The 235,972-nt window shown below is 33.9% G+C and overlaps 19 protein-coding genes, 2 long non-coding RNA genes, 1 other non-coding gene and 5 pseudogenes across 26 annotated transcripts; 7 read left to right on the top strand and 20 right to left on the bottom strand.

Moving 5' to 3' along the window:
- Positions 1–494: 494 nt before the first annotated feature.
- Positions 495–5,980, bottom strand: LOC146910307 (tyrosine decarboxylase 2-like). Its single transcript, XM_085722841.1, has 13 exons — positions 5,954–5,980; positions 5,673–5,805; positions 5,526–5,598; positions 4,306–4,536; positions 3,940–4,103; positions 3,553–3,693; positions 2,934–2,993; positions 2,336–2,500; positions 2,179–2,235; positions 1,804–1,868; positions 1,342–1,465; positions 1,025–1,162; positions 495–939 (listed from the first exon to the last, which is right to left on the bottom strand). Coding segments are annotated over exons 1-13 (1,476 nt in total). The 5' UTR covers positions 5,956–5,980; the 3' UTR covers positions 495–816.
- Positions 5,981–13,889: 7,909 nt separating this feature from the next.
- LOC146910308 (tyrosine decarboxylase 2-like) lies at positions 13,890–19,871 on the bottom strand. Of its 2 annotated transcripts, XM_085722843.1 has the most exons (13): positions 19,751–19,871; positions 19,510–19,642; positions 19,348–19,420; positions 18,524–18,754; positions 18,183–18,346; positions 17,785–17,925; positions 17,160–17,219; positions 15,612–15,776; positions 15,446–15,502; positions 15,149–15,213; positions 14,687–14,810; positions 14,350–14,487; positions 13,890–14,264 (listed from the first exon to the last, which is right to left on the bottom strand). In XM_085722843.1, coding segments are annotated over exons 1-13 (1,476 nt in total). In that variant the 5' UTR covers positions 19,753–19,871; the 3' UTR covers positions 13,890–14,141. The 2 variants fall into 2 exon arrangements, with proteins under 2 accessions (XP_085578969.1, XP_085578968.1); XM_085722842.1 differs by lacking the exon at positions 19,751–19,871 and having other exon boundaries at positions 19,510–19,671.
- Positions 19,872–22,361: 2,490 nt separating this feature from the next.
- Positions 22,362–33,512, bottom strand: LOC146910309 (pleiotropic drug resistance protein 1-like). Its single transcript, XM_085729425.1, has 20 exons — positions 33,429–33,512; positions 33,252–33,336; positions 32,989–33,148; positions 32,575–32,651; positions 32,415–32,468; positions 32,259–32,349; positions 31,871–32,172; positions 31,484–31,765; positions 30,736–31,052; positions 30,200–30,360; positions 29,999–30,102; positions 29,677–29,896; positions 25,183–25,508; positions 24,804–25,094; positions 24,635–24,718; positions 24,385–24,518; positions 23,860–24,087; positions 23,590–23,761; positions 23,026–23,280; positions 22,362–22,792 (listed from the first exon to the last, which is right to left on the bottom strand). Exons 2-20 carry the CDS (start codon positions 33,333–33,335, stop codon positions 22,526–22,528), a joined length of 3,609 nt encoding a protein of 1,202 aa, XP_085585551.1. The 5' UTR covers position 33,336; positions 33,429–33,512; the 3' UTR covers positions 22,362–22,525.
- A 15,685-nt stretch (positions 33,513–49,197) lies between these two features.
- On the top strand, positions 49,198–49,304 carry LOC146910310 (small nucleolar RNA R71). Its single transcript, XR_015020973.1, has one exon. It is a non-coding gene; the product is annotated as a small nucleolar RNA R71 (small nucleolar RNA).
- A 12,381-nt stretch (positions 49,305–61,685) lies between these two features.
- On the bottom strand, positions 61,686–70,015 carry LOC146910311 (pleiotropic drug resistance protein 1-like). Its single transcript, XM_085722844.1, has 24 exons — positions 69,522–70,015; positions 69,298–69,418; positions 69,104–69,192; positions 68,932–69,016; positions 68,647–68,806; positions 68,265–68,341; positions 68,104–68,157; positions 67,922–68,012; positions 67,535–67,836; positions 67,147–67,428; positions 66,301–66,617; positions 65,745–65,905; positions 65,543–65,646; positions 65,227–65,383; positions 65,017–65,142; positions 64,765–64,928; positions 64,212–64,544; positions 63,842–64,132; positions 63,664–63,747; positions 63,406–63,539; positions 62,951–63,178; positions 62,688–62,859; positions 62,231–62,485; positions 61,686–62,031 (listed from the first exon to the last, which is right to left on the bottom strand). The coding sequence occupies exons 1-24, from the start codon at positions 69,830–69,832 to the stop codon at positions 61,765–61,767; spliced, it is 4,365 nt and encodes a 1,454-aa protein (XP_085578970.1). The 5' UTR covers positions 69,833–70,015; the 3' UTR covers positions 61,686–61,764.
- A 10,200-nt stretch (positions 70,016–80,215) lies between these two features.
- LOC146910312 (pleiotropic drug resistance protein 1-like) lies at positions 80,216–88,472 on the bottom strand. Its single transcript, XM_085722845.1, has 24 exons — positions 88,014–88,472; positions 87,785–87,905; positions 87,588–87,676; positions 87,414–87,498; positions 87,117–87,276; positions 86,628–86,704; positions 86,467–86,520; positions 86,274–86,364; positions 85,890–86,191; positions 85,501–85,782; positions 84,918–85,234; positions 84,389–84,549; positions 84,189–84,292; positions 83,834–83,990; positions 83,620–83,745; positions 83,336–83,493; positions 82,756–83,091; positions 82,238–82,528; positions 82,071–82,154; positions 81,830–81,963; positions 81,534–81,761; positions 81,282–81,453; positions 80,920–81,174; positions 80,216–80,650 (listed from the first exon to the last, which is right to left on the bottom strand). The coding sequence occupies exons 1-24, from the start codon at positions 88,325–88,327 to the stop codon at positions 80,384–80,386; spliced, it is 4,365 nt and encodes a 1,454-aa protein (XP_085578971.1). The 5' UTR covers positions 88,328–88,472; the 3' UTR covers positions 80,216–80,383.
- Positions 88,473–93,223: 4,751 nt separating this feature from the next.
- On the bottom strand, positions 93,224–100,349 carry LOC146910313 (pleiotropic drug resistance protein 1-like). Its single transcript, XM_085722846.1, has 23 exons — positions 99,936–100,349; positions 99,565–99,685; positions 99,381–99,463; positions 99,203–99,287; positions 98,921–99,080; positions 98,742–98,818; positions 98,588–98,641; positions 98,416–98,506; positions 98,019–98,320; positions 97,654–97,935; positions 97,243–97,559; positions 96,987–97,147; positions 96,775–96,878; positions 96,528–96,684; positions 96,303–96,445; positions 95,881–96,213; positions 95,181–95,471; positions 95,004–95,087; positions 94,770–94,903; positions 94,394–94,621; positions 94,123–94,294; positions 93,774–94,028; positions 93,224–93,665 (listed from the first exon to the last, which is right to left on the bottom strand). Exons 1-23 carry the CDS (start codon positions 100,292–100,294, stop codon positions 93,399–93,401), a joined length of 4,260 nt encoding a protein of 1,419 aa, XP_085578972.1. The 5' UTR covers positions 100,295–100,349; the 3' UTR covers positions 93,224–93,398.
- Positions 100,350–106,899: 6,550 nt separating this feature from the next.
- Positions 106,900–112,010, bottom strand: LOC146910314 (pleiotropic drug resistance protein 1-like; annotated as a pseudogene). The gene is made up of 15 exons (XR_015020250.1): positions 111,678–112,010; positions 111,313–111,594; positions 110,908–111,223; positions 110,652–110,812; positions 110,440–110,543; positions 110,193–110,349; positions 109,969–110,111; positions 109,546–109,878; positions 108,827–109,116; positions 108,650–108,733; positions 108,403–108,550; positions 108,041–108,269; positions 107,770–107,941; positions 107,420–107,674; positions 106,900–107,308 (listed from the first exon to the last, which is right to left on the bottom strand). The product of XR_015020250.1 is annotated as a pleiotropic drug resistance protein 1-like (transcript).
- Positions 112,011–112,030: 20 nt separating this feature from the next.
- Positions 112,031–112,690, bottom strand: LOC146910315 (ABC transporter G family member 40-like; the record flags this gene model as incomplete). The annotated part of the gene is made up of 4 exons (XM_085729426.1): positions 112,031–112,162; positions 112,249–112,302; positions 112,403–112,479; positions 112,597–112,690. Coding segments are annotated over 4 exons (357 nt in total), but the record flags the coding sequence as incomplete, so codon positions are not given.
- A 257-nt stretch (positions 112,691–112,947) lies between these two features.
- On the top strand, positions 112,948–116,459 carry LOC146910316 (uncharacterized). Its single transcript, XR_015017578.1, has 4 exons — positions 112,948–113,916; positions 115,596–115,678; positions 115,782–115,845; positions 115,992–116,459. It is a non-coding gene; the product is annotated as an uncharacterized LOC146910316 (long non-coding RNA).
- Positions 115,806–123,291, bottom strand: LOC146910317 (pleiotropic drug resistance protein 1-like). The gene is made up of 2 exons (XM_085722847.1): positions 122,897–123,291; positions 115,806–115,894 (listed from the first exon to the last, which is right to left on the bottom strand). Exons 1-2 carry the CDS (start codon positions 123,247–123,249, stop codon positions 115,879–115,881), a joined length of 369 nt encoding a protein of 122 aa, XP_085578973.1. The 5' UTR covers positions 123,250–123,291; the 3' UTR covers positions 115,806–115,878.
- Positions 117,563–118,345, top strand: LOC146910318 (uncharacterized; annotated as a pseudogene).
- A 1,338-nt stretch (positions 123,292–124,629) lies between the features above and the next one.
- On the bottom strand, positions 124,630–131,659 carry LOC146910319 (pleiotropic drug resistance protein 1-like). 2 transcript variants are annotated; one of them, XM_085722849.1, is made up of 23 exons: positions 131,418–131,659; positions 131,229–131,349; positions 131,041–131,123; positions 130,593–130,677; positions 130,333–130,492; positions 130,153–130,229; positions 130,001–130,054; positions 129,819–129,909; positions 129,425–129,726; positions 128,776–129,057; positions 128,364–128,680; positions 128,108–128,268; positions 127,894–127,997; positions 127,644–127,800; positions 127,415–127,557; positions 126,981–127,313; positions 126,497–126,787; positions 126,323–126,406; positions 126,097–126,230; positions 125,753–125,980; positions 125,489–125,660; positions 125,142–125,396; positions 124,630–125,061 (listed from the first exon to the last, which is right to left on the bottom strand). In XM_085722849.1, exons 1-23 carry the CDS (start codon positions 131,642–131,644, stop codon positions 124,795–124,797), a joined length of 4,128 nt encoding a protein of 1,375 aa, XP_085578975.1. In that variant the 5' UTR covers positions 131,645–131,659; the 3' UTR covers positions 124,630–124,794. The 2 variants fall into 2 exon arrangements, with proteins under 2 accessions (XP_085578975.1, XP_085578974.1); XM_085722848.1 differs by lacking the exons at positions 131,041–131,123; positions 131,229–131,349; positions 131,418–131,659 and having other exon boundaries at positions 127,415–127,549; positions 127,597–127,800.
- A 6,931-nt stretch (positions 131,660–138,590) lies between these two features.
- Positions 138,591–140,404, top strand: LOC146910320 (eukaryotic translation initiation factor 3 subunit A-like). Its single transcript, XM_085725736.1, has 5 exons — positions 138,591–139,024; positions 139,146–139,350; positions 139,495–139,575; positions 139,744–139,945; positions 140,214–140,404. Exons 1-5 carry the CDS (start codon positions 138,936–138,938, stop codon positions 140,324–140,326), a joined length of 690 nt encoding a protein of 229 aa, XP_085581862.1. The 5' UTR covers positions 138,591–138,935; the 3' UTR covers positions 140,327–140,404.
- A 1,890-nt stretch (positions 140,405–142,294) lies between these two features.
- On the bottom strand, positions 142,295–142,915 carry LOC146910321 (two-component response regulator 24-like; annotated as a pseudogene).
- Positions 142,916–145,370: 2,455 nt separating this feature from the next.
- On the bottom strand, positions 145,371–146,381 carry LOC146910322 (uncharacterized). Its single transcript, XM_085729938.1, has one exon. The coding sequence runs from the start codon at positions 146,336–146,338 to the stop codon at positions 145,490–145,492; it is 849 nt and encodes a 282-aa protein (XP_085586064.1). The 5' UTR covers positions 146,339–146,381; the 3' UTR covers positions 145,371–145,489.
- A 2,668-nt stretch (positions 146,382–149,049) lies between these two features.
- Positions 149,050–155,866, bottom strand: LOC146910323 (pleiotropic drug resistance protein 1-like). The gene is made up of 23 exons (XM_085730558.1): positions 155,518–155,866; positions 155,290–155,410; positions 155,087–155,169; positions 154,710–154,794; positions 154,459–154,618; positions 154,299–154,375; positions 154,005–154,058; positions 153,821–153,911; positions 153,427–153,728; positions 153,060–153,341; positions 152,646–152,962; positions 152,406–152,545; positions 152,205–152,308; positions 151,956–152,112; positions 151,722–151,882; positions 151,301–151,633; positions 150,912–151,202; positions 150,734–150,817; positions 150,499–150,632; positions 150,126–150,353; positions 149,862–150,033; positions 149,505–149,759; positions 149,050–149,390 (listed from the first exon to the last, which is right to left on the bottom strand). Exons 1-23 carry the CDS (start codon positions 155,754–155,756, stop codon positions 149,124–149,126), a joined length of 4,137 nt encoding a protein of 1,378 aa, XP_085586684.1. The 5' UTR covers positions 155,757–155,866; the 3' UTR covers positions 149,050–149,123.
- Positions 155,867–164,381: 8,515 nt separating this feature from the next.
- On the top strand, positions 164,382–169,529 carry LOC146910324 (Transducin/WD40 repeat-like superfamily protein). Its single transcript, XM_085730559.1, has 8 exons — positions 164,382–164,855; positions 165,946–166,158; positions 166,268–166,468; positions 167,730–167,837; positions 167,935–168,072; positions 168,201–168,452; positions 168,569–168,889; positions 168,988–169,529. Exons 1-8 carry the CDS (start codon positions 164,412–164,414, stop codon positions 169,153–169,155), a joined length of 1,845 nt encoding a protein of 614 aa, XP_085586685.1. The 5' UTR covers positions 164,382–164,411; the 3' UTR covers positions 169,156–169,529.
- Positions 169,530–170,298: 769 nt separating this feature from the next.
- LOC146910325 (two-component response regulator 24-like) lies at positions 170,299–171,529 on the bottom strand. The gene is made up of 4 exons (XM_085730561.1): positions 171,409–171,529; positions 171,266–171,308; positions 170,881–171,154; positions 170,299–170,703 (listed from the first exon to the last, which is right to left on the bottom strand). Exons 3-4 carry the CDS (start codon positions 171,121–171,123, stop codon positions 170,530–170,532), a joined length of 417 nt encoding a protein of 138 aa, XP_085586687.1. The 5' UTR covers positions 171,124–171,154; positions 171,266–171,308; positions 171,409–171,529; the 3' UTR covers positions 170,299–170,529.
- Positions 171,530–174,178: 2,649 nt separating this feature from the next.
- LOC146910326 (ammonium transporter 1 member 4-like) lies at positions 174,179–175,968 on the bottom strand. Its single transcript, XM_085730560.1, has one exon. It carries the CDS (start codon positions 175,914–175,916, stop codon positions 174,447–174,449), a length of 1,470 nt encoding a protein of 489 aa, XP_085586686.1. The 5' UTR covers positions 175,917–175,968; the 3' UTR covers positions 174,179–174,446.
- A 3,382-nt stretch (positions 175,969–179,350) lies between these two features.
- Positions 179,351–182,104, bottom strand: LOC146910327 (uncharacterized). The gene is made up of 3 exons (XM_085727856.1): positions 181,736–182,104; positions 180,829–180,915; positions 179,351–180,679 (listed from the first exon to the last, which is right to left on the bottom strand). The coding sequence occupies exons 1-3, from the start codon at positions 181,955–181,957 to the stop codon at positions 179,504–179,506; spliced, it is 1,485 nt and encodes a 494-aa protein (XP_085583982.1). The 5' UTR covers positions 181,958–182,104; the 3' UTR covers positions 179,351–179,503.
- A 12,819-nt stretch (positions 182,105–194,923) lies between these two features.
- LOC146910328 (uncharacterized) lies at positions 194,924–197,388 on the bottom strand. The gene is made up of 2 exons (XM_085725624.1): positions 197,143–197,388; positions 194,924–195,853 (listed from the first exon to the last, which is right to left on the bottom strand). Exons 1-2 carry the CDS (start codon positions 197,353–197,355, stop codon positions 195,185–195,187), a joined length of 882 nt encoding a protein of 293 aa, XP_085581750.1. The 5' UTR covers positions 197,356–197,388; the 3' UTR covers positions 194,924–195,184.
- A 4,400-nt stretch (positions 197,389–201,788) lies between these two features.
- On the top strand, positions 201,789–202,193 carry LOC146910329 (uncharacterized). The gene is made up of 2 exons (XR_015019757.1): positions 201,789–201,962; positions 202,002–202,193. It is a non-coding gene; the product is annotated as an uncharacterized LOC146910329 (long non-coding RNA).
- A 4,492-nt stretch (positions 202,194–206,685) lies between these two features.
- On the bottom strand, positions 206,686–209,105 carry LOC146910330 (uncharacterized). Its single transcript, XM_085727627.1, has 2 exons — positions 208,379–209,105; positions 206,686–207,791 (listed from the first exon to the last, which is right to left on the bottom strand). Exons 1-2 carry the CDS (start codon positions 208,586–208,588, stop codon positions 206,946–206,948), a joined length of 1,056 nt encoding a protein of 351 aa, XP_085583753.1. The 5' UTR covers positions 208,589–209,105; the 3' UTR covers positions 206,686–206,945.
- A 12,060-nt stretch (positions 209,106–221,165) lies between these two features.
- On the bottom strand, positions 221,166–221,785 carry LOC146910331 (putative receptor-like protein kinase At5g18500; annotated as a pseudogene).
- Positions 221,786–223,259: 1,474 nt separating this feature from the next.
- LOC146910332 (cell division cycle 20.1, cofactor of APC complex pseudogene) lies at positions 223,260–224,037 on the bottom strand (annotated as a pseudogene).
- Positions 224,038–227,104: 3,067 nt separating this feature from the next.
- On the top strand, positions 227,105–234,558 carry LOC146910333 (DENN (AEX-3) domain-containing protein). Of its 2 annotated transcripts, none has more exons than XM_085727715.1 (18): positions 227,105–227,920; positions 228,346–228,546; positions 229,096–229,179; positions 229,564–229,623; positions 229,925–229,969; positions 230,095–230,294; positions 230,386–231,054; positions 231,269–231,362; positions 231,465–231,644; positions 231,721–231,810; positions 231,934–231,996; positions 232,106–232,180; positions 232,267–232,317; positions 233,045–233,122; positions 233,448–233,582; positions 233,725–233,832; positions 233,946–234,011; positions 234,098–234,558. In XM_085727715.1, the coding sequence occupies exons 1-18, from the start codon at positions 227,558–227,560 to the stop codon at positions 234,170–234,172; spliced, it is 2,637 nt and encodes an 878-aa protein (XP_085583841.1). In that variant the 5' UTR covers positions 227,105–227,557; the 3' UTR covers positions 234,173–234,558. The 2 variants fall into 2 exon arrangements, 1 of the variants encoding a protein (XP_085583841.1); XR_015019843.1 differs by having other exon boundaries at positions 227,421–227,920; positions 233,448–233,566; positions 234,098–234,226.
- The last annotated feature ends 1,414 nt before the right edge of the window (positions 234,559–235,972 follow it).

The raw sequence follows: 235,972 nt of genomic DNA on the forward strand, positions 1-235,972 counted from the left end.
CTTCGAATTTCCACACCCCACATTCTTCACCATAAATATACATTTCTCTTTTAATAATTATATACTGTCAATGCAGTGAAAATGTTGTTTGCATGGTATAGGCCAAGTTTGCTATGAGGAAACTATACAAGGCATGTATTGAAGAACCTACATCCTTTCTTCTTACTGAGTTTAATTTCAATTTGAGGTGCTTTTCCGAGAAATATAAATTAAATGATGTATGATATAATTTTGATTATGCAGATTATTGATTATAAAATCACTGAATAAATAAAACTTTCATTTCAGAATTATAACTATTGATATATTAGCCTATCCTATAGGCCCCCATTAAGATCATTTTATTTCATTCAAACAGTTGTTTAAGGACCTAGCACAGGCACCTATGAATTCTCAACTTAATTGATGATTTAAAATCAAATGATCAGTAGATACTAACTTAATCAATTATACTCAATCACTTAAATTGATTATTGGCAATGCTGAAATCAATGTCAGGCCACATGAAGCTCCTATTCGATTATTGTGAGATTCATAATTGATTAATGTCACTACAAAAAACTTTTACTCAATAAAGTTGCCTATATAATCGATTAATAGGTAACAAATTCTGTGGTTTATGCGCTATACAGGTTCCACAAATACGTAATGAACGCTGTTGCTTCAGACAATGTTTTAAGCTTACAGCACATGACTGTGTTGCCAAAACGAACGAGTCATGTAATGGAGGAAAAAAAATCACAAATCAAGGCAGACAAGTGAAACCATGGATGACTCAAAAAGCAATGTTGGATGTTGTGAGAGAGCAGATTCATCCTATAAACTCTCTAATAGAGCAGTGGCTTTTTCTTGCAAAATCTGCCACGCTGCACTGACATGCCTCACTTCTGTCAACGGTGCTCCTACTGCGAAACGTAGAATGTACTCACCTGATAAAACCTGCACACATTGTTTATCATCAAGGGGAAGAACATATTACATAGGTGATAAACAGAACAAAACCCAGAAGTTAATTTATGCATACCGTATGTGTTATGAAAACACTTCCCGTTGAATTTACTGAGTCGAGTAGATCATGGTTCAGTTTATTGCCATTATCTTCAGAGTTTGGGGAAGGCAAAAGGCGAAAACAAACTAAAGAGAATGTTCGAGGCGCAACAACCTGAGTATATAAATTTGATGCATTTTTTTCATGGTTATGCACAGAATTAAATACAGTAAGTAATTAAGATAAGAAATGCATGTTTTGACAATGAACAAATTATTTAGAGCGAAACTCTAATGCCAGGTTACACTTGTACATATGATGCATTATGCTATTTGTCCTAGAACAAAGAGTACCTTGAATCTAGTGTCTTGAACAACAAGCTCCTCAAAATAAGCTGCCATTGCAATGTGGTTTCTTATGTGAGTTCGCAGGCCTTCTAATCCATAGAGTCGCATCACCATCCACAGTTTTAGTGATCTGGAGCCCAGTGTAGGTTAGCAGGCAAGTTTAAGTTACACGTGTGACGGTAATTATGGATCTTTAATGTGTATTTTTTTTTATTAAAAAGTGATAGCGGTACAAAGGATTTAATAAAAGTCATAACTGAAAAACCAACTACATATATATAAATCCATAAAAATAAAAATCAAAGAAACATTACAAATCATGATCACATCAAAACGGATTATGAGTCCCAATGAATGAATAATGATAATTTATGCATGAGCAGATGCTGAACACCACAGACACAGATGTATGTCTGTTAATAGAGAGCAAAAACATGGTTTTCTAAAAGAAAAATTTCAAAGACGCACCTAAACCGACGCCCAAGAGGAATTTGCCAGTCTTTGTAATCTATGACCGTGTTTTCTTGAGAGGCCTGGACATTCAATACCATAAGCACACAATTAGACAAGGACTTAAGCTGCAACATTTTGAAAGATATGCTTCCTGTTTAAGAAACTTAAGCCAAACGACCCTGTTTACTCAGTATAGGACCCAATCCATGAACAGTAGAGGAAGAGAATATGTTTGTCAGGGGGATAACTAGGAATCTTAATTTCTTATAAACATTCCTAAGAATCATGATTTCCCGTAAAACATACCAACAAAAAAAGACTTCACATTAACAATGGCACTTCTGTCACAAAATTTTAATACAAGCTACAAACATGCAAATAGAAACCTACCTTATTTTTCAGAAATTCTGGATTTGTAGACAGCGACTGAATCAAAGCACTTCTGTCCTGTATCAACACATATCAACTTATATTTTTGTTTATAAAGTAAAATGAAATGTTAGAAATAAAGTTTCAGAAGTGACATTTAGAAAGATATTATGGATACCTTAACCCAAAGCACTGAACAGTCGAAGTTAGTAAGGAACCATTTATGTGCATTCATGTTAAATGAATCTGCTTCTTCAACCCCATCAATGAAGTGGCGGTACTCTGGACATATACAAGCACTTCCAGCATACGCAGCATCCACATGAAACCAAATGTTGTTGGGCTACCAATAAGACACCCATAACCGAGTATTATCAGATTATATCACTCTCTAAGATGCACTCAAAACACTTATCAATTTTATGTTGGTCATTTCATAGGGAATCTTCCAAGAAATGGCATAGCGTGACCGTTATCAAATCCATGTCTAAAAAGTAATGATATTTGTACAACCATTTTGTGAAAACTTTTGGTAACACTTATTACTCTGTCTAAAATGTTTATTTTTTATGTTCCACATGTATTGTTATCTTCTTGGGTTTCTAACTTACGGCATAATCATTTCTATTTTTCATCTATCTAGTTGTCTTCCTAGTTACTTAGGACTCACATAATTCTTTCAACTATTTGGACTTTGACTTTAGTTAGTATCCACACTACAATGCCTTGATTGTTATACTAGTAAGTTTGCTTATCAATTAAATCAAAGACATTACCTTAGTGACTTTTGCCAATGCAGGTAGAGGATCAACAGCTGTTGATGAAGTAGTACCAACCTGCACACATAAAATGTAGTGAATGCAGTCAACGCGAAAACTTAATAGCCATCTCAACTTGATTTGAATATTCAGAAACATCTCCAACAAGAAATACAGAACAAACATTAGTACCAACCATAGAGTTTTAGTTGGTAAAATTCCCCATGTTTATCACCTATTTAGTACAATCTTCAGATTTAACATCTATATAAAAGTCAACATGCAAAATATTTTGACACAGAATCTCCTTGCATGCACAATTTAAGATCTGAAAGAGTGTAATTTCATGAGACTAAGCAGTTAATGGAAGGACATCTGTGTCCCAGCATCTAACAAAAGAAGAAAGAATTCTCTTACAACAACACATAGAAAGATATATTATCCCTTGACCCAATGATTGTATGAGCCGAGCACTTTCTAATTTGCAAACCCATCATACTAGTAAGATACATAAATTAAAAGAAGAAAAATATTGGATATAAGGAACACACACACATAACAAAGCTGGACTATTAAGCGTGTAATGCACGGCAAAGTAATTTATTAGAAACTAGCATAAGAGGACTTTAATTCTTACGGTAGCACATAAGAAAAAAGGTATAAGACCACTGGCAATGTCATTTGAAATTGCTTCAGAAAGTACATCAGGGGAAAGCGCAAAATTTGTGGAAGAATCGGTTTTAAGCAACCTGCAGAGCTCTGGATTTAGTCCTCCTATCTGTCAAAGCAAAAGACCATTATGATTAATCGATAAAATGATCTCCCTGATAATAATGCAACCTCAAAGGATGCAACCAAGCAACGCAAAGAAGGACTTCTTTTAAAAAATGCAAGGTTCAAATCTAAGAGTCACCCCATGAATATATGACAGCTTTTTTTACCACATGTGTCATCTATATGGACTGGTTTATAAAATAACAATGGATCAATAGGCATTTTCAATTTGAAATGTCACTAACCATACCTGGCAGGCTTTTTGTAAAGCGGAGTGTGTTTGGTCAGATGCATATGTCACAAGCTTAGGAAGAGCGTTCCGTCCAGCCGCTCGCAGGATCTTGTCACGGGCAGCCACCAACACTACTACCACAGCTTCACTTGCTGTTCCCTGTATAACTCCACCCCCTTGCCCTGCAATATAATCACATCCATGAATCACAAGTTTAAATTACATGTCATCATAGTATATGAGCTTCTGCCTAAAAAATATTTCATATGCCTTGTGGGTTCAAACTCCAATTTTAATAATCCAATTTCATTCACGGTGTAATGAAATCCCGAGCAAGATTTTGCAACGTCATCAAAACTCAGAAACAATCACCCAAGAGCTTACCAGTAGAAAAGAAATCATGAGGCAGAAGGAGTGCCTTGGCAAGCCAGTCGAGGACAATTGTTTCGAGTTCAGTTGCAGCGGGAGAAGTTATCCAGCTGAATCCCACAATGTTGAGACCAGCACTAAGCATCTCTCCTAAAAAACCAGCGACGCTACTATTGGATGGAAAATATGCAAAATAGTTAGGGCTTTGCCAATGTGTCACCCCAGGTAGTATCTTTTCCTGTACATCTATGACAAGAAAGTGAAGAAAAAAAATCAGTCATTCCCCGAAAGAAAAACATCCGTGCTTGAGAAAGAGGGATTAATCATCTCATGTTAGTGCTCATTTGGATGAACAACTTAATTAAACACCTACCATATAAGCGCTTATCAGACAAGTCCTTATATGATATGGTCAAATTGTTTGCATATAAGCTTTAAGTTGTTTTCATAAGCTATCCAAAAACGCATATCAATATTAGCCAGAAACTAACAGCTTGTCAACATGTCATAAATTGTTTCCCCGAGCACTCTCAATCACTGTCAAATGCTTCCATAGATAAACTCAAATAAAATGTTCATAATCCCATCCAAATACACATCAAGGTTTTTTTTATATCTCCTTGACTGCGATTAAGGCCCCCATCAACTACATATTTGACAATGATATTTTAGAGAAGTAATAGTAACACCCTCTTTTCAACACTCACTCTAACCGTCATTCACGTGTTGGATGAAACTCATGTAGTACCTATACTTTGGAAATGGGTCCCACTCACAAGGGTTTCACCCAATAAGAGAATGAGTGTTGATAAGTGAGTGTCTTAGCAGTTAGCACTCCACTTCTTAATACCCCTTCCGTTTAATAATAATTGTCACATTTGCATATTTTCTTTGTCTCAAAATAATTGTCACTTTAGAATATCAATATAACATTTATTATTTTCTCCCCACAAATATAACTTTATTTATTGAATTTCACTCGATTTAACTAGTCTACAAATTGCCATTAATAAGAGTGTTTTAGTGATTAATACTAATTTTACTATTAAAATAAACACAACTAATTATTTTCTTAAAAACCGCGCATTCATTTTGAGAGGCAGGGAGGGAGTAATAGTATAAGGTGAGTTTATGGCAGACATAATGACCAAAAACAAAGTATGACAAATATAAATAGAAACAAACAAGCAAAGGTCAATTAATTGAGAAATGTAAGTAAGTATAAGTAATCAAACCATTTAAAACATGTTGCAATGATTCAGGATGAGTAGGAGCAGAATCTGGTAGAAGCTTTCCAAGATAACCTGGCTGCAACGGGGGAGAAATGTTGAAAGAAAATGAAACTGTAACAAATATTAGATGAAAATGGATAGAAAGAGAACCTGAACTTGGCTAAGAACTGGGAAATTTTCAATAGTTTTGTAGTAATCAGCAATGAAATCAACCATCTTATGACCTTGCTCTCTCAGTTGCTCAGCGTCCATTGGCTTTAACTCACTTCCTTCTCCTTCTTCCCTGTATGTATATACATTTTCATAAAACATCAACCAACCACGTGAATGAATGTAAGGGACATATATACATATAGTATGATATGATATTGAATGATATATAGTTTAACGCTATGATCGAGTTTAATTGATAGAATTGTGTTGTGACTTACATATTTTGGTAACGAAAATTTGGAGTTGAGAATTATTATGTACTATGTTGTGATATATAGTATGTTTGTTTGGATAGATAACGTAACACAGCACCACTCACTCACTCTGTGTGTACTGTGTAAGCCACTTTAATTACCGCCAATAGCAGGTATCCGCCACGTAACTTTTTATCACTGTCATCTCATGTGTGAGTCAAAAATAGGTGGAAGTTACGAAGAGACTGTTGGTGATTTCCAAAATAATGGAATCACTTTAAATCAAAAGTTGTAACTCTTCATGGGAATCATTCATATACATTGGAACTTTTCGCAAAGAGATGTTTAATGAACATTTGCATTGATTCAAATGTATATGATTATAACCTTTGGCAAAAGGGTGTTTAATGAACCTTTGCATTGATTCAAGTGTATATGATTATAACCTTTGACAAAGGAATGTTTAATGAACCATAACATTGTTTCAAATCAAAGGGGTGTTTTCTCTCATATGAAGGGTCATATAATGCACTATAAATGCTTGGCATTTGGGCATTAGTTGGACACACAACAGAACAACAACACACAACTTTGGACAGAATTTTGTTGCATTAACAACATAATTCTCTCTCATTCTCTTACTCTAAATCATCCATCAATTCTCTAATGCATGAGTGAATTGCTGGAACCATAAATCTGTAAAATACTGTTAGGAGATACGCTTGGTGTGGTTGTGCAATACACGTCAAGGAACTCATAGTATCCTGAAGGGGATTCGCCGGTCATTCCTTATTGCATCCAATATACAATTATTGGTGGGGGCGAATCGAACCTAAAGGTTAGTATGGCAACCCCATACGCTTTGAGTTTACATGCATAACTATTAAACTTTTCAGGTTTCGAGTGCAGCAGCATCTTCCCAACAATCAAGATATACAACAATCTTTGGAATTTATGTGCACACTTCATCGTATTCATCTTCATCATCTTCTTGGTCAAGTTATTGCAGCAGACCCCCAACACAAGTTCCAACAATCTTTAGGTTCGATTTATGATTTACTTGTGATTAAAGGCTGCAATTTTTGGGAGAGATGAAAGCTTACATTTTCATCCATGACTACGGTGAACGGTAAACAAATTCCATTTATGAATATACGTTGTGGAAATTTATGGATAAATATTTCATATGTGATGTGTTTTGTTAAATTTACATGTGGTTGTAGATAATATAAGCATGATAAATTTTGATATGTATGAAATTTATCGTTTGAAATTTGTTTGATGTTAATTTGAACATGAGATCATGTGCATATAAGTGATTACCTATTATGAAATATTTGGTGTTCTAAATGCATGTGTATAGTATCTAAGTAAATATAAATATGTTAGATTTAACATGTGGTGACATATATATACATGATTTAGAAATTGTTCAAGTATATGAATTTTGATGAGTATAGTAATATGTTAAGAATGTTTAAACGCTATTTCATTTATGAAAGTAGTGTAGATAAATTGTCAAAATATCAAGTGGTTGATTTAATGATATTATTTACTTTGTGTAAGAAATTATTATCATTAATATTGTACTGATATTATATTTACATGATAATATGAAAAGTAATGGTTAATTTCTTGTTTATCATGATATTAAAATAATTTGGGTATGTTTTGAATTATTGTAAGTTGATATATGTTCATGGAAGAAAGTCATAGAAAATATTAATGATTTTGGTTCATTGTTTATTCTTCTATGTCATTGTTTATTGAAATTTAGTATTGAACATATTTAAACATAAACTTGAATTTAACACAATGAATTTATGATATATGTATTAGTTATATGATAACTAAAATCAAAATGATTGTGTTATATTTAATTTTATGTGGAGTATATGACTTACATGTTTAATCCCATCTTATGAAGTTTGGTTATGACATTCTTTTATGATCAATTTTTATTTTGCTATGTATGTTTAATGCATTCAATGTATGATATATCTTGGCTAGATATAAAAGAAAAGTTGAAGTTCAAATTGAAATGCATGTTAAATATTGTTATGGCAAAGGTGTAATGACATAAAAGTTTGTGCATTATTACAATATACTCAATTGACAAAAGTGTGTCATGGTTTGATGATAGTTGGTGAATACTATCAAGAGTATATAAGTTGATCCATAGACATAGCTATGAGAATACAAAATCTATGTGAAGAATTGAATATTCAAAGTTTATAAAAGTTAAAATAAAAACTTGCAATTATTTGACGAAATGATTGACAAGGAATGATGTCTTTGGAAATGATGTTGAATACATTGAAGACATTATTAGGGATGTGGTACAAACCCAAATCTAATTGATTACCAATGGTGGAAACTCAACCCACACTTGAGTAGCATCAAGTCTTGGGTTCAATGGTGAAAGTACACTATTAGAGTAATTGAAGTACTTGACAATAGATAACATCCCAAGGGGCAAAAGTACTTGGACCATAAGAAGAAAAAGGGTAGGATGAGGTTTTCCTCTTAATGGACATATAGCATATATTTGCTGGAATGCATACTTATGGGGCATTTCCGATATAGTCTACCTATGTGAGAATGAAGTTTGGCCGCTTCACGGAGTTCAAGGGTTTGACTCTTAAATTCTCATGAAAAGGGATATATGACACAAGGCCTTCTTAATGTGTCATCTTACAAATCTCTTTATCAATGGTACCGAGATTCTATGTGTAAGTTATGCACACTTGTTCTAATGAATAGTTGGTTCAAAGCTTGTCTACCATACTATTTGGGAATGAGCGAAAACTTAACTTACTAAGTAATGGTTCAAATCGCGAGATACCATTATCTGAAGGCATGGAATTTTCGGATTTATGTGATTTAGTATTTTGAAAATGGTGGGGGATTGTTGGTGATTTCCAAAATAATGGAATCACTTTAAATCAAAAGTTGTAACTCTTCATGGGAATCATTCATATACATTGGAACTTTTCGCAAAGAGATGCTTAATGAACATTTGCATTGATTCAAATGTATATGATTATAACCTTTGGCAAAAGGGTGCTTAATGAACCTTTGCATTGATTCAAGTGTATATGATTATAACCTTTGACAAAGGGATGTTTAATGAACCATAACATTGTTTCAAATCAAAGGGGTGTTTTCTCTCATATGAAGGGTCATATAATGCACTATAAATGCTTGGCATTTGGGCATTAGTTGGACACACAACAGAACAACAACACACAACTTTGGACAGAATTTTGTTGCATTAACAACATAATTCTCTCTCATTCTCTTACTCTAAATCATCCATCAATTCTCTAATGCATGAGTGAATTGCTGGAACCATAAATCTGTAAAATACTGTTAGGAGATACGCTTGGTGTGGTTGTGCAATACACGTCAAGGAACTCATAGTATCCTGAAGGGGATTCGCCGGTCATTCCTTATTGCATCCAATATACAATTATTGGTGGGGGCGAATCGAACCTAAAGGTTAGTATGGCAACCCCATACGCTTTGAGTTTACATGCATAACTATTAAACTTTTCAGGTTTCGAGTGCAGCAGCATCTTCCCAACAATCAAGATATACAACAATCTTTGGAATTTATGTGCACACTTCATCGTATTCATCTTCATCATCTTCTTGGTCAAGTTATTGCAGCAGACCCCCAACACAAGTTCCAACAGAGACATTATATATACTAGCGAAAAGACGGGCACGTGCCCGTGTTTCCGCTCTTTTTATTGCGCTAACGTTTGAAAATTATGAACGATATTTTTTTTATGAAATTTTGGTTTTGATTAAAAATAAAAATACAAATGTGTGTTGCTTTTTTAATGACGCAAACAATAATCTTTATTATAGAAAAAATTGTTTAAGAGTATAATTGGAATAATGAAAAAGTAAGTATAAATATAGTCATCTAATTTGTTATAGTACTTTTTAAATAATAAAGGAAAAAAAACAGATAAACATATATTCATATCGTGTTTGTTACATTTGTTTTAATATTTAAATTTATTTTTATCTATTTGTTACATGCGTTACTTGTATTTAAAATTAAGGGTATTTTTCGAAAGAAAATTCCAACCCAAAAATGTGCTGAAAGGGGTAGTTTCCTTTATATATAGTATATATATATATATATATATATATATATATATATATATATATATATATATATATATATTTTTTTTTTTTTTTTAAGGAGGAAGAGACATTATATTTGTAAAACCATTTTAAGCATGCGACAATTTTTAGTCATCTCTCCGTATGTCCTTACTCTCTCTTTATTTCTCTCTCTCTTTATTGTTTTTGACAAATAAAAAAAAAGAATTGAACCAAAAAAAAAAAGAAGAATTGTCACAAAAGTTCTCACCTATCGGTTGAACAAACATATTGAATTCACCATACCATATTTCAATCATAGGATGGTTGTCTATTGTGAGTACTTCGGATGTAAATATTTGGTCCAATGATAGTAAAAAAATTAAAACGAAAAGAAAAACAATTTCTAGACTAAACACATTTTTTTTTAAAAATCTGATATCCGATCAAAGAACCAACTAATTCGAAGAGATCAATCACACCGTCCACTTGTGGACCCTCATTTAAAGTCAGAACAAAATTTTGTATGGAATTATCCACCGAAAATGGTACCAGAGGAATCAAACTTGAGACTTTGAGTGGAGTGACCGGGATTCGAACTCCATAAAGTCTCAGGTGATTACTTGTGTTCGAATCCCGTATTTACTTGAGTGGAGTTACTTGCACCTATAATTGCTCATTTTTGTGGGAAATTACTTGTGTGCTATATATATAATAGTCTCTTTCAGTTGTTTTGGGTTGACTTTTTCTTCTTCCAAAATTACCCTCAACTTTCGATACAAATAACACATATAACAAATAGATAAGAGTAAATTCAAATATTGAAACAAAATGTAACAACAGATTGTATATGTCCAATTTTTTTCTTATCATTTAAAAAAGATAATGGATGAGAGTGAATTCAAATATTAAAAGTTGGGGGTGAACCGCCACATACAGAGCAATTGATGTGTACGACACATGTAAATGACAACCATTTGATGATAATATATTTGAAGGATGATTGTCCTATTCCTCCCACTTGCCCGCTATGGAGACAACATGCTCGAGATGATGCAAAAAGTTGGCCTGATAGATATATCAAGTCGAATAGCTGACTATAATGAACTATACTAGGCGGCGTGTTGATGTCATAGGAGATGACAAATATTTGTACATTATTGAAAATCTTGATCTAGAAGAAAATGTTGTTGAGAACAAGACTGAAGATGGTGTGAAGATTGAAAAGGAAGATAACTTTAATCTTGATGATGTTGGCATAGATCTTGAGGCAGATTAAACTAAATGTATATCATTAGTTGAAATGTGTTATGATATAAATTCAACTTTTTTGGTATAATGATATATATACATATATAATGATTTTTTGGTATAATTTTATCATAATTGTCTTTTACATAATTTTATATCTTAAAAAAAAAATGATGAATCCATGAAGACATGCAGTCATGTCCAGTTCTGTAGTGTTTTCGAATTTTATAATCCAAACTTGTTTTGCATTATAAAATCCGAAGAGCATTTTCGGAATAAAATAGGGCGCGCAAGTAACACATAGTGTGGGAAAAGTAATAATCCTAATGTAATGAATGATTGAGATAAGTCCAACACTATACTTATTAGGTTCAAGCCCATTTTAAGGTATAAGTCACGAAAATTGCTCTTCTCTCAATCAAATTTACTCCTTTTCTCCTCAAACTACCTGAAATAACCCTAACGTAAATTAACTCACACTCGGTAAAATCAATGTGAGTTAACCCACGCTGCTTCAACGTGAGTTAACTCAAGTTGGGAATTTGTTAAACTCCCTGCTGCTTCTAGAGTTATTCTAGTACTACTATTTAATGGAAATCAATATTGAATGTCAAATACAAATTGGTGGCTGAATGGAAACATATAAGTGGCCGTCGTAGACCAATTATTAGTGACCAAAGCAAACATTTGTTCGTCTTCCCATATGATTCACTGAATTCATGAAAACTACACCAAATGGAATGTGGCAGCCTCCAATATGGAACCATCACAAAACTCAATAATTTATACTCCCTCCGGTCTCAAATATAAGAAAATATTCCTTTTTTAGATTCATTGAGTAGTTAATGTATGTGGTCTACATTGTAAAGCAGATACATTAATTATTCAATGAACCTAGAAAAGGAATCTTTTCTTATATTTGAGACCGGAGGGAGTATAGGTTTGTCCCGGTCACAAAAAGAAAACTAGAATATTTATTTATAATAATAAATTAAAGTTATTAACAATATACTATGAAGAAATTATAAAGTGGGGAACACAAACACTCAAGAAATCATTGTCGTCTTATTTATATTCTGAGGCTAAGGTAGTACTTTACCACCAAAATCTAGGGACTTCAAATCATAGATAACAATTCATATTTTACTTACATAAGAATGCACAATAATCATCCACCTAATGAGATTGTGCAAGTTTGGTCTCATTATGTTTTAATCTTACCCATGAGTTTGATGAGACCTTTATTGGTTACCATAGCATAACTCCTCAAGCAGCAGAGAGTTTAACAAATTCCCAACGTGAGTTGGGTTATTTTAGGTAGTTTGAGGAGAGAATGAGCAAATTTGATTGGAAGAAGAGCAATTTTCATAAGTCACTTGTTTCTATAAGGATCTAAATAAATTCAATATGACAAATAATTGTTTAGTTTGTTAGAGAATATGCCAAATTCTACCTTATATAAGTAGAGAATTAGTTAATGTAATGATCATCATGAAGAAATGAATGAAGAGTTTAGTTGTTAGAATAGTCTTAGTGTAGTTTTTAATCTTTTAGAGAGCAATTTCTTTTTCTTTGTAGGTACCACCAAAAAGCTAAGCTAAACAAACTTGTTTATGCTTGTGAAAAGAGGACATTTGCAAAAAAAGAAAATATATATTTAACTACCCATTTTTACCTAAAAAAACATATTTAACCGTATAACATAACCGTTTCAAATGTCACTTAGATTGAATTCCTATACAAAAATGTAAAATTGAATGCTCTTAACGCCTTTGAAAGTAAACATTTTGATTGATATGGCAAAGACCAAAGCAAAAACTATTGGAAATGCAACATTGACAAGTGCAACCAATCTAGTATTCTATGAACGGACAACTCTTATAGAGATAGACTGTCATTATGTAAAAGCCAAGGTACTTGGAGGAGAAATCACCACATATTTTGTCAAGTCTGAAGACCAATTAACATTTATGTTCACTATGCTCTCAAGGACTCTAGAGTGGATTGCATTTGTAACAAGCTTGACTCATTTAACATATATGATCCGGCTTGAGGGGAGTGTTGCGAATCCGTTAGAATTGATTAGGATTGATTAGCATTGGTATTGTACTTATCGTAATTGATTACATTACCTTATAGCGTACAACTCACCTTATTATAAATAAACGTTCATGTGGTCACATGAGACACACAACCATTTTACACAGATATTCAATTTCTACAATTATTAATCTATAAAATCACTGACACTGAATAAATAAAAGTTTCATTTCATCACTCGAACTCTTTTGATCAACATATCCTATAGAGCCCATTAAGATCTTTCCATTTCATTCAAACAGTTGTTCAAGGACCTAGCACAGGATACCTATGAACTCTCAAGTCTAAGAAGCAAAATGACATATTTTAACACCAAAGAAACAGAAACAACTGAATTGATTATTTAAAATCAAAAATCACTATATACTAACGTAATCCATTAAGCTCACTCAATTGATTATGGGCAATGCTGAAATCAATGTCCGACCACAGGGAGCTCAAAATCGATTAGTGTGAGATTCATAATCGATAATACTAATTCTAGAAAAACTTGTAATCAATTAATGCTGCCTATATAATCAATTAATTGCTAACATATTCTGTACTTTATGCGCTATACACGTTCCATGCATACGTAAATGAAAGCTGCCACTTCAGAGAACCTTATAAGCATACAGCACATGACTACGCTGCCAAAAGGAAGGAGTCATGTAATAGAGGAAAAAATAACAAATCAATGCAGACATGTGAAACTGAGGATATCTCCAATAGCAATGGTGGATGCTGCGAGAGCAGATTCATCCTATAAACTCTCTAATAGAGCAGTGGCTTTTTCTTGCAAAATCTGCCACGCCGCACTGACATGCGTCACTTCTGTCAACGGTGCTCCTACTGCGAAACGTAGAATGTACTCACCTGATAGAACCTGCACATATTTTTTATCATCAACGGAAAGAACATATTACGTAGGTTATAAAAAGAACAGAAGCCTCAAGTTAATTTATGCATACCGAGTGTGTAATGAAAACATTTCCCGTTGAATTTACTGCATCGAGTAGATCATGGTTCAGTTTGTTGCCATTATCTTCAGAGTTCAGGGGAGGCAAAAGCCGAAAACAAACTAAAGAGAATGTTCGAGGCGCGACAACCTGTGTATATAGTTTTGTTGCAATTTTTTCACGACATATTCAGAAAATTAAATGCAGTAAGTAACTAAGATAAGACATGCATCATTATTTGGCAATGCATGTTTTGATTTCAAAACAAATTATTTAGCGTAAAACTCTAATACCAGGTTACAGTTGTACGTATGATGCATTATGCAATTTGTCCTAGAAGGAAGAATACCTTGAACCTTGAGTCTTGACCAACAAGCTCCTCAAAATAAGCAGCCATTGCAATGTGGTTTCTTATGTGAGTTCGCAGGCCTTCTAATCCATAGAGTCGCATCACCATCCACAGTTTTAATGATCTGGAGCCCAGTGTAGGTTAACAGGCAAGGTTACACATGTGTTGGTAAATATGAATCTTATAATTCCAAGGATTTAATAAAAGTCATGAAATCTAATCTCATCTAATCTAAGGTTCTCATTACCTCATAAAAAACCAATCGATACATAAATCCATAAAAATCCAAGAAATATTATAATCATGATTACATCAAAATGGATTAGAACTAGGAGTCCAAATGCTAGAATAATTAATTCAAGTTTCCAGTAGGAGAGAGATTTGAATACCACATACAAACATGTATATTTGTTAATAGAAAGCAAAGACATGAGTTTCTAAAGAAAAATTCCAAAGAGACACCTAAAACGACGTCCAAGCGGAATTTGCCAATCTTTGTAATCTATGACCATGTTTCCTTGAGAGGCCTGCAAATTCAATACCAAAAGAACACAATTAGACAAGAACTTAAGCTGCAACAATGTGAAAGATATGCCTCCTGTTTAAGAAACATGGCCCAAATGACTCTGTTCCTCAATATATGACTCAAAATATGAAAGCTCCACATTCACACACAGTTAAAACAAGTGATCCAAAAGTTCGAAAACTTCTCATAGTGAAATTTTAATACAACCTACAAGCATGTAAACAGAAGCCTACCTTATTTTTCAGATATTCCGGATTTGTAGACAGCGACTGAATCAAAGCACTTCTGTCCTGTATCGACATGCATCAATATTACTATTATACATTTTTGTTTATAAAGTAAAGTGAAATGTTACAAAAACAGTTTCTGAAGTGACGTTTAGAAATATATTATGGGTACCTTAACCCAAAGCACTGAACAGTCGAAGTTAGTAAGGAACCATTTATGTGCATTCATGTTAAATGAATCTGCTTCTTCAACTCCGTCAATGAAGTGGCGGTACTCTGGACATATACAAGCACTTCCAGCATAAGCAGCATCCACATGAAACCAAATGTTGTTTGTCTACCAATAAGACAATATCAGATTGTATAACTCAAAGTTGCAGTCAAAACAATATCAATTTTCTGTTGGTCATTTCATAGGCAATGTTGCAAAAAGTTTAACTGTCAGAGCTTAGATGGATGTCGAAGAAATGACTTAGTTTAACAGTTGGAAAATCCATGTCTATAAGATTTGTTTTTATATTCCATAGGTATTGTTATCTCCTTGCCTATATTAGAGCTATCCAGGATATGTATGAGGGGGCTTCGACTAGTGTGAGGACGCAGGATGGGGATACCGAAGATTTTCCCATAACAATAGGACTGCACCAAGGGTCAACCCTAAGTCCTTATCTTTTTACTTTAGTTTTGGATGTACTGACGGAACACATCCAAGAGTTAGCACCGAGATGTATGCTTTTTGCAGATGATGTAGTCTTGCTTGGTGAGTCGAGGGAGGAGTTAAACGGGAGGCTAGAGACTTGGAGGCAAGCCTTAGAAGCGTACGGTTTCCGCCTGAGTAGAAACAAGACGGAATATATGGAATGTAACTTCAGTAAAAGGAGAAGTGGGTCTACCTTAGAGGTGAAAGTTGGAGATCATATCATACCCCAAGTTACACGGTTTAGATATCTTGGGTCCATAGTACAAAATGACGGAGAAATAGAAGCTGATGTACATCATCGTATTCAAGCTGGGTGGTTGAAATGGAGAAGAGCCTCAGGTGTTTTGTGCGATAAGAAAGTACCACTTAAGCTGAAAGGAAAGTTCTATCGGACAGCAGTCAGACCGGCAATGTTGTATGGTACGGAGTGTTGGGCGGTTAAGAGCCAACACGAGAGTAAAGTAAGCGTAGCGGAGATGAGGATGTTGCGTTGGATGAGTGGTAAGACTAGACATGATAGGATTAGGAATGACATCATTAGAGAGAGAGTGGGGGTAGCACCTATAGTAGAAAAGTTGGTAGAAAATAGGCTTAGATGGTTTGGACATGTAGAGAGAAGACCCGTAGACGCTGTGGTAAGAAGAGTAGATCAAATGGAGGAGAGTCAGGTTAAAAGAGGTAGAGGAAGACCTAAGAAAACTATTAGAGAAACCATTAGAAAAGATTTAGAGGTCAATGAGTTGGATCCAAATATGGTCTTTGATAGAACATTATGGCGGCATTTGATCCATGTAGCCGACCCCACTTAGTGGGATAAGGCGTTGTTGTTGTTGTTGATAGGTATTGTTATCTCCTCGAGTTTCTAACTTCCGGCAGAGTCGTTTCTGATCTTCATCTATCACGCTGTCTTCCTAGTTCCTATGAGTCACATACTTCTTTTAACTATTTGGATTTTTGCTTTAGTATATTAGCAAAAATTATTATACTAGCAAGTTTTATTCATTAAATCAAATACATAACCCTAGCGACTTTCGCCAATGTAGGCAGAGGATCAACAGCTGTTGATGAAGTGGTACCAACCTGCATGCATAAATGTAGTGAATGCAGTCAATCCGAAAAGTTAATAGCCACCTCAATTTGATGTGAATACTCAGATACATCTCCATTCATCAACAAGAAATACAGAACGAACATAAGTACTGACCATAGAGTTTTAGTTGGTAGAATTCCCAATGTTTATTATCCATTTTGTACAATCTTCAGATTTAATTAATATCTATGTAAAAGTCAACACGCAAAATATTCAACACATAATCTCCTAGCATGCATAGTTTAAGATCTAAAAGAGTATAGTTTCACGACACTAAGGTTGTTACCGGAACGACGTCTGTGTCCCATAAACACTAAACAAAGAAACAAAGCTTCTACAACAACATGAAGAAGGATTTATTATCCCTTGATCTAATGATCGGATGGTTTAGCAATTTGTAATTTGCACACCAAACTTACTAGTAAGATGAAATTAAAAGGAAAAAAAAAATCGATATAAGGAACACACACACAGAGACAAAATTTGACAATTAAGTATGCAATACATTGCAAAGTAATTTATTACAAAATAATATCAGAAGACTTTTATTCTTACGGTAGCACATAAGAAAAAGGGTATAAGACCACTCGCAATGTCATTTGAAATTGCTTCAGAAAGTACATCAGGGGAAAGCGCAAAACTTGTGGAAGAATCCGTTTTAAGCAACCTGCAAAGCTCTGGATTAAGTCCTCCTATCTGCCAATGAAAATCAAAAGATAATTATAATTAATCATGAAAATGATCTCTTTGATACTAATGCACTGCAACCAAGCAACACAAAGAAAGATCATGATAAAAATCCATGAAAAGACCTATTTTTCAAATCTAAGACTCGCCCCATGAATATAAGAGAGCTTGTTTACTACGTGTGTCATCTTAATGGATAGCAATTTTTTGTATAAAATAACAATAGATCAGAAGGCATTTTCAATTTGAAGTTCCACTAACCATACCTGGCAGGCTTTTTGTAAAGAAGAGTGTGTTTGGTCAGATGCATACGTCACAAGCTTAGGAAGGGCATTCCTTCCAACCTTTTGCAGGATCTTGTCACGGGCAGCCAACAATACAACTAGTACAGCTTCACTAGCTGTTCCCTGTATAACTCCACCCCCTTGCCCTGCAATATACATATCATAGTATATGAACTTCTACCTAATAAATATTTCATATGCCTTTTGGGTTCTTAGTTTTATCAACCAAATTCATTCATGGTGTAGTATAAGGAAATCTCAAGCAAGATTTTGCAAATTGCAACATCATCCAAACTCACAGAAATAATTATCCAAGACCTTACCAGTTGAAAAGAAATCTTGAGGCAGAAGGAGTGCCTTGGCAAGCCAGTCGAGGACAATCGTTTCGAGTTCAGTTGCAGCAGGAGAAGTTATCCAGCTGAATCCCACAATGTTGAGACCAGCACTAAGCATCTCTCCTAAAAAACCAGCAATGCTACTATTGGATGGAAAATATGCAAAATAATTAGGGCTTTGCCAATGTGTCACCCCTGGTAGTATCTTTTCCTGTACATCTACAACAAGAAACAGAAATTCAAAAATCTGTCATCTCCAAAAATAAAAACATCTGCTGGTTAGAGAGATGGATTAATAAGCTCATGTTAGGCAACATTTTGAAAAAAAAAGCTGCAACCATGATTTGTGGTGCGTTTGGATGAACAATTTAATTAAACCCGTATAAATGCATTTACAATATAAGCGCTTATCGATAAGCTATTTATATAGTTAAAGAAAATATGATCAAACCATTTTCATGCAAGTGTTAACCTATTTCCATAAGCTATTATGGAGATTTAATCCAAATTAGCTTAAAACAGCTTATCAACATGTCATTAACTGTTTTCATAAGCTCTCTCAAACACTCTATCAAGTGCTTATGCTCATAGATATGCTCAAATAAGATGTTCATAAGCCAATCCAATCCAAACGAACATCAAGATATTTTGTGTGACTAACGATTGTTTTCGCATCAACTAAGTTTGACCGCAATTCTTGGTAATATAAAGCGAGTTTATGGCAGACATAATCACGAAAATGAAAAATAATAAAAACACAAGAAGCAAAGGTCAATTAATTGAGAAATGTAAGTAAGTATAAGTAATCAAACCATTTAAAACATGTTGTAATGATTCAGGATGAGTAGGAGCAGAATCTGGTAGAAGCTTTCCAAGATAACCTGGCTGCAACGAGGGAAAATGTTCAAAGAAATTGAAACTGTGTATTATTGACAAATATTTATTAATCAGATGAAAATGGATAGAAAGAGAACCTGAACTTGGCTAAGAACTGGAAAATTTTCAATAGTTTTGTAGTAATCAGCAATGAAATCAACCATCTTATGACCTTGCTCTCTCAGTTGCTCAGCATCCATTGGCTTTAACTCACTTCCTTCTCCTTCTTCCCTGTACAATAACATCAACCACATTGAATGAATGTAATATATAGTTACTACTAGTAACACTATGAGTATGAGTGTTGAATTGAATTTGATAGAGTTGTGAGTGACTCACATCGAAAAATTGGAGTTGAGAAAGTGAGAGAGAAAGACTCCTCACAGAATGGCGATCATTACAATACTAAGTACTACAAACAAATTATTTTAGTATTTATATTCAACTGGGCCGTTTCTTTGTTTTATATTCAAGACAAGACTATCTCAAAATGAGTGCACTAGGTTTTATTTAATGTTCCCTCAAAAAAAGGTTTTATTTACTCCATCCGTTCCTTTTTAAGTGTCACTTTTGGAGAAATTTTTTGTTCCTATTTAACTGTCACTTTCAAAGTTCAATGCAACAATAAATGTTGTTTTACCAACATTACCCTTAGTTATTTATTGTGGAGAGAGATATATATGAAATAAGATATTAAATGACTAAGGCTGTTATAGTAAAAGTATAGATTATTGTATAAGAAAAAGTAACATTTATTGAGTGTCTTGGTTTGTGTAAAATGTTAAAAAGTGACACTTAAAAAGGAACGGAGGGAGTAATGCAATAGAGTTGTCTCAAAAAAAACATGACATTTTTTGCTCCTAGCAATTGAGTGACATTGATCAACCACAATGTCATAAGTGGTTTTCTTTTTTTACAAAATTTTTTTGTTTTATAAATATTAATGTGTTTTCTATTGTCATAATTATAAAAGTGAAATATATTCCATCCGTCTTAAAATAATTGTCTTTTTAACATTTTTTTCTCCGTCTCAAAATAATTGTCACTTTAGAATATCAATGCAACATTTTTTTCCCACTATTATACTCATATTTATTTAATTTAATCCAACTTAACTACTCCACTAACTATAATTAATAAGAGTATTTTAGTAAATGATACTAATTTTACCATTAAAATCAACACAATTAATCATTTCTTTAATAATCATGCACAAACATTAAACGATTATTATTGTGAGACGGAGAGAGTAATTGTTTTGTGAATAATGTATACATTATTGATTAGAGGGTACAACAAAAAAATATTCAAAAAATAAAAAATAATATAATTAAATCTACATTAACAAGTAGAAAGGACATTTATTTTGAAACCATTTTTTTTCTGTGTTATACAGCCACTCATATCCTTTTTATTTACGAAATATTAAATTGGTCCCTCAAATTGTCTAACTTCACTTTTATTAGAGGTGGGTGTGGATCCTAGAGCATTTTCATTGGCGTTGAACAATTTAGTAGACAATTTTATATTTCGTAAATTTAGAGTCTCAAATTCTCATTAATTTAGAGGCTGTAAGATATGGTAGAGACAAAATAGGATATAAAATAGAATAAGAGTAAGATATGATATAGACATGATACTAGTTATCATCTTATTATGTGTTTGATGATGTGGACATGATAACAAACATGATAACATCATTTTATAATAACATATTTTTTGTCACACTTCGTAATGACATGACAAAATATATATCATACTTAAATGAAAAATCTATCCCTTTGAAACTATTACATTTTTTTTCCAATTTATTGTAATATTTCAAAATTTTATAAATTAACACTACAAAATAATTACATAAATAAATAAAATTTATAAATTTCTTTATTTGAAAATATCAATTTATTTTGATCAAATTTCTTTATTTGAAAATTTATTTTATAGGGGTAAATCTGTAAATTAGTTTCTTATTCTATCCTGGCTGGCTGGTTCTAACCCAACTCATAGTCAAGATAGAAATTATAACTAGTGAGGTAGCATATTATAAGTTTCAAGATTAATTTATCATATCCTGATGTTGCACCAAACACTAGATTGAGACATGATATGATTTCTTTATTTTAAATTTTATTTTATATGGGTGAATCCGTAAATTATTTTGTTATTCTATCTTGATTGGTTCTAACCCAACTTATACTTAGGATAAAAATTATAACTAGTGAGGTAAAATATGATAAGTTTCAAGATTAACTTATCATATCCTAATGTGACACCAAACACCAAGTTGAAACATATTATGATACAATTATTATATCATGTCTCTTCTAGCCACCAAACGGACCCTTATAATTTCAAGAAACAAAATGATGGTACACTCATTTCTTTTAAAGAGTTGACGGTGAAACTTACACACATCAAACATAGAGAAAAGGAATTTTGCAGTTTGAACGCACACCAACACAACAAATTTGTTTCCTTTTGGTTTTTCTTTAATATTATTTGATAATCTTTGAAGTGTGAGGATAACGTGACCTCTAAAAATATAAACACAATGATTAAAAACAGTGATTTCTTTAAAAGCAGTGTGATTTTGTTCCATAAGTGTAGTTCAAAAGACATTTGATATGCTTAGACACAAACTCAAACCAATAATTCATTTCTTCTGTACAATTTGTGTGAGTTTCTCTGTTAATTAAGCTCTTTGATACTCATATATGCCCATTGTGTTGAGAAGTGGAAAATTGTGGGTCCGAACCCACATCCTAACATATCAAATATTCATGCAACATTGTACCATTCGAGTTGTACTTACATAACATCGGACACGCATCGTAACATATCAATATTTCTCCAACATTTTACCATTTGAGTTATATTTACGCGACACCTTCCAATCACTCACTTACATGAACTAAAAACAATAATTTAAGACTTTGAAGGGAAGAAAATATTATCAAAACCAAAAATATTATCAAATGTCACTTGGACCATCTAATCTCTATCTATGATACAATATGTAAATTGATTCAGCTATGATACTATAGTATTTAATCGGTGTGGGACATTTTCTTCTTTAGATGAAATTCCTATACAAAAAGTTAAAATTGTATGTTCTTATCGCCTTTGGAAATTGAACATCTTGATTGATATGGCAAAAATCAAAGCAAAAATTATTGGAAATGCAATATTGACTAGAGCAACCACTCCTAGAAAGTCATGCTTGAAACCAAAGTAATTTCTCAGAAAATCTTCCACTGTTTGTGTTCCATCATTGGTTTCAATGTTTTGTTTTACATCTCCATATTGTGAAGCCACCAATCCATATAAACTCCAAGCCACTGGATTTGCCCAACTGTACCACCTCCACCACACTGGAATTCTCTGTTAACAATATACAATAAATTATCTATATACATCTATGCTTTAAAAGGCATGAAGTTTTTTAAAAAAAGTTGGAAAAGGAGAAACTATTGTGAATTAAAGTGACAGATTATTTTACAACCATCTCTGACGATCTCTTGAAGTTACAAGGTACTTTTACCAATTAGCAGATACCTCGTGGTAAAAAAAATTAAATTAAAATGCATTAGGAATTTGAGGTAGTCAAAACTTACAGGTCTTGGGACTATGAATCCTGAGAAGAGATTCCATACTGAGTAGAATGCAGAGGAAACTACAAGGGAAATGTGATTGTTTGGGGTCATTGCCACTGACATCATGCCATAGAAGGTGAAGTAGAGAAAGGTGAAATACATGAAGAATATGCACCACAAAAATTTAACCAAAGTCCACTCAAAACCAATCATAGCATAAACTATAAATCCATAGACTACAGATTGTACAAAAACATGTGGAAGCTCAATTACAACCTGCAATGCAAGAGAAAATGTAGATAAAAAAAAAAAAAGAATCACATTTGAATTCATAAAAGTTTAAGTTTGAACTCTTTCTAATAACCTTCCAAATTACTAAATGAATAAATTAGTATTTTTTCTTTTATGTTCTTTAAGATGGTATCTAAAATGGTATCATAACCTATTTTTCATAAGTTGGTTTCGTGGAGCGAATTCAGACACAAAATCTATGGTGGTCCTTACTTTGCTTCAAATATTAATTGATTTAGGAGGATATTGCAGCAGTCAAACAAAAGAATAGTTGTTAAAATACGAGATGCTTGCCTGAGCAAAAGCATATGGAAAAGCTGAATACATTCCGGCTGCTCTTTCTCTATAGAAGACGGTTCTTTCAACAGCAACCACCGGCTGCACTGCATTAGCATTCTTGATGCCAATTAGGAGAACAGCAGCATACATGGACCCCATGGCATTAAAAAGATCTTGTTCTTTTTCACTAGAATATTTGGATATGAAATATAATTGTCAGATTAAAAAAAAAAGAAGTTATACTAACACGTGAGTAAACATTTCTAGTTTTTCAATTTATCTTACATTTTGGAGCCAAGGTTCCAAAACATGGTTCCAAGCATAACAGCTACCGCAGTTGAGTACAAAAACCTTATGGCAGTGTATACAGGATTGCGCCAGTAAGACCAATGTTGTTTCCATAAACAAGCCATACATTGTGTCCAAAAGGATCTCGAGTACTGTGAAGTAAAATAAAGATCTTTCGAACCAGAAGCTGGAGTACTCAATTCTTTGATGAGTGTTTTGTTTCTCCTGAAACAAAATGTTTCAAGTACATTTTATATCAACACAAGTTCTCCAGGATGGCTTATAGTTTATATGAATATAGTTTGACTTTATTTTATACTTTGTTGTAGAAATAACTTGTTCATATGCACTTATATGATAAGCCCTTATGCTATAAGTGCTTAATTAAGCTGATTATCCAAACAGACCATTTCTCTGAATAAGAACTTACAAAAACTTCATTTACTTTTCTCTAGTCGGTGCTTTCTAGTTGATTATTTTCCATTGCTATAGTTTGATTAGATTGCATACAAGTGAAAATACCTGTATAACTCTGATTTTTTGTACACCTCTGCATAATCAATCCCCAATTCCACTTCTTTGGATGAAGATGTGACTTCCAACATCCATGTTGCTGGATTATAACCGTCTTTAATCTTGCTAACACCTTGTATTCCCTTCAAGACAAGTATGTACATTTTGAAATGTTCATAAGGTGATAATAATTTAATGCATAAAAAATGAAATCAATATTCCATACTTCTAATTGGATATATATCTATTTTGTACCTACCTCGAAGTAATTGATTAAATTGGAAGAATTATGTCCAAGTGGCCCTACATATATCTCTTGTCCTCCTTGCTTGAGTAGAAAAAGCTGCATTTCATTGTAACAAAAATATTACAGACTTTGCAATGGAAGAGAACAAACAAAAAATATTTCCTGATTTTTCCCCTGTCACCTCATCAAAAGATTCGAATATATCAATGCTAGGCTGGTGGATGGTACAAACAACAGTTCTTCCAGTGTCTACTGTGTTCCTAACTGTTCTCATCACAATAGCTGCAGCTCTTGCATCTAGCCCAGAAGTTGGCTCATCCATGAATATTATGGAAGGATTAGCTACCAACTCAACCGCAATAGTCAATCTTTTGCGCTGCTCCGTTGAGAGACCACTAACACCAGGTAATCCTACTAATGCATTTCTCAGTGTTTTCAGTTCCACAAGTTCCGTGACTTCCTCAATGAACATCTGCAAGCATAGGCCAGTTTCAAACATAGCAGCATTGATAAAACAATGAAGTCTTTATCGCAAAATCTCAAGTGATTAAAATGCTAACCTTCCTGGTTTCAGCATTGATGTCTGGGGATAGTCGGAGCCACGCTGAATAGAGTAAAGATTCATCGACAGTAACATAAGGTGAGTGGATATCATTTTGCTCACAGTGTCCTGAAATTCTTGCAAAGGTTTCTTGCTTCTTTGGATAGCCAGATATTGTGATGTTCCCACCAATATATCCACCAGTTTTTCTACCAGAAAGCACATCCATCAGAGTTGTTTTGCCTGCACCAGTGACGCCCATCAGAGCAGTGAGAACACCTGGTCGGAAAGCTCCACTGACACCTTTCAAAAGAACCAACTTATCCTCAACAACCCCTTTGGTTTCTCATTTCCTGCAAGTTCAGTCCAAGGATTTAATAATCTTTAGTTCTTTACTTCACAATATGCTTTGGAAGTTCAAAATGATGTTTTGTCAGTGTAAATATGTTTTATACTATCAATCAATTATAACCATTAGATCATTAGAAATGTGTAAGTTTAATTATAACCACTTATATAGTCACACATATGATTGAAAGAAATTTGTTGACAGTGTATGTAATACCCCGCATGTAAAAATTCAGTATCAGTTATTTTAACTTTGAAATTTTTTTTTTAGGGAAGGACAAAATGGTAATTGTGCATAAGACTTTTCACGACTGAAATATATTATTTCAACGGACTACGGAAAATGAAATATGCCGCTTAAAACTTTTACGACATTTTTTATAAAATATTTTTGGTTTGAGGAATAATGTAGAAAAAGGGGCAAAAAGGTCATTTTCACTCATGATATTTTTTTTATAGGACAAACATGTGAAATTTCTACACATTTCTACCACTTTCTTTCACTCCAAAAAAAAAAAAAAATGAGAATTTTCCTCTCTTTCCCTTCTTTCTCTTTCACGTGTGTTTTCCTCAAACCCTCACCATCTTCCATTTTTGATTTTGAAGCTTTAATACCCAAATCTTTCACCCAAATCCTTCAATTCAAACAAAAAGAAACAAGAGGGGTTGTTTGTAAAGGAAGCATGGGACAAGAAGTTTTGGAGGAAAATTAGAGGAAGGAATGTTTTGGTTCAAGAACATGGAGATGTAAAATTTGAAGAGGAACATGGAGAATCACCAAGTTCATCAATTTATGTGTTCAACAAACAAGGTAGGTTCTCTACTTAAGCTTTGAATTGTTAGTTGTTAGTAATGGGTTGAGTAGTAAATATGTGAGTTCTTATTCTTCTATGATTTGGTAATTGTGGATTGAAACTATGAATAAAGGTTGAGGATTAGATAGGAAATTATTGCGGAATTTGTTCATAAAATGAGAGTTTTCAAACAAGAGAGACCATGTTTTGTTTACGCACCCAAATCGTTTTAAAGATTTCAAAGGAAGTTTTGAGAGAATAGAGAATACAAGATCATTGGGTATGTGATTCCTAACCTTTCTTTTACTTCTAGAATTTGCCATCAAACACGTTAGCAATGAGATGAGATAGTGTGATCCAAATTTGTTTACCTTTGGTTGTTTGGTTTGAGAAAGTTCAGTAGTTTAAATATACCCACTCGAGAAAACTTAATTACGAAGTATCATGAATAATTTAGATTTTACATTCTTTTTTTAATTTACAAATTCTTTTAATTTATCTTAAATGTTTTTATATATTCTTTTGACCTTTTTTTCCCTTTATTACCAAACCTCTAGAAAATCACCGTTGCCTAATCCTTTTAAAGTCTAGTAAAAAGAGAAATCAAAAGAGCATCTTGTTGTTTCTACTATCATAAAAAAATTCCTAATTTAGAACATCATTTATATTGTTATTTATACTATCATTAATAAGGAAGGACTTTTTTATATTGTAGTTGAAAATGAAATCAAAAGAGAATCTTTTATTTTTGTTTCTTAGCCTTGGAGATGGACTTGTTCTAACTTGCTCTGATACCAAATTGTAACACCCCTACTAGAAAATTACCTAGAATATCTAGCATGAGTGTTAAACTCGACATCGGGTACATTAAAATTTCAATAAATAAATATTCTCTGAACAAATCAATAGAATTTCTCGCATATTACCTCAAAAAATAGTTCCACTGGCATGTACTTTACATAGTCCAGCTAATTCTGTTTCTTCATCACGAGCCATCCTATCGTATAACAACTTGTATATCTGAAATAAATAAAAGGGATTGGGGTGAGACAAGATGTCTCAGTGAGTTCCACCTATCATAGTCTGTAGGCAACCTCGGGGAACCTAGGATCGCCAACTGTTGCTAAACTTAACCCATTTTGGGTTTATAAAAATTTCATTACGCATAACTGAGCGATTAGGGGATAACTAGAATCGCTGTCTCAAATACTATTTTGATCAAAAAGAAACGTAATCATACTCGTAACTTTAATCATAAGCATAATCACCACAAACATATCAATAATCACAATCATATATCGTATTTTGATATAACTTATACTTTGACATACTTATCTGAGTATGTCTCTGATCCTTTTTCCGATAATAACTAATTTCGGCTAACTAAGACGGAGTTCCATAGTTAAAATCCCTCATTTCCAAGAATTGGAAAAATGCCCATAAAATATTGTTTCGTAACTAATTCATTCTAAACATACTTTTCATCTTAACATGCGTATGTATGCTATGTTAGTATTCGTGTTGGAGGGTCCTTGGAATTTTTTTCTTGGTTCCATAATTATAATTTTTGTTCTGTTTCAAATATTACTCGAATAATTGTTGACTTAAAATTTCATATCATTAATTATACATTTCATTCGTTACTATGAGCCGTACCTCATAGGCTACATTATCTCTCGTTGTAGCCAACGGATAAAATATATTACTATGACCCGTACGTCATAGGCTACATTATCTCTCGTTGTAGCAAACGGATAAAATATATTACTATGACCCGTACGTCATAGGCTACATTATCTCTCGTTGTAGCAAACGGATAAAATATATTACTATGACCCGTACGTCATAGGCTACATTATCTCTCGTTGTAGCAAACGGCCGTTTGCTACAACGAGAGATAATGTAGCCTATGACGTACGGGTCATAGTAATATATTTTATCCGTTTGCTACAACGAGAGATAATGTAGCCTATGACGTACGGGTCATAGTAATATATTTTATCCGTTTGCTACAACGAGAGATAATGTAGCCTATGACGTACGGGTCATAGTAATATATTTTATCCGTTGGCTACAACGAGAGATAATGTAGCCTATGAGGTACGGCTCATAGTAACGAATGAAATGTATAATTAATGATATGAAATTTTAAGTCAACAATTATTCGAGTAATATTTGAAACAGAACAAAAATTATAATTATGGAACCAAGAAAAAAATTCCAAGGACCCTCCAACACGAATACTAACATAGCATACATACGCATGTTAAGATGAAAAGTATGTTTAGAATGAATTAGTTACGAAACAATATTTTATGGGCATTTTTCCAATTCTTGGAAATGAGGGATTTTAACTATGGAACTCCGTCTTAGTTAGCCGAAATTAGTTATTATCGGAAAAAGGATCAGAGACATACTCAGATAAGTATGTCAAAGTATAAGTTATATCAAAATACGATATATGATTGTGATTATTGATATGTTTGTGGTGATTATGCTTATGATTAAAGTTACGAGTATGATTACGTTTCTTTTTGATCAAAATAGTATTTGAGACAGCGATTCTAGTTATCCCCTAATCGCTCAGTTATGCGTAATGAAATTTTTATAAACCCAAAATGGGTTAAGTTTAGCAACAGTTGGCGATCCTAGGTTCCCCGAGGTTGCCTACAGACTATGATAGGTGGAACTCACTGAGACATCTTGTCTCACCCCAATCCCTTTTATTTATTTCAGATATACAAGTTGTTATACGATAGGATGGCTCGTGATGAAGAAACAGAATTAGCTGGACTATGTAAAGTACATGCCAGTGGAACTATTTTTTGAGGTAATATGCGAGAAATTCTATTGACTTGTTCAGAGAATATTTATTTATTGAAATTTTAATGTACCCGATGTCGAGTTTAACACTCATGCTAGATATTCTAGGTAATTTTCTAGTAGGGGTGTTACAGTGTAAAACTTTTAACACTAACAATGTATCAAAGCAGAATATGGAACTTTTAACTACTTCTATATTCGGTTTCTACATTACCTGTGGCATGTCTACAGAATATGAAACTTCATCAAAGGTGATCGAATGTGGTTCAAATGGAAGAACCATTCCTCTTTTCCTACTATGATTTGTCTCTACACCAACTATTTCTTGCCTACCGAATAAAGTACCAGGCGAGATGCTTCCACTTCTACTTTCGACGTTTCTCACTGTGAAGCAGCTCCAATGTTATTCATAAGTCGTTATGTGAATTGAAATCAACAATTACTCATAAAGACATTACTAAATTTTCAGTAGTTATTTATGAGATGAAAGTACATCTATTTGAGTGTTTGGAAAATCTATCCTTTGTGAACTTCAATACATCAGTTCTTTTTCTGATTTGAGATTCCTCTGGTATAACTTTTTATGATACATTTAAGGTGAAGACACTTACGATTCAAGAAAGTGAGAGCAAGGATATATCCAAAGTTGAAGATTAATGTATATCCAATCAAAGCACCAACACCTATCCAGTACCAGTATGGCTCACTGAAGAATCCGTGAGATTTCAAAACTTCAACTCCTATCGGTTCCGTTGAGTTAGGAAGAACCTTTCATAAGACAACATATATTAAGACATCATCAGATTATTTATATGATAAGGAAGTCATTGCAAAATGAACATGCAAAATAGTAAAAAAAAAAAAGCTTACATTATTCCGTTTATTCCCAAGGAACTCATTAATTACCATGGCATTTTGTCCATACATCATAGGTGATATCCAAAATGCCCATATCCACCATTTTTTTATACTGTCTGTGAGCATAAAGCAAAGAAAAGAGAGTAGAACGCTTGGGATAGAGCATACTGAGACAAACACTGTGATTGTTTATTTGTTTTAGATTCATGATACCTTTTGATAGGACAAAACCACTCATAGAAAAAAGAATGGCAAGTGCAAATGATCCAAATGTTAGAGCCACTGTCATGTCCCTCCCAACAGCTGCAATGAATCTGAATAACGTAGAAGCCATCTGGTGTACTAGTACAAGAATAAGGTATTGTCTAAGAAATCTGCAGAAAGAATAATGCACATCATTAATGTTTATTAGGATAAGAATAGACAGTGAGATGAGGGGAAAATTCAAAAAATGTTCAAGGGATTGTTTTGATTGACTTATTTGAGATTATCTACTAGCATAAGCACATGAGAGATCGCACTTAAGAGTTTACGGAAACAACTTATGACATGTCCATAAGCTGTTTTCAGCTTATTTTGACAAGCTCTCGAGGATAGCTTATATGAAAACAATATGAATTTATTTTGACTTTTATTATAGAAATAGCTTATACAAAAGCAGTTATATGATAAGCACTTAATTAAGTTGTTTATCCAAACATGGCAATTTACAAGTTCACTCAGGAATTTTATAAACAAATCACTCTTACCTTCCAATATATGGATCAAAACCAATGACATAGTAAGTGAGGAATACCCAAACAGCCACTTCCACAAAAGACAAGGGGATTTTTAGGAACCATTCAGGAAGAGCATATGCCCATGGAGGGAAGAAGAGGTATCCCCTTTGCTTGTAAAAAACAGGAAGTCTTGAAACTACCATGGAAATTTCAGCCATTCCATTGAACATGATCATAACAACGCCATAGAATATTGCACCTACATATATGCCTCCATGAGTCAATGAATCTCTGTGCATCTCTGTCCGGAAGAAGATGGTCATTGCAATCATTGCCATTATACATAGCTAAAAGGATAGGGAAACTATCAGTAATGGATTTGAATAATGTGCACATACATTGCATTATATAATTTCCAAACACATTAGTCAATTTTTTTTTCTTTCCAAACACAGTTTAAATACGTGGTTAATTAGTTCAGTAGATGGTTAATAGATTTCGTATGTATATTTGAACACAATGATATTTTGACACGACACTATGCATTTATTCATTTATTTATTTTGACACGACACCGGATGGTTAATGAGTTACAACACTTTGCTATACTCATTAACCATCCATTGAACGTAATTTACCACATATTTGAATTTCATTAATCATGAAACTAACCATATATTAAACGTAGTTAACCATGTTAACCATCTAATAAAGGATAAACATCGCAAATGGTGTATATGTCAAATAACATTTTTCTATGTCCAAATTCCGAACCTACTTGGAAAATCTTGAAGATATAGACAAATGAGTTGTGCTTCATAAGTAAATATTCTCTTGATAAACAAGCTTTAAAAAGTTCCCATTTTCCCACTCCATATTTCTTGGTTGTCAAAGCAGCTGGGTGGCTCTTAGACTTGTCAAATTCAGTACCAAGTTCATCACCAAGTCTTCTTCCAACATGAAATGATTGAAATGCCTCAGAAAACTCTTCAGCTGTGACAAATCTATATGGTCGATCCTTGTGTTCCCAGTACTGCTCTTGGTCTTTCTTTGATGTCACCTATAACATAACAATTTTCATCGCAGAAATCAAATTCTCATTACACAGTACAAATTATAAAAGCTTATTTTTCAAAAAAATGAGAGAAGACACAATGACACTCACTTCTTGCAAAAAATCTGCCACTCCTTTCCTATCAGGACATTTGAAACCGATTGATTCGAAAAATTCAAGCACATGCTCACGGGGACCTTGGTATATTATGTGACTATCCGAGAGTAGAATAATGTCATCAAAAAGATTGAATGTCTCTGGTGGTGGCTGAAGGAGTGAGATGACAGCCGTTCCTTTGAGAATGTGTACATACTGCTTCATTGAATTCACAATTTGAAAAGTTGTTGAGCTATCCAAACCAGTAGATATTTCATCCATGAATAGAGCTTTAGTCGGTCCAACCAACATCTCCCCTACATTTATAGATTCATAATATCAATTTATTGAGATGATTAATCACGATCCGCGTTAATATTGAATTTGGTTTTGTTTTTTTTACCTGTTGTGACACGTTTCTTTTGTCCACCAGAGATACCTCTTAACATTGCATTTCCTACAATAGTATCAGCACATGTCTCTAGTCCCAAAATCTGAAAATGTACAATGTAGTTATCATGATGACTAGAGATGGTTTTGAAAGTAAAAATTATTTTACCCTTAGTACATAATCTGTTATCAAATTTGCTTTCTGGCCTTCGGTTGCTATAGCCTGACCATCATGAATAAAAAAGGCAACCACTTTATCATCAGTAATTTCTATTTGTATTGGAAAAGAGATAGATGATCCAATAAGTATAAAAGAGCCACTATATTACCTTCATGCACACATCAATGTCTGGATCAGGCATGATATTTGCAAGTTTTTCTCTTCTGGACAGCTCTGCTAGCAACTCTGCAGAATGACAACAATATTACTCATGGTCAATACTTTATAATTGAGGATATCTTTGGGTTGAATTATTTGAGTTTACCTACTAGCATAAGCACTTGCGAGACAATTTTAGAGAGCTTATGAAAACAACTAATGACATGTCCATCAGTTTTAACAAACTTATTTTCATAAGCTCTCCTGGATAACTTATGGAAACAACTTATAACTTATACATAAACACTTATGTGATAATAGTTTATGCTGTGCTTAATTAAGCTATCTATCTAAACAAGTCTTTAAAACTTCAGCTTGTGTTTTCAATAATGAATATAAACAAAAAGAAATCTTGTAAACTAACCATAACGCGGCCCAACTCCTTGGACCCTTGCTGAGAAGGCCAAGGTTTCTCTAACAGTCATTTCTCCAATGTGAAGGTCATTTTGATCCACGTAAGCGGCAGTTCTTTGCGGGACAAACTCATTCATCTCATGACCATTATAAGTCACCTTTCCAGAAACCTAATCATGAAGCCACACCATCTTACCAATTTAGCTAGAGATTCAAGATTGAAAACATAGATAATATAAGATATGTGTGTGGCTTCCTTTTTAATGTTCTAACCTTCAATTTTGGATCAAGTTTTCCGGCCAAAGCCAACAGGAGTGTCGTTTTTCCAGAACTTGGAGGGCCCAAAAGCAATGTCATTCTGAAGAAAATAAAAAGAAAATTCAAACAAGTTATATTGGTTCAAAAGGTCCCAAGAGAAATCAATGAATAGTATAGTATTTGTATTGATACCTGGAAGGCTTTATTATTCCACTGACATCCCTGAGAATATTTAGATGTTGTTTTCTACTTGGAAGCACATGAAGAGAGTTCAATAGGCCCTTTAAAATTAAAATGTAAAAGTAAGAAACCAAAATGTTTAGTTAGAATCCCTTCAATAAAAAATCACAGAAATTTGCAGTGTATAAAAAAAAAAATTTAAAATTTATAAAAGTTGGTACTTTACCTCTACTATATTAACCATGAAGTTAGTGAAGGTAGGCAAAGACCTGCTTCCTACATTAGCTTCTGCTTCGATATTCAGGTGCTCGAATCGAACCTCTATCGTAGGAAGATCAATTCCAACTCTGATATCATCCCAAGAAAGAAGAAAATGATGACAAGAAAATAAATCAATGTATTTCAAAAGCAATCTTTTTTAAAATCAAAAGAGGGAAAATTGAATTCGAACCTGTCCATTCCATCTTTGAGTTTGAGCAGAAACTTCTCATTGTCTTCTTCACCAAGTCTAACAAGTCTTTCAAGCAAATCTTTTCTTTCTTGCAACCCAAGCTTCTCAATATCTATCTCAGTGGCTTCCCCTTGAAGTGAAGTGAGCAAACCTTTCCTCAAACGTTCAAAAGTAGGAAGTTTCTGAATTGCAGCCCATTTAAGAGCTTCTTCATCATCTTCTTGGTGAAAAGAATTTGAAAAAATTTCAGCAGCATCACTGTTCCTCCATATTGATGAACTACTAATCCTGAAACTAGCTTCACCCTCCATCATCCAAAAATACTAAGAATAGACAATGTGAAACAAAAATGCTTAAAAACTTTTTCCTTTCTCTTTGGAATTTTCATATGTTCATATTCCATATAGTTTGAGGCAGGAACATGCAAGTTATATTACATTGTACAGTTTATTATTATTTTCCATTTTACTTCTTTAAGGGTAAAGCAGCCTCAAATAATAGTGAATCATCATCATCATCATCATCATCATATTATAGTACTGTAATAAAACAGTATCAGTTTTTGGATAAATAAACAAATAGCCTAACTCATGGGACAAAAGCATCTTTCAGTGTAGCTGAGATTTCAATATCTTGCTGTTGAGTGAAAACAATATCGTACCAAAGAAACAGGAAAAACAAATAAAGATTTTGTTTGTGGCAGGATGGCAACTTTAACGGTATTTCCTCAAAAAAGAAAAGTTTCAATAGTGTAGATTTTCCTTCTGATCGGTTCAAACTATATTTATTGGAAAAAAGCTTGTTGTAAAAGGCAAAAACTCATCATGGCGATCTTTGTGTATATCTCATCTCTAACAATCTGCTAAAGATATTTTTCGAGTAATACACCATTCAATTTTTTCAACAGTTACTAAGTCTTAAATCCTCTATACATCCTCTATCCTCTATACATACATTTGAGAATAAACAAAATGAAACAATCCACATGGCATATCAAGATCAAATATAAAGGAAAAATTACATGTGGCAAATGGCAATGCAAAGTTTTTTGACAAAAAATGGCAATTCAAAGTTGACTAACAATCATAATCAAATCACCACTTATGACAAACTTGTTTTTAATGACACCATTTATGATAAAAGGAAAAGTTTAACTCAATAGTTTTGATTGGTAGTCAAATTATATAAAATGACATAATTTCAAAATAAAAACTTAGAATTAGAATTTATTAAATTTGCAAAAATATAGTTTTTTTTTCAAATTATAAAATATCTATTTATTTATAGGATATATTTTGCATTGGTCAAAGAATCATAATCTCAATTGATTACATTGCTTTTTGTATGTAAACTTTTTTTATGTCTCTAAGTTTTTTTTTTTGAAAATTAAAAACTAAAATTGAAATGGTCTTACAAACAAAATATTAAAAAAGTAGAAACAATGAAATGGTCGTATTATAAAACAAAAATGACATGTTATTTTTTTTTTAAGGAAAAAGTGTCACATTATTCAAAAGAGTTGAGTGAAAAAGGAAAAATAATACAACATTAATTGCATTTCATTTATTTTTTTAGGGGGGTATTTCATATATTAAAACTAACAAATAAGTAAATGTTGCATTCCAATATTTCTATTTCATCAATTCACATTAACTTCAATATCCCTTCACAAAATAATTATAATGATTTCATTCAAAAATAAATAATAAAAAATGTTGAACATCAATTTCTTACTCCACTTATTCAAAATAAAAATAAGGATACGTTGAATCCACAATTAACTATAAGATAAGTTAATCCACTTAATAATCAATTACAAACAATCGACAAACATTTGTCGTCAATAAATATAAAAAATACGCATAAACCAAGGAATCTTGAATAAATTTGTAACAAATATTTCTCAGTAAAGAGTATAAAAAACACAATACAAATATTTGTCATTGATTTATAAAAAATGTAAATAAAAAACATGACAAATATTTATCACTAATAAATTAAGAAAAATCACGGGAAACATATTTATCAATGATACATAAAAATAAGAGGCGCGTTCTGTCAAAAAAAAAATAAAAGAGTCAACACTGGTGTGGACCAACCTATTAAACAAAAATCAACTACACAAACGAGAATGATTGTAACACCCCGTTTTCCCCAACGTAAAAATTTCATAATTAAAAATCAGAGTAATTCAACTTTAAACGGAATGCTACACTTCTTAAAAATTCATAAACTGAATAAATAACAATTTATTCTTCAAAATCATTTAACATAAGTAATTCAAAACTTCGCAGCGGAATTAGTTCATTCAACATAAAAAGTCTTTGGCACGCAGGCCTCATCAGAAAATCTCATAAGTCTTAGTTCAATATTTATTCATAAAAGTTCATAAACAATACGTAAGGAATAGAAGCAAAGTCAAGTCCCATCCCGTTACGTATCAGAGCACCTAGACACACATGTGAGGAGTCCACTCACAACGCCTCTAAAATCTTGATTACCTGCAAGTTACCCATACGAAGAGCAACATTTCCAAGCAGAGGGGTGAGATTTCTCAAAACAAAAATATTAAACATATAAATCATATAAAGTACATTCAACAACTTAAACATCTTATAACTCATTAATCATATCTAACAACTTAAACTTCCTTAACTAGTATCATTAATCTTCCTACATTAGTCATAGACTATCATAACACTAATCATAAACATCTTCATATATCATCAATTACTAATCTTAAACATCATTATATAATCAAATAATAGTCACCAACAATCATCACATAGCATCAATATCAATCATAAGCATCAACATGTAATTCACATAAGTATCATTATCAAAACATAGCATTACCGAAAATAACTTCATAATCAAATTCGTAATCAATTCCATATATCCACATAATTATAAACATCAACTTATAACATCATAAGTACAAACACAACGTTATCATGTATTGTCATAAATATATTCATAAAACATCACATATCATCATATCATAATCCACGTAACATCTTATCATAAATCATATAACATCATAATCAATCATCAACATAAACATCATAATCATTCGTCTTCATTCATCATAGCACTTCATTAATAACTTATCAACGTGACATCTTGACATCTAAACAACTTGACAACTCGACAACTTGACATCTTAACATCTTAAATCATCTTAAAAACCTCTTGATATGCAAATGCATGTGGTACCAATCAACAACATAAATGAGCGTAATTAGGCTCTTCAACGTGTGAGCATAAAGCTGCCGGGCCTAAAGCCCCCAACGTAGTTTGAGCACAAAGGCTGCCGGGCCTAAAGCCCCCAACTTTAATGAGCACAAGGCTGCCGGGCCTAAAGCCCCCAACTTTAATGAGTATGCAATGGACTCAACTTCCTACAACTTAGACAACTTCATGAACATCTATGACATCCTAACATCTTGATATCTTGACAACATAACATCTTAATAACTTGATGACTTCATAACGACTTGACGACTTAACAACTCTTATCATTTTAACGTCTTAACATCTTAACATCTTGACAACATATGGATCACATAAATAATTCATGTCATATCATAATATAACAATATCAAATGATAATAAACAACATCTTAAAACATCATATTCATCAATCATAAACAACTTCATATAACATCGTATTTAAACATCAACAATAATTCACTATGTATCTTTGTAAAAACATAATAAATTATCCACAACATATTTTCATGTCAAACCAAAACTATTGGAAAGATATCACAAATATCAGCAACATTCATGTTTACAACAAAGATCAATTCAAAACAGAAACATATGAACAAAACGCAAAAACATGATGTTGTAACCGTACAATTTTGCTAAGACCTCCCTGTAGTATTTTCATCATAACTCACAGACCAAACATCATTTTCACGTCAAACCAAAGCCACTAGAAAGCTAACAAAATTATCTAAAACTTTCATGTTTACTCCTAAGACCAATTCTGTACCGATCAATACCAGTTTTTATTTTAAATTCGGAAAAGTTGTGCTGAAAGTCCATAAAAATTCACTGTGACCTACGTGAAGTAATTTGATCATAACTCAAGTTCTATAAATCCTATTGATGTGAGACCAACGACATTAGAAAGCTAACATCCATACCTACAACTTTCGTGTTTACACTTAAACCCAGTTCGGAACTTAAACTTATCAAACTGAGACAATAAAAACGCGTTTTGCACATTGACAGCAAAATCGCAGTTCAGCTGCGATTTCGCTTTGGGGAAATCTTTTCCACTTCGTATTCGATCCAATACTCTCCAAACTTGACCCTAATCATTACCCTATGATTACCCTATCATTAGAACACAAATTATTCATCAACTTACTGTATGCAAATTCAAAGGGTTCTCAAGTCTATTAACAACCTATTACAATTATTAAACCTTAATTCTTAAACTCACCAACATCTCATCCAATTCCATGGTTCTAACCTCAAAACTACATCCAATAATCATCATATGGGTTATCTAAGGACTGTATACAATTTCTACATCAATTCAACAAGTTTTCATCATCTAATCATCAAATCTCTCTCAAAACCCTAATTCTCAAATTCTCACAAACTTTCCCCAACTTGTTAGATGCAATCTAATGATTTAACAACTTAATATTAATGCAAGATAGTCTCACCCTCACCTTAGATTAATTCCTGAATCAGCAGCAGCGTTCTTCTTTCCTAAGGTCTTCTCCTCTTCTCTTGACTTTTCTCTTCTCTTCTCTCATGTTCTCCTCTTTTCCAAAAAGCGGTTTAGGGTAAACTCTTCCCAACATAAGCTTCTCTATTTATAATACTAAAATATTCTTCCCAAATCTATTTAGGCCCAACAACTTATTCTTCTTTCTATTCTAACCCCCAATTTCACTCACACTAATAATCCTCATAATCTTATTTATTTCTAAATTAAATATATTTCTCACAAATAACAAATATATTTCTACACCAAATAACAAATATATCTCTAACAAATAACAAATATATTTCTACACCAAATAACAAATATATCTCTAACAAATAACAAATATATTTCTACACCAAATAACAAATATATCTCTAACAAATAACAAATATATCTCTAACAAATAACAAATATATATTATTCTAGTAAATACCAACATATAACATAACAAAATATCACTCATCAAAATAAATCGACTAAATCATAAAAAGACATCTAATCTCAAAACTACCTCCAAATCTACTTACTCTAATAATTCTCATATTCTAATAAATAATAGAATAATGCCACATAATAAAATACTAACACCTCATATAAATAAATAAATCACATAAATAGACTCTAACTTAATAAAGATAATTAAATAAAAAGGAGAGCGTTACAACTCTCCCCAACTTAAAAGAATTTCGTCCTCGAAATTCAGAGCATAAGAGAAAATAAATTTAATTTGGCTTGAGCATCTTAAACCATATATGTCAAAATAGAACTTCAGACAATACACAAAAATCACAACAAAGTTAGTCAGTTAAATATGATCACATAAAAAAAAAACATAACTACTAACTAGAAAACATGACGACGCGACACAACTACTCATCTACTTGGCCGGACGGACCGACCTGCTCTGATACCAATTGTAACACCCCGTTTTCCCCAACGTAAAAATTTCATAATTAAAAATCAGAGTAATTCAACTTTAAACGGAATGCTACACTTCTTAAAAATTCATAAACTGAATAAATAACAATTTATTCTTCAAAATCATTTAACATAAGTAATTCAAAACTTCGCAGCGGAATTAGTTCATTCAACATAAAAAGTCTTTGGCACGCAGGCCTCATCAGAAAATCTCATAAGTCTTAGTTCAATATTTATTCATAAAAGTTCATAAACAATACGTAAGGAATAGAAGCAAAGTCAAGTCCCATCCCGTTACGTATCAGAGCACCTAGACACACATGTGAGGAGTCCACTCACAACGCCTCTAAAATCTTGATTACCTGCAAGTTACCCATACGAAGAACAACATTTCCAAGCAGAGGGGTGAGATTTCTCAAAACAAAAATATTAAACATATAAATCATATAAAGTACATTCAACAACTTAAACATCTTATAACTCATTAATCATATCTAACAACTTAAACTTCCTTAACTAGTATCATTAATCTTCCTACATTAGTCATAGACTATCATAACACTAATCATAAACATCTTCATATATCATCAATTACTAATCTTAAACATCATTATATAATCAAATAATAGTCACCAACAATCATCACATAGCATCAATATCAATCATAAGCATCAACATGTAATTCACATAAGTATCATTATCAAAACATAGCATTACCGAAAATAACTTCATAATCAAATTCGTAATCAATTCCATATATCCACATAATTATAAACATCAACTTATAACATCATAAGTACAAACACAACGTTATCATGTATTGTCATAAATATATTCATAAAACATCACATATCATCATATCATAATCCACGTAACATCTTATCATAAATCATATAACATCATAATCAATCATCAACATAAACATCATAATCATTCGTCTTCATTCATCATAGCACTTCATTAATAACTTATCAACGTGACATCTTGACATCTAAACAACTTGACAACTCGACAACTTGACATCTTAACATCTTAAATCATCTTAAAAACCTCTTGATATGCAAATGCATGTGGTACCAATCAACAACATAAATGAGCGTAATTAGGCTCTTCAACGTGTGAGCATAAAGCTGCCGGGCTTAAAGCCCCCAACGTAGTTTGAGCACAAAGGCTGCCGGGCCTAAAGCCCCCAACTTTAATGAGCACAAGGCTGCCGGGCCTAAAGCCCCCAACTTTAATGAGTATGCAATGGACTCAACTTCCTACAACTTAGACAACTTCATGAACATCTATGACATCCTAACATCTTGATATCTTGACAACATAACATCTTAATAACTTGATGACTTCATAACGACTTGACGACTTAACAACTCTTATCATTTTAACGTCTTAACATCTTAACATCTTGACAACATATGGATCACATAAATAATTCATGTCATATCATAATATAACAATATCAAATGATAATAAACAACATCTTAAAACATCATATTCATCAATCATAAACAACTTCATATAACATCGTATTTAAACATCAACAATAATTCACTATGTATCTTTGTAAAAACATAATAAATTATCCACAACATATTTTCATGTCAAACCAAAACTATTGGAAAGATATCACAAATATCAGCAACATTCATGTTTACAACAAAGATCAATTCAAAACAGAAACATATGAACAAAACGCAAAAACATGATGTTGTCACCGTACAATTTTGCTAAGACTTCCCTGTAGTATTTTCATCATAACTCACAGACCAAACATCATTTTCACGTCAAACCAAAGCCACTAGAAAGCTAACAAAATTATCTAAAACTTTCATGTTTACTCCTAAGACCAATTCTGTACCGATCAATACCAGTTTTTATTTTAAATTCGGAAAAGTTGTGCTGAAAGTCCATAAAAATTCACTGTGACCTACGTGCAGTAATTTGATCATAACTCAAGTTCTATAAATCCTATTGATGTGAGACCAACGACATTAGAAAGCTAACATCCATACCTACAACTTTCGTGTTTACACTTAAACCCAGTTCGGAACTTAAACTTATCAAACTGAGACAATAAAAACGCGTTTTGCACATTGACAGCAAAATCGCAGTTCAGCTGCGATTTCGCTTTGGGGAAATCTTTTCCACTTCGTATTCGATCCAATACTCTCCAAACTTGACCCTAATCATTACCCTATGATTACCCTATCATTAGAACACAAATTATTCATCAACTTACTGTATGCAAATTCAAAGGGTTCTCAAGTCTATTAACAACCTATTACAATTATTAAACCTTAATTCTTAAACTCACCAACATCTCATCCAATTCCATGGTTCTAACCTCAAAACTACATCCAATAATCATCATATGGGTTATCTAAGGACTGTATACAATTTCTACATCAATTCAACAAGTTTTCATCATCTAATCATCAAATCTCTCTCAAAACCCTAATTCTCAAATTCTCACAAACTTTCCCCAACTTGTTAGATGCAATCTAATGATTTAACAACTTAATATTAATGCAAGATAGTCTCACCCTCACCTTAGATTAATTCCTGAATCAGCAGCAGCGTTCTTCTTTCCTAAGGATGCAAGATAGTCTCACCCTCACCTTAGATTAATTCCTGAATCAGCAGCAGCGTTCTTCTTTCCTAAGGTCTTCTCCTCTTCTCTTGACTTTTCTCTTCTCTTCTCTCATGTTCTCCTCTTTTCCAAAAAGCGGTTTAGGGTAAACTCTTCCCAACATAAGCTTCTCTATTTATAATACTAAAATATTCTTCCCAAATCTATTTAGGCCCAACAACTTATTCTTCTTTCTATTCTAACCCCCAATTTCACTCACACTAATAATCCTCATAATCTTATTTATTTCTAAATTAAATATATTTCTCACAAATAACAAATATATTTCTACACCAAATAACAAATATATCTCTAACAAATAACAAATATATTTCTACACCAAATAACAAATATATTGATAGATCTCTGGCAAGTGCACCAAATACTATCGAAGTAGTAAAAATATCGTTCCCACGAGGACTGTTTTTAACTTCAATAATTCAATTTCGTTATATAATTAGGATGTATAAAATTTATTTTGTTTTGCCACTAGGCGGTAGATTTGGTTTGATTTTAATTAAATCAAGAAACAGAAAAGATTTGATTAAGAAAATAGGAGAGAAAGATGAGATCAGATCCGTCGAATCCTCTAAGTTCCCCTAATTGGTCTACTGCACCTATTTGTTATGAACCCTCTTCTAGTTTACGATGATTAACAAATTAGCCCTAATCAATCCCTTGAGTTAGGACCCTCTTCTTAAACTACAGCCCCTAATTCCTTAGGTGGTCTAATAATTCTTGAAGGTTTTACCGAACGTTAACCTATTATCACTAACAAACGATTATCTATTCCTAGACTAACCCTGTTTATTAGAACAATTCAATTAGGTCTAAGTTGAAAGCCATGGTCAGTGGTCATTCATTCTCACGAAATCAAGTTATATGTGATCAAGATATAAAAAGCATTAAGAACAATTGAATTGAATAAACTAGAATTGAATTCATAAACAAAATAGAGTTTCACAGCAACATGTGTCAATTAGGGTTACAAAGATTCATCTCGGATCTAATCTCTAAGAGATTTAGCTACTCATAATTGAGTTTACAAATAGCATAATCAATGAAATAATTAAAACATACATGAATTGGTAAAAGGTTGAAGAAATCGCCCTTCTAGCCGTCTCCGATGTCTCAAAATCGCACTTTGCTCTCCCAAAATCGTAACCCTTGTTCTTCAGCTTGAGTGCAGTATTTATAGAAGTCATGGGCCTGACCCATCAAAATCGCGCCGCGCCTTGTTAATTGGCGTGCCGCGATTTCCCCTTTACAGGAAGTGTGTATTTTTGCTTCAAAAATCGCAGCACGGCTTGAAATTGGCGTGGCGCGATTTCCTTCGAACAGACTTCAAATTTTAAGCTTTTTGCACTCCAGAACAGTATAAATTGCATGAGAACTCTATCAAAATGTCACAATAAGTCCCTAATATTACGTAATGACAGAATGTCATCACAACCCCAAACTTAAACCATTCCTTGTCCTCAAGGAATTTGCTTGCAACAGTGACAAACGACAGTAAAATAACAGTTACCTGACAAAACGATAGTACCCAAAAGTTCATTCTCCTTCTAGCTAAAGATGAGCTAGTTTGACTTGTTCGCATCCACCAATTCACAACTCCTCGCATCAAATTGAAACAGGGTTCTACCAGTCGACATGCAGGTCTACATATTACCATACGCTTGAAAAGTTTCTAAACATCAATCAAAGTCAATATCATTACACACTTTTGAGGTCTTTAGGGTTATAACGGGGCTTAGGTGAAAGGTGGGATATATTTGGATAAGTAGGCTACACAAAATTTGAGTTAGGCATTCCTACGGAAGTTAAAGCACAACATTCAATCCTTCGATCATTCACCTTGTGGAAATACAATCAATGCAAAGGTACTAGAGAATATTTTTAACATTTAGGGACAATCGAGTTTGAAGTTACTCGGATTTTAAATGTTTTGTCCCTTTTTCATCATTCAATTTCTTTTTTTTTTTTTTTTTGATACACCATTTTTGTGTATATTTTGCATGACAATCTCATATTTCTTTCATTTTTGTTCTCTTATTCTCTAGTACCCCCACCCCAAACTTAGTTGGTTGCAAATTCCAATAGCAACCCCAAACTTAATCTTTAGCAACATTCTACAATGCCTTAACTCAGAAATTCATTAAGGGATAAGTCCTAAAAAGTCTCTAGGCTTGTAATGTAGTTTGTCACCGAACAAAAAGTTCTAATCCTACCGGCTCACAATTGGTTAAGAAAGGATAAATTCAGCAAATTAAAACAGGGTAGGCTTCAAAAAGGCTCACAGGACCAAGCACTTTTGCCTCAGTGTGTAATTGACAAAGACCAATCAATAATAGAGAAACAATGCAAGTTCTAGAAATGTAGTTGCATGGAAAACTAATCTGAATATAAGTAAATTGAAAAACAAAATTTGGCAATGAACCTTATGGCTGAGATTTCTGGGAGTATGTGACTACCTAGCAACGCCGTACACTTCGCCTTTGAATCAAGTCACCCCTCCTTTAGAACTTTTGGAATACCGTTTCATCAAACAACTGTTACTAAACTGGAATAGGTCACATGAAACAAAACAAATTCATTAATAAAACAAGTGCAGGAGCAATTACAATAGGGAAATAAGTTCAATGGACTTCGACATTAAAAAGAAAATAAAGAAAATACATCAAAAGAAAAATAACTGAAAATAAAATACAAAGCAGAAAATGCTAATCCATCAGTAGATCAGCCCATGTCTTGATCATCATCCGAGTGTCCAGCCCCCGGTGTCCTCAATCCTTCGAAGATGCCATCCCCTTGATCTTGCTCGGTGTTGTTGAAATCATCAGTGATTTCCCTCCTCATGCGCAGCCCATACTCTTCTTGATGTGTAAAATATTGCTCCATGCGCTCACGGGAGCCTCCAAACCTCTCATAAGACCCACTAATTGGACCCATATGCAATTGAGCCTCCGCAGCAAACGCAGCTGAGAACCTAGGACGGTTCACCCACAGCTGGTCCGAAGTCTCATTCATCCAATTAGCTTGCACATGCATGAATTCCTCAAGCTTTGGATGAAGAGGAGCATAACCCCCTTGGCTACTACTCCCTCCTTGCTCCATTTGTTGTTGCCTTGCTGCCTCCCTCTCTCTCTCCTTGATGTAGCCTTCATATTTCTTGACAAACCCATCCATGACTGAGTCGGTGATCGGCTTCATATTGCTTGTGTTGAGATCACTATCATAAGCCGGCACCAACTGTTGCTCACACAACCAATTAATTAAGCTTCCATGTCCCAACTGTGTGGTGTTCCCGGTTGCTAGATCATGAAGACTATTGGCCAAGAGGCGGCCAATATCTATAGGGTGCCCCTTGATGATGGCATAGGCAGCAAGCACCCTCTTGAGAGGAATTTCAGAAGTGCAAGATGCACTCTCAAGAGTCTGGACCACATATGATACCCACGCCTTGGGTACCGGCAGCATCTCCGCATAGGTAAGCATCCGGGACTTTTTCCAAGTCGACCCAGGCCTACACATGGTGGTGATGATCTCATCAAAAGTATCCTCCGTAATAGCAAATCTCTCCCTCCTCAGTTTTTCAACCCAACACTCTTCCGGTGCTTGAACATCCAGCCATGCGTTGAGAGCATCCGGGCTGAAGTCAATGTACTTTCCTCGAACAAAAGATTGAAAGGGTGTATCGGACACCCTTGCATTTGCAAAGAATTCGACGATCACCGTTTTGTTGTTTGCCTCGTCGATCATTTCATTCAATCTCGTCCACCCCCTCCTTCTTAATTCAGACTCAAAGAAAGGATATTTCACTAGTTTTGTGAAATCAAACTTCCTCTCCCCTATGACTTCGAAACTTTTCATAGATTGATGGAACTCTTGGGCTAGGTCATTGATGAAATGGATGGCGTTTTCTGGTGGTTCGGATGCGGCACGAGGACGTTTGGATTTGCTTGAGGATGGCTTGGGGTTGGTGGCTTTCTTGGAGCGGGTGTTTCTTTGGTTTGAGGCCATTTGTGAGTGAAAGGAAGATGGTGAATGGAAAATTTGTGGAGTTTTGGAAAATTGGTGAATTGTGGAGGTTTAGGTTGATGAATGGATGATGAATTTGTGGTTTGATGATGGTTAGGAAGTGAAAATTGAGATGAAGATGAAGAGAATTCGTGAATGGAAGTTTAGGGAAGTTTTGGTAGAGAAAGGTAGGAAGAATGGAATGAAAATGATGATGAACAGTTAAGATTTTATAGGGCTGTTTGGGCAAAATCGCGGCACGCCAAAATGCAAGGCGCGGCGCGATTTTGCGTTGTAACGGCTAGTAACGGCTAGTTTTGCAATGGTTGGGAGATAAACGGTTTGTAACGGCTAGTTTTTGCAACGGTTGGGAGGCTTCCAAGCAAAATCGCGCTGCGGCCAATTACAAGGCGCGGCGCGATTTCTTAAAAACAGGGAAAGTGTTATCCTGTTCTCAAAATCGCGGCACGCCAATTTGCACAGAGCGGCGCGATTTTGAGCAAACAGGGAGAGTGTAGTTTACTTTCTCAGGCCAAAATTTTTTTGTTTTCTTGAAAAATGCCTGAGTTCCTTTAAGTTCTGAAAAATTTTTGAGGAGAGAATCATGCAAGACATCAGTACCTTGCATGATTTTCTTGGCAAGAGGTATATTTTGAACAAATTTTTAAACTTTCCTGCCTTGTGTTAAAAGAAAAGAAAAATATTTTTGTGTTTTTAATTTTGAAAGCAATAAAATCATACCTGAAAAATAAATAGTGGGTTGCCTCCCACTCAGCGCTTCTTTATCGTCACTAGCTTGACTGATGACTATCCCTAAGGATCAGTTGATGTGGCTCCCTCTTCATTGTTTGGGAGTCCTCCTTTACGGTACCGTTTCAGCTTTTGTTCCTTACCCTTGAAAGTTCCTTGTGCACCAGACTTCTTTAGGTCTACAGCTTCATCAACAGGCTTGTTTCTTGCCAACCCTTCGTCACCGTACCTCCTAATTCTTTCCAAAGTGTCAGAGAGAGTTGAATGCATACACCATCGAAAAGCAGCCGGCCCATTACGCATCCCATAGGGAATCCTTCTATAAGCCAATTTACCACCTGGACCAGTGGTAGTAGTCTTTATTTCATTTTTACCAGCTGTCAATCCCCCATACTTGTTGTCACGGATGTCTCCTAATGATTGCTGTTGCATCTGTTCTTTGCTTACTTCCAGTTGCTTAACACCCTCTATCTTTCCAAGATCTTCAATCACTTCTTGTCTATCTATAGATTCCACACTTTCCACCTCCGTAGATTGAATAGATTGAGATTCAAGTGTTTTATCTTCGACAGTTTCTTCCACAACATCAATCCGGTAACACTTGGGATTCTCATCTTGGTGTTTCATTGCCTCAAAGATATTGAAGACTACCTGCTCCTTATGGAATCTCAACATTAGCTCTCCACGCTCAACATCAATCAAAGCACGACCAGTTGCAAGGAAAGGTCTCCCTAGAATGAGTGGCATGTCTTCATCTTCAGCCATATCTAGGACCACAAAATCTGCTGGGAACACCAAGTCATTAACCTTGACTAGCACATCTTCAAGTATACCGAAAGGGTAAGAGATTGACCGATCAGCTAAAGTGATGGTCATTCTTGTTGGTTTTGGTTCCCCACATTTAAGCTTCTTCATCATTGAAAGTGGCATCAGATTTATACTTGCTCCCAAATCACATAAAGCTCTTCCAATGTCTACCGGTCCAATTGAACAAGGGATAGTAAAAGCACCAGGATCCTTCAGCTTAGGTGGCAGCTTCTTTTGAAGAATAGCACTACAATTTTCAGAAAGTGCTATGTTCTCATCATCCTTAGGCTTCCTTCTTTTGGTTAACAAGTCTTTCATGAACTTAGCATACAACGGCATTTGATCAAGAGCTTCACCGAAAGGAATATTCACCTGAAGTTGTGAGAAAAGTTGCATGAACTTCTTGAATTGGCCTTCATCCTTTTCTTTCTTCTTCGAAAGGTGAGGGTATGGAAGCTTCACATATGATGGAATAACCTGTGGTTTGTCTCCATCTTTCAAAATTTGACTCTTCGACTTCCTCAAGATTGAATCTTCATCAATTAATTTCTCACTTTTTTCTCCCTCTATTTTTTTCTTCCTTTCGTTTTCAACTACTCCATGATCATTTTCTTTTTTAACTACACCCTCATCATTCTTTTCAACTACATCATTCTCCTCCACCTCAACTACTTCATCAACCTTCTTTGGAGCTTTTGGAACTAAAGGTGTCAAAACCTTTTTGCTCCTCAGTTCAATAGCATTACAAGACTCATTCTTAGGGTTATCTTTAGTGTTACCTGAGAATCCGCCTTTGTTTTGTTCAGCCAACTGCTTAGCTAATTGCCCCAGTTGAGTTTCAAGCATCTTCCTAGAAGCTTCATTGTTCTTTCTTTCAGCTTCTTGACTCTTCTTCATCTCTTCAAAGTTGCCTTGAGTCATCTTCATGAAGTTCATCATAGTTTCCTCAAGAGCTGATGGCTTCCTTTGTTGTTGTTGAGGAGGAGTTAGCATCTGAGAGTTCAAAGCATTGTTGTTTGAGTAGCTTAGATTTGGATGCTTATTAATGCCTGAATTGTAGTATTGGTTCTGCCTTTGATATCCTCCCATGAAGTTAGCTTCTTCACTTGATCCTTCCGGAACACATTCACTGTTTGGATGTTCTTCACCACATAAGTCACATTTGATTGCAGCCACTTGTTGTTGCTTATGAGCCAAAGTGAAGCCTTGAAACTCCTTAGTTAGAGCTTCGATTTGTTTGTTCATTGCTGCTTGGTTAGCAAGGATAGCAGTTTGTTCACTCACCCCAAACACTCCTCTTTCTTTCTTTTTAGCTTGATCACGATACTCATTGCCAGCCATGTTTTCAATTAGAGCTTGAACTTCATGATCAGTTTTACTTTTGAGACTACCTCCCGCGGAAGCATCTAAGAACATTCGAGTGTTTGGTGTTACCCCCTCAGTGAAGATTTGGAGGTATTGCTTCTCGGTGAACTCATGATTAGGGCATCTCTTGAGAAGCAAGTTGAATCGCTCCCAAGCATCGTACAATGATTCACCTTCTCCTTGCTTGAAGTTAGAGATCTCCATCTTCTTGTCCCAATACTTAGACATAGGGAAGTATTTCTCCAAGAACTTCAGCTCTAACTCTTCCCATGTTTGGACAGTCCCGTTTGGAATTGTTAGCAACCAATCTTTTGCTCTTCCCGTCAAGGTGAAAGGAAATAGCCTTAGCTTCTTTTGTGCTTCAGTCACGGTGGCTGGTTGCACACAAAACTCACAGGTTTCAGCAAAACGGCTCAAGTGTTCATGAGGACTCATAGCTTCAGTCCCATCGAATTGCTTGTCCCTCAAACCATTGAGGACAGTTGTCTTGATGTCGAACGCTACGGGGTTAGCTGGTTGAAAAGTGTGGGTCAGTTGACCGCGATGAGTGGCTAACCCGTAGTCTCCAAGCTTAGGTCTTGGTGGTACAACTCCTTCTCCTTCCATAGTTGCAGATTTAGGAGAAGAGATTGTTTCAGATTCACTTGAGAGTTGCTCCGGTACTTGTTCTCGAACACCCGGTGGAACGGATTGAGCTAACCTTTGCGATCGGACAGCTTTCCGAAGTGCTCTAGCAGTTCTTTCAATCTCCGGATCGTACTCTAGGTCGTCAGAGCTCTGTTTACCTCGCATAAACAGCAAAATACCTTAGTAGCACTGCACAACGCAAAGTAATCAAGTGAATATGAAAACAGAAAAATAAAAATTAAAAACAGAAAATTAAATTGCAAAAACCCTAAACTATAACGTAATTGCCTTGTTGAAATGACTCAACAGTCCCCGGCAGCGGCGCCAAAAACTTGATAGATCTCTGGCAAGTGCACCAAATACTATCGAAGTAGTAAAAATATCGTTCCCACGAGGACTGTTTTTAACTTCAATAATTCAATTTCGTTATATAATTAGGATGTATAAAATTTATTTTGTTTTGCCACTAGGCGGTAGATTTGGTTTGATTTTAATTAAATCAAGAAACAGAAAAGATTTGATTAAGAAAATAGGAGAGAAAGATGAGATCAGATCCGTCGAATCCTCTAAGTTCCCCTAATTGGTCTACTGCACCTATTTGTTATGAACCCTCTTCTAGTTTACGATGATTAACAAATTAGCCCTAATCAATCCCTTGAGTTAGGACCCTCTTCTTAAACTACAGCCCCTAATTCCTTAGGTGGTCTAATAATTCTTGAAGGTTTTACCGAACGTTAACCTATTATCACTAACAAACGATTATCTATTCCTAGACTAACCCTGTTTATTAGAACAATTCAATTAGGTCTAAGTTGAAAGCCATGGTCAGTGGTCATTCATTCTCACGAAATCAAGTTATATGTGATCAAGATATAAAAAGCATTAAGAACAATTGAATTGAATAAACTAGAATTGAATTCATAAACAAAATAGAGTTTCACAGCAACATGTGTCAATTAGGGTTACAAAGATTCATCTCGGATCTAATCTCTAAGAGATTTAGCTACTCATAATTGAGTTTACAAATAGCATAATCAATGAAATAATTAAAACATACATGAATTGGTAAAAGGTTGAAGAAATCGCCCTTCTAGCCGTCTCCGATGTCTCAAAATCGCACTTTGCTCTCCCAAAATCGTAACCCTTGTTCTTCAGCTTGAGTGCAGTATTTATAGAAGTCATGGGCCTGACCCATCAAAATCGCGCCGCGCCTTGTTAATTGGCGTGCCGCGATTTCCCCTTTACAGGAAGTGTGTATTTTTGCTTCAAAAATCGCAGCACGGCTTGAAATTGGCGTGGCGCGATTTCCTTCGAACAGACTTCAAATTTTAAGCTTTTTGCACTCCAGAACAGTATAAATTGCATGAGAACTCTATCAAAATGTCACAATAAGTCCCTAATATTACGTAATGACAGAATGTCATCATATATCTCTAACAAATAACAAATATATTTCTACACCAAATAACAAATATATCTCTAACAAATAACAAATATATCTCTAACAAATAACAAATATATATTATTCTAGTAAATACCAATATATAACATAACAAAATATCACTCATCAAAATAAATCGACTAAATCATAAAAAGACATCTAATCTCAAAACTACCTCCAAATCTACTTACTCTAATAATTCTCATATTCTAATAAATAATAGAATAATGCCACATAATAAAATACTAACACCTCATATAAATAAATAAATCACATAAATAGACTCTAACTTAATAAAGATAATTAAATAAAAAGGAGAGCGTTACAATGATAGTCTAGCAAAAAATATTTTAAGTATGACGAAATTTTAAGTATGACGAAATTTTAACCCGTGCTTATCTAAATAACTATTTGAAACATCGTTTTTTTAAGGACACCATTGTTTATTTTACTCTGCAAAAAATATAATATATTTTTGAGACTAAAAAAAAATAGTTTAGCGCCCGTGCATTGCACGGGTTAACACACTAGTTAATTACAATTTCAAAATTTTACCCCACCACAAATTGAGAGTCGTCCCAATCAAAGGGTGTCCACAAATATTTTAAGTATGAGGAAATTTTAACCCGTGCTTATCTAAATAACTATTTGAAACATCGTTTTTTTAAGGACACCATTGTTTATTTTACTCTGCAAAAAATATAATATATTTTTGAGACTAAAAAAAATAGTCTAGCGCACGTGCATTGCACGGGTTAACACACTAGTTAATTACAATTTCAAAATTTTACCCCACCTCAAATTGAGAGTCGTCCCAATCAAAGTGTGTCCTCAAAGTAAAACACAATTGTCCCTGTGAGCTTAATGTATAGGGTTAATTATGTTTCTAGTCCCTATAAAATAGCGACCTTGTAAGTTCAGTCCCTACTTAATTTTAATAGCATTTTTAGTCCCTAATTTTGTTTTTCTGCACTGAGTATTAGTCCCTACTCAATTCAAATTTGTTTAATTTATGCTTAAACTCTTAAATTTTTGAACAATTTTTTGCAGACATGTTTAGAACATTACTAAAAGTTCGTCTGCAAAAATTTATCGCAAAATTTGATTTCTACATCCAGATTTTATTACTTTTTATTTTTAACTTTTGTCGTTTTAAAAAATTCATATTTAATTCATTTCATGTCAGAAAATTCTAAATTTTAGTAAACGAACCTTTCATAGTGTTCTAATCTTGTCTCAAAAAAATCGTTCAAAAATTTAAGAGTTTAAGGATAATTAATCAAACTTTGTTTTAGCAGGGACTAAAATTATAAGTAAATTTTTTTTATAGGGACTAAAAATGCTATTAAAATTAAGTAGGGACTAAACTTACAAGGTCGCTATTTTATAGGGACTAGAAACATAATTAACCCTAATGCATAATACATGTTGGGGGGAAGTTCGAATCCCGAACATCCCACTTCTTCACATTTAATATTTAATATGTGAGCTCCAACCACTAGACTACTTAGCTAATTTTTTTTTTCTTTTTTATCCCACTTCTATTTAAATTGTAAATAACATGGATAAACATAAAAATAGTCATCAGTTTTAACTAACACAAAAAAAATTGATATTTAATCAATAATATAAAAATTTATGATTGCTCTTGTTCAATTTTGCAGTGTTGAAGTTGAACCACAATGTTCAAATTGAATGAGTAACTAAAATTAAGAGATAATTGGTGATTAACAAAAAAAATTCTAAATTATAAAAGAAAAAGAATTAATTAGCAATTACAAAATAAGTAGGAAAATGATGCGAATTATAATTAATTGTCGTTGGAGGTATTTTGGATAATATGAGGTTCCTTGAGCAATTATTAGGTGTTTAAAGAGCAATTATCAACAAATGATTGACTGAGGGTCATTTGTAACGCCCCATTTTTATTCTATATTTTTTTTAGTGGATGTTTGAGTGTTTTATATAATTTTATATGATTTATTTGGTATTTGATGTGTTGTATATTATTTAAATGAATATGGCTTTATTATTTGTGGAAATATTAGGAGAAATAAAAATAGGAGTAAAATATTAATATTTTGGTTAATGGGAGTTAATTAGTAATTATGAGAGTTTAGTGGGAGTTAAATGAAAAGAAAGAAGTTATATTTTTGGGAGAAAAAGAAAGAGAAGCAGAGATAAACAGTTTCACGTACAAACAATAGAAAAAACTGGTTTTTGGAGAGAAAAAGGAGAAGAACCAAGAGAAAGCTAGGAGAAGAGCTAGGAAGAGAGAATCCAATCGTTTTTGCTGTAGAATTTGCTGAGATAAGGTAAGGGTGGGATTCCTTTCAATAATCATGGTATATAATTTGAAAATTGATGAATTTGTTGTTCTTGTTTTTTTTAGGGTTTGAGAAGTTATGTTAGATGATGAATTATAATGAAACTTGTTGTTGAATTGCATGATTATATGTTGTTTTATCCCCTATGTTGTCTAATAAACCTGTAAACATGTTTCTAAAACAATTTGGGTGATTATGGGATCAAATTTGGGGTTTGGGTTGATGAAATTGGGGTTTTTGGAGTGAAAACTGGTCTGTTTCCGTAGAACTGTCCATGTTCCATCGTAGTACGATGCTGGGAAATCGTACTACGATTTTTCCAGCAGCAAACAAGACTTTTTCAGTGTATCCCATCGTAGTACGATGCATTCCATCGTAGTACGATGTAATAGTGACAGCATTCCCCTGTTTCGTGTTCTTGCGTCTTTTTCACCCGTTTCTGTTTTGAACTGGCCTTAGGTGTAAACATGAAAGTTGTAGATAATTAAGTTAGCTTTAAAATGGCCTTGGTTTGGAGTGGAGAAGATTTGTAGATTTTGAGTTATGATAAAAATAGTCCAAGTGGATCTTCAGAAAACTTTAAGAAAACTTAGCATAACTAATCCCAAGTTAGTCCAAAAACATATGGTTGGTTTCCCAACTTCAAACTTAAGTGTTAGGGACTTAGTTGAGGTGTTTTATGGGTATTTGGCTTATGTCCTATTGATCAAAACTTAATTGCTTTTGAAGGATGTTTTAGACTTAGAGATGAATGTAATTGATTTATATATATGCTATGTTGTTTGATTTCCGTTGTTGATGTCGTTGTATCATCTGATGTCGAAGTTGGGGAGTGTGTCATAATTGTTGTAGGCACATATGTTGTTGTTGTAGTCGTTGTTGAAGTTGTATGTTGATATACACAAGTCGAGTCCATATGCATACTCATGTTCTGTTGGGGGCTTATGCCCTGGAATGTTTATCATTCAAATTGTTGGGGGCTTATGCCCTGGAATGTTTATCATTCACCTGTTGGGGGCTTATGCCCTGGGATGCTTTAACCATCCAATTTGTTGGGGGCTTATGCCCTGGAATGCTTAGCATTCAACGCGCGTAGATTGGTACCACCTGCATGATGCATTAGTTGTTGTTGTCGTAGCATTGTTGGGTTGTTGTTGTCGTTGTAGCATTGTCGAGTTGTTGTCGTTGTCGAATAGTCGAGTTATCGGTGTCGTTGTGGATAACGTTGTTGTTGTTGTATCTTGTTGCTGAAAATAATTATGTCGTTGCTTATGTGTTTATTTAAATACATTATTAATGATGCCTGTTGTGATATGCTTTGTTGTTTTCATTAATTTGATGAATTATATATTATTATTATTGGATAAGTTTCTCACCCCTTCTGCGTATATGTTGCCTCGACCGTGGGTAATGTGCAGGTACGGATGACTTGTAGGTTTGGTCGGCTCAAGTGTCTAGGGCTCTGATACATACTAGGATGGGGAAATCGTTGCGAATGTCTTCTCATTTCTTTTATGTATCACATATTTTGGAAAAGACTTGCTATTAGAGTTTATCGTTGTTGAAAATAAAGTTGATTTATGTTGGGGCCTATGTGCCAAGATTTTCATTGATGTTGAATTTTGGTTGAAACTATATTTTTAAAGAATTACTCCGCTGCGGTTTATTAAGATTCTTTATGTTGGTCTTAAATAAATAGATATTTTCTATTTATGAATTTTTGAAAAGTAGTGTGACACTCCGTTGTGTGATTACTCTGATTATAATAATTAATATTACGTTGTTGGGAGAACGGGGTGTTACAATTGGTATCAGAGCAAGTCGGTCCGTCCGGCCAATTAGTAGAGTCGTGTCGAGCCTAGTAGTGTTGTGTGACAATTTTGTATTGTCCTTGTTGTCCTGATTGTTGTTTGTTGTGCAATCCCTAGTATGAACTGGTTGGAATACAACCATGTGCATATTAATTGTTTTAGTAAGACGGTGTACTTTTCTTCTGCTGAAGAAGAGAGTGGAGCAGAATTTTTATCTACCAAGCAGCTGAAGCGGTTAGAGCATGATGGAAACTTAATGTTTTCCTTGATGGCGTATTTGTCTGTAGAGAGTCAGTCGATAATTGATAGATTGCCCGTGGTGAATGAATTTCCTGAAGTTTTTCCTGATGAGATTCCAGATGTACCACCAGAGAGGGAGGTTGAATTTTCGATCGATCTTGTGCCGGGTACGAAGCCTGTGTCGATGGCTCCTTACCGTATGTCAGCCTCCGAGTTGGCAGAATTGAAGAAGCAGTTGGAAGAATTGCTTGATAAGAAGTTTATAAGACCAAGTGTGTCACCTTGGGGAGCACCTGTGTTGCTAGTTAAGAAGAAGGATGGTAGCATGAGATTGTGCATAGATTACCGTCAGCTGAATAAAGTGACGATAAAGAATAGGTATCCACTTCCGAGAATTGACGACTTGATGGATCAATTAGTGGGTGCTCGCGTGTTTAGTAAAATTGATTTGAGGTCAGGTTACCATCAGATTAAGGTGAAGGATGAAGATATGCAGAAAACGGCCTTTAGGACACGGTATGGACACTATGAATATAAAGTGATGCCTTTCGGTGTTACTAACGCGCCTGGTGTGTTCATGGAGTATATGACCAGAATTTTTCATGCTTTTCTGGATAAGTTTGTTGTTGTATTTATTGATGATATCTTGATTTATTCTAAGACTGAAGAAGAGCATGCAGAACATTTGAAGATTGTGTTGCAGGTGCTGAAAGAAAAGAAATTGTATGCAAAGTTGTCAAAGTGCGAGTTCTGGTTAAGGGAAGTAAGTTTCCTTGGCCATATTATTTCTGGTAGTGGTATTGCAGTGGACCCATCGATGGTTGAAGCGGTATCACAGTGGGAGGCTCCTAAGTCAGTTACAGAGATTAGAAGTTTTCTTGGTTTGGCTGGTTATTACAGAAGATTTATCGAAGGATTTTCGAAGTTGGCACTTCCATTGACTCAGTTGACCTGTAAAGGTAAAGCTTTTGTGTGGGATGCTCAGTGTGAGAATAATTTCAATGAGTTGAAGCGGAGATTGACAACGGCTCCAATTTTGATTTTGCCAGAGCCAGATAAACCTTTTGTTGTATATTGTGATGCGTCCAAGTTGGGCTTAGGTGGTGTGCTTATGCAAGATGGCAAGGTAGTGGCTTATGCTTCGAGACAATTGAGAATACATGAGAAGAACTACCCTACACATGATTTAGAGTTGGCTGCTGTGGTTTTTGTGTTGAAAATTTGGAGACATTATTTGTACGGTTCCAGATTTGAAGTGTTTAGTGATCATAAGAGTCTGAAATATTTATTTGATCAAAAAGAGTTGAACATGAGGCAGAGAAGGTGGCTAGAGTTGTTGAAAGATTATGATTTTGGCTTAAATTACCATCCGGGTAAAGCTAATGTGGTTGCAGATGCCTTGAGTAGTAAAACGTTGCACATGTCGGCTATGATGGTGAAAGAATTTGAATTGCTGGAACAGTTTAGAGACTTAAGTCTTGTTTGTGAATTGGCACCTCAGAGTGTGCAGTTGGGTATGTTGAAAATTAATAATGATTTCTTGAAGAGTATCAAAGAAGCCCAGGAGGTTGATGTGAAATTTGTAGACTTGATAGGTGCTAGTAATCAGAATGCAGATGGTGATTTTCAGGTTGATGATCAAGGAGTGTTGAGATTCCGAGGTAGGATTTGTATTCCTGATAATAATGAATTGAAAAAGTTGATTTTAGAAGAAAGTCATAGAAGCAACTTGAGTATCCATCCGGGAGCTACAAAGATGTACCACGACTTGAAGAAACTGTTTTGGTGGTCTGGGTTGAAGCGAGATGTCGCACAATTTGTATATGCTTGTTTGACTTGTCAGAAATCGAAAGTTGAACATCAGAAGCCTGCTGGTTTGTTGACACCTTTAGATGTGCCGGAATGGAAATGGGATAGCATCTCCATGGACTTTGTGACGAGTTTACCAAACACTCAAAGAGGGCATGATGCCATTTGGGTTGTTGTCGATAGATTGACGAAGTCGGCACACTTTATTCCAATTAATATCACTTATTCGGTAGCTCAGTTGGCGGAGATCTATATTCATAATATTGTGAAGTTGCATGGTGTCCCGTCGAGTATTGTGTCGGATAGAGATCCGAGGTTCGCTTCGAGATTTTGGAAGAGCTTGCAAGAAGCTTTGGGATCTCAGCTGAAGTTGAGTTCAGCTTATCATCCGCAAACAGATGGTCAGTCGGAAAGGACGATTCAATCGTTAGAAGATTTGTTGAGGGTGTGTGTACTTGAGCAAGGTGGAGCTTGGGACAGTCACCTACCATTGATAGAGTTCACGTACAACAATAGTTACCATTCTTTGAGTCGGGTGAAAGTGTTGTGTTGGGACCTGAAATAGTTCAGCAGACCACGGAGAAGGTCAAGATGATAAGAGAGCATATGAAAGCATCGCAGAGTCGACAGAAGAGTTATCATGACAAGCGTAGGAAGGACCTTGAATTTCAAGAGGGTGACCATGTGTTCTTGAGAGTCACCCCTATGACCGGTGTGGGTCGTGCATTGAAGTCCAAGAAGTTGACTCCAAAGTTTATTGGTCCTTATCAGATATCTGAGAGAATTGGCACGATGGCTTATAGAGTTGGTTTGCCACCACATCTTTCGAACTTGCATGATGTGTTTCATGTGTCGCAACTTCGGAAGTATGTAGCGGATCCTTCACATGTTATTCCTAGAGATGATGTGCAAGTTAGAGACAACCTTACGGTGGAGACTTTACCTTTGAGGATTGATGATCGCAAGGTGAAGACGTTGAGAGGCAAGGAGATACCTCTAGTGAGGGTTGTTTGGGGAGGAGCAACTGGTGAAAATCTTACTTGGGAGTTGGAAAGTAAGATGCAGGAGTCATATCCTGAGTTGTTTGCTTGAGGTAATATTTCGAGGACAAAATTCTATAAGTTGGGGAGAGTTGTAACGCCCCATTTTTATTCTATATTTTTTTTAGTGGATGTTTGAGTGTTTTATATAATTTTATATGATTTATTTGGTATTTGATGTGTTGTATATTATTTAAATGAATATGGCTTTATTATTTGTGGAAATATTAGGAGAAATAAAAATAGGAGTAAAATATTAATATTTTGGTTAATGGGAGTTAATTAGTAATTATGAGAGTTTAGTGGGAGTTAAATGAAAAGAAAGAAGTTATATTTTTGGGAGAAAAAGAAAGAGAAGCAGAGATAAACAGTTTCACGTACAAACAATAGAAAAAACTGGTTTTTGGAGAGAAAAAGGAGAAGAACCAAGAGAAAGCTAGGAGAAGAGCTAGGAAGAGAGAATCCAATCGTTTTTGCTGTAGAATTTGCTGAGATAAGGTAAGGGTGGGATTCCTTTCAATAATCATGGTATATAATTTGAAAATTGATGAATTTGTTGTTCTTGTTTTTTTTAGGGTTTGAGAAGTTATGTTAGATGATGAATTATAATGAAACTTGTTGTTGAATTGCATGATTATATGTTGTTTTATCCCCTATGTTGTCTAATAAACCTGTAAACATGTTTCTAAAACAATTTGGGTGATTATGGGATCAAATTTGGGGTTTGGGTTGATGAAATTGGGGTTTTTGGAGTGAAAACTGGTCTGTTTCCGTAGAACTGTCCATGTTCCATCGTAGTACGATGCTGGGAAATCGTACTACGATTTTTCCAGCAGCAAACAAGACTTTTTCAGTGTATCCCATCGTAGTACGATGCATTCCATCGTAGTACGATGTAATAGTGACAGCATTCCCCTGTTTCGTGTTCTTGCGTCTTTTTCACCCGTTTCTGTTTTGAACTGGCCTTAGGTGTAAACATGAAAGTTGTAGATAATTAAGTTAGCTTTAAAATGGCCTTGGTTTGGAGTGGAGAAGATTTGTAGATTTTGAGTTATGATAAAAATAGTCCAAGTGGATCTTCAGAAAACTTTAAGAAAACTTAGCATAACTAATCCCAAGTTAGTCCAAAAACATATGGTTGGTTTCCCAACTTCAAACTTAAGTGTTAGGGACTTAGTTGAGGTGTTTTATGGGTATTTGGCTTATGTCCTATTGATCAAAACTTAATTGCTTTTGAAGGATGTTTTAGACTTAGAGATGAATGTAATTGATTTATATATATGCTATGTTGTTTGATTTCCGTTGTTGATGTCGTTGTATCATCTGATGTCGAAGTTGGGGAGTGTGTCATAATTGTTGTAGGCACATATGTTGTTGTTGTAGTCGTTGTTGAAGTTGTATGTTGATATACACAAGTCGAGTCCATATGCATACTCATGTTCTGTTGGGGGCTTATGCCCTGGAATGTTTATCATTCAAATTGTTGGGGGCTTATGCCCTGGAATGTTTATCATTCACCTGTTGGGGGCTTATGCCCTGGGATGCTTTAACCATCCAATTTGTTGGGGGCTTATGCCCTGGAATGCTTAGCATTCAACGCGCGTAGATTGGTACCACCTGCATGATGCATTAGTTGTTGTTGTCGTAGCATTGTTGGGTTGTTGTTGTCGTTGTAGCATTGTCGAGTTGTTGTCGTTGTCGAATAGTCGAGTTATCGGTGTCGTTGTGGATAACGTTGTTGTTGTTGTATCTTGTTGCTGAAAATAATTATGTCGTTGCTTATGTGTTTATTTAAATACATTATTAATGATGCCTGTTGTGATATGCTTTGTTGTTTTCATTAATTTGATGAATTATATATTATTATTATTGGATAAGTTTCTCACCCCTTCTGCGTATATGTTGCCTCGACCGTGGGTAATGTGCAGGTACGGATGACTTGTAGGTTTGGTCGGCTCAAGTGTCTAGGGCTCTGATACATACTAGGATGGGGAAATCGTTGCGAATGTCTTCTCATTTCTTTTATGTATCACATATTTTGGAAAAGACTTGCTATTAGAGTTTATCGTTGTTGAAAATAAAGTTGATTTATGTTGGGGCCTATGTGCCAAGATTTTCATTGATGTTGAATTTTGGTTGAAACTATATTTTTAAAGAATTACTCCGCTGCGGTTTATTAAGATTCTTTATGTTGGTCTTAAATAAATAGATATTTTCTATTTATGAATTTTTGAAAAGTAGTGTGACACTCCGTTGTGTGATTACTCTGATTATAATAATTAATATTACGTTGTTGGGAGAACGGGGTGTTACATCATTGGACATACACATATAATAAATCTTTTGTCTATAATTTTTCTCACCCTGTTACCTTCTCACGCACCCTATTTTTTTACAAAGTTTGGAGGTAATCCGAACACAGTTTGGATGTGTTTGAATTATATATATAATCCGAAATATGCTTATACATATGTATCAATCACAATCTCTCCATTTCAGCAGTTGCGAATTTCACTTTTAAAACAACAAAAAAAAACAATGATAAAAACATGTCAAATAAAATAAAAAAAATGTAAAAATACACCAATTTTTTTTAAATCAAATAAAACTAATGCATTTTTGTGTGGATTTTTTTTGAGAATATGAAGAAAAAAAATGAAAAATGGGCCTAAACAATAAAATTTTAGATTTTGAGGGGACCGAAGTCCTTTCAATGGGAGTCTTGATCCTTGATTTATTTTTTTTCTGATTTTCTAGGAAAGTTTCAGAGCAATATGATCAAGTAGCCCAAAAATTTAAATTTTTGATTGAGAACAACTAACAATGTCCTAAATCAGAAGGATGAAAGTTAGGAAGATTAATATGGTTCTTAAACTGGTTATCCAGGTTACAAACATGCTCAATTTTTTTGCTGATACAATATATAATCCAAACTGTTTTCCCCCTGAATAAGGGTGTTTAGGGGTGTTCCGATTCTATAATCCGGAAAAAGCTAGGAATGCTCCCTATTTTCTAGGGTGTTCAAATTATAAAATCCGACTTGGTGAAAAACTCATTTTTTTTTCCACCAAAAACAAAAGGAAAACTCAATTTGGACTATAAAATCCTAAAATCACATGGGCATTTTCATAAAAAATAAGGTGCGCGAAAAATGGATAGGATGAGAAAATTAATAGCCTAAATCTTTTGAGACCCCGACCCCAATATTTTGGAAACTCAACTTCGTAGAGCTGGTTGCAGCTCAACTTCGGAGTATATTATCCAAGCATATCTAACTATATTTCTGAAAAATACAATATATACACACACAAAATAAATGATGTGGGATATTTTCTTCTTTAGATGGAATTCCTATACAAAAAGTAAAATTGAACGATCTTAACGCCTTTGAAAATTGAACATCTTGATTGCTATGGCAAAGACCAAAGCAAAAACTATTGGAAATGCAACATTGACAAGTGCAACCACTCCTAGAAAATCATGCTTGAAACCAAAGTAATTTCTCAAAAATTCTTCCACTGTTTTGCTACCATCACTGGTTTCAATGTTTTGTTTTACATCTCCATATTGTGAAGCCACCAAACCATACAAACTCCATGCAACTGGATTGGCCCAACTGTACCACCTCCACCACACTGGAATTCTCTGTTAGCCAAAGCCACCAAGAAAAACAATGTACTATAAATTAGCTATATGCTACTATCACTATGCTAAAAAGAAGCATGAAATTTAAAATAAAACAATGGGAAAGAAGAAATAATTATAAAATAAAGTGACACTAATCATCATTTTACAAAAACATGAAATTAAAATGCCCTAAGAATTTAAGGAAGTTCAAACTTACAGGTCTTGGAACTATGAATCCTGAGAAGAGATTCCATACTGAATAGAATGCAGAGGAAACTATAGTGGAAATGTGGTTGTTTGGGGTCATGGCCACTGCCATCATACCATAGAAGGTAAAATAGAGGAAGGTGAAATACATGAAGAACAGGTACCACAAAACTTTAACCAAAGTCCACTCAAAACCAATCATAGCATAAACTATAAATCCATAGACCACAGACTGTACAAAAACATGTGGAATCTCAATTACAACCTGCAATGCAAGAGAAGATGTATATTAAAAAAAAAACACAGATGAATGCATCTAAGATATTAAATGCATCTAAGATGGTATCAGAACCTATCTTTTATAAGTGATTTAGATGTTCTTCATTTTTGTTTGGGATATGGATTTTTTTAGCAGGATATTGCAGCAGTCAAACAAAAGACATAATTCTAAGATAAGGGATACTTGCCTGAGCAAAAGCATATGGAAAAGCTGAATACATTCCGGCTGCTCTTTCTCGATAAAAGACCGTTCTTTCAACAGCTACCACTGGCTGCACAGCATTACTATTCTTGATGCCAATTAGGAGAACGGCAGAATACATGGACCCCATGGCATTAAAAAGATCTTGTTCCTTTTCACTGCAATAATTTGATATGAAATTTTATTGTTGGTCAAAAAAAATTATACAAATACAAGAGTAAACATTTCTAGTTTTCCAATTTATCTTACATTTTGGAGCCAAGGTTCCAAAACATGGTTCCAAGCAAAACAGCTACGGAGGTTGAGTACAGAAATCTTATGGCAGTGTATACAGGATTGCGCCAGTAAGACCAATGTTGTTTCCATAAACAAGCCATACATTGTGTCCAAAAGGATCTCGAGTACTGTGAAGTAAAATAAAGATCTTTCGAACCAGAAGCTGGAGTACTCAATTCTTTGATTAGTGTTTTGTTTCTCCTGAAACAAAATGTTTTAAGTTCATTTTATATCAACATACACACTAATATACTTCATACCATAAGTTCTCTAGGATAGCTTATGAAAACAACTTATAGTTTATATGAATATCATTTGAATAAGAACTTACAACAAAAACTTCATGTACTTTTCTCTAGTCGGTGTTTTCTAGTTGATTATTTTCGATTTCTATATAGTTTGATTAGATTACATACAAGCGAAAATACCTGTATAACTCTGAATTTTTGTACACCTCTGCAAAATCAATCCCCAATTCTACTTCTTTAGATGAATTTGTGACTTCCAACATCCATGTTGCTGGATTATAACCGTCTTTGATCTTGTTAACACCATGGATTCCCTTCAACATAAAAGTATGGACATATTGAACTATTAACAAAAAGATAATGATTCGAACCATAAAAATGAATTCGGTATTCCGTACTTTTCATTGGATATCTATATCTATATCTATAACTACCTACCTCAAAGTAGCTGATTAAATTGGAAGAATTATGTCCAAGTGACCCCACATATATCTCTTGCCCTCCTTGCTTTAGTAACAAAAGCTGCATTTCATTGTGACATAAATATTAGAAGCTTTGCAATGGAAGAAAACAAACAAAAAATTCTTATTTTCTTGAGTTGTTCCTTTTTTATCACCTCATCAAAAGATTCAAATATATCAATGCTAGGCTGGTGGATTGTACAAACAACTGTTCTTCCAGTGTCTACTGTGTTTCTAACTGTTCTCATAACAATAGCTGCAGCCCTTGCATCAAGTCCAGAAGTTGGCTCATCCATGAATATTATTGAAGGATTAGCTACCAACTCAACCGCAATAGTCAATCTTTTGCGCTGCTCCGTTGAGAGACCGCTAACACCAGGTAGTCCTACTAATGAGTTTCGCAGTGGTTTCAGTTCCACAAGTTCCATGACTTCCTCAATGAACATCTACAAGCATAAGTCATTTTCAAACTTTAACATAATAATTCCAATGAATGGTAAAATCTCAAGTGATTAAAATACTAACCTTTCTGGTTTCAGCATTGATGTCTGGGGACAACCGGAGCCATGCTGAATAGAGCAAAGATTCATAGACAGTAACATAAGGAGAATGGATATCAGTTTGCTCACAGTATCCTGAAATTCTTGCAAAGGTTTCTTGCTTCTTTGGATAGCCAGATATTGTGATGTTCCCACCAATATATCCACCAGTTTTTCTACCAGAAAGCACATCCATCAGAGTTGTTTTTCCTGCACCAGTGACGCCCATCAGAGCAGTGAGAACACCTGGTCTGAAAGCTCCACTTACACCCTTCAAAAGAACCAACTTATCCTCAACAACACCTCGGTTTCTCATTTCCTGCGAGTTCAGTTCAAGTATTTAATATTCATTTCTTCAAAATAATACTTTGAAAGTTCAATATGATATTTTGCCAATTTATTTTTGGATTTAATTGATATACACTATCAGTGTAAAGATTTTTTTTATAATGTTTGTGAATAATAACTGTCAGATCATTGAATGTGATTTGCTGACGGTGTGTCAGTTAAAATCTTTACTTATTTGGTTTCTAAATTACCTGTGGCATGTCTACAGAATATGTAACTTCATCAAAGGTGATTGAATGTGGTTCAAAAGGGAGAACCATTCCTCTTTTCCTACTATGATTTGTCTCTGCAGCAACTCGTCTATCAGATAAAGTACTAGGAGAGGTGCTTCCGCTTCTACTTTCTCCATTTCTCACTGTGAAGTAGATCCAATTTTACTTGACCGTAATGTATTATTTGAATTGAAATACAACATTCAATCATGAGTTATTGAATGAAAGTACCTTTATTTGAGTGTTGTGAAAAACTATCCTTTATGAATGTCAATACATTAGTTCTTTTTCTGCCACCACCAATTTGCTCATCGCTTTGAGATTCATCTGGTATAACAGTTTGATGCTTCCCAAGTGCTGCATGATCAATTTTGTATTATATCAGTACATTGAACTGTAGGCTCATCTGCTTTATTACACATCTAAGGTGAAGATACTCACGATTCAAGAAAGTGAGAGCAAGGATATAGCCAAAGTTGAAAAGTAATGTATATCCAATCAGAGCACCAACACCTATCCAGTACCAGTATGACTCAGTGAAGTATCCGCGAGATTTCAAAACTTCAACTCCTATTGGATCCGTTGAGTTTGGAAGAACCTTCCATAAGAAAATATATATCAAGACATCAGATTATTTAGATTTCTCGATGAAGAAAAATCGAATTCAAACACTTGCACTAGACTTTGGCGGTACATCAGGTTATTTATATGATAAGGAAGTCTTAGAAAATAAAAAAAAAATAGTAAAAAAACTCACATGTTTCCATTTATTCCCAAGGAACTCATTATTTACCATGGCGTTTTGTCCATACATCATGGGTGATATCCAAAATCCCCATATCCACCATTTTTTTATTCTGTCTGTGAGCATAAGCAAAGAAAAGAGAAGAGAAATCTTATATGATAGAACATAATGAGACAAACGATGTGATTGTTTATTTGTTTTAGATTCATGATACCTTTTGATAGGACAAAACCACTCATAGCAAAAAGGATGGAAAGTGCAAATGATCCAAATGTTAGAGCCACTGTCATGTCCCTCCCAACAGCTGCAATGAATCTGAATAATGCAGAAGCCATCTGGTTTACTAGTACAAGAATAAGATATTGTCTGAAAAACCTGCATTAGGAAGTATATAGACAAATGCATATCATCATTTGTTTAGTAGAATATGAGAATATACAATATTATGAGGGAAAAAAACATAAAGGAAGAGGGCTTGTTTGGAATTGCTTATTTGAGCTTATGTACTAGGAAAAACACCCGTGAGACTGTTTGGAAGAACTTATGAAAACAATATATGCATGCTCATAAACTGTTTTCAACTTATACTGATAAGCACTCAACGATAGCTTATATGAAAAAAATTGTCTTTTATTTTGTCTTTAATTATAGAAATAGCTTATATATAAGCGTTTACATGATAAATGCTTAATTAAGTTGTTTATCCAAACAAGACCCAATTCACAAGTACGTTTATGACTTGCAAAAAGTAAAAAACATTTTACTCTTACCTTCCAATATATGGATCGAAACCAATGACATAGTAGGTAAGGAATACCCAAACAGCCACTTCCACAAAAGTTAAGGGGATTTTTAGGATCCATGCAGGAAGAGCATATGCCCATGGAGGGAAAAATAGGTATCCCCTTTGCTTATAGAAAACAGGAAGTCTTGAAACTACCATGGAAATTTCCGCCATTCCATTGAACATGATCACAACAACGCCATAGAACAATGCACCTACATATATACCTCCAAGAGTCACCGAATCTCTGTGCATCTCAGTCCGGAAGAAGATGGTCATTGCAATCATTGCCATTATACATATCTAAAAGGAGAGGGAAGTCATCAGTAATGGATTTTAATAATGTACACCAAAAAAGTTTCGTTTTGTTTTGGAATCGAGGCTAATGGTAGTTTATAAACACCTATAAACACCTAGTGGGGTGCACCTTTTAACGAAGGACAAAACTGTGAGGGCTTAGTGGGGTGCACCTTTTAACGAAGGACAAAACTGTGAGGGCTTAGTCTGACACGAAAATGACAAAAGTGAGGGCTTAGTCTGACACAAAAATCAAGGCCTAACTCATATGGTGATGATCTGACACGAAAATCAAGGCCTAACTCATCCTTACAAAACTGGCTTGTATGGTGATGAGTGCCTCCTCTTTATAAACTCTTCTCAAGAATCCTATCTATCCGATGTGGGACTAAATCCCACCGAGTGTTGGCCTCTAACACAAGGCCCAAAAATAGATAATACCTCAGAAAACTGTGAGGGCTTAGAAAAGAAGTACATCAGACTTGAGGTAGGAACATAATGTTATAATGAAAATGTCAAAATTTTGTAAACCTACTTGGCAAATTTTGAAGATGTAGACGAATGAATTGCGCTTCATAAGTAAATATTCTCTTGAGAAACAAGCTTTAAACAATTCCCGTTTTCCCACTCCATATTTCTTGGTTGTCAAGGCAGCTGGGTGGCTCTTAGACTTGTCAAATTCAGTACCAAGTTCATCACCAAGTCTTCTGCCAACATGAAATGATTGAAATGCCTCAGAAAACTCTTCAGCTGTGACAAATCTATAAGGCTGGTCTTTGTGTTCCCAATACTGCTCTTGGTCTTTCCTTGATGTCACCTATAAAAACATAATAATTTTCATATAAAAAAGTAAATTGTTATTAGATAGAATAAAGTATAAACCTTCTTTTGACAAAAATGATAAAAGACACAATGACACTCACTTCTTGCAAAAAATCTGCCACTCCTTTCCTATCAGGACATTTAAAACCAATTGATTCGAAAAATTCAAGCACGTGTTCACGGGGACCTTGGTATATAATGTGACTATCAGAGAGTAGAATAATGTCGTCAAAAAGATTGTAAGTCTCTGGTGGTGGCTGAAGGAGCGAGATGACTGCAGTTCCTTTGAGAATGTGGACAAATTGCTTCATTGAATTCACAATCTGAAAAGTTGTTGAGCTATCCAAACCAGTAGATATTTCATCCATGAATAGAGCTTTCGCCGGTCCAACCAACATCTCCCCTACATTGATAGATTCATAATAATCAATTCATTGAGATGATTCATAACGATCCACGTTAAGACTTAAATTGGATTTTTATTTTACCAGTTGTAACACGTTTCTTTTGTCCACCAGAGATACCTCGTAACATTGCATTTCCTACAACAGTATCAGCACATATCTCTAGTCCCAAAATCTGCAAATGTATAACAAAGAAACAAGAGACTGTAAAATATATTATTACAATGCAGTCATGGTGACATGTTTTGAAAGTAAAATTATTTTACCCTTAGGACATAATCTGTTATCAAATTTGCCTTCTGGCCTTCGGTTGCTATAGCCTGTGAGCATTATGAATCCAAAGGACAACCACTTTAGTATCATTCATTTTTTATTTTCATGGAAAAGAAATAGATGATCCAATAAGTATAAAATAACTCTATATTACCTTCATGTACACATCAATGTCTGGATCAGGCATGATATTTGCATGTTTTTCTCTTCTGGACAGCTCTGCTAACAAGTCTGCAGAATGACAACAATATTACACATGGTCAAAACTTTCTAATTTATGGCCTTTTTGGATTGACTTATTTGATTTTTTCTACTCACATAATGACTTATAAAATTGTTTGAAAGAGGTTATGGAAACAACTTATGACATGTCCATAAGGTGTTGTCAGCTTATTTCCATAAGCTTTCCTAGCGAAGTTATGAAAATAGATTATAGCTTATATGAAAACAGTTTTACTTTAGTATATCTTTTGTTATAGAAATAGCTTATACACAAATACTTATATGATAAGAAAAAAGAATTTTTTTGGACTAACCATAACGAGGCCCAACTCCTTGGACCCTTGCTGAGAAAGCCAAGGTTTCTCTAACAGTCATTTCTCCAATGTGAAGATCATTTTGATCCACATAAGCAGAAGTTCTTTGAGGCACAAACTCATTCATCTCATGACCATTATAAGTTACCTTTCCAGAAAACTGATCACGAAGCCGCACTATATTAGGAATTTAGCTATAGATCCAAAGTTGGAAACTAGAGCTAAAATATGAGCACATAGATGATAGATAGTTAAAATGTGTGTATCTTCTTTTAATGTTCTAACCTTTAATTTTGGATCAAGTTTTCCGGCCAAGGCCAACAGGAGTGTGGTTTTTCCAGAACTCGGAGGGCCCAAAAGCAATGTCATTCTACAAAGAAGCAAATTGAAACATGTTATATTGGTTCAAGAGGACCTATAGATCAATCAATGAATAGAATAGTATTTGTATTGATACCTTGAAGGCTTTATTATTCCACTAACATCTTTGAGAATATTTAGATGTTGTTTTCTACTTGGAAGTACATGAAGAGAGTTCAACAGGCCCTGTACAATTAAATTGTTAAAAAAAACCATATTGTTTAGTCAGAATATCCTTCAATAAAATACCACATAGAAGGTTAGTATTATTTATGAGAGTTGATTATTTACCTCCACTATGTTAACCATGAAGTTAGTGAAGGTAGGCAAAGATCTATTTCCTACATGAGCTTCTGCTTCGATATTCAAATGCTCGAATCGAACCTCAATGGTAGGAAGATCAATTCCTACTCTGATATCATCCAAGGAAGAAGAAAAGAATGATAAGAAAATAAATTAGTTCATTTCAAAAGCACCTCTTTTAAAAACAAGGACAAAAGAAATTGAATTCTAACCTGTCGATTCGATCCTTGAGTTTGAGCAAAAACTTCTCATTGTCTTCTTCAGCAAGTCTAACAAGTCTTTCAAGTAAATCTTTTCTTACTTGCAACCCAAGGTTCTCTATATTGATCTCAATGGCTTCCCCTTGAAGTGAAGTGAGCAAACCTTTCCTCAAACGTTCAAAAGTAGGAAGTTTCTGAATTGCAGCCCATTTAAGAGCTTCTTCATCATCTTCTTGGTGGAAAGAATTTGAAAAAATCTCAGCAGCATCACTGTTCCTCCATATTGATGAACTGCCAATCCTGAAACTACCTCCACCCTCCATCCTACCACAACAAATACAATTAGTCCGAGTTACTAACAACAAATTTGGAGAAAAGGGTATTCAAAAAATCACTGGCTACTTGCTAACTTAATTTCCTTATGGTGTTGTTTTGTGTAGTCAAAAGGACCATTTTCCTTTCCCTTTGGAGTTTGGATGAACGTGAAACAAAAATAAACAATGGTTATGTGTGCTTGTGTATGTATGTATATATATATATATATTGAGAGAGTAACATGGTCATGTTCAAATGTTCAAATTCCATGTAGTCTTAGACAAGGTGGCCATCATGAACGTGCCAGCTAGATATACATTGCACAGATTATTAATATTAACCTTTTGACATCCTTTACGGAAAAGCAGCCTCAAATAAAGAATGAACCATCGTAATGCTATAATACTATAATAATATAATACTATCAGTTTATGGCATAAGTGACATCATTGATTATGTATTAAGAAGTGTAAAAACACTAAACAAAATACAGTACGTAATCAGTTATAAGTTGACTTTCTTAGATGCTGTTTGTGTTGGTTGGTCCAATTGGTTTTTATTCTAAAAGTGGTATAGATGCACGTGTAATAATAATTAAATATTTAAAAATTGCTTGCTGCCAATCCAAGTATCCAACTCATGGTTTTATTGAAATACGTACTCCCTCCGTCCCAATTTATCTGACCCCTTGGCTCATTTCACACAGATTAAGAAAAATGTATAAATAAAGGAGAAAATGGAATATATTGTATTGGAAATGATAAAAGTAGTATTATTTAGTGTTATATTGTATTGGAAATGATGAAAGTTGTATTGAAAATTGAAATGAGTCAGTTATTTTGGGACACTTTTTTTTAGAAAATGGGTCAGTTATTCCGGGACGGATGGAGTATCATACAGAAAATCATTGAGATCTTCAATATCTTGCTGTTGTTGAAAACAATCTCGTCCCAAAGAAACGGGAAATACTTGTGTGACATTAATGTCACGGTGACATTAAATCTGGGCCACACATTGGGTGACATTAGATGTGTTGTGTGGTCCAGATGCAATGGCACGGTGACATTAATGTCACCAAAGTGCCACCCGAAACGGGAAGAAACAAATAGAGATTTTGCTTGTGGCAGGCCGGCAGCTTTAACAGTGTTTCCTCAAAAAAAAAAAAATATTGGTGTTAACTTTGATTCTAAGGTAAAGGATGTGGAGTTTGGTCGAGATTATACGTGGAAAAATGTTTTTTGAGACTTTAAAAAAATGTAGATTTTCATTCTGATTATTCCAACTATATTTATGAAAAAATTCATCTCAGCAATCTTTGTATATAATTTTTTTTTTCCTCTATATGGATGATTTATTGTCAATTTTTTATTCTAAATCGCCTGTCTAAATCGTTATTCTCTTTCTCTTTGTGCAATAAAAAAGAGGTTTAATAGTGGATCTCTCTTAAAGTTTACATGTTATAGCATGTTAACATCCTATTTTACTTGTAATTGCTTTTATTCTTTTATATAAATATATCATTTTAAAAAGAAAAAAGTATGTAAACCTGCTATGGTAGGTGTATTCAAGAGGTCCACCATTAAAACTTTTTTTGAGATGCATATTAGGGGCATAAGATGTTCACATAAATATACTTTAGTTTTTTCTTTCGTGATTACGTTGTCATAGTATGGCAGTGTTGTTCGTCGTCTTTGTATGAAGTTGTTTTGTTTTCCTCTCTTGTTACGATGATTGTCCGATGTAAATTATCAACCCAATTTTGATCTAGTGCAAATCCAATCAATAATTTTAATATCGTCAACGTTAATAGATCCAAGAGGTATATTTATTCCAGACACTTGAAGATAGTCATATTTGCATTGTATTGTTGTACCTTATCGATTGATTTGAATAAATGAATATCATATATTTTTAGTAAAAAGAAATAAATATTTTTCGAGTGTTTTTTCAAAAATAAAATCTTTCAATGACTTTTTTTTTGTAAACTAAAGGTATTCTCCTTGCACAACTATCAAAATCAATTCTTTTAAAGTGACTATACTTTTATTCATTTAAGAGATTGATATCTCTCGATAAATATTTTTCTAGACCTATATCAAGTGACTCACCATTCACATAAATAAATAATATTATTGTTATGTATAGTAGGATAGGACTCTCTTTGATACAAGAGTCTTTTTCTTTTTTGTAAACTTGATATGCTCTATGTGCAACCGCGTGAAAATAGTTTTTAAGAATAAATTATCAAACTAAATTTAAAATAGTTAATAAGAGTAGTGGTTGAATATGAAAAAAGAAAATCAAGATTGTTTTTTTTTTTTTGACAGAACACAGAAAAATTATGACTAAAATGGTTAAGAAAGTTGATTTTTTTTTTTTTTTAAGAGGGAGTTGAATTGCTTTTGAATGGGATAGTTGACAAAATAATTATCCCTCAGTAAACGAAATTGAGTTTGACTCTAGAAGTCATCTAAATACCGCCGTTGAAGTCAAATCTTTCACCTTCAAATTTTTATAAATCTTTTATATTTGAAAGAATATCTTTGTCTGAAAAAAAAATTGAATGTTTCAGAGTTGATTTAAGGATCACTCTAATATTAAGTCAGTCTATGACAATCAATCTTGCATCTAGACTTTAGAAGGGGTAAAGGTGAAAATCATATACAAGTTTTGATTATTTTATTTTTGTATATTAAAAAAAGTTCTAATGAATTGACAATGTAAAATATATCTATGTCTGCGTATGAATTAAATCTAAAGTTAAATATCTTTTGTCTCTAAATATTCAAATTTCTTTTAAAAAAAAAGTACTCAAACTTTTCATTTTAATACCTTTAAAGTTTTTCTTCAACTTTTAGTTCCTCAAAAGTTTTTCATACACATTTGTGGTCCTTACTTTGAAGTCAAATGTTATGTCGCCTTCAAAATTTTAAATGAGTTTTTGCAAGAATATTTAGAATATTATTAAAATGTCTCCCAATATTTTTTTAACAAATTATGAATTAAATATGATTTTTAAGCAAAATAAAATAAAATTCATATTTAATGCAACTTTTGTTAAAATATTTTAAACTTCTGCAAGAGATAATTCTATAATGTATTTAACATAACTGCAAAAAAAAAAAATCAAAATTTGGAATGATACTCATAGGTTGACTTAAAATCATATAGGAAAACTTTTTTGAAAGTAAAGTCGAAGAAATTTTTTATGAAGATTAAAACGAAAAGGTTTTTTTTTTCTGGTGCTGTCTGGGGTTTAAACCCCGGACTTTGCATATATTATGCATTGTCCATACCAACTGAGTTAAGCTCACGAGGACTGACAAAAGGATTAAAATGACTGGTTAAAATATTTATTGCAACTAAAAATATATATAACCCTTATATCTGAAGTTCGGACCCAAACCCCTGCATATAATATATATACTATAGTAAGTTCATGAGAATATAACCCTTAAATCTATTTCTCAAAAAAAAAAAAAACCCTTAAATCTATTAACCGGTATAAAAATGAAACGACCAACTTGTTAACCATGGTCAAACCAATGTCATAAGCAGTGATTTCATTTGGGAAAAAAAAATTAAGATTTGTTTGTGGCAAGCTTTAACAGTGGAGAATTTCATTCAGATCGGTACCAAGTTCCAACTATATTTATCGAAAAAAAAATCTTGTCTTTTATTGGGAAGAAATACGAAAAACCCAAAAAAAAAAAAAAAAAACTGAGGAACAAGTCGGAATAATATTACACTCTAAAACGAAGTCGCAGCTTCATAGGGTCAAAAGAAGTATCAAGGATAGTACTTGAGTGATTTTCGAGTGTTTCTATAAAAAATAAATTAAAATCTTTGAGTTATTTTTTATTTTTTTATAAATTAAAGGTATTCTCCATACACAACCGCTATGATCAATTGATATTCACTTAAAGGTTTGACATATATTTTTCCACGTGCATTTGGAGTGATTAACCTTTCACATAAATAATGTATCTATTTGGTACAAAAAAAGTTTTTTTCATGTAAACTTTGTATCCTCCGTGAGACAAATAATAATAAATTATAATAATATACTATAATACTTTAAGACAAATTATTACTATTTTCCTTTTGGCATCCTTTTAAGGGAAAGAAGCCTCAAATAAAGAATGAACCATCGTAATGCTATAATAATATAATACTAACAGTTTATGGCATAAGTGACATCATTGATTATGTCTTTATTAAAAAAAAAAAAAACATTGATTATGTCTTAAGAAGTGTAAAAACACGAAACAAAATACAGTACGTAATATAAGTTGACTTTCTTAGTTTTTTCTTTCATGATTTCGCCGTCTTAATGCGACATTGTATCGTTCGACGTCTTTGTGTATTGTTGTTTTGTTTTTCGTCTAGTTATAATGTGTGTTCGGTTTAAATTATCAAACTAGCTAGCTTTGATCTATAGTGTAAATTCAATCAATAACTTTAGGGGAATTGCTGCTTTCAGCTAAATATTTTAACGCGACAATATCACGATGCTTGCATGTTACTAATATCTCCTCCACCTCTTTACTTTGTAACCCCCCATGTATTCCATCAAGTGCCAAATCTAATGGTTCAAAACAATTCGTGAAGCTCGTGATGGTTTTATTCCCTTGAAATAGCATAGCCCTAACTTTAGTGCACTCGTTGATGAATAGATCCGGAGACATGCTTATTTTAGAGAGTCGATGATAATCATATTTTTAGGTTTATACATTTATCCGTTTTATGCTATTAAAAATTTCATTTAAAAATAGATTGACACGAAAATGGATTATGTCCTACAAGTAATTAGATCCTACTACCATTAATTACTTTATAAATTTTTCAAATTTTTTGTGTCAATATATTTTAAATAGAAGAAATGGAGAGATCTAATCTAACTCATAAAATAAAAGCATCTTATCTTACTTTATTTTGAGTTAAGATCCTCTCCATTTAAATTTTTCTCCATTTCTACCATTTGGAGAGATATAGACACATCAAATGGGTAGTGGGTCATATCATTAAATAAGTCTCACTATCATTAATTATTTTCAAGAATTTATGAGAAACAAATTATCTTGACTCCTGCAAATTATCTTGTCTTTTTTTTTAGGAAACAAATTATCTTGTCTTTGAATTTCTTTTTTGAGTGGATCTTATCTTTGAGTTGACAAGTAAAATATTTGATTTTTTTTGGTAGTGTATAATATATTTTTTTGGTAGTGTAATTAAGTAAAATATTTGATTGTGCATCCACTAGTTTTTACTTGTATTTTTTCTTTGTCAAAAAAAATGTTTGACTATTTTTCTGAGATGCAAATATAATTAACTAATCTAATTATTATTTTTAACCAGTAGAAAGCGGACATTAACGTGCATATCTATCTATTTTTCTATGTATCGTAGTTAATTGTATGTAGAAAGATATTTATCACTTTTGACTTATACCATGATCAAATACTTTTGGCCAATAAGTCCTTGTTGTATAATATTGTTCCTTCCTTTAAAAAAAATATATTGTTCATATTGTAATGGGGTAATCCCTATTTAATGGTGACTAAAATATAGTTAAATGAAACGTAAAACAGAGAAGGATAACACAATTTCATATATGCTCTTTATATATATATATATATATATATATATATATATATATATATATATATATATATATATAGAATAAATAATTCAGAATACATAATACATATCTTCATAACCTAAAATTTATTTGAGACCCTAAATACCAAGAAAAATAGAAACCTAAAGCCCTATCCTCAATTGCCTTGGGCTAAGGCCGACCCCGTAACTTATACGACTAAAATGGTGTTATGAGAGTTGAATATTTTTATGCAGAGTTTGATTCTCCAACTATATCTGTGTGAAAATAATTGGATGTTTGAGTGTTCATTTGAGAATTAGGCTGTGTTTTTTCCATTACGTGAATAAGCTAGCTTATAATTTATTGAATTAGTTTGTATATTTGTTGGATCAAAGTGTGATGAGTTTAGTACCAAACTTTTCTTACGAGTTTATAGTTTTTTTAGATGTTATTTTAAGTAGCTTTTGAGCTTAAAATTTATAGCTTTTTCTACTTTATTCTATTTTTAACGTTAATTTTTTTTTTATTTCTTTTACGCTTTTTACAAGTGTCCACTAACTTAAAAACTTCACACGTTTTTTTTTCTTCCTATAAGCATTTGTACACGTTACGCCATTGCTTCAATTGTACTAGTTTGCATCTTGCTCTTTCTATCGATATCTGGCTATTAATATAGCTGTAATCATCTACCGATATCTGGATCTCTCAAAAAAAAAAAAATCTACCGATATCTGGCTATTAATAGAGCTGTAAACAAAAGGTGTAGTTCATGGAATTAGTGGTGGATTCTAGGATAAAAGTTTAAATAAGTCCCTCGTTGATGGACCAAAAATAAATGACCGTAGGAGGTAAAATAGAACTCTTTCCAAATCTTCAGTTGATCTAAAAGTTTTGATTAGTTGAAAATGTAAAATATATTTATACCTGCATATGAATTAAATCTAAGATTAAATATATTTTTGTCCTTATAAATATTTCAATTTTTTAGTTAACACCCTTAAAAAATTTCTTCGATTTATAGTTTCCCAAAATTTTTCCATCCACACTCGCTGTCCCCGCTTTTAAATCAAAACATATGTACCCATCATAATTTGAATGAGTTCTTGTAGAAATCTTTTTTTTTTGTTACAATTTTGCATAAATCTTTAGAATGTTATAAGGATTTTTTTTCAAAAAATTAGAATTTTTTAACAAGATATGAATTAAATATGAATTTTTAAGCGTAAAAAATATAAAATTTATATTTAATTCATCCATGTTAAAAAATTTTAACTTTTGCAAGAGAGAAATCTATAATGTACTAAACATGATTGAAAAAAATTGACACTATAATGAACTTTAGTATCGTCAACGATAACAGATCTCGAGACATGCTTATTCCAGATACGGAAGATAGTCATATTTGCAGGCTTTAGTATTCTGTCGTTTTATGCTATTAACATGGATGTTAGGAGGTTGTTCACATATTCATTCTTTTGGTTTTTAACGAAATTTGTATTGTATGGTTGTATTTTATCAATTTGAATGAATGAATATTCTTCGTTTATTTGTAGTAGAAAAAAACAAGATATTTTTCAAGTGTTTATATCAAAAATAAAATCTTTCAATGACTTTTTTTGTAAACTAAAGGTATTCCCCGTGCAAAGCCACAAAAATCAATTCTTTCAAAGTGACTAGACATTTCCCTTATTTAAAGGATTGATATCTATTAACAAATACTTTTTTCATATATATTTCAAGTGACTCACCATTCACATAACTAATTAATACTATTCTTATCTATTGCAGGACTCTATATTTGGTACAAAAAGAGTTTTTTTTCTTTTGTTTTTTTTTTTTTGTGTAAACTCGATATCCTTAGATGTGCAATTGCGAGACATAAATAATTTTTGACTGCTTTTTTTTTTCAATCCCAAGAGTTTTTCGCGCGCCTATATAGTCCAGATTATAGAATCCAAACGGCATAAATACCCCATAAAAACCTCCAAAAACATGTTGAAATATTTCGGATTTTAGAATCTGAGTAGGGCGCGCGAGAGAAACTCATAGGGTGGAAAAAGTAATGGTCAAATAATTTTTATGAAAAAATATTGGGCCGATTAAAAAGAATAATACAAAAATATTGGGCCGATTAATCAAAAGTTGCAAGAGTTCAACAAATGAGACATGTTTTTCTGGCTAGAAAAAAATGCTAAAACGGATTGGTTCGTAGCTTTCAAACGGCATTTTATTTTATTTTAACATCTTCGATAGATAATTTGGAGAAAATTGCTCTTCTCACAACAAAAAACACTCATTCCCAACTGAATTGACGAAAGTACCCCAGTGTGACTTAAGTCACGCTCGGTACTTTCAACGTGAGTTAACTCACGCAGGTTGTAACACAACGTTACTTAACTCACATTGTGTGCTGTTATGGAACAGCAACTCAAAAACATAACCATTCACTTTCAAACCATTTCAAAACATCACCAAGTGCGATTTTTCCCTTCAAGTGCGATTTTCTTCATTCTTGCGTCATTCCAAATCAATTTCTCCCACAAAATCAAGTAAGTGTTTGCATTGTTCTTTTTTTGGTTTAAATTTTGGTATTTTTGGAGAAATTTTACATTTTTAGGTTATTAGAAATTTGCTTTGCATGTTAGTTTTTAGTATTGTTAGTGATGAATTAAGTTAGGAATTGTAGTTTAGATGTTGTTTAGAGTCCAATGTGGTAGTTTAGGGTTTAGAAATTTTTAGATTTTATGTTGATTGAAAGTTTCACTTTAGCTGTTTGATAAAACGTCTCAATGAAAATTTGTTTGTTTTTTGCATTGTTAGTGATGAAATTAGTTAGAAATTGGTTTGTTAATGTTGATTGTAGTGAGTTTAAGTGCAATGTGGTAGTTCACAGATTGAAATGACACTGCCGAAATTTAACTGTTGTTGTTGAATAGTTAGAAATGTGATAGTCCTTATAAAAAAATCATTGATTTTGTTTTTTTTTTTTTTTTTGCTTTTTGAAATGTTATGTAGATATGTCTGAGAGGTTTGACAGACTTAGAGCATGGAGGGAGTCCGCTACAGGTAGTGCACGGCCCGAAAAGGTCGCCTCACGCCATCCTTAGGCTAGTAGACGTAGACAGCAGGGCACGAGGACTAGTAGGAGTGATGATGCGGAGGGGACGACGTCACAGGCGGGTGGGTCCTAGATAGTGGACCCGACACAATATCAACATCAGTATGAGGCGTAGTAACCTCAGTATGAGCATGCTCACAAGCAGGAGGGTGATGCCCAGGGTGCGGCTCAAAGGGAGTAGGCTAAGGAGGAGCAGGCCGGACCGCAAGCCTTTCCCGAGGGGCCTACCGAGTTGTCACTTCTACCAAATTTCGGTAGACACGTGGCATGCAGGCTATGGGACGATGTTCAAGTAAGCATAATTGTTTAATTTTATTTTAATGACATGTTAATTTTTACGATTAAAATTTTTATGTTAAAATAATTTAAATTTTGCGTAAGTTTGAATTACGCGGGTAAATTTAAATTATGTGCGTAAATTAAATTGACGCGCATAACTTAAATTGACGCGCTCAAATTAAATTGACACGCAATTCAAATTGACACGCGTAATGTAAATGTTTATTTATTCAAATGTTTATATTTTTAACGGTTTGTTGTTTGTTATGCGGGCTAACGGGTACCCACGGCCCGTTTGGGCTAGCCCTAACGGGTACCGGGCCTTTTAGGACCGGGCTAAAAAGCCCTATAAAAATTCGGGCTCAATTTTTAAGGCCCAAGCCGTATAATTTATCGGGCTAAGCGCACCGACCCATATGGGCCGGTCCATTTTGATAGCTCTAATCCATATCATTTCCATACCTCCTGCGACGATTGGGGCTCTTGAGAGGATGTGGCTGTCGCCTTTCAGGATTTCATGGTCCATGTCCTTAGCCAAGCGGAGAAGGGTCAGCTGGTCCCAGAGGACAAACTGCAGGGGTATGCGAGGGGGGTACATCAAATGGTTTTACCTACATGACTTAAGTCACGTGAGAGATATTTAAGTCAGTTTGTATGAGGGTGAACAATTTTTGAGGGGAGAAGAACAATTTCCTAACTTGGAAAGGACATTTTTCAGTATATAGAGCAAATGAGAAGGCCAGAAAGGTGCAACTCCCAACAAATACGAAGTCCAATAGTACTAGGCACCAAACAAAAGTCTATTGCAAACATCACAACAAATATTCAACAGGCTTCTTAAAACTAGTCACTTTATTCAAAAAAGTTGATGGGAAATTTCAACCATATCGGATTTTACACAACCAATAGTACTACTCTATTCTTACATCCTTTTCTATTTAACAATTTTAAACCAATGTAACAAGTCTTTATATATTTCCTATTTTGTAGTTACTCGTTCTTTATATGTTTATTTGTGCAGTTACCACGCTATTACGTTTTAAAGAGTTTGAGTCTGCTTCTAGAGATCATCATAGACTTCTGTGAACTAGTTGCTTGCAATCTTCTTTTCATTCAATCCCAAAGACATTCTAGGTTTACTATGTTATTGCTAGTTTATGCTACGTTGGAGCATGGTATAATGAACTTCCAAATTTGAAGAAATGCCACTCTTAAAATTAGGTTGTTGTTATAGAAATGCGTCTCTTTTGTTCCATGATCCAAACTTGTAAAAATATAGACGACGATTGCATATTTTTAAGAAACCAAAAGTCCTAATTTTATAAGCATAAATAGCATTTTTTTTTCTCAAATAGCTTAGTAGTGGTGTGTGTATAAGTGAAGAATCTCATGTTCGAACCCAAGCTCCAACTGAGTTGTAATTAAATATAGGCCGGTAAATTACATATTTAACTTACTATCTAATCACTAGCACGATACAATATTTAATTGGTAAATAAAAAAAATACAATCATCGTTGTTGGGTTTTTCATCTTGAGATGGAAAAGAAATTGAATGTTCTTAGCGCCTTTGGAAATTAAACATCTTGATTGATATGGCAAAGATCAAAGCAAACCCTATTGGAAATGCAACATTAACAAGAGCAACCACTCCAAGAAAATCCTGCTTGAAATCGAAGTAATTTTTCAGAAAACCTTCTACTGTTTGTCTTCCATCACTGGTTTCAATGTTGTGCTTTACATCTCCATATTGTGAAACCACCAATCCATACAAACTCCACGCTATTGGATTTGCCCAACTGTACCATCTCCACCACACTGGAATATTCTGTTGGCCAAAGCCACCAAGAAAAAAAAGTGCTATAAATTAGCTATATATATACTACTATCACTATGCTTAAAAAAGCATGAATTTTAAAAATAAAAAGAATGGGAAAGGGGAAACTATAATTAAAGTGACACTAATTACTAGTTGATAATCGTTTCTGACTATCCCTTGAGATTACAAAGTCCAACTCTCTCTACTAAGATGATACCTTAAAGACAAAAACACATGAAGTTAAAATGCATTAAGAGTTTGAGGAAATCAAAACTTACTGGTCTTGGAACTATGAATCCTGAGAAGAGATTCCATATTGAGTAGAATGCAGAGGAAACTATAATGGAAATGTGATTGTTTGGGGTCATGGCCACCGACATCATACCATAGTAGGTGAAGTAGAGGAAGGTGCAAAACAAGAAGAATAGGCACCAAATAAATTTAACCACAGACCATTCAAAACCAATCATAGCATACACTATAATGCCATAGACTACAGCTTGTACAAAAACATATGGGAGCTCAATTACAACCTGCAATGCAAGATAATTTACTGTTTTTTTGTTATGTTCTATAAGATAATAAAGACATCTATGATGGTACCAAAATCAATATATTATAAATTTGTTTGGATGCTTGCCTGAGCAAAAGCATATGGAAAAGCTGAATACATTCCGGCTGCTCTTTCTCTATAAAAGACCGTTCTTTCCACAGCTACCACTGGCTGCACTGAATTAGCATTCTTGATGCCAATTACGATCACAGCAGAATACATGGACCCCATGGCATTAAAAAGATCTTGTTCCTTTTCACTGAAAAAATTGATACAAAATTTTACAAACTAGAGAGTTTGAAGCCATAAAAAATGTATAGTTTTCCAATTTGATCTTACATTTTGGAGCCAAGGTCCCAAAACATGCTTCCAAACAAAACAGCAACTGCGGTTGAGTACAGAAATCTAATGGCATTATATTCAGGATTGCGCCAATAAGACCAATGTTGTTTCCATAAGCAAGCCATGCATTGTGTCCAAAACGATCTCGAGTACTGTGAAGCAAAATAAAGATCTTTCGAACCTGGTGCTGGAGTACTCAGTTCTTTGATAAGTGCTTTGTTTCTCCTGAAACAGTTATAGTAGATTATTTTCTGGTTATATAGTTTGATTTGATTTCATACAAAGGAAAATACCTGTATAACTCTGAATTTTGGTACACCTCTGCAAAATCAATCCCCAATTCCCTTTCTTTAGATGAAGTTGTGATTTCCAACATCCACGTTGCTGGATTATAACCGTCTTTAATCTTGCTAACACCTTGGATCCCCTTCAAGACAAAAGTGTGTACTTGTAGAAATGTTAACAAAAAGATAACAATTTGAAACATAATAATGATTACTTTTAATTGGATATCTATATCTATTTTCTACCTACCTCAAAGTAATTGATTAAATTAGAAGAATCATGTCCAAGTGGCCCCACATATATCTCTTGTCCTCCTTGCTTAAGTAGCAAAAGCTGCATTTCATTGTAACAAAAATATTACAGACTTTGCAATGGAAGAGAACAAACAAAACATTTCCTGATTTTTCCCCTATCACCTCATCAAAGGATTCAAATATATCAATACTAGGCTGGTGGATGGTACAAACAACTGTTCTTCCAGTGTTTACTGTGTTCCTAACTGTTCTCATAACAATAGCTGCAGCTCTTGCATCTAGCCCAGAAGTTGGTTCATCCATGAAGATTATAGATGGGTTGGCTACCAACTCAACTGCAATTGTCAACCGTTTGCGCTGCTCCGTCGAGAGACCGTTAACACCAGGCAATCCTACTAATGCGTTTTGCAGTGGTTTCAGTTCCACAAGCTCCATGACTTCCTCAACGAACATCTGCAACCATTAGTTAGTTTCGAACTTGGTAACATTGATAAAACATGCAAGTATTATTCACACCTATATTTTTTTTTTCTTATGTTTTCTCATGGCATAATAATTTCAAGGAGGGGTCAATAAAGTTGTTAAAAAAATGAATGGTAAATAAATTACCCAGATACATGAATGCAGTGTGATTAAAGTGGACGATTCATGTCAAAATCTCAAGTGATTCAGAAACTAACCTTTCTGGTTTCAGCATTGATGTCCGGGGACAATCGGAGCCACGCTGAATAGACCAAAGATTCATACACAGTAACATAAGGAGAGTGGATATCATTTTGCTCACAGTATCCAGAAATTCTTGCAAAGGTTTCTTGCTTCTTTGGAAAGCCGGAAATTGTGATGTTCCCACCAATATATCCACCGGTTTTCCTTCCAGAAAGCACATCCATTAGAGTTGTTTTGCCAGCACCAGTGACACCCATCAGAGCAGTGAGAACACCAGGTCTGAAAGCTCCACTTACACCCTTCAAAAGAACCAACGTATCCTCAACAACACCTAGGTTTCTTCGCATTTCCTGCAAGTTCAGTTCAAGTATTTGATGATCTATACTTCATAATAATGCTTTGAAAGTTCAATATGGACTTTTTTCACTGTCCGTGTAAAGATTTTTATATTGTCAATCAAATTAGAACCGTTTAACTTTAATTATCCCTACTTTTAAAGTGACAAAATATGATTGAATGTGATTTGCAATGTAAAACTTTTTACACTTAAAGTGTATCAAAATTTAGATTTTCATTCATTTGGTTTCTACATACCTGTGGCATGTCTACAGAATATGTAACTTCATCAAAGGTTATAGAATGTGGTTCAAAAGGAAGAACCATTCCCCTTTTCCTGCTATGATTTGTGTCTGCAGCAACTATTTCTTGTCTACTAGGAGAGATGCTTTCACTACTACTTTCACCGTTTCTCACTGTGAAGTAGCTCCAATGTTATCCATAAGGTGTTATGTGAATTGAAAATCAACTATGTAATAGACTATAAGTCATCTAGATATTAATAAATTACTACATTTTCAGTAGTTATGAGATGAAAGTACCTTTATTTGTGATCTGTGAAAAGCCATCCTTTATGAATCTCAATACATTATTTCTTTCCCTGCTACCACCAATTTGCTCGCTGCTTTGAGAATCATCTGGTATAACAGTTCGATGCTTCCCAAGAGCTGAATGATCAATTTTGTAGTATTATCAATACATGGCCAGTGGCTACTCTTATTTGTTTTATTATATATGTAAGGTGAAGACACTCACGATTCAGGAAAGTGAGGGCAAGCATATAGCCAAAATTGAAAAGTAATGTATATCCAATCAAAGCACCAACACCTATCCAGTACCAGTATGACTCAGTGAAGAATCCGCGAGATTTCAAAACTTCAACTCCTAGTGGCTCAGTTGAGTTAGGCAGAACCTTTCATAAGAAAATATATCAAGGCATTTGATTGTTTGAATTTTCTTGTTTGCGTAGGATTAAACTTAATACTCAGGGATTTCCAATTCTCGCATACATTGCGTACCAACCACTCACTAGACCTTGGTGGCACATCAGATTATTTATACGATAAGGAAGTCATAGAAAATGAACATATAAAATAGTAAAAACACTTACATGTTTCCATTTATTCCCAAGGAATTCATTATTTACCATGGCATTTTGTCCATACATCATAGGTGATATCCAGAATCCCCATATCCACCCATTTTTTATACTGTCTATGATCATAATGAAAAGAAAAGAGAGGAGAACTCTTAGTATAGAACATAGTGAGACACACTGTGATTGTTTATTTGTTGTATCCATAATAATACCTTTTGATAGGACAAAACCACTCATAGCAAAAAGGATGGCAATTGCAAATGATCCAAATGTTAGAGCCACTGTCATATCCCTCCCAACAGCTGCAATGAATCTGAATAATGCAGTAGCCATCTGGTGTACTAGTACAAGAATGAGGTATTGTCTGAAAAATCTGCATTAGGTAGTAGAAAGGCAGATGCATATCATTATTTGTTTGGTAGAATATAAGAAAATACAATGGTATGAGGGGAAAAAACCAAAAAGGATCAAGGGCTTTCTTGGATTTGCTTGTTTAAGTTTATCTATTGGCATAAACATCTGCGAGACAGTTTAAAAGAGCTTATGGAAACAATTTATGACATGTGCATAAATTATATGAAAATGGTTTGACTTTTATTTAATCTTTCATTATAGAAATAGTTTATACATAATCATTTATTTGGTAAGCGCTTATGTTATAAGTGCTTAATTAAACTGTTTACACAAACAGGACACAATTCACTGGTACACTTAGGACTTATAAAAACATATCACTCTTACCTTTCAATATATGGATCAAAACCAATGACATAGTAGGTAAGGAACACCCAAACAGCCACTTCCGCAAAAATCAAAGGAATTTTTAGGATCCATCCAGGAAGAGCATATGCCCATCCAGGAAAAAATAGGTGTCCCCTTTGCTTGTAGAAAACAGGAAGTCTTGAAACTACCATCGAAAGTTCAGCCATTCCATTGAACATGATCACAACAACGCCATAGAACAATGCACCTACATATATACCTCCATGAGTCACTGAATCTCTGTGCATTTCAGTCCGGAGGAAGAGGGTCATGGCAATAATTGCCATTACAGCTAGCTAAAAGGAGAGGGCAGTCATCAGTAATGGATTTGAATAATGCACACATACATTGCATTTTATGATATATAATGTGTTCCATACACCAAAAAAGTCCAACATTGCTTGGGGATAGTGGCTCAGCCCACTGAGGCACCTTTTAACTAAAGGCAAAACTGTGAGGGATTACACAATGTCCAAAGCGGATAATACTTCAGAAAAGCAATACAACTGACTTGAGGTCAGAACATAATGTTTAAATCAAAATGCAAAATTTCCAAACTTACTTGGCAAAGCTTGAAGATGTAGACAAATGAATTGCGCTTCATAAGTAAATATTCTCTTGATGAGCAAGCTTTATACAGTTCCCATTTTCCCACTCCATATTTCTTGGTTGTCAAAGCAGCTGGGTGGCTCTTAGACTTGTCAAATTCAGTACCAAGTTCATCACCAAGTCTTCTTCCAACATGAAATGATTGAAATGCCTCAGAAAACTCTTCAGCTGTGACAAATCTATATGGCTGATCTCTGTGTTCCCAATACTGCTCTTGGTCTTTCCTTGATGTCACCTATAATAACATATAACAATTTTCATAGAAAAAATTGAATTTATTAGTACATAGTATGAATTATAAAACCTTTTTGTAAAAATGAGAGAAGACACAATGACACTCACTTCTTGCAAGAAATCTGCCACTCCTTTCCTATCTGGACATTTAAAACCGATTGATTCAAAAAATTCAAGTACGTGTTCCCGGGGACCTTGGTATATAATGCGACTATCAGAGAGTAGAATAACATCATCGAAAAGATTGTAAGTCTCTGGTGGTGGCTGCAGGAGTGAGATAATGGCGGTTCCTTTGAGAATGTGGACATCTTGCTTCATTGAATTAACAATTTGAAAAGTTGTGGAGCTATCCAAACCAGTAGATATTTCATCCATGAATAAAGCTTTTGTCGGTCCAACCAACATCTCCCCTACATTTATAGATCCCTAATAATCAGTTTATTGAGGTAATTAATCACAATGCGTGTCAGATTTAAATCAGATTTGTTTTACCCGTTGTAAGGCGTTTCTTTTGTCCGCCAGAGATACCTCTTATCATTGCATTTCCGACAACAGTATCAGCACATATCTCTAGTCCCAAAACCTTCAAATGTAGAGCAAAGAAACATGAGACTCTAAAACATAACATTTCAATGTAGTCATGGTGACATTATAGACATGGCTTTGAAAGTATAAATTATTTTACCCTTAGGACATAATCTGTTATCAAATTTGCCTTCTGGCCTTCAGTTGCTACAGCCTGTGAGCATTGTGAATCAAAATGACAGCCACTTGATTATCAGTCTGTTCAATTTGAGTGGGAAATAAGTCTACGATTCACCAAGTATAAAAGAACCTCTATATTACCTTCATGTACACATCAATATCTGGATCAGGCTTGATATTTGCATGTTTTTCTCTTCTGGACAATTCTGCTAGCAACTCTGTAGAATCTCAACAATATTACGAGTAAGATTTTATAATATAGGGTCTGTTTGGATTGACTTGTTTGAACTTATCTACTATGATAAGTACTTGTGAGACCGTTTGAGAAAATTATGGAAACAACTTATGACATGTCCATAAGTTGTTTTCAGCTTATTTCTGTAAGCTCTTCAGGATACCTTCTGAAAACAACTTAAATGAAAACATTTTGAATTTTTTTTATAACTTTTGTTATTGAAATAGCTTATACATGAGCACTTATATGATAAGTGTTTATTTTTTTTTTCAATAATAAGTATGCATGTTATAAGCGATTAGTTGAGTTGTTGTTTAACCAAACAAAGCCATAATACTTCAGCTTGTGTATTCAATAATGAATATAAGCAAAAAAAATCTTGTAGACAAACTAACCATAACGAGGTCCAACTCCTTGGACTCGTGCTGAGAAGGCCAAGGTTTCTCTAACTGTCAATTCTCCAATGTGAAGATCATTTTGATCCACATAAGCAGCAGTTCTTTGGGGGACAAATTCACTCATCTCATGACCATTATAAGTCACCCTACCAGAAAACTGATCATGAAGTCAAGTCACACTATATAAGCACTTTAGCTATAGATCTAATTAGATTGTAAACTATAGATAAAATAGAAATTAAAACATAGATAAGAGAGAGGTGTGTTCATCTTCGTTTTAATGTTCTAGCTAACCTTCAATTTTGGATCAAGTTTTCCGGCCAAAGCCAACAGGAGTGTGGTTTTTCCAGAACTTGGAGGACCTAAAAGCAATGTCATTCTGAAAAGAACCAATTTGAAACAACTTATATTGGTTCAAGAAGCCCTGGAAAGAGAAATCAATGAATAGAACAAAATTCGTATTGATACCTGGAAGGCTTTAATATTCCACTAACATCCTTGAGAATATTTAGATGTTGTTTTCTACTTGGAAGTAGATGAAGAGAGTTCAATAGGCCCTTTAAAATTAAAATGTAAAAGAAAGAAACCAAAATGTTTAGTTAGAATTCACTTTAATAAAAAAAATCACAGCAAGTTAGTACTATCTTTAAAAGTTAGTACTTTACCTCTACTATATTAACCATGAAATTAGTGAAGGTAGGCAAAGATCTGCTTCCTACACGAGCTTCTGCTTCGATATTCAGGTGCTCAAATCGAACTTCTATTGTAGGAAGATCAATTCCAACTCTGATATCATCCAATGAACAAAAAAAGGAGTAGAAGCAAAGAAATCAGTATATTTCAAAAGCATCTCATTTAAAATCACAAGGACAGATTTTTTTTCTTGAATCGAACCTGTCCATTCGATCCTTAAGTTTGAGCAGAAACTTTTCATTATCCTCTTCAGCAAGTCTAACAAGTCTTTCAAGCAAATCTTTTCTTTCTTGCAGTCCAAGCTTCTCAATATCGATCTCAATGGCTTCCCCTTGAAGTGAAGTGAGCAAACCTTTCCTCAAACGTTCAAAAGTAGGAAGTTTCTGAATTGCAGCCCATTTAAGAGCTTCTTCATCATCTTCTTGGTGGAAAGAATTTGAAAAAATCTCAGCTGCATCACTGTTCCTCCAAATTGATGAACTACCAATCCTGAAACTACCTCCACCCTCCATCATCACCACTAGCCAAAATCCAATGGGTCCTAGTAACTAACAATAAATTTGGAGAAAAGGGTATTCAATCAATATCATTAGCTATTTGCTAACTTTGCTTCAGTTTATTTCTGTTGGTGTTTTTTTCTTCAGTCAAAATGACCCTTTTCCTTTTTTTTCTATGTTGAAGTGTATATATATAATATAGAAAGAGAGGAAGTAACAACATGTTACACGGGGGGATTTTAATTTCATTTTCCATGACGTAAAAATTGGAGTGACATAGCTAATATTCATGTTTCATACCATACAGTTTGAGACAAGGTGGCCATGAACATCCCAGTTCTACATTGTAGTATACATATTATTAAAAAAATTGTTACTTACTTTAAGGTAAAACAACCTCAAATAAACATGAATCAGCATAGTGCTATAACATTATAATAGCAGTAAGTTTTTGGATAAATAATAGCTTAACTGACATCATCGATTTTGTCTTGAGAAGTTTAAAATACCATACAAAATATACGTAATCAGTTTAGTTGACTTTCTTAGACGCTGTTTGTGAGTGGTCTGTTTTATATGGTACAAAGTCTAATAGTCTTTTTATTTATTTTAAAAAAATGGTATAAATGCAGTTTTAAATGTTATGCATGAGTTTTAATTATTATCTTTCTCTACCACATGCTGCTGTGGGAAAACAATGCTGTACCTAACTACCTAAAGAATACGAAAAAAGAAAATCAAGATTTTGTTTCTTGCAGTTTTTTATGAAGGAAAAAAAAAAGATTAAAATGAGGTGATGTTTTTTTTTTTTGAAGGAAAAAAAAAAATGAGGTGACACCTCCTGCTCATTATTTGTTCTGCCATCTTCCTGCCCAAATCCAACGGCTGAGAATTAAAGTAAATATAAAAATAAGAAAGAATAGTTTTATAGAGAGAGAAACAAAGGTGCGTCATCTCCCTCTTCAGCAAAGCATCATTTCAACTCTCTCAATTTTCCAGAAATTGTAATTGTCATCGAGTTAAATTAAAATTTCATTTCAGATACACATGCCATGCTCATCTTGTATATTCACCGATGGATTAAATTAAATAAAAAACCCTAAAAATGGTAGAAATTTTGATAAATTTGTAATTGAATTGAATGGAGGGGAAAGAAGAAGAACTCAGTGTTTTGTCATCTTAGTGTGTTTACTTTTCTGCAACGCCAACTGCCCACCATTTTCAACATCATTTTCACATCGTATACACCGTTTCTGGTCCCTTTAATCCCTTCGGTGGCCGTCGATATCGTCCTCGTTCAACAACAAGACGGTTCATTCAAATCATCAACATGGTATGTTCGGTTTGGTAAATTCCAAGGTGTTTTAAAATCAAAAGAAAAAATCGTTCAAATCAATGTTTAATGATGTTGAAGCTGATTTCAAATGTATCTTGATAAGGATGGAGAAGCATTTTTTCTTAGAGAAGTTGATGCTGATGAAGCAATTTTCTTAGAATCTGGTGATGATATTGATGATCAATCTTTGAGGTCAGTAGTAATTTGTCTCATTTAATGTTGGATTGATCCAACGATGGGAAAGGGTGCAGGAGAGATGGCAGGAGACAACATGCAGGAGAGGATCCGGATCCGTTGTTGGAGCTAGGTACGGACAGCCCAAGAAATCCCAAAATTTTTATTATTTTTTGTGTACAAAATTTTAATTTTTAATTAATAGATATATATACACAATTTTAGCTAAATGTTATTTTTTATTTTTTTGAGTAAAGCTAGATGTTATTTTATACTCCCTCCGGTCCTATTTATAAGAGAAATTTAGGTCAACAAAAGTTGATGTATCTAGTTAAAAATTCAGTCCAAATACATTAACTTTTGTTGACCTAACTTTCTCTTATAAATAGGACCGGAGGTAGTATGTATTAACATTTCCATTTGTATGTCAAGCGTTTAAAACGCAGCATAGCGGTAAACCCAATCTCATGCCATTTTTTTTTTTTGGTATAAGAGAGAGCCGAAGACCAAAAGAGAAAACTAAACAATTACACGAACATTTCTAGGCATACAAGCTCCAGAGATGTCATCAAAGAGGAGACTATTGAGCTCACTAGGAGGGGTCTCCAAAATAGTAAAATTTCATAAATTAATGGTAAGGCTGAAGTTGGCATCTCATGCCATTTAAACCAACAAAAAAAAGCAATACGCCCGCCATTATGTAATAGAAGCATTTTTTATGAGATTATACAATTATTATTTTTAATATATATGGTTTAGTCAAGTTTTACTTATAAATAAGTTTGAATGAAGTTTGTCTTTTTCTATTATTTTTCTCTTCTACTCATTTTGATTCCTTTCATTTTGTTATCATGATCAAAATAAAAGCATAAGACAAGAGAGAAGTTTGGATAAATTTTGTACAAGATAAGGATGGGTCTATGGCCGGAAGTTGCTGACCCTTGCGAAAGGAAACAAAAGGCGTGACAAAACGACAAAGAATTTTTCCTCTTAAAAGTTGACTAAATTTTTATTTTATTTTGGTCATCAAAAGTTGATTAATTTACCGTGGATTCTAAATAGGGATGGAAATATCCCCAATGAGTAGAGGGAAGTTATACTGTGCACCCCTACGATTATTCCTTTACCCTGAAAAATCATTGGAAATGTCAATTATATCCTTTTATTGTTTAATTATTTACTTCACCCCTACAACATTTCCTGTAGAGTTTTATTTCCTTTCCGAAATTGAATTATTTTCGGCAATCTTAAGTAAACCTTTTTCGATGAAGGATAGCCAATTTCTCTGATATGGAAAATTTGGGAGAGGAATTTTAGCCATGTTGAACCGTGGCCAAACCGCAGGTTTCTTGAACATACTTACGGCACTAAAACAGAGTCCATAAACCAATTCCTTGTTAAGAAAACCGATGAGAGAAAGGTAATTGCAGCGACAAAGTTAATTATTGCAAAAATATCTTTAAAATCGAATGAATCTCTCTTGATCGGTGATGGGACTGCAACAATTTAAAGTTCATCTTTGATTAGTCAAGCACTAATTCTATTCATTGGTAAGTTATAAAGAAAATGGCATAAAAGGCAATATTAAAATTAAACAGCAAATTAAACAATTTATTATCAATTGAATGAAACAAGGCATGTGAAAAACGGCAAAATTGAAGAATTAGAAGCAACCCTCATTCAATTTTGTAGGGATGTCATTTCCAGAGTAAACGGTAAACTGAAACACAGAAAAGTTTTCCGAAATTTTAGTGGGGTGAAGTATGAATAAAATTCTGGAAATTATTTTTGTAGGGTGAAACAAATGCTAAAAGGGGTAAAATTGGAATTTTAGATGGTTTGTAGGGGTGAATGTATAAGTGTTGGGGTACCAGGTAAAATTTCCTGAGTAGAGTATCATAGTGTCTGTTTTCATACACTCATTTGTAAAAGAACGTCCGTATTCGGGTTGATAGTTTTGTGGGCAACAATTTATGAACCTTTAAGTGTTCGTATTCGTGTCCATTTCTTTTGACTATCACTTTTAAATTTGAAGTATCATCTGATATTTCAAACCATAATAAACCTAAAGTTTTCAATAGAAAAAGAGAACTTGTATTTTTGACGAGAAAAATTCATCGTAATACGACCAAAAAACTGAAATCACATACTTTATAATGTGAGAGCACATGAATTTTTATATACCAATTAATCATGTCATATTTCTAATTTTATATAATTTATTTTATTGTTAAATATTTTTTTGTCTCCCCTTAAAAAAACTATGAAATATACCAATTTTAGTTTTTAGTACTTTAAAAATCATGGGACAACTTTTCTATTAAATTTTCCATTTTTGATATTGGTGTCAATGTAACTCCAATTAATTAAGCTGGTGTGGCAGAAATGTAGCCACATGTACTTGTCGTGTCATCCAAATTAGTCACGTGTACATGCCACATCAGTTTTTGTTGATGGTAGATTATATGATAGACTAATTTTAAAGATGATAATAAAGTTTAAAAGAATCATTGTTCGATGAAATTTTTTTTTTTTTGAAAGATTGATGATAAATTGTTAGTTTGATTAAAAAAATTAATGTTGACCGATAAAAAATATATTTAACTCTATTTTAAAAATAAATTCACCTCAAGTTTTCTTTATAAATAAAATTCAAAATTTGGGTAAGTTAGAGGACAAAATTGTAATTAAACGTCATATTTTAGAGGAATTATGTTGTGCCACCGTGTAGCCTTCACGACGGGCGACGGCGAAACCTTCCGCTGCACACTGTATTGTTATGCCTCGTTCCCGCGGCACCGTTAAACTCCAATGAAGCTCAACGTCCTAAGGGCCAAGGGTAGGTAATACACTGACCTTATCTTGCCACTCAAATTTCTTTCGTTTCTCGATTTCATTCTTTTGATGATGTATTGGAAATTGGAATATTACAGTTTGTTGCAATGCTGCAGTTTTGTAATGGTGTGTTTATGTTTTGTGTGAAACATGGTATGTCTGCACTGTGTTTTTTTGGCAAGCTCAATTCCTATTTTGGTGGGTAAGTTCACATCACATTTCATATTCTTTTTTGTATTTCTGCACTGTCTGTGTCTAGCTAATCCCTTTTAAGTTATCGTCGGTAAGACGTATTCCTGCTTGGCCACCACTTTTTTTTAGTGTGGGGCAAACAAACAATGAGTAGCGCAGGACAAACCAACACGGACTAAGGTGGACCGGAATCCAGCTAGTGTCTGTTTAGCATCTGCCGGATAATTGGCTGATGTTCATATACAATGGTGCCTGTGGATATTACCACAAACATGGTAGGGGTCTTAAGACTTCATACAGTTTAAAACTCAATAAACATCTCTATAAGCAGTTAGCACTCCTGTCATAGCTATTGATCCTTAAAACCATCCACTATATCAGCAATTAACTTGTACCACAAGGATAAATTAAACATGAAGAGACGAAACATTTGTAACACTAAAGCATAGTATTAATCCACATCTGGTTTATTCTTTTGAGTTGCAAATTGAAACTTTTCATTATTACACATAAAATACCAATATTTGATACTACGCTAAATATTCCAGATTCTCAGCGTCGTTGAAAATTTAATGTCTTAATGGATATAGCAAAGACCAATACAAAACCTATTGTAAATCCAACAACTATAACTGCAACTATCCCCAAAAACTCATACTTGAAACCAAAGTAATCTCGCAAAAAGTCTTGTATTGGAACAATTCTTCCATTGAAATCCAAACTATCCTTTATATCTCCAAACTGCGAAGTCACCAGCCCGTTTAGAGTCCAAGCTGCTGGATTTATCCAATAAAACCATCTCCACCATACAGGGATCCTCTGCAAGCCCATGCCAGAATATTATTAAAAAGAAACAAAAAAAAAATCAGTTTATTATTTCTAAAGAAGAAATCTGCGGAGCTAACGTCAAAGGAAGCTAAAACTTACTGTTTGGGGGATTAAGAATCCCGCGAAGAGATTGAACAATGAATTGAACGCACTGGTGAGTATAGAAGCCATAGCTAGGTTTGGGGTCATGGCTGTTGTCATCATGCCAAAGTAGGTATAGTAAAGGAAGGTGAAAAACATGAAAAAGATGTACCAAACAAATTTAGTGACGCTCCACTCATAACCAATCATTGCATAAACTAGAATCCCATAAACCACAGCTTGGACAAGATTATAAGGGACTTCAATTAGAGCCTACATGAAAGAAAAGATGAAGATTAGAAAATGTAGACACAAATTTATTTACATACATGGGACTACGTAAAATATAGACTAATTCAATGCTTGCCTGAGAAACAGCATATGCCAATGCAGAATACATTCCTGCAGCCCTTTCCCTATAAAAGACTACTCTCTCTATACCTACCAGTGGTTGCACTGAATTACAATTCCTGACACCAATAACCAAAGTAGCAGTATACAAAAATCCCATGGAATTAAAGAAATCTTGTTGGTTTTCACTGCAATCAATTGGTATGTAAATTCACGTTAGAATAATTAGAAGCCAAACATTGAAAGCCATATACAACTCTTAGTAATTTCAAGTTGATTCTTATTACATTTTGGAGGCAACTTTCCAGTAAATGCTCCCAAGCAACACGGCGACAACGATTGTGAAGATGAACCTTATTGAATTGTACAACGGATTGCGCCAGTAAGACCAATGTTGTTTCCATAAACAAGCCATACATTGGATAAAAAAGGACCTCGAGTACTTCGAAGGAAAATAAAGGCTCTTTGAACCAGAAGATGGAGTGCTCAAATCTTCAATAAGAGCTTTGTTTCTCCTATAACAAATGCCACATAAGTTTCTACTTAAATAACCTGTGGATATATAACAATTCATAACAAAATTTGTTTCGTGCCTTTTGCACTTATTTATTTGCTATCTAGCCTTTTGTTTTCAAGTTCAATACTTCACAGAACATCAATTACCTGTACAATTCTGAGCTCTTGTACACCTCAGCAAAATTAATTTCCATTTCCATTTCTTTTGCTGAGCTAGTAACTTCCAACATCCAAGTTGCTGGATTGTAGCCATCTTTAATCTTACTGACACCTTGAATTCCCTTTATGAAAAGTAGTGTGCACAAAGGTAAATTTCATGCTACAATAGAATAGAGATGTAAAACATGCACTTCAATTCGAAAACTTTCAGAATATTTCTACCTCGAAGTATTTAATTAAATGTGAAGAATGACGTCCAAGTGGCCCCACATATATCTCTTGTCCTCCTCTTCTCATTAAGAAAAGCTTAATTTCATTGAAAATAAAGATCAAAATCTTTCGAAAAGAAGAAAACAAACTAACATTAAATTGTTACGAATTTTAGCTCTTTTTGTTTACCTCGTCGAAAGATTCAAAGATGTCAATGCTGGGCTGGTGAATGGTACACACAATCGTTCTTCCAGTGTCCACTATGTTCCTAACTGCTCTCATAACAATAGCTGCAGCTCTTGCATCTAACCCAGAAGTTGGCTCATCCATGAATATGATAGAAGGATTACACACCAGTTCAACTGCAATGGTCAATCTTTTACGCTGCTCAGTTGAGAGACCGTTAATACCAGGGAGACCAACATATGCATCCCTTAGTGGGTTCAGCTCCACTAGCTCCATGACTTCCTCAACGAACATCTGTAACCATTGGTCAGTTCCAAACTATTCTTGCTTCCAACAAAATAATGTACTTGCAAAATAATGTGTGCATATCTATTTGAATGCAACAGCAAACAATTTAAAAAACTACTTTCTCATCATCCATGTCGTGTGTCTAAATAGGCAACTTAAGAGAAATCTGGTGAATCAGGTTAACAACAACCGTATCATACTTAAAAACACATGAGAACTTAACATGAAAGTCAAGCGAGTGTGTGTTTAAAATGATGCATAAACAACGCAAACATTAATCAATATGACAGTAAAGTAGTTGCACAAAAATAAAACATCTGTGTACATGCACATTTTGTAGGTAGAAAGATGGGTGTGGCTATTGACACGTTCTGTATATAGAAAATCTTAAACAACATGATATTCAAATGCTAACCTTCCTAGTTTCTGTATTGATTTCCGCAGGCAACCGGAGCCATGCTGAATAGAGCAAAGACTCATAGACCGTAATATGAGGAGAGTGTATATCATTTTGCTCACAGTATCCCGAAATTCTTGCAAAGGTTTCTTGCTTTTTGGGATACCCGGAAACTGTGATGTTCCCATTAATATATCCCCCACTTTTCCTACCAGCAAGTACATCCATCAAAGTTGTTTTGCCAGCACCAGTGACACCCATAAGTGCAGTGAGAACACCTGGCCTAAAGGCTCCGCTGACACCGTTCAAAAGAACCAACTTATCTTCAAGGACACCCTGACTTCTCATTTCCTTCAAGTTTAGGACAAGGATTTAATAAAACTTATTTAGAAATTAAGAACTGATTGGAATGTGAGCCTTTTCATTTGAATGTATATTACCGGAGGCATGTCGACAGAATATGTTACTTCATCAAAGGTTATAGAATGTGGTTCAAAAGGAAGAACCATTCCTCCTTTTCTTCCACCATTCTCCTCATCGCTTTGAGATTGCTCTGATTTCACAGCTTGATGCTTCTCAATTTCTGCATAATCAGTTTGCAATATTAATTCATACTTAAGGCTCATTTTCTTACCAAAAATTCTAATTAGTGTAAAGAAACTCACGATTGAAGTAAGTTAGAGCAAGAATGTAACCCAAGTTGAATAGTAATGTATATCCGAGCATTGCCACGAAACATATCCAATACCAGTATGACTGTGTAAAGAACCCGCGAGATTCCAAAACTTCAACTCCTAGCGGTTTAGTTGAGTTAGGAAGAACCTTCAAAAGAAAATATTTAACCAGTTATCAGAGTTCATCCTATATTTATCAGATATAGAAAATGTAGATGTAGAATAGTGCATAGCATACATGTCTCCATGTCTTTCCTAGGAACTCGTTATTCACTAAGCCATTCTGTGCATACATTACTGGTGATATCCAGAAGCCCCATATCCACCCTTTTGTAATATTATCTGAAACCAAAAAGCAAAAAAGTGGGAAGGTATTGTTAATCTAAATTCTAACAATAATATATAGGAGAAACATTAACTTTGAATACTTCAATCTATGAACTTTAGTACCTTTCGAGAGGGCCATACCACCCATGGCAATGAGGAAGCAAAATATAATTGACCCAAGTGATGTAGCCATTGTCATTTCTCTACCAATTGCTCCAAGTAATCGGAATAATGAAGTGCCCATTTGGTTGATAAGCACAAGAAGAAGGAATTGTCTAACTAATCTGCATTAACATAATCAGGAATTGTCAAAGTCAATCTGAGTTGAAGAATACTTGACAAGTTTTTCTGAATACATATTGAAAACTTTCTTTTTTACCTTCCAACTTCAGGATCATAACCAATGACATAATAGGTGAGGAATGTCCAAACAGCTGCTTCAGCAAATGTTACGGGGATTTTAAGGATCCATGAAGGAAGACCATATGCCCAAGAAGGGTAGAAGAGAAGGTCTCTTTGCTTGTAAAACACGGGAAGCCTCACAACGGTCATTGAAAGTTCAGCAAATCCATTAAACATAAGCACTAAATTTCCAAAGAACAATGCACCGGCATAAATTCCCCCATCAATCACTGAATTGTGGTGCATCTCAGTTCGGAGAAAAACGGTCATGGTAACAATAGCCATGAATGCAATCTTAAAGAAGGAGAAATGCATTAGTAATGGAGTAGCAAGTACAGAGTTTATACATAAAGTGAAATACTATAATGTTCAAATTGTGAAAACCTACTTGGCAAAGTTTGAATTTATATAAAGTTGAATTGCGCTTCATGAGTAAAAGTTCTCTTGATAAGCAAGCTTTGAACAATTCCCGCTTTCCAATTCCATACTTGTTGGTCGTCAAAGCAGCTGGATGGCTTTTAGACTTGTCAAATTGAGTAAGAAGTTCATTACCAAGGCTTCTGCCAACATGAAATGACTCAAATACCTCTGCAAACTCTTTAGGAGTCACAAATCTATAAGGCTTTTCTGTTTCTACCCAATATTGTGGCTGATCTTTCATTGATGTCACCTAAAGCATAATGGCCAAAATTAAATAGTTAAAATTCAGTCATGTCCATATAGATTGTAGAAAGAAGTTAAAGTTCCACTTACTTCTTGTAAAAAGTCTGCTACTGATTTTCTTTCAGGACACTTGAAACCTAATGAAGCGAAAAATTCAAGCACGTGTTCACAAGGACCCTGGTACACAATGTGCCCCTCAGAGAGTAGAATAATGTCGTCAAAAAGATCATAAGTCTCTGGTGGTGGCTGCAAGAGTGAGATCACAGCAGTTCCATTGAGCAGGTGGACATACTGCTTCATTGATTTCACAACTTGAAAAGTTGTTGAGCTATCCAAACCAGTAGATATTTCATCCATGAAAAGAGCCTTGGCTGTTCCTACTAGCATCTCCCCTGTATTAAAAGATTCATACGATTTTCTCATTGTCACTTTGTTATTATGGTGAATCAAGATGTATACCTCAATATTGAAATGAAGTTGGTTTTACCTGTCGTAACCCGTTTCCTTTGTCCTCCAGAGATACCTCTTAACATTGCATTTCCTACCACAGTATCTGCACAGGTCTCTAGTCCCAAAATCTGAACATACAAAGCAATAAACTATAAATTAATTGTTACTTTACGAAGATCAAAGAAGGTTTTTAGTGTATGAATTTTTACCTTTAATATATAATCTATTACAAGATTTGCTTTCTTGCCTTCAGTTGCCATAGCCTATGCATATTTTCAAGTCACAAGTCCACCCACTGTGTTATTAGCCATTCTAATTGTAATTGAAAATAGGAAAATAAAAAGATGTTGCACCGTCTCTTACTTTCATAAACACATCAATATCTGGATCTGGGATAATGTTTCTCTCCTTTTCTCTTCTAGATATCTCTTCTAGCATATCTGCATTTTACCATAGATATTTTGCATTAAACTTGTAATCTTGCTGAGATATTTTCCATTGAGATGAAACATTTAGCAAAAGAGGCAATGCCGTGCACTAACCACATCTAGGTCCAACACCTTGGAATCTTGCTGAGAACTCCAAAGTTTCTCTAACTGTCAATTCTCCAATGTGAAGATCGTTTTGACTGACATAAGCAGCAGTTCTTTGAGGTACAAACTCATTCATCTCATGACCGTTGTAAGTCACCTTCCCAGTGAACTGATTATTAAATTAAAGATTTTTAGCTAGCTATAAATTCAAAATGGAAAATATGAAGCACATACATTATTCATAATTAGGTTTAACAGTTAAATAACATGTTTTAATTTGTCTTAAGTAACCTTTAGCTTGGGATCAAGTTTTCCAGCCAAGGCCAGAAGGAGCGTTGTTTTTCCAGAACTTGGGGGCCCCAATAGCAATGTCATCCTGGAGATAAATAGATTAGCAAATGAAAATATATTACATATATTAGAATCTTCACCAAGGTTCTCTAATGATGCTTATCATGTTCATTGTTACCTGCCAGGCTTTATTATTCCACTAATATCCTTTAGAATATTCACATGCTGTCTTCTTCTTCTTAGTATATAGTTCAATGGAGCCTTTGAAATCCAGAAAAAAGAAAAGGGAATTAGTATATTAGAGTTTCTCCATCAATGATATATTCTATAAACTGTTGGCGTTGAATGTTATTATTACTCACCTCTACCATATCAAGAGCGTAATTAGTGAGGGTAGGCAAAGCTCTTTTTCCTACGTGAACTTCTGCTTCGACCTTCAAGTGTTCAAATCGGACTTCGATTGTAGGAAGATTAATTCCAACTCTGAGATCTCATAAAATACATGCAAGATGAAAGTGGAAACATTAGTGCATCTTTATGATGCAGGAGAAAACAACAACAATATCAATAAGACTTAAATAAAGCTTTAGTCTAAAGCATGGATTTAGAAGAGTGGAAATGGAACAACAACAATGACAATAATATTTTGAAAATGTGATCAAAATCATGGATTTAAAAGAGTGGAAATGTAACAATAATAGTGTTAGTAATATTTGAAGAGTGGAAATGTCACCTATGAATGCGATCTCTGAGCTTCAATAACAATTTCTCATTGTCAACATCTGCAATTCTCACCAGTCTATCTATCAGGTATCTCCTTTCTTGCTGCCCAAGTTTGTATACATCAATTTCATTAACCTCTCCTTCAGAAGTAGTCAACAAACCTCTCCTCATACGTGCAACAGTCGGAAGTCTCTGAATTGCAGCCCATTTCAAAGCCTCTTCGTCGTCATTCTCCTCCCTATTAACAGAGTTAGGGAAGACATTCTCCATACCACTGCTCATCCTAAGTGATGAACTTTCAAACCTGCTGAAAGTCCTCTTAATGCTTCCTTTGAACCTTCCCTCACTTTCAATAATACTACTCTCCATTTCCAAATCTTGCAAACAATCACAATTTCCTTTCTAACTGAATGCTCAGTAACACAAGTTTGTGTGATGTACATATAAGATGTACATATAAATAGGATGTTCAAATCTTCTAGATGTAGTTAAAGTTTTTAGCATGTACGTAAGATTCATCTTTTGTGTTGTTTCTTTTTTTGTTTTGTTTCTTAATTTTGTTGATTTTCTTTACATTTTAGCTTTTTAAACCGATACACATACATTGTAAATTTGATTTTACCTTTTTAATCTTGTTTCTACTTTTTTAACAAAGTTCTCACGAACTAATGACTTCCATAATTTGTTTTTTAGTGTTAACCTACTGGCTCCCAGAGAGAAGAGGTCATGATAATCTGGAGTTCGACTGTGAGATAAGTTTAGTCTGACCAAAAAATGTTCAACACAAAAATCGAACTCGATTTCCCCGAATGATCAGTCCTTTGATGTAGCACATTAACCACTTGAGCACTTGCTTGGTTAATTAATGACTTGTTATTGTTATTTGAACCATGTTTCTTCAAAAGTTTAGGATATTTAGACTTTTATTTTGTTTTTATTATAGTTAAATTTAGGTCAAAAAGCAAATCTTTCTTCATTTTTTTTGACTCAAGAATCTTTCTTTTTTCTTTTTGACTAAAGAATCTTTTATCATGAATACTGAAGATTATGAAAATATTTTTGACCAAAGAATCTTCCATCATGAAGACCGAAGATTATGAAAATATTTTTGAGATACGTACGTCCCCTTAAGCCACTAACTTAATGTTAATCTTGTTTTACCTAACTTAATTAATGCTAATCTTAAAACTACAGTATCAGATTATTAGATCAAAATTAAATTTTACCTTACGCGTATATATATATTACAAGATTTGTTGCCTTCTAGTAAAAAAAAAAAAAAAACTGATTTTATTTTTATATAAGAAAAAGTGAAAAACAAGATATTTTCCTAAAAAACACAACAAGAATTTTTGCCTTCTAGTAAAAGAAAAAGATTTCCTGTACCAAAAAAAGAAAAATAGTTCCTACCATATTATTGAATCATACTTATGAATAGCATGTGGAAAAGAATGGAGAGGATCTTACCTCTACAAAGAAATACTTAAAGCTACTAGATAACTCTCTTCATACCATGGATGAATTAACTTTTAAGCTCCATCTCGTATATAAATTAATATGGGTATTAGTCTTGAGATTATGAGAAATATTTTAAAATTAGAAAGTACATATAATTGTCTCAATAATAATTATGAGTCCGTTTGTAACATGAATAACTAATATAAGGACAATATTAATCTTCCTAACTCTCGTCCTTCTGTTTTAGGTCATTATTAGTTGTTCTTAGTAAAAAATTTGGTTTTCGGGCTACTTGATCATATTGTACCGAAAATTCCCCATAAAATCAGGAAGAAAAAATCAAGGAACTTCTTACGGGACTCCGCCCCTCAAAATCTAAAATTCCATCGTTTAGACCAATTTTTCATTTTTTTCTAATTTTTCATATTCTCAGAAAAATCCGAAAAATTTGCATTAGTTTTATTTGATTTTTATAATTTGTTGGTGCTATATTTATGATTTTATTTGACAAGTTTTTAGCATTTTTTTACTTTGTTTTTTTTTTTAAAAGCAAAATTCAAAATTGTTGAAACAGGAGAGATTCTGATTGCTTATATTTCAGATTATAAAATCCGAAATAATAAAAAATCATTCCAGATTTTAAAATCCAAAAATCTTACCTAAAAAAAAAAAATCCGAAAATCTTAAACTAATAGGGCGCATGAGAATAGTAACAGTCTTAAAATAATATCCACACCTGGTCCTATATTATAGAAACTTTTAACCCATTTCAAAACATGCATAAAAAATTTGTCTTTTCAAACTTTCACCTCCTTCAACCCATTTCATATTAACCCCTCTCTGTTCTTTTTTCCTTCTTTCATCCATCGACCTTTGCTTCCATGGCAAAAGGTCACCGGAAAACAGGGTTACCGGTGATTGTCTTGCTCTATGACTATTATAATCTTTAATTTTTGGGAATTTTTCCTTCCATGCTTAGAACATTCAATTTCTTGCTTCTTATTTGTTAATGTTAAATTTAAGCAATGCACCAAAAAAATTAGAAAACTCAATGTAACATTAATAGATAAAGAATGCCATTGAAGAGAAATCACCAAATTGATTCTTGCTTGCTATGTGGCAGATTAACACTCCCTCTTGTTTTGTTTAATTTGATAACCACCATCAAAGAAAGAAAACTTTATCATCATTATCTTTTAATTCCTTCATTTTCGTTTGAACTGAAATATGTGCAATCATGAATGCTATTTTGCTATGAAGCACGTACACAGATATAGGCAAAAATAAAGGCACTAACACATCTACGCTCATAATAATTTTAAAAAATAACATAACTTGATGTTTACCTCCATAGCACTGACACTTCTAATTGAAGGCGTGTTTCCGACACATGTTCATGTCCAACACCGACACACATGACTATATTCGATAATGTCATTTTCTTAAATCACTACTAGTGTCATGTCTGTGTCTGTGTCGATGCTTCATATCTCTTTTGAATTTTAAATTTTACTCCCTCCGTTTCAAAATGAGTGTCGCTTTAGCCAAAAAAAATTGTTTCAAAATGAATGTCACTTTCAGTTTCCAATGCAATAATAACTTTTTCTTTCCAATTGTACCCTCCAATTAATACTCTGCACACTACTTCCAAAGTATTACTTTTAAAACTAACCAATAGATAATAAGGATAATTTGGTAAAATAATCATTCTCTTTCTTTTAATCATTGCATTTCTTAATATGTGTGTAAACACCTAAAACGACACTCATTTTGAAATGGAGGGAGTAATTGACTGGCAGAATTGTGAGTAGCAATTGTTACAGCCAGTGTTATTTTGTGATCCATTTTCGCAACAGGGCCTACTGTCCTTGACAATTTTAGTGGAGATGCAGTTGTGGATTGGGAGCACGGTCGGCTTGTTGGACATTGCAGGTAAGCTCACACTTCATATTCTTTCTCGTATTTCTGCAGTGTCTGTGACTTGTTAAGGTTTTAAGTTATTGCAGCTAAGATGAATTCCTGCTTGGCTTCTTTTTGATAAGCAAGGCTTTCAATGAAAACTTGCTAGAAAAGTTAGCTTTTTCATTTTTCTCTCCTTCTTTATTTGAAAACATTTCGTGTGGGCCATGTAACACCCCGTTTTCCCAACGTAAAAATTTCATAATTAAAAATCAGAGTAATTCAACTTTAAACGGAATGCTACACTTCTTAAAAAATTCATAAACTGAATAAATAACAATTTATTCTTCAAAATCATTTAACATAAGTAATTCAAAACTTCGCAGCGGAATTAGTTCATTCAACATAAAAAGTCTTTGGCACGCAGGCCTCATCAAAAATTCTCATAAGTCTTAGTTCAATATTTATTCATAAAAGTTCATAAACAATACGTAAGGAATAAAAAACAATGTTAAGACTCACATCCCGTTACGTATCAGAGCACCTAAGACACAGTTGTGAGGGGTCCACTCACGACCGCAACTAATCTTGGTTACCTGCAAGTTACCCATACGAAGAGCAACATTTCCAAGCAGAGGGGTGAGATTTCTCAAAACAAAAATATTAAACATATAAATCATATAAAGTACATTCAACAACTTAAACATCTCATAACTCATTAATCATATCTAACAACTTAAATTTCCTTAACTAGTATCATTAATCTTCCTACATTAGTCATAAACTATCATAACACTAATCATAAACATCTTCATATATCATCAATTACTAATCTTAAACATCATTATATAACATCAAATAATAGTCACCAACAATCATCACATAGCATCAATATCAATCATAAGCATTAACATGTAATTCACATAAGTATCATTATCAAAATATAGCATTACCGAAAATAACTTCATAATCAAATTCGTAATCAATTCCATATATCCACATAATTATAAACATCAACTTATAGCATCCTAAGTACAAACACAACGTTATCATTTATCGTCATAAATATATTCATAAAACATCACATATCATCATATCATAATTCACTTAACATCTTATCATAAATCATATAACATCATAATCAATCATCAACATAAACATCATAATCATTCGTCTTCATTCATCATAGCACTTCATTAATAACTTATCAACGTGACATCTTGACATCTAAACAACTTGACAACTCGACAACTTGACATCTTAAATCATCTTAAAAACCTCTTGATATGCAAATGCATGTGGTACCAATCAACAACATAAATGAGCGTAATTAGGCTCTTCAACGTGTGAGCATAAAGCTGCCGGGCTTAAAGCCCCCAACGTAGTTTGAGCACAAGGCTGCCGGGCCTAAAGCCCCCAACTTTAATGAGCACAAGGCTGCCGGGCCTAAAGCCCCCAACTTTAATGAGCACAAGGCTGCCGGGCCTAAAGCCCCCAACGTAGTTTGAGCATTAAGCTGTCGGGCCTCAAGCCCCCATCTTTAATGAGTATGCAATGGACTCAATCTTCCTACAACTTGACAACTTAAACAACATCATGAACATCTATGACATCCTAACATTTTGACATCTTGACAACATAACATCTTAACAACTTGATGACTTCAAAACAACTCGACGACTTAACAACTCTTATCATCTTAACGTCTTAACATCTTAACATCTTAGCATCTTGACAACATATGGATCACACAAATAATTCATGTCATATCATAATATAACAAAATCAAATGATAATAAACAACATCTTAAAACATCATATTCATCAATCATAAACAACTTCATATAACATCGTATTTAAACATCGACAATAATTCACTATGTATCTTTGTAAAAACATAATAAATTATCCACAACCTATTTTCATGTCAAACCAAAGCTATTGGAAAGATATCACAAATATCAACAACTTTCATGTTTACAACAAAGATCAATTCAAAACAGAAACATATGAACAAAACATAAAAACATGAAACAGAGAATGCTGTCACTGTACAATTTCGCTAAGACCTCCCTGTAGTATTTTAATCATAACTCAAAAACCAAACATCATTTTCATGTCAATCCAAAGCCACTAGAAAGCTAACAAAATTATCTAAAACTTTCATGTTTACGTCTAAGACCAATTCTGTACCGATCAATACCAGTTTTCATTTTAAATTCGTAAAAGTTGTGCTGAAAGTCCATAAAAATTCACTGTGACCTACGTGCAGTAATTTGGCCATAACTCAAGTTTTATATATTGTTTTGACGTGAGACCAACGGAATTAGAAAGCTAACATCCGTACCTACAACTTTCGTGTTTACCCCTAAGACCAATTCGACACCGATCAATTCCAGTTTTAATATCAAAATTTGGGCTGAATGCAGATTTTCTTCAAGTTTCACCTAATCTCATGGTTCTAACCTCAAAACTACTTCCAATAATCATCCTATGGATTATCTAAGGTCTATACACAATTTCTACATCAATTCAACAAGTTTTCATCATCTAATCATCAAATCTCTCTCAAAACCCTAATTCTCAAATTCTCACAAACTCTCTCCAACTTGTTAGATGTAATCTAATGATTTAACAACTTAATATTAATGCAAGATAGTCTCACCCTCACCTTTGATTAATTCCTGAATCAGCGGCAGCGTTCTTCTTTCCTAAGGTCTTCTCCTCTTCTCTTGACTTGTCTCTTCTCTTCTCTTCTTTCTTGTTCTCCTCTTTTCCAAAAAGCGGTTTAAGGTAAACTCTTTCTAACCTAAGCTTCTCTATTTATAATACTAAAATATTCTTCCCAAATCTATTTAGGCCCAAAAACTTATTCTTCTTTCTATTCTAACCCTCAATTCCACTCACACTAATAATCCTCATAATCTTATTTATTTCTAAATTAAATATATCTCTCACAAATAACAAATATATTTCTACACCAAATAACAAATATATCTCTAACAAATAACAAATATATATTATTATAGTAAATACCAACATATAACATAACAAAATATCACTCATCAAAATAAATCGACTAAATCATAAAAAGACATCTAATCTCAAAACTACCTCCAAATCTACTTACTCTAATAATTCTCATATTCTAATAAATAATAGAATAATGCCACATAATAAAATACTAACACCTCATATAAATAAATAAATCACATAAATAGACTCTAACTTAATAAAAATAATTAAATAAAAAGGAGGGCGTTACAGGCCAAACAAACAATGACTAGTGTGGGAGAAACCGACATTGACAAGCGTGAACCAAGCCATTGCTAATTAATTCCTTATACCTTTGGCAGATTGGCTAAAAGGGGACCGGAGTCCAGCTAGTGTATATTTAGCATCGGCCGAATAATTGGCCGATGTTCATATACAATGGTGCCTGTGGTTCTTACCACAAACATGTTAGAGACAAACACTTCTTGTCCTTTTAAGGGTCTTAAGACTTCATACAGTTTAAAACTCAATAAACATCTTTGTAAGCAGTTAGTACTCCTGTCTTAGCTATTGATCCTTAAAACCATCCACTATATCAGCAATTAACTTGTACCACAAGGATAAACATAAAGAGACGAAACATTTGTAACACTAAAGCATGATATTAATCCACATCTGGTTTATTTTTTTGAGCTGCAAACTGAAACTTTTCATAATTACACATAAAATACCAATATTTAATACTATGCCAAATATTCCAGAATCTCAGCGTCGTTGAAAATTTGATGACTTGATGGATATAGCAAAGATCAATACAAAACCTATTGTAAATCCAACAACTATAACTGCAACTATCCCCAAAAATTCATACTTGAAACCAAAGTAATCTCGCAAAAAGTCTTGTATTGGAATAATTCTTCCGTTAAAATCCACACTGTGCTTTATATCTCCAAACTGTGAAGTCACCAACCCGTTTAGACTCCAAGCTGCTGGATTTATCAAATAAAACCATCTCCACCATACAGGGATCCTCTGCAAACCCATGTCAGAAAATTATTGAAAAGAAACAAAAAAAAAAAATCAATTTTATTACTTCTAAAGTAGAAATCTATGGAGTTAACATCAAAGGAAGCTAAAACTTACTGTTTTTGGGATTAAGAATCCTGAGAACAGATTAAAAACTGCATTGAACGCACTGGTGAGTATAGAAGACATAGCTAGGTTTGGGGTCATGGCTGTTGCCATCATGCCAAAGTAGGTATGGTAAAGGAAGGTGAAAAACATGAAAAAGATGTACCAAAAAAATTTAGTGACGCTCCACTCATAACCAATCATTGCATAAACTATAATCGCATAAACCACTGCTAGGACAAGATTATAAGGGACTTCAATTAGAGCCTACATGAAAGAAAAGATGAAGATTAGAAAATGTAGACACAAATTTATTTACATACATGGGACTATGTGTAAATATAGACTAATTCAACGCTTGCCTGAGAAACAGCATATGCCAATGCTGAATACATTCCTGCAGCCCTTTCCCTATAAAAGACTACTCTCTCTATACCTATCAGTGGTTGCACTGAATTACAATTCTTGACACCAATAACCAAAGTAGCAGTATACAAAAATCCCATGGAATTAAAGAAATCTTGTTGGTTTTCACTGCAATCAATTGATATGTAAATTCACGTTAGAGTAATTAGAAGCAAAACTTTGAAAGCCATATGCAACTCTTAGTAATTTCAAGTTGATTCTTATTACATTTTGGAGGCAACTTTCCAGTAAAAGCTCCCAAGCAACACGGCGACAGCGATTGTGAAGATAAACCTTATTGAATTGTACAACGGATTGCGCCAGTAAGACCAATGTTGTTTCCATAAACATGCCATACATTGGTTAAAAAAGGACCTCGAGTACTTCGAAGAAAAATAAAGGTTCTTTGAACCAAAAGATGGAGTGCTCAAATCTTCAATAAGAGCTTTGTTTTCTCCTGTAACAAATGTCACATAAGTTTCTACTTAAATAACCTGTGGATATATAACAATTCATAACAAAAATTGTTTCGTGCCTTTTGCACTTATTTATTTGCTACCTAGAATTTTTTTCCAAGTTCAATACTTCACAGAACAGAAAATACCTGTACAATTCTGAGCTCTTGTACACCTCAGCAAAATTAATCTCCGTTTCCATTTCTTTTGCTGAGCTAGTAACTTCCAACATCCAAGTTGCTGGATTGTAGCCATCTTTAATCTTACTGACACCTTGAATTCCCTTTATGAAAAAAGTGTGCACAAAGGTAAGTTTCATGCTACAATAGATTAGAGATGTAAAACATACACTACAATTGAAAAACTTTCAGAATATTTCTACCTCGAAGTATTTAATTAAATGTGAAGAATGACGTCCAAGTGGCCCCACATATATCTCTTGTCCTCCTCGTCTCATTAAGAAAAGCTTAATTACATTGAAAATAAAGATCAAAACCTTTCAAAAAGAAGTAAACAAACTAACATTAAATTGTTATGAATTTTAGCTCCTTTTGTTTACCTCGTCGAATGATTCAAAGATATCAATGCTGGGCTGGTGAATGGTACACACAATTGTTCTTCCAGTGTCCACTATGTTCCTAACTGCTCTCATAACAATAGCTGCAGCTCTTGCATCTAGCCCAGAAGTTGGCTCATCCATGAATATGATAGAAGGATTACACACCGGCTCAACTGCAATAGTCAATCTTTTACGCTGCTCAGTTGAGAGACCGTTAATACCAGGGAGACCAACATATGCATCCCTTAGTGGGTTCAGCTCCACTAGCTCCATGCTTCCTCAACGAACATCTGTAACCATTGGTCAGCTCCTAATTATTCTTGCTTGCAACAAAATAATGTACTTGAAAAATAATGTATGCATATCTATTTGAATGCAACAGCAAACAATTTAGAAAAATTACTTGCTCATCATCCATGTTGAGTGTATAAATTGGCAACTTAAAAGAAATCTGGTGAATCAGGTTAACAACAACCGTAACATACTTAAAAACACTTGAGAACTTAACATGAAAGTCAAGTGAGTGTGTGTTTAAAATGATGCATAAACCATGCAAACGTTAATCAATATGGCAAGTCACATATGAAAGTAAACTAGCTGCACAAAAATAATACATGATGTGTGTACATATGCACATTGTGCCGGTAGAAAGATAGGCGTGGCTATCAACATGTTATGTATATAGAAAATGATAAACAACATGATATTCAAATGCCAACCTTCCTAGTTTCTGCATTGATTTCCGCAGGCAACCGGAGCCATGCTGAGTAGACCAAAGACTCATAGATAGTAATATGAGGAGAGTGTATATCGTTTTGCTCACAGTATCCTGAAATTCTTGCAAAGGTTTCTTGCTTTTTGGGATACCCGGAAACTGTGATGTTCCCACTAATATATCCCCCACTTTTTCTACCAGCAAGTACATCCATCAAAGTTGTTTTGCCAGCACCAGTGACACCCATAAGTGCAGTGAGAACACCTGGCCTAAAAGCTCCGCTGAAACCGTTCAAATGAACCAACTTATCTTCAAGGACACCCTGACTCCTCATTTCCTTCAGGTATAGAGCAAATATTTAATGAAACTCGTTTAGAAATTACGAATTGATTGGAATGTGAACTCTTTTCATTTGAATGTATATTACCTGAGGCACGTCGACAGAATATGTTACTTCATCAAAGGTTATAGAATGTGGTTCAAAAGGAAGAACCATTCCTCCTTTTCTTCCACCATTCTCCTCATTGCTTTGAGATTGCTCTGATTTTACAGCCTGCTGCTTCTCAATTTCTGCATAATCAGTTTGGAATATTAATTCATACTTAAGGCTCATTTTCGTAAAAAAATTCTAATTACTGTAAAGAAACTCACGATTGAAGTAAGTTAGAGCAAGAATGTAACCCAAGTTGAACAGTAATGTATATCCGATCAATGCCACGAAACATATCCAATACCAGTGTGACTGTGTAAAGAACCCGCGAGATTCCAAAACTTCAACTCCTAGTGGTTTAGTTGAGTTAGGAAGAACCTTCAAAAGAAAATATTTAACCAGTTATCAGAGTTCATCCTATATTTATCAGATATACAAAATGTGGATGTAGTATAATGCATAGCATACATGTCTCCATGTCTTTCCTAGGAACTCGTTATTCACTAAGCCATTCTGTGCATACATTACAGGTGATATCCAGAAGCCCCATATCCACCCTATTGTAATATTATCTGAAACGGAAAAGCAAAAAAGTGGGAAGGTATTGTTACTCTAAATTCTAACAATAATATATAAGAGAAACATTAACTTTGACTACTTCAATCTATGAACTGTCGTACCTTTCGAGAGGGCCATACCAATCATGGCAATGAGGAAGCACAATATAAATGACCCAAGTGTTGTAGCCACTGTCATTTCTCTACCAATTGCTCCAACTAATCGGAATAATGAAGTGCCCATTTGGTTGATAAGCGCAAGAAGAAGGAATTGCCTAAGCAATCTGCATTAACATAATCAGTAACTGTAAAAGTTAACCTGAGTTGAGGAATACTTGACAAGTTTTGATTAATACATATACAAAAATTTCTTTTTTACCTTCCAACTTCAGGATCGTAACCGATGACATAATAGGTGAGGAATGTCCAACAGCTGCTTCAGAAAATGTTACGGGGATTTTAAGGATCCATGAAGGAAGACCATATGCCCAAGAAGGGTAGAAGAGAAGGTCTCTTTGCTTGTAAAACACGGGAAGCCTCACAACGGTCATCGAAAGTTCAGCAAATCCATTAAGCATAAGCCCCAAATTTCCAAAGAACAATGCACCAGCATAAATGCCCCCATCAATCACAGAATTGTAGTGCATCTCAGTTCGGAGAAAAACGGTCATGGTAACAATAGCCATCAATGCAATCTGAAAGAAGGAGAAATGCATTAGTAATAGCAAGCACAGAGTTTATACATAAAGTGAAATACTATAATGTTCAAATTGTTAAAGCCTACTTGGCAAAGTTTGAATTTATATATAGATGAATTGCGCTTCATGAGTATAAGTTCTCTTGATAAGCAAGCTTTGAACAATTCCCGCTTTCCAATTCCATACTTGTTGGTCGTCAAAGCAGCTGGATGGCTTTTAGACTTGTCAAATTGAGTAACAAGTTCATTACCAAGGCTTATCCCAACATGAAATGACTCAAATACCTCTGCAAACTCTTTAGGAGTCACAAATCTATAAGGCTTCTCTCTTTCTACCCAATATTGTTGCTGATCTTTCATTGATGTCACCTAAAGCATAATGGCCAAAATTAAACAGTTAAAATTCACTCATGTCCATATAGATTGTAGAAAGAAGTTAAAGTTCTACTTACTTCTTGTAAAAAGTCTGCCACTGATTTTCTTTCAGGACACTTGAAACCTAATGAAGCAAAAAATTCAAGCACGTGTTCACAAGGTACCTGGTACACAATGTGCCCTTCAGAGAGTAGAATAATGTCGTCAAAAAGATCACAAGTCTCTGGTGGTGGCTGCAAGAGTGAGATCACAGCAGTTCCATTGAGCAGGTGGACATACTGCTGCATTGATTTCGCAACTTGAAAAGTTGTTGAGCTATCCAAACCAGTAGATATTTCATCCATGAAAAGAGCCTTCGCTGTTCCTACTAGCATCTCCCCTGTATTAATAGATTCATAAGATTTTCTCATTGTCACTTTGTTATGGTGAATCATGATGTATACCTCAATACTGAAATTATGTTTGTTTTACCTGTCGTAACCCGTTTCCTTTGTCCTCCAGAGATACCTCTTAACATTGCATTTCCCACCACAGTATCTGCACAGGTTTCTAGTCCCAAAATCTGAACATACAAAGCAAATAAAACTATAAATTAGCTGTTACTCTATGAAGATCAAAGAAGGTTTTTAGTGTATGAATTTTTTTTACCTTTAAAATGTAATCTGTTGCAAGATTTGCTTTCTTGCCTCCAGTTGAAGTAGCCTATGCATATTTTCAAGTCACAAGTTCATCCATTGTGTTATTAGCCATTCTATATGTAATTGAAAATAGGAAAAGAAAAATATGTTGCGCCGTCTCTTACCTTCATAAACACATCGATATCTGAATCAGGGATAATGTTTTTCTCTTTTTCTCTTCTAGATATCTCTTTTAGCATATCTGCATTTTACCAAAGATATTTTCCATTAAACTTGTCATCATGTTTTCAAGTGTCATATTTTTTTAAATTCCATTGAGATGAAACATTTAGCAAAAGATGCAATGCTGTGCACTAACCATATCTAGGTCCAACACCTTGGAATCTTGCTGAGAATTCCAATGTTTCTCTAACCGTCAATTCTCCAATGTGAAGTGTAATATCCCGCTGAATTTGTAATAAATTGTCGTATCAGTTACATGTCAGAACGGAAATAATTTTCAAAGGATTAATTACTTATTGACAAATCGACGATATTTGGTAAGTTTCTCGTATTACTATTCCAACGGACATGAGAAATTAAATGGTTACGAATTAACGGAGGATAATTATGTCTTTTTCACTTGAAGGGCATTTTGGTAATATTTCCACCTAAGATTATTTAAATGAAAAATCCCTCACTTTCTTCATTCTTCTACACTCCTCTCACAAAAAAATCAGCACCTCCCTCTTCTCTTCCTCCTCCCTCACGTGTTTCATTCTTTCCCTCCCACCATTACCTATTTCACTTTTGTAGCAAAATCAAGCTAGAAATGACATTTCATGTTGTAGAAAAATGATTTTGTGTTGTGTTTTGAGCATTAGAGGCAAGCTTGAGCAAGAAACAAGAACATTGAAGCTAGGGTTTGGCTTGGTAAGAAGATTGAGGCAGGGGCTGAATGTAAGTATAAGTGATTAATAGCTTAAATTGAGGTAAAAGTGATTATTTTGAGAAGAAATTCAAGTTATGTTGATTGATTAGAAGTATAAGTTGTTAATGCCTTTGGGATGCTGTGATGACTCTGTTTTTGGGCTGTTAGTAGTATAAATTTTGTTGTTGTTGCTGTTTGGAATGAAAAGTTAGAAGTTAAAAGCCATAAGTTGTTCCAAAAGCTTCCATAATTGATCATTGAGTTAAATATGTTAGAATTTCTTTATGACTGGTGTAGGAGCTGTGTATACATATTTTCTTTGATTCTGGAAAATTTGAGTTGAAATTGAATTGTCTAGAGGTCATAAGCTGTCAGTAAGCTGTTTTGGGAATTTTGCCTTAAATGACTAAGTTGTGGATTAACCGGCTGTATAAGTGGTTCATGGGGCTGAGTATATATGTTGGAACATCTTTGTTAAAGGATGGGTCGAAATTAATTTGATAGAAGCCATAAGCTGCTAATTAAGCTGTTTGTAAGTGCTTAAATAGCCAAACGACGTAGTTCTGGTGCAAGGACTGAAATTGAAATTTTCGTGTATGCTGGTTGATGAAGTAAGAGTACGTCACAAATGAGTTGAGTTGTTTTGGAAAGAGCAAGACCTATAAGCCAAGACATAAGCTATTTTGGAAAATGGATTATGGAGATTTGGAGCTAGCAAAAGCTGCAAATTGTGGATAAGCTGCTTGCAATTTCGGGACTAATGCCAAGGTGAGTTCCTTTAGTTTAGAACCCACCTTTGGGGATCAATTATGATTATGTTAGATTATTGAGATAATATGAATAATTAGACCATTTTTATGATTATTGGCCGACTGTGCAAGCATGACTATCATGCCATATGATTGGTACATTTGAAACATAATAAAAATGAGGTAGTAGAATGATTATTTCTGAATTAGGTTTGGGGTATTTTGATGATGAGTATGAACATTTGAATTAGAGATTGAAATTGATGAATTAAGATGTTGGGCAAATTAATAATGAATTTAAAGAACTCACACATGAGTCTTTATAGTTGAGGAAATAGTGCAGTCATATGCATATTATATGTTTGATGTTTTGATTGTTAGAGAATTAAAGTTATTAATTTATTGGTATGTTAATGGTTGATATTAGTATGTGCTAGAAAGTAAATTAAATTTGTTGTACCGAAACTAACTGTGATTGATGTGGTTTACTGAATTCTTGAAGTGGTCTGATGAATAAATGCTAGGTAAGTTAAACCTAGAAAGTTATTATGTCCTAATTGCATATGAAATGATTTGAAAGAAAATTTGAAATGCACCCTATGAGTAATATGCTCGCATTGAATTATAGAAAATCACAGAAAAATGGAATGAGGAGAAAAATTGAAATGAGTAACATGCTCATAGAAAAAGAAAGAAAGAAAGAAAGAAAAAATGAGAATATTAAGAAAAAAACTCCGTTTGCTGCAACGAAGAGATAATGCAGCCTATGAACAAATTGTTCATAGTATTTTAAAATTTATATTCCGTTCGCCACAACGAAGAGATAATGTGGTATATTTTCCGTTCGCCACAACGAAGAGATAATGTGGTATATTTCCGTTCGCCACAACGAAGAGATAATGTGGTATATTTCCGTTCGCCACAACGAAGAGATAATGTGGTATATTTCCCGTTCGCCACAACGAAGAGATAATGTGGTATATTTCCGTTCGCCACAACGAAGAGATAATGTGGTTTATGTACAAATAATGAAAAGAGATAAATGATGAAATAGTTTATATTGAATGGTACAAATGAGAAAATATTTTATATTGATGAGATAATTTATATTGAGTTGTATAAATGAGAAAATAATTTATATACTTTATTGATAGTAAATTCACATCATGAGATGAGATGATAAAGTATACGATAATGTGTTAAATTTCAGTAGCTTTGTTCTTTAGAGAAGTGTATCGATATGAAAATTATGTTTGGAATGAATTAGCTACGAAGCAATATTTTATGGGCATTCTACTAATCGTTGGAAATGAGGAATTTTAATTATGGAACTCCGGCTTAGTTAGCCGAAACTAGTTGTTATCAGAAAAGAATCAGAGACATACTCAAATAAGTATGTCAAAGTATAAGTTATATCAGAATACGATAGATTGGATATATGTTTATGATTATTGTTATGTTTATGATTAAAGTTATGAGTATGACTATATTTATTATATGATCAAAATAGTATTTCAGGCAACGATTTTAGTTATCCCCTGATTGCTCAGTTATGCATAATGAAATTGTATAAACTCAAAATGGGTTGAGGTTAGAAACAGATGGCGATCCTAGGTTTACCGAGGTTGCCTACGACCTAGGATAGATGGAACTCACTGAGACATCTTGTCTCACCCCAATCCCTTTTATTTATTTCAGATGTACAAGTTACCATACAATAAGGATGGCTCGTGATGAAAAAGCAGACATAGCTGGACCATGTAAAGTACACGTCAATGGAGGTAATAGGCAAGAAATTATATGATTGTATTCAGAGAATATTTATTTATTTTATAATTTTAGTGTATCCAACGCCAAGTTTAACACACATGCTAGATATCGTAGGTGAATTCTAGTAGGGGTGTTTCATGAAGATCGTTTTGACTGACATAAGCAGCAGTTCTTTGAGGTACAAACTCATTCATCTCATGACCGTTATAAGTCACCTTCCCAATGAACTGATTATGAAATTAAAGATTGTTAGCTAGCTAGAAATCGAAAATAGAAAATATAGATTAAAAATAAAATATAATAACATATTTTCATTTGTCTTAGGTAACCTTTAGCTTGGGATCAAGTTTTCCCCAAAAGGAGTGTTGTTTTTCCAGAACTTGGGGGACCCAATAGCAACGTCATCCTGGAGATATATAGATTAGCAAATGAAAATATATTTTATGCATTACAATCTCCACCAAGGTTCTCTTGGTCCTGTCTTTTTTTTTTTTTGTCAAGTAACCTAGTGACTAGACTCACACAAATTATATGTGGAGAAGTGGGGAATCCGGGTTCAAACCCCGGCCCTATATAATGTCCCTGGTAGCTACCAATTAAGCTATACTTACGGGACCTTAGTCCTGTCTTTCTAATGATACATATCATATATACTTGGAATACATGATCATTGTTACCTGCCAGGCTTTATTATTCCACTAACATCCTTGAGAATGTTCACATGTTGTCTTCTTCTTCTTAGTATATAGTTCATTGGAGCCTTTGAAATCCCGAAAAAAGAAAAGGGAATTAGTATATTAGAGTTTCTCCATCAATGATATATGCTATAAACTGTTGGTGTTCAATGTTATTATTACTAAGTACTAACCTCTACCAAATCAAGAGCGTAATTAGTAAGGGTAGGCAAAGCTCTTTTTCCTACGTGAACTTCTGCTTCGATCTTCAAGTGCTGAAATCGGACTTCGATTGTAGGAAGATTAATTCCAACTCTGGGATGAAATGAAATGCATGCAAGGTGAAAATGAAAACGTTAGCGCATATTTATGATGCAGGAGAAATCAACAACAAAAAGACTTAAATGCATTTTTAGTCTTCTTTTTTTTTTACCAAGAAGTTTAGTCTTTTGTTTTCCGGTGTTAACCCTCCGGTTCTCAGGGAAAAGGGCCCCTGGTAATCCGGAGTTTGGCATGGAGGTATGTAAAGCTTGGTCAAGAATTGTTCCACCTAGGAAAGGGGCCCTTCTCGGTTAGTTTTAGTCTTCTTATTCTTTTTTATTTTCAACATTCTGGTCACTGTATTTCAAATGTTTTCCCACTGAGATAGTGTCATGTCATTAACTGAGCTGTTACAACATTACCGATGAAATGAAAATGAGTTATTAAGTTAGATTTAACTTAGACAATGTCTTATATCAAATTTGGTTGGTTTCGTGATATAAATTAGTGTATACTAGATAGTGTCATGTCATAAACTTAGCTGTTACAAACATATCAGTTGCTTCATCATCAAAAGTTCAGTCTCAAAATGTATATGTGAAATGAAATCAAATATTTTGAAAATGTGATTGAAGTCATGGATTTAGAAGAGTGGAAATTGATAGAATATCAACAGAATAATGTAAATATCATTAGTCTTTATTATTATTGATGTAGATATCATTACTGTTTATTAGGTAGCACTAGTCAATGGTTAGCCTTCATGAGCCATGATTAGTTACTATTTATTTAGCTTACCAATTCTTGTATATATTGGATTCAGTCATATCAATACGAGGCATCGAACACATTTCTTATAACCTATCTCTCTGTTAACCTATTTCTTATATGGTATCAGCTAGGGTTCGATCCAAAATCCCTAATTAGCCGCTGCAAAATACCTCTCGTTCTCCCTTCTCAATGGCCTCCCATTCTTCCTCCTCCACCAATTCTGACTCCGGCTCTCCTCAATCTCAAAACCAAACTGCCGCATCCAACAAATTTCACACCGCTTTTTCCATTAATAATGTCAAATCAATCATCCCTGTGACATTAGACAATGACTCCAATATCTATCCATCTTTGTCAGCCCTATTCATGATTCAAGCACGTGTTCACAATTTGCTTGATCACATAATCCCACCGACAGATGAGAAAGTTGTCGCCGCTGCCACCGCTGTCAAAAACAATGACATCGACCTCTGGAACCGCCTTGATGCGGTCGTATTGCAATGGATGTATGCTACTGTTACATAAGATATTATCAATTCTATTCTTGTGGTTAATGACACAGCTGAACAGTGTTGGAAACGTATTGAGGCGTTATTTCATGACAACAAACATTCGAGAGCTGTCCAATTCGAGAACCAGTTCAGCAACACCCACTTGGAAGACTTTCCTTCAACAAAGGCTTATTGCAACCGCCTCAAGCTATTGGCAGATCAATTGGCGAATGTCGACTCTCCAGTCACTAATACACGGTTAGTATTGAAAATGATTTCAGGTCTCACTGATGCATACTCCGGTTTTGTGACATACATTCAACAACATGATCCACTGCCAACTTTTGCAACTGCAAAATCAAGACTCGAACTTAAGGAGTCCACTATGATTCAACGCGCTGCCCGTGAATCCAATTCCCTCTCATCCTCGGCAGCACTCCTCGCCAAATCCTCAACCCCTGATGTTGCTTCAATCACCTAGGGATGGCAATGGGTACCCAATGGGTAGGGTACTATAGTACCCTTCCCCATACCCGCGTTTGCAAAAAATACCCGTACCCGAGCCCGTACCATCGTGGGTAACAACTTTAGTGCCCTTCCCCATACCCTATGGACACCTAAGTGCCCATACCCGTACCCATTACCCGCACTTTAATTATAAAAAGACAATAAAGAACATCACAATTGAAATAAAACTATGATCAAATTTTTTTTTTTAAAGAAACTCATAAAATAGAAGAAATCGTGGTACTTAGCCAAATAAAAAAAAAATCCAAAATATTCCTAAAAAATTAAAATAAAAACATTCAAAATACATATAAAAAAGTGCATGCTAAAATAAACATCAAATTGATTTAAATCATAAATTTATAGCTCGTGAGCTTATGAAGGCAAGGATGAAATGATTACCATATTAGTTTTTAGGTTTAGGTTTATGTTTAAATAGCTAAATAAATTAAATAATTGTACACCAAAAATAAATAAAATATTTATTATATTATATAAATATGTATATGCGGGTTGCGGGGCTGGGTAGTGTAGTGCCCTTACCCGCACCCATACCCATCTAAATTTACGGGTAATTACCCGGACCCAAGCCCATACCCATAAAAGCGGGGTTTTACCCTACCCATTGCGGGTATTTTTTGCGGGTGCCCATCGGACCTGGGTCCAATTGCCATCCCTAATCACCCTAAATTCCTCTCCGGGAAACTCTCAAACTCGGAACAGCAACAATAATTACTGTGGAAACCGCGGCAAGAAAAACCGCGGCAGGGGCGGCCGGAACAACAATGGCGGTCGTGGACAGCCATGGCAACAATACTATCCTTGGCAACAATGGAATCCATGGTCAGCTCCGCCATGCCCTTACCCCTCATACAATTGTGCTAGGCCGAATGGTGCTGCTGCTAGGCCACAACAGCCAGGAATTTTGGGACCAAAGCCGCAACCTGCCAGTTTCAATGCAAATGGACCCAGTCCAACAGACATAGAAGCTGCCTTACATACTCTCAGTCTTGCTCAGCCTGATCCATCGTGGTACATGGACACCGAAGCAACATCTCATATGACATCAGCATCAGGTAATCTCTCGTCTTATTTTAATTTGAGCAAACCTAATGGTATCATTGTAGGAAATGGTCATTCTATTCCAATTCGTGGTTTTGGCAGTACAAAACTATCACCACCTCACCCTCCATTAGTGTTAGAAAATGTACTTCATGCCCCAAAATTAATCAAAAACTTAGTGTCTGTTCGTAAATTCACTACCGATAACCAAGTCACTATTGAATTTGATCCTTTTGGTTTTTCTGTGAAGGATTTTCAGACGGGGATGACACTAATGAGATGTGAGAGCCGAGGAGAACTCTATCCTATCACCACCACAAATAATCCAGTCAAGTCATCCATTTCCCTTGCAGCATTATCATCCTCACTTTGGCATGACCGTCTAGGACACCCCGGAGCACCAGTTTTAGACTCCTTAGTGAAAAATAATTTGATTGAATGTAATAGAATTAGGTTCAATTCAAACTTTTGTACTTCGTGTCCTCTCGGTAAACATGTTAAATTACCTTTTGTTGAATCTAATAATTCTACTTATATGCCTTTTGATATCTTACATAGTGACGTATGGACATCTCCCGTATTGAGTTCGTTGAGTCACAAATATTATGTGCTTTTTTTGGATAATTATTCAAATTACTTGTGGACTTTTCCAATCTCACGAAAATCTCAAGTTTATTCCTCTTTTCAAAAATTAAAAGCATATATCAACACTCAATTTCAACGGGAAATTAAAAACATACAATGTGACAATGGTAAAGAATATGTAAATGGTCTGTTTCAAAACCTTTGTGAAACAAATGGCATTTCCTTTCGTCTATCGTGCCCTTACACATCATCTCAAAATGGTACAGCCGAAAGAAAAATCCGTTCCATAAACAACATCATTCGAACACTATTAGTCCATGCTTCACTACCACCCTCCTTTTGGCACCATGCCCTTCAAATGGCAACATATCTCCTAAACATCCTACCAAGCAAAAATCTCAATTTTCAATCACCACTTCAAATACTTTACAAAAAATACCCATCATACTCTCATCTTTGCGTTTTTGGCTGTTTGTGTTATCCCCTTTTCCCTTCAACTACGATACATAAGCTCCAACCTCGCTCCACGCCATGTGTATTCTTAGGTTATCCATCTCATCATCGTGGTTACAAATGTTATGATTTATCCTCCAATAAAATTATCATTTGCCGCCATGTAATATTTGATGAAACCAAATTCCCATTTTCTCAAATACACAAACCCGAATCGACAACATACGAGTTTCTAGATAATGAAATCTCACCTTACCTCATTCACCATTTACTAGATAACTCCAACTCACAAAATCCGGGCTTGACACAACCAACATCTCCTCCCTCTCCAACTTCCTCTCCCACACGGCCTCCCTCCCCCATTCGGCCTCCCTCTCATTCTCCACAACCGAGTACTCCTCCATCTACATCTCCACCACAATTGCCGACTACTATCAACCCACATACAACACAATCACAACTTCTCCCTCCCATTTACCAACCTATAGTGAGTTCAGAAACTAAACCTGTCACAAGAAGCCAACATGGTATATATAAACCAAACCAAAAATACTATGGCCTTCACACAAATATTACCAAATCTCCCCTCCCTCGTAACCCAGTTTCTGCACTCAAAGATCCGAATTGGAAAATGGCCATGGATGATGAATATAATGCTCTTATTCAAAATAAGACATGGGATTTAGTGCCCCGTCCACCTGATGTTAATGTTATTAGATCTATGTGGATTTTTAGACACAAGGAAAAATCTGACGGTTCTTTTGAGAGGCATAAAGCCCGACTTATAGGTGATGGTGCCGGTCAACAGGTTGGTGTAGATTGCGGAGAAACTTTCAGCCCAGTTGTTAAACCGGCAACTATAAGAACCGTTCTTAGTCTTGCTCTCTCAAAAGCATGGCCTATACATCAGTTAGATGTAAAAAATGCTTTCCTACATGGTGAACTCAAAGAAACAGTCTATATGTACCAACCGTTGGGGTTCAAGGATCCAGATCATCCCAATCATGTCTGTCTATTGCGCAAATCATTGTATGGCCTAAAGCAAACCCCTAGAGCCTGGTACAAACGATTTGCTGATTACGTTTCATCTATTGGTTTCTCTCAAAGCAAGTCAGACAACTCTCTGTTCATCTATCGAAGAGACACTACCATAGTCTATCTTCTGTTATATGTCGACGACATCATTCTTACCACTTCTACTGATGTTCTTCGCACATCTATTATATCTCTTCTCAGCTCTGAATTTGCAATGAAGGATTTGGGACCACTTAGTTATTTCTTGGGCATTTCGGTAACTCGACATTCAGGTGGTATATTCTTATCTCAGAAAAAGTATGCAGAAGAGGTCCTTGAACGTGCTGGTATGTCATCTTGTAAGTCATGTCCTACCCCGGTTGACACAAAATCAAAACTTAACACCAACACTGGTACTCAATATGAGGATCCATCCTTATATCGAAGCCTTGCGGGTGCTCTTCAATATCTCACTTTTACAAGACCAGATATTTCATATGCGGTCCAACATATATGCTTATTTATGCACAATCCGATGGAAGTTCACATGCAGGCTCTTAGGCGCATTTTGCGTTACATCAAAGGCACTAGTCAATGTGGACTACACCTGTATTCATCGCCTACCACATCATTAATCTCATACACTGATGCTGATTGGGGCGGCTGCCCTGACACTAGACGCTCCACCTCTGGTTACTGTGTGTTTCTTGGTGACAACTTACTCTCATGGTCCTCGAAACGCCAACCCACGTTATCTCGCTCTAGTGCTGAAGCTGAATATCGTGGTGTTGCAAATGTGGTATCTGAATCTTGCTGGTTACGTAATTTGCTCCTTGAACTACATTGCCCGATCCAAAAAGCTACCATAGTTTATTGTGATAATGTCAGTGCAATATATCTAGCTGGCAATCCCGTTCAGCATCAACGAACCAAACACATTAAAATGGACATTCACTTTGTCCGTGAAAAAGTTGCCCGTGGTCAGGTTCGTGTCCTTCATGTCCCCTCGCGTTATCAAATTGCAGATATCTTTACCAAAGGTCTTCCCTTGGTACTCTTCCAAGATTTTAGGGACAGTCTCAGCGTAAGATATCCTACCGCTAAGACTGCGGGGGTGTGATAGAATATCAACAGAATATCTGTTAATTAATGTAAATATCATTAGTCTTTATTATTATTGATGTAGATATCATTACTGTTTATTAGGTAGCACTAGTCAATGGTTAGCCTTCATGAGCCATGATTAGTTACTATTTATTTAGCTTACCAATTCTTGTATATATTGGATTCAGTCATATCAATACGAGGCATCGAACACATTTCTTATAACCTATCTCTCTGTTAACCTATTTCTTATAGAAATGTAACAATAATAACAGTGTTAATAATATTTGAAGTGTGGAAATATCACCTATCAATGCGATCCCTGAGCTTCAATAACAATTTCTCATTGTCAACATCTGCAATTCTCACCAGTCTATCTATCAGGTATCTCCTTTCTTGCTGTCCAAGTTTGTATACATCAATTTCATTAACCTCTCCTTCAGAGGTAGTCAACAAACCTCTCCTCATGCGTGCAACAGTCGGAAGCCTCTGAATTGCAGCCCATTTCAAAGCCTCTTCATCATCATTCTCCTCCCTATTAACAAAGTTAGGGAAGACATTATCCATATCAATGCTCATAAGTGATGAACTTCTAAACCTGCTGAAACTCCTCTTATGGCTTCCCTTGAATCTTCCCTCACCATCAATACTACTCTCCATTTCCAATTCTTGAAAACAATCACAATTTCCTTTCTAACTGAATGCTCCGCAACACAAGTTTGTGTGATGTACATATAAGTAGGATGTTCAACACTTTTAAATGTAGTCAAAGTTTTTAGCATGTACGTATGATTCATGTTTTGTAATGATACTTATTATGTCTTGTTTCTTATTCTGTATTGTTCAACACTTTTAATGACTTGTTATTTGAACAATGTTTCCTAAAAAGTTTAAACTTTTATTTTGTTTTTATTATAGTAAATTTTGGTCAAAAAAACAATCTTTCTTCGTCTTTTTGACTCAACTTTTTTCCTCTAAAGTGTAGGATATCTAGACTAGACTTAATGCTAATTTTAAAAACTACAATATCAGATTATTAGATCAAAATTAAATTTTACCTTTAGCATACCTACGGGTATATATTACAATATTTGTTGCCTTCTACTCTTCTAGTAAAAAAAAGCAGATTATATATATATATATATATATATATATATATATATATATATATATATATATGGAAATATCTAGCGAGAATACATTCTTTATGTGCGAATAGTGAGAATACTTATTAACCATTAGATAAAAAATAAACAATTGAGATTAAAAAAGTCCATTTAAGAAACCCATGTTCAATAATATGCTGTTAATATATGTTGGTGTATCATGTTGTTCTTTTAATTTTTTAAAATATCAAATATATCTGTTTAGATAGAGTTAGTTCTCCAAAGTCTTCCTCTCAAAAACCGTTCAAAAAGTCTAGCTCGTAAACACACCCTCAAAAACCGTTCACAAGTTTGAATTATGTATATTACAGTTCTTTTAGATGATACTCCCTCCGTGGTCTATAGTCAATTTAATGTGTTAATATTATCAAATTGTTCTTTTTTGTATGTGTATTAAATTTGATTTTTTATATTTCAAAACAAGTTAGTAGTACTAATTAGGGGTATGTTTAGGAAAAAAATAATAAATACATCTAGTAATTTAAAAAAGAGTTTATATTTAGGGACAAATTTTTAGTCAAATGGATGCTTATACATGAGACGGAGGGAGTACATGCATAGAACTCTTGGCTTATTTATAAATATTTTGTCAGAACTTGTGTTAGATTATTTATGTAGTTTTCATATTTCGGCAGTCTAATCAAAGACTTATGTCTTGTTACTAATTTTGCGTCTAAACCATGAATCATAAACATCATGAGAATTGTATTAAGATTATAATAAGAATAAAAATGTAAATTAGTTTTAAAACCTCTTTCCCCCTCTTTTAAGTAAGATTAAAGTATGCTAGTAGTTCATAAAAAAGTATACCAAATGTGAATTACAACTTACAAACATATACATCAAAAAGAGAGGTTTCCCAAACATTGTAGGAAATAAAGTCTGTTACAAGTATAAAATCAAAGCCATGCAAATAGCTTTTTAAATCAACAGTCAACACTATATATCATCAGTAAAAAAATACAACTGCAAAATGATAGAAAAAATAACTCAAAAGGCTATCCATTTTTACCATCTTACACAAGTGTTAACGGAAATTTTAACGTCGTTGGAAATTAAATATCTTGATCGATATGGCAAAGACCAATACAAAAGCTACTGTAAAACCAACAACTATAATAGCAACCACTCCCAAAAAATCATGTCTGAAACCAAAGTAGTCTCTTAAATAGTCTTGTACAGGAACACTTGTTCTTCCAATCTCAACATTGCTTTTTATATCTCCAAACTGCGAACTCATCAATCCATTTAAAGTCCAAGCTACTGGATTCAACCAACTGTACCATCTCCACCATAAAGGAATCCTCTGTAAGGAAGCACAGAAAATCAATTAATATATTATAGAAGACAAATATGAACTTAACATCAGGCGGAGCTGAAACTTACGGGGTGTGGGACTAGGAATCCTGAGAAGAGATTCCATAATGTCATGGTTGCACCGCTAATCAAACCGGCTATGGGTAGGTTCGGGGTCATGGCTGCTGTCATCATGCCAAGATAGGTAAAGTAGAGGAAGTTGAAGAACATGAAAAATATGTACCAAAAAAACTTGGTAGCACTCCATTCGTAACCAATCATCGCATAAACAATAATTCCATAAACCACAGCTTGAACAAGATTATAAGGGATTTCAATTAGAGCCTACATGAAGAGGAAAAAAAATTAGAAAAATTAGACGCAAATTATTACAAGTATGAGGCTATGTAAATAAGGACTGATAAGAAGTTGTTTACCTGAGAAGTAGCATATGCCATAGATGAATACATTCCTGCTGCTCTCTCTCGGTAAAGGACTACTCGCTCCACATCTACCACCGGTTGCACTGAGAAACAATTCTTGACACCAATAAGTATGGTAGCCGTATACATAAAGCCCATCGAATTAAATAAATCTTGTTGCTTTTTACTGCAATAAATTATTGTACAAATTCACTTTTAGAATAAATAGAATAGAAGTTTGAAAGCCGTAAAAAATTGCAGTTTCCAGTTTGATCTTACTATTTGGAGCCAAAGTTCTGGTACATGCTGCCAAGCAACACAGCGACAACAGTTGTGAAGAGAAACCTTATGGCATTGTACAGAGGGTTGCGCCAGTAAGACCAATGTTGTTTCCATAAACAAGTCATAAATTGGACGGCGAAGGACCTAGAATACTTTGAAGGAAAACAAAGTTCATTTGAAAAAGGAGCTGGCGTGCTCAATTCTTGAATAAGAGCTTTGTTTCTCCTAAAAGAAAATGCCATGGATCAGTTTTTCCATAAGTAAACTGTGTATATATAATAACTCTCAGTCATTTTGAACTTTTGGCCATTAACTGTTAGAATTTTAACAATAGCAAATACCTGTATAATGTTGAATTTTTATACACATCAGCAAAATCAACCCCTAATTCCATTTCTTTAGATGAAGTAGTGACTTCCAAAATCCAAGTTGCTGGATTATATCCATCTTTAATGTTACCTACACCTTGAATTCTCTTACAAAAAGTGAACAAAGGTAAATTTTGTGCTCAAGCAGATTAGAGAAGTAAAACACATTTCAATTCCAGAATTTTCATAAGAATTTTACCTCAAAGTATCTAATTAAATTAGAAGAATGGTGTCCAAGTGGCCCGACATATATCTCTTGTCCTCCTTGCTTCAACAGGAAAAGCTATATTTCATTGAAATTCAAGATCAGAAGCCAGCTGGTAAAGAAAGAAATCAAACAAACGATAAATTTTCTATAAACTTTAAAATTTACCTCGTCAAAAGATTCAAATATATGAATGCTGGGCTGATGAATGGTACAAACAATTGTTCTTCCCGTGTCCACTATGTTTCTAACTGCTCTCATAACAATGGAAGCAGCCCTTGCATCTAGCCCAGAAGTTGGCTCATCCATGAATATTATAGAAGGATTAGCCACTAACTCAACTGCAACTGTCAACCTTTTCCGTTGCTCCGTCGATAGACCACTAACACCTGGCAATCCGACAATTGCATCCCTTAGCGGGTTTAGCTCCACAAGCTCCATGACTTCCTCAATGAACATCTGCAAGCATTATTCAGATCCAGACTTGTTAACATGGATAAAACATTCATCCTTTTATTTTTTGTTGCAACATTCATCTTGCTTCAGCAGAATTTTATACATGATGAGTGAAACATGAAGAATGTGAGGCAGAAAGAAGGGTGTAGGATTATGAAAACAGAAAATTATAAAAGCATGGGATTCAAACACCAACCTTCCTTGTTTCTTTATCAATTTCTGCAGGCAATCTAAGCCATGCTGAATAGAGAAGGGATTCATAGACAGTAACATGAGGAGAGTGGATATCATTTTGCTCACAGTATCCAGAAATTCTTGCAAATGTTTCTTGCTTCTTGGGATATCCAGAAATTGTGATTGTCCCACCAATATATCCCCCAGTTTTTCTACCAGAAAGCACATCCAACAAAGTGGTTTTTCCAGCACCGGTGACGCCCATTAAAGCAGTGAGAACACCAGGCCTAAAAACTCCGCTGACACCTTTTAAAAGAACCAACTTATCCTCATGGACACCTTGATTCCTCATTTCCTTCAGGTTTAGAGAGCAAAAGATTTGTAAAACTTATATTTTACAATAAAGAATTGAGAGTTGAGTACAAGCTTTTCCATTTGAATATATAATATTATTACCTGAGGCATGTCTACAGAATATGTTACTTCATCAAAGGTGATACAATGTGGTTCAAAAGGAAGAACCATTCCTCTTTTTCTTCCATTATTCTCCTCATTGTTTAGAGATTGCTCTGATTTTACAACCTGATGCTTCTCAATTGCTGCATAATCAATATGCAATATTAGTATGCGCTTCAGACTCTTTTTTGTTCAAACAATTTCATGTTTTTACTATGAAGAAACTCACGGTTCAAGTAAGTGAGAGCAAGTAGGTAGCCAAAGTTGAATAGTAACGTGTATCCAATCATTGCTCCAAAACCTATCCAATACCAGTAAGATTGAGTAAAGAACCCACGAGATTTCAAAATTTCAACTCCTAGCGATTCCGTCGAGTTAGGAAGAACCTTTCATAAAAAAACACATATCCAGTCAATTGATTATATTTATGTGATAAGGAATATTCATAAAATGAAGATATAGAATATTGAAATGTATACATGTCTCCAACTCTTCCCTAAGAACTCGTTATTCACTACGGCATTCTGTGCATACATCATAGGTGATATCCAGTATCCCCATATCCACCCTTTTTCTATATCATCTGAAACCATAAAGTAAAAGAAGTAGTCATGTATTGTTATTCTAAATCTAGAACAATAATACATTGGAGAAACATAAATATTGACTTTTCCTATCCATGATCTATAATACCTTTTGAGAGGGAAAAACCACTCATGACAACTAGCAAAGCCAATGTAAATGATCCTAATGTTGAAGCCACTGACATATCTCTTCCAACTGCTCCAAGGAACCGGAATAGCGAAGAGCCCATTTGGTTAACAGCAGATATAAGAAGGAATTGCTTAAGAAACCTGAATTTACATTAAAAACATGCTTCAAATGTCAAACTAATGGAAGGGTGATTTTGCAAGTTTTGCTAATAGATATTGAAAACTTAGATTTGCACCTTCCAAATTCATTATCATAACCAATGAAATAATACGTGAGGAATATCCAAACAGCCACTTCCAAAATAGTCAAGGGGATTTTTATGATCCATGAAGGGAGAGCATATGCCCAAGAAGGGAAGAAAAGATGTCCTCTTTGCTTGTAGAAAACAGGAAGATTTATGACTGCCAGATCAAGTTCAGAAAGACCATTAAACATGATTATCATATTCCCAAAGAACATTGCACCTGCATAAATGTTTCCATCAGTTACTGAGTCATGGTGCATTTCGGTCCGGAGGAAAACAGTCATAGTAATTGTGGCCACCACAGCAATCTGAAAGAAAAAGAAAAGCTTCAGTGATGAAGGTGAATCAATCATGCGCACACAAAGTAAAAAAGATAAATAGAAGATTTGAACTTCTAACCTACCTGGCAAAGTTTGAAGATATATAAAAATGAATTACGTTTCATGAGTAAATATTCTCTTGATAAGCAAGCTTTGAATAATTCCCAGTTTCCAATTCCATACTTGTTGGTTGTCAAAGCAGATGGGTGGCTTTTAGACTTGTCAAATTGAGTAACAAGATCATTACCAAGGCTTCTACCAACATGATATGACTTAAATGCCTCTGCAAACTCTTTAGCTGTCACAAATCTATACGGTTTTTCTCTTTGTGCCCAATATTGTTCCTGATCTTTCATTGATGTCACCTGCAACATTATAGCAAATATTGAACAGTCAAAACTTAGTCCTATGTCCTAATCATATATGAGGTAGAAAGAAGATAAGTGGACTATTTGGATTGACTTATTTGAATTTATGTACAGGATTAATCAACTTATGAGATTGTTTGAGAGAGCTTATGGAAACAGCCTATGACATATCCATAAGCTGTTTTCAATTATTTCCGTAAGCTCTCCATAAAAACTTGTCAAAACAACTTGTATGAAAACAATTTGACTTTATTTTATCTTTTGTTATATAAATAACTTACATATAAGTAATTGTATGATAAAGGCTTAATCTATAAGTGCTTAATTCATCTGTTTATCTAAATAGGGCCAAAGTAACACTTACTTCTTGTAAAAAGTCTGCCACAGCTTTCCTCGAAGGGCATATGAAACCCATTGAAGCAAAAAAATCGAGCACGTGCTCACAGGGACCTTGATACACAATATGCCCCTCAGAGAGTAGAATAATGTCGTCGAAAAGATCGTAAGTCTCAGGTGGTGGCTGCAAGAGTGAGATCACAGCAGTTCCCTTGAGAAGATGGACATAATGCATCACTGATTTCACAACTTGAAAAGTTGTCGAGCTATCCAAACCAGTAGATATTTCATCCATGAAAAGAGCCTTAGCTGGTCCTACCAGCATCTCCCCTGTATTTATAGATTCATAAGAGTTTCTCATTGTCGCTTTATTGTAGTGAATCGAATTGTATACTTCAATATTGAAATGAAGTCGGTTTTACCTGTCGTAACACGTTTTCTTTGTCCTCCAGAAATACCTCTTAACATTTCATTTCCCACCACAGTATCTGCACATATCTCCAGTCCCAAAACCTGAAAATATAAAGCAAATAAAATTAAAATCAACACAAAATTTCATTACTTTTATGATCATTAGAGAAGGTTTTGATTCTATGAATTTCACCTTTAGAATATAATCTACTACAAGATTTTCTTTCTGGCCTTCAGTTGCAACAGCCTGAGCATTATAACTCATTAGTCCAACAATCATTGTGTATTAGTAATTCTATAGTAAATCGAAAACATAAAAGTAATTAGTGTTACACTATCTCTTACCTTCATAAAGACATCGATATCTGGATCAGGGATAATGTTATTCTCTTTTTCTCTTCTACACACCTCTGCTAGCATATCTGCACGATACCAAAGACAATTTTTTCTCTCAAATATTAGCTTCTGCTTTGAAATTACATTGAGATGAAATAAGTAACAAAAAATGCAACGTCGTATACTAACCATATTGATGCCCAACGCCTTGGACTCTTGCGGAGAAGGCCATGGTTTCTCTGACAGTCAATTCTCCAAGGTGAAGATCATTTTGACTGACATAAGCAGCAGTTCTTTGAGGTACAAATTCGTTCATCTCATGACCATTATAACTCACTTTTCCAGTAAACTGTTCATCAAATTGCACCTCATTAGCAATCTAGAAATCCCAAATGTGAAAGCATCATTTAACAATTGAAAAACATAATTTTGTTTATGTCTTAAGTAACCTTTAGCTTGGGATCAAGTTTGCCAGCCAAGGTCAAGAGAAGTGTGGTCTTTCCAGAACTTGGAGGTCCCAAAAGCAATGTCATCCTGGAGATATGTTTTAGAGTAGAAATTGTGAGTATATTATAATTAAATTGCCACTAAAAATTCTATTTTACAATCATTTCCGATGAAATTGAACACCGTTATTTAGGTTACAAGGTCAAATTCTTATCACTAAGTTCACACCTTACGACATATATTAAGATATTCATTTGTGTTTGCAATGATTCATAGCTGGAATTATTATGTAGCATTGACATTTCACATTGAATGTGTGTTAGGTGTTGAACACACGCCACGACACTTATATATGCGGTTACATTCAATTATTTAATTTTCTCAAATAATTACCGGGGTCAACGTGTCAATGTCATGTCAAACGAATTAATGTATTCATTTCATTATTACCTGCTAGGCTTTATTATTCCGCTAACATCCTGGAGAATATTCACATGTTGTCTTCTTCTTCTTAGCATCGAGTTCAATGGAGCCTTTGAAATCCAAAAAAAAAAGGAATTAATGTATCAGAGTATTCTCCAATATCAAAACTATTGATATTGATTTTTGAATGTCATTATTTACATAGTACTACATACCTCTACCATATCAAGAGTGTAATTAGTGAGGGTAGGTAAAGCTCTCTTTCCTACATGAACTTCTGTTTCAATCTTCAAGTTTTCAAATCGAACTTCAATTGTAGGAATATCAACTCCAACTCTGTTATATCATAAGTACATTTTTATAAGCTAGCATAAAATAAAATATAAAAGATTGAAAAATGTTACCTATCAATGCGATCCTTAAGCTTCAACAAGAAATTCTCATTATCAGCATCAGCAATTCTCACTAGTCTTTCTAACAAATATTTTCTCTCTTGTAATCCAATTTTGTGCACATCAATTTCATTAGCCCCTCCTTCAGAGTTAATCAACAAACCTCTCCTCAAACGTGTAACAGTTGGTAGCCTCTGAATTGCAGCCCATTTTAAAGCCTCTTCATCAAAACTCTCCATTTTTTTATTCCTCCAAAAAAATCAAATGTTGTTCCTATGAGACTGAATTCACTGCAAGACAAATTGGTTTCATATGTACATTAAATAAGATAAGATGTGTAACACTTCGGTCTAACTCTAATGCAATTTTTTTAGGATGAAGTGTTAGTTCATTTTTTTTTCTTCATATGTACACCGAAAAAAAATATTTCCTTCTTTGTTTTCTTACATGCAAATGTTCGTTAAATTAGTGGTTATTAGTTTCCAGAATCAAATCGTCAACATTTTTTTAAAAAAGAAAATCAGGAACATCTTCTTAAAACTCTTTCAAAACTTGGTGTATATGGTTTCGTAATTCGAACTGAAATCTTATAGTGGGTCCCACTATTAAATAGGTCATATCGGGATTAGGATTCTCTCTATTAATATTGTCCTATGTTTATCTATTTCTAAATAGAACTTTCCATTTTTTTGAAAAATTTAGGGGTCCAATTCATACATTATTAAAGGTGGTCAAATTTCATTGTTTTAGAATATTAAATTAATTTTAGAGATATTTACATTGTTTGGTTATTTATTAGGGTCAAACTTTATTTAAGTTTAAATTCATATTTATAAATGATACCCTTGGAAAAATATCGCTAACAAAGAAAATACTTCAATTACCCTTAAAAAAGGAAAATACTTAAATTAGTGCTTTTATTTTAGTTTTACTTTTTTTGGTTCCCATAACTATTCAAATCTAAATGAAGACATCAAACTTAACAATGTTAACATTGTCCATTGAGATAAGCTTTATAAACCCATGATTCTTTTCTAAAGGAAATTATGTTCGAGACACTATTTTTTTTTTTCTTTTCAGAAAATGCTAAAGCATGCTCTTGAAACATTGGATAAGAGTATAAAAATAGAAATATAGTATTGAAAAATTGTGAAAAATGATTAATTTAACTTTTAAAAAATTAAAATGTTGTCAAATCCAATACAAACATGTTACTTTTAGTTTTGTTAACAAGTGTCTAAGTGTCTTAGAGCATTTGTTAGCCTAACCCTTGCCTTTTTACTCAACTTCAATATATAATAATGAAAATATATCCACATCGTGGACAAATTTTGAACTATTAATTTCCATATACCGTAACATTTGTTTGACATATCTAGAAAGTCGTGCAGAAACTATAGGTGACGTCAAGTCTACTGCAAAAATTCTAAGTGTTATTTGTTTTTTTATCGTTAAAAATTGAAAGAATTAGGTACCCCGAAGTTTACAGTAGGTATGGCGGGATTGGAACTAGTTTCATCTTTCTCGTACCTGAATGAATCTCATATATTTATCTATTACTTTACTTGATCGTTAACGGGATGAGAAATTGAAGCACATCTTTATTTATATATTCTCAGGGAAATCGTTTTTTTAATAATAATTAGTTTTTTCAGCCTCAAACTCGAACCCACCCCGAACCCAGAATTTTTGCAAAACTCATAACCCACACCCAACATTGTATTTGTGTATTGCAAATCAGAGAAAATGTTCATAGTGATTCAAAGTTCAAAAATATCTCAAAAGTGTGGATGAAATTTAAAGGTTTGAATGTTGCATATCAGTAATTTTCTATATGCGGTACGAGTTATGCACATATATCCTTGTTTCCAGCCCCATAGTCGTATTTTGAAATCAGGGCAAACCCAAACTCATACTCAAGCTAGTCAAAACGGAAATAACTCATCAAATTACAGTAAGTTCAAACGGATACCTTTCAATACGAATTTTGTTACCATGCTTAGTTTACAGCATTCACATACCTTACTCATCAATCACTTATGCTAAACGAATGCTTTTACTTTTTGGGTTAAACATATTTTTACTCCCTACAAAATTACAAACTTTCAAGTTTAGTCCCTACAAAAAAATTATTCACTTTTAACTCCTATTTGTATTTTATAGGGACTATTTTGGAGGGCTAAAAGTATTCATTTCTTGTAAAAAGTTTTCAAAATAGAGACTATTATTACAGACTACAATATAGAGACTATTATTATAAACTACAATATTTTAGAGAACTAAAATTACCATTAATATTTTATAGGAACTAAACATAAAAACTCGTAATTTTATAAGAACTAAAAATATATTTAACCCTATTTTTTTTTAATGTACATGATCAATTCCTGCGGAAAATGAATGATATTATAATTAACTCATCTTTCGAAATTCAAAAGGATAATGATCATATGTGTGCCCATTGATATTGATCCATTTTTAAAAGTAGATAAATAATTGGGTTAATTATGTTTCTAGTCCCTATAAAATAGCGACCTTGTAAGTTTAGTCCTTACTTAATTTTAATAGCATTTTTAGTCCCTAATTTTGTTTTTTTGCCCTGAGTATTAGTCCCTACTCAATTCAAATTTGTTTAATTTATGCTTAAACTCTTAAATTTTTGAACAATTTTTTGCAGACATGTTTAGAACATTACTAAAAGTTCCTCCGCAAAAAATTATCGCAAAATTTGATTTCTACATCCAGATTTTATTACTTTTTATCTTTAACTTTTGTCGTTTTAAAAAATTCATATTTAATTCATTTCATGTCTGAAAATTCTAAATTTTAGTAAACGAACCTTTCATAGTGTTTTAATCTTGTCTCAAAAAAATCGTTCAAAAATTTAAGAGTTTAAGGATAATTAATCAAACTTTGTTTTAGCAGGGACTAAAATTATAAGTAAATTTTTTTTATAGGGACTAAAAATGCTATTAAAATTAAGTAAGGACTAAACTTACAAGGTCGCTATTTTATAGGGACTAGAAACATAATTAACCCTAAATAATTTTGTTAAAATTCTTATCTAACTTGACATAGACTAATTACGTCAAAAAAAAAAAAAAACGTGACAGACTAAAGTCGAGCGATTAAAGCATCTCAAAAAAAAATTATTTATCTACTTTTAAAACTGGCCAACCCACCAAATTTTAAGTCATGAAACAATTGTATTTTAGTTACTATCTTTTTCTCCAACAAATTTCTATTTTTTTTTGCACACTTTGTTTTTCTCATAACAAACAATTGTCAATTTTAAGATAAAAACAAACAAACAAACTTTGTTTAAAAAAAAAAAGACTTTAGTTTTCTAAATATATAGGATTAATTAGTTTTATTGAAAAAGATAAGAGTAATTGACAAAGGGTATAATTGAACAATCATACCCTTAAAATATCAAAACGACGGCTAAATAGGAACGATAAATCCGCACCTAAACGACACTTAAAAAGAACCGGAGAGAGTACTTATTCATAACTTATATGCATTAGCGCAATAAAAAGACAAGACATACGGACACGTCTGGACGCTAATATATAGTATAAAATAAATATAGATTCAATATATATATATATATATATATATATATATATATATATATATAATCAAATTGATCCTTTAGGTATTTTCTTAGTCTAAAATTTTGAGACCTAAAACCGTAGTTTGGGTCATTTTTTTTTTTTGACGTTTAATTTGGGTCGTCATGCTATCAAAGCCAATTAACCGCATAAAATCATATATATTCCTCAAAGGTAAAATTGAAAATAAACAATAATAATAAGAAGAAAAAAATCAAAATTAAACTAACTTTTGTTACTCTTAACTTATAAGGGGAAAAACTAAAGGAAATTGCTGTTTGTCCCGAAAGATTGCATCACGACAGCATCACGAGAGGCTAATTACTCAGTATATATCATAAATTACACCCATGCCCTCCCATGTTTTCCGCTCAGCAGCTTATTTTATTGGTCAGTTGCTTTTCGGGATAGAATCCCTCTAGATGAATAGCACTACTCAAAACTAAAATAGAGAAACGAAAATCCCAAAAGTGCAATTTATTCAAAAGAAAACCTAAATAAACACGCTAGCTAGAGATTTTTCAACAGAACCAAATCTGGTTGGAGTTGTCTGCACAAGTCGACATAAGTAAGATAAATCAAACGATCTTTGGCACCAGTCCTATGAATATTGTTATGTTTGCAGAAATATTTCAAATGTTGAAGTTTGCAACACCCAATCATCTGACCCAACAACAAAAACAACCAATTGATTGTTCTCTTCTTTGTGATTGTTGGATTCATAGCATTTTCTTGTCCACACTTTTCGCACGTTGGAAGCAATGGATTCATCCAAGCCTCAGGTGCACGATCATTCATGTCGTTCTTGTTGTTTTCAATGAACTCAACAACTTCATTAAACTTTTCGTTCAAATCAAATTCAAGAATGCTTTGAAAATCGCATTTTCCACATTCAACCTTTCCACTGATTGTGTTGACACCTTGAGATAGCAAGTGGTGAATGGTATAAACTTTGGCACGTTTAGAAGTAGCCCATGTAAAAGGTGGGTTTATTGTCTCTGTCCAGTTTTCTTTCTTAGGGTTAGAAGGACGCTTACGTTTACGACTAGTCTGCGGCTGAGGTTCTTCTTCAAGTGGCGGCTGTGGTGGTGTTTCCTGCTGTTGGTATGACAGTGACAGTGAAAGTGTACGTCCCCATATAGTTTTCCAGTCGGTTGGAGAAGGATGAAGACTATGCGGTAGAGATTGATCAAGTGCCGGTGGCGTCATGGTTGGTGGTGTTTCCGGTTCTTGATATGGCGGTGCAAGTGAAAGTGTGCGTCCCCATGATCTGTGAATATCTCTTAAGTTTTCCATTCTTTTTTGATTTGTTAGTCGTAGATTAACTGAGCAAAAGAACGAAGCATTTATAGAGGAAAGAAAATATTGAAGAGAAGAGTTATAGTAAGTATGATTTGTTTTAATATAAGATATAACAAAACATAATTTTCGTAACTAATTTATTGGGTAATAGTCACTTTGGTCCTTGAAATTGTAATGAGTAGTCAAAATAGTCCTTCAATATATCAAAACTTAAAAGTAGTCACTGATTGTGCATTTTGTTAGTCAAAATAGTCCTTAATGTTAAAATATTTCATTAATATTGTCAGATTAGTCCTCCAATATACTTACTTATTGTCATAGTCCTTATAAGTACATGTTTATTGTCATTTTAGTCCCTATATGAAAAGAGTTATTGTGAACATTGAGAGGTTATTTTAATCTCAAGAATTATTTTGACTAACAGAATGTACAATCAGGGACTATTTTGAAATTTTAATATAATGAAGGACTAAAATGACTAATCATTACATATTCATGGACTAAATTGACTATTACCCCCTAATTTTTTTTTTTGTGGTGGCCGGGTTTGAACCCCGGACCTTGCATATTTTATGCATTGTCCAACCAACTGAGCTAAGCTCACGAGGACACCCCCTAATTTATTTGTTACAACCCTTAAACGTTGCACAAAATTAAGTCAGGATCAATTATCTTATTTAAGTGTAATAAAAACAGAGACAATTTGTGCAGGGGTTGGGATTCGAACCCCGAATTTTCCACTTCTCCACACATAATGTGTGTGAATCTAGCCACTAGACTACTTGAAAAGAAAAAAAAAGACAATAAAGTGATCATTTATATATACCTTAGAACACAAATTGGGCTTTGAAGAGTGACAGCCATTCTGAGTCACATTCTGTTAACAAAAGCTGTTCTTAAACTTTTTTATAATGCTGCTTAGTTTTGTTTAAGAGTATCATGCCTTAATTTTAAGGCTTAATTACATTTTTAGTCCTCTAACTATTTATTTAGTATCGGTTTGGTCCTCTAACTAAAAATTGAATTATTTTGGTCCTCTAACTTTGTCACCGTTACTGCTTTTAGTCCTTTCCGTCAGATTTATTCAAAAAACGTTAGGGTTCATCAATTTCTGGAAAATGGGAAGAACACCATCAGCAAAACAAAACCCAAAACCCAGCAATCAACCAATTCCCAACAAAACAACATTTTCAAAAAAAAAACAACAAAAAAACAACAATCATCGTCAAAAGCACACCTGCAACACCAACCTTTCAATCCAGAACTCAACAACAATATCTCATCATCACACAAACCCACAAAATCCAACACAAACAGTCCGAAACTCACAAAACCTGCAACAATCTTCAACGCACAGAATCACAAGAACCAGGAATCAGACGCAAATGATCCCAACAAACCAGCAACACGCCAGTTTCAGAACGGAATCCATCAAAGCCGAAGTTAATTCGTCGAAGCCGTAGCAGAACCATACAAGGAGTCAGATCACAAATTCGAATTACAAAAGGAGCTTTAGCTTTTGAAAATTTTAGAGTAGAAACGTAAATAAAAGGAGTGGGAGAAGAAGATAATCAAAAAAATAACAAAATTGAATTTGGGGGTGAACCGAAATTGGATGGAATGGAATTGGGGGTGAGTGAATTAGGGAAGGTAAGAAAATAGAATTTGAGAGAAAGGCCATGGGAGAGGAGAAGAAGAAGATGAGGAATAAAGAAGATGAATAGTGAAGAAGGGGGTGATTTTTGTGTTTTTGATTTGAGTTTTGCTGGATTTTTGTGAAGAAGGGGGTGATCTAAAGTTTTTTAATAAACCCTAACGTTTTTTAATAAAATTAACGGAAAAGGACGAAAAGCAGTAACGGTGACAAAGTTAGAGGACCAAAATAATTCATTTTTTAGTTAGAGGACCAAACCGATACCAAATAAATAGTTAGAGGACTAAAAATGCAATTAAGCCTAATTTTAAACACTTAAAAGCTTGTATTCAAGAGTTTATATTTTATACCCTCAAAAAAAAAGAGTTTATATTTTGAATAATGCTTTGTATCCCGAATTTTTGTATCCCAAGAGCATCCCGAATGTACGTGGCACTGCTTTATTGTTTGCTAACCGCCTGAATGGTAAGTGGGGCCATTTTTTTTTTTTTAACAAAGTCTTTTGTGGATCGGGATACATTCCCGAGAAAAACCTCGGGATGTATAGCACTGCTGATTTTATTTTATAGCTATCTCTAAATATATTTTCTAAACCAATCTCTATGATTTGTAACATATATATTTGGATCTTTGAGATGTTGTTGGCCAAGCCTACAATACATACATGCATAAATCCAACATTTTATAAAATAATAACTTCCTTCAAAAAATATAAAAAATAACTTCCTTCAAAAAATAAAAATAATAACTTGTAGTCTCCACATTCATCATTAACAATCAAATAATATTTTATTCTATTATTACTTCAAATAAAAAAAAAAAAAAAAAAAGACAGAAGCCCAGTCCAATTTGTAAGCCTCTCAAAACCCAAAACCCAGGAAGGTATAAATATCGAATTTGTAATCCTCAAAACCCCAAAAATACTCAGAATCAGAAGGTATAACCGCTCCAACCCCAACCATGAAGGAGATTGAAGACAAAACGTCCAAACTCAGAATCGATCTCAATTCCATTCACCTCCCACCGGGTGAAAACTGTGGCATCTTCAGGTATATATATCCATCAACTTCTTTACTTTCTTGTTTTTTGTTGCTCTACGTAAACTATTCAAACCCTAGATAGTTGGTGATTATAATAAATTTCTGGTTCGTTTATTTATGTACGGTGTAGTGATGATGAAGATGTTTTTCAAAAGGAGAATCTGAGGGTCGAACAACTCCGGGAGAGACAGGAAATGGAGAAGAAGCTCCAGATATTGGCGGAAACCATGGATCACTTGGAAAGAGCAAAGAGAGAAGAGGTTGCTCCGCTAATTGAAGCTGCATATCAACATGGATTAGTGGAAGAGAGGATTCTTCATGAGCGTGAGCAACAAGTATGTCTACTTGTGTTCTCTCGGAAACAATTCAATTTTTGCACAATTTTCCTCTCAAGTTGGAACAAAATCTTCTTTTTGTCGCATTCTATTTTAAAAAAGGTTTTTGTTGTACTAACTGTGTGAGACCATGGTTTGATGCAGCAAGAGGTTGAACTAAGCAGACAGCGCCATGCTGCAGATCTCATTGAGAAGGAGAGGCTTAGTCGAATGATGGGCTATAAAGTTAGTATCATAAACTCTTAAGCTGCTCTTCTATATCTTGGCCAATTCGAGTAATGACAACCTTTTAACAATTGATGTAAATTGTCATCCTATAAGACAAAGACAAAATACCATTTATTAAATTTACCTAGTATGTCTGATGTTTCATCATGTGGTTTGGTTTTACAGGAGATATATCTAGAGAGAGTTGTGAGTCACCGCGAAGCGGAATTCAATAGACTGAGGAGAGAAAGGGAGGAGCGTATCTCTAGAATTTTACTCTCCAGGAAACAGGAGAGGGAAAAAATGAGAAAATTGAAGTATTATCTTGAGCCGGAAGAGGAGAGAAAACAAAGATTGCGCAAAGAAGAAGAAGCTCGGAAGCGTCAAGGTAGTCATTATTAATTTCTTTTCCTGCAATGTATAAAAGCCTAAGTTTGTATTTTTTCCTTCAGATCTTGTAGTATTGAAAGGATTACACTGAACTTGTTGAATGTGTCTATTTTATTAAATTCAACCAAAGCAGTCGTGATTTTGTTTTTCAATTCGTTCCTTTGTATGTCATTCTTTCTTCATTAGTAAATGTATGTTGCTATGTGGAATCAGTGTACCATCTTTTACACAAAATTTAGTTAACATGTGGTGTTTCTGAACTCCAGAGGCTGAGAGAAAAAAGAAGGAACAAGCTGAACATCAAGCAGAATTGGAGAAATTGAAGAAAAGGCTGAGAGGGAGAGGAGGGAAGCACTATTGGGCAGACCTACTGAACTAGCTATGAGGCCTTATGGGTTGGAACTTTGACAAAAAACAACTGAAGCATATTTTTGAATTTAGTAGTAATTATAATTCCTTTAAAATTAGTGTAATTGATTTTGAAAAGGAAATTTAGTCTATTTTTTAAATTTATGTTTATGAGTACGACATTTTATTATGGTGATATTGTATATTTTTGCTTTATAATTAAGTTGAAATTTTTAATGCTTGTAACAAAGAAATTTGGAAAATTTAATTATTGATATATTTATGGTATTATAGTCAAATAACAATCACTGCATGTTCTGCAAATCAAGCCTATAAAATTGAAAATGTAATACTAGCAAGATACAACTCAACATGACCAAATCTGGTTGGAGTTGTTTGAACAAGTCGACACAAGATAAATCAACCGATCTTCGGCACCAGTCCTATGATTATATGCTTGCAGACATATTTAAAATGTTCGAGCTTGCAACACCCAATCATCTGACATAACTGCGCAAGAACAAACAACCAGTTGATTGTTATCCTTTTTATTATCGGATTCATAGCATTTTGTTGTCCACTTGTTGCATTTTGGAAGCACATGATTCATTCAAGCCTTAGATGCACGATCATGCATGTTGTACTTGTTCTTTTCAATGAACTCAACAACTTGATCAAACCTTTCCTTCAAATCAAATTGGAGAACGCATTGTTGGCATTGAACTGTTCCACCAATCGTGTTGAAGCCCTCATATACCAAAGTGGTGAATGATGGGTTTATTGTCTCAGTCCAGTGATGCATACGTCGACTGAGATGATTCTTCATGTGGCGGCAACTGCATGGGTGGTGGTGTTTCCGGGGGTTAGTATGGCGGGGAGAGGGAAAGTGTACGTCTTCATGTCCAGTTCTTCTTCTATGGTGGAGAAGGATGACAAGCTCTGTGGATGAGATGATCAAGTGTCGGATGCAGTGGCATGGGTGGTCGGCATTGGTCGTGGACTCGTGGTACTTCCAGGTGTTGGTGTTGTGGTGAGAGGAGAAGTGTACGTCCCCATGATTTGTGAATATCCAAGTTTTCCATATTGTTGTTTAATTTGATAGAGTAGATTGAGTAAAAGAATTTAGCTTTTTATAAAGGAGAGGAAACATTGGTGAGAAGAAGTGTTATTGTAACGTGTCCATTGTACAAAGCAATTGAGCTCAAGTGATTAATGAACTTCACAAAAGGACGAATTATTCTAGAGAACCTAAGTTCGATTATAAGTGGACAATTTATTACCAGATTTTACTTACCTTTCGGCCAAACTTCAGATTACTAGGACCTTTTTTCCTAGAAACCGGAGGGTTAACATAAAAAAACTAAAAGTCCGTTGGATTTTTTATTTTATGGATTTTTTATTTTATAACTTTTACAAATGAAAGTTGAGTACTTTAATCAGTTTATGATTAAAGTTTTTGTCTAATATGCACAAGTAAATTAGTCTGCCACCATGTACAATTTTGTTTTCTACCATTAGATTAATAAGTAACACTATATCACATTTGATCAAATGATAAAATTTATTGATCCAATGGTGCAAACAAGTTTTTTCATTATGCAAAACTTGCCTCACTTGTGCACCATAGAATTAACCATTTATTAAAGGATCTCAAAACAAAATCATTTGTCCACTCTCACAAACAACACCCTCTGAGACAATTAAAATTTCCTGCAAATCAACTAAGCATATAACTTCCATAACAGGACAATTAACTAAGTAGTGCAAAATTACTAGCAAAAGTAATTGACCAGCTGGCACATAGCTAATTAAAATCACACAAATCCATTAACAACTATATTGATAAGATTCACAGAGCCAACAATACACAGAATCAATTATGTCAAAGTGAATTACAACTGTAAGAAAGATGAACAGAGGAAAGTGAAAGTAAAATGGATCCTATACATGATTTTTGAGTGAATATTTGCAAAACATAGATCATCCTCAAAAGGTCATGCTAGTTGACAGGAAGAACCCTTTTCAAAATTAGTTTCAACATATGATAGTGCAAGGGTATTCCATCTTCATGATGTAGATCATCTAGCCCTGCATTGCGAAATTCTGCATATTCATCATTAGTAAGGCGACGTGAGACACCAACAATCTGGCCAGGGTATTCTAAATCGCGCAGCTTCTTTGTTGCCTGCAGTGCACACATATGAATGAAATGATTATGAATCTCATTATGAATGATTATATGCTAGGATATATGTAACATACCCCATGCATTTTCTTTCTGTTCATAGCAATTAATTAATATAGACATACAAAATTATCAAACATATAAATTGCTTTAAACTAATTCATGGGATGAAATATAACCGTGTATGTATGTATGTAATTATGTAGTGTACCAACCGTAATTCCATCCATGACGGGCATGATCCTAGCCATGAGAATGAGGTCGAATTTACGTTCAACCGTGCCAATGAGGTCTAAGGCTTCTTTACCATTTTTGACTGCGTGAGTTTCCACACCAAGTAATGTCAAGATATCTCTATGAGCCATTCGAACAAGATCACCATCTTCCACAACCAGTACTTTTAATCCACGCGGGACTCTGTGATGATATGGAGGAAATACACGTGCCATTATGCCTTAATTACTACAGTTCTGTTTGTTATAGAAAATCAAGATTGAAAAGGAAAATGGTGAGAAGAAATAATATAAGTAATAAATAGATTTGAAGATGATGATGTTTGCAGTAGCACTTGCCTTGTGGAGAAAGAAAGAACTCTTGATTACGTGGGAGTGAAGAAAGAAAGCAAGTATATATTGAATGAATTTCAACTGAAGATATACAAATTAGACAATAATGTGAGTATCAAGATAAAGATATAGAGGTATAATTACAAGATTTCAAGATGATGGTGATGCAGTTGTACTTGCCTTGTGGAGAACAAACTCTTATTCTGTGGGAAGTGAAGAAAGAAAGCAATTAACTATGTGTAGTGATGATGAGCATTTCAACTCAGTAGATACAAATATATTTATATCTAAGAATTAGAGGGTAAATTTAGATAGGTAGAAATTGACTTTGGGTTATTATTATCAAACTAATTAATTAACTTCTGTTCTGTTTGTAACTGAATAAAGTGAGTCAGTTAGTTGGTTATTTTGGTTGGTAACTTTGCATTTGAAAAAAAAAAGTAAAAAAAGGTAAAAATCAACTGTTTCCAAAATCATAGAGGAACTTCAATAAGTAAAGTAGTTAGTTACCAACTAAGTTTGAAGTTAGGAAAGTAAGAATTTTGAGGAAACCAAATTGTTAGTCCATAAAATAAGTCACACAGTTGCAAGAGTCTAAGAGACTACTTGTATACTCAATGTTGTCGGATAGAGCACAGTTTAAATTTCGGTCCCAGTCAAGGCCGCGATCGCGTATAAAATTTCGCGATTTCGAATATTATGAATGTTGTGTTATAGATTGTTGTTGTCGCAGATTTCGCGATTTCAGGTCTAACGATGTTGTGTTATATATAACTTAAACAACATTGCGCAAGTCTTAAATAATGTATAATAACTTAAATAATGTAAATTAGAGATATATTTGAAGTCTTAAACTAGAGGAAGAGTCTAAAGGAGATAACATTATGTAATTTATGTTCAACTTTTTACTAAAAATCTGATTTTCATGAACAGCTTTTTGTTGCACCCATAACGATATTTCGTCGCGCTGTAAAAATGGGGGAAAACGGTAACAACTTACCTTTTTGTTGCGGCATTTTTCTCGGTAATTGGCCGGTTTTTAAAACCTTGCATATGATAGAAGGAACATGGAATGGCTTACATAATCAAAATCACAGCTAGGAGTATCCTTACAAATATTTCAAAATGAAGGTACGGAGTAACCATTAGCTTAAATGCTTGGCAACATACCAATCAAATTGAATCAGCTCAATAAAGCATAAAAAAAATTTGTCACAAATTTTATAGGACACTCTCAAATAAGTCTCAAAGATTACGAATTTGGTCCCTAACATTGACACAAAGACGATTTTGGTGGTTCCAAACACTTATATCCCACCAAAACATAATAGATAAATAATTTAGAATTTCTACACAAACAAAACATAAAATTGAACTTAGTCTCATACATTCAAGGATGGGAAGGCTAAAGCTCATAGGCAGCCACTGCGAATGTTTTGAGAAAAATCCATAAATGATTTTATCACAGACGAAGTTAATGAAACATAGCAAAAAATTGAAGTTAGTAGTTGAACATCAAAACTTATAGATTAAAAAGGACCAACATGATCAAGGAAAATAATGTAGAGTCACCTAAGGTGTCATAGTCAAATTGTTAAAAGCAACATAATATAAAACATTTTGTAATGCCAACTACTTAGAACAAGTTGTCCATAAGCAAATTGAAGACCATATAATAATTCTTCCTGCTACTATTGAAGTTGCTGCTAGTGGCACCCCTGCATATGAAACTGGAGATTCTCTTGCAACTACTTCAGGTCTTCATGAAAGTTGTCACATTTGAGATGTTATGTCTGCATTAAAAAAAAAGATATAAATTTACATAAAGTATACTATAGAGAATAATTATAGCACACTCAATAAACAGGATGGTTCAAGCAACTTCATGAATCATGACCAACAGAACTTGACACATACTAATAAGAATATTCTGTACATATAAATTCATTTCCTTTTAAAAAGAAAATCATACATTACTGAACTTGATAAAAAGACCAATATTAGGCATAAAGGGAAATCATAGTCATTGCCTAGTAAGAAAATATTTTGTCCAGAGTCTAGAACTTGTGTTACCAGGTAAAGATTCTGAACTGATTTTGTATTAGCAATGCAATCAAACCTCACAAAAGGAAAGATCCTTAAAAAAGTTTGGTGTTTTGAAACAAACATTGATATTTTCTGAACTATATGAAAATTCCATACATTGATACAGAGAAGTAAATTTTCATCAAATAGAAGCAACTTTATTTTAAAGTAAGAATGATTTAAAAAAGACCAATGAAAGAGAGCAAAAACTGCAACATATAGAAAAACAAATTCCTAGGTTCCTTCTCATGCTACTACAGCACATGAACAGGGGTAAATAGCCAAAACCAAAGCCAGAAACGCATAAACAAAGTACTAGTTAAATGCAGAAAGAAATAAACAAGTTTATAGCTATTACCTAATTAATTTTGAGTACAAAGTGCAACTTGTCCTTGACCCTAAATGACCAAATGTTGAGTTTTTGACCTATTTCAAAACCATTTCCCCTCACAGCATGTTTCCAATTTTGTATAAGACTGTAAACCCATTTATCAGTCATTCTCCACTTCTTGAAGCACATTGTGAAGCTTCTAAAATAAGGGTCCAACACAATCACTTCTAAACCAACCGGTTTACCGTTTTTATCCTTTGTATCTAAAGTCTCCTTTTCTGTCTTGGTGAGAAAACCAAGTTCGTCTTCTTTAAGTGGCATTAAAAGACGATTTTGGCCTTCATCGATATCTGACGCAAACAATTTCTTTGACATGATATATCTGATATCAGTGCCATTCAACTCCTTGATCTTGTTCTTGACATTAATAGGTAATATTGGCGGAGGTAACGCCAAATTTTTCTTATCTTGTTTTTTCGGTTCCACCTTCCTCGTGGTCTTTGGTTTCGTTCTTTTATTTGGTTCCACCTTCTTCGTGGTCTTTGGTTTCGTTCTTCTTTCCGCATAAGACATGCTACCTTCATCACATGGGTGACACCTTTTCTTGGTATTCGCTACTTCTCCTTCCACTGTGTTTTGTGGAATATTTTGAGTTTCTTGGAGAACAAGTTGACTGTGTTTCTTTATTTGTGCTAACTCTTCTTCAGAATAAAATTGTGGAGCATGTTTAGCTATCACGCATTGCCAAGCAAAGTTATGGAGAAGGTTGAGTGGCGCCGTTTTTGCTTTTTCCATGTATCCTTTGATCTTCTCCTTAGTGATAGCAAATTTCTGTTCCTTCGTCATGGCTTCAGTATTTTGATTGTTCTGCAACATAGCTTTCTTTTTCTTTTCTTTCTCAACGTGTTCTTGTTGTTCTGCTGAGTTGAGTGTGTGTGGCTTTAACTTGTTATGGAGTAAGCATTTATAGAAGAGGGTTTATCAAGATTAAAATCTAAAACTAAATAATGATAATATCTTTTTTTTGTTTCAAAAAGATTTTTTGAAATTTTAACTAAAAGATAAGTATTTTGTTACTAAATTGTTTAACAAATCTTTGGGCTTATGGTTTTACGAAAAAGATTTATTATGTCAAATCTTTTTCATAGTTTGTTTAAAGGTTTTTTTTTTTTGTTTAATTATTTCCTAAGGTTTGAACGGGGTACTTCGACTATTTGAAACGGTATAAATAAAGACTCACAAATAAGATAAAGTTTTTTTTTGAGCAAATAAGATAAAGTTAATTCAGTACTAAATTTGTTATATTATCGATGTCATAAAAAAGATAAGTGGTTTGTTACAATTTAAAAGTGAGAAATATATATACCTACCGCTATAATTTAATCAAAATCTTTCTCTAAGTATGAAATTTAATTTCTACCAAAAGTACAATATTATCCCTTCTTAATTTTTTGGCACGTCCTCAAAATTGTATCCTTTTGTTTTTGATTAAAAAATTATTTAGATTAAAATGATAGGTATAAATATTTTGCACTTTCATATTATAACAAACTATATTTATTTTTCAACCACACCAACAACATAACAAACATAATATAAATTATTATATCTTTGAATGACGTCAACCATATAGCATTATAAGCAAATTTGTTTAAGGAGTGTAATTGAAAATGAAAATGAAAAAGTCAACCTAAAATCATGCATGCCCTTTATCTATACTATATTTATATATATATATATATATATATATATATATATATATATATAAAGAAAATAGAGGATTTTAGGGAGATTTTGGGATGACTTTTTTGTTATTCCAATGATATCCTTAAACAAATTTTCCTATGATAATGATATATTGTTGGTGTTATTAAAAAATATAAGAAATTTTGTTATATTTGTTGATATATTATTGTTGTCATTGATAAATATTAATATGATTTGTTGAGTTTGTTACATTTAAAGTCACAAATATCTATATTTATAATTTTAATTTATATCAAAATTTATATGATATAAAAAGAGGAACACATATTCTAACACACACTTTCCAACATACTCTATTTGATTGGTTAAAATTCACATAGATCCACCAAATCATGTGGGTCCCATATAAATTTGGTGGGTCTCATGTAAATTTTAACCAATGAGAGATGATGCGTTGGAAAATTGTGTTAGGGTGTGTGTTGTTAGCGTATCTCAAATAAAAATTACTTTTACAGATTTTTGTGTGAGCATATGCTAATATTGTTAGAGTTGTTTGTTTGTGTGAGAAGTCGTTTCGGCAAGTGTAGGACATAAAAATGTATCTTGAACTTAAAAAAAAAACAAGTATCTTAGCATCTTGATGTTACAAGGTTAAGTTTTTAGCACTTAGTTAGTCCATAACTCGAGTGTAAAAAAAATATCTTGCACTGAATTCCTTTTTAGTACTCCCTCTTGATCCTTTTAAGTGTCATTTCAAAATAGTACACTCAAATTAAGGGAGTAAATTGTTTGAGGATTTTTTTTATTATACCCTCATTTTAATCCATTAATAAATTTATGTTTTTTTCATACTCTCCCTTTGAAATAAATTTGACGTGTTATCTTTCTTCCATAACAAACAATTGTTAATTATTCTCTCTTTTCAATAAATTCCTTTTTTTTCCTCATAGAATATGCCTCTTTTCGTTAACAAACAATTGTCAATAGATTAAATATTGTTTGTAAAGCAATTTCCAAGTCTTTTATTTTATTTTATTTTCCGCTAGAATTGTTCTTTATTTTGCATTTGAAATTTTAACAATGTTACTCATCCTTTTTTTAAAGAGTAATGATATTTTGACAACCATTTGATGACAACTTTTGTGACAACCTTACTTTCCTTTCTTCTCATTGGTCAAAAACAATAGAGAGAGAAAAAGGAAGAGAGAGGATAAGTGCATCATGTGAGTATGAGAGAGAAAGTTGTACAAAAGTTGTCATAAAATGGTTGTACAAATATCATTTCTCTTTTTTAAAACAATGTTACTTATCTTATTTATATTGAATTTCAACTCTTCATGGAATAGATTATATATAAATTAGTTTTATTGAAAAAGAGCAAGAAGTGTAATTAAGAAATGGTATAATTGACAAATTGTATCCTTAAACTATCAAAATGATAGTTAAATAAAACACAAAATCGATACTCAAACGACATTTACAGAGAAACTGAATTGTATTGCCTAACGTCATTCGTGAAAATACTACCCTACCACAAACATGTATTGCGCAGCTGAATTTGCACAAATCACTATTGTTCTAGGATAACCTTTTTAGTACAAAATGTTGTCAAATAGCTTCTATTGGCGCTATAGCATAATAGCATAGCGGAATATAAACAAACCTTTATTTTCTGCAATCCGCGATTGACAACATTTTGTATCCGGTCTTTTAATGTACAATGAAATGTAAAGAAAAAGAGCAGTTTTGTGTCATTTCCTTAATATCAACAAACTTCATAGTCTCATCCTTATATTTATTGTCTCTTCTAGCACTACAAAAACTTTAGACTCTAAACCATGTCTGCAAGATCACTATTCTGTCCAGAGGTTTCAATCAGCTTCTTAAACAATGATTAACCATATGCACTTTTCATTCTGCTAAAGTTCTACAACAAATATTTATAACGGTACACTTATCGCGATTGGAAATTAAACATCTTGATAGACATGACAAAAACCAAACAGAAAACCACTGTGAATCCAACAACTACAGCTGCAACTACTCCCAAAAAATCATGCTGGAAACCAAAGTAATTTTCCAAAAAGTCTTCTACTGAAACACTTCTTCCATTATATTCAATATGATCTTTTATACCTCCAAATTGTGAAGCCACCAATCCATTCAAACTCCATGCCATTGGATTTGCCCAGTAAAACCATCTCCACCATATTGGAATTCTCTTTTATCACATATCAAAGAAAATGAAATCATAAAAATTAAGAAATTATTTCTATACAGAAAATCTTAAAAAAGTAAAACTTATCTCTTATCATTAAAGGAAGTAAAAACTTACTGGTGGTGGGACAACAGATCCTGAGAAAAGATTCCATAATACATAGGACGGGCGGGTAAGGAAAGAGACAATGGTTTGGTTTGGGGTTATAGCTATTGTCATCATGCCATAGTAGGTACAGTATAGGGAGGTGAAGAAAACAAAATATATGTACCAGAAAAATTTAGTCACACTCCATTCAAAACCAACCATTGCATAAACTATAGTTCCATAGACCAAAGCTTGTAAAAGAACATAAGGGATTTCGATTAGAGCCTGCATGAAAATATGAAGACTGAATTATAGAAAAACATAGATACTGAAGCAAGTCATTTATTTATATGAGAATATAAGTAAAGACTAAAGAAAATCACTTGCCTGACCAAAAGCATATGCCAGAGAAGAATACATTCTGGCAGCTTTTTCCCTATACAGAACTGCTCTCTCTGCACTCACCACTGCTTGCACAGAACTAGCATTCTTAATGCCAATAAGTAGAATAGTAATCGACATTGAGCCAATGGAGTTAAGGAGATCTTGTCGATTTTCACTGTAGTTGATTGAAGAGAACTTAATCTTAGAAAGAAAAAAATAGAAGCAAACTCATTTTAATCGCATAACAGTTTCTAGTTTCCGGCTTACATTTTGGAGCCAAGGCCATAAAACACGCTCCCGAAAAAGATAGAGGCAACGGCTGTGAAGAGAAATCTTAATGCATTGTATCGCGGATTCCGCCAGTAAGACCAATGTTGTTTCCATAAGCAAGCCTTGAATTGAGCGAAAAGGGGTCTTGAGTATTTTGAAGGAAAATGAATATCCACAGAATCAGGAGCTGGAATGCTCAATTCTGCAATAAGATCTTTGTTTCTCCTAAAACAAACACCGCAGGTATCATTTCACATCAGCAAATTTTAAATGACAAAAAAAAGAGAGGCTTATACTTATTTTCCATCAAATTGCTTTCTTTAGTATTATTTTTCTTGATCAGTCTCAGACTTTATAGAATTACAAATACCTGTGTAATTCTGAATTTTTGTACACTTCAGAAAAATCAATCTCCAATTGCATTTCTTTTTCAGAAGAAGTAACTTCCAACATCCAAGCTGCTGGGTTACAACCATCTTCAATCTTACTGACACCTTGAATCCCCTTCAAGATAAAAGTGTGTATGCAAGTGCAATTTTTAGCCAAATTAAGATCATAGTAATAGAACATGCACTTCAAATATCAAATTTTCATCACAATTCTACCTCAAAATAGTTTACTAAATGGGAAGAATGATGTCCAATTGGCCCCGCATATATCACTTTTCCTCCTTGCTTCATCAAGAACAGCTACATTTTGATGAAAATAATGATCAGAGCTTGCTAATGTAAGAAAATGAACTAAAAATAAAAATTAAATATAGGTTTACTCTTTTTATTTCACCTCATCAAAAGATTCAAATATATCAATATTTGGTTGATGAATGGCGCAGACAACAGTTCTTCCATTGTCCACTATATTTCTGATGGCTCTCATAACAATAGCAGCAGATCTTGCATCTAGCCCTGAAGTTGGCTTATCCATGAACATTATTGAAGGATTTGCCACTAACTCGACCGCAATAGTCAACCTTTTTCGCTGTAGTGTAGAGATACCATTAGCACCAGGCAATCCAACAATTGTATCCCTTAGTGGGGTCAGTTCCACAAGCTCCATAACTTCCTCGATGAACATCTGCATCCATTAGTTAACTCCATTTTTGTTAACTTGTGATAATAAATAGGGTGTAAGCTATATATTGAAATTATTCAACATGGGATTCGGATACCAACCTTCCTGGTTTCAGCATTGATTTCTGCAGACAATCGGAGCCATGCCGAAAAGAGCAATGATTCATATACAGTAACATAAGGAGAATGGATATAATTTTGTTCACAGTATCCACAAATTCTTGCAAAGGTTTCCTGCTTCTTTGAATAGCCAGAAATTGTGATGGTCCCACCAATATATCCTCTGGTTTTTCTTCCAGCTAGTACATCCATCAGAGTTGTTTTGCCAGCACCAGTCACACCCATCATAGCTGTGAGAACACCCGGTCTGAATGAACCACTGACACCATTCAATAGGTTCAACCTTTCCCCGACAACTCGTTGATTCTTCATTTCCTGCAAGCTTAGAGTAAGCTTATATATAACTATGAAAATTTAACAAACACAAGTGTTTCTCAATCATTTTATTTTGTTTATAAATTACCTGTGGCATATCAACTGAATATGTTACTTCATCAAAGGTGATACAGTGTGGTTCAAAAGAAAGAATCATTCCTCTCTTCCTGTAATGTTTAGTTTCCGTTTCAGATTTTTTCTTCTTTGATAGCAATTGAACGGATTCAACGACCTGATGTTCTTTAAGTGCTGCATAATCCATTTCTAATATTAGTACATTCTTTAAGCTTTAATTTATTTTGTTAAGGTTGGTGAAACTCACGGTTCAAGAAAGTAAGAGCAAGAATGTAACCAATGATAAATAGTAATGTGTATCCAATCAATGCACCAAAACCTATCCAATACCAGTTGGACTGAGTAAAGAACCCACGAGATTTCAAAACTTGAACTCCTAGTGGTTCTGTTGAGTTCGGTACAACCTTCCATAAAAACACATAGATATCCAGACAAGTGATTAATTTGTGTGATAAAGAGGCACATAAATGAAGATATTGACCAGTGAATAACATACATGTCTCCATGTCTTCCCTTGGAACTCATTATTCAACAAGGCATTCTGTCCATACATTGCAGGTGATATCCAAAATTCCCATAACCACCACTTCTTTATATTGTCTGTATAAGCATATAGAACAAGATTGTTTTGTTATTCTAAGTCTACAACAATAATATATAGCAAAACATCAACATTGATATCTTGTGTTTGTTATACCTTGCGACACCACGACAAGAAGCATTCCCAATGAAAGTGTTGCAAGTGTCGCAGCCATTGACGTTTCTCTACCAATTGCACCAACTAATCGGCAAAACACAACAGCCATTTGGTTGACAAGAACTAGAAGAAGGAATGTTCTTCAAAGATATATTATGCACAAATTATATTAGGCGCCAAAATCAAACTTGATATGTTTTACTAAAAATGCATTAAAAACATTGCTCTTTTAAGTTTTACCTTCCAATAACATTTGGATCACCAATGATAGAATAGGTGAGGATTACCCAAACACCTACTTCTGCAAAATTTAAGGGAATTCTTAGGATCCATGCAGGAAGAGCATATGCCCATGAAGGAAAAAAGAGTAAGTCCCTTTGCTTGTAAAACACAGGAAGCCTCCCAACCATCATAGCAAGTTCAGCAAATCCATTCAATATAATTACGTTACTTCCATAGAACAATGCACTTGCATAAATGCCTCCATCAGTCACTGAATCATGGTGCATTCGAGTCGGAAGGAAAACTGTCATGGTGATGATGGCCACCAAAGCAATCTTAGACGAAGAAAAAGGTGTTGTGTTAGTAATGAATTTGAGTTAAATTTGCATCAAGTGAAAATCTAAATTTAGACATTGTTGAAACCAAACCTACTTGGAGAAGTTTGAAGATATAGTGAGATGAATTGCGCTTCATGAGTAAATAGTCTCTTGACAAGCAAGCTTTGAATAATTCCAACTTTCCAATTCCATACTTGTTTGTTGTCAAAGCAGCTGGATGGCTTTTAGACTTGTCAAATTGAGTAGCAAGTTCATTAGCAAGGCTTCTCCCAACATGATACGACTCAAAAGCATCTGCAAACTCTTTAGCTGTCACAAATATATAAGGCTTTTCTTCATGTGTCCAATATTGTTCCTGATCTTTCATTGATGTCACCTACAACATTACATTGCATTACATTACAACCAAAGTCAAATAATTAGTAAAACTTAGTCCTAACCACTGGTAAATTTGCACTTACTTCTTGTAAAAAATCTACCACTGGTTTCCTCTCAGGACACATAAAACCCATTGAAGCAAAAAAATCAAGCACTTGTACACAAGGACCTTGGTACACAATGTGTCCATCAGAGAGTAAAATAATGTCATCAAAAAGATTGTAAGTCTCTAGTGATGGCTGTTGTAGTGAGATCACAGCAGTTCTTTTGAGAAGGTGGACAAATTGTTTCAGCGATTTCACAATTTGAAAGGCCGTTGAGTCATCCAAACCAATAGATATATCATCCATGAATAGAGCTTTAAATGGTCCGACCAGCGTCTCCCCTGTATATATTCATTGACAATTATTAAAAATTATCACATGTCAATGTGATTATTCTTTATAGACTTCAATATTGAAACCAAGTTTGTTGTACCTATTGTAACACGTTTCCTTTGTCCCTCAGAGATGCCTTTTAACATCGCATTTCCCACCATATTATCTTCACATATGTCCAGTCCCAAAATCTGAAAATATGAACCAAATAAAAGGATAAATTAATACAAAATTTCATGGAGAGCTTATGATGATCAAAAAGGTTTTGAGTCTATAAATTTTACCTTTAAAATATAATCTGTTACAACATTTGCTCTCTGGTCCTCAGTTGCTACAGCCTAAGAAGCATTATGAAATCACAAGTCCAACCATTGTTTAATTAGCCATTCTATTCATAAATCGAAAACTAAAAAATAAATAGATGTTGAACTCTCATGGTTTTAAATAAAGATCCTCGACTGAAATCACAAGTCTGCAACGCAAAGCGTAGTTGAAGCTGCAATTCCCTACATATCAACGATTTTGACGTGACTACAACCGTTATTGTGACCACTATTTAAAACTATGCTCACTCGTACCTTCATATAGACATCGATATCCGGATCAGGAATAATGTTTTCCTCTTTCTCTCTTCTACACACCTCTTCTAGCATATCTACATAAAGGCATTTTGTTATTATTTTTCCATCAAATATCAGATTTAGTTTTGGAAAACAAAATGCAACATCAAATACTAACCATATCGAGGTCCAACTCCTTGAACTCTTGCTGAGAACGCCAAGGTTTCTCTGACAGTCAATTCTCCGAGGTGAGTATCATTTTGACTGACATAAGCAGCAGTTCTTTGTGGTACAAACTCATTCATTTCATGACCATTATAACTCACTTTTCCAGTGAACTGTTCATAAAATTGCACCTCATTAGCCAACTAGAATTGCAAAATGCAAAAACAAAACATGGACGCATCATTTTGACAAATGAATAATAACCTTTAAGTTGGGATCAAGTTTTCCAGCCAAAGCCAAGAGGAGTGTGGTCTTTCCAGAATTCGGAGGACCTAAAAGCAATGTCAACCTATAGATATATATAGAGTAGCAAATGCAAATGCATTATTTGAGTTTGATTTACAATGTTCTTATTATTGATCATGGTTTTCTAATGATACATATATTTAGCACCAACTTAGACAGATACACTAGAGACTAGACATGACACTGATGCGTGGACATCAATAATAATTTAAGAAAATTGAAGTAGTTGAATGCAACCACATGTCTTGGTGTCCGACACCGCTCACAAGCTTTAGTATGAAAGTGCTAGATATCCTACAACATTTGGAATTAATATGCCTTCATTTCATAATTACCTGCTATGCTTTAAAATTCCACTGACATCCTGTAGAATATTCAATTGTTGTTTTCTTCTTTTTAGTATATATTTCAACGGAGCCTTTGAAATCCAAAATAAAAAAAGAGAGGAATTAGAGTCTATCCAACCCATCATTTTCAATGAGATTATTAATTGTATATATCAAACTCTAAACTTCCAATGTTACATATTACTACTTACCTCTATTAGGTCAAGCATGTAGTTAGTGATTGTAGGCAAAGCTCTCTTTCCTACATGAACTTGTGCTTGGACATTCAAGTGCTCAAATCGAACTTCAACTGTAGGAATATCAACTCCAGCTCTGTGATGTGATAATATTTTGTCATGCAAAGTAGAAAAAGAGATGTATATACAATTTTTTCATGTAACAACAACAGAAAAAATATTGTCACATACATACATACATACCTATCAATACGATCTCGCATAAGTTTCAACAAGAAACTTTGATCATTGTCCACTTCATCAGTATTATTCCTCAGAAGTCTTTGAAGCAAATATGTTCTTTCTTGCAACCCAATTTTGTGGACATCAATTTCATTGGAGTCTCCTTCAGGAGTGGTCAATAAACCTCTCCTCAAACGTGCAACCGTTGGAAGCCTCTGAATTGAAGCCCACTTGATCAAACTGCTCTCATCACTCTCCATTTCCTCCTCCTATTTTCTCAGTATTGCAAAGCAGAACAAGTTGGTGAGATGTACGTGCATATAGCACCTCCAAAAGAGTCGAACACAAATTCTTGATGTGACCATTTTCATTTTTATTCAACGACTTAATGATTTTTCTTATTAGCTTACCTATTAAAAACGCTATATTAAATAAGTAAAAATAAAAAAACATCCATCAATCAATAATAATATAAGGAAAAATTACACTCACCTCCACTAAGGTCTATTAAAATGGCACTGACACCCCTCAATATGATGTACATTAACCTTCATAAGCATGTGTCATCGTGAGCTTAGCTCAATTGATAGAGACAATTCATAATATATACAAGATCGGGGTTCAAACCCCTGACACCATAAAAAAAAAAATCTTCATAAGCATGTTTTTTTCATACGTTACATGATCAAATTTAATTTGCCATATTATATACACAATTTGGCACCCAAAATATTTTTCAAATTCACATGACAACAAAATCAATCAATTGCCATTTTAGAACTAGTATGAAAACCAATTTATAAGCTAATAGAATAAAAAGAAACCGTGAATGAAAAACCAATATAAACACACCTGAGTAGGGCAAGAACTACGAATTGTAACAACACAACATGAAGAACGAGGGAAAACAACGAGAGATGAGACAGTGAGTGATTGAAGTAGGATTGGAGATTGAGTCCAATAAATTAGGGAGGTCCAAAAGGATCCTATTACACCTAAGAAGTGGAATGACTATGATGTCATTTAGTAGTGAGTCATTAGTTCTAGAAGATTGGTGACTCAAGTTTGTTAGGATAGGAAGGATCTAGAATAACTTTGCTTATATAATATCTTGTATTTTCTCTATTACAATCATCAATGAAATTAAGTCTAGGAATTTAAGGGAGGTTGTTATAATTTTTCCATAATTTAATGTCATGCTATTTTTTATATTTGCTTATTTTAAAATGAATTTAAATTTTGAACCGAGGATATCAATACATGACAAAATTCTAGAGTGCAAAAACGTTTTCTTATATAATCATACTGCTTCATTCTTTTAAGAATGGTGATGAACTGGGATTGTTTTCTTGGTGTATCCTCTACACGTAAAGACATAAATTAATCCTTCAAAACGGATAGGACATCAATATGCCTACTAAATTTCCATGGTTCGATTCTAATACAAGACCTTTGCTTAAATTAAAAGATATTTATTAGGGTTAAATATGTTTTTAGTCCTTACATTTTGCGCTCCTTTGAAGAATAATCTCTACATTTCATTAAATGTTTTTAAAATCCTCACGTTTTATATCCGTTATCAAAATTAGTCCCTACTGTTAATTCTCTAACGAAATGCTGATGTGGCAGTTAGTGGGTCCCAATTATTTTTGGGTTAAATATGTTTTTGGTCCCTGCATTTTGCGTGACTTTGAAGAATAGTCCTTATTATTTTAGGGATTTTAAAAACATTTATTGAAATGCAAGGACTATTTTTCAAAGTCACGCAAAATGTAGGGACCAAAGACATATTTAACCTTAAAATAATTGGAACCCACTAACTGCCACATCAGGCCGCGTCAGCATTCCGTTAGAAAATTAACAGCAGAGACTAATTTTGATAACGGAGATAAAATGCGAGGATTTTAAAAACATTTAATGAAATGTATGGACTATTCTTCAAAGGGTCGCAAAATGTAAGGACTAAAAACATATTTAACCATGTTTATTATCATCTTATTGAAGAGTGTTTTTGGATGAACTAGGATTTTCCACCAACAAAACACAATAAACAACTAGTAAAAAAAAGTATTCTTAAAAAAATGAACATGGATAGAGAGACATAGATACTGAAAAGAAAAAAACAAACTCTTAAGTTTGAAGATATGAATATCAATTTTTTGTTTTTGATACGTAGATTAGTGGCTAAAAATTCTTCTTGGGGTTCGAACCAACTGAGTTAAACTCACTCGGACGAATATCAATTTTTTTTTTATGTGTCAAATTAAGTGTTATCAAATTGTCATTAAATTCGGAGATTTGAATATCAATTTTTTTTGTCAAATTAAGTGTTAATTATTAAATTAATTTTAAATAGTGAAAAAATAGTTTGAATAACACTTAATTATTTTTGAATCTATTGTCTAATTATGAAAGTTAATTACAATTTTTCTTCATTTTAATCATTTGACACATCCGTATTTTTTTTTACACTTTTGTAACAAAAAAGTTCTTTTTAGGGAAGAGATAAAATAAGTGTCAAAAGATTGATGTAAGTTTGTAACAAAAATTTCATTTTATATAGTTGTATTCAAACAAATTAAATTATTACTTAAAAAAAAGAGTATTATTACGATAAACAAACGCAAAATAGATTCTAATTTTTATAAATCTCTAAAAAAAAACAATTTCTAAATTATTGAATATCAAAATCACTTTTATTTTAATATATAACAAATAGATTCTTTGAGGCCATTTGTTATACCTTAAAAAACTCACTTTAAAAAAAACATTTAAAAAAATCAATTTTAAAGAGTTAAATAAGTTTTTTCGTCCCTGAAAATATAATGAATTTTGATGTTAGCCCCTAGAATTTAAAAATGATATTTTCATCCTCCTAAAGTTTTTTGTTTTGTTTTTAGCTTTTAATGGTAGTTTTATGTCAAGATTAAGACCATTTGATGTTTAAGATGTCTTCGATTTATGTTCGTCTCTTATGTCCAACTCATGTATATGATGTTTAAGAAATATCAAAAATATATCGTTAAGGGCATTATTTATCCTTCAAGCTAAAAGCAACGGTAATCAATTCTATATATCTTATTAAAAACACAAATTGTGCTTTAAAGAGAGATAACCATTCCGAGTCATATTCTATTTTTTATGGTGACCCCGGACCTTTTTATGCATTGTCCATACCAATTCTTATCTTTTTCTAATGCTGCTTACTTTTATTTAAGAACATCAATTGATTTTAGTAACTTAAAAGCTTGTATTCAAGCTCTAAGTATGCTTTCTGAACCAATTAAGTTCTGTGATTTATAAGATTTATTTGGATATGTGACATATTGCCACAGGCTTTTTTTTTTTTTTTTGAGCAAATATTGCCACAGGCTGTACATACATGCATTGAGAGAGGATATATAAAAACCAGTGCTCTCCACATTTATCATTAACAATTAACATTAAAATTAATATAACATACATGCATGTACATCTATCTATGTAATTAACCAGAAATGAGAATCTACTAGCATAAGTAATTGACCAGATGGCACATAACTAAAATCACACAAATCTATTAACAGTTTATTGATAGGATTCACAGATCCAACAATACACAGAAACAATTATGTCAAAATGAATTACAACATGTAAGAAAGATGAACAGAGGAAAGTGAAAGTAAAATGGAGCCTATACATGATTTTTCAATGAATATTTTGCAAAACATAGATCATCCTCAAGAGGTCATCATCTTCAAATCTTCTAATTACCTGATCTATATCTTTCGGAATATTGAGATTGAGAATATCGTTTCTGTTTCTCTAGACAATGGGAAGTATCTTTAGATGCACTGTAACAGCAAATTAGAGAACGATGTAAATATCATGATAAAGATATAGAGGTAATTAGAAGATTTGAAGATGATGAAGTTCGCAGTATAGCACTTGCCTTGTGGAGAAAAAAAAAAAGAACTCGTGATTACGTGGGAGTGAAGAAAGAAAACGAGTATGTGTTTGAAACCTTCTTTTTTACACATGTATATATGCCAGCTAGGTACTCTAAGAAAAAGAAGGAATAAAAGTTAGTTGGGTGGAAATTGACTTTGGATTATTATTGTCAAACTAATTAACTAGCTTGTGTTTTGTTTGCAACTGATTAAAGTGAGTCATAGTTAGTTATTGTGGTTGGTCACTTTGTATTTGAATAAAAACAATAAACAATAGTGAAATTACTTCGTGCTGCAGAGTTGTATTGCAAGGTACCTTCTAGGCCTATCAAACCAGGCTGGACCACAATAAGCCTACCATTTGATCGAGTTTGGATCTCATCATTTTGTTTCTCCATTTTTCCTCTCAATTACTATTGTTTTAAAGAGTTTTGAAGCATATATATTGTTGAAATTGACACCTGATATATGCAAAGTCAGAAAAATGACTTATAAATGAAGTTTGAAAAGGACCTAGAGGTTGAAGTTTTTCACGATTTTTTGCATGATTAGGACGTTAAAATACATTACACAATAAAAAATAGATTTTTTTTTTTTACTAAGGCCGAATTAATTATGAATTTTTATTTCCCGTAATTATGAATTTTGTACATGTTCTGAATAGAAATCGATCGTTAGTTAATTTGATATTATGTTAGTAGTCATCGTGAAAAATGTGACATGTTTTCTTGTTCCTATAAATATAACGAATTTGTCCAGTGAGTATAGCTCAGTTGGTAGGACAATGCATTATTATATGCAGGGGTTGGAGTTCGAACCCCGGATACCCCACTTATTCATCTTATAAGGTGAATTCTAGCCACTAGGCTATGTAACGCCCTCCTTTTATTTAATTATTTTTATTAAGTTAGAATCTATTTATGTGATTTATTTTAAATATGTGAGGTGCTAGTATTTTATTAAGTGACATTATTCTATTATTTATTAGAATATGAGAATTATTAGTGTAAGTAGAATTGGAGGTTAGAATAGAAAGAAGAATAAATTATTGGGCCTAAATAGATTTAGGAAGAGTGATTAGTATTATAAATAAGGAAGTTTAGGTTAAAAAGAGTTTTACGTTAAACCGCTTTTTGGAAAAGAGGAGAACAAGAGAGAAGAGAAGAAAGAGGAGAACTCAGAGAGAGAACCCTAGGAACGAAGAACGCTGCTTTTGATTTCAGAAAAACTATTTAAGGTAAGGGTGAGACTATCTTTCACTAATATTAGGTCTGTGAATCATTAGATTGCATCTAACATGCTTTAGTATGAGTTTGTAAGCGGGAAGTCTCTATTCACAAGTTGTATAAACATATGGGTAGTGAAGGGGTTTTTGTTCTTTTTCTTGTTTTTATAATCTTTTAAATTGGTGCTCTAATTTATCGGTGTAACTGTGTAACTATATATTTGATTTATTGAGATATTTAAGTTTATAGCAATCGTGTTCTATGTTCTCCTTTTCTTTTCCATGCGAACCCTTGTTCGATGTTCAAATAGTTTTGTTTTTGCTTTCTCTGAATTTTATCGTTTCTGTCATGCAATCAACCTGACTATGTTTTATTCATATTTTAGTAGTGTTTCATATAGTAGAACATATAGAGTGTATTATTATGTATGTGGTCTCACGGTTGTTGAGTGCTTGCTTGCCAATTGAATTTTCTCTGATCACTAATCCACTACTTGGTACTGTATATTTGTATATTTGGAACCTAAAGAGCTTACTGCCTATATTGTGTATGCGTGACAAATTCTTAGTGGATCAGCTAAACCTTATTTTACTTTATTTTATTTTAATTTTGTTTTAAAAGAAAAAAGAAAGAATGAAGCATTTGTTAGAATAGTCAAATAAAATATATATATTGGGTGCTTCCGTGGAAAATTTCTTGTTCGATGCAAAAATTTCAGTCCCTGTTTACACATAGCCTATTATTTAACTTCTTGTGATATGTAAAAAAATGTGATACTAAATTGTTATAGTTAGATATATGACATGTTCAGTGTACTAATACTTGTATTTTATTAAAGTGTGCTATTTTCATTATATTATACTTGTGATTTGTGCACTTATTGATAAGAAAAAGTGAGTTATTTATTGATGTGTTATTTGAAGATGTGTGATTTAAAGATGAGTTATATAAAGATGTGATCTTGTTATTTATGCACTATATGTGTTAATTATGATGCTTATGATGATGCGATGTTTAAGATGTTGATGTTTATCATTTGATATTGTTAAGTTATGATGCTGATATGATGTGACTTTATAAGTGTTGCATATGTTGTTGTTGATCTTATTTAAGATGTAAATGTCGGTCTAAGTCAAAGAGTTTGTTAAGTCGCCGAGTCGTTATGAAGTCATCAAGTTGTTAAGATGTTATGTTGTCAAATGTTAAGATGTCATAGATGTTCATGAAGTTCCTAAGACGTAAGATGTTGAGTCCATGCATACTCATTTAAAGATGAGGGCTCATGCCCTGGAGCTTTTGCTCAACCACGACGACGGAGCTTTTGCTCAACCACGACGATGGAGCTTTTGCTCAACCAGAGACGATGGCTCATGCCCTAGGAGCTTTTGCTCAATAGCGACGAGGGCTTATGCCCTAGGAGTATATTTATGCTCATAAGCGACGAGGGCTTATGCCCTAGATTGGTACCACATGCATTTGCATTTTCATGATGATTCAAGATGGTTTAAGACGTTAAGAGTTGCATAGTCGAGTCTAGATGCATTGTCAAGTCAAGTTGTTAAGTTGTGATGTTTTAACGAATTACTTTGTGATGCCTTTTAGTAAGATAATATGTGACGATGATTGTGACTGCTATATGATGATATATTGCTAAGATGAAATGATGATGTCTATGTATTTGATTGTAAATGTTAAATTATAAGATGTTTATATTGTTAAATGTAATTTATGATTTATGAGCTTAATATTATTGTTTGAGAAATCTCACCCCTTCTGCTTGAAAATGGGTAACTTGCAGGTAATCAAGATTAGCTGCGGTCGTGGGTGACTATCTCTCACTGTGTCCTTAGGTGCTCTGATACGTAACGGGATGGGGATTTTGATACTATTTTCTGTTCCTTTACGTATTGCCTTTTTGAAGTTTAAGAATTATTATTGAACTAAGAATTGATGAGATCATTTAAGATGAGGCCTGCGTGCCAAGACTATTTTAGATGTTGAATTAACTCCGCTGTGAGATATTAAATAATTTGTTGATTGAATTTGAAGGATAAATATTAATTTATTTCATTTATGATTTTTAAGAAATGTAACATTCTGTTTTGTGATGAAAAACTCTGATAATTGTTATGAAATTTTAACGTTGGGAAAACGGGGTGTTACAGGCTACCTGACCAAAAAAATTCTAGCCACTAGGCTACCTGACAAAAAAAAAATATAACTAATTTTGTTTTTCAACACACAATTTTAGTTCTTGCCAAATAATTAAAATTTGTTTTAATATAACAAATTTTGTTTTTCAACACACAATTTTAGTTCTTGCCACAATTTTAGTTCTTGCCAAATAATTAAAATTTGTTTTTTTTTTGTGGTGGCCGGGTTTCGAACCCCGGACCTTGCATATTTTTTGTGGTGGCCGGGGTTCGAACCCCGGACCTTGCATATTTTTATACATTGTTCATACCAACTGCGCTAAGCTCACGAGGACAAATTAAAATTTGTTTAGTTATGTTTAAACTTATAAATTTTTGAATAATTTTTTACAAACATATTAAAAACATTATAAAAATCTTTATTATCTATAAAAAAAAATATTCTTTTTCACATGTAATGAAATAAATATAAATTTTTAATAAACACAAAAGTTTAAAAATTAAAGTTATTTTTGGACCTAAAAACACATTTAATCCAAATTCCAAAATAAAAATAAAAAATAGAGAATGAAATGATGCATAGTTTTGAAACTCGGACCGGACCGGCCGGTCGAACCGGTCCATCCGTGAACCGGTGGGTAAGCCGGTTCGGTTCACTTATTGGATCAGTTATGTTATTGAACCGCTGTGAACCGGTCAAACTCGGTCAGAACCGGATTAACTCTGCGACTCGGAGGTCTACTCAAACCGGCCGGCTTTTCTGGACAAGTTTTTTTTTTTGGACAAGGAACAGCGTGATAATATATTTATTTTCTAAAAAATTCCACTTTTGCTGGGAGAGGAAATCGAACTGGCAACATCACCATAAATTAAATTATTGTGTGTGCTCTAACCACCACGCCATGGTTGCTGCTGTGTTATTATTTTGCTTCTCATTTATTATATTAAATTCAATTGCCAAAAATCACTATAACTCACATTTCTTTCTTATAAAACATTGAAATTCAAAATTATTTTAAACGATATAGTCTATAACAGTGCTACTGTCTTACTTCTTATTTTTAATGTTCAATGATATTTTTCATAATTTTAGCTTAATGATATATTGCAATTTATACTTAAAATTATATACAATTATCTTTAACACAAAAAAAAAACACTTGCTTCTAAATAATTTTGTGATTAATAGCATATTTTGTTTGTCAAAAATAAAAAATAGTGTAATGTTCTTTTTATTTGGTGATTTTTTTAAATATTTATTAGTGTTATGTTCTTTTTTATAGCCGAGTCATCTTATTTAATACAAAGATAAAAAAAAAAATATGAGACCGAGTGAAATAACCGAGTCATCCGATTCTTTCATGCGGTTCAACCAGCGACTCAGTGGTTCGACCAATGATTCATTGACCCAGTACCCCTCCCGAGTCGATGACCGAGCCGAGTTTTAAAACTATGAAAATGATGTTTGACGTTAAATTGTTGATCCACAGTCAATTTATGATATAGTCCTCGAATTTAAGGCAATTTAGAGTTTTAGTCCTTAGAGTATAAGGAGAGAAGGAGGTGGTAGTGTAATCAATCGATCGATCGATCGAACAAGAAAAGGAATGGAGGACTCCGGTGAGATATACGACGGCGTAAGAGCTGAATTCCCTTTATCGTTCGGTAAACAATCGAAATCTCAAACCCCTCTCGAAACCATTCACAAAGCTACTCGCCGCACCACTTCTACTTCTTCCAATGATTTTCCTTCCATCTCTTCTTCTTCTTCGAAGGAATGGCTTCATTCCATTCGTCCCCCCAAAAACCCTACCCCTCCATCTCCGCCTCAAGACGACGATTCTCCCCTCGTTGGACCACCTCCGCCGCCGCCACGTCATGAAGCCGACGATGAGGAAGATGACGGTGAGATGATTGGTCCTCCCCCGCCTCCACCTCGTTCCAATTTCGATGATTCCGAAGACGAAGAAGAGGATTCAGATAAAGACGAACTTGAAAACCGCTTTCGTATTCCTCTTAGCAACGAGATTGTCCTCAAAGGCCATACAAAGGTACTTTCTTCCTTCCTTCCTCTCTCTTTCTTCTTCTTATGTTTTTTTAGGATTCTGATTTCCTGGAAAATATGGTCCTGTTTGGATAAACACCTTAATTTGGACCATATGAATAATCTATTTTTATAACAAAATAAGCTGAAAACAAGCTTATGAACATGTCATAAGCTGTTTTCATAAGCCGGAAGTATGATTGCATTGTCTTATTTGAGCTTATCTAGTGACATAAGTTTTGGAGTCTGTTTGGGAGAACTTAAGAAAAAACAACCTACAAAAACAATACAAAGTTATTTTATCTTTTGGTATAAAAATAGCTTATGCAAACTTATACATAAGCACTTATCATGATAAGCAAGCTGCAAATAAGCTGTTTACCCAAACAGGCTGTCATTCTATAGCTTCAAACAGTCTCACAAGTGCTTATGCAAGTAGATAAGATGAAATATGCTATCATTCTATAGCTTCAAACAAACCCCTGTGTTGCACCCAATCAATATGATTTTGATTGGATAAATAACTTACTTAATTAAGCACTTATAGTACACACTCTAATCATATAAGTGTTTGAAGTTATTTCTATGTAAGTCATAAGCTGTTTATGTAAGCTATTATGAGTTCAAATATGCCAAATAGGAACTAAAATCACTAGAAGACGGATACTAACTATCGGATGGGCAGTAGTTGTAGTTATTAGCTCACAACGCAACACAGGAGAAAATAAACTCCCATATTGCATCTAATTAATTACATTTTGTTTGAATATACAACTTAACGAAGTGCTTATAGTGCAAGCCCTTATCACATAAGTGCTTATGTATAAATTATTTATATAACAAAAATATGTTATAAACTATTTTCGTAAACTATCTTGGAGAGTTTATTGAAATAAGCCGAAAACAACTTATAAACATGCTATAAGTTGTTTATATTATAAGCTCTCTTGAACAGTGTAAAAAATGCATCCAAAGTAGATACAATCAAATAAGAAAATAGAAACTGAAATCGCTTGAAGATGGATACTGACCATATGAATGAGAAGTAGTTGTAGCTAGTGGTTTTTTAATTATGAGATTTGGGTAACTTTTATCAGGTTGTGTCCGCTCTTGCTGTGGATCACACGGGGTCCAGAGTACTATCTGGAAGTTATGACTATATGGTTCGTATGTATGACTTTCAAGGAATGAATTCCCGTCTGCAATCGTTTCGACAAATCGAGCCGTCTGAAGGCCATCAAATTCGCAATTTAAGCTGGAGTCCAACTGCAGATCGTTTTTTGTGTGTGACAGGATCAGCTCAAGCTAAGGTAGCTAAAAACCTAACATCTTTTTTTCTTGTTTCCTTCATATGCTTTATTAGTGTTTGTTTGCATGTATTAATCATACTTTTCCTGACTTCCTTTGGTTGCATTGCAGATTTATGATCGTGATGGCCTCACTCTTGGTGAGTTTGTAAAGGGAGACATGTATATTCGTGATCTAAAGAATACCAAGGGTCATATAACTGGATTGACATGTGGTGAGTGGCACCCAAAAACTAAGGAGACCATTTTGACATCATCAGAGGATGGGTCGCTCCGCATATGGGATGTAAATGACTTCACAACTCAGAAGCAGGTTTGGAAAATTTTCACCTTACTCTTCTTCCATGGCCATTTTCATTTTATTTTTCACCTTTGGTTGGGTGAAGAGAACCCTTCCAATAGAAACATTGTGTGATTTGTATATATTAGTATTTTGGGTTTTTTTTTTTGCCAAATATTCAAATCAAGTTTTTTGTATTTTGGGATCTACAACTTTGCTTTAGTTTTTGTTGCGAATTCGATGAAAAACTCACACCAATAACAACTTGATGTGTGGAGCAAGGGATAATTAAGCAACCAAATTCAAAGTGTATGGAACAATTATAATCACAAGCCAAAAGTAGAAAACAACAGCGAGAGAAAAGGAAGAGAGAACGCAAAAGAATTTGTTGACCCAGTTCGGTCCAAATTGACCTAGTTTGGGGGAGAGAGCAGCCCTCCGTTCCACTATATGACGAGTAACGTTACAAAGAGATTTCAATGGGTTACAAGAATAAGTCTCCCGCCTAATTCTACCCAAAACCCAGCCTCTTCCCGTAACCAAGAGACTCAATCCTAATAGTGTTTCCCAAGGTGAATCAACCCTCAAAACCTAGTGTTTGTTCCAAAGAGACAAACTCTATACAAACCCTAGTTTTGTTGTTGCCTTTCTAAACCCTTGTTTCAGTCCCCTCTATCTCGAGGTTTACACTGGTACAATGTCTATATTTATAGTAAAAGTAACTCCCATAAAATTGTACCAAATCTGGCCCAAAAAATATGTTTCTGAAAAATAATAGCATGCAAAATCGGGCCCCGATTTTCCAAAATCGGCCGCCGATTTTTACAGCAGCAACAGCTTCCAACATGCGTCCAAAATCGGGCTCCGATTTCCAAAATCGGCCACCGATTTTCCCAGTTCCAGCAAACATGATTTTGGCCTCCAAACTCCAATTTTGAGTCACTTTCACAACAGTTTTTAAAGAAGTAATTGGCGTTGTCTTTATAATACCCCTGATCTACCCTGGATTATTGTTGTATGTGCGTCTTTTGCTTTGTACATTTTTTGAATAGAAACCGGTCATTAATCTGATATTCTGATAATAACTAGATTCAGAATTTCTCCATTTTCTCAAGTTTCCTTTTTCCACCCAATGACAACGAAAGAATATGCATATGTGCATTTTCACTTCACATAAATAGAGGTTTTTGTGTTTCTAGACGGAATTATGATTATTTATGTTATAACTTATATACATTTATATTTTCCATTTCTATGATGTTATTTAAATTATGCTGCTATCGTTCAATGGTAGGTCATTAAACCAAAGCTTGCGAGACCTGGAAGAGTTTCTGTCACCACATGTGCATGGGATCATGATGGTAAATGTATTGCTGGTGGTATAGGAGATGGTTCTATACAGGTAAAAATCCTTTCTCACTGACATTGGGTAATAAGTTCAACATCTATGTTCCGCTTTTAAGTTAAACACAGCTTTAACTTGTTATGTTCTTTCACAGGTTTGGAGTATTAAACCCGGATGGGGGAGTAGGCCTGATATACATTTTGAAAAATGTCACGAAGATGATATTACTAGTCTGAAATTTTCTGCTGATGGGAGAATCTTATTGTCAAGGAGCTTTGATGATTCATTGAAGGTTAATAAATGATCACATACTTGAAATCATATCTTATGGCTTGCTGTTTTTCTTCTTTATTAGGCCTGCATAAACACTTTTCTAATTTTCCCAAGTCCTGCCTGATTGACCAATGAATTATGTTGTAGGTTTGGGATCTGCGCAAAACAAAAGAAGCCTTGAAGGTATTTGAAGAACTGCCAAACCATTATGGACAAACAAATGTCGGCTTCAGTCCTGACGAGCAACTATTTTTTACTGGTACATCTGTAGAAAAGGATAGCTCAACAGGAGGTTTACTATGCTTCTTTGATAGAGTAAATCTCGAGCTTGTTTCAAAAGTTGGCATATCCCCCACTTGCAGTGTTGTTCAGTGTTCTTGGCATCCTAAACTGAATCAGGTAACAAATTATCGGTCATGTTACTCAGCAATTTTCTGGTGTCATCTTGCATTCTCTGAAACAACATTTGTTGCTTATGCTTATAATATTTCTTGAATTTACTTTTATTTGTAAAGATCTTCGCATCTGTTGGTGATAAAAGCCAAGGAGGGACTCACATACTATATGATCCAACCATCAGTGAGAGAGGAGCTCTTGTTTGTGTTGCACGTGCACCAAGGAAAAAATCAGTTGATGATTTTGTAGCAAATCCTGTCATACACAATCCTCATGCTTTACCTCTATTTAGAGATCAGCCAAGCCGCAAGCGTCAGCGAGAGAAGGTATTAAAGGATCCATTGAAGTCCCATAAGCCTGAAATGCCCATGACAGGACCTGGCTTTGGTGGACGAGTTGGTACAAGTCAAGGAAGTTTACTGACCCAGTATCTACTAAAGGTTTGTGTGTATTTCTTAACAATTTTTCTTGACTTCTCGGTCTTCATACTTCAGAATATAACCGTAGTAAGGTAATTTTGTTTTTTACGTAACTGCAGAAAGGGGGCATGATTAAGGAGACGTGGATGGATGAAGATCCAAGGGAAGCTATCCTAAAATATGCTGATGTTGCAGCAAAGGAACCAAAGTTCATAGCTCCAGCATATGCTGAAACTCAACCTGAGCCTTTGTTTGCGAAGTCAGATTCTGAGGATGAAGAGAAATGAGTGTGTCATGAAGTTAAAATTGCTGGTATTGCAGGTGGTCATTGGTCAATACAGAAGGGACGTCAGAACAAAATGACTCAGAACTCAGTAGTTACTTGTTACAACATGTGGGGGACGGAGCATTCATGACATGGGATGCGTACCCTTATCGACTAAGCTTCATTAATGCAGCCTGAATGATAATGTTGATCTTTTGGTAGCTCTATACAGTTTTATCGATCTTCTTGGAGTGGTATTAATATCTGTACATTCTGTGTCATATGTAAAATTGAATATTTGAAAACTATTCTAAATGCTGTATCTTAATCAACACTTAGAAATTTAGATTTTTAATATTCCTAATAAATTTTATGAAAGATTGCTGATCTTCAAAATTTGGCATGGTGTTCATGTTACTGCTATGGTTGTGAAACTAAATTGTTGGTAACTTGATATCAGAAACAATTCTTGCAAAGCAAGTTTTAGAAGCCATATTTCATGTCAGAGCCGGCCAAGGTGATTTGTTTTTCAGCCGGCAATTGGTTAGACACTTACTTGACACCAATCATAAAAGTATGCTTCACCTTTTCAAAGAGAATAGTTTTCCAATACATTCTAGCAATAAGAGAAATCCATTGGTTTTTTCCGTTCATTGAATACATAGCCTAAGCGAAAACCTCTATTAGATTCCTTGTTATACTACAAAGAAGACTATGATAAGAGAATAAAAGAAAGAGCAATGCTATTGATAGCGAACAATTCATTTGCGGAATTTCAAGAAGCTGATTTGTTGCAATTTAAAGACAATTCAACTTCCTTATTTATTGGCAAATATATGTCCAATGGATGATAATAGCCAATCAGCACAATTCGCAATCCATTTGGGATACAAACTCTTGCGAGATTTAGCATTAGTCTAAAAGAAATGAACATTATTTAATAAAAAAATTCAGTGGGTTTCACTATTTGATTAGTTATTAAGTCCGTTTGGTCAAAATTGGTAAAAAGATTCATCTTGCTGGTGTATACTATCTGAAAAGATGCTACCTACACTCACAGAGGACTCATGAAAACGTTGATAACTTGATGCCTAAGTTAGTTAATGAAAGCGTTTAGACTACTCTAAAGAGATAAATCTATAGACTTGGATTTTAGTAGAATTGTTTCAACACAAACAGCTTTTGAGCAGCTTCAATTTTGACATACTGAATTAACAATTGAGAATCACATAGCTAACTTGCAAACATTTTTTAAAAGAAACAATCTATAGTAAAATCCCAGTTTCTCCTAATTCTTTACAGCATCACTTACTTGCAAACATTTTTTTAAAAGAAACTATCTACAGTAAAAGCCCAGTTTCTCCTAATTCTTTACAGCATCATCCACAAAGCCATGCTACTTGCTAGCTTTAACAGCATCAAGAATCGAATTAAGCACACCAATGGTCAATGGTTTCACTTGATAATCATTTAGCCCTGCTTCCATAAATTCTTGTTTTTCTGCTTCAGTACACGATGACACACCAACAATCATGCTATGGATACCCATCGATCGCAGTTTCTTGGTTGCCTGCATTAAAAAAATCCAACAAGTGAATCTCATTTTAAATATAATTGCACATGGAACATGCATTTCATCTTTCTTTTCATTGTATTATACATAACAAAGTTAATAGGAGAACAGAATCAAGATAACTAATGTTTTGAAATTATTACATTTCAGAATATGTGATAATATAACATGTACCTCAATCCCATTCATGATAGGCATTTCCTTATCCATGAGAATGATGTTAAATCTTTGACCATTGCAATGGATATCTACAGCTTCTTTACCATTTTTTATAGCTTCACTTTTCACACCAGCTCTTTTCAATAGACCTTGATGAATCATTCGAACAAGCTTATCATCATCTACAATAAGTGCTGTTAATTCAGTTCCTGAATTTTGAGGTTCCATTATCCCTTTCCCTTTCCCTTGATCTTCCATTTTGTACAAAGTTCCTTAATCACCACTTGTGCTACACAAAATAAAATTTCAAAACAGAAAAGTAATGAATTATTAATTGCTAAGTATCTATCAATATATAGATTTCAGTTCAGAATATTAATGTGGTAGTAGAAATAAATACCTAAATGAGATTGATAATTTCTTTTTTTGATCTTCTCCAGATTCTGAGACAAAAAGATGGAAATATAGATGAATAAAACAACGGAAATTTCAAGAAAAATATATGTTTGCTGTATTTCAAGATGATGTTGCAGTTGCACTTGCCTTGTCAATAACTCTTCTTTCTCAATATTGATATATGGATGAATCTTGATTTCAAAGCATGAAGAGGGCTGAATAGCAGTGAAGAATTAATATGCTATGAGCACTTCAAGATAAAACTATGGATGAATATATTTAGCTAGCTAGTTTGGTATGCTATATATATGTGTGTTTCCCATGTGGTTATGTAACTTGTAAGTTGTAATGACATAAGATTGAAAGGAAAAGAGAAAGAAGGAAGTTAAGATAATTAGAAAGTGTTTTTGGATCTTGTACAACCAATTATAACTACCAAACTATTAACTAACTCATGTTTTGTTTGTTATGAAAAACCTAACTGAATTGCAACTGATTTTGCATCGGTTAGTTATTCTTCCCTTTGCTGAGTTTATATCACGTCATGTATTTGGAGAATGAAAAACAAATGCATTTTGTTCGTTATATTTTAAAGAAGTGTTTGTACTTTATACGTCTAAATCCAAAATTTTAGTATGTTAACCAAAAAGAAAAAATGCATTTTATTTGGTATGTTAAAGAAATGTTTCTGAATTCAAATACTTATCCTCAAATAAAATAAGAAACACCTCCGGAAAAACAGTTTCTTTTGACCTAAAAAAAAAAAGTTCCTGAATTACATTTCCAACCTTGGGCAGAGTTTTTTTCTTTTTTCTTTTTCGGATACGTGTTAAATTCATGATTTTGGCATGTGTTATTTGTGTCACGAATCTGGAAACATGTTTCCTGAAGGTTAAAAATTAATAATATGATTTTTGTTCACATAATCTTTTACCAGTATGACCAGAAACTTGCGACGCACGCAATCTCCTCCGACTTGCAAAGACAGAACTAACAGACATGCAAACTGCAAAAAGATTAGGAGATTGAAAATTCTAGACATAATTGTTTGTGTCATGTCAAATAATAATGAAGAGAATGATGATGATGATCTCTATAAGAGTGTTATAAGATTTAATGAAGAGTTATGGGAGAGATATCAATGGATGTGTAAGTTTAAAACTAAATTAAAAAGGTGTGTGTGATGATAGTAATAATTAATTAAAGAGGTTTAATTTTTAGCTTTTCAATATAAACTTAACGTTAGGTGGTGTATATTATATATAAGTCAGTGTCCCATCAAGAGAATCCAGGATCAAATACAACCATAAGTCCAAGAAACTTAAAAATTACACAACCTTTAAACAAACCGATAACTAAGTTTTAACGATCAAAATAGGACATCTAAAAAACCACAAACTGAAATTCAAATTGAAATAGTAGATATAAATCGTTCGGAACGCTCAATCTTCACACACGCCAACTTTGGTGGCTGGGTTTTGAACACACTCAATCTTGAATGCTCTCACCTGACCTTTTTGAACCTGACTTGCTGGTCGAAGTTTCTTGAGTATCAATTTTCACCAAATCAGTAGCCTTCTCACTGGAATCAATATAATCAAAGGCCTTCCCATCAACCTGTAAAGTATTCTCATCGGCCATTTCAGTCACAATGATGCTGTTGCTATCCTCCCCTCATACACTCACAAATTCCCTCAAATATCACTGTTTCCTCAAAATTCGATCGAAGAATTTGATTGCTGAATTTGCTACTATTTTTTATTACTTAAGTTGAAAGTGGCAGCCCTCCATATTGCCAAGACTAGATTTGCATAAAAGCAAGTCAAAATCATAGCTGTAATGATCAGAAAATCATTACAAGATGTAGTTTGACTAAGATTGCAAAAACATGTATGATGTACCTGTGCTACATTTATCTATCACGGTGGAACTGGAATATTTTCCCACGAGCTGAAACAGCATTATAACACGCCGTTACATTATCAGAATGTTGTGCATTTGGATGTGTTATCACATCCAAAATGAAAAAACTGGCTATAACAATGGTGTAACACACAGATAAAATGAGAAATACGAAACTGGTATGAGTAACTGACCTCCAACAAGGGGTTTGAAAACAGATCCACCAAACTCAGCACAAACACCAACCCCATACACATCGTTCAAGATCTTCCTTTTTTTGTTTGTTTGTGTTGTTTAAAGGTTAGGGATCTTAAATGTTACCTTCACCCCGCAACATTCTTCTCGACAAGTCCAGCAATTGAGTCAACTTCTCTATCAACCAACGAATCATTGTTTGAACTACATTAATTGAGCAATGATGCTAGATTAATGGTAAGGTTCTTTTCTCTATAAAGTTTCAACATGTGATTTTAATCTCTAAACAACAGACCCACTGAGCCACATCTTCTAGTTTTAATCCAACCGATTCAAAGTTTAGATGTGATATCAGCTTCGAGGTATAACAAACGTTCGATCCAACACATTGACTAGACCAACTATAGGTTTAGATTCCAGCCAGGGGGAATGGCAGCTGTGATTCAAGAGGCTGAAGCTTATGGGAAATAGATTCAGTATGTGGAAATTGAATTGGACTATCAAATAGTAATCGAAATATTAAAAGAATAGGTGGAGTACGAGACTGAGTTCAGAAATATTGTAAACTCGTGCCAAATGTGTTTTAGATCAATGTAATGTAATAATAACTTTAATATTAGCTATGTTAGGAGACAAGTTAATCGCATTGCTCGCTTTCTAACAAGAACATCATGTTTTTTTTATTAGTCTCCAAGTTTTTGATTATATGCTTACTTGTATTGCGATATCATTATTAACGAAATGAATTAAAAGTTCTTCCGTCAAAAATAAATAAATAAATTTGATTAATCAAAAGAAACAAAATAAATTCAAACTAGGATTTTGGTTTAATGCTGCAAATCTCGTTTTCTTCAATAATAAAGAAACATGACCATAATTTAAGAAGGAATATTCACAACTTATGGCTACCATAAATAATGTGCAAGCAGCTATGTATAATGTAACCATAACACCAGTATTTCACTAATGGAACTTTTTCTAAACTGAATTTGTCTATAAAGTGAGAAACAAGGGATGTATTTATCCACCCTTTTACTTACTCACTTTAAACACAAACACAATGAAGAAAGAGTCTTCTATAGTATCCTTCATATTTCAGTTGCACGTTTCTTGGAACGTCCTTCAGGCTCTTCATGGTACTGATAAGCCAATCCACCATGGCTAGTTAAATCCAATCCAGCCATCTCTTCTTCATGTGAACTCCTAAGCAAATTCAATTTATGAAGAATAAAAAACAAGGTACCCATAGTAACACTCACCCAAACAACAATGGCCAAAATTTGAACCAAATGTGCAGCCAATAATCTTCCACCACCTCCCAACAACAAACCATAAGGCCTATCTGGTGAACCACCATAAACTTCTTTAACATATTGTTTCTTAGCAAACAAAGCAGTGAAAATAATCCCCCATGTGCCACAACCACCATGAAGTTGAGCAGCTTCAAGAGGATCATCATATTGAAATTTCTCGGCTAACAAATTGCATCCAATCAAAACCCAAGCGGCAACAAATCCGCAAACTATTGCAGCCCATGGATCAACAACAGAACAACCTGCAGTTATAGCAGCAAAACCACCTAACAAACCATTACAAACATCAGTAACATTCCAATGACCTGTTTGCAAACGTTTCCCAAACAAAGTAGTGAGAGCTGCAGTGCATCCAGCCAATGTAGTTGTCACAGCTGTCCTCCCAATAGCACTCCATTGACCATAGTAATTACCACTTTCACCATAAGTTTTTAAGATGTTAAGAAAAGAACCAGGGTTAAAACCATACCAACCAAACCAAAGTAAAAATGTTCCCATAACAACTAAAGTACCACTATGTCCTCTCATTGAAACACCCTTACCTTCATGATCAAATCTACCAATTCTTGGTCCTTCAATCAAAGCACCCCAAAAACCAGCAACTGCACCAACTAAATGAACAACACCACAGCCAGCAAAATCAATAACACCAGAACCAAACAAAAGATTTTCAGACCGAGCCGGACTACCCCAACCATCAGCAGACCAAAACCAATGCGCAACTATTGGATAAACTAAACCTGTTAAAAAAGATGAATAAATCAAATAAGAAACAAATTGTGTTCTCTCAGCAATTGATCCACTAGTGATTCCTGCTGCAGCAATTGCAAAAGCCCATTGATACAGAAAATATCCATAATCAAAAGACTGAGAAGGAAAATCACTAAGACCGAAAAAGTGTTTTCCAATGAAACCATTAGAAGGTGTGCCGAAAGCAAAGGCAAACCCGAAAATATAGAAAAAAATGCCGCCAGTGGCGGCATCAAGAACATTGGTTAACATAATATTCATGGTGTTTTTGGCACGAACGGAACCAGCGCAAAGCATGGCAAAACCGAGTTGCATGGCAAAAACAAGGTAAGCGGAAAAGAGAAGGTAGGTGTTGTCAACAGCGTAGGTTGTGTCAATGAATTTGTTTGCAATGGTGTTGAAGCCGTTGCAGATGTATTCGGCAGCGGCTGTGGAGTTTGCACCGCTGCCGAGGAGAGCGTGGAGGTCGGAGGCGGAGCAGGTAAAAGAAGTCATCGTGGACGGCTGTGATGGTTGCAGAAAATAGGTTTAACTGGAATATAGGATTTGTGGGGTGAAGAATAATTGTGTTTGTATAAATAGTGAAGATTTGAACGGAACCTTACGTTTAATATGGTGAAACGTAACTGAAACCAGCGTGTATATTGATACTTTAGGTTTTTCAAAACAAAACAAAACAAAAAAAAGATTCATTCATTTTATTTTATAAAAAACATACTCTTTTTTAAAGAAAAAATATTTTTTTATTAAAAATGATAAATAGTTTTATAAATAAAATAACCAAATTTATTAATTTTATTAATACTTTTTTAAATAATTTTAAACTGAAAATTATTATTTACTTTTTTTGAAATAAATTTTAAACTAATAAAAGAAATAAAAGTTAATAAATTTCATTTCTAAAAAGAAATAATATTCTAATTAATGTTATTTATTTTGAAATACATATATCGACGTTAACCATTTCGGTTAAATCATATGGAACACTTTTTTGTATTTATTTGTTCAAACTTGCGACTAATTTTAGGGATCTAATCCTACCGTCTAATTATACAACCATGATTCATGCAAAATTGCTTCTGTTATCCTTTAACTTAATTTTTAATTTATCTTTTTTAATAGAAAATCATTTATCTTTTTTTTAACGTTATTTTCAAGTTTAAAAATGCAAATACATATATATGGATGAAAGACTAAAATAATGTGAAAAAATGATTCATTTCATTCTATAGTATGCAATCCTAGATGCGATTCTCCTATTCCTTATGTCAACCTCCCATAAAAACTAATAAATTTCATTCCAGAAATGAAAGAATATTCTAACCAATGTTATTTATTTTGAAATGCATATATCGACATTCATTTGATAATATTAACATGATATGGGACAGCTGATTTACAACTATACAGCCATTATTGAATTATTGATTCATTTCTTGTAATGGAATATTGATACCAGTTTTGCTAAAAAATAAACTAGAATATAAGTCGAATTTTAGGCTTATCTGAGTTAGAAAAAATCTGAAGACTAGATACAATCAACGAAATTGACAATCTCATTCACAACAATGTCATATGTCATAGGTCGATGAGTGTTGTCTTTGTGAAGATTGGTTTTGCTATCTAAAAAATCTAGCGGCGCAACTTATTGTCTGCTTGCATTATATTCATGTGTAATTAATTCTTAATATGAATAATGTCATAGTTATTCAAACTCAAATACTTGTGGGTTTTGAGCCGATTACATATCAATTATGGACTTCCTTTAAAAAAAAATATATACCAATTATGGACCAACCTACGTTGTAAATATTTGAAATTAGGTTACAATTGAAATCGTCATACATCATTTATTTTTGTTCTTCAAAAAATTCAAATAACATCCCTATAAAAGTTCAATTCAGATTCAAAATGGAAGCTCAACGTATTATTCCAATACATTCATAAAATATTTTGCATAATCAACTGCGTATCAAAATTTCATAAGAAAAAAACTAAATATATCAAAATCTTAGTAAAAAAAATAAAAGAGGAGTATCAAAATCAAATTATATACATGTGTATTTTAGTATCAATCGAAAATAAATGCATTGATTTAACTCATTTACATTTTGATATTTCATTAAGGGGACAAAAATTTGACAAATTCATTAAGGGGAAAATGATTGGTCATTTTGCACGAAAAAATTATTAGTCTATAATAATACTTGATAAAAAAAAAAAAAAACAGAGTATATATCCCTTCAAGAAAATATACAATTTCTTGACTACATATCAGCTGCTAGTGTGGTTTTGTTGCATTTGGGTTTTGTGTAATGAAAGGAATCATCGTATTTTCAAGAACATCGAAACTCCTATCTATCAGTTGCTAGATAAAGTGAAATTATTTTCCTATTGGTGGACGAAGACAACTAATATCAATACTTGTCATATTTTTCATATGTGGTGGTCGAGCCCGTTTGCTTATTTGGGCATCGGCTAATTTGTTGTAATTTTGTCTCTATTGTGACCTGATGTATACTTTTGAGGTTCTTTTTGGCACACCTTGTGCTATTAAAGATGCTCATTTGTTAGTGATATATCTCATTTTCGCGCTTGTTAAAAAAAAAATACTTAATAGGGTCAACGAAGTTTTTAATTATTTTGAGGGGAGGTTTAAAGAAGTTTAATTCCCTATAAATAGTCCTTCAAGTATTTTCTATAACATTTTTTGTTTCATTTTTAAGTCAATCCATGTGTACACTTCATATTTTTGAATGAGTTTTAATAACGTGATTAGAATATTATAAGAATCTCTTCCGCAAAATTTTAGAATTGTTTTACAAAATATTAATTAATTAAATATGAATATTTAAGCGTCAATAATATAAGAATTTATATGCAATTCATCCATAGTAAAAAAAATCTAAATTTTTAAGAGTGGTTTTTTTTCAATGAGGTAAACATGACTATAAAAACTAATTCAAAATTTTGAACAACACACGAGTTAATTTAAAAACAGGGACAAAACCTAATGACTAAAAATATCTTCTTTTTTTTTTTTTGTTACAATGACTAAAAACATTTGAACGATCATTATCAAACATTTTAATTTTTTTTCATTAATAATGTCATAGGACAAGAGGTAAAAACTCACAAATTTTTTTTGAACAAGCCAAAAAGAACTCTCTAATTTTAAAACAATAAGCCACATTCCTCCTCCAGATATGAATTTAGGAAAGGATGTTTGCGTGGTAGGTGGGGGATTGCTCGAAAGAGTTCTATGAGGTAGTAATGTATCAACAATTGTGCAATTTTCAACGGGCAGGAAATGACTGAGTGTGGCAGTGTATTTGTATCAACATTGTACATACTTGTGATAAATTTAGTTTTGATATTAAAAAATGAAGTACTTCATCCGACCTACAATGAGTGGTGCATTTGTTTGACAAATGAAAAAGTTGCACAATTTTACAAAACTAAAGTATTAATGAAAAAGAATAATAAAATTTTACAAAATAAAGTTTGGAAGTACTTGTTGTTTTGCACTCAAATGTAAAGTTGAAGTATTGACTTAGGTGTGATACATATAGTATTAATGTATTCCATCCGGAATCAATTATAAGCAAAAGTAATTAATTACACGCAGATTGAAAACAGTGGTCAATGTAATATTTGAAATTACTAAACTACTCTTTTTTTTCCAAAAAAAATTGGTGTTGAAACATATTCCATAGAAAGACATTTTGAGAGATATAGTATTGAAATAGGATGAAGTTAGTTGGACTTTGTTTATATTTTGATCCACCAACAATGACTGTTTCTTCCTTATACTTAAGAATGTGGTTGAATAGAAGTATTACCACAAATGTAAAGTTGATGATAGATATTGACTTATATGTGATACAGATAGTATTAATGTATTATTTAGTTTATACAATTAATAAAATATATAATTAATATCGGAAATCGTGGTACTCAAATTAAAGGAGTGAAATCAAAAAGACAAAAATTACTAACAGTTAGCAACTTGTGCTGAAATCAGGTGATGATATATTGTTTTCAGATCCTAAAGCAACATTTAAATTAGCAGGAATTAGAATCTAGGGCTTGACATCATCAAATGAGAGGTGACTACTTCCATTAGATGGAGTACTAGACTTCTTTGCATTACCCTGGAGATTATTATTTGACTGATAAGGTAGTTGAGTTTCAAATGTTGGACTATAGGTTGGTTGTGTGAGCAATGAGTTAAATGTATTAGCGATCCAAGCACCATTTTGTCCATAACCATTTCTTCTGTGTGAAAGTCTTGTTGCAGCAGCAGGATATCTCACACCGTATGGATTGACAAGATTGTTTAAACCAGATGCACCAGGAGGTGTAACGCCGTTGGTTGTCATTGTGTTCAAAGCACCGACACTGTCTATCCCATTGAACATCGTTCCTAAACCGTGAACTTTGCGTCCTCGCTTCTTTTGGATGGCATGGTTTTGTACACCTAGAGACGTACTTGGAACAGTGTGGAAAGGATATCCATTTCTTTCCAACGTAGATCCTGATTGTTGAGATATACCATTGTTTATGCCATTCAGTATTGTGGAAGCTGTGGTGAATCCAGAGGCATTATTTTGCATGGCGAATGCAGGGACATTATTTTGCGTGGATATCTGATTCTGTATTCTAGAACGCAGTGAGGACAATGCATTCCTTGCATCCATTGTAATCGGCTGAGAGGCCTGATATTGAGGCAATGGATTTCCGGCAAGTGGATTTGTTTTGGTTGACCTAGAGACCTGATTATTTACTATAGAATTTAGTGAGGACAGTTCATTCTCTAAAATCTTCTCAATGGACTGATCTTGAGGTGTGAGATTATTTAATCCAGAAGTTAGTAATTCACTCGCTAAAATCTGCTGAAAGGCCTGATTTTCTTGTGACTGAGTTATTGAGTGCAGGCGCGATATAGCTGACCTTGATCCCCTTGCTGAGAGAGGACGTGATGCAGTAGATCGTGATCTCCGATTCATTAGCACAGAAAGTGAAGACAACTGTTCGGTATTAGGTGGCAAAATATGGTTATGTTGAGAATTCACAGCATCACCTATATTGCCATTGTTGGGTGAATCCGGCAATGGAGAAGTCTTAACCAGCTTGGAATCTTGTCTCAGAGTTTTCCATGTCTTAGATTTATCAGTTGCATGACAATGATCTGTAGTTAAAAGGCCATCACCCCACTTCAGACATGGTGCTGGAGAGTCACACACATAACAGTGGCACTGTGTATCACCAAAGTTATAAATCAAAGTAATAAAAAGCATATGCTACTATCAAATAACATATGAGAATAATAATTATCTGAGTAAACAAGGTAATGCATACATAATTTCTAAATTCTGACATAGTCTTTATCAATGATTTTTTTTACCTGACCACAGTGTCTCTCATGAGGGGTTGAAGAATAAGGAAAATTAGCACAAAGATGCCGAGAATGAGGATAGTCTCGGCATGCAATCTGCAAGTCAAAAACAAAATTAACCTCCACAACTAGATGTTGCTAATATATCATCAATCATAAGCGGAAAAAAATATGCAAACCATAATTCTGAGTATATATTATAAAGCACATGCCCATGATAACCAATACATCAATGATCAAGGGAAGAACATATCTTTGAAAAAGAAAGTGCAAATTTAAACAGTAATGTTGCAACAAAAACAAATCCTTAAATCTCAGTTTGAATAAGGTGTGAATATCCAATTTGGTCATTCCTGAAATTTATGAAATTTCTAGATGATCCTTAAAATTGAAAATTATCAATCAAATTAGTCCTTCTGAAACAAGTTAAGGGACTGAATTGATATATAGACTACAAAGACTAATGTATTTGGAGATTTTCAGTTTCATGTACTATTTTGGCATTTTCTTAATTTTGGCAATTATATTGACCAAATTCTACAATATAAAGGACTAGGGTAGTAATTCACTCAATGAATTGATATGTATTGCACCCTCAAACGCAATTCTCAAAGTTATTTAAATTCATTAAAAATCAAATATAGAAGAATCAATCAAAAAACTATCAAGACATCGTCACTATGCAACATAAAATATTAGGTTGAAATTTAATCATAGAATATGAATCCGTTAAAAAAAAAAAAAAAATCTCAGACCATAATAACACAAGAACAGCAAAACTGTTTAACTTCTACAATGACAAAATCAACCAGAAACGATGTTTTTTTAGAAAAAATTATGACATGACTCCTATAAAACAAATTCAAACTTAAAATTAAAGAAGATGATAATTTACAAAAACAGTATGAAAAAATACCTTTCCCTTCTCGCCAACTACAAGCAACTCATCATCAGTCTCAGTTGGAGTATCATTGTCACATTTAACTTGGTTTTCTGGGTCACCATCTAAAACGACACAATCATCATTGACTCCACTAGGTTTAATCACTTGTAAAATCACACAATCCTCGTCGTCGTCATCATCATGAATTGCATTAGGTTTATTCACAACACCCTCGCTTAATTCTTTATCCGGCATGCTTTATCAAATTTGTGAGTGTATAACTTTGCCAGCGATGGGCAGTGATGGATGCCCTAGGTTTGCGTAAAGATGGATACCCTAGGTAAGGACTGAAAATCCTTGTGTCAGTGGTTCGAATCCACTGGCTGCGGTGAATAACCCACCGATTCTAAGCTATATATAGAAGTGAAGGTTATACTCACACTTAAGTTGTTGAATTTTGCTCTTTACCCAACGGATATTGCCCACTCCCAACTGAAAAGACAACAATGCCCCAGCGTGAGTTAATTCACGTTTATCACTATTTTTGTTTAAAACCCAGCAATCCATATTCCAAAGCACCATTTTTCTTTCCATCCACCTCCAAAAACTCAAAGTGCGATTTTTTGGGTCAAAATCTTCGTTCCAAATCATTGCAAATCGTCAGGAAGCAAGTTTCTATGTTCATCGAGCATCAAATATCAGGTAATGTATCATCAAAACTCATTCGTTTTTGCTGGTTTTGCTGATTGGTTCGTCATTTTTTTGAAGAAGACGATAGGGCTAGCGTGAGTTAACTCACGCAGTTGTCGAGTCTGCGTGAGTTAACTCACGCAGGAAATTAACACTAGCGTGACTTAAGTCACGCAGAAGTAATGCTCATTTTTTGAATTTTTGCGCCACTTTTTTTTTCCTTTCTTAGCTTGCTGCACAAGTTATTTATTTATATTTTCCTTGATATGGTTGAAAATGTGGTGGATGATGGCGTTGAACCGAAACCGGTTAAAATTGAAGCTTCCGGCGTAGACGTAGCTTCTGGCAGTGGCGGAGCCAGGATTATTGTAAAGCATGGGCAAAAAAATTTGCAACACATTTATAGGTGTTTACATAAGAAATTGCAAGCAGATAATCAAAAAATCTAAAGAAATTGCCCAATTTATAGTGGTTTGTATAATAAATTCATAGGGATTTACATAGAAATTGCAAAAAAAATTGGCCGGAGCCCGGGCGAGTGCCCGGGGTCACCGGGCCATAGAACCGCCCCTGGCTTCCGGCGATGTAAAACCAATCGTAGATGTAAAGTTTAAAGTCAAAATTACCTTTCAAGCTCACATTGGTCACTTTGAAGAAAAATTTAAACCTAAATCGGTACCTTCCGGTGTTCGTGGTAGTGAAGTAAAACACCAGCTCATTTTTCACAACAAATGAAAGATAGAGAGATCGAGAAGATTTACTTGGCTAAGTTCTTCGACAAGCGGCAAGGGTCGGATTTACTATTTCTATAGATAAATCTAGTTTAAAAAGGCTATATGCGACGTTGCAATGTGAAAGGAGTGGTGAATACAATCCACCTAAGACGAGGAAGAAACCGAACCTTGAAGGCACGGGCTCAAGGAAATGTGAATGTCCGCTTAGGTTGAAATGTTTCTTTGAAAAGAATACACAAGATTGGTGGATTGCAATGCTTTGTGGAATTCACAACCATGAGTTGGCGCCAAAGTTAGTCGGCCACCTTCTTGCGGGTCGACTAAAAGCGGATGAGAAGAAAAGAGTTATCGACATGACAAAGAGTTTGGCGCCGCATAGGAATATTCTCACGGATTTGAACGAAAAAAACAAAGAAAGTGTGACAATAATCAAGCAAGTGTAATGTGCGTGAACTAGATGGCGCAAGGGTCAAAGAGGTGACAAGACGGAGAATTCAATATGCTCATCCAGAAGACATATTAATGGACTTGATGAGTGTTGTGAAAGAAGAGCATATTTACTTACTAATTCATAAAAGAGTTATGATACATAGACACCCTTAGGTGGCAATACATTCTTTGACATCCACGCAAAAATCTGACACATGGTTACGTGAACCCTGCACAAGCACACTTTCTCTTTTCTCTCCTCTTCTCTCTTCCTAGTGCATGGGGTGTACAACAGTGTATGAGAATAAATGGTGTCTGTAACATTTTCCTTCATAAAATAAAACAACCCCTTTCAATATGGTCCCTATCATTCTATATGTAGGAGAAAATTATGATTATATATATATATAAAATGAGGTAGTTGGTAATAGAGTTTGACTTTCTCTAATACTTTTTTTTTTTTGGAAAATTCAAGTCACATGCCTATACCATGGAATTGGACATGCAAGAATAATCTATTCTCTAATTATGAAACTTAATGTCTACCAAAAATATGATTTTACCCCCTTCTTAATATTTTGACACGTCATCAAAATTATATCCTTTTGTGTCTTTCGTTTCAACCTCCCCCTATTTTGTCTCTCTTAAAAACAAAATAAAACAAATTCACTCGATAAAACACACTAACTTAATCTTTTTTCAAATAACAAACAAACTTAATCTTTTATTTTCTAATTATCTATTCTTTAATTATTAAACTTAATGTGTACCAAAAATACAATCTTACCCCTTAATTTTTTGAGTCGTCATCAAAATTATATCCTTTTGTGCCTTTTGCTTCAACCTCCTTCTATATTTTCTCTCTTAAAAACAAATTAAATCAAAATCAATTAAAACAAATTTAAAGAACAAACAAACTTAATTTTAATCCCAATCAAAATAAATTTTTCTATAATTCAACTTCTAAATATCTAAAGAGTTTAAAACATTTACAATCTATTATCTTTCTCTAATTATTAAAGTTAATCTTTTTCTCATTATTACAGTTGATGTATTTTTGTAACAAAAAATCCATTTTGTTATAGTTGTATCCAAACAAATTAAATTATTTAAAACATGTGATTTTAATTACAATAACCAAACAAAATAAATCGTGATTTGTTTTATAAATTCTCTAAATTAATAGATATCAAAATCACTTTTATTTCAATTTATAACATAACGGGTCCTGAATAGTTTTTTGTTTTTAATGAGATGGTTTTTATCATGATAAAAAAATCTATAAATTATTGAATGTCATTTTTTTTAATTCGTAAGAAATTTGTCATATATTTAATTTACATTTACTAAAAATAAATTTTATGACGTACATGTGATTTTATCTCATCGTGTGTTTCTAATAAAAAAAACATTAATTAATACATTTCACTTATGAATAATATAAAAAATATACGAGAAACATTTTATACCGATACTTAAAAAAACACAGGAAAAAAAGAGTAAATAAAAAAGAAAAAAGCATAGGACTTTTTTTGAAAAAAAAAAAGCATAGGACTATTTGCCACTGATACATATTTTTACATCTAAATTTATTCAACTATATCCAATTGAATGATCACAAATAACATAACTTTGAGAGAGTTACAAAATCTTTCTCATTTATAAATTATACACGGGGTTAGTATTTATTATGAGAAATACAACTACTTTCCATAAAATTACACATCTTCAAGATTACTTCTTTTGTATAAATGATTTTCATCCGTTTTCTGGTTTATCTTAATGTCATATTATAAAATTATTATTTTTAACCGTTATTCATTATTAATCATTATATCAAAGATTGACTATAAAAAAAACACAAGACAAACGTTACTCTCTAATTAATTAGAAACTAACTAATATTGTTGTACAAATCATACATGGGACAACAATCAGTCACATATTAATTAGTTACATTGATTTTTTTTTTTTTTATGTATTGTATCTAGGAATGGCAACAAAACTCATACCTGCGAATATCCATCCAAACCAAACTCAATTTGACGGGTTTATCCCCGCTTTGATTCAGTTTGGGTTTTCCCCGATTTCAAAATACATGTACATGATGAGTAACGGGGATATAGGTATACCCACCCCGAACCCATACCCAAATTCGTCCCGAATGTAGAAAATCATTTTATTGCCCACTTTTATATAAAAAGAAACTCAAACCATAAGTCATTTTAGTCACACAATCAGAGTCTCAGTGACACTCATTTTTCAGAGTTCTCTCTATTCTCCATCACCATAGCCATGATCTATCGTCATCATTTCTCTGCAGGATAATGCATTGCATCAACATCTGAGGTAGAAAAATAATTCTATTTTATTTAAAAAATAATCCATTGCTGTGATGGGGCGGGGATACCCTAACCCGTCGGAGATGGGGATGAGATTTGATTTCTCGTCCCCGTTGGGTATGGGTAGGGTAGCGGCTATGTATATGGTAGTAGGGCATAGAGACGGGGAAGGTAAAACATGTCCCCACCCGCCCCATTGCCATGCCTAATTGTGTCTTCTAAATAATAGTGAGAATAATTATAATATACTAATTATAATTTGATATAAGAATCTTGCACGATGTACATATTTATTGTTTATAAATTCATATAAAAATAAAAAAAAATTACAAATATTTCCAATGATATATAAAAATCACGGAGCTTATTAACGTCCCCGTTATCATTATTGTAATTTTATTATTTATAATATTTTCACATATTTTTAGTCTACATCTTTATAATATTTAATAACAATTATTTCAATGTTTTTATTATTATCTTCATCTTTATCATTAATTTTTTTTTTCTTATTTGTCAATGTAAATAACATTGTAAACACGTTTTGACGCATAAATCATGATTAAAGGAACAGTCCGTGCGGAGCACGGTCCCCGTGCTTAGCACGGGTCTGTGGCTAGTTTATTCTAACGCGAGTCAAGAGATGATAATTTAAAACAGTCAGGATCATTCCCTAACTAAATCTTAAGTATTTTGCAAAAGAAATTTGAAAAGGTCACAATCAAAATATATAACATGATAAAGGTTTGTTGTTACCTACTTATACTAAGGATGATAATAAAAGCTTTCATGTCTTGGTCAAAAGAACACACTCAAAACCAAACAACAACAATTACTCGCAAGGTGAGGGGTAAGAAGAAGGACAAAACTTAGAAACAGTACCATACATCCTGTTGGTACTGTTCTCCAACCAAAACGCGACACATCATTATTTTGTCCACATCATCCGATAACAAATTAACACCGCAAGCAAACGTTGACCTGTTTCTCTTCAACCATTAACACATCGCTGCCAGCCTGCCACTGTCGAAGATATTTTTCCCCTTGCTAATTTTCTGCAACCTCCTTTACAGCACCAACGTATGTTCTCATCCTTGTCCATGGTTTTAAACATGTTCCAGTTCTCATCCTTGTCCATGGTTTTAAACATGTTCCATGTAGGCAATTTATTGTTAATGGCTTCCATCGTTTTACTAAAAAAAAAACATTTCATGGAAGACCTTGTTGGTCTTCTATTTACTTTTAGTATCATTATATGTTTGATGCCAAACTTAAAAGAGAGATTAGATGAATTTCCTTGACATTCAAAAGGGTCAGTTTTGGTTCCATAACTGATTAAAGAAGACGATAAAAGAAAGAGGAAGGAAACGGCGTTAATTTGTTAATAGCTGATGTGGATAAATTAATGATGTGGTGCGTTTTGGTTGGAGAACAGTACCAACAGGATGTATGGTACTGTTTCTAAGTTTTGTCCAAAGAAGAATTCATCCAAGATGACTAATTAGGAAGTAGTTAGCAAGGAAATAGAGCACCCAAAAACACACGAGTTGAAATCTCTTCAACTTTATTCAAAATCCTATTCCACTTACAGATTAGTAATTACAAATATTCTAAAGAAGACATATGTCTAACTTTGTTTCAAAGTTTCAACAACATCAACTCTTAAGTAAGGATAAAATTCTTACTCAACTAAGCACATAGCCAAAACATACATCTTTTATCATCTAAACTTTAAGTTCTTCAAAAAAAAAAAAAATTATAAGTATGATTCAATGCAAATACAATTCACATAGATTAATGCAACAAGATACCTTTAAAACATGCATCACTAAACCTACATTCATATAAGGTTGTATGAACACATGGAATTCAACTCTTCATACTAGGTTCATGTATCCTTATCATATTTAAAACTATAAAGTAATTAAATTAGTAACAACATAAACAAAACCTTAAAATTCACAACAGTTATCTCTACTCCTATTTTTCTATGGTGAACAACCTCGTATTTGTTTTTTGAATAGGAACTTACTGGAAAAACAAAAATATCTATTCGAAATTCAAGGGTCGGAAAATTCAATTATAATATTTTCCTTCAAACATTTAGTAAAAACATAGTTGAATCTTTGGTTAAGATAGATAATCGTTTTACCAAAGTATTCCAGGAAAGATTGTTGATTCTTTCAAAGCTTGTTATTTTAAGTTAATCAAACATTACACAATCTATTATCTACTTTTAATTTCACTCTAACAATTAAAATTGTTTATCCATGAAGAAAATAAAGGGAAAATATGCTCTTTTAACTATGAATCTAATTCAAAATGGAGAAGAAATTTTACCAACAATCATCACTCATAGATCATCATTAACTTTTAAGAAACCAAGCAATTCGTAAATTCTCATGTATTAATTTTACACTTAATAAAAAAGAGATTATAATAAGGTCATAAAATGTATAGCGCTATCATGTTAATTCCAATTTCAAATTTCACAAGGCACATAAAATTCTTGCATTCTAAAACACTAAAAACAACATGCTATTTCAATTGTCACCTATTTCAATTGTCACATATCAACAGATAGCATGAGGTACACAAAGTATAATATTGTAAGGCACACGAAACTTGACATTTACATATGATACAAATCAAAACAGCCTTATTATTTGTTCCTACACAATTTGTATAGATACACATGGTACCCACCAATATAATCATATTATTTGAACGAGATGAGTAATGCTATTATTGAGAGATGAATGAATGGCGACGATTGAGATCAACGGTGGCACAATCGGCAGATGTTGGCGGTGATGAGAAGGGAGAGGAAGAGTTTTAATTATTATTTTATTAAAAATAAATGTTTTGTTTATTTTTAAATCTGGACCATTGAAGCATTTTTTGCCACATGTCGTTCAACCAGACCCTAAAATGGACTAAATGAAACATGTGGTAGATAAAGCATACCAGAACTCAATAACAACATGCAATGATAGGGTTTCCATCACGAAAACATAATTTACACAACGTCTTTGCAATTTTATTTTGCATTTGCATTATTTTCTCACAAACTCATATTATGTGCCCTTTTCAACTCAAAATATCATTGCCGTCATACTTCACCCAGACAGCTTTGTGAATTGATGATTTCTGCAATTTATTTTCTCCCACTAAACTAAGGATTTTCATAGTTTTTGAAATTTTGTTGCTTGCTGAAAGGAATTAAGCTATTGCACGTTTATATTGCAATTCGAGGAGCTTCTACGGAGACTTGTAATAATTATCAGCCATAAAACCAACTACAACTCATTGAATCAATCGTGTGTCTAACAAGTTGTTTCAATCCTATATAATGAAATGAAATCAAACAAATGAGGAAATAAATAAAATAGGATTTACCACCCAAAACCCAGATTCTCTACATGGAAACAATTTCTCTAGCTATTTTCAACTCTACTTCAGCAAGGGAATTATAGTAGCTATTTTAGTAATCAGTTATAAATATCATAAATTTGCTTTGCCAGGATATCGTGGGAAGGGAATCACATCTCTAATATTTTTCAGGCCAGTGGCAAAAAGAATCATCCTTTCAAAGCCAAGACCGAATCCAGCATGTTTCACCGTTCCATGCCGCCTAAGGTCAATGTACCATTTATATGGCTCAACAGGCAAATCTAGAGGTGTCAATATCATGGGGCCTTGAAGTTTTGGCCACAGCCCACATAGTAATGGGGCTTAAAAATCCACAAGATTAAAAGCCCCCCATTCATGCAAGCCCACAAATCAAAAGCCCCCAAACCCCAAAATTTCTATAAACATTTTCTTTTAAAGTTTTATTTTTTTTAAAAAAAAACTATTTTTAAAGTTTTTTTTTTAAATTCAAAATAGCTTATTTATACAAAATAGCTTATTACGATTTCATTTTAAAAAACAACTTATTTATGCAAAACAACTTATTCAAAACAGCTTATTTATGCAAAACAGCTTATTCGAAACAACTTATTTATACAAAATAGCTTATTTGTGCAAAACAGCTTATTCAAAATAACTTATTTATACAAAACAGCTTATTTGTGCAAAACAGCTTATTCAAAACAGCTTATTAATACAAAACAGCTTATTCCGATTTCATTTTAAAAAACAACTTATTCAAAACAACTTATTTATGCAAAACAGCTTATTCGAAACAACTTATTTATACAAAACAGCTTATTTGTGAAAAACAGCTTATTCAAAACAACTTATTTATACAAAACAGCTTATTCCGATTTCATTTTAAAAAACAACTTATTCAAAACAACTTATTTATGCAAAACAACATATTTATGCAAAACAACTTATTCAAAACAGCTTATTTATGCAAAACAGCTTATTCAAAACAACTTATTTATACAAAATAGCTTATTTGAGCAAAACAACTTATTCAAAACAACTTATTTATACAAAACAGCTTAGTTGTGCAAAACAGCTTATTTAAAACAGCTTATTTATGCAAAACAACATATTTATGCAAAACAACTTATTCAAAACAGCTTATTTATGCAAAACAGCTTATTCGAAACAACTTGTTTATACAAAACAGCTTATTTTGCAAAACAGCTTATTCGAAACAACTTATTTATACAAAAAAAACTTATTCAAAACAGCTTATTTATGCAAAAATAGCTTATTCGTAATAAGCTGTTTGCATAAATAAGTTGTTTTGCATAAATAAGATGTTTTGCACAAATAAGCTGTTTTGAATAAGCTGTTTTTGCATAAATAAGCTGTTTTTTAAAAAAAATAAGGTGTTTTGAATAAGTTGTTTTTTAAAATAAGATCGTAATAAGCTGTTTTGCATAAATAAGTTGTTTTGAATAAGCTGTTTTGCATAGATAAGTTGTTTTGAATAAGCGGTTTTAAAAAAAAGTGATCCTAATAAGCTGTTTTGCATAAATAAGCTATTTTGTATAAATAAGTTGTTTTGAGTAAACTGTTTTGCACAAATAAGCTGTTTTGTATAAATAAGTTGTTTTGAATAAACTGTTTTGCACAAATAAGCTATTTTGTATAAATAAGTTGTTTGGAATAAGCTGTTTTGCATAAATAAGCTGTTTTGAATAAGTTGTTTTGCATAAATATGTTGTTTTGCATAAATAAGTTGTTTTGAATAAGTTGTTTTTTAAAATGAAATCGGAATAAGCTGTTTTGTAGAAATAAGTTGTTTTGAATAAGCTGTTTTGCACAAATAAGCTGTTTTGTATAAATAAGTTGTTTCGAATAAGCTGTTTTACATAAATAAGCTGTTTTGAATAAGTTGTTTTTTAAAATGAGATCGGAATAAGATGTTTTGCATAAATAAGTTGTTTTGAATAAGCGGTTTTTAAAAAATCATTCTAATAAGTTGTTTTGCATAAATAAACTATTTCGAATAAGCTATTTTGCATAAATAAACTGTTAAAAAAAAAATTATAATATGGGGCTTTATTAGGCCCACAAATAAATAGATTTTATAGTGGGTTTGGCCCCAAATAATTCTTTTCAATTAGGGGGCTTTAATTTAGGAGTAATGATATTTTGACATCCATTTGATGACAATTTTGTTGACAACCTTGTTTTTCTCACTTCTTATTGGTCAAAAACAATGGAGAGAGAAAAATGAAGAGAGAGGATAACAACATCATGTGAGTATGAGAGAGAAAGTTGTCCAAAAGTTGTCAAAAAGTGGTTGTCAAAATATCATTTCTCTTAATTTAGTGGGCTTGGTGGGGGCTTTTTTAAGTGAGCTTTAAAATTTGGGGCTCTATTGACACCTCTAGGCAAATCCATCTCCTTTAGTCTGTAACATTATAACAATAAAAACAAGGAAAATAACATGTTTACCGTGATGGTTGAGAATAACATTTTGCATCTTTATGTCTGATCCGTTAAAGTGTAATAGTGTAATGTTTTCGAATTGCCTCCGTAATGTTGAATTTTAATGAATTTATGTTATGCTTTCAAGTTATAACAAATCAAACTAATAATGAATTTATGTTATGTTTTCAAGTTATAACAAATCAAACTAACCATGATTATCTATTTCAATGACACCAAAAATATAACAAAAAAATATAATCTAAAATCTTATTTTTTTTAATGACACCAACAACAATCTTTATTATAGAAAGAGTTGTTTAATGGTATAATTAGGATAATAAAAAAGTAAGTATAAATATATTCATCTAGTATGTTACACTTTTTAAATAATAAAGGAAAAAAATCAAACAAATATATTTATATCGTGTTTGTTACATATTTTTTTAATATTTAAATTTATTCTTATCTATTTGTTACATGTGTTATTTGTATAGAAAATTGATGGCATTTTTGAAAGAAAAAAGTCAGCCAAAAGAGCTGAAAAGGGTTGTTTTCTTTATATATAATATAAATTTAATTAAACGCAGTTTTTTTTAAAAATAATAAATTTAATTCAATCTCTCAAAAAAAAAAATTAATTCAAATTATTAAAATAATTGACAAAAAGTGTGACGAGCCCAGAATACAATCACTTCTGTAAGGTATATGAGTAGTTTAGTTATATTTAATTGTCTCTTAATTTAACCAAAAAAAATTGGATAACTAATAAAAAAATTAACAGTGAAAAATGATGGATCCAAATTAAGAGTAGTCTAAAATATGATCACGCCGGACTATAGTTTGGTTGTGTGAGCAAGGATTTAAATGCAGGGACATTATTTTGCATGGCGAATGCAGGGGCATTAGCAAATGCAGGGGACTTATTTTGTGTGGCGAATGCAGCGGCTAAATTCTTCATAAAGGCCTGATTTTGATGTGTGAGACTTTTCGAAACCAGGCGCGACACAGCTGACCTTGATCTCCTTGCAGAGAGGGGACGTGATGCAGCTTTTCTTGATCTCCAATTCATTAGCACAGAAAGTGAAGACAAGTGTTTATGTCAATACAAGTAACCAACAATACAACTAAATGCATAAATTCACAACATCAGGACTAATAACACATTACATAGGGCTATCAAATTATGATTTCATCTAAATACTCTGGATTTAATTAGCAACAGCAACAGTTACACATTACATACTTTCTAGAATCTCAATCAGGACTATCAATTCAAATTTTAATCATTGAATATGAATCCGTTCAAAAATTGTATTTTTTTCTTGGACTATAACACAAGGAACCGCAAAACTATTTAACTTCTACATACAATGACATATATTTGACCATTTCAACTCTACTTCCCATAAACAATTTTTAAAAACAAATATTTTGCATGACTCCTATGAAACAAAGTCTAACTCTAAATTAAAGAACATACCTTGCAAAAGAAGTAGAAGCATGAAGTTGGAGAAAATACCTCCCCTTCTCCCCAACTGCAAGTAACTTGGTTTTCCACCATGTAGAACTACACATCCATCATCTTCATCCCCTCCATTAGGCTTATTCTCATCACCTAACAGAACAACGTCCTCGCTTAATCCTTCATGCAACATATCCAAATACTGCTTTATCCAATCAGAGTTGATGCTAATTTCACTTTCCTCATCCAAACATCCTTGTTCTTGTTCTTCATCTTTGGAGCTTATGTCAAACACAATTCGTTTTCTAACTCTTTATCATCGTAATTTTGACAGTATAAATACAATAATGTAACATTGAGTAGGTCCAAATATCATCTATACACTTAAAAAAAATGGCTCAATGCACTCCAAAATTTGACAAATAAAAACAGAAAATCCAAACATAAGAAAATTGGACCTCTATAATACAAACAAAGCATTGAAAATAATACAACTTTTGTGACGGTTTAAAATTGACACTAATGCAATTTTTTCTCTATAATGTTTATATTTCTCAATAATTATGAAAACGCAAAAAAAATCTACAGCGTTCGTGACAGTGTAAAACCGACGCTAATGCAATTTATTGAAGTTCTTGTGGTGTTTTTTGGCCCACAGAAATGTCAGCAATTATTTTTAAGCGCATTGCATTTTGCGGCGGCTAATGCCCTCCGCAAGCTTGTCATCCATCCTAAAATTAGGAACATGAATATCCTGCAAACCAGTAGCAATACCAGTTATTGTTTTTGATGAAATCCTTCATGGTGGCTTGAAGCAAATGATGTTTGTCAGCTTGAATATGAACATGATCAACCATAGAAAAGTTAATCAATTGATCATTCCATAAATTAATTTTTTTTCCCCTTGGCCAAACAACCATTCACAATTATCTTTGATGACGTGAGTTTTCCTGCGTGATGCCTAACCAAATAGAAGAATCTATATGATAAGACATGGGATCATTTGTTCGCATTACCCTTGACTTAAGAAGAGAAGCCGAATGATAATATTGGTTTGTAAGTTTGGGTAAGTAGTGTCAACTGTCAACCTAGTTAAGATGACTCTACAATGCTGCTTGCTTTTGCTCAAAATCAATAACCTTAAAATAAACTCAACATTTGGTTTGATTTGAAATTTTTCTTGCACTTCTGTTTAAAGTTTAAACTTAACTATGATATAAAAATTTAATAAGCAAATTATACATAGAATTTTTTTATAACAGATCTTGATTTAAAATTAAGTTGGTAATTATTGAGCTAAATTAATCAGACGGTATGGTGTTTGAAAAAGTAATCCTTAAATACGACGAATTTTCATTATCTTGATTTAATTAAACTCAGTTTTTTGGACAAATAATAAATTTAATTCAACTTATTAAAAATAATAGACAAAAAGTTGACAGTGAAAAATGATGGATTTAAATTCAGAGAAGTCTAAATATGATGATGAATAGTGTTGGCTTCAAGTTGTGAATCTAGATTACTTTCTGATGGATCCACGAAAGAGCTTGAAGGAGACAAAGATGAAAACAACTTAACAAAATGCTTCATATCAACATTGAGAAATCAACGCACACTGTAATCCCTCGACTCATGTCAAAAGTTGTAACAATGTTAATTACATTTTAAATACACACATTGTACACTGATGCAAAAACTTCCATAACGATACCTCTGAACAAAAATATGTGAAATACTCATGTATTCCATTCAATGAGAAGCAAGTGTTTAATATCCTCCAATGAGAGTTGAGTATTTCCACTAAATGGAGTACTAAACTCATTTGCATTTTGTGATATGTTCTGAGATCCAATAGATAAAAGATAATTAATACTGGAAAATGGGGAAATTGTTGTGTATCAAATTACAGAATTGAAATAAAAAAGACAAAAATTACTAAAAGTTAACAACTTGTGCTGAAATCAGGTGATGATATATTATTATTTGACTAGTAACGTAGTTGAGCTGCAAACGCCGGACTATAGTTTGCTTGTTGAGCTGCAAACGCCGGGCTATAGTTTCCTTGTTGAGCTGCAAATGCCGGGCTATAGTTTACTTGTTGCGCTGCAAACGCCGGGCTATAGTTTGCTTGTTGAGCTGCAAATGCCGGGCTATAGTTTACTTGTTGAGCTGCAAACGCCGGGCTATAGTTTGCTTGTTGAGCTGCAAATGCCGGGCTATAGTTTGCTTGTTGAGCTGCAACATATTTTGCTTTTTGAGCTGCAATATAGTTTGCTTGTTGAGCTGCAAACGCCGGGCTATAGTTTGGTAGTTGAGCTGCAAATGCCGGACTATAGTTTGGTTGTGTGAGCAAGGATTTAAATGCAGGTGCGTTAGCAGACGCAGAGGCATTATTTTTCATGGCAAATGCAGGGGCTCTAGCAAATGTAGAGGCATTATTTTTCATGGCAGATGCAGGGGAGTTGGCGTTAGCAAAACCAGAGGCATTATTTTTTATGGCAAATGCAGTGGCTAAATTCTTCATAAAGGCCTGATTTTGATGTGTGCCAGTTTTTGAAAGCAGGCGCGACACAGCTGAGCTTGATCTCCTTGCTGAGAGGGGACGTGGCGGAGCTTTTCTTGACCTCCGATTCATTAGCACAGAAAGTGAAGACAACTGTTTGGCATCAAGAAGCAAAATATGGTTATGTTGAGAATTCACAACATCTCCTAAATATTGTTATTTAAGAATCATCAAAAAAAAAAAAAAAAAAACTATCAATACAAGTAACTAACAAAATACATCTAAATGCATATAATATATCCAGGCATCCTGCATGAGAACAGCAGTTAGAGGGAAGAGAGGAAAACAAAACACAGCACAACGCGTAAACTAAAGGCTCACACAGTAAGTTTTAGCATCACAACATGATTTACACCTAAAAAAATCTGCAACAACACACGAATATGTGAATATTGTTGCTCCATAACATGATGTAATACACAAATATTTAAACTAACAGTGTTGACATGCAAGTACTAATTTTTCTTCGAATATAAATAATTGAACTAAGACCCGTAAGACCTAGCTCAACTGATAATACCGATATCGTTAGGCAACAAAAATTCACCCGAGATCTTGCAGTGGTGTTTAAGTGTCAAGTGTGGCTTGCAACTTGTCTAAATAAATTGAACAAGTCCCGAGTAATAAGAGAAAATTGTTATGTTTATTTATCTGTTGTAGCAGTAACTGTATCAGGAAAAGTAGTCAAGAAAGCTAATTAGATGAGCGCAATACTTTTTACTTTAGAAGAAAGACCATTAACAATGGTTAATGGTCTTTTGAAAATCTTCTTTGTTAAGTTACTTTGTTAACTAATTAAAGAACTTAGCAGTTACTTTTTACTTTTGTTTAAATGATCACATTTTCATGCAAATTATACTTTTGAAACTTTCTCAAAGTAACACCAATCAATGGTTTGATTCTTCAAATAATAATGGATTATTTCGTATGCTATATCAATATATTGAGGTGACACATTTGAGTGATTTTTAAAATTCCTCAACAAACAGCAGAGACTTCCGTTGATATTTCTCTTTGTGTGAAGGTCTCATCATAGACTCCCTTGGTTGCTAAATTAAAGGTTCCCTATGGTTTCTATATTAAAGGTTTCCGCTGTTATATTAGAACCTGGTGTATTGTTGTTGATGAATTAAGAGGATATGCTTCATGGTCTCCGCCGTAACAAGCAATCTCTCATCACTTCCTACTATGTAGAAACAAACTCTCACGTTTTACTCACTACTTTTATTAGGAAAGGGACATACGAACACAACCATCATCTAAATGAAATTAACCATTTCAACCCTTCTTCTCATAAACAAAATTTTATTTAGAAATGAATGACATGACTCCTATAAAACAAAATCTACAAGATAATTTACAAAATCAGCATGAAAAATTACCTTTCCCATGTCGCCAAGTACGAGCAAGTCATCATCAGACTCAGTTGGAGAATCCTTGACACCTTTAACTTGCTTTTCTGGTTTAGCAGATAGAACAACACAATCATCATCAACTCTACGTGGTTTTTTCCATACAACATTTAGAATCACACAATCATCATCATGATCATCATCAACAACGACATAAACCTTACATAATTCTACGTTCGACATGATACAAAAACTGTTTTTGAACTGCCGTGGTTTATTTCCTAGGGTTTGCTATCTATATAGAAAATTGACGGTTTAGACTTAGCGGGTTGGACTGGGCTTGTTTTTGTCAAACCCGACCCGTTATGCCAAGCCCTAACCCTAGATGTGAAAAAACTGATAGTAAGTCCTAGAATAAAGGAGGAAATCATGGAGAGAGAAATATTGGCAAATCAGGTGGAGAATCAAATAAATTCCAAATCCTGAAATTTAATGCTGATGAGGAAAATGTGGACCGGTCAAACGTATTTCCAACCTGACACCAATAATAACACGGCTCAATAAATAGATTATTGTTTCCATCTCATAGTATTTCATTAGCCCATTCTCATGCCACTAAATTAACAACTAATCATGTTTCTTGGCTTAATTTCTCTCCAAAAAAAAAATGTTTCTTGGCTTAATGAGATTTTGCTAGTTTACGGAATTGTGTGATTTTTGTTTTAGAGCATGGCAGAGAGAATTGATGGTTTTAGAGCATAGCATTTCTTGTGCTTTTTTTTTTTTTGAGGGAAGCATTTCTTGTGCATTTTCATTGAATAAAATTATATTTTTGCTTAAAAAAAAAAATTAATGGTTCTTACTCCTTTTAAATAGATGTGTTCTCCGTGCTTGTTGTGTACCTTAATATGGGCCGTGGATTAAATTTGTATGGTTTGTCAAAATTATTGTTAAGTATACAGCCAGGGGTGGGCAAAAATATCCAAAAACTTAACTGAACCAGTTAACCGAATCAAACTAAAATTAACCGAACCATTACATTGGTTATTGAACCGAACCGTTATTTTAAAAACATTTCATTAACTGAACCAAATGGTTAACCGAACCAAACTCAATTAACTGAACCGAACCATTACATCTCCAGACTTCATATTTCGAAGAAGTCATATTATGTTTTCTTTTCTCATCTATGCTCTTTTAGAAAAACAAGAACCAGTCCCTTGCTTTAGGCTTCCAATCCAAGAAGTCACATGACTCATGAGGCTCCTCACATTATTTTTCCTGCAAATTTTATTGCCTCACCTCTACTATTTTGATGCCTAACAAAAATTGCACATGAAGCATCTTCTCGTGATCTGTTCCCACTAATTTTAAGGTCCCTCCATTTAACATAATTTGCACATATAGGGCCTTCTCCCATGATTTTTTCAATCCGAGGTCTTACATGGCTTTAGGCTTTATCTTACTAAGGCATTTCTTTGTGGTAAGCATTTTTAGGATGTCAGATTTTTACCATTACGAAAAGCTACTGTCATTGCTTGTTGTGGTTATCTGCTATTGTAGAGCTGGAGGAATCCTTTGAAACTAGCTGACAGAGATAATTCCTATCTTATGTACACTACATTCATATACATATATCAGGAGTTACATAGCAAAAGGATAAAAAAATACCCTGCAATTAAATTTAAAAAGGACAAAAAAACACAATTAAATTCACAAAAGGATAAAAAAATACATTTCGGTTCAAAATATTGGTTTTGGTTCTGTTCAGTTAATAGGCAAGCAAATGGTTAACCGAACCATAACTTTGGTTCAGTTCAGTTAGTTCCAAACCTTAAACGGTTCGGTTCGGTTATTCCGAACCATTTCAACACTTCAGTTCGGTTCGATTCAGTTAATATGGTTAACCGAACCATGCCCACCCCTATATACAGCAGCCACCAACACCAAACGGACGCCAAAAACAGACCCAAAAAAGAAACCATTCATAGAAAAGGCAAGCAATCTTCAATCTACTCAAAGCCCAATGCCAAGAAACAAGTTTAATTTCTTCAACAATCTCATCAAAGTCCTTAACCTTATTATTGAAAATTCTCCCATTTTGTTCTCTCCAAATAACCCATAGCACGGCATGCCAAATCAACACATAACCTCTCTTCAATTTATTCACTCTCGCTACATCCCGCCAACACTGCAAGTGGATGAACAAATTATTTGGGGTAATAAAATTCAGCTCAAGACACAATCCGATCTTTCTCCACACCTCATTCACCACATCACAATGCAAGAAAAGATGAGAAGATGATTCCAACTCGTTATTACATAACACACAAGACGTCCTCCCATCCGGAGGCAAGGCATTATGGATCAAGAGATTCCCACAAGTGGGGATTCTATCAAGTAGAAGCATCCATGAAATCATGATAACTTTTGAAGGCACTTGGCTCTTCCACAAGTAATAAAAAAAACCCTTCCTCCAAAGCACTCGGCCTATCCACCAAAAGCAACCTCTCCTCCAAAACACGTACTATACCTTTGGATTTAATTTTCCCCTCTGCGGAAATGTTGTCGTTTGGATTGTGGGCCTATTTTTGTCATGTCAAACCCGTTACGCCAAGCCCTAACCCTAGGTATGAAAAAACGGATAAGTCCAAGAATAAAGGAGGAAATCATGGAGAGAAAAATATTAGCGAATCAGGTGGAGAAGCAAATAAATTCAGACAAGATGACACCATAGCCTCTAAGCACCCTCCCCTCTGCCCCGCTCTTTTGACCCCTTATAATTACAAAAAGTTGCGATTTTGACCGTATTTTATAACATGTAGCGTCTTCTCAGCAGTTTTGTAACGTTTTGAAAAGTTAAGGGGTGAATTTTTTTTGTTAGAGGCCAAAATCGCAACTTTTTAGATGTCAATGGTCATAAATACTCTTTAAAGTGATTTTTGTTAAGAATAAAAGTGTTTTTATATAAAAAAAAATTAAAATAACAATCTGCCTCGTAATACCTGTTTGTTACAAGTTAAAATAAATGTAATTTTTACATTCAATAATTTAAAAAAAATTAGAGACTTTATAAAAACAAAAATCAGAATCTATTTTTTGTTTCTTTATCGTAAAAATAATTATTTTTTCTTAAAAAAAATAATTTACTTTGTTTGGATACAACTGCTCTAGGTCGAGCAAATTCTCAAAGGTCCATTTACATGGGCCCAATACTAGGGATGGCAATTAGACTCAGGCCGAATGGGTTACCGCAAAAAATTCCCACAATGGGTGGGGTAAAACCCTGCTTTCATGGGTGTGGGCACGGGTCCGGGTAATACCCACAAATTTTAATGGGTATGGGCACGGGTAAGGGTATTATACTGCCCAGCCCCGCAACCCCGCATATACATATTTATATAATATCATAAATAATTATTTATTTTTGGTGTATAATTAATTAATTTATTTAGCTATTTAAGCCTAAACATAAACCAAAAAACGGCTTAATACAATAACAACTCAATCCTTCCGGTGTACATTTTTTTAGGGATATTTTGGATGTTTTTCATTTGACTAAATACTACGATTTGTACTATTTTATGAGTTAATTTTAAAAAAATTGGAGCATAGTTTTATTTTAATTGTGACGTTTTTATTGTCTTTTTATAGTAAAGTGCGGGTAATGGGTGCGGGTATGGGCACTTAGGTACCCATAGGGTATGGGGAAGGTTGAGATAAAATTCAAATTCCCTATTAAAGTTTTAAAGATGATAAATTTATTTAAATTACATTTTTATTAGATTCTGATTATCTTTGTATTTAACTTGTGTACTTGAGTGTTTTAATTAGTTACATGTTAAAACCATAAATAAACACAACACAAGGATCATGTGTAACTTGTAATTCTGGAAAGAAATGCTCAAACAAGCATGTACTGCTTTGCAAAGGAATTTAATGGTCAAGAATGAAATACATACATACATATGATGCCGCAATGCATCAATGGCCATTTAAGAAGTTTATTCTATCAGCAAACCAAAAGTTTCTAATATAAGAAAATATTAGAAATGACTAAAAAATGGTATATGGAAAATGGTTTTGCTATCAAGGTATACAAAGAAAATGGTTATGGTTTTACATGTCTCTAATACCACTTCCTATCCAATCAAATGGTAGCATGCAAGGTACAAACAAAATTGGGCTTTAAGCTACAAATGGAACAAAGAGCAAAAGGAAACCAGCTTGCAAATAAAATATCTTTGTACTATCACCATACAAAATACTACACGTGGAATTTGAAAGGAAGCAAAATGAGCTGTATGGCTTTGAGATCAAAAGAGATGGAATGGATTAAATCTTGGTGGTACACGTGGGAAAACAAGAAGAAGTTGTTGGTTCATTTGCATACATGTGAGACCAAGACAATTTGAACAAAAGTGGCAGCACACATGTGAAATTAGATGAGTCATACGCTCCTCACGTGGGAAAGGAGAGAAAACAAAATGTTTTGAGCAATTGGCTGCCTATAAATACACATGCAGTAAGCAAGGAATGGGCATCGAATTTTTTGAGAAATCAAGCAATATACACACAAGCAAAAATACACAAAACTCTCCCTTTTTATTTCCAGTGAACTAAAATTGCTCTTTTGTTTTGAGCTAGTTTTAGTAAAGCACTACCAATTATTATTTGATATTTGGTCTAAGTAAGAATTTATTTCTTATTGGGTTGTAAAGCTTGTAGGTAACAAGTGTGTAAAAAATAAGGGTAAAATCACTCGGTTGTAGGAAAAGATCAGGTAGATCTAGCAACGGTGATTTGTACTCGTTTGTTTTTTGGTTGTAAAAGCAAAGGTAGATTTACTCGTTTGCAAGAAAGATCAGTCGGATCTAGCAAGGGTAAAGGTTACTCATTTGTGTAAAAAGAAGACAAAAGAGGAGTTGTGGTTAACGTTACTTAACGCAACTACCTAGTGGAAAATCTCACAGTATTGTGGGGACTGGACTAACCCATATTGGGGGAACCAGGATACTTCTTGTGTGTGATTTTCTTTTTTCTTATCTCTTTTATTTTATACAATATCACACACTTCACAATATTATTGTTTTATTAACTAACATACTAACCTAATCCAAGTATATATACTTGAGAATTTTTATCAAGCATATTTTAAACAGGTCACAATTCAAACCCCCCTTTCTTGTGAAAATATTTTACTTCAAAGGGCACTAAAGTTGTTGCCCACGAGGGTACGGGGATGGGTACGAGTATTTTTTACAATTGCGGGTATGGGGAAGGGCATTGTAATACCCTACCCATTGGGTACCCATTGCCATCCCTTAACCAAACCGACTCAAATCCAGTATTCGGCCTACTTTACTCGCAAGACACTCCTCCCTGTGAGGGGGGTGCTCGAAGCAATCAGAGACCCGTTCAAACTACGGTAACGTCTCCCTCCATGACTCCCGTGAATCTCGATCGGCGGTTACGATTCCTACGAATTTGTAACCGTCGAGCCTTACATGTGCCTTAAAACGGGTCTTGAATCCTCCACCCTATATAAAGGGGATTCAAGGTTAGATTCTCTCTACTCCCTTAACCCCCATTCTAAAACTCAATACTAACTTGAACGTCAGAGTGTTCGTAGGTACACACCCCTTGCCGTTTCAGTCGCAGCAACTGCTTTCAACCACAATCAAACGCCGCACCAGTAGTCACCTTCTGATCAGGTACAATCACAACTATATAAAAATGATTTTTTTTAGTTGGAAAATCAACTCAATCTTTTGACACCTCTATCAACCACAAAAAATGTTGAGGTGTCAAATAGTTAAAATGAGACATAATTATATTTTTGTTGCTAATTAAGTTTCATGATAAGAGAATAGTTTTCAATAAAAATATATAATTAAATTACATTTTATTTTATGAAAATTCCAACATTTAGACTAAATTTTATAATTTAAAATTTGAGTCATACAAGTTTTTTATTCCTATCAAATTATCACAATTCTTTTTTTGCCCTCATGATAAATGGAGTGACATGTTTCCATATAGAGTGAATGTAATAAAATCTCAAATCAACCAAAACGCTATCTCTTTTCTCCTTCTCAAACCCTAGTCATCACCACTTTTTTCTTCTTGATCAACAAAAGAGAGATGATTTAGGTTTAATTTTGATCTGAAATCACCCTTCCAAATTGTTTTTATTTCTCTTTTAGTTAAATAAGTGATTTTCACATATTTTTAGTCTTCTTTCTTTTGTTTTGTGATTTTGTTAGCATGACTATGTTTGTTTTAATTTCCCGTATTTGTGCGGTTAGTTTTTTGTTTCACATCTTAGTGCGCTGTCTAATTGGTTCAGGTTGAATGAATAGCTTTGATTAAGTGCAAATTCAATCAATGACTTTGATGTCAATAATGTTACAGATTTGTGGACATGAGTACTCTAGATACTTGAATATAGTCATATTTGAAGGTATAGGTAATTTGTCGGTTTATGTTGCTAACATGATGTTGTGAGTTTGTTCATAGATTCATCGTTTTTGTTTGTAACAGCTTTGAATTTGTATTGTATCAATGTACTCTCTCAATTTGAATGAATAAATATTGTGTGTTTTTTCAAAAAAAAATATTTACATCCATATCAAAAATTTCGACATGCGGATTTATTCCTTTCTAAACTCAAATTTGTATAAGTATGTGTTTTTTTGGCAGACATATTTACAACATCGTCAAAAGTTCATCCAAAAAAATAAGCTCAAAATTTCATTCTAGATAGATTTTCATTAATTTTATCTTGAACTCTTGATGATTTAAAAAATTCATATTTATTCCATTAAATGTTACAAAATTCTTTCTTTTTTTGTAAAATAACTTTTTATATTAAACATGCTTGCAAAATATCATTCAAAAATTTAAGGATAATCAAACAAATGTGAATTTAGCATGAACTAAAATTGATTGTTGGAAAATTTAAACGGACGCAAACATGCCATCTTTTTTTTTAAGGACGGAAAACAAAATTTGATAATTTTTAGGGATGAAAAAACTTTTTTAACCCTTAAAACTTTAACACTTGAAACACTTTTAAGATTAATATATAAAAATCTTAAATTGTATTATTAAAAAAGTATAAAATTAACAATTAATTTTGACCCGTCGGGTTTGCGAGTTCAAGTATGGTTTTGAAATTATAAACCACACCAATTCAGGTTTTGAACGGGTTGGTTGAGCTTGAACCCCAAAAGAAAAAACTTCAGGTTTGAACGGTTTCATTTAGGTTGGACCCAAATTTGATGAGTTTGAGTAAACTACAGGTTGGGTTGGTGTGGGTCATATGATTGAACGGGTCACCCGGACCCATAAATACCCCTACTCACGCTTCCTGTGTGGCCCTATTCTAAGTTGTATTACTCGAAGAGATTACTTGGTCACGAAGTTCTTCAATAGTAAAGAAATCAAGATTATGTGTTCAAGCAGAATATTCGCTAAGCAAAGTAGCTAGCAGTGAGATCAAAGCGAGTGGAAACATAGGATTCAAAGAAAATGCAAGGAACTGATTCAAAAAGAGAGTCTAACATGACATAGAAAATTATGGTTGTTTAGTGACCGAAAAAGATGAGATGGTATTTCCCTCCACTTGAAGAAATGTACATTCGTTAATCGATCATGACTTCGGTTAACGAATATTCATTTTTTAGAAATCTATAAATAGAGGATTTCACTTCAACTCTATGCATCTTAGGCATTACTAGAGAGAGAGGGAGGGAGGGAGGGAGGGAGGGAGGGAGGGAGGGAGGGAGAGAGAGAGAGAGAGAGAGAGAGAGAGAGAGAGAGGGAGGGAGGGAGGGAGGGGGGCGAGAGAGAGAGAGAGAGAGAGAGAGAGAGAGAGAGAGAGAGAGAGAGAGAGAGAGAGTGAGTGAGTTAGTTTGTGTGTGTGCGTGATCTAGAGGAAAAGTTAAGGTGAAGGAGATTGAGGCATCGTCTTCAACGTTGAATATTTTTTATTCTAGACATGTATTGTAAGGTTGTGTATAAACTATTCTTCTCTATTGTTGGAGTTTGGTCTATTTGCTATAATTCTGATGTAGATGAACATATTCAACCATAGAAAAGTTATTGTTCCTGAAGAAATCATTCATGGTGGCTTGAAGCAAAATATATTTCTGCGCTTGAATATTGAACATGATTAACCATAGAAAATAAGCCACTAATCATTCAATTAATTTTGTCTCATTGCCCAAACGACCATTGACAATTATCTTTGATGACGTGAGTTTTCTGCTTGATACCTAACCAAATAGAAGAATCCATATGAGATATGGGACCATTAGTTCGCATAACCCTTGACTTAAGAAGAGAAGTTGTGTGATAATATTGGTTTGTTAGTTTGGGTGGTTAAGATGACTAATCCTTCATGACGCAGCTTGCTTTTGTATAAATAAATTACCTTTAAAATCAACTCAAAATTGGTTTTATTTGAAACTTTTCTTGAGTTTCTGTTTAAAGTTTAAACTTAACTATGATTAAAAAACTGAAATAAACAAATTATACATAGAAAAAAATCACAACAGATTGTGCTTTAAAATTAAGTTGGTAATTTTGGGAGTTAATTCATTTTGTTGGGACAATAATAAATTTAAGTAGTTGTATTTCTTTTGACATTTCTTTTTAAGTGACATTTCTTTTGACAATAGCAGCTTAATTAGTTCAATTCATTAAAAATAATAGACAAAATACAATAAGATAATCGGCAGAAAAAGAGTGACGAGCCCACAATAAAATCACTTTTGCCAAGGTATATGAGTAGTTGTATTTGATTGTCTCTTGATAAACTTAGGCAAAAAAATTGGATAACTAGTTGATAACGACCCTAAAAATACATAAAGATTGACAATGAAAAGAATCCAAGTATGATTTCTAGATAAAACAATTCTTTGTCAGGCTATATTTATTTTACCGCCAAGGCTCCTTACCGTATAAAACAAACCTTCTTTATTAGCTCGAGGCCATAACCTTTCCACTACATGAAATGATTCTATTCTAAACTCTATCTTTGATATTAGCCTTGACCCAAATTCAAGAGCACACATATAATGCGCATTCCTACTAAAAAATATTTCTGATTTATTCAGATTGAGCGTTTTCCCTAATGTTCATTCAACATAAGTCTAAACATATTTCTAAATGCCTACCTGAAAAAAGCAAACAATCATCTGCATATTACGATGATAAACCTTTAGCCACCGAAATAAAAACGTAAGGTGATAGAGGGACACCTTTGCCTAATGTCCTTCCTTTGGACTCAATTATAAGCAAAAGTAACTATTTACACGTAAATTACGAACAATGGTAAATCGGCTCAATCAAATTTTTTATGTAATAAAAAAATATTATATAACCTACTCATTTTTCCAAATATTCTTGTGTTGAAACATATTCCATAGACAGACATTTTGAGAGCTATGGTATGAAATAGGATGAAGTTAAATTAGATATTGTTTATATTCTGATCCACCTACGATGACTATTTCTTCCTTATATTTAAGAATGGTGTTGAATTGAAGTATTACCACAAATATAAAGTTGAAGAAACGTGTAGATTATACAAATCATTAATAAATGATAATAATACTAGAAATTGTTGCAATAAAAGAAAATTAATACTGGAAATTTTTGTGTATGCAAATTACAGAATGGAAATAAAAAAGACAAAAATTACTAATAGTTAACCTCTTGTGCAGAAATAGGTGAAGATATATACTTTTGAGAGCCCAAAGCAACATCAACATTAACCAAACTCAGGAAGCCATTGCTTGACATCATCAAATCAGAGGTTACTCCTTCTAGTAGATGGATGGAGTCCTAGACTTCTTTGCATTACCTCGGATTTTACGGCTTCTAGTAGATGGAGCTTTAGACTTCTTTGCCTTGCCCCGGATACTACTACTTCTAGTAGATGGAGTCCTAGACTTCTTTGCATTATATTGCATGGCAAATGCAGGAGAAAAATTTTGCATGGCAAACGCAGGGGCACTAGCAAATGCAGTGGCACTATTTATCGTAGCAAACGCAGGGGCATTAGCAAATGCAGCGGCATTATTTTTTGTAGCAAACGCTGGGGCGTTAGCAAATGCATATGCATTATTTTGCATGGCAAACGCAGGGGCGTTAGCAAACGCAGAGGCATTATTTTTCATGGCAAATGCAGGGGCGTTGGCACATGCAGGGGCGTTGGCAAATGCAGAGGCATTATTATTCATGGCAAAAGCAGGGGCGTTAGTGAACGCAGAGGCATTATTTTTCATGGCAAATGCAGGGGCGTTAGCAAACGCAGAGGCATTATTATTCATGGTAAAAGCAGGGGCGTTAGCGAACGCAGAGGCATTATTTTTCATGGCAAATGCAGGGGCGTTAACAAACGCAGAGGCATTATTTTTCATGGCAAATGCAGGGGCGTTAGCGAATGCAGAGGCGTTATTTTTCATGGCAAATGCAGGGGCGTTAGCAAATGCAGAGCCATTGTTTTTTATGGCAAATGCACTGGCTAATTTCTTCATAAATGCCTGATTTTCATGTGTGAGAGTTTTTGAAAGCAGGCTCGACACAGCTGACCTTGATCTCCTAGGTGAGAGTGGACGTGGTGCAGATATTCTTGATCTCCGATTCATTACCACAGGAAGTGAAGACAACTGTTTGGCATCAAGAGGCAAAATAAGGTTATGTTCAGAATTCATAACATCTCCTAAATACTGTTATTTGAGAATCATCAAAAAACTATCAATACAAGTAACTAACAACACAACTGAAAATGCATATAATATATCCGGGCATCCTACATGAAAACAACAGTTGCATAGAGCCCATAGAGGAAAACAAAACAAAACACAGCACAGCGCATACACTAAAGGCACAAAGTAATCCTCCCTTAAAAATTGAAATTTGAATTTGTTGAGAAATAACTGAATTCTTCAATAAAATACTCTCTTAGGATTCTCCATATCCCTCCGCATTTTGAATTACGAAAAAGAATCACACATTCGTTTCTTAACCATCATGTGAATTTGATCTCCATGAATAATGAATATGGATACACGGATTGGAAAATCCTACCAAATTTACAGTATATTGCACATAGATTTATGTTAATAAAATAAAAATAAAAAAATTCTTTCTCAGAAACAATCTTATTTTAGAAAGGAAAAAAAAAAAAAAACAAATTGTACGTGTAAATTAAAGAAGAGGATAATTAACAACAATAGTAGTATGAAAAAAATACCTTTCCCTTGTCGCCAAGTACAAGCAAGTCAACATCAGACTCGGTTGGAGAATCCTTGACACGCTTTTTTGGTTTAGAAGTTAGAACAACACAATCATCATCAACTCCACATGGTTTAGGTTTTTTCCATACAACATCTAGAATCACACAGTCATCTTCATGATCATCATCAACAACGACATAAACATCACGTAATTTTACGTCCGACATGATACAAAAACTGTTTTTGAACTGCCGTGATCTCTTGGTTTATTTCCTAGGGTTTGTGCTATCTATATATATATTGAGGTGACGGTTAGACTTAGTGGATTGGATTGGGCCTGTTTTTGTCAAACCCTAACCCTGGATTTGAAAAAACTGATAAGTCCAAGAATAAAGGAGGAAATTAGCAAATCAGGTGGAGAATCAAATAAATTCCAAATCCTGGAATATATTGCTGATGAGGAAAAGGTGGACCGGTCAAACTTATTGTTTCCATCTCATATTTCATTAGCCCACTCTCACGCCACTAACTAAATTTGCTAAACATGTTTCGGTCAGATAATCCTGGCTTAATGATGAGATTTTGCTAGTTTATGGACTTGTGTGATTTTTGTTTTAGAGCATGGCAGAGAATTGATGGTTCTTACTCCTTTTGAATAGATATGTGTTCTCCGTGCTTGTTGTATACCTTAATATGGGCAGTAGATAAAATTTGTATGGTTTGTCAAAAATAGAAGTATACAGCAACTATATTTGTTAAGTTGGAAATTTTATTAATAATTTGCTAATTGCTTATTATGTGAATGATTTGTCCGTGTATGGACTCTAATACAGTGATTTTTTTTTAGAGAAAGAATAATACAAAATTAACTCCGATTACCCAACCCATTGTGAGCATTATAGCTAGGTTTTGGTGATTTGGGGCCAGAGGAGTATTTTACTAGGTGAATAATCTAAAGAGCTCATTTTCTTCCTCCTTGGATTGTAATTTCTCCTTTGTGAACTACGAATACTTCTATTAATTTATGCAATGATGATCTTTACCATTTCAGTTTTCAAGGTTAAGCTCATTATGAGCTAAATCATTTTTTTGGTTAATGAATGATGAGGTTATAAGTATGTTTGCATGTTACGTGTGTTATAACACTTAAGGTTCTTTTAAACAAGTTGTTAAAACTATAATCTTTAAAATAGAATTTGATCAACTTTATTTTACTGCAAGTTACTTGAGCTCGAGAGAGGGAATTAATGAAACTACTTGTTTAATATAATTAATATGAATTATGTTTTTATGCTTCAAAAAGATTTTTTTTTTTTTTTAAAAAAAAAACCTTTATGACTTTAAATATATTTGACGTTGCACATGGTTAGTAGTTTATGAACCTTGAAAAAGTAGTATCTTTAAGTTAACCATGATGGTGGTATTGAAAAACCCCTTCGACAAATTGGTCTCCATAAAGTAATACGATGTTGCTGTGGGGTCCAGCCACATGTGAAAAGAAAGAATTACAACTTGTTGAAGTTGCTTTTCCAGCTTGTGCCAGCCGAAAGCCAAGAAAGGAGAAAGCAATTTGCATCAACAGTAGCTTAAGCTTCCTCTATAAATAGAGAGGAATTGCAGCAAGCAAAACACACCACAACAACAACAAGAAATCCTCAACACACAGAGTGTTGAGAGAAAGAGAGAAAAATCCTCACTCATAGAGTTGAGAGAAAAATAGAGAGTTCCTCATAAGAGTGTGAGAGAAAAATATAGTGAGCCAATTTGTGAGAGTTGTATCTACAAATTGAGATACATAGTTAGGTCCACCTGAGGGTGAAGATTTGTATTCCCATTATTATTATAGTGGAGATTTAAGAGGCCTACGGGTCCCGTGGTTTTTCCTTACTCACATTGAGAAGGTTTTCCACGCTAAAAATTTGTTGTGTGTCATTTTACGTTTCCGCTAAAGTGCCTATTTTGAGTTCACGGAGGAGGGAAATTATGCAGGCATTTCCCAACAGTGGTATCAGAGCACTCGTTGCTCTGGGACTCTGAGGTGTTGTATCTGCAAGATAATTCTTAGTATGCTCTGTGGCTGCAACATTGTTTGATCTTCCACATCAGAAAAGAAATTTCTTGTCCCTAGATATAAAGTGAGGTAGTGATATATTGCATGTCTAGGAAAGTTCTGGCAAGGAAAGACTTGGTATTTAAGTGTGTCTATTGACCCACCTCTCTTACCTGGGAACTTTCCTGGTGCACTATTCACAAACTCATTTTTTCTAGTATACGATACTAGTGACACTGGTTAAAGAAATTATTTCCTGTGTAACTCAAGATGGATGGTTCAATCAGCCATGATGGTGATATGTTCAAGCTAACGGCTGACAACTACACATATTGGAAGCCAATGATGGAAGACCACTTGTATTGCAAAGACTTCCATGAGCCAATCACCCAAAAAGATAAACCCGAGAAGAAGACCGCTACGGAATGGGAGACGGAGAATCGGAAAACAGTGGCTATGATCCGAAAATACATTGATCGAAGCTTGTTCGAGCATGTATCAACTTATACCAATGTGTATGAGTTATGGACGAAGCTTGAATCGTTGATTCAAAAGAAGACACCCAGAAATAAAGCACACCTTGTTAGAAGACTGGTGAAGTTAGAATACTCAGACGGTCAAAACATGATCGAGCATCTAAATACCTTCAAAGGTATTGTAAATCAACTGACAAAAACAGAAATGAAGATAGATGACGAGTTGCAAACACTTCTACTTCTCAGTTCCTTACCTGAAAGTTGGGACACTCTAGTTGTCACTCTCAGCAATTCTACTCCAGATGGAAAACTTAGCATGGATTCAGTCACTGACTGCCTGTTAAATGAAGAGTCAAGACGAAGGGAAAGAGGCTTGAACAATCAGTTCGAAGCCAACGTCGTTGACAATAGAGGAAGGAGCAAGAACCGTCAAAAAGGTGGCCGTGAAAAATCACGAGGCAGATCAAAGACTCACACTAAACTAAGTTGTTATTACTGTGGCAAACCGGGCCATAAAAAGTTTGAGTGCAGATTCTTCAAGAGAGATCAACAGGCTGGAACGATCCATCCTGATATAATCGATCCAAAGAAGAAAGAAGATGGAACCACGACAGCAGTCGTAGCAACTAACGAGAATTTCTTTCTCGTTGAAGATGAAAATTATCTAAATGTAGCGTCTAATGACTGCATTTGGATAATTGACTCAGGAGCATCCTTTCATGTAACCCCTCATGAAGAATTCTTCTCATTATATCAAAAAGGAGACTTTGGTATGGTAAAGATGGGCAATGATGTCACAAGCAAGATTGTTGGCATTGGCGAGGTGACTCTGGTTACAGATAATGGCTCTAAGCTTGTGTTGAAGGAGGTTAGACATGTTCCAGACATGCGTCTAAACCTTATCTCAACAGGAAAGTTAGATGATATTGGTATGATAAACCAATTTGGAGCTGGTAGATGGAAGCTCAGTAAAGGAAGCATGATCATTGCTCGTGGTAAAAAGGAAGGCTCTCTGTATGTTATGCAGGGAAAGATAAACAAGGGAGATATCAATGTATCTCAAGACATGAGCAAAGAACTGTGGCACAAACGACTTAGCCACATGAGCGAGAAAAGTTTGGAGATTCTTGCTAAGAATCATCTTCCAAACATCAAGGGTCAACCACTGGAATCTTGTGAAGATTGTCTAGCAGGCAAACAACACAAAGTATCTTTTCAAAGATCGGATGATGCAAGAAGAAGAAAACATATCCTAGATCTTGTTCATTCAGATGTTTGCTCTACATCTGAAAGGTCCCTTGGTGGCTCACAATACTTTGTTACCTTCAATGACGACCACTCTAGAAAAGTGTGGGTGTATCCATTGAAGACGAAAGATCAAGTTCTTCAGGTTTTCAAAGAATTTCATGCCTCTGTAGAACGGGCATCTGGAAGAAAACTGAAATGTTTAAGAACAGACAACGGTGGAGAGTATATAGGCTCATTTGCAGCCTACTGTAAATCTCATGGAATAAGACATGAGAAAGTACCTCCCAAGACTCCTCAGATGAATGGAGTAGCCGAAAGGATGAACCGGACGATTGCAGAGAAAGTCAGAAGCATGCTTTCTCAAGCAAAACTTCCCAAATCATTTTGGGGTGAAGCAGTGAGAACTGCAGTTGATTTGATAAATTTGTCTCCTTCAAGACCTTTAAATGGAGAGATACCAGATGAAGTATGGTATGGAAAGAAAGCCTCCTATGGTCATTTGAGAGTCTTTGGATGCAGGGCATTTGTGCATGTTCCAAAAGATGAAAGAGCAAAGCTAGATGCTAAGACGAATGAGTGCATATACCTTGGTTCACCAAAAGATGAACTTGGCTTTAGATTATGGGATCCTGCTACTAAGAAGATGGTTCGAAGCAGAGACGTGATATTCTATGAAGATCAGACAATCCACGACATTCGATCTAAAAAGCCAAAGACTATTGTGGTAAACAATTCAGGGGGAGAGACTCCTCAAATGAATTATGATCGTGATCAGCTAACAGAACCCAATCAAATGGAGGAGCCTGATCAGAGAGACCAAAATCAACCAATGCATGAAGAACAGATGGCAGATGATGATGCTGATGATAATGATGATGTTGAGATGGGACAAGAACCTCAATTGAGAAGATCGACCAGATCTAGACAACCATCAAAAAGATACTTCTCAGGTGAATATGTAAACATCACTAACGAAGGGGAACCTCAAAGCTTCATGGAAGCCATAGAGACAACCAATAAGGAAAAATGGTTGCGGTCCATGGAAGAAGAGATGCAATCTTTAAAGGAGAATGAGACGTATGACCTGGTAAAATTACCAGATGGAAAAGGAGCATTGAAAAATAAGTGGGTGTTCAAGCTCAAGTCTGAAGAGAACAACCCAAACCCCAGATACAAAGCACGAATTGTCGTGAAGGGGTGCCATCAAAAGAAAGGCATTGATTTTGAAGAAATATTCTCACCGGTGGTGAAGATGACATCCATTAGAGCAATCCTTGGTCTAGCTGCAAAACTAGACTTAGAGATAGAACAACTTGATGTTAAAACAGCATTCTTGCATGGAGACCTAGAGGAAGAAATCTATATGGAGCAACCTGAAGGTTTCGTTGAACCAGGCAAAGAACACCTTGTGTGTCGCTTGAAGAAAAGTCTATACGGCTTAAAGCAGGCTCCAAGACAATGGTACAAGAAGTTTGATCTCTTCATGACCCAACACAACTTCACAAAGACGTCAGTAGACCATTGCGTGTTTGTGAAGAACTATGAAAATGGAGAATCCATCATACTTTTGTTGTATGTTGATGATATGCTTATCGTTGGAAAAGATAAGGCAAAGATAAATGCTCTCAAGAAAGCATTGAGCAAGTCTTTTGCTATGAAGGATTTGGGTGCAGTGAAGAAGATTCTTGGAATGAAGATCGTTAGAGATCGTTCAAAAAGAATGTTGTGGATGTCACAAGAAGATTATCTCAAGAAAGCTCTTGAAAGGTTCAACATGCATAATGCAAAACCTGTGCATGTTCCGCTACCTGGTCATTTGAAACTCAGTAAGACACAATGTCCAAAGAATGACCAAGAGAAAGAAGAAATGAGCAAGGTGCCCTATTCTTCAGCTGTGGGTAGCCTTATGTACGCCATGGTCTGCACGAGGCCAAACATCGGTTATGCTGTAGGAGTCGTGAGTAGATTCCAATCAAACCCAGGAAAAGAACACTGGAGTGCTGTGAAATGGATACTGAGGTATCTAAAAGGAACTGCCAAAAAGTGCTTATGTTTTGGCAATGGAAATCAAATGCTCGTTGGATATGTAGATGCTGATATGGCCGGAGATGTAGATTCAAGAAAATCCACATCCGGATATTTGATTACTTTTGCAGGGGGAGCTGTCTCATGGCAATCGCGACTACAAAAGTGCGTTGCTTTAAGTACCACAGAAGCAGAGTACATTTCAATCACTGAAGGTTGTAAGGAGATCTTGTGGATGAAGAAGTTCCTGCAAGAGTTAGGCCAGAATCAAGAAAGTTATGTTCTCTATTGTGATAGCCAAAGTGCAATTCACCTCAGCAAGAATTCGACATACCATTCAAGGTCAAAACACATCGATGTGAGGTATCATTGGATACGTGATGTGTTGGAGAATAAATTGCTGCAAATAGAGAAAATTCACACCAATGACAACGGAGCAGATATGATGACAAAAGCTCTACCAAAAGAGAAGATAGAGTTTTGTAAAGAAGCTGCAGGCTTGGCAGCAACCCCAAACTAATCGAAGGATAGTTTCCCTTTGGCTGGAGGGGGAGAATTGTGGGATCCAGCCACATGTGAAAAGAAAGAATTACAACTTGTTGAAGTTGCTTTTCCAGCTTGTGCCAGCCGAAAGCCAAGAAAGGAGAAAGCAATTTGCATCAACAGTAGCTTAAGCTTCCTCTATAAATAGAGAGGAATTGCAGCAAGCAAAACACACCACAACAACAACAAGAAATCCTCAACACACAGAGTGTTGAGAGAAAGAGAGAAAAATCCTCACTCATAGAGTTGAGAGAAAAATAGAGAGTTCCTCATAAGAGTGTGAGAGAAAAATATAGTGAGCCAATTTGTGAGAGTTGTATCTACAAATTGAGATACATAGTTAGGTCCACCTGAGGGTGAAGATTTGTATTCCCATTATTATTATAGTGGAGATTTAAGAGGCCTACGGGTCCCGTGGTTTTTCCTTACTCACATTGAGAAGGTTTTCCACGCTAAAAATTTGTTGTGTGTCATTTTACGTTTCCGCTAAAGTGCCTATTTTGAGTTCACGGAGGAAGGAAATTATGCAGGCATTTCCCAACAGTTGCAACATCCTGATATATGCAAACCTCACGTCCTTCTTGAAAGGAAAAAAAAGTCACGTCCTTAGCCACTCTTTCACCAATGAGATCTAAACCCAACTTTTTTTTAATATTGAACTTTACTTTTTTTGCTAAAATCCTAAATGATTTCTTTTGTTTTTAGACAAAAAAATCCTATTTGGAAAGATATTGAGAGCAGTAATGTCACAATCCTCATGGCTACTATATCTTTATACTATAATTTAAGATGGTGTATAGTTGCACTTATTTTGAACTGAAAATCGGTCAAAATTTTCAAGCCTATCCAATTTTTGACGACGTTGTCAAAGATTCTAAGGTGTTAAAATTTTCAAAGTTTCTCTAGATAGTTAACTTGTTGTGGTAGAATGCGACAAAAACGTAAGCAAATTTTGGACAGAGTTGTCCATTTACTTGAAGATTGTAATGTGGCCAATTATATCGTATAAGTGATGGACAACACCTCCGGAATCGTGAGTTCAAACATGAGACAAGCAGGGTCGGTCGGTGTTTATTGGCAAAAGCAATGTAAAGGAAGGTATAAATGTAATATCGATGCATCGTTCCTGTTGCAAAGAAACCATGTTGGATTTAGGATGTGTGTTTGGGATGATGAAGGTAGTTTTGTTCTGAACAAGACTTTATGGTTATCTCCTCGTTTTATTGTGGATGTGAGGTATGCATTGGGCCTCTTTCATGCTCTCTAGTGGGTTCATGACCTACGGTTGGACAACGTTGATTTTGCATTTGATTCCAAAAAGGTGGCCGGTCATTTTAACAAAGGAAGTGATGACATAACTGATTTTGGTTCTATTTTGTTGTAATGTAAACATTAGTGTAATTTTTATTTTGAAAACTCTCTTGCATGAGTTTAGTCGGAGAGAAATCAACGAGGTTGTTCATACATTAGCAAAGATAGCCACATCCATAGCTCGCTTTAATAATTTTATTGATGTATAAACATGTATCAAACATTTGAGTATGAATGAAATGTTATAAGTATCATTTCCTAAATATAAAAAATACTATGTTTTATGAAACAATGTTAAAATGTGAAACACTTGGGCTTTCCCATGCCATTCTCCTTTGATGAAATTGCCATGATGAAATCTTTTATATTCTCCTTCGGTAGCATGGGATTCAAGAATCTCAAAGCTTTCAACATGGCCATGATTGGGAAGCAAGCTTGAAAATTAGTAACAAGCCCGAATTCATTAATCACTAAATTACTCAAAGCTAAATATTATCCGAGAAGTGATTATTTCGGAGCCTCTGTTGGTCATAATCAAGCTATGTGTGGAGAGGCTTGTGGAAGGTTAAAGAGATGGTGCGCCGTGGTTTTCAGTGGTGTATCGGAACAGGAGAGTCTATGGGCCCGTTTGTTTTATATTCTAAAAAAATGGATTTTCCTTTGTGTTTTTAAAAATGGAATTTTTTGAAATTTACTCCAAAATAGTAAAAGTTATTTCAAACTTATTTGATATAAGTTAAAAACGAGATTTTGACATTCACTAACTTAAATATTCATTGTTCGAGATGATTTTGTTGACATCTTCCAAAAATGATTTTGTTGAAAAGCTATTTGAAATAGCTTTTTTTTTTAGTGATTTTTTCAAAATTTTAGTATCAAAAAAAATTATAATCAAATGATGAAATACTTAGAATGACATTTTAAGATAAACTATTCAAAGGGATTTTTCATTTTGAAGCTTTCCTTGAAAATTTCTTTGTTAAAATAATTATAACAAAAACACATTACAACAACAACAACAACGCCTTATCCCACTAAGTGGGGTCGGCTACATGGATCAAATGCCGCCATAATGTTCTATCAAAGACCATATTTGGATCCAACTCATTGACCTCTAAATCTTTTCTAATAGAATGACCTCTAAATCTTTTCTAATGTGTTTTTGTTATAACAAAAACACATTACACTACCAAAATCTATTTTAAAAAAAAGCTATAACAAACGGGCTCATAGGGACTCAAAATCTATTTTATATCAGTTTTGTATCTGCCCTGGCTGGGCAATCAAGATCATCTCATACCCATAACAGAACTGCACACTATGTGGAATGAACTCAAAGTAGCAAACCTGATGCAGGTAAATGCAAAACAGTGGAATACGGCTTTTATAAATTATGTTTTCGATAGCAATACTGCAGAACAGATTTATAAAACACCGTTACTACCATCAGTTCACAAGACACAGCCACATGGAGATTTGAGAAAAATGGGAATTACTCAGTTCGAAGTGCATACCGGGACATTATTAACAATGACCCCGACTTGAACCAACACCGTGTAACAGGTAGCTGGAATAGTATTTGGAATCTGAAATTGCCACCGAAAGTTAAGAATTTTATGTGGCATGCTTGCCATAACTGCTTACCAACAAGGGTCAAACTTCAAAGTCGTGGTGTCCAATGCCCCACGGACTGTGCTGTTTGTGCAGGTCCAAATGAAGACAGCAGCCATTTATTTTTCGAATGCGGTAAAAGCATCAGCTGCTGGCAGCGAACAGGTTTGTGGAATGACATTCTGCAAACTATTCAACCTTCTGCGACATGTGTGGAGAATATTTTCTCAATACTGCAGCAGTTTGACAGCCACCAAAAGCAAGTTTTTGGAGTCACCCTATGGAGTATCTGGAAACATAGAAACAACAAAGTTTGGAACGATGCGCAGGAAACGGTTCAAGACATTTGTGATTGTGCTGGAACATTACTCACAAGTTCGCAGAACGCGCAGGTTACTCGACATGTTCAACCAAATATTTCAGCAACACCTGTGTGTGCAATGGAAGAAACCAAGCCCAAGACGTTATAAATGCAATGTGGATGCATCTTTTTCCAACTCTCTCAACAAAGTCGGCATCGGTGTTTGCATAAGAGATGAGGAGGGAAGTTTTGTCCTTGCAAAGACAGAATGGTTTGCACCGATTGTTGACGTTGATATGGGGGAAGCGATGGGGCTCTTGACCGCCATGCAATGGGTTAAAGATTTACATCTGCTGATTATGGATTTTGAAATGGATTCCAAAACGGTGGTAGATAGTGTTTATGGAGGAAGCAACGGTGTCTCAAATTATATGGCTATTATCAATGATTGTAGACACATGTTAGCAATTGATTTAAAGAACTCGGACTTGAAGTTCATTCGAGACAAGCAAACGGTGCTGCTCATAGCTTAGCTAAGGAAGCTCCGTCTAATCCTAGTTTCCATATTTACTATAACACTCCATCTTGTATTTCTGACATTCTAATTAATGAAATGCTTATTTCTGTCCAAAAAAAATAGCAAGAGTGTTTTTTTAGAAAATGATAAATTAATACAAATACATTTTTAATTTTAAGAATATTTGTTAACTAAGACATGTATCTACTAACAATAACAAAATGCATAACAACATGTGCATCAAAGTCTTCAATAATTTCTTTACAGGTAGGTTACTAATGACACACCTCGGCTGCTGAGCGATTATAATCCACAGGATCTCTTCTAGTAATTGCTTTGCGGAGCAATGCACCAAAAGCTATAAACATCACTATTCTTGTTTAGTAAGCTCGAATTGGCATTTTCTGGAGCCACATATCTGAAAAACACAACAATCATTAAAAGGAGAACACAATTTGCCAACAAGAGACAGACAGTTAAAAAGGCCAACTCGTTTATTTAGAGTGTTAAAACCATTATCTGCCATGTTATTAAATTAAATTAAATTAATCTAAGAGAATAACTATTCCAATTCTCATTTTGCAGCAAAAAATACAACAAAAATTGGTCATTGATTTATTGCTCCTGGCCAATTGAAGAAAGAACAACATAAGAAAATTTCATTAGAATAATGAAACAAACAAGTCCTAAATATGTAGCATAGAGCTTACTCAAAAGCACCCATTACTCGAGTTGTAATGTGACTTTTTTCGGCACCAAGACTTGGCTAGTTCAAAGTCAGAAATTTTTGCATTGTCATCATCAATTAGAATATTACTTAACTTAATATCTCGATGGACACATTTTGGCTCAATTTCCTCATGCGAAAAAACCAGCATGCAATATAATCATGAATCAATAACAAAAGTTTTTAATTTCTACCAAAACAAATCAGGGACATGAACTAAACGATCGTACTCTTTAATTAGTACTACTCTCGCCCAAACACGCTTAACTGCGGAGTTCTGATGAGATCCGATATCGAAGTTTAATTTTCAAAAACTACGTAAAATTACGCTAATCAACAAAAAGAACACGAAATTTTGGCAAAAAGAGTTCTGATTGGATCCTAGTACTAGTTGTTCCAAGAAGAATTTTAATCCGAGCATCCCATGTAAGATAACCATATTGCCGCATGGCTCCATGAAGCCATAGCTCTAAATTCCATTGTTAACATATTCGTAAAGCAACAAACTGAAATTAACGGGGAATTTTTAAGGATCAAGAATCAAAATTATACTAACCAATATTCAGTAGTGTGCAAATTTACCTAGAAACTAGAAATAGACAACATTTGCAGCAATATATTTGTTAAGATACAACAAATTTCAACATAGTGGTTGCAAAAGCTTGAGAGCAAAGTTATGTCAACTCAATGAAATGGCCAAAATCAAAATGAAATCAGACACAAAGTCACAAAGAATCAAGTGCACGTGCACTAAGAGACACAAAAATGTAGGTAAGGATTACCTCTTTGCTGATTCCAAACATACACACACATTTTATGAGGGATATATTGACTTCAAGAGTAACTTTTTGAGTTACTCCAAATAACTACCCTCCATTTTATTATAATTTGATGTCCTGATTAACTGTTATTTCATGTCACATGAGCGCTCTTCTGCTCTATCATTTCCTTGTCGTCGGTAATAGGTCTTCTTCCTCCCACACCATATTTAAAGAACAGGGTTTTTTTTCTCACAAAAATAAAATGCGTGAAGCAATTCAATTCAGTAGTAATTTCAGTTGTATCGAAAAGTTATTTTCAGATCTTCCACAATCACCTCACCTCTTCAACCAACATTTTGGTATAATAAATCAAACCTGAAAATTCTATACTACCCAATTACAGAATGAAATTACTGAATTCTAAAAGAAATGCTAAACAGAATGAAATTACTGAATTCTAAAAGAAATGCTAAACAATTGCAGGAGAAAAGTCAAAAGTCATTGGATTTTATGGATCAAAATTCTTATTTCAATTTCGTCAAAGTTTAAATTAAAGCTTTTGGCAAAAACATTTAGAATGTAGAATTCAATGACATAAAATAGCACCATGTGAAACGAAGAATTGAAGGCTGTGGTAATGCAATTTGTTCATGTTTACCGATAATTGAAGAAGACCTAACACTATTTTTTTTTTTGCCAAACGCCGCAACAAGGGAATGAGAGTGCACACGCTGGACGAATTAATAAGGACCATTAGATTAAAATAAAATGGAGGGTAGTGATTTGGAGTGACTCAAAAGACTCTCTATCTAGCCAAATCTTCGTGAAATTCAAATTGAAATGGTCTTTAACTATTTAAGAATTGAGGGGTAACCTGTAGTTTATTTCCATGCAAGTACCTCTATACATTTCATAAATTCTACATATAAGAATCTAGATTTTTTTCCCATTTTCAAATGTGAGTACTGATATGCACAGTTTAAGAATTGAGGGGTAACCTATAGCTTAAGCATCTTACAAATAGTGGAGCTTTGTCAGATTCCGGATGCTCCAGAAGGATGAAGCTAGTCAGTTTATTTCCATGCAAGTACCTCTATACATTTCATTAATTCTACACATAAGAATCTAGAAGGATGAAGCTAGTTCAGTATTTTTCCATTTTCAAAGGTGAGTACTGATATGCACAGTTTAGAACAATGAAGAGTTTTAGAACTGAATAAAAAAAATAAAATCCTGCAATACAATTAAATACATTTCCAATACTCACTGATCATTTAGTAGCTTCTAAATATTCTCCTTCACCAATAATACTGTCTTTTGAAAACTCGTTTAATGCAATTTTTTGATCCCTCTATGTAAACCAAGTCTCCCCATCCAAGGTAAGAGAACCGACGAAGACCGGACAAAGGTGATGGTGAAGTTAAAGAAAGCCTGTGTGCATTAACGGACTTAGCACCGCTTAATTCACCAGCTTGAGAGCCAGCAGCCTCTTTCTCGACATGAACGAATGAACCTGGTAGACTGCTATACTCCCCATCCTTTGTTTGACATTAAGCTTGCCGTAGAGACACATAAAAGCACCAAAATCATGATGAAATCAGACACAAAGTCGCAAACAATCAAGAGCACGTGCACTAAGAGACACAAAAATGTAGGTGAGGAAAACCTATTTGTTGAAAACTGATCAATTCTAATCTCTTTGATCTCTTCCAAAACGGATAACCTGTGGCTCAAGAGAATCATGTCATTGACTTCTCGGATTTCTAAACCAACTATTAGCCCCATTAACTCCCATGCTTCCAGCCCAAAAAAATATGTTTTCTTTGACAATCTCCAGCTCATATCAGATGCCAGTTAACTGCCGTGGAAAGAACATGCTTAACCGCTAGGGTCCTCCCGACTAAAATAGAATGAAATGTCAGTCAAGAAATTTGTGCGACATACAAAGGCACCAAAAGCATTTCAAATGCATATCTTGAAGGAAAACAAGAGTGAGAAACTGAACGAACATGATGACAAGAGAAATACAAGTGATGGGTTTGCAGCTGAAGCATCAATTATAGCCTTCCCCACGACTGAATTATATTTTGGATTTGAGTTCAACTCAAACTGCTTCAGGTTTTCAACTGCCTCAACCCCTGTGGACCTAGATTGAAGACAACATTAATGAAGAACTGTGTTGATGAATTGTTTCTACTTTCTCGTAGAAAATTGGGAAATCGCTGAAAAACATATTGATGCAGGAAACCAAGATTCAAAATATCTAAATACTTTATGATGGCAGCACCAATAATTAGAGTCCAAAATTATCACATACCAGTCCAAGAAGGAATAAGCAAAAAGCTTCTTCAAACTTCAGATCAGTACCATCCGAAGCTATCAAGCTCTCACATATCCTTTTGGCTTTGTTAATCTGCATAAAATTAAAACAAACACTGGTATCATACAATAATGAAATTAAGAAAGCCACTATTTTCTGTTTTAACGCAAATGATAATAAAACTGACAATAAGATCTTGAGAATTTCCTTACCTCTTGCACAAGTGATGGTTTCCATATGCACTTTATTCTCTAACTCTGATGGTACAGAAATATCAATCATGTTTCCATTTGCAAGGTCTAATAAAAATTCTGATGGGTTCATGGTAATGTGAGGACTGCACCCAAAGTAAAGCAAGTTCCTTTTTCCCAATAGGATCAACTCATCAAATTTGTGAAAGAGTCCACTAGATGGCTGATGGATTGTTGACTTGTTGTCCTCGTAGTTTTACTCACCTGACATGACAGAAGAATAAAAAAGTCACAACTTTTACCCAAACAAATAACTGTCATAACTCACTACTTGTGAGAAGTCCCTGAACGTCCATTCATTGCTAATTGTGATTCCCTTTACAGTAAAAAGACACTGTAAATGAACATTATCATGAATGCATCACAACTAACCTAAAGACGGATAAATGTGAAAACTTCAAAAGCAAAGAATCTAAATCCATGCACTTGACTCATACAACAAGCCGACTTGCGGACCTGGGGGCTCTTCCCAAAAAAAAAACAGAAAGATAAAAAATCAAAGTGAAAATAAAAAAATCCTATCATGTCCATTAATTTTGAAGTTATGTGTGTATACATTTGCTTTCTACAAAAATAGGTCTGTATAAATGTGTATCTTCCCGTAAAAAATAATAGGACTGTATCTACATACACCTACAAAAACTAGAACGGGGGATACCATAAAAAAATTAAACAATCTTTTTTAATTACAAAACTAAGAGTATAGGACTATCTTCAAGATATTGCAACCTCAAAAAAACTACTAAGATGTTGCAGCTCAGGTTTGCATGAGTAACACAAGTCATCATCTTCAACGAATACGGGTGAAATTAGCAAAGGGCTCATTATATGTCTTTGGTGTGGCTTTGCATGCTTCTGCTGGGCTCCCAAAGACATTCCAAAATCTAAGAGTTTCATCTGCAGCCGCAGATGCCACTGTACACCCATCTGGACTTTGCGCCATATACATCACCCTCGAAGTGTGACCGTTGAGATCTGCCATTTTCACCATAGAAGGATACTTCCAAAGGGTAAGCTGGTTCTCGGTGAAGCCATGTGAGCTTAGTAGCTCACGCTCATTCTGGTTCCATAGCAGAGCACATACTTGCAATCCAGTGTCAACTGAATTCAATCTTGCACCAGTGTGTGTGTTCCACAGCTTAATGCAATGATCACCTCCACCTCCACCAGAAGCCAGTAGATTACCCTGAGGGACACCAAGCCAGTGCCTTCACAGCAGCTATGTGTTCCTCAAACCTGTGAAGCCATCGGGTAGGTGAATTTGAAGAAACCACAGATCTATCCCATATGTGAACAACATTATCGTTTCCACCACTTGACAATTGTTGTCCTGAGGGTGACCACTTGAGCCCACAAACCTCCTGGTTGTGTCCCCTGTATGTTTCAACGATGTGAGATCTCACTCTAACATCATTGTTTACAACTTTACCATCCATTCCTCCTGTTGTCAGAATATGATTGTTCCAAGCCAGTGAACCCACTCTTGCTCTGTGTCCACCCTTCATTGCCCTTAGCTGCAGTCACCAAAATAAAACCATACAAAACATGAGAATTGAGGAAATTTTCAAGTTTGAATTATGAAACAATACAAAGAATGGTTAAAAAATTAGGACAATATTTGTATCTTTTTCTTATGGTACTGTTTGTACTGTTCTCTTATGCTCTACTATAGTAGGACATACTATTAAACGCAATATAAAAGAAGACGAGTACATTAAACAACATATATTTCATATTAACCCTTTAAAACCCTCCGCTCTCAAAGTCATTTATTTCTTCTACTTGATTCTTCCTTTTCCTCCAAACTCACAAACATATCATTTGAAAATCATTACAGGATGTTGAGTTATATTCATATGTTAAGATATATAGTTATATAATTTTGTAATCTCTAGAATTTTCTTAATCATATTGATAATGATTTCATTATGTTTTTTTAGGAAACTGATTTCATTACAGGTTATCGTTTACCCATTGATTATGACATTGATGCAGGTGCCACATGACATTTCTAATAGCTAAGAAAGAAAAGAAAAAATTGACAAATTGATACTATTATAAATAAATAAATAAATTAAAGATTAAAATTTAAACAATTTCAACTAAAGGTTTTCTATTCAATTATAACCCTTGGTCTTTTCCTCAACAAGAAAAAATCACTGATAGTTAGCCACTTGTGCTGAAATCAGGTGATGGTATTTTCTTTTCAGATGCTAAAGCAACATTTACATTAATTGGAATCAAAAAGAATGTGCTTGATATCATCCAATGAGAGTTGAGTATTTCCATTAAATGGAGTACTGGGCTCATTTGCATTTTGTGATATGTTCTGAGATACTAAGTTTTGAACATAAGAAATGTTTTGATCAGTATTCTCAGCCCCACTTGAGTCTCTAGCTAGAAAAACTTCATTTTGAATCCCACCATGTGGTTGCTGCAGGAAAACATCTTGCACTGTAGCTCCACTATTGATGTTATTTTCATTTTGACTTCCAATTTGATGCTCGTTTAAGTACCGATTTGTGTTCAGGCGAGCCACATAACTCGAAAGAGATTCATCACCCTGAAAATTATTATATCCATAAAGATTCTGGATACTATTTGATTGGTAACTTGGTTGAGTTTCATATGCTGGACTGTGGCTTGGTTGTGTAAGCAGTGGATTAATTGCTTTGGTGATCCGACCGCCATCTTGTCCATAACCATTTCTACTATTTGAAAACCCTGTCGCAGGATGTCTGCAGGATGTACCAGAGGCTGAGGACTCATGCAGCAATACATGTGTGATTGACACACCAACCACCAAAATAGGTGCTAAGAGGTCCTCTAAAAGCATTGACTATGTGGCTGTTGATGATGATGAAGCTGGCCAGACGTCGGCCACAAAACCTACCAGAGTTGTTCGTGTCAAAATTGAGCACAAGGACGACAAAGATGTTTAGCTTGCTCGAATGCTAGAGCCGTTTGCTTTGTTATCGAATTCCTTCAATTTGCATAAATCAGACATTAAATAATCTGTGTTTTTTCCTTTTGTTTTTTACAGTTTGGTTTTTAATTTTCTTCAAGTTGCTGTGTCGGCTATATTTACTTAGCTAAGGAAACTTTTTCCAGTCCACCTAAATAAATTTATTCATTGCCATAAGTATTAATTCAACAATTTATTATCATTGTCTTTTATTAGCGCTTCGACCTCTAAATGTACGAAATTTATTTTTAGATTTACCTCCGGAAGGTGTTAATATTTTTCTGAATGTTAGATAGTCATTCACCAAGTTGGTATGCTTGATGAAGAAAACCCAATACTGATTTGGCTTGAGTAACTAGATCCCACGCATTCACATGTTAAATTAAAAGTACAGATTGATAAAACCAAGTTAGTATGCTTGCCTTTGCTTAGTATGTGTTTAAGCGAAGGAACATTTTATAATGTTTTAAACAAGTATGTAACAGATCATTAAAAAATTTAAAATTTTAAGCATAATTAAATAAATTTTAATTTAATAGGGACTAAACTACGTGCTGAAATTTTTTATAGAAACCAAAATCTATCAACAAAATTTACGAGGACTAAAAACTAAATTTGATATATTTATAGGGACTAAAAACTTTATTAATTATTCGTTTTATTATGTATCAAATTATTCCTGCCCGTGAGACCCGTGCGTTGCACGGGTCGGCGTTCTAGTACATATAAAATCTTGACAAAGAAAACATAATATAAATATTAATTGATATACATTTTATTATGAATTAAAAATGCCCTTTTATGTAAATTTACATTTATCACCTAGTTTATTTATTCATAGATAAACCGAGCAAACCCTATTTTTATTTTTTTTATTGAGTTTGGTTTGCTCCATTTATTTTCAGTCTATTTATATGAAAGATAGATATAAAGAATCAATTTGTAGGATTTTAGTAAGTAGACCATACAAATGAACGAATTTCACTAATCTTTCAATTATGTATATATTTTTCATAAATAGAGAATATACAAATGAATCAAATCTTTTTTTTTATCAAATAACATAGTAATCAAAATTTAACCTCTTAAAAAAATTTAACCTCTTAAAAATAAATAAGTGAAAAATTCTAGGTTTAAACTCGGTCTTTGCATATTATAATGTCGTAACAACTTGACTTGTTCAAAAGAATATGTAGATAAGAATAGTATTTTACTCTTAATTCTTTTTGTCAATAAATTATTTTATTTTTTTGAAAACTCGGTATCCAATCCAAATACCGACTAATCCGAGGGGACCAATTCCACCGCCCACTTGCGGAGGCCCCGTTCTAAGCCAGAGCAAAGCTCTGTATGGATTTGCCCACTGAAATTGGCACTTGAGGGAATTGAACATGAGAGCTTGAGAGGAATAAAATTCTTATTATATCATCAACATTCCCTTTTATTAATTTTGTTGGTTCCTTTTTTAATTTCTATATTTAGCAACACTTTTTCTTCCTTCCCTTCTCTCTCGCTCTCTTGTGTCAACGAAAAAGACTAAGCCATAGGAACCACGAAAAACAAAACAGGTACGTACGTACATCGTACACCTTATTCCTCCTGTCCTGTTTTTGTTATCCCCACCAAACAACAATGTTGTTCTTTTTTCTTTCAATTTTTTTTTTTTTGGTCTTTTGAATTTCCATGCATTTACTAACGCTTGTTTCCGTTACAAGTAACATTCTCAAAGACTTCAATTTTTTTATTTTTTTTATTATTCTTTTATTACTCACATTGTTTTCTGTGATTCCTCCATCATCATCATTATTCTCTATTCATTTCAGAATCACATTGCCACCCATTATTATTCAGGTGAAAAAGTTTCAGATTTTGGAAAGAAAAAAAATTGAAATCAAGAACGTTAAATCATATCAGGATTTCAGTTACATGTGAAAAAAGAGGACCTTTGGTGATAATTTCCATCTAGGGTCTTCTCATTCAAGAATCAACATCAAAATTCAGTTGAATGATCAAAAGGGTTGCATGTAAATTGGTAAAATTTGAATCTTGTGTTGAATGCATGAGCAAGAGGTAGGTGTATATAATAAAATATGGATGCAAAAGAAGAAGCAGAACCAAATGAGGTAAGACCTACATCTCCAATGCGGGTCCTACAACAGATGTCTGAAGGAGCATTTAGAGTTGCCGGGGAAGCATTGCAAAGTATGTACTCTGGTGGTGGTGGGTCAAGCTTGCCACAAATAGGGCCTGGTGTTGCACATAGGAGAAGTAAAAGTGAAATTGTTACCAAGGGATTTCAACGTAGTCAGAGTTTTCAGAAGTTAAAAGTTCATGTGCAGAAGGCATGGGGTTGGGGTGGAAAGTCAAAGGAAGAAGGTTTACCCGCGATTTTCAATCCTGAGGTCATGGCAAACCAGAAACGTCAGTGGTATCAGCTTCATCCCAAATCTATGGTATTCAATTTTTATAATCCTTTTGTATACTGCAACTAGTAGTGGATTATGGAATTAGTTTATATTTGATGATGCACAATTGTTATACATTAGTATCAATCATAACAATTTTCAACTACTCGTGTTATTTCATGTCTTGTCTCAGAGAATATATCATGCTGGATGATTTGATTTTAGATTGCGCAGATTGTTCTTATATTGAATAGCCATGTAGTTAACCATGTCATGCTGGTAGATGAGTAATGTGTATATTGTTAATGCTAAGATTTATTTGGAATGTCCTTCACTCCTTCTTGTAGACTCAACGTTAACATTGGTACATTGTTGCACTAACTTTTAGGAGGCGACTTTCTGTCCCTTACACGTGTTTGTCAGAAACGTGAACTTATCAGTCTGTTGAAGCAAGTCGCTGAATGTTATTGTAGGATTGTTTAAATTATAAGGAGCCAACCTCGCTCTTTGAACATTTTGTGATTGTGGGGCTGCATCCAGATGCTAATTTGGAATCGGTGGAGCAGGCATTTGCAAGAAGGAAGAAATGGGAAAGAGAGAAGGAAATGTCTGAATTACTAAATTACAAAATGATGCAGCAACAAAGGCCGCCAGAACCAATTTTGGAACCTCAGGTTTGTTAGATATCAATCTCTTTAATACGCATGTTTGTGAGAAAAGGAAATTTGTTAGAGGTAAAAGGAAGAAAGAACAACTAAATGTGGTGAAATTGATCAATTTAAAATGCCTATAACACTCGATATAGGGATTATTTAAGTCTGCATACAAATAAGTTGATGGTAACATTTCCTGCATACAAACTCTAACCAATTCTTGCCTATTTATGTTTACAAATTAGGGGTATTTGAGTAAACATTTCAATTAAATGTTTATATAGTGAGTGCCTATCACATGACAACTTATGGCATGAGCGCTTAAATTTAATAAAAAATCTGTTTCCATAAACTATCTTAAAGAGGTTATTAGAATATGTTGAAAACAATCTATAGGCGTGTTATAAGCTATTTTTCAGGTATGTCATCAGATAAACTCAAAATAAGCTTATGCAGAGTTTAAACTTTAAACTCAATTAAGCTATAAATAAGCTTTTCCAGATGTCCCATTAGTGCATTGTTATGGATTAATTGCTTCCTTATAGCTGAAACATTTTTGTAAACATGCAGATATTGTTCAAATATCCTCCTGCAAGAAGGTTCACAGTGCGTATGCAGGATTTAGCCTCCTTTTGCTTTCCTGAAGGTGTTAAGGTCTGTTTGACTGTTAATATACTTGATCAGATATGTCCTTTTTCTCTTTGTTAAATACTATCTTTAAAAAGGTTTTTAGTTTACCTCTTTTTTCTTCTGAAGATACAAAACCGGCCCTCTCGCTTGTTAGTTTACAGCATATGAACATAACGAATAGAATTCTAGGGAATATAGAGAAATCTTCTGCTAGTTATACTGACTTGCATTCATAGGTTTTATCAGGAGTCTGATACTATTGTGCACCTTTGATTTTAATGATTTCTTAAAATTAAAAACTAAGTTTGATATATTTTATTTTTTGGTAGAATTTGGCATTTCGTTTATCAATCTTGCTGCTGCTGTTTTTCCACAAATTGTTTCATTTGTTAAAATATTGATTTACAGGCATGGTTGTTGGAGAGGACTCCATCTCTAAGTGAACTAAACGAAATTGTCTACGGACAGGTAAACAGTTTACTCTCATTTGGAAAGGCAAAAAAAAATTCTACGGGCTAGTTAAATGCAACATTTTAGATGGTGAATTCGTAATATACATGCATAATCTAATACCATATCTTACTAAGGCATGCATATGTAGAGAAATTTTCAGAAGCTCTACATTTCTTGATTTTCATTTTTGTTTAAATGTCTAATTAATCACTCAAATTCTTATCTTATAATTAACATTCCCCAAGTGCTCTGTCGCTCAGCACCATTGAAAATTGAGACCAAAGATAATATTTTCCTTTTTGTTTATTCTCCACAGGAGCATTTAGGCAGAGATGATCTATCATTTGTCTTTACACTCAAGGTAATTTTTTTGTTGGCATCTTCTATAAACTTTAATTTTTAACTTGAAATGGTTAGCAATTAAACACAAACAGTTCAAAATAAATACCGGTGATTGCTGAAACGCATTATGTGCACCTTGATCAGGCAGAAGACAATACACCACTTTATGGAGTTTGCTTACATGTTCCTGAAATTGTTCAGAGGCCCCCTGGTATATTAGGAAGATCATCTCCTATTTCTATTCCCTCTGTCCTATCCAGCCGCTTTCTGGTTTCTGCACCTCGTTGTTACTGTCTTCTGACCAAAGTTCCTTTCTTTGAGTTACACTTTGAAATGTTAAACAGGTTAGTTCCTTTCATTGACTAGACGACGTACTTATTGTTCTTTTGTTTTCCCTAGATCCAATAGAATTAATTATGTCTCACTTGGATGCAGCCTCATTGCACAGGAGCGTCTGAACCGGATTACTCAGTTTGTAAATGAGATTACTCTTTCTGGTTGCATTCCATCGACACCAAAACTAGATGATCAATTGAGTTCATATACTAACTCACCGGACAGGGAGTCTCTTTCTGGTTGCATTCCATCGACGCCAAAACTAGATGATCAATTGAGTTCAGATACTAACTCGCCGGACAGGGAGTCTCTTTCTGGTTGCATTCCATCGACACCAAAACTAGATGATCAATTGAGTTCATATACTAACTCACTCTCACCGGACAGGGAGTCATTTAGTGACTGGATGGCTTGTGCAATACCTCTTGATGGTGCAGCAGCCATTACCGCTGCTGCTGCTGGCATTATATCTGATGATGAAATCCTACAGTTATCACCCAAAATATTGTATTCTCGCTGTCAATCCCCTGTAAGTGTGACTGCCAGTGATGCTTCAGATTTTTGTCAGTTTAGGGATATAGAGAAGGATGGGAAGAGTAATTTACAAGATCATGATACATGTGCTTTCGACGGACCGGAAACTCATAATTCTGTGGAAAGAATGCATGGAAATTGTGAAGGCGGGCAAGTTTCTCCCAGTGTTGGAACACCTGTACCTGCTCAGGGTCGTGCCTTGGAACGCATTGGAAGTTCTGAGTCACTTTTCAGGTGGTCGATCTATAATCATATTATTCTAGGTTTTAATTTTATTGTGCTTCTGAGATATGTTTCTGGTAATAGTTTGCTTCCTTGTATCTATGGCCTCCTTATGGTGCATAACTTTTTCTGATGTGCTATAGTTCATTCATCCATCTTCTTCGTTAGTGGTTTCTTGTATGAGATTTGATGTTCAATTTCAATATCATATTGTTTTCACTGGCAGTCCAGTTCGAAGCATTGTGTCGGAAGATGAGGATCATCCTTTTCCAAACAACGAAAGAGATTACGGAGATGATTTGTTAATGGAATGGGCTATGGTTAGTGCAAAGTAGTTTTCCATTTTGTTTTGCATTAATTAGATTTAGGTGATTGTTGATTGGCATTTAACATGTTTTCTTTGGTGTGAATGACTTTGATAGGAGCATAAGAATGATTTACTACAGATAGTGTGTAGATATCATGCTCAAACTCTTCCACCCCGAGGAAGTGAATTTGTCTTCCACCCTCTTGAACATTTACAAGCTATTCAATATATACGACATTCGGTTGATTCACTTGGCTTCAAAGAAAACTTTTTAGATTGTTCTGAACCAACTGAGGTAATTCTTAAGTCATTTTTAACACAATTATTATCCATAAATATGTGATTTCTTTACAACTCTACTTGGTAAAAAGGTCAATCCGAAGTTGGCAGCTGCTGAGGAAGCCCTTGCATTATCAGTATGGACAACATCAACTACTTGTCGAGTTCTATCCCTTGATAGTGTAAGCACATATTCTAATTGAACTTCAACAATGTTAATCTGTCACTGAAAATTTGCTGTATTAGCTGCAAATAATTTGCTACCTTCTTAATCGGTTCAATTTTTTTATACATGTTACTGGCAGTTGCTGGCATTGGTTACAGGAGTTTTATTGGAAAAACAAGTTGTAATAGTGTGCCCAAATTTGGTAAGTTTCAAACAATTGTATACTAATCAATGGTCATTATTTGTTGATGTGGATTAGTTTGGATTGCTTTAGGGAGCCTTTCATTTTGGCAATTTTTGACACAATGCAGGGTGTTCTATCTGCAGTAGTGCTTTCTCTTATACCGTTGATTCGTCCTTTTCAGTGGCAGAGTTTACTGCTCCCGGTGAGTCTGTCAATTCAACAACCTCTGGTTTCAGATTTTTCTTGGGGCTTTACAAAGTCTAACAATATCTTGGCCATGCTTTTCAGGTTTTGCCTGCAAAAATGATTGATTTTCTTGACGCCCCAGTTCCATATATTGTGAGTTTCCTTTTGTTGTTCTATAAGATATGCTGTTTCATGTTATATTTGTTGTGTCCAATAACTTTAGTAGGAGTATTTATCATTGCTTTGCATAATATTCAGGTGAAATTCAAGTAGAGCCCAGCTGAAATTGTGTGTTACTAGCATTTATCATTTTTTTTTTAAAATTAATGTATTAATTGCTTTTATGGATGCGAGTTTCAATAAGAATCCCGGATACATAATAGTAGCACGATAGGATACAACACGAACGCATAGATACGAGAATTTTTTAAAAAACAAGATGTGTTAAGAAAAAAACATACAAACTCATGTCTTTAGTTAGTAAGACGTATCGAAGATGTACAATATGTAGATGTCACTGTTTCTTTCATTGGTAAGACCTATCAAAGATGTATCTGATAAGTATCGGGAAATGTTCATAAAAACAATAAACAAAATTGTTGGATACACTGCTCATTTACGCCGCTATATATGAATGTTGAAGTTATGCCTTCTCTTTCTACTGATTTTTCTGAAAATTTGAAAGAAAGAAATGAGCCGAAAATGGGAGGGGGAGAGACAGAGAAACAAGGGTTGATTATTGAAAGGCAGTCTGTTTTATAAATTGTGTTAAATTCTCATACATGGAGTATAAGCTTCAAAGTGCAATTTTTTACCATTTATTCCGTGTTTCTAAGAATTTTATCATTGTTTGTTTATTCAATATCCATTATTCTTGCAGGTTGGCATACAACATAAACCAGATGATCTGTATATGAAAACTGCTAATCTTGTTCAAGTTGATGTAATGAAAAATCAGGTTTGTAACGACATTTTAAAGATAGCATGATCCACTAAAAGAATGGATAATCTTATGCAATCTTGCTAAACTTACCTTACACTAAATACTCTCGTTTGGAATCACGGTGGATACCCCCACCAACCGTACGTTTGGCTGATGCTCCAAATTGGAGCTTATACGTTTTCATGTTTTTTAAGCCTTGGGACGCAAGAATTGATACACAAATGCCAAAATTTAGGCTTGTATCCCATTGTTGAGCGTGTTCGCTAATAGAGGATAGCTATGCTGTACCATGTGGTTTTCTTCTCATTTTTTTCATTTTCTACTTTTTTTCTTTTTGCAGGTTAAAATGTGTCATTTGCCTAGACTTCCAAAGCAAAGAGAGCTTGTTTCTCAGTTGAGTCCAATTCATGCCAAACTTTCAAGTGAAAGTTCAATTGCTAGCAAGCATCCTGTACATAGGTGCAACGAAGTCCAGGTTTTTTTAGTTCCCATACTGGAGTTCTCTTTCTGAAATCTAGAGAAATATTTATTGTATATAAAAAAATCAGCATTTTTTCAGCTTCTAGCCTCTGATGATTCTCACACCAGTGACAACTGCTAATTTGTACCTGTTGCAGGCTGAAGCTGCAACTCAGTTTTTGAATATCATGTGGTACTATTTGGACTCGCTTTGTTCGGATTTGAAATCTCATACGATAACTAGTGTACAATCAAATAACGACAGGGTAACATAACAAAGTTATTGCTATTCTTTTTATTTCTGGATATTCTCACATAAATAAGAATATGTAGTTTTGATCCCTTTTTCCTAGCTCATTCTCAATTTTTTTTTCCTCAGGTTTCTTTACTTCTTAAAGATAGCTTCATTGACTCCTTTCCTCTTAGGGACCAACCATTCATTAAGGTAACAACTCATAGGTGCTCTACATAAGATTTAAATGGTTGTTATAGATAGTTGCCATCTAAGCTCATGAATTCTTGGCTTTGCAGCTATTTGTAGATACACAGCTTTTTACTGTTTTATCAGACTCTTGCTTATCAAGCTTTGAGAGCGGAAAATTGTAGTCCTCCTCCCTCTGTCTATGGCGTTATTATAGGAACAAAAGAGTGTTTATCTGGTAGACATGACCGACTGTCGACACTGAGGAAGATATGTTTCATAATTTCGTTGGCAAACCGAACCCCCTCTCCAATTGATTGGAATGACCAACAGTGAGAAAGTATAAAGGCTCAGAATTTTGTATCATGTTGATAGGAAAGTTGACTGTATAATACTATATCGCTGGTACCGACCCCAAGCAAAGAGTTAGGTTCCTGTATTTTATTGAGATAATATGTTTTTGGGTTTAGCTGTTCAATATTTTGTAATTGACTTGTGAGTATATACAGACAGACAGACAGACAGACAAACAATTCTCACTCTCCTTGTACATATCCTTCATTTTTTTTCATCTCTCTTTATTTTTGAATTTTGATGACAATACCAGACGGTATTTTTTAAATTTTCATAGGACTATGGTTTCTTTTATAATTTGACAAATTGATATTACATGGTAAAATCATCGGCATACATTGGGGTGTGACTATATAGCAAATAGCAAACAGTCCTCCCATTTTGATATAGTATGAGAAAGGATGCAGTGACTATTAATACAAGTATAGATTGTACAACACACATGCAAAACAACGAAACAAAACCACCTATGTGTGGCAACTGCTGTTCTCAGGTAGAATCCACCTTTCACCTTTTTTCTCAATGCCCCTTTTCATCCAAACAGTGGTCCTGGCTAGCTACTATCGTCAACACGACTCTTCAATTCACCAATAATGAAGATATTTGGACACTTTGTGACACTAATTGGACCGCTCAATGTAAAGTGATCATTAAATCTTACTACATTATTAATCTTTTCAATATCATCTGATACGCTAGAAACCAAGCAAGATTTAGGAACAAACATATCAATTGGAGAGTGGCTGTGAACATGACTAGCTCCGATGCTTTTTTGTCTGAAAACAAAAACTAGATGTATTGTTGTTGTGAATATGAATGAATTCAGAATTCTTAAAGCTTTTAGGGTTGATATTCACCCGCCTAAAGCTCATGTAATTAGATAGGTCATCTGGTGTACCCCCATTTCGAGCTGGATGAAAGTGAATACAGATGGTGCCGCATCTAATCCTTTAATCTGCTTCTCAAGGAATCTTTAGAGATGTGAATGGTACTTGGTTGTTTTGCATGTGTCTGGGTGTAGAATCGACTCTATGCAGAAACACTAACTCTCAACAAGGCTACCCTCGTCCCCTGACAGATTAGGAACATATGGCTTAATTGTTTGAATTTGATTAAAAACCACTTAATTGCAACTCATATTTACAGAGAAGGTAACTCTTGTGCTGATACCCTAGCTACCATAGGGCTTTCTTTATCCACTTTCACTTGGTGGGACGGTATCCCAGATGAGATCATAAGAGATTTTGTAAAAAAACAGATTAGGTATTAACTATAGGTTTACTACCTTTTGAAAAGGCTTTGGTCTAGCTTTTTCTTTTCTTTTTTGTGCTCCTTTCTTCTTTTAATTAATTGAGTGGTGCTCTTTGCATCACTTCTACTTAAAATAAAATAAAAAATTAAAAAAAACACCAAAATGTTCTATACGACCTTAATTTGAACGGGCCTACAAACAAAATGGCTATTTGAAATCTTTTTGAGTACCAGAGTCCATCGATAAATCTCATCGCAAACAAGTTTATTAAATTTTTCGGGGAAAAAATTCATGTCTGGCATGAATTGCAATACCTTAGTATCTAATCCATACTTATCTCTCATTTGCAACTTCCTCCCTCGGGAATCTATTGTGGTGA

Source organism: Medicago sativa, chromosome 7 (genome assembly GCF_051527215.1).
Source record: "Medicago sativa cultivar Bolivia chromosome 7, Bolivia_mono, whole genome shotgun sequence".
Taxonomy (NCBI): Eukaryota; Viridiplantae; Streptophyta; class Magnoliopsida; order Fabales; family Fabaceae; genus Medicago; species Medicago sativa.

Excerpts from the sequence above, each read along its gene's own strand:
- LOC146910308 (XM_085722842.1), bottom strand. The coding sequence starts at position 19,665 with ATGTGGTTGATGTTATTGTACAGGGAAGAAGGAGAAGGAAGTGAGTTA. Across the intron at positions 18,755-19,347 it reads ATTACAACATGTTTTAAATG|ATGTACAGGAAAAGATACTA; the intron begins GTTTGATTACTT and ends TTCTTGTTGTAG. Across the intron at positions 14,488-14,686 it reads GTCAAGACTCAAGGTTCAAG|GTTGTCGCGCCTCGAACATT; the intron begins GTATTCTTCCTT and ends CTATATACACAG.
- LOC146910312 (XM_085722845.1), bottom strand. The coding sequence starts at position 88,327 with ATGATGGAGGGTGGAGGTAGTTTCAGGATTGGTAGTTCATCAATTTGG. Across the intron at positions 87,906-88,013 it reads CTTAAGGATCGAATGGACAG|AGTTGGAATTGATCTTCCTA; the intron begins GTTCGATTCAAG and ends GGATGATATCAG. Across the intron at positions 85,235-85,500 it reads ACATCTTCAAGCTTTGCCAA|CTAGCTGTAATGGCAATTAT; the intron begins GTAAGTTTGGAA and ends CTCTCCTTTTAG.
- LOC146910309 (XM_085729425.1), bottom strand. The coding sequence starts at position 33,335 with ATGACATTGCTTTTGGGCCCTCCAAGTTCTGGAAAAACGACACTCCTG. Across the intron at positions 30,103-30,199 it reads TGGTTTTGTCCTATCAAAAG|ACAGTATAAAAAAATGGTGG; the intron begins GTATCATGAATC and ends TTATGCTCACAG. Across the intron at positions 29,897-29,998 it reads TTGGGAATAAACGGAATAAT|GTTCTTCCTAACTCAACGGA; the intron begins GTAAGCTTTTTT and ends GTCTTATGAAAG.
- LOC146910325 (XM_085730561.1), bottom strand. The coding sequence starts at position 171,123 with ATGGAAGATCAAGGGAAAGGGAAAGGGATAATGGAACCTCAAAATTCA. Across the intron at positions 170,704-170,880 it reads CTATCATGAATGGGATTGAG|GCAACCAAGAAACTGCGATC; the intron begins GTACATGTTATA and ends TTTTTAATGCAG.
- LOC146910327 (XM_085727856.1), bottom strand. The coding sequence starts at position 181,957 with ATGCCGGATAAAGAATTAAGCGAGGGTGTTGTGAATAAACCTAATGCA. Across the intron at positions 180,916-181,735 it reads TAGTTGGCGAGAAGGGAAAG|ATTGCATGCCGAGACTATCC; the intron begins GTATTTTTTCAT and ends TTTGACTTGCAG. Across the intron at positions 180,680-180,828 it reads ATGAGAGACACTGTGGTCAG|TGCCACTGTTATGTGTGTGA; the intron begins GTAAAAAAAATC and ends GGTGATACACAG.
- LOC146910317 (XM_085722847.1), bottom strand. The coding sequence starts at position 123,249 with ATGGAGAGTAGTATTGATGGTGAGGGAAGATTCAAGGGAAGCCATAAG.
- LOC146910323 (XM_085730558.1), bottom strand. The coding sequence starts at position 155,756 with ATGGAGAGTGATGAGAGCAGTTTGATCAAGTGGGCTTCAATTCAGAGG. Across the intron at positions 154,376-154,458 it reads AGGAGTTGGACCTCGATATG|ATATGCTAGAAGAGGTGTGT; the intron begins GTTAGTATTTGA and ends GCCTTTATGTAG. Across the intron at positions 153,912-154,004 it reads TAACAGATTATATTTTAAAG|ATTTTGGGACTGGACATATG; the intron begins GTAAAATTTATA and ends TCATATTTTCAG.
- LOC146910326 (XM_085730560.1), bottom strand. The coding sequence starts at position 175,916 with ATGACTTCTTTTACCTGCTCCGCCTCCGACCTCCACGCTCTCCTCGGC.
- LOC146910330 (XM_085727627.1), bottom strand. The coding sequence starts at position 208,588 with ATGTCGGACGTAAAATTACGTGATGTTTATGTCGTTGTTGATGATGAT. Across the intron at positions 207,792-208,378 it reads TACTTGGCGACAAGGGAAAG|TTGTCTTCACTTCCTGTGGT; the intron begins GTATTTTTTTCA and ends GATGCCAAACAG.
- LOC146910333 (XM_085727715.1), top strand. The coding sequence starts at position 227,558 with ATGGATGCAAAAGAAGAAGCAGAACCAAATGAGGTAAGACCTACATCT. Across the intron at positions 227,921-228,345 it reads AGCTTCATCCCAAATCTATG|GATTGTTTAAATTATAAGGA; the intron begins GTATTCAATTTT and ends ATGTTATTGTAG. Across the intron at positions 231,997-232,105 it reads TAATAGTGTGCCCAAATTTG|GGTGTTCTATCTGCAGTAGT; the intron begins GTAAGTTTCAAA and ends GACACAATGCAG.
- LOC146910324 (XM_085730559.1), top strand. The coding sequence starts at position 164,412 with ATGGAGGACTCCGGTGAGATATACGACGGCGTAAGAGCTGAATTCCCT. Across the intron at positions 166,159-166,267 it reads CAGGATCAGCTCAAGCTAAG|ATTTATGATCGTGATGGCCT; the intron begins GTAGCTAAAAAC and ends GTTGCATTGCAG. Across the intron at positions 167,838-167,934 it reads TAGGAGATGGTTCTATACAG|GTTTGGAGTATTAAACCCGG; the intron begins GTAAAAATCCTT and ends GTTCTTTCACAG.
- LOC146910320 (XM_085725736.1), top strand. The coding sequence starts at position 138,936 with ATGAAGGAGATTGAAGACAAAACGTCCAAACTCAGAATCGATCTCAAT. Across the intron at positions 139,576-139,743 it reads GTCGAATGATGGGCTATAAA|GAGATATATCTAGAGAGAGT; the intron begins GTTAGTATCATA and ends TTGGTTTTACAG. Across the intron at positions 139,946-140,213 it reads AGAAGCTCGGAAGCGTCAAG|AGGCTGAGAGAAAAAAGAAG; the intron begins GTAGTCATTATT and ends TCTGAACTCCAG.
- LOC146910311 (XM_085722844.1), bottom strand. The coding sequence starts at position 69,832 with ATGGAGGGTGGAGGTAGTTTCAGGATTGGCAGTTCATCAATATGGAGG. Across the intron at positions 66,618-67,146 it reads ACATCTTCAAAATTTGCCAA|ATATGTATAATGGCAATGAT; the intron begins GTAGGTTTACAA and ends CTCTCCTTTTAG. Across the intron at positions 62,032-62,230 it reads GATTCATAGTTCCAAGACCT|AGAATTCCAGTGTGGTGGAG; the intron begins GTAAGTTTGAAC and ends TTTGGCTAACAG.
- LOC146910307 (XM_085722841.1), bottom strand. Across the intron at positions 1,466-1,803 it reads CCTCTTGGGCGTCGGTTTAG|ATCACTAAAACTGTGGATGG; the intron begins GTGCGTCTTTGA and ends ACTGGGCTCCAG. Across the intron at positions 940-1,024 it reads GTGTTTTCATAACACATACG|GTTTTATCAGGTGAGTACAT; the intron begins GTATGCATAAAT and ends CAATGTGTGCAG.
- LOC146910313 (XM_085722846.1), bottom strand. The coding sequence starts at position 100,294 with ATGGAGAGTAGTATTATTGAAAGTGAGGGAAGGTTCAAAGGAAGCATT. Across the intron at positions 98,507-98,587 it reads TAATAGATTATATATTAAAG|ATTTTGGGACTAGAGACCTG; the intron begins GTAAAAATTCAT and ends TTGTATGTTCAG. Across the intron at positions 94,904-95,003 it reads ATTTAATTAAATACTTCGAG|GGAATTCAAGGTGTCAGTAA; the intron begins GTAGAAATATTC and ends CTTTTCATAAAG.
- LOC146910322 (XM_085729938.1), bottom strand. The coding sequence starts at position 146,338 with ATGTTGCAGAACAATCAAAATACTGAAGCCATGACGAAGGAACAGAAA.
- LOC146910328 (XM_085725624.1), bottom strand. The coding sequence starts at position 197,355 with ATGTCGAACGTAGAATTATGTAAGGTTTATGTCGTTGTTGATGATGAT. Across the intron at positions 195,854-197,142 it reads TACTTGGCGACATGGGAAAG|TTGTCTTCACTTTCTGTGCT; the intron begins GTAATTTTTCAT and ends GATGCCAAACAG.
- LOC146910319 (XM_085722849.1), bottom strand. The coding sequence starts at position 131,644 with ATGGAGAGTTTTGATGAAGAGGCTTTAAAATGGGCTGCAATTCAGAGG. Across the intron at positions 130,678-131,040 it reads GGAATAATAAAGCCTAGCAG|GATGACATTGCTTTTGGGAC; the intron begins GTAATAATGAAA and ends ACATATCTCCAG. Across the intron at positions 128,681-128,775 it reads ATATCTTCAAACTTTGCCAG|ATTGCTGTGGTGGCCACAAT; the intron begins GTAGGTTAGAAG and ends TTTTTCTTTCAG.